The sequence below is a fragment of the Mixophyes fleayi genome, chromosome 2 (assembly GCF_038048845.1).
Source record: "Mixophyes fleayi isolate aMixFle1 chromosome 2, aMixFle1.hap1, whole genome shotgun sequence".
Classification (NCBI taxonomy): Eukaryota; Metazoa; Chordata; class Amphibia; order Anura; family Limnodynastidae; genus Mixophyes; species Mixophyes fleayi.
In genome coordinates, this window is record NC_134403.1 from 14,159,326 (window position 1) to 14,447,683 (window position 288,358).

The 288,358-nt window shown below is 44.6% G+C and overlaps 3 protein-coding genes across 4 annotated transcripts; all 3 read right to left on the reverse strand.

Moving 5' to 3' along the window:
• Positions 1–2,196: 2,196 nt before the first annotated feature.
• RELT (RELT TNF receptor) lies at positions 2,197–30,552 on the reverse strand. The gene is made up of 12 exons (XM_075197656.1): positions 30,453–30,552; positions 30,267–30,298; positions 15,958–16,032; positions 11,555–11,665; positions 11,268–11,446; positions 11,105–11,184; positions 10,327–10,581; positions 9,027–9,110; positions 8,321–8,402; positions 7,158–7,394; positions 6,033–6,213; positions 2,197–4,390 (listed from the first exon to the last, which is right to left on the reverse strand). The coding sequence occupies exons 1-12, from the start codon at positions 30,550–30,552 to the stop codon at positions 4,379–4,381; spliced, it is 1,428 nt and encodes a 475-aa protein (XP_075053757.1). The 3' UTR covers positions 2,197–4,378.
• Positions 30,553–47,643: 17,091 nt separating this feature from the next.
• Positions 47,644–231,969, reverse strand: ARHGEF17 (Rho guanine nucleotide exchange factor 17). 2 transcript variants are annotated; one of them, XM_075198530.1, is made up of 22 exons: positions 231,747–231,969; positions 225,418–229,959; positions 121,458–121,535; positions 99,666–99,848; positions 91,197–91,313; positions 87,678–87,770; positions 77,111–77,287; positions 75,865–75,915; positions 74,996–75,105; positions 71,552–71,637; positions 71,017–71,135; positions 60,920–61,133; positions 60,212–60,285; positions 57,719–57,912; positions 56,852–57,102; positions 55,667–55,913; positions 54,464–54,550; positions 53,925–53,992; positions 51,512–51,660; positions 50,754–50,928; positions 49,936–50,193; positions 47,644–49,480 (listed from the first exon to the last, which is right to left on the reverse strand). In XM_075198530.1, exons 2-22 carry the CDS (start codon positions 229,318–229,320, stop codon positions 49,305–49,307), a joined length of 6,810 nt encoding a protein of 2,269 aa, XP_075054631.1. In that variant the 5' UTR covers positions 229,321–229,959; positions 231,747–231,969; the 3' UTR covers positions 47,644–49,304. The 2 variants fall into 2 exon arrangements, with proteins under 2 accessions (XP_075054631.1, XP_075054632.1); XM_075198531.1 differs by having other exon boundaries at positions 47,644–49,477; positions 231,747–231,968.
• Positions 231,970–271,363: 39,394 nt separating this feature from the next.
• Positions 271,364–278,877, reverse strand: P2RY6 (pyrimidinergic receptor P2Y6). Its single transcript, XM_075197905.1, has 2 exons — positions 278,812–278,877; positions 271,364–272,866 (listed from the first exon to the last, which is right to left on the reverse strand). Exon 2 carries the CDS (start codon positions 272,823–272,825, stop codon positions 271,836–271,838), a length of 990 nt encoding a protein of 329 aa, XP_075054006.1. The 5' UTR covers positions 272,826–272,866; positions 278,812–278,877; the 3' UTR covers positions 271,364–271,835.
• Positions 278,878–288,358: the final 9,481 nt, after the last annotated feature.

The following is a 288,358-nucleotide window of genomic DNA, read 5'->3' on the forward strand; positions in this document are numbered from 1 at the left end:
TGAATGGCATGACATAATATACAAAATAAAATTAGACATTAAAATTGTAATGTACCCTTTTTGCCAAGGAAAGTGTAACAACCCACTTCTGAATGCACAGACTGGTATCTCCGGGGGATCACTGCGAGAAAGAACTCGCGCACGGTTTGCAAACGTGGGTGTAAACATCAACTTAGTTTTAATTCTGGTAATTAGAGTATCAAAAGACCCACTAAACCTAGGAAGGGAATTCAAATGTTCCATTAGAGCCTTGCGCACTTCCAGGTAATACAGCAATGTTTTAGAACTATTACATCACACAAGGTTCTGATGAGACTTCACACACATTTGAATCCCCCCACAAAGTAATACAATATTGAAAAGCATCATATTCAGCGGTATAGAAGGGAAATGTTTACATACAGTGACAGGAGCAGACCAATATAGATTTCTCATGTTCCAGTGGCGTCACTGGTCCCTAGTAATAGGATATGGATAGATAAGCCACATTCTCTGGAATATTGGTTCAGCTCACAACAGTGCTGCCTGCAATGCATTTAGGCACTATAGCCGGACAATGCATGCTGAAAGATCTTCAGTTCCGATGTGTGTGTTTTTAAATTGTACAAGTTGTTCTGAACCAATAGAATACAAGTTGCTTTATATGAAAGTTTAGTGGGCCTTTATAACAATACATAACCACATCAGAGGACTAATCTAATAATACAAGTATATAAATACTTCCTGTCAGTTTTAACACTGCTCGTGTAAGATGACAAGCTGGTGCTATATCGAATACACTGATTCACTCTCCTGCTGCCTTCTACATTGGCTGTAGAACTTTGTAACCAAAACAGTATCCAAGGATCTGCTACACATAATCGTATCCCTCACTCACTGGGTAACTCAACACTTTCAAGAAGTTTAGAGAAACTACAGAGGCATCAGCATAACCCTGTCCCATTTCAAACCCTGAACTTTATTGTAAAACCAAAAACCCATAAATATAAATATGCATTAATAAGTTATTTAAAAACATGACATTCAAGAGATCAGAGTTTTGAAAGCTGCAAGCAACAAGGTTTAAGAATCTCAGAACTGCAAAATATTACCGACCATTGAACGGCAAAATGTATTAAATATGATTAAAGTGTACACATCCTATAGATAGAGTGGAAAAAGCCATTTGGGGCTTTTTATGAGGTACTAGAGACATTACTGTGGCTCCAGATACTTAGCGGCACTACAGCGAGACAAACTCCTAGGGGTAAATTTATCAAGCTGCGAGTTTCCAGTGGGTTTGAAAAGTGGAGCTGTTGCCTATAGCAACCAGATTCTAGTTATTTAGTACATTCTACAAAATGATAGCTAGAATCGAATTGGTTGCCATAGGCAACATCTCAACTTTTCAAACCCACCAGGAACTCGCTGCTTGATAAATTTACCCCCCCAAGTAAAAAGATAAGACTACACACACACTCATGAATATTGGTTAAGCCGGAAAAACGGCCACCTCCATAAGGAACCTGAAAAGTTAGGTTTCTAGTCTTACAACGGGATTGCAACAATATATTTATTTACTTTTTATCGAAATCTTATATCCAACCTTTCCAAAACTGAAGAATGGAGACAATCTGAGACTTCCACACAAACTGGTACAGATACAAGATGTGATCTGTTCGGATTCATCCGAAACCATAGCATGACCAATAACTCATCCAAAGACAGTGTTCAGTCAGCTCATCATTCAGAGAGTCTTTAAAAACTGGAAAAGCATTATGGAGGATCACGATTACCCAGCTGGACCACATACATGGCATTTTTTTTTTCCATATAGGAAGGCATGTAAACATTGTTTTTTTTGGTCTATTTACGCAAGAAAAGCAGAGATGTTGCATAGGAGTCCACAAACTAAAATAAACAAAGCATCTGGCATTAGGTTTCTGACACACGCACAGATTAAGGGAATGGAGGCCCCTGGGCTAAGGGCGCCTCCATTCCCCCGTGAGGCCCCCAATGTGAGCCACCCGCCGCCCCCCGTGAGGGCACCCCCCCCCCCCTCCCCAAGCGCTTACCTGTCAGTCCAGTCCTCCGTCCCCGGCGCGCTGTAAGCTCCTTACTGAGGAGATCTCGCGAGAGTTCACTCGCGAGATCTCCTCAGTAAGCAGATTACTGAGCGCCGGGGACGGAGGACTACAGTGACAGTGCTCAGCAGCATAGATCGGGCTGGGGGCGCCCCCGCCCCGATCAATAATGCTGCTGAGGACTTTGAAGGGCCCCCTGGATGCCCGAGGCCCCTGGGCTATAGCCCAGTTAGACCTCGGGTTAATCCGGCCCTGGACACACGTCATATTAGGAACACACAAAGAAGGTCAGAACATCAGCCATCCTTCACACCCAGAGAACTTCTCCCATATAATGGTAAGTGTCGCATTACGCTGCTGTCAGAGCTTTTTGTGCCCCCCCTACATGCCGGACATTATGTTCCATCTGCTTCTAAATGCTTTCAGTTCACACATGGAGACAAGGAGTCCGAGGACAAGGTCGGCCAAACAGACTAATAGCAGGCCTAGGATCGCAGTTTACCAGGTGCCAGGGGGCATGGCTGGACAAACGCCAGAGGTGGTAACATTACAAAGACATTTGTCTGCCGCTTCCCTCATTCAAACAAAACACAAATGGCCGGTCATAAAATCTGCATAGCTAAACATGTGCCACATCCTCATTTTTCAAGTGAAAATAAATCATCAGTTTATTTAAATTCACATTATTCCTTTGGCTCAGACATCTTGCATTCTCCATTGCAGTGTCAGACTCATTTAGCGAGTGCCTGCATCTTATGCACAGCGGAAGCAGCCATTTTGTTGACTAAACTAATAAAGCCCATTTAGCTAAGGATTAGCGAGGTGTTCCCCTAAATAGATGCCTCATGGGGGGGTCACTCGTTCTTATTAAATTGATTGAAAGCAGTCTCATACAGCCCACCAAATGGCGGCCTCAGCCGTGTGCAGACAGCCGGTATACTTTATTATACTTCTTTGCTTTGACTAGATCTAACGTTATGTGTTTACAAGATAGACAGTGTCCATACTCTGAACCCCAAGAAGGTGTCGCAGCTCAAATACTGCTCAACCATACGAAGGATTGGGTAAGTGGACAAATATGTATGCAAAAGTTTCAACAGCTTCTGGACTTTGGGATTACGAGATTACAGGGACTGGCAGCACTTATACTCATGTCTATTGGCTACTAGACCAATTTGGAGGCTACTTGACATTAAATACAGTCAATTAAAAGCCGACCGTTTTCGGAGCACCTACTCTGGTCAATTCAAATAAAATGACAGCTATAAAAGTTAAAACGCCTATTCCACTGACCCAAAAGCGGCCTCCTGCTGTGGTTTAATTAGTAGATATCGCCAAGAATCTATAGCCATGTAATTACTACAGAATAAAACTTGTTTCCAGAAAGCACATGTAATTGTAAGTCTTATTTTCTCTCATGTTGAGAACAAAAAAAACCTTTTACATATGTATTTGTCAATGAAACCCGAGTGCCTATATGAACACTTTCTGTCTACTGTAATACTAATTTTTATACTTTATTTGAATGATAAAGCTTGTACCTTTATGATCTTACTATCATTTAACCAACCTGTAGCTTCCACGCTGTAGTTTACAACTAGACAGTATGTGGCTCTCAGAGCTTAACAGAACTACAAGGCTCAGCCTCTGGTTGGCAGGACATTCTGGTACTTGTAGTCCCCCACCTGCCAGAAAGCTACAGGAAGCCTAAAACTGCCCATGTTTAAACCCATTTAGTGTAAACAAATTTAGCTGAATCTGTTATATACATCCCAGCCATGTAAATGTGCAGGCTGGCCTAGTGTCATTTACATTAGCATTAAAAACACAAAAAGGCAATGTGCATATAAATTAAAAACAATAGTAGCAGCAACGTTGGTTTGTAGAGTTTGAGGATGGAGGAAGTACACCGAACCCCCCATCGAAATATGAAGCAATTTTCTTCACCCTGCTCCAGTTCCAGAGAGCCCGGTTTGCAGCATCCGATTAGTCCCTTATGGGATGTCCTCACACTGTCACTATTATGAACGGCCTCTTTTCCATGAAAAATTGAAGCACGGCCTTAGAACAACACTTTCCGACGCATTTGTCTGGCAGAAATCCCCGACTCGCATCTGTATCGAACATGAAGTTTTCTGGGATTATTGTGGAATAAGAAGAGGTTTAAAATGCAGTGCAATGTAGTGCTGGACAGACAGGTCGGCGCCATACTTCACATTGTGCTTCCTTGTTAGTCCTCCTTGGACCGGCAGGAGGACCAAACCACCACAGCTTGGATTTGTGCAGGTGAACGGCTGTTGTGGCAAGGAGGGGAGTCAGATAACGTCCTGGGGGAAGAGAGAGAGAGAGAGGCCAGAGTTAGAAAGTGACTACTCAGGTTTGTGATTTCATTAGGAACCAGCAAGGTCACTTCAGTGTCATTTACATTAGCATTAAAAACACAAAAAGGCAATGTGCTGAGCCTTGTAGCAATGTATTATAATCAACATAAACCTATTCCTGTTTAACAAGACAAAAGGTGTGTTAATCTGCAGGAGAACTGGTTTACACAACGTTTGATAATTCTTTCTACCTGAAGCATGTTCCAGAAGACGTGACTCAAACGTCCCACCCTTCAATCTACACGTGAAACAGAACAAGCGTCATCACCGGACTGACGCTAAAGTGACTCACTGGAATCACCAGAAATTTTGCAAAATTCCTGCAACATCACAGGTTAGATCAGATGCCTTTCACCAAGGATGCATCAAATCCTACGGGATTTAGGTCAAATACTAAGACTGTTACACACAAGGCCTTAATGTAGACTTGTCACCTACACACAGTGGAGCAGCCTATCCCTTAGAAGTCTCAATAGTCCTGAGAATGCACCAAATCAATTCACTAGGAAGCAGTGATATCACGGAGGCATAAGGTACTTTGTTTGTCTGCTGTGTATAGCCGACAGAACCTCAAGTTTTGTGGTAGATACTGAATTCAAATAGAAGGTTGCACAATATAGTCAGGGTTTCAGGGTGAAGGCTGGTGCCCCAATGTTAAATAGAACCCAGCCCAGTATTTGTCCTAAATGGAGTTAAGTTACAATATATTCTAGCCTAACGAAAGCTCTTCTCTACGGGCAGTCTCCTTTTTATTTTACAGTACATCACGCAAAAAGCGCTTCTGCAATATTATCCTACACAAACATAATCAGCCAGTGTCCTCCTACAGTCCCTGATTTACAGGCAACAGGAACACCACAGGCCGAAAGACAGAGGTCATTTTTTTTAAATTCATTTATTATAATATATATTGGTTAATTGATACAGGCATAAAAGGCCTGGAAGCCACTCTGTATGTGGATACTCGGGCAGACAATGACATCGCCGCATAAATCTTGCAGTATTTTAATAAATGTGTGGGCGTCCCGCAGGACGGCCGCTGAGGAATCTTCCTTAAAGCACATTTTATTAAAGGAATAAAACATTCATGAGGAGATGCACTTTACAGTACGTCAGTCACCTACGCACTATGGAGATGGACTGAGCCAACATTCAGAAAATCCGTTCACTGGGAACTAGTGACCTCACTGAGAAAAGACACCAAGGGAATGATGCAGAGCTGACCACAAAATGGGCATAATTTTACGCTCAATTAAGCCAGACCCAAGATGCGTACCGCCCAGCAGATGGACGTAAAGACGCTATTTTTAAGATCCATGCCAGTAGGCACCAGCAGCATAAACTGGGCACAAGTCACAAACACTTATGTGCCATGTGCCTAATGATTAAGTGATGTCACTGGTAATGGTCTAAATTATCATGAATATTGGTTCATTCACAACATGGGGACAGGTATTTTTGTGCAAAGTCCTAGTTCTACTTTAACATACTGAAGGCAACCAGACTTCATCTGCTGCAGAACTACAAGTCTCAGCATACTCTGCAAGGCACCGTTTGCATTAAGTTATACCATATGCTCAGACATTACCTCCAACTTGCTAGTGTCTTCTAGACTCCGATTCTTGGCTCTCACTGTATTGGACAGCAGAACCCGCTGTTCAGACGCATCATTCTGGGGAAGACCTTGGGCGTTCCCACCACCAAGCTCAGAAATGGCTTTCACCTCTGGGGGGTTTGGCTTTTGTTCTGGAATCCGAGCCACACGGAACCTGGAGATGAAACAATGACCAAGTTATGGAATCGGGAAAATCAGATAATTATGGGGGAAAAAAAACAACACATGGATGATCAGAGTGGTTCAGATAATCCTAACGCTTGGACAATATATGACAAATCTGTTAAAGATTTGTTAATGAGAATGCAGGCAATCAATTCATTAGGAACAAGTGACATTACTGAAGCATAAAGAACTGGTTCCTAGAGAATGGATAGGCTACAAAAACCTATTAAACAGTAGTACAAAATGGAAAATACAGCAAGCAAAGTAGAAGACCTTTCTAACCACAAACACGTCTGGAATAAACACCAGGTGATTTGACTGGTACTGAGCAACCAATCACATGCTGTCAGCATGCAAGATGTCACACCTACTTTTCAAATTTCTTCTGGGAATGTTACTGAGCAGACAGACAGCTTTAAGTTCAAATTCTAAATTGTCCTTGCTAAAATGTGTCACATTTAAAGCTGCACTACCACCTACATTGAATATTTTTACTAAGCTGTCCATAGCTGGAACCCCGGTGGCTGCTACATTGCATAATTTTTCCAATAGCTCTGCTGGTTTAGAAATACAGAAACCTGCAAATCAATTTTATTCAGCAATGTTAAACACTGTGGGTTTAATAGGAAAAGAGAAGCCCCAGAAAAAGCAGCTGCACGGAGCAGCTCCACAATAGGGCGAGGGGTACCTTAGTAAAATGTATTAATTCGTATTACTGCAGCCTTAAACAAAATTTAAGTATGGTAAAGATAATAAATGGCAACAGTTTACAGCATACTTTCACATCAAAAAATATTTTAACATTCTCAAAATCTTGAGGAAAGCCTTTAAGAAACAGATATGAATAGCCAGCAAATGATTGGTCACTTTAACTTGGATGCAGTTATCACTAGTTCTTCCCTCCCCCACTTTGGGCCTACAAGAGACACTTACCTGCCCACAGAAAGTATGGTGATCTCTCCAACTCTGGCTGCTTTGGTCCCAGTTCTGACTGTTTTGGTAACAGCAGCAGGAACTGTGGCAGGTTGCGGAGATGCGAGGACCTGCGGCCATTTCTTCTGACTGCAACGGGTGCAACATGTTCCAGAGCGGGAAGCAAGGCCCTGGACAGTGTGCAGGTGGTGCTGGTGTTTGCAGAGGTTTGGCATCTGGGGGAGGAGGTGCAGCCTACTGAGCAATGGAAGCAGAGTGGGGTCACAATCTCTCAACGTACTATACACATCACCAATCAATAAAAGTTCTAAATCATAGTCCGAGGAACTCATGAGACAGCTACTCAGCCCAGAACTATAGGAAGCCCAGGACACTGTATAGAATCATGCAATTTGTTATTCTGTGCAATGGTTGAGTTATGACGCAACATGAATAACATAGTGCAGTAGATCCCAAACTTTCTCTGTTCAAGGCACCCTTAGGATCTCCATAATTTTTTCAAGGCACCCCCAAGCCAAAATAATTATCAAGTAGTCCCTCTCCTTGGTTACCAACAGCCCTGGCTGCGGCACCCCTGTGAGATCGCTTGGGAACCACTGCCATAGTGCAGGATATTGTTATCCACGTCCCTCCCTGATATCCCTGGTCACCAAAGAAGCATCTATCTTCACCTCAGGAATTCATATACAACTTAGGCACTTGGGCTTTTATAACTGTAATTAGTGGGCTGCTTGTTAGGATATGGGAGGGTCACATTTCAGAGGATGGGTGTGACAAGGTCATTTCTAATTATGCCCCTAGTAACAGTAAACAAGATTTATAAACTATTACAGATTCTCTCCTCAATCCAGTCCATCTCCACCCAATAAGAATAATAAACCAAACTTTTACGAACGTTTAAATCTTTTTTTTCTGGGAATTCTCCCCCAATAGATCACACTTTCAGTAAAAGCACCAGAAAGTTTGCCCACCGACTCCAGAACCCAAACCCTCAATGCTGCTTGTGTTGAAAGCGAAAAAGGGAGGCTTGTTTTTGTCTCTAGATCTCCATTTACCCCACTGGATATTTCATAAAACCAGTTTCCACTAATCCGCCATCTAGTTTAAAGCAGTTCTTCCTTATCTCCTGAACCAGTTACAGTTTTATCTGATGTAGCACTCACCTTTGGGGTGACTTGTTTCCTATTGTGGAGATCTGTTTGTTCTGATAGTCCTTCAGCAATTCTTCCAAAGCAACAGCATTTTCTGATGACAGAAGAGAGGAAAATCATATTTGCAATCTTGTGACCTCACCAGGGCATCAACTCTCCCACTGCATATAGCCTAGGAACGCTGATCTATCCGCTCACCCCAAGGAAACAATGGTCAGAGAGGGTGGATAACAAAATAACCAGCCAATGTTCACATGCAGGAATAGGTACCACTGGCAGATGTGCTCAGTCACTGACAAAAACATAATCTGGGCACAAACTACCTTTTCTGCACTTAAGGACATTAAGCTGAAGTAATATTTGGTGTAAAACCCAGTATTAGGCCAATATAATATACTGCATCACAAATATGCTGGAAGCCTTAGTCACCATATATGACCCCCCCCTCCCAAAACAATACCATTGTTAGTGCAATAGCCCAGATATCTGCTGCAAAAGGGGACATCACCTGAATTTGGGGCTGTGGCATAGCCTGGCCAAAATGGTGAGATGCCTGATCATATAGGAAGGGGTGGCCTAAAACTTTCCCAATTTTTACCAGGAGGTCTATATTTATTAGTCAGACCTGCATTAAATAGATTAAATGCAATCTCCGATTGGTTGCTATGGGTCACAATACATTATATAACCCTGTATAATCTGAATAAAGAGGACTGACCTTTCTTTTCTGTAATAAGACGAACAAGGACTCCAATTGTGTCTTCATTTCCATTCTCCTCTAACATGTCGGAGGGGTTGATACCTGGGCATAAATATACAGCAAAATTAACTATTTGTGTAAGAGACATTGGCTTATAAGATCTGCTAGAGAAGACGGTTTGTTAGTATTGTTTGATTAAATATTTGAGCGCACCCATCACTAATCTAGATAGAACGTTCCCCCGACATTCATGTTCGATAAACCACTCTACAGATATTTTGCTCTAATGAGCAAGATGGGGTGTATCTAAATAGCCTCTTATCCCCTCTCATGCTCAACTGTATCAAACTCATACAAGTTGATCTGAGGAATTTTTCCCACCCACACTGGGTTTTAAATTGGAGATCAGCTGTCCGGATGTCCAGACCACAACTTCTTCCAACCCTTTAAGGGAGAGTCCTTTGCTTTACATAGATATACGAGCAGTGAGAGATATTTTATGTCTATGGGGACTTGTTAATCTAAGTAGGTAAAAGCTTCGGAGATAAAAACAATTCAATCTCCATAGCAACATCCAACCGTGGAGGTCTCTACAAGCAGCGTTACTGCAGACACCATTCATTAATTAGGTCAAAATGCCTCAATGGTTATATCAGTTGCTCCGAGGTAACGTCAATACCGTCACCCGACTCTTAGCAGCTTGTCAATTAAATAGAAAGCAGAGAGTGAGATCAGAATATTGGATCATCATTCTGCAAGATTTTCAGTGGAGGAGACCCACATACAGGTTCTAGGAATAAAGTGGTCACAAAATGGTCACAAGATCATTTAAGAAAGATAGGAAATTGTCACACCTATTATCATCTGTAGTCTCTGTATTAATTTCCTAAGTTTTTACAAAATATTCGGGCTTGGCCAGAAAGCAACAACCTAGTAATATCTCGAGAGTATTTATAATAAACTGGATGATGACAAATGTATAAGTAATACATTTCACCAATATTAAACCGATCCATTTTTACACTTATCCAAAGATGCTCATCAGCCGGACAAGTATAACAAGGTGATGAAGTGAAATGGAATGGGAAGAAGTTTAGAGGAGAAGTTGTGTACACTAAGGTTCATTATAATAGGTCTACGTTGTTCTGAGCCATCGACCCACCCAGGGAATTTAACACTCCTTGTTTCTTGCTCCCTATGTCGGCATTCTTATACCCAGCAAGGTATGGCAATTATTCCTACATTACAGTATTATAATTGCGGTATCTGGTATAAACCAATTCTAACCAGCTGAGATTAAAGGTTACGGGGATCTCACCCTCCTTTTCTGGACAGGCCTCTTCATCCAGCTCCTTCTGAGCCGTGCAGTGGTACCCCTTCTTCTTCAGCAGGTTACACAAGAAGATGCCGGTTAGACCCATCATGCAGAATACCGGAACAATAGCCAATACCGCGTATTGCGTCCCAGAGTCCTCCTGCACCCCCTTACGTGTGCTGTTCAGGGATGAATTGGGGTCTGGTTTAATTGCAGCCTCCAGCGTTCTTGGAGAACGACCTCTTAATGTCCTCTGACCTGGAGAGAACAGGGGGTGCAGAAATGAATTGTAGATACAAGTTTAAAAAAAAATGTTACACACACACACACACACACACACACACACACACACACACACACACACACACACACCTCTCGTTGTTTCGATTTCCTCGATCAGATTTCACAACTTAATTAAATAATGTTTAAGGAAATACACTTTAAATTGTACTCAAGGTCTTTAAGTTTCAGGCAGTAAAAGCAAAGAGGGAAGTTGGATATTTAAATTAGGGTGTTGGAAGTTTTCCTTCTTGGTATACACAACACGTAATAACGAGTGTGTACAGGAAACAGATCTTCCTGGATCCACCTTACACAACATATTTATCATACATCACTGATTCAGCAGAATCTAGAGAGATTTCACCTTTAATAAGGTCAATTCCTGAATATAATGGGCCCCATGAACCCTATGGATAAGTCCTTATTACCATCGTCTGAAACCTTAATATGGGACATGGACATCATAATGCAGAAAGGAGGATATATTATGAGAACGTACCTTCACACCCTGCCGTGTCTGGGGGAGCCAGCCAGCATGCGATACAGGTGCTGACGCTATTGGACACCAGCGGGAAAAACCTGGTGAGAGATACCACAATAGATTCAATAACCACGCGGTCATTTTGGACATTAAGCCAAGTTAAGCGGCTTTTGGCACATACCCCGTCAGGCAGTCTCCACACATAGCATCCGTGCTGCGCGTCCCGGCAGTGCGTTGTATCCTCTTGCGCTTGTTGCACTGGGTGTGCAGAATACATGGGGACATGTCTAGACGACTGGAAAAGGACCCTGGTGCACAGACGCGGCAGCCGACGCCAGCACCCGACCCGAAGCCACAGATCTGACCAATGCAAATGAACATATGAATACATAGTACAAATATATACTGCTGTGCAGTACACTTAGGTTGATAAAACGGAGAGGCCTATTTGATATCAGAGGGCCTTACCCCATCTGGCTCCTGTCCTGCAGGACATCTTCTACAGTGTATACACTGCCCTTCATCGTCCAAGTACTCCGCTTTACCACACTCCTGGCAGAGTCCTTCCAAGATCTGAAGCTACAGAAGAAAAAGAAGATCATGTTATATGGTAATCGGGCCAGTCCAACATCAGCTGTGTTGTTCAAAAATTACACTAGTTTTTGAAGTTTAGAACATTCAGCCCATAAATTCATTAATCTGACTCCACTGAAGATCATCATCATCATTTATTTATATAGCGCCAACATATTCCGTAGCGCTTTACAATTGGGGACAAACGTAATAAACTAATAAACAAACTGGGCAAAACAGACAAAGAGGTGAGAAGGCCCTGATCACAAGCTTACAATCTATGGGACAATGGGAGATTGACACATGAGGTTAAGTATACATTTTGCATCTTGGCCCAGCCAGACTGCAAAGGTAAGGTGACTCATAAGCTAAATGATCTTGTCACACAACAATGTTGGTCCGGGGGTAGCTGTAGTGAAGATACAGCCTATCTAATCGCTGGAGGCCAGTGACATCACTCTGCCCCTCAGTGACATCACGAGACCTCAACAAATGAATAGGCAGCATTCTTATATATTAGGTCAACTCACAATATGTCCGCCTCTACCGTGTGCCTGTGACAGACGTACGTAATGGAAACGGATTTATAACAGATACAGTCACATTCATTTATAACTGATCGAGTGTATGTACACTTGCAGGATTCATAATGCAGTTACACTTCAGGAATGACTGCAGTCCCTGTACTGCGGAGTTAGAACTGCGGTCTGCATGTACTGAACAGAGATTGTCTTGTATCCTGCCTCTGTCTTATTTATAGAACCTGCTTGGAGAGAAGATAAATCTCCCACAGCTCTAGGTGAACTTTGTTAATTAGAACACAGAACATTGGACAGGAGGCAGCGATCTGACAGAGGTGGAAACATACTGTACTGAAGCAGAATGCTTAACCCATTTACATCCCGACAGACCCAAGCAGCCGTTACTGGTACAGTCGCCATGGTCCGTCACGTCGTTCCACAATCCATTTAATTTCAAACATTCTTCCACAACATGGTGGAGATCTCTCTATAAACTACATTCGTTATTAGACAGTTACAGGACTGGAAGGTGAATTGAATGGCTTTATATATCCGGCAACAGCCAGATCTGGTGCACCTGCCGCCATCGCCTCTCCGCCATATTGGGTAATTGACATCACTGCAGATATTACACTGCACAGTAATACATTTGTGGTACAGAGTGGCCCAAAAGCCCTTTATTTCTGCATTACCCATCAGATTCTGGCCGCAGAGTAACCCCGGGAGGACCACACAGAGTGTAAACGGAGATAAGAGCTGGTCGGACGTGCAGCAATTTACATGCTCTATTTACAGACACAGAATCCGAGGAGAGAGAGAGTCTGGTATTTCTTTCATACACGTCTCTCTCACACATCAGACTTTGGAAATTAATTTTTAGAATTCATGTATTAATGTGTCGGAGAAATATAAGCGGCACAAGGCAGAAAAATCATCCTGAAAAAAGAATTCCTATTAGAAGATCTTTGGATAATGTCCAGCATTAAATAAAGCGACCTGACATCTAAGCAACAAAGTCACAAAACCTCAAGAGATATAAATTGCCATACTCTGCATCCTGTATTAAATTACACCGTACTGTGTATAAACCAGTCTAAAATCAAGCGATTATTAAAATAGGTACAAAACTGCAGTACAATAAGCCACCCACAGCAACCAATCGTATAATAACCCTGATCAGGCCGGTACACAAGAGAGGAACTTGCATCTGATTGATCCCTATAGCGCCTGCAGAACATCACACAGCACATTAGAAAGGTGAACAACAGCGTAAACAAAAACCTAAGGACACAGCTTGTGCTGGACTATTAAACAAAGTGCGCCTGGCCTATCTCTGGTGTCTGCTTTCGCCTATACACTGTTCTGTCTTTTCCATCAGTCTATCTTTTGTCTTTGATGTTCTATTGTATTGTTGTACCTTAGGAATGTGGTTTTCTTTGTTCTTTTTCTTGGGGGAGGGGAGAATTGTTACTTGTTTTGTTTGTATTTTCTAATCTTAAACTTCAATAAAAAAAAATAAAAAAAAGGTTTAAATAATAAAAAAGTAAGGAAATTTAATAAGGACTGGTGAAAGAGACAAGAGAGCAGTTCTATCTAAATGGGTGAGCAGCATTTCTGCAGCAGTGTCAGATTACAGCATTTCCCCCAGAGGTCCCATTCCTTGTGCCACAAGACAATCCTATCCGTTTACTTATCAGTAACAATCAGTGGGGCCTCCATCTGTTCTCTGCAGTCCACATACCTTGATCACCAGGCCTTTTACTACAGCAAGAGGCTTCTTAAAGCAGGCCATCTTTCCATAGATCGGCTATCAAATAATACGGCTTCACAAAACTGATAGCATTTCAGAGATGAACTCTTTATGTAAAAAGGACCCGTGGGCCATTCAGGAAAAGCTGCAGATTTTTGTGGTGCCTTATAAATATACAGAACACTTGTAATTCAATGTGAGGAGCACAGACCACACAACGCATAGGAACACCGGCTTCCCCAGTCAGTGGATCAGAGATCCAGTAAAACTTATTTACATGGATGGAGTTTTTTTAAAATGGGCATCATTTCCAAGAGTAATGGATTCAATTAATAAGGTTTCCTAGTTATTATTTCTTTGCAAAATACTTCAATCTGCCAAGGGACTAGATTAAACTATAGATCTCCAGATAAGTCGGTAACTCTGTGACCTTAAGGTCCACTCATACCAAACCATGTGCAGCTTCAATAACTATAAATTAATATCTAGTCCTAGGGATTACTTTCACTGTTTGTTTTTTTTCTAATCTGCAGATATTCTGTGTAAAATTTAAGCAACATATTTATACAGAACAGAACGTTTTCGTTTTTTGCAGTATCTAAGCCCTCCAGCCAATAAAAGCTTCAGGACCCCGATTCATCCAAGTCAAATTCTGCCTTTTATCTGGACCCCATCCAATACTAAACTTTTGATTCCACTTGAATTTAGTTATACACAGCAATGTTCAGGCACAGTTAGTTATCCCAATTATAACCCAGTTAGGATCAGATTTTTATTAAGCGTACTGGAATATCTTGACCAGGCATCTAACGGATCTGCGTTGTACATAGAACGTCAGCAGAATGTTGTAGAACTCTGCAGAAAATAGACATTCTGCAGTTTTTCTCCTCTTCACTGTACAGAATTGTAAAAGGACATCGGAGGAGAGTACAGACTGTCACTGGGCTGTGCGCACACCTGACTACACCGCAGACTCAAGGACACGGCTCCCTTCACGCTGGGCGCCCTCTGCCTGTCAGAGGCAGCTGCAGAGACTCCTCTCCCTGCACATCATCCATCAGGGGCGTCATACAGAGTACTGCTCATTGATCTCTCCCATCCCTGCCAGATTCCTACATCTGTGCAGACTGAGCCTGGATTCTAAGAGTCTTTCCCCAAAAATGACGTCTCTGCACCCAGCTTGAGTACAGATAGGTGCTCACACTTCACTACAAGATGCCAAAAGGAACCGATGACAGTGTCTATGTTCAAATGTTGAAATACTTTCACATACCAAAAGAAAACCCCTCAAAACTTCTGTGCAGCTTCTGTGTGACAGGAGTGCTTATTTACATGGCATTTCCCAGAAGTAATTTCTTGTATATAGAGTGGTTTATTTACAATGGCTGTACATTGTATAAAACACTTGGATTGCTGGACACAGAGTGCACACATGCAGTGATTGGGAGACAGTTTGGTCCATAATTACCGATCCACATAATTGCAGATATGGGCAGTTTAAAAACAACCACTAGTTTCCCAGACATCTTCTGCTAATCACAGCAGTAAGCTAAATAAAATGACTGAAATGCAACTTTATATCCATCTGTATTGCCTGAAAACTTGGAGCATTGATTTGCAGCCCTACATCTCACTTTACAAAGGTTCCATTTACCCTCAGTATGGAGGCCCAGGGATGTAATATGAAAATGCTTTTTATCAATTAAATATGGATTTAAAAGTTGATAGGAAGAGAGACAGCTGTTCTGCATTTCCTGTGACGTGTCTCAGTGTCTTGCTTTGGCAGCGCAGTAATTGTAGTTTACACGGCACAGTTATAGGGTGTGTGAACAGCCTTTCACAACACTGATGGGAGAATCTACTCCAGGTCCAGACTTCTATTTACTAAACAATCTTCTGTCATGAGACAAAGGACATCCACAAGCCCTTGACCTGAATACACGCAGTTCTGTAGGAAGAATGCTTACACACTACACAGCGTGACCGGTGGGGTTAGGATTGTTGGAGATATAAAACTAGTCACTTACAGTTAACAAACAGGAAACAAGTAAATGTACATTCCTCATCTTGGACAACAGCTGGGCGTCTTCCCCGGAGATGATCTGCAACAAGAAGGAAGATCACATTCAAATCAAAAACCATATTAGTGCCATCAATGAAAAATATACATAATATGGATATAAAAACAAAATATTAGTATAGCTGTATTATTCTCAGCCAGAAGGTGACATTTCCTATAGACACAAAGGCATATGGGACGGTGGGATAATCTTAAAGCAGTGGTCTACTCCTGAACAATCCTCCCTTCTTAATGTTCTGTCTCCCTTACATACCAAATAAGCAGCGATCCATACCCAGTTATTTCCCAAACCGAGATTGTATTGCTTATGTGATGCCAGCTAGTGTCCAATCATTCTATATGAGCTACTGAATTATATTGGTTGGACAGAGTTCTCTTGCTGTGCAAGGACTGCCTTCAGTAGGACAGACAGGAGGTGTCCAAAAAGTGGACAACCGCTTTAAAATATTAGCAGTAGGACACTTGTCCTGAATTGACACCAAGATGAGCATGGTAGATAACGGAGGCGATTTGGATGCCCAAAGTGTTATCGGACCAAAATGCATATGCACATGATTTGAAGCCCAACATCCGAATACACCAACCACAGGCATTGGTCAATTAAAGTGGGCCTCAACCCCATAGAGCATAGGAGTCCAAAAAGGCAGTTCATCTACTACTGTTGGATGATGGCATCATGTGTCCATCAGCTGGACTACACTAAAGGTGCCCTGCTGGGCAGATATCCGGTGTTTCGGCAGCCAAATGAAGTGGGCACTGCAACATTGTGGGTAGTATAGCAACTGATGTCTAACAAAGCCCCATCTTCCACTAACACACAATATAAGGAAGTGGTAACATCTATATTCCATAGAACTTCCTTATAACAAAGGTTTGAGTGCGTGTGTGTGTGTGTGTGTGTGTGTGTGTGTGTGTGTGTGTGTGTGTGTGGGGGGGGGAGAGATAAACTCATCAGGCAACACCCCCCACTCCTCTCAGTATTTCTATAGTGGCAGCTCAGTATGTCCCAGGCCACACACGTGCCTCACAGATCTCTCAGTGCTCTGGCATGCAGTCCTCCTAATTATACAACAGCTCGGGTCTATCACCCCTCATGAAAATTCTTATAGATTCAATAGAAACATGGAGTATATTATGGTTTCTAATAATAGAGTTATTAGTATTGAGATTTTATTTCAGGGATAAAGGTACCCCACGTGCTGGAGTCACTTGCTCTTAGAATTAGACTTCATCTCAATTTCTGAACCAAAACACATTTCAACAGATCATCCTCTGGGTTCCAACGAACCCAGACCAGCAACAATTTTCTATACAGCTTCAATAGGTGGTTTCTACCTCAGGCCTCATATACCCACTGGTGGGCATTTACTGCACTAAACAAATGCATGTGGGTATATAGAAGAATTCGACCTCAACAATTTGCTGCAAGTCAGACCTGACTGCTGTAAGCCCCAATGCAGTGACATTTTATTTTTACAACGCTGACAGTATCTTAGATTTAAATACATTAAATGCATACAATATTCTTTATGCAGGCCTCTCTAAGCGGATGACGTCATGCTGCACAAGGCTGTAGTATGTGCTCGGCACACGAATATAATAGATGGCAGGCGTCCACTGAGATCTATTTGTGTCATGTCCATTCTGAGATTGCTATAATAAGCTGTCAGTGGGGAGCTATTTTTATCCAGCTCCGCTCTGGATTTTTATGCTGTCTCATCAGCACCTGAAAGAGAGCAAGTTCGGGCAGAGAGAGAGCGTGTCACCTGAGTACCTGTATCAGGTACGTCAGCACATCTTACAGCGCAGAGATTCATTTCCTACTGTAAGGGCACAGGATCGTCGGGAAGTTTCATTCCCAAAGCCATAATTAACATGGGTGGCACAGACTTGTCATCACTTGTAAATGCCAAGGAGAACAGAATCATAGAGCATCTCACACAGGATGTGACCGGGATACAACTTCCTCCTTATCGTAACCCCAGAGACCTCAACCAAGTTACAGCGTGGATGTGGGCGGCCGATGCATATAGGTCACGGCAACAAATGCTTCTTCCCACAGTGCACTGCAGCAGTGGCTTATATATTTAAAAAAAAAAAGTGGGTTGTGGGCAGGGGTCATGCTAGATATTATTAATCTAATTAATTTATGGAGATGCTATCGCTGCTAACTGCAACATGTTTGGGAGCAGGAGACTTGCTCTGCATATTAAAAATTCAGGCCCCTTCTGGTTCTAATGATTAAGCCTATTAAATTATTTACTTAATTTGAACGTTTGCGTAAATTCTAGGTCTTATTTTTGGCTTAAAAGAGAAAAACCTAGAAAGGACATAAAACGACTGCGACCAGGCCTTTAACCGGGAAGTGGTAGTGCAGAGAACCACAACGCAGGTAAGCCAGGACGTCTGAGATTTCTACAGGGAAGCTGCTTTTCCTGACAGACTTCAGACAAATAAAATACAAAAGATACAGAGGTCGGAGAGATATAGCTGGATACACTAGTCCCATACGGATGGGAGAGAGTGATGTCACATCATGTCTAACAATAGACCATAGTAAAATGATCTCCAATAAATACTAGAGATTTTGGCTTTGAATGGATGGTCGGAAATCCTGGCCTGAGCCCCAGGAGATGTGTATTTTATGGAGACCTCCCGCTTCCAGGATTACAACATACAATCACTGGGTTCCTGTTGACTCAGGATGTGCAAGGAAATTATCCTTATAGCAAAGGATGGGTCTTCGTCACATCATTTAAACTGTAAATGTCTTATACTGAGGCAACCATATTGTGGAATGAGTCAATATTCACGAGAACGCAGCCTATCAATTCACTAGTGACATAAGCAGCGCTACGTACTTACTGAACCAATAGGCTGAGTGTATGTTCAACCTGCATAATAGCTGCCTTAATAGTGTGTAGGTGTTGGGTGCATTTTAAAAGACTATTCTCTATTAGTGTATAGTTTCCAGTTATTTCTACTCTCAAGCATGAACATACAGAGACAGTCTATCATCTGTATGAGACAGATCATATGCTATGTACAGCCAAATAGACTATACATGGAGGTTACTCAAAATATTTATGGGAAAGCATAGGGAAATGTAGAAGAGTGACAGTCCATCAGATATAAAATCATTTTTTTTATTTTCCATTACAATAAGGATCTATCCCAGGCAGATGGGTGGATACAATCTGTTGGTGCAATAAACATTTAATGAGATAGTACAAACCAACAATAGGTGGAAGTTTGTACTGTACATTGTTGTCTATGAAGTGTAAGCCTCTAAGCTAGGGTCAGTCCTCAGACGCATGCCCAGTACTATAAAGTCATTAAACTGTATTAGCCAACTGGAGCCAGAAACAAGACTGACACTCTGCAAAACTGCATGTACACAATGTCCTTTATGGACCCCGATCCACAAATACCTGCATCTGCTGTAAAGAGCCAGTATAATTTATTAAGCTTTTAGATAAAACAAAACAATAGATTAATAGTCTCCCTTACACAGTGAAGTGTACAATAAGCACCAATAAATGTTTTACAAGACATACAGAATGCCATGTGCCAATCTGTTACAGGATTTATAAAATGCCACAAATTAATCCACTGTAAAAAGGACAAAGGACAAACACATCCCAAACCTGATGGGAGCTAAATGTTGACATTTACCCAATTACCTATAGAAGCTATAGTCCTCTTATCAGCAATTTTAAGCTCAGAAAGGCTCCTGGGTAAAACTTTCTATACACAGGAAGATACGATCCAAGTCCAATGTGTGAGGTCAGACAGATCAGTCATCACCCAACTGCATATTCCACCCGATATTTCCTAGATGCCCGATAGGCCGTCATCAGCCAATACGAGCAGTAACTTGTAGCCAATTAAGTTGTGAAACCACCAACATGGCTTTTCCAGGTACCACAGCGTGTAGGTACCTTCTGTGTCAGAAATTGTGTCGTGCAAAGTAAAAATCTGTTTTCCTTAATCACAGCTCAAAATACGTTCAGCTCCGCCAAGTCCCAAACGCGGTTGTATATATGCATTTGGGAACGTTAGCAATGGCTTCTGTGTACAAAGCAGCTTTTATCTTGGGTCATTCAAGTCAAATAAAGACAACTTTACATCGGTGATTTACAACAACCCACAGCAGCGCCACCTCCCACCTGCAGGACAAACACCTTCTCTGTATCCATAAACACATCAGGTTATTTGTGTTTTTATCATGTGACAGCGAGTTCCTCCTCCCCAAAAAGCTGAACTGGAATCTGCATTGTGTAATATTTAGTGACCTCTCAAAATATGTTTTAGCATTTAATAAGAGTAGATGGGTAAATTATAGATTTCCAAAGCATTTCTGGGGTCTCCTGCAACAAGGCTGCACTTTGATCCCCACTGTCAAACCCAAGTTTACCTCCCTCATATCCTCACTAGATTCTGTATATGATGAGGAAGTCTTACACGGCAGCCTGGAAGAGATTGCCAAACACTGGAAACATAGGGGAGGGAGCTTAGAGGGTCACCCAAAGTGCACAAACAGGAATTCAAGGTCCTTGTCCAATATAGCAAAGAAAGAATCATTTTAAAGCGTATCCGTTGGAAGCAGCCATTTTGTTGTCAACTTAACCAATATTCTTAAAAGGTGTTCACTGAACGCTACCTGACCGTACCAGATTCAGTAAACAGCTGGAAGAGGAAACTCCAGAGGAACTTCTATCATGAGCGGGTACCAATAAAAAAAAAAAAATATACGCAGAGCCACACACAAGTGGCCCAGTCTATGTACTTATTATTATTACCATTTATTTATATAGCGCCACTAATGCCGCAGCGCTGTACAGAGAGAACTCACATCAGTCCCTGCCCCATTGGGGCTTACAGTCTAAATTCCCTAATATACACACACAGACTACGGTCAATTTGTAAGCAGCCAATTAACCTACTAGTATGGAGTGTGGGAGGAAACCAGAGCACCCGGAGGAAACCCACGCAAACACGGGGAGAACATACAAACTCCACACAGATAAGGCCATGGTCGGGAATTGAACTCATGACCCCAGTGCTGTGAGGCAGAAGTGCTAACCACTGAGCCGCCCATACTTCCCGCCACATGCAGGCTCTCTCTTCCCCTTCCTCTTTTGGGCAGGGTTCTGCCTGCACTGAGCTCAGGCAGCCAGTCTTACCAGTCAGGTAGCAACTTGTGCAGACATCTGTCAGTGACAGATACATTCAGTCTTCAAACATCAAGCTCTTGATATCAGCTAAATTAGTCTGTCTGATAAGAAAACTATTTATTAACTACTTTATCTACACAACATTTTGTTGGACGATTTTGAGGGTTATTTGGTAACTACATTCTCTCCACCATCTCTCGCCATATATTTCACCCTATACACATTCTTTTGTGATGACAAAGTGATAGATCCTTTTGACTTGGTGCAAGCAGTGGATCCACTAAGGGTCTACGTGATCTATAGGCAACATAACAACAACAACACAATGTGACAATTTGAATGGAACGTGTCACCGTTGTCTACGGTTTGGGGGCATTTTGCAGCTGATGAGGTCTCCTCTGTGTATGTTTAGCTCCACAGACCACAGGTCCTGGAAGGTTCAGCCAGAATATAATTTAATGTCCTGTGTGTTGCATTATGTAGGAGAGTTGATGACAGAGTCTCTTGTACTGGCTTTTGCCCAGAATGAGGTCTTTTGTCAGACACACAATGAGCACAGTAAAAGGACTGAATAATACAGAGAGCTGTGAGCTCACTGCTCCTGGATTGCAGGCAGCCGCAGATCAGATGACTTGTGATGCATATGCGTTGGGAGAATGCAAAGACTCCAGTGTGACCTTCACAGGCGCGCAAACCGCTTCCACAGTAACCGCTCTGCTCAGCAATAGGGCACCCTGCATCCTCCGACAGCTGCTGCGTGAAACAGGGCCAGGAGCTTGGAAACCGAAATGCAAACATCTCAACCCATGATATAGGTAAATGGTATATATACTCATACAGAGATTCAGAAACAGGGGGAGATTCATGCAGACCAACTTCAGTTGTCTGTAGCCGAGCGTGGGAAAACAAATCTAATACCCTCTAAACGTAAGATATAAGTCATGGACAAAACGGTTCTGCTGTAATGACTTTATATTTAGGTGGCACCAATCCCCCAAGAATATCCTGCATATGTTCTAGAACAGGCTTAGTTATGCTGTGGGACTACAAATCCATGCATGCCCTGACATCCTCTGCTATAAGATTACATAAACAGTATATCTCTAGCAGTTGTGGAACTGCAAGTCCCAGCATGCAATGACAGCCTATGGGCATGCTGAGGCTTGTAGTTCTACCACAGCTAGTCGTCAGCACCTTCTATTTAAGGATGCCAGCGAGATAAATACTTATTTATGATACATAAGCGCACTTTATCAAGCTCCTGCAGTAAACTAAATACAATTCAGAAACATGCAGCAGTAAGTTACTCGACACACACACACTCTAGTTCTCAGAATACAGAGGTACTAACCCTCAGTGCTCGTCAAAGTACCAGTCACCATAAACAAGTCCCTGGTTATCTATTCCTCCCAGACTTTCTGCATGTATTACGCGTGTTGCCGTCTGATGTAAACATCAGGGCCTGCTCATGTAGATTACACCTTGCACAGTTCAGGGATCAAAGCCCATTAACTTTATATTTTATGTGCAATTCCTTTTATACTGCTATCCTTATAGCATTGATAAGGATTGAACCATTTCTCATATTTATGAAAAAAAAACAACATAGGAACAGCAGTTCTGAAAAACTGATGTTCCTGTGAAGTGCAAAACATACTGACCACGGCCTCTTCACTTCCGAAGAAGTATGTGATCCACGGGGCTCCTCTTCTCACTCCAGTGCGCATGCGCCGACTGAAAACCCCTGACATGCGCACAAGCATCCCCGCAATTATACAGTGGCTGAGAGAGATCGATGAGCGACAGGGAGGGATCATGTGATCCCTCCACACATGCGCTGTGAAGCTCTGCGCTGAACAGTGTTGAAAACTATCAAGAACAGTAATGCACACCTTTACCATAGGTGTATAAGTATTTTCAAATGTTAGACATCTATGGGGACTGCTATGTGTTTCAAAAAAAATGCGAAGCAGTGTTGGTAGATTACAAATATACTTAAAATATACGTCCATTCCCCGAAAACAGAATTTACAAGCAAATTAACTATAATAGGCCCCTAAATATTTTATTAGCAAATAGGAGCATGAATCTACGTAGTGAGGAAAACTACACAAAATGTTCATCAAAAATACAAAGGAAAAAAAAAAGCCACTGGTTATTTTACTTTAGATCCACAGGAAAACAAGATAAAGAATAAAGAAATGGACCAGTTCTGCCCAAACCCTGAAATCTGATGTGTGCTCTCCCTGGAATAAGACATGATTCAGCTCCTGGTCATCGCTGTGAGCGGCACCCCAGTAAGTTCACTATAATTAGCCATCACCCTTTACACACCCACCAGTCACCAGACATCTTAATCACATTAACAATGCAGAGAAGGGGTGTCGCCTGCTTCATTTCCAACACAAAAGAGTGACAACACAGTATGAGTGATGCTCATGGGGAAACCTTATCAGTGATGGAGCCCAGTGCACATCTGAGACATTCTTTCAGTCTGTGCGGCCATGTAAACGGTCTACCAGCACAGATCCAGGCATTTGTCAGCTTAGGTCTACGCTGTGCACCCACTGGGGTTCGAAAAGCGTTTTTAGAGAGGACTGTATAGTTTTTCCAACAGAACTGACAGTCTGCAAGTGCACAGAAATGGAATAAGGAGCGTTTCATATAATTTAACGCAAGTTAAACGCATTTAAAATTGCAAAAATGTGCGGTCTCATTTGATAAAAGGATTGTGGTTTTCACTTCTACTTACAAGTGCCTAATGTGCGCTAGAAAGGCATAAACGTAACGCCAGTGGGTACATACTCAGACATCACAATCTAGCTCCGGTTGGCTGTGATCCAAACTGCGCAGATCCGATCGTCCAATGATCTCATGGAGTACAAACTACACATTTAGTGAATGGCGACAAGCACGCATTTGAAAAGATTTTTGAGCTTGTCCAATGAAAAGGTTTTTTTTTTCGGCCCTGACTTGTGCATCTGACTTCACCCTCCAGACAGGAAGGAAAGTTTTACAGTTTCAGCTCAACTTCTGTCATTGTCACAGCCTGGGGGAGGGGCTACTAAAGGGACACTTCCGAATCATCTAGGTAAGGTTTCTGGTAATAGATATTATTAGCTACATTGCACGTGAAAAAAAGAAGCAGACCTGGAAACATCTAGTGCACTGCTTACACTCACTGCGGCCACTCTGCAAATATCAAAATAAAGAAATTATATTTGATTACACCACTGTCTGAGGTCATGGTGAAATAGTGCATTATGTAAATTGTGTTAAGGTTCTTTTTATCCAGCAACAAAATGGGAAATCAGCCCCTTCTGAGGCACTAATCATTCAGCGGTTGGGGCTTATTCTAGGGTTTTACCTCAGGGCTAATCCCATACTGAATGACCAGCCTACCCCCCTCCAAGCTTTGTCCGACCATCTGTCCCAAGTGAGGTAAGCAGAGTCCTAGCACGGAGTCAGGTAACGTTACACAAGGCTGTATCACCTGGTATTCCAGACCCTAGGGGAGGGTGGAAGTGGGACAAGCAGAACCAGATGGATTGTACTGTAAAAAAAACAGTCAGTTTGGGGAGGTTTTACTGAAAGAGCCAACTTCACGTGGGCAAATAAACTTTTTCATAACATGTTTTAACTGCAGTTGGTGAAAATTAAAAATGTACCGGGTAGCACAGCAGCCACCTCCCCACCCCCTCAGAGTCTGCTCAGTCTGAACTAGGTCTAGTATATACAGTACACTGTACTAGGACCAATAAAAGCAAGAAAAAAAAAAATATTCAAAAGTTACTTTTAAAACTTGGAAAATCCGTTGAAAAGGGAAAAAAAAAAAGTGCCGAAACGCAGTTCTGTGAGTTCTATTAAAAAAAAAAAAAAAAAAGTGTCTGTATGTATAGATAAAAACACACACATACATACATACATACATACATTAATGGACCAATAAATCAACAATTCAGGTTTCTATATGTGGAACAGCTGCTCCAGTCTCAACGCAGGTGAGGACGGGCCTTATACAAGGCATTATGTAGACAGTGACGCATTATGTAATATTAATGTAATGCACTTCCCATGCAAAGACTACAGCAGGTGGTAAGAGAAAGTGGTGTTATAAAGTGGTGTGGTATATAATTTATTATATACACACACACACATACATACATACATACATACACACACACACACACACCTTGCTACTCTGTAAGATTACAGAAAGACATAACAGAACAGTCCTATGAGCTCTGAGGACGGTCCACGCACGATGTAGACCATATGTGAGGTAAGTGGCCAGCACATTGGTTATACACTGCGGGCAGAGAGAAGCCTGTGACCACTACAACTACCAAACCCATAAAACCAGCCAACAGCTCTCATCACAGAGGAAGCAGCTGATCTAGCACCCAGTATGACGGGAATATTTCCATGACAAGATGACGGAGGCCGGAGCCTGCAGCTATAGACAGGTAACAGAGAACATCCGACATCCGTTACATCACACAATGGAACAGGACAACACCTTGTGTAAGCATAGGTTTACTGGTGTATTATTATAGATTGTGATGTACAATTATATACACAGCACAAGTCACCAGATACATAAAGACACAAACATTTAAGTAGCTATATGTAATGGTAGAGAATAAAAGCAGTGGATTATATATATTTTCTTTAACCCCCGGAATGAAACAGTCTATCATCTATGGGCAGCACGGTGGCTCGGTGGTTAGCACTTCTGCCTCACAGCGCTGGGGTCATGAGTTCAATTCCTGACCATGGCCTTATCTGTGTGGAGTTTGTATGTTCTCCCTGTGTCAAGTGGGTTTCCTCCGGGTGCTCCGGTTTCCTCCCACACTCCAAAAATATACTGGTAGGTTAATTAGCTGCTATCAAAATTGGCCCTAGTGTGTGTGTTAGGGGATTTAGACTGTAAGCTCCAATGGGGCAGGGACTGATGTGAGTGAGTTCTCTGTACAGCGCTGCAAAATCAGTGGCGCTATATAAATAAATGGTGATGATGATGATCTAACTGCATTTTACTTTCACAAAAGTCTGCGGTTACCTCGTCCTAGAAATCTATATCTTGGTTCCTACTTTAATTAATAAACAGATAGTTAGAGAAATACAGCTCAGGACAGCTTACGTCTGGGGCTTTTCTTTTTTTTTTACTGAATATTTATAGAAAATGTTAAATTATCCATGTTCATAAGAGATATATTATTCATGTAAAACGATTATACAATAGGCAAAGATTCCGAGCCATGGTCAGTTTCATTCACGTTATGCATTACATAGAGAGATATAATCAAGTTATATTTTCTATGGATCATCCCCACACATAATTCAATAAAACTCACACTGAAAATGTGATTTCTCTACATAACGGCTTAATGCAATCACAATGAGTTTCTGAATCGCTGCACATACGCTTTTAAATTGGTTAAGGGGGATCACGATGCAGCAGAGGATTCTGGGTAATGACGTTCCTTGCCTAAGGGAAAGCTTTTTCGAAAATATCTTAAAAGTGCTGTATTCATGGCAACATACAAAGTGACCACACACAGAAAGCCCCCAGGACGTAGCACTACCCAAACCCAATTTCCTAGCACAACACAAGACTTTCTACCCAGCAGCAAGGGAGTCATTACATAAAGATCAGCAGGTGCTCTTGCCAAACTGGTTGTAAACAATTGCAAAAGCTTTAACAGAGGTTTCAAAAGAGACCTGAGACTTGTAGGTATGTAAATATATATAAACCCTTGTTACTAAAAGGAGAGTTCTTACATTACTAGAATCACATATGCAACACCTTGGGGTATATTTACTAAACTGCAGGTCTGAAAAAGCGGAGACGTTGCCTATAGCAACCAATCAGATTCTGTCATGTAGAATGCAATAAAGGATAACTAAAATCTAATTGGTTGCTATGGGCAACATCTCCACTTTTTCAAACTCGCCATTTAGTAAATCTACTCAGCAGCATACTTTAAATGAAAAAAAAAACCAAAACAAAAATGCAGGTGGCCCAGCCAAGGGTAGCCCAATATGGGACTGTCCTGGGGTGCAGATGCCCCCCTACCCCCCAGCCCAGCCTGCCCCTGGTGGTATTGCAGTGTACGCCCATTGTATTGTCAGAAGTGCAAAGTTTTGAAGAAGAAAAAAAAAAAAAAGCTTATAAAAGTAGTTTTATTTGGCAATGAAAGTAATTCAGTTTGGTTCAGCCATATGCTCTCTGACATTGAATATGAATGTGATACAAAATTAAAATTAATTTTAATAAAAAACTCCCCCAGGATATAAATATGGTCAGAAACTGGCAGCACACAGGCAGATGGGAGTTATACTTTGACCACATCTACAAACCTGCTCTAATACTGACCCTATTGATATCAAGAAGATCATTATTAGGCTATAAACAGTGCAATATTAGATCAATTGTCGGATACACACTGACATATCACAGTGTGAAGCTGAACAGTTAATGAGTTCGTCCTGTCACCTACTGCAACACATCTTAGACCAGGTTCTGACACAGACTATTCATAGCTGGGAGCCAATCACTGCCCTGTGACCTGCACTTCTGTAGGATTCCCTACTCCCCCCACATACTGCTTAATGGGAAACGGACCCCAAAAGTCACAGAATATGAAAGTTCATTTCTACCTAGGAAAGCATTAAACTGTACAATATGGGGCCAAAACCATTGTTTTATGGCGAAAGGAATAAAATAAAAAACAGACAAAAATACAATTTGCAGTCACTTTCAGTAAGTTGTTATCTGTGAAATATAATCATTGGACTCCTCGCTAACACAGTATTCATTACCCCCTTAACTCCTGGCTTACACTGGTCAAATAATGTAAGCTCCTAGAAGCAGGATCCTGTCTTATAAGATTCTGCATTTTATAAAAAGCCGACTGTTGGAGAACCCCCCCCTCCCTCCTCCTCTGTGGCCCATGAGTCTGCACTGAAACTTGGCTCTGCAGGATCCACACACTGCAGGGGAGAAGCCGAGAAGCGTATACTTGCTGGGGAGGAGGAAGACTTTGTCATCCTGGCCCCTGTGTAACCCAATGCTAACAACCCAGGAATTCAACACTGTAGATCAGGTTTAGGAAACCTGTGACATTCAGAGCATGCTGGGACTTTTAGTTCTACAAGAGCTGGCACACCACAGACTACAATTCACTAAATGATGTGACACCACACAGGCCCCCAATAATATCTGGCACAATATAGGAGACACATGACAACTGCAACAGCAAACTTGGGAGCTTAGAGGCCACAGCTGACATGGAACATGAAACCGGGGAGGTAACATCTATAGAATAATATTAGGGAAGTCTATGGATAGCATATATCACACTGACCAGACACACTGCAGAGCCAAGTACACACACATGTCAGTGTACAGATGTTGTGGCCTATACACTACAACCTACACATATGAATACAATATACTCCACATCAAAGTATATAATGCATGCACACAGAATATGTTGCAGTCTATTACAGTACTATGGAGCATTATAAAGTCACATTTTCACCTACACAGCCCGTGTGATAACCACACACACACACATACATACATACATATATATATATATATCACACTAGACAGAGGTCACATATGATAAAGAACAGCACAGCCCAGGAATCAGCAAGTACTGCAGTGTGCCAATGTCAGCCAGGGCATCTGGTAACCTGTTCCCTGCCCTACAGAGCATCACTGAGAGTACCCCAGTGCACCCCCATTATACCCCAGCTCTCAGGCGCAGAGTACCCACCTCCTGCCCCAGCGCTCAGGCGCAGAGTACCCACCTCCTGCCCCAGCTCTCAGGCGCAGAGTACCCACCTCCTGCCCCAGCTCTCAGGCGCAGAGTACCCACCTCCTGCCCCAGCTCTCAGGCGCAGAGTACCCACCTCCTGCCCCAGCTCTCAGACGCAGAGTACCCACCTCCTGCCCCAGCTCTCAGGCACAAAGTACCCCCCCCCTTCTACCCCAGCTCTCAGGCGCAGAGTACCCCCCCCCCCCCCTTCTACCCCAGCTCTCAGGCACAAAGTACCCCCCCCTTCTACCCCAGCTCTCAGGCGCAGAGTACCCCCTTTTACCGCAGCTTTCAGGAGTAGAGTACACCCCCCCCCTTTCTACCCCAGCTCTCAGGCACAAAGTACCCCCCCTTCTACCCCAGCTCTCAGGCACAAAGTACCCCCCCCCCTTTCAACCCCAGCTCTCAGGCGCAGAGTACCCCCCCCTTCTACCCCAGCTCTCAGAGTACCCCCCCCCTTTCAACCCCAGCTCTCAGGCACAGAGTACCCCCCCCCCCCCTTCTACCCCAGCTCTCAGGCACAAAGTACCCCCCCCCCTTCTACCCCAGCTCTCAGGCGCAAAGTACCCCCCCCCCCCCTTCTACCCCAGCTCTCAGGCGCAAAGTACCCCCCCCCCCCCCTTCTACCCCAGCTCTCAGGCGCAAAGTACCCCCCCCCCTTCTACCCCAGCTCTCAGGCGCAGAGTACCCCCCCTCCCTTCTACCCCAGCTCTCAGGCGCAGAGTACCCCCCCCCCCTTCTACCCCAGCTCTCAGGCACAAAGTACCCCCCCCCCCTTCTACCCCAGCTCTCAGGCGCAGAGTACCCCCCCCTTCTACCCCAGCTCTCAGGCACAAAGTACCCCCCCCCCTTCTACCCCAGCTCTCAGGCGCAGAGTACCCCCCCCCACCTCCTGCCCCAGCTCCCTGGCACAGAGTACCCACCTCCTGCCCCAGCTCCCAGGCACAGAGTACCCCCTCTTACCCCATCTCTCAGGCACAGAGTACCCCCCCCTCCTGCCCCAGCTCTCTGGCACAGAGTACCCACCTCCTGCCCCAGCTCTCTGGCACAGAGTACCCTCCTGCCCCAGCTCTCTGGCACAGAGTAACCCCTCTTACCCCAGCTCTCTGAGTTGATGCACCAAGTCCTGCTCTACAGAAAGCTCCCGTACTCATAACACTGGTGCAGCTCTACAGAGCATTTCATGTGACCCTTCAGCCCCTATCCCAGTCCCTCTCCCGGACCCCCAGTTACCCCAGGCTGGTACATACCTGATAAGCCGGTCCTGGTGCAGCGTGAGCTCAGCCTCCTGCTCCCAGCAATGTGTCCGCTCTCTCTCAATCACACGTTTATTTCACCTCCTCGTGACGTCACCGCAGCATTACACGCAGCGCCTTCTGGCGACACCTAGCGGTGCAGCTGCAGCGTTACATGGAGAGGCGAAGCTAGGAACTTACCTGTGCGGTCTAGTCTCGGGTCTCTGTGGCTGAACTGAGTCCCAAAACTGGCTTCTAGCATCTCCCAACTGCTCCTCTTTAATCTATAAAGTGGCGACATATTCTGAAGGGTGTACAAGCAGATCTCTCTGCCCAGCTTTATTGCCAAAGTGTCCCTCTTTTATATCTCATGTAAAAGGTTTGTGTATGATCTTGATGTCACAGAACCCACCCTACAATTTTAATATTTTTTGTGTTTTGTATATTTAGCTGATCATATTAGTATGGTTATAATAATTTATTTATATTGGACCATCATATTCTGCAGCGATTTACAGTCTGACACTTCCAATTTGGCATTTCAGTCTCTTGCCCCAGGGGACCTTACAAGCTAATTTCCATATCAAAGGCATAAACACACAGGGGCTAATTTATTGAGAAGCCAGTAAAGCTACCAGTTAAGATGGGTATACACTACAGGAATATTCTCCCAGTGAGATTTCTGTAGCGATATTACCAACTACTGAAACATGAGACGATTCATGTGTACACACCTACACAATTTACCTTCATCTGGCTTAACCATCGGCTGAAAAGATGGTGACTCTTAAACTCTATGGAGATCTGCCTACACTGCTGGTCGTGAGTGAGTACACACTTTAGAAATTTGCCCGACATCATTCCATCATTGATGATAAGTTTTAATCAGTTTCTAAAATAAAACCAAACGATACAATGTGCTCTGGTGTGATAAAACATGATTGTGGGAGCGTACACACTAATGCTATTTTGGACCTAACAGTCATTTATTGTGTGATTGGCACAAATGGTACCAAAACATCCTCCAAGTACAACTTCTTCCAACCATCCAAGAACAGTTTGGTGATGAACAATGCCTTTTCCAGCAATGATAACTAAGTGGCTAGGGGATCAAAACATCAAAATTTTGGGTCCATGGCCAGGAAACTCCCCAGACCTTAATCCTATTGAGCACTTGTGGTCAATCCTCAAGAAACGGGTGGACAAACAAAAACCCACAAATTCTGACAAACTCCAAGCATTGATTAGACAAGAATGGGCGGCCATCAGTCAGTATGTGGCCCAGAAGTTGATTGACAGCATGCCAGGGCGAATTGCAGAGGTCTTCAAAACGAAGGGTCAACACAGCAAATATTGACTCTGCGCATAAAATTAATGTAATTGTCAATAAAAGCCTTTGACACGTATGAAGTGCCTGTAATTATACTTCAGTATACCATAGCAACTGTCACGGTTCAATGGGTCGGATCCTAGATCTGCCTAATTTAGCGCTACTCCCAGCAAGTCGCGGAGTATAATGCACGGAGAGTATTCATCAGGGACCGCCGCAAGGTGGTTTGGTCTTAGCTGCGTCCGCCCGCAGGTCGCGGCCCTCACTGGAAGTATCAGGTGAGACCTATAGGGGAATGTAGATAGGAGAAAATCTGCAGATAACTGGCTACAGCAGGAGTGATGAAGCGTTAGCTCTGCGGACACGTGGTTACCGCAGGGATAGTGACGAAGTACACCAAGGGCTAGATTTACTAAGCTGCGGGTTTGAAAAAGTGGGGATGTTGTCTATAGCAACCAATCAGATTCTAGCTGTCATTTTATAGAAGGTACTAAATAAATGAAAGCTAGAATCTGATTGGTTGCTATAGGCAACATCCCCACTTTTTCAAACCCGCAGCTTAGTAAATCTAGCCCCAAGTGTCAGCTCTGCAGACAACAGGTTATAGCAGGAGTGATAGAGCGTCAGCTCTGCGGACAAGTGGTTACCACAGGGTTAGTGTCAAAGTACATGATGAAGAGTCAGCTCTGCAGACAACAGGTTATAGCAGGAGTAATGGAGCGTCAGCTCTGCGGACAAATGGTTACCACAGGGATAGTGGCGAAGTACACGATGAAGTGTCTGCTCTGCAGACAACAGGTTATGGCAGGAGTGATGGAGTGCCAACTCTGCAGACAAGTGGTTACCACAGGGTTAGTGGCGAAGTACACAATGAAGTGTCAGCTCTGCAGACAACAGGTTATAGCAGTAGTGATGGAGCATCAGCTATGCGGACAAGTGAATACCACAGGGATAGTGGCGAAGTACACAATGAAGTGTCAGCTCTACAGACAACAGGTTATAGCAGGAATGATGGAGCGTCAGCTCTGCAGACAACAGGTACAGCAGGAGTGGTGGAGCATCAGCTCAGCAGACAACAGATATACAGCGGCAGAAACAGAGCCACGTCTAATACCAAGCAGGTAACTTGATAAACAGGCAATGAGTTGCAGGGGGAAGTGCTTTTTGAAGTTTGGAGCCAAAATTGAGTATCCAATGGGAGATAGGCAGAGGGCATAAGAAGACCGAGTCTGAGCATGCGCAGACTTGAGAAGAAGACGCCGGGTGTCGGAGCGCGGAGGTCAGCGGGGAGCTGGTAAGTGTGTGTTGAAACCCAAAGGACCGGCGTGTGACAGCAACATCTGACAAAAAAGGTCTTAAAACACTGAAGCAGCAAACTTTGTGAAAACCAATACTTGTGTCAGTCATTATAGGGCATCACGGTGGAAAAGTGGTCAGCTCTACTGCCTCACAGCGCTGGGGTCTTGAGTTCAATTCCCGACCATGGCCTTATCTGTGTGGAGTTTGTATGTTCTCCCCATGTTTGCTTGGGTTTCCTCCGTGTGCTCCGGTTTCCTCCCACTCTCAAAAATATACTAGTAGGTTAATTGGCTGCAAATTGACCCTAGTCTCTCTCTGTCTGTGTATGTTAGGGAATTTAGACTGTAAGCTCGAATGGGGCAGGGACTGATGTGAGTGGAGTTCTCTGTACAGCGCTGCGGAATCAGTGGCGCTATATACAAGAAATGGTGATGATGATTCTCAAAACTTTTGGCCATGACTGTACAATATGTGGGAACAATATCTATAATACATACATAGCACATAGTACAAGATGTGGGAACATATTATAATACATACATAGCACATTGTATATATAGTACAATAGATACATAGTACATTGTACACTATGCCACAGGGAGTATTTATCAACGTGGTCCTGTCACTTTGTTTAAAGGGCGGACAAAGTTTATTACATTCCTATTTTGTTTTGACGTTTAACAGGCATTGTTTTTCAAATCTCATGTGTACAAACCCTTAAGCTTCTTGCTTTTTTGCACTGAAGTTGATATATTGTTAAAATATTGGTGTGGTACTTGTATTTCTGTCTGTTTTCTACTTGTAATCCTTTGTTGCTGTGATTTATGTTTTCTCTTATTTCCATGAGTAATCAGTGTGGTGCAACACACAACTCACCAAACACAAACTTTACCTCCAGATAAGATCTCTAGACCCTGAAAATATTTTGTCTTAGTGTTTCCCGAATGTTTTCTTGTGTTCTGCTAATAGATCAGACTTAATTATTTTGGTGTCAGGTAGGATCTACAAACAGATTTCAGACAGGTGGTTAGAGTACGAGCTCCGAGACAAGGTATTATTACTACCATTGTGGTACAGGGCACACGTAATGTTATGATTGTTGAGCATCAAAACTCTGAGTATTGTTTTATATATTAATAAACTAAAACATGACTGTCTGACAGCTTTGAAACGGGCTGTAAAAAGATTTTTGTGGATTTAGCTCAAAACGTAAAAAAAAATAAAAAATACAATGCAATGTAGCAATTTAAGCTTGAAAGACAACATTTTATAGTTTATTTACTGTTGTTCTAACTGCAAGCTGCAAATTTGAACTTTGAAACAAGTAATTCAGCAATTCAGTAATTCAAATTACAAACCTGTGCAAAATCCCAATTGAGTGTTGAACAATTGGAGCGCCTTGAACCAACCACATTAGATTGAACTACAAACTGGTGCAAACATATGAATAATTCAAGTATATCTATAAAGTATGAAAAGCTTGGATAGCACTGAATTCAAACACTCCATTCCCCATGTATAGTAATTATCGGCAATTCAACCATTTTGTCTCTTCCGATACTTGACAGTAAAACAGTGAGAACCAATTACACGTGTCTCTTTTTGTATTTTTACATACCATTTTCCTAGGGTGTTCTGCTGACAGAGAGATGGGTTTACAAACAACAAACCAACACATGAAATTATGTGCAATTTACTGCTATATGAGTGTGTCCCAACTCCCTAGTTAAGAGAGAAATCTTGTACTGATAGTTACTTGTTTCACACACATTTTATTATTAAAGGAATTAGTTGTTCTCATGACTCAACACTTGCAAAAGTCCAGACTTTTCAAGACAACACTGAGTGTAATGTTGAGAACATGAAACCAACTGATCTATTGATACGTTAGATACTATGTGTCAGCATTTGTGTGTAAAACTGTATTTAAAGGGCAGAAACGTACAATGTCTCCAACCTTCATGTAAGTGTATGCAACAAACCAACTGATACTGAGTTGAGTATTACTGAGAAAATAAAATGCACTACTACTAAAGATCCTGCTCTGTTTATCTATTCCTACTGTACTACTGTGATTTACAAATACAGAATTAACATTCTCATGCACCCCCGACCATCCTGTTTTGAGTCCATCATCCTTAATCTAGAGGCGCGGCCATCAACTACACCATCACCAAGAAGCCAGTGGTTCCAGGTGTCGGTGAAGGAGCCTGGTACTGGCAGCAACTATTCTCTTACAACCAGGTCATCACAGTAAGTGTCTGGTGACCATGTGGCAGTAGGAGAGGTCAGTAATGGCAGGTCACTGATGATGAGCAAAACTGGAAGCCATCTGTAATCCCCAACAGGATGGCAAAGTAACAGGTCCCATCCTGACACAGATTAGTTTTTGACAAGTGGTGGGATAATCACAGGCGGTTGTTCAAAGACAAGTTCAAGAGAACAGAGTTACCAGAAGAGGAGTTACTGCCACACAGGTGGATGTACAGGATGCCCAACCTGCCAACAAAGGGTCACTAGAAGGCTGGAGACATTAGGAGATAATATACCAATGAAGGAATAGATGTTTATTATTTCAGGAGTAGATTGGTGCCACAACCTGCAGAACTCATGGGAACAGTTTCATAGCCGGTGACAGACTGGATTCTGGATCAGGTACCTGACACATAGGAAGCAGCTGCCCTTATGGCAAAGAAAATGTGGCTATTTGTCCACACTGGCAGAAGTACCAGGCTAGAAGAAACTAGCTCTAAAGGACTATACAAGCAGGGTAACACCCCTACACATCTGGGATCACCTGCACCCAAGCGGCACTCCTGTAGGGATAAGAACTGAGAGACTCTGGGTCCTCAATTATTATAGTGAGCTCCCACCCTGTTGAGCCTGATTTGAAGCTACAGGGTTGTACAGCCACAGTGTCAAAGGTCAGGCTATAATGAGGGTGGTGTGGCTACACAGGGTGCAAGCCGAGGGGGAACCATGGCTGCTTGCTCTTTGTCCCATGTTCAGCTCCCGAAATTTACATGTTGCCCCACAGATATGTTCCCCTTGCTGGGACGCGGCACTCTCACGATCAGCGTCTCGACCGGTGCCTAGGCAACGGCCAGGCCGAGCCCCCGGAAGTGACGTCCCGGTCGTCATAGCGATGCCGGGACGGAGTGTAAGGGAGTCGCGGCGGCTGGGCACCGCCGCGGCTCGTAACAAGAAGAAGCAGACAGGGAAAAAGCAGAAAGAAGAAGCAGACAGGAAGACACAGAGAGAAGAAGCAGAGAGAAGATGCAGCAGGAAGAAGCAAAATGAAGAAGCAGGCAGGAAGAAGCAGTGAGAAAAAGCAGATAGAAGAATAAGACAGGAAGAGGTAGAGAAGTGACAATAAGTAGAGAGCAGGCAGGAATAAGGAGGCAGGAAAAAGCAGAGAGATGAAGGAGGCAGAAACAAGCAGAGAAAAGATTCAGGGCAGGAAGACACAGAGAAGAGAATCAGGCAGGAAGAAGTAAAGAGAAGAAGCAGACATGAAAAAGCAGAGAAAAGAACAAGCAGGAAGAAGCAGCAACAAAAAGAAACAGAGAAGCAGAGAGTAGACCTAAAGTAAGTGAACTACTGCAGTGGTTAGAGGAGAACCGAGATTGGGGAGATCTGAAGAGTACATCCCCCCTCTCATGCACTGAAAGGGGGCAACACCACATGACATAGTCCCACGTGTGCAGGAAATGAGAGAGTGGCATAAATTATACACTTATTGCTAGACTTTCCATATATCATGTACCTATCCCTTTTTTCCAGACAGGGCCCAACATTACAGGCTCCAGACAAGCAGCTACAACAGCAGTAGGCGGTGAAAGCCCAGTCTGCCAGCTGTCCTGATTCTGATGGGGCAGTCCCATTTCTGTGTGACTGCTCAGTCAGGATGTTGTCCCGAATGTACGGGACAGTTGGGATGTATGTCCCGCTTCACACTGTACTGCTTGCTAGAGTGAGCTGTGTACACTACTGTTATTTGCACGCAGCTCCCCCTTAATAATCATCATCATCATCATTTATTTATATAGCGCCACTAATTCCGCAGCGCTGTACAGAGAACTCACTCACATCAGTCCCTGCCCCATTGGAGCTTACAGTCTAAATTCACTAATATACACACACACACACACACACACACAGACTAGGGTCAATTTTTGATAGCAGCCAATTAACCTACCAGTATTTTTTTTGAGTGTGGGAGGTAACCGGAGCACCCGGAGGAAACCCACGCAAACACAGGCAGAACATACAAACTCCTCACAGATAAGGCCATGGTCGGGAATTGAACTCATGACCCAGTGCTGTGAGGCAGAAGTGCTAAACACTACGCCACCGTGCTGCCCTAATAATGGCATTCATGTACATTATTTGTCAGTTGCCAAGAAACCCCTCTGGCAAAACACATAGGAAAAAAGTTAGGGAAGATTCAGGAGGCAGGGGGCTGATCGCAGCAGACAAATGCGATGTCAGAGATGTGGTACCTGGGGCATCATGTGGGGGGAGGATGGACCTGGTTCATCACCCACACCCAGGTACTGACATTCTGCACAAATGGTTATCGCTGTAACTAAGCCCCTGACAGACCACACCCTAAAGTAGTAGACTGGACACCCGAGTACAAACTGGCATTCCAGTTCTTGAACGAGGCCCTGTGGAGTGTTCCAATATTGGTGGCGCCAAATTAAAATGCAGCAGCAGGTACACACAGACTTAAGTGAGAGAGTCTCCATCCTAATCTGTACCCCCCAATGATGGTAAAGTAACCCTATCAAAGAAGGGCAACTAAAATAGTGCATGGTCTACAGCACAAAACTTACCTGGAAAGACTAAAATATCTTAACACGTATAGTTTGGAGCAGAGAAGGGAAAGGGGGGACATGATATATCAAGGGTTATACCAAGGTACATGATAGAAACATTCTACAAAGGAAGATAGGTATTAGAACACGAGGACATGTACTGACACTGGGGGGGAAGAGAAGTATTAGAACACGAGGACATGTACTGACACTGGGGGGAAGAGAAGTATTAGAACACGAGGACATGTACTGACACTGGGGGAAGAGAAGTATTAGAACACGAGGACATGTACTGACACTGGGGGGAAGAGAAGTATTAGAACACGAGGACATGTACTGACACTGGGGGGAAGAGAAGTATAGAACACGAGGACATGTACTGACACTGGGGGGAAGAGAAGTATTAGAACACGAGGACATGTACTGACACTGGGGAAGAGAAGTATTAGAACACGAGGACATGTACTGACACTGGGGGAAGAGAAGTATTAGAACACAAGGACATGTACTGACACTGGGGGAAGAGAAGTACTAGAACACGAGGACATGCACTGACACTGGGGGAAGAGAAGTATTAGAACACGAGGACATGTACTGACACTGGGGGGAAGAGAAGTATTAGAACACGAGGACATGTACTGACACTGGGGGGAAGAGAAGTACTAGAACACGAGGACATGTACTGACACTGGGGGGAAGAGAAGTACTAGAACACGAGGACATGTACTGACACTGGGGGAAGAGAAGTATTAGAACACGAAGACATGCACTGACACTGGGGGAAGAGAAGTATTAGAACACGAGGACATGCACTGACACTGGGGGGAAGAGTAGTATTAGAACACGAGGACATGTACTGACACTGGGGGGAAGAGAAGTATTAGAACACGAGGACATGTACTGACACTGGGGGGAAGAGAAGTATTAGAACACGAGGACATGTACTGACACTGGGGGGAAGAGAAGTATTAGAACACGAGGACATGTACTGACACTGGGGGAAGAGAAGTACTGACACAGGGGGGATAAGAAGTATTAGAACACGAGGACATGTATCTGACACTGGGGGGGAAGAGGAGTATTAGAACACGAGGACATGCACTGACACTGGGGGGAAGAGAAGTATTAGAACACGAGGACATGTATCTGACACTGGGGGGAAGAGAAGTATTAGAACACGAGGACATGTACTGACACTGGGGGGAAGAGAAGTATTAGAACTCGAGGACATGTACTGACACTGGGGGGAAGAGAAGTACTAGAACACGAGGACATGTACTGACACTGGAGGGAAGAGAAGTATTAGAATATGAGGACATGTACTGACACTGGAAGGAAGTAGGTTCAGAGGAAATTTGAGGAAAAACTACTACACAGAAATGGTAGTGGATAAGTGGAATAGCCTCCATCAGAGGTGGTAGAGGATAATACAGTAGAGCAGTTTAAACATGCTTGGGATAGACATAAGGATATCCTTACAAAGAACTAAGGATCGAATAGGATTTGATTGGGCAGACTCGATGGGCCAAGCGATTCTTATCTGCCTTCAAATTCTATGTTTCTATCCATCACAGGAATGGACTGTGTTTGTGGCACATTTTGCTGGTTATGGAAGCATCTTTTTGTCTATTTGATCTCTTTTCCTATATTGTATTGAGCGGATATACACCAGCAGTTTCTTTTTTGCACACTCTTCTCATTGCAAGATGTAAAATGGGATTTTATTCAAAGAAGGAAGAGTGAAAAACCACAAACATTTGGTATGGGTTTGGAACAGCTTTACACATCACATTTGCCAGGTCAGTCATCGTTTTGCTTTTCTAAATATATGGGTCACAAAGTCCCCCCATTTTTTCTTTTTTTCTTTTGTGCATTTACGCTGCCTACACCGATCTGCCCATTGTCCAGCCGAATCCTTTGTGTATCCCCAAAGCCGCAATCTTCAGTATGTACACCTCTATTTATGCAAAGAAAGTAATGGGGCAGCTGTAAAGCTGGGTACACACTACACGGTTTTCGTCCAATAATCGGCTAAATCAGCCGACATACGACCGCTCGTTCAAAAGTCGGGTCAGTGTGTGCAGTGACACGATGGTCGAAAGTCTTCCCAAATGGACGATTGCCGCCTCATTTGGTTGGTCGCACCGTTTAATATTTTCGCTACAATCTCGTTTCCGCTGTGTAGTGTATAAACTTCCGTCCGATCCACAACAGTGAGCACGAAATTACAGTCATTGCTCACGACAACATGGCTGTAAAAAGTCACTAAAGGGACGTCCGCTCTTCCCTTTATCGTCCTAAACAAGGCTAGTGTGTATGCAGTCCATGGACCGAGCGATCGGAACATCGATCGCATGTAAAATCGATCGGCATAAAAAGTTGGTGGAAAATTCTGTAGTGTGTACCTACCTTAAGATAGACTATGCCTTGTAAAAGCAGTGTATTAATTGGCTTATTGTCTTTATGTATTCAACACCACACGTTGAAACTGTGTATAACATACCAAGGCTGATGAGTAAACATGACACATTGTTACTGAGCAAAACACATAGTGCATATTATATTCTGCATCATATTTACCACTTTAGTTCTGTGGCCATTTATTGTTGTTTAGCAATTAACAGTGTGGTCTGGATGAGTTCTGTTTATTGGGAATAGACTAGTAATGTATTGTCAACATTATGCAGACTTTGTATATTCTCCCTGTATTTGTGTGAGTTTCCTCCCACACTGGTAGGTTAATTAATAGTAATTATGTCAATACTCCTCTGCATATCTCTCTTCAGGATTAACTGCCCTATGGGTACCTGGAATTCTTACATCTGCTAACAAAGGAGTGAAGGGTCAACTATGATTAACCAGTCACTATTTTTTACATAATAATATAGAAATATTTATATTTAGCTGTTATCTTTCTTTGAACATTGTAAAAATAAGTAATTAGCAACACATTTATTTTGTAACACAAAATTAAGTTGTTGTTAAAGAATAGATTGTGTATTACAAAACAGATTTTGCACTCAACTTTGTGTTACAAAACTTCATTTATAATGTAAAATAATCTTTTTAGCAGAAAATACAGTTTTGAAAACAGATTTTGATGCATTTTATTTATCTGCAAATTGGATTTAACACATATTAATCTGACTTAGAAATAGTGTAATGAAGGAGTAAGTTGGTGTCAAAGATCACACGTAAACTTCTGGATTCAAACAATCAGACCAATCTGACTCTGTTATGGAGGCGGAGTCTAACGACGGGTAAGTTTATACCACGTATCCCCCCGTAAGGAGGCGAAGATTGGCTGCTATCACTCCACAGGCTGCTGCCTCCTGGACAGGTATCAGACGTGATAGGCAGGTATCAGGCGTGAATGCAGTGGTATAAGCAGGATAATGAATACCCCGGAACACACTGACATGGATGGCATAACCATGAACACAATACCGAAGATGGAATAACCAGGGACACACTGTGTAGGATGGAATAATCAGGAAAACACTTGCGAGGATGAAATAACTAGGAACACTGTCGGCGGAAATTGAATAACCAGGAACTCACTGGCATAGATGGAATGATCAGGAGCACACTTGCATGGATGAACAACCAGGACACGCTGGTGTGGATAGAACAACCATGGGCACACTGGCAAAGATGGAATAACCAGGGACACACTGGCATGGATGGAATAACCAGGAACACGCTGGTGAAAATGGAATAACCCAAGAACACACTAGCGAGGATGGAATGACCAGGAGCACACTGGTGTGGATGCCATAACCAGGGACACACTGGTGTGAATGGAACAACCATGGGCACACTGGCGAAGATGGAATAACCAGAGACACACTGGCGTGGATGGAATTACCGGGAAACAAGGAGAATGGATGATAATTAACCAGGAACAAGCTGGAAAAGAATATTCAGTAGAACACTGGAGTGAATTCCAGGAACACACGGAAGGAGACAGAAGCCGAAGTATTTGGACAAGAGAACTACACTGGCCCCTCTTGTGGTTTAACCAGGATAAAATAGAGGAGAGCAATGCGGGGCATGTAGACTGCTGCCAAATGAGAGGAGAGGAGAGGAGTCAAATAGAGTTGGCATGCGCACAAGTGTGCAAGTCCACAAATCCAAGATGGTGGGTGCCATCATTGTGACTCGGCAGTGCCATCCAGTGGAGGTAAGAGAGAGCAGATCTCTTATTCTGGAAGCAGACCCACTGAGGAAACCACACTTCATGGTGAAATGCGTTTGTAACCTACCTACACCCTAACAATTTGATATATTTACCTATTATTATATCTTATTATTATTTTGTTGTTTCGTATCCTTTTTCTATCATTGTTTTTACTTTGTATACTTTATTTTATATTATTCCTGCTCCTCTTTCTTCACACATTCTTATGATTTGGCGTTTTTTGTGTTATTTGTCATGTTTTATCTGCTTTGTTATCACATTTGATAGATAAAATTGCTTGTTTTACTAAAAAACATTTTGAAGGTTTCTTTACTTGTAATGAATTAAGAAACTTTTGACTCTATGATATAAGAAATAAAAAATCCCAAACGGGTGAATCCTTTTTAGAGCCACTGTACCTTAGTCAGATCAGCAATTTGCAGCCTTTGACTGTATTAAATTTCAATGCATTCTTTCGCTTCCGGGGCTCGTTCATGTTTATGCGCTTTTAATATGTTTTATAGGCATTAGTTAACCCCCTAATGACAGGAGGGTTTTTGACCAGAACTCTTCTGTTTTGGAGATGCGTCGGTTTCACTAGGAATAACTTGTTTATTTTGTGGTCCTATTTTAAGCACATTATATTGTTTTCTTCAGGGCAGATAGGGCTTTTCTTTGTACATTGTAATATATGTTTTTATTTTCTGGACTTCATGTGGGGGACAATGAGTGATAATTTTAAAATTTGGACTTTCCACGGTTTATTCCAATCATACTTTCAGGCAATTGGTGCAACCCCAGAAATGTATCCCCAACTTTAAGCAGCTATTTTTCATAAGTACGATAACATCAGATATGTGCATAGGTGTATATTCCGCCTGGTATTCATATAGTGTTCCATGAGTGTGTGGACAATTAGTAAAATTCACCAGTGTCTTGTAGAATTGATGCAGATGGGAACTGATTGAAGTCTCCCCCAATCTGCAGCAATATATCACTTCTGTTAGTACTATAATGCCAGCTGATGGTATAGATGTATGGAGAGACTTGGACTGGTCATTTGCTGTGTAACTGACTGCAAACTATTATTCTCAAATAATTATTATTTATTATTCCTGTTTAATCACTTTCGCTATTATTCTCTGGTACCAGCCATTTCAAGCCACCAGCACTGTCCTTCCATTGACTGAAGACAGGAAGTCTGTTGTGTATAGGAAGTAAATCTTCCCCCACGATCACAAATTCTTCTCCGATATCACTACTTTCCCAGTTGTCAGGACTCTGTGATGTATTCCATCTGCAGTACCTCTGTTTACCAGAGGTGCTGCTCTTGTGTACCTTTTGTATATCCTGCAATACCTGGACTTTGTTTCAAGTCTGAATGATTTTTGCAACTAAGTGTTTGTTCTACAATAAAACAGTCTTGTGCAACTCTGTTCTGCACAAGATCTGCGTCTCTCATCCACCCTCATTACATCCTCCATTGCCGGTTATAGGACTTTTTTCGGGCTGCACCTACTCTATGGAATTCTCTCTCTCGCACAATAAGACTCTCCTCTGGTCTACAAACTTTCAGCGTTCTCTGAAAACCCACCTCTTCAAGCAAGCTTATAATATTCCTCAACCACCCTCTTAACCTCACTACCTTACCCTATTACCACCCGTTACACAATTTCACACAAGACAGCTACCCCCTGAACAACATTGTTGTGTGACGGGATCAGCTTGGCTGGGCCAAAATTCAAAATGTAGACTTAGTCTCAAGTGTCCCATAGATTGTAAGCTTGCGAGCAGGGCCCTCTCAACTCTTTGTCTGTTTTACCTAGTTTGTTTATTAGTTTACTATGTTTGTTCCCAATTGTGAAGCGCTGCGGAATATGTTGGCTCTATATAAATAAATGATGATGATATTTTTCACCTACTACTGGCTCCTTTTGCTATAATTTCAAGCCCCCAGTTACCAGAACACCCAGATAAGCTCCTCAAACTTTTATATATATTATTTATATATATATGTTTGTGCGTGTTCTTCTTATGAATAAAACACACAAAAAAACTGATAGGATTCAACACTGGTGAACTTTATTTACAAAGAATCCACAGTGACAAAATAAGACAATACAGGAGTAGTAATATGGCAGTTATAGCGACTCAAACAATACACCAAGAGGACATTACCCATCCCTCATAGGCGCCGGAGTGGTTACAACTTCCATGTGAGGGCGGGGGGCTTCCGACACGTTATATATAGAAAATATGCCATCAAAATTATTTGGACAATCAAACGCTGAGAACACTATTTACAGAAAAGGCAATATACTGTATGTTCCTATTTACAACACATAATGAATATTTAATATTTTACTTCCCCCACACGCAAAGAAAAAAAAAAGGAATAACCATAGTTTTTGTTTTCTCTCTCTTCTTTAACCCCTTAAGTGCTGGAGGGAGCTAATTACAGTGCAATACATAGCAGCACTGGCAGGGATTAGTTAATAGAGAGTTAATGGACAGTTTTGTGTGGCTGAGGCGCCGTTCGGCACTCGGACACGCCGTGAGAAATGGAATTGCAGTTTTTGTGGTAAAATGCCCTCAAATGCCGCTGATCAGTGGCTTTAACCATCAGTGGTATCATGTCTAAGGAACAGGGTACAGCGTTATAAGGATTTCTTATATAAGGATCGCTCAAAGTGCTGTAGGTCTCGGAGACCGGGAATATATCATGTTTTCAATGCTTTTATTTAGCTAAAATAAATACTTTTCTGGAAGCAGAATGTGTGGCTGGAAGCGTAGTGGTATGTCGTACCCAGGTGTAGGCAGCCTAGAGCGGGTCACTGAATCTAGGTCAGAGACGGACAATCTGAGGCTCTGCAGCTCTTGTAGAACTACAAGACCCAGCACACCGTAGCAGTCAGGCAGACAGGGAATGCTGATATTTATAGTTCCAGGGTGACAATGTATGAACTGCAGCCTTCTCAGTGTCAATAACACATATATACCTAGATGTGGAATAAGAGACTAAATCAATTTGAATAAACTCAAACAAAAATATTTTTAAAAAGTAGTTATTTTTATATTATTTTAGTGACCTCCATACTCTGCAAGAATGGAGAAACGTTTCTTTTTTTTTTATTTTAAATAACAAATTTAAAAAAAAGAATCCATATTATTTTGGAATACAATGTACCGTAAATGTCAGTAAAATACCAGAAAATTTAAAAAAAAGAATCCATATTATTTTGGAATACAATGTACCGTAAATGTCAGTAAAATACCAGAATACATTCCTAGAAACCACAAATTCTTCATTCGTTACTGTAATTTTTGCCTCAGGAATTATGCTATTTAAAACCTGTTTTCATGTCTGAGAATTTCATACTAACAAGAACGTAAGTAACCCTTTTCACTTCGGTTCTGAGAGTACAACGGTCCTGTATGCACGCAGGCGGACCTATATATGGATAATAATGAATAATACAGACCCTATTTATTAAAATGCCAAGTTCCTCTTTAGAAATCACTGTACCAGATTATCTATAATCTTTTTCATCTTTCTTTTTTACATGGGTATAACACACGTCAGATTACCTATATGTCCTCAAGCAATAGGCCCCGTCCACTCATGTTACATGTCTTCCATGATGGAATATTTAACATTCACTTAAGGAAAAGCCACCTATGCATCACCTCATTCAACCAACTTGTTTTATACTAATTTCCTGTATGGATCATTTACAAAGATTACATTTAGCTGTATAAATTGTCCTTATCTATAGACAGATAATTAGCAGTTACACCGCAATGCAATGTGATTAATGACCCGGAATCTCCATGTTCTCCTCCCTCTTTCATCCACCTAAAAATAACTTCTCGGCACCCCACTCCTCTTTCGTCATCTCGCTCCTCTCTTGTCCTCCATCAATTATCAGTTTCCATTCTCCATTCCCAAGTCCTCATTTATCAACTTCACTTTTAATGCCTCTCCATCTCCCCCTTGTGGTAAAATCAGGAATAGTTTAAAAAATTGTTAAAGACTCCATTATTATAATCTCTTGTAGATAATATTCTGCTCAAGGGAGATTAATGAAATTATCAAGTATACTCACGACACACGTATTTTATGGTATAGCATGTGCCCAAGGAATCCTTCTGCTATACAATCATAAAAATATAGCAAATTGCCGAAACATCTTTAGGCTGTAAACTAATTATGTAGGACATAGATATAAAAAGCATGAAAAACCCTGGACTGCCAATGTTCCTATACTGGGACAGGTAAGGAATATATATGATAATTTAATACACTGGGACATTATTTCAGGGAGCTACATATTAATTGTGGATAGATAGTAAGTCTTAGTGGATATCGCTCAGAGATTCTTTCTTACCAAGTACTTAGATCACCTGAAAACACTTATCTTACACACTATTCCTATGACCAAACTATATATATAGCAGTAGCACAGAAGCAGACAGCCTATGCTCTTCTCTCCTGAAGGGCATGATGGGACTTGTAGTTCCACAACAGCCGGAGAGACTCAGGTTACATATGCCGGCTTCAGAGAGTACAGATATAACGTGGTATTTAGACATGGCCAATGGTGATCCTGCTGGATCCCGGAATGACAAACACGGCAGATAAATCTGAATATCTAATAATGCCGCCTGCAAAATGTCAAACATTGAGTGTTGTTTACAAACGTTGCACAAACGTGCAATTCTGCAATCTGGCTACACATCGGACATTTGCTATTCCAACACTTCGCTGTGTGTTATCACACATTTTTCGCAACGTTAGGAAATATCCCTCAGCAACTTGAGGCACCTAAAATGACAGAGCTGCAAAGTGCTTTCTCCTCTGCGAAACGCAACGAGTTTCTTATACTCATATAACACACAGGTTCCAAGGGCTTACACTCTAATATCACAACTGCACCGTGATAAATCTGACAGTCATCCCAAAAATAAGCATTTAACATTATAATTTATATAACAGGAAAAAATGACAGGAGTCAAGGACTGCAGTTTGGATGCTGTAGAGGGGGAATCATAGGATCATCTTTTTTGGTTGGCAAAAATTGGACTTGCTACCCTCAATGATTCAGCATCACAACAGTCTCTTCCTTCCTTTTTCTCTTCCTTACATCCCACTGTTTTTACTGTACAATTCAAACCATGTTATAGATGCTTTAGGTTAAAGGAGATATCCAATCGTAAAAACAATTCTACCCAAACAATTGCCATCCTAGTGAGAACCTTTTTCAAATGTTAATAAAAAGCTGAAACGTTGTGAAGATCCCGCCGCATCATCCAGCTCTGTCTGTTAAGCTTACTCCTACCTTCCAGCTCATCAACCCCTTTGCCGCCTCCCCTTTCTTACAGTAATAGGACTGGTTGCCTCAGAGCAATACAGTGACCAATGGGGTGATTCAGCTACTGCAACATATAGACAGTGTTCAAAGAAAGACAGAAGTCTGCAGAACAAAGCTGGATGATGCAGCGTGGAATGACAAACGTCAGTTCACAAGCTGCAGAATCTCTCTGTCATTCCTGATGATTTGCAGCCAATGGACATAACATGCTTATCCCTCTGAGTTCCTGATATAAGGACAATCAGATACAATGCAGGTTCTGGATAATGTGAGCGGAACTCCTCATTAAATGTGGGAATGGAACATTCAAACCAGCCATATAAAACTGTACCTGTCAATGGGTTTATATCGTCACTATGCATTTCCAGCTATACAGTATACTAGCCAGATGCCAATGTCTTTTCAAAGGCCATTATAATTTAAGATGCAGCGCCACCATGTGTTAGATCTTAGTTACTGCACTCATATGATCAGAAGAAATTTATGATGAGAATTTAATTTCTATATCTTTTCACCTAGCCAACAAAAAAATAACTTTAAAAAAATAACAAGGGGGTGTGAGTGGAGGGTGGAGGGGGTTCAACAAAGTGCTATATTGTGGGTAAAGAAAAGAGATAGAGTGTCCTACATTGCAGAGCTTCTTTCATTCTTATTTTCCTCTAAAGTCAACAAATCTTGCTGCGTGCACTATGTAATGATCATATTAGCATTATATTTAGTCTGCGCCTCTTCTCGGTCAGTCATTGAGGTCATCACACTGCAACCAACTTCTACATCATACTATTTGCCACCAAAGAGATTAAATTAAAAGAAAATAATTATTTCCCATTTAACACAAAGGTCCAACGTAAAACAGGTTCCTGTTCGTGTTTCCCATTCAGCACCCCACGCGTTGCACTTTCCAGAAGAATGTGCCTGGACTCGATCCAGTTTCTCATGTGTGCACAGCGCGTTTTGGTGGTTTGTTAAAGGTCACTTTTTTTTTTTTAGAAATGCTTCTTTTACTTGCCATTCGCCTTTGTACATGTAGATCCATCGACAATACAGAACAGGATTAGGCAACCATTGGCTCTTCAACCATCGTAGAACTACAAGTCCCAGCATGTCCTGCCAGCGAAAGGACATCAGTTGCTCCCTTTTGATCTAAGATATCACTCATTACAGGATTTGGTCTCTCGAAACACAGGGGTTTCATAAAAGTATTTCGAAATGAAATCTCGTTTATAATCTTAATTAAAAACCCTTTTTTATGTTACTATCACCCCAAATCTAGAGATCAGGAATCTATTTTACCACACTAAAAAAATATTAAAACTTCAGAGCACAAGTTTTCACTTGACAATAAATAAGAACAACTTAAAAAAAAAAAAAAATAATAATAAAAAAAAATGGCCGGCTGCGCCAGCAACACTTCAACGGAGTTTCTTTTAAGCCACAGAACTCGAGCGAACAGTCGGACCCTCAGAACGTGGAGTCTATTGGATGGGTGAATCTAACTGTGGATGATGTCCTGAGGGTCTTGCTGTCATGGCGCTTGGATGAAACGCACACGGGAATACCAAAGCAGCGACAAACAGCAGTTAGATGCGCAACGCGTTTCTTGAGTCACTGCTCATTCACCAGTGGTTAATACCTTTGTAGACACAGAAGATGAGAGAGCCAGTGATAGGCCATTATTATCCAATATAGACAACTACAGGTGCGATTCGTTCTAATTGTCTCAGGGATTTGGCTTGAGTAGGCACAAAATAGTACCCGGATTCATGTGCCACCATCTTTGCAAGGACTTTGGCAAACGTACCACTCTACTATGTCTTGTTTCTTTGTACACTGTAAATAATTCAGTTCTTCAGATACATCGACTCTTTGGACAGAAGGCTCTCAGGCACAGAACACACCTCTCTAGAGATGGCTTCCGAACCTGTATCGTGGAAATGTCGGATGGACGTGTGGGCACGTAAGATGTTCAGGGCAAGTCGACAGACAAGCTGAAAACAATGTTATGGGCAGCAGCAACATGAAAGACAGTCAGAGTATTCTGCGGAGGGATCTTCAGACCCGCCATAGGAGAAGATGGTTTGTGCTGTCATCTCTGCCGACGGTCTCACTGCTGTTGGTGAGTCTGAAGTCCTCGTAGCCATCTCCTCCACTGATGACCAGGAGTTTGGATTTAGGTCGGTGTCTGGTAGAATCTCTCTTTTCCGTATCGGACGGTTGTTCGTTGCCTGCTGAGAAACAAGGACAAACAGCTGTTTATTCCCTAATTATAAGAGGACATATAGGTTCTATCTGCTGGTTTCTAGCCGAATAGACCTATACAGCAGCAATATCATGTGTGGCTGGAGAAATTACATTTTATGCTCTGTGTACCAAAACATTAACATGAATAAGTGGGAAGAAGATAAAAACATTATTGACACCCAATAAATTTGAACTGACACGCTGTGGTTTATCATTTCAGCTTTTTGTCCTATATCAGATTCCATCTGTAACTGTGTAATAGCTGTGAGGGTTGCTATATTTGTTTGCAATGTACAACAAATAAACTTTTAAAACACTATTTTAGGATGAGGTTGATCTATTTTAGCTTAAATCTTGATATACGAACATGTTTGGGTTTAGGTGATGGTTTGTAGCGGAATGTTGCCACCATTCTGGAAAACAGGCAATAACAGGTACTCACCCTGGTCTCCCGGTAGAGGGAAGTGTACATCAAACCCCTCTGGTAGCTCCACAGAGGTGAGGAATCGGACGTGGCCGGTGTGACCTTGGGACAGACCCACCGGGCTGACTGGGGTCTTTAGGGCACTGCTGCTGGAGGTGATGGAGAGTGTGAGGACCACGCCCGCGCTGGTTCCGATCCACAGGAGATCTTTACATGCCAGTAGAGCAGTGATCCGTAGACACGCTGACTTGTGCTGGCGGATGATGGCATCAGAGCCTTGGGACATGGCGGGAAGAAGAAGAAGAGACAACCTGAGTAATTCAGCTACAGATATTCCCTAGAGTAAGTAAAGAGACCAGACAACTAAATGTCTACACCAGGACAGAGGGGTTGTAGTTGTCTATGATCCCTGTCAACCGTTTTGGAAAATGTGCAGTGATCTAGAGTGTTCCTCATTATAGAAGAGGTCATTACTCCTCTGAATACCCATTGGGTAAATCAGACTACAGGTATTAAATAGAAACTTTATAATTCCCTCTAACCGTATTCACTTTCTCTATAGTTATTCACATACTGAGCAAAGGATCCCTGTTCAACACTGATGAGTCCCAATCAGACTGGAATAGTCTGTTTGTGGAGGTCTCAGCATCACCCGGTGTGTAAAGCATTAATGTGCTGTCTTATAGTGTTCTCAGGACTGACAGCTCCTGTACTGAAATTACTACTTGTCATATTGTCACTGGGGGAGACGACCGAGGTATGAAACCCGGGAAAGATATCACCGGACAGGCAGGGTTGTGCGGATATACAGTGGTCCAGATCGCGGTTGCCGTTACCTGCCAGCATCTTGTGCACGGGAGGAGCAATATCCACCTCCGACAGCTGCTCGAACGTTGTGGTGTGATAGAGCCGGACCTGAGCGCTGCCCTGCAGAGCAATCCACATGCCCAGATTAGAGCTGACCAAACACGTGACGCAGCGGTTCTGGTCCTGCCCGATGTGGAAGGCGTGCTGCGGAGGAAGAGACGATAGTGATTAGCAAGACTAAATGTTTAATGCTCTAGGGAGGATGTAACCTGGAGCGGGAGATTATAGAGCAGTCTCTATAACAGAGGACATACAAGCTGCCATCCTGACCCTCCCTTAGAGGGGTCATAGTAAAATACTGGTGAATTCAGTGGTAATGACTCTCGGGTGGGGGTCTTGGTGGATGAAGAGGGATTTGTTTCCTATAACAACTCTGAATGCTGTCATAGAGCCACTATGAGGGGTCTTAAAAAGTACAAAGTAAAAAAGTTAAAAAATACCGAATCCACACAAGTCCCAGAATGCAATGACCGTTTACGGTAACTGGAACTTAACAACTGCTAGAGAACCAGAGGTGTAATGAGAGAGAAATGATGATTACAGAGGAAGATGTGCTTCATTTGACTGTGGAAATACAAGCTGCTGATTAAATGATTAGATGATTATATGCAGGGCTCCGATTGGATGTATTGATAACAACAATAATGACGACGACCAATAAAACTGCTTTAAATGGATAAGAATGACTTCTCTTGTACTTTCCCTGTGACGGAGAGGTTGCACTCACCTCCTGAAGCAGAGATGACGTGTTTAAGATGATGACCCTGTTCTGACAGCCACACCACAGCTTCCCGGAGATGGAGACCATTTTTGTTACTGGGCTCCCAGGAGAGCCAATGGAAAGAGTTTTAGAGTTCTGAGGGTCCCAAAAACTTCCTAGAACACAGAGATGCTTTCATTAACGATAAATAAAATATAATAATAATGTCTGAGCCACTCTTTTTTTATTAAGTTTATTAAGTGACAAAATCATACGGATTGCATCCTTAGAATCAGACCTAAGAGCAGGGCCTGATCAACCAATAGGCTGATCATGCTGCAGCCTGGGGAGCGCTGTTCCGGCAGCATTTTTTTTTAATATTATTAATCTTGTACCCAGAGTCGCCCCTCCCCCCTCCCCCATGCTGTCGCTTCCTCCCCCTCCTCCATGCTGCAGCTCCCTTTCCCCTTCCCCTCTCCTACCCCTCGTCTCTGACTGTCAGGCGTGATGTCATCATCACATCCAGACAGTGTCAGTGAAGAGCTTTGGTGAGAGGAACTCACTGCCGACAGGAGAGAATAGAAGAAACCAGGTAAGTACAGATCTGTGTATGTGCAGGGACATAGTGTTCTGTAGGGGGAGAGTGTAGTGTAAGCCGAAGGGGAACATTGTGTGCTGGGGTGGTGTAGTGTGTGCTAGAAGGGGCAGTGTGTGCTGAGGGGGGACAGTGTGTGCTGGGGGGGGGGGGGGGCAGTGTGTGCTGGGGGGACAGTGTGTGTGAAAGGGGACAGTGTGTGCTGGGGGGGGGGGGGTAGTGTGTGCTGAGGGGGGACAGTGTGTGTTGAAGGGGACAGTGTGTGCTGGGGGGGGGGCAGTGTGTGCTGAGGGGGGGGCAGTGTGTGCTGAGGGGGGACAGTGTGTGTTGAAGGGGACAGTGTGTGCTGGGGGGGGGGGGTAGTGTGTGCTGAGGGGGGGACAGTGTATGCTGGGGGGGCAGTGTGTGCTGAGGGAGGACAGTGTGTGTTGAAGGGGACAGTGTGTGCTGGGGGGGGGTAGTGTGTGCTGAGGGGGGGCAGTGTGTGCTGAAGGAGGGGTCAAGGTGTGATAAAGGGCACAGTGTATTGAGGGGGGCAGTGTGACAATGGATACGGTGATCTAATGGCTGGGGGGAAGAGCAAGTGGAAGGTATATGAGGGGAGTTAAGGTGAATGATGAACTGTCTGCGTGGGTGGCAGTATATGAAATAACTGGAGAAGTGGGTGATGAAATTGCCAGGGGAGTCATGAAGGTCGCTGGTGGTTGAGGAGATGTCTGCTGGGAGCGGGGGGTGTGATCTCTGCATTGTGTGGTGTTCATGAGGATGGTCTCTCAGTCTAACCATTGAGGGTTTGTAATATTTGCACATTTTCTAAACAGAAGCCCAACTTTTCAGAAGACGACAACAAAGCTAAAAAAACAAACAAGAAAGAACAACAAGAACAGGTCAGAGAATCTATCTAAATTGGTTTGCTGGAGAATACTCCTGAATTTTCCTTTACTGATTTGAGGGTGGAAGGGGAAGGGGGGGGGGGGGGGGGGTGCGCTGTGGGTGTATTAGCCTATGGTGGCCAGAACCCTTAATCAGGCCCTGCCTAAGACAGCTCTAACAAGCACTTTAAGATTCGGATGTTTGGTCACTGAATATCCACATTTGTAAACATAAGAATTTTAACAGGATTTTAGTGTTAACACTTTTAAAGTAACCGACGACTGGACTGAGATCAGATCTGCATTATGTAAACAGGTCGGACGTAGGAACAGATGTATCAGACGCCACAATCTTCCTGCACCATTATCACATGATTGCTCTTTGCTGCTAGAATTTAGCTGAACTGATTGGCTGCATGTTGGCCCAGCCCCTCCCTCTTTTCCACTACACCTCTTTAGAAAAATGTATACGACAGGCTCTCTGACCTCACTCCATGGCCAATAAATATAATACTATGAAGAATAGGAAGCTCTGCACAGAATAATTTAACCCATTCACTTCATGGAACATTTACATACACCCAAAAAATACAAATAAACAATTTAAGGATGAGTATATTTTCCATTTAAGGAGCTGTCCACCTTCATACAACTTTCATTTTACTACACCACCTGCAACTTTTGCAAAAGGCTTTCCTTTGTGTTTTTCACCAAAGTTTTTATATAACGTGGAGAGAATTGTTTATTGTTATTGGTGTTACCCAAGCCCGGGCCATGAAAACAACAATACACAATACTCATGGGAGTGCTAATCTGTGTTGTTTCAACTACAATAAACAACACTGCCCGGCTAATATACAGCCCACAAATACACACAGAAAGCAGCTATAGAGACAATGCAGCGGCATAAACCAGCCACTGACTGAGCTCTCTGACGCTAGGAAGGACGCGGTTATCCGGACCAGTCTCTCACCTGCCTCTCGCTGGTAGACGATGAGATCTCCATTGGCCAACGACACAAACACCTGGTTATCCAAGTACCTGCCGGGGAACATGACATGAGTTACTAACTCACACCGGGTAATGTGGGAACACCAAAAGACAACTTCATATCATGAAATATAGATATATTTATACACAATATTCCTGAGATAACTGAGGTGTATACAGTTAAACTGTCCTATATGATCTATGTAATGTAGATATAAATAACTATAAAGAGAACAGCTTTCTGTTCGTCCTGTGTCAATGGTTATATATCCATTTCACACGCAACTATCACCCTGAGTCAGCTTGAATGCCCCCTACTCCCTGTCCTCCCCCCTCTGACAATATCCCTCTCTCTCCCCATAACTAACTATCCCCGATGTTGTATGATAATATGTATTTATAGAATGTATCTGATTTAATCTGAACAGCTCATACTGTCGGTGAGCACTGTATACCCTCACACTGCCCGGAATCACCGACATACGGAAATCAGGGTCTCGATGGGGTTGATAAGACACTTACAGAATACACATGACCGCGGCCGCGTGCTGCATCTTCATGCTGTTCTTCCGATTGCGGATGTTGTCAGACGACTGGTAGACGTGGATACTGGGACACAGAGATGAAGGAATTCAGCAGTCATCATTATTTCATATAATCTACTGTTCGTAAGTCACTAGAACACCGTATAATTTCATGCTGCTCTTATATTAATAAGTAAAGTTCCGTTTTGGGTGGAAGATGGTTCCACAGGGGTTACTGCCCTGAGGTCTGGGGTTACAGGAGTATGGAAGATCCCGCAATGTACCGCACGTTCACCGCTGCTCCCTAATCTTTAAAACGCTCCGCAGGCAGCTGACGGTCATTGGACCGCACTGTCTGACAAACAAGGACCGGGGCGAATAAAGAGATGGCTACTGAACACTTCTTGCTCTTGATAACCCGGCCTTTTTCAGAGAGACAACGGCGGTGGATCCCGGGAGACCAGGCATAGGGCGTGAATGCCTAACGCCAGATAAGTAACCGGGTTTCACTTTAGGATAACCCACCAGAAATTCAGTGTGTGGCATTACCCTTCTAGGGTCAGCAGTTTACTAACAATCGCTTGAAAAATTCCCATCACCAGCAGTGGAGGCAGCCATTTTGTGATCTGAGCCTTTAGGTATAAGGATGCAGCCTATCCATTCACTGGGAACTTATCGCCTTGGCGATGTTACTGGCTCCTGATTGGGTAGGACGTATGCTCTGGGCGTACAAAATGGCTGCCTCCGGTGTGTAGGCGAACAAATCGCTTTAACATCACATCAATTCCTGTCATGTCACCAGAGACAAACCCCATTGTAAGTATAGGCTCAAATTTTCCTTTAAAAACATCATTTGTTCATTGACTCAATCTTTGTAAGAAATTAGTGCATCACTTTTGTCCAATTTTTGCAGACATATCTCCCTCTGTTTTATTACTGTATGGTTTACTATTATCTAACTTCTTTGGGGAAGTCTATAAAATTAAACCCTCAGGCTGTGAGTTTGAGAAAAGGATGAATCACTGAATACTTTTGCAAGGCACTGTACACATTTTCCTACAACAGTCAATTGGGTGTGAATACTTTTGCAAGACACTGTACAGATTTTCCTTCAAAAGTCCGTTGGGGGTGAATACTTTTGCAAGTCACCGCCCACATTCTCCTACAATGGTCCCTGTGTTTATCTCTTGGAGCCCCTCACCAGCCGTCCTCGGTCCCCAGCCACATGGAGCTCTGGTAGGCCTCGGGGTCGATGCTCAGCAGGTCCTCCAAGCTGCCCCGTGTGAAGGACCCTCGGCTGGATCTCCTGATTGCAGGCCCCTCTGTGGGGCTCTCGCTGTCCCGGTTCTGGTTGAAGTTGCTGGGGATGGGCAGGAAGCCCGGCTCTTGTTCCTCCTCTGAGCTGGTGGTCTCGACCGTAGTGTCCTTGGCACTTGGCATCTCTTCATCTGGTGAGCAGAGAGTATACGGTGAGGACAGAACGAGAGCAGATTAACACAAAGCAGCTACTAAAATAACAGTGTAATACGTTGTGTAAAAGGAGATATGATTGCGCTTGTGATTTAATTCTGTTCTAACGTGCCTCTTGTTTAGCATTGTGCTTAGTCTAATACAACCTGCAGGGGGCATTGTTGCTCCTGGTGCCTATGAAGATGCAACACAGATACGATATACTCGGGGGGGGAGATGATCAGAATACTAAATACAGTTACAACTAAGCAAAACGTTCCAAATGTTTACTATTTAATACAATAATTAATACTTTACTGACAGTTTTCCAATAAGCCAGTGCCCCATACTAGATAATCTTTTTACCATTTATATTTAAATTACAATTTGTCCAGACAACCGTTTATCCATTATTAATGTTTGGACGGGGAGATGGTGAAGTATATTCAGTGTTAATTGTCTTATTAAATCTTTTGTGAAAAATAAAGTGTTCATTAGACTAAATTATTAATGACATAAAAGAATAAATTAGTGGTCTGAATGGAGGCCAGAAAAGTAATTCCTTTGCCTGTCTGGTCATTGACCAATCCTTGTTCTCGTCAGGTGTAAGACTGAAGGCCCGCACGCATGGGCTCTGCCCGGGTCACGTTCGGTCCGAGCGCTTAACTGGCACCGCAAGGATCACTGAACCCTATGAAGAAAGTGCTGACAATAGACCGGAGATCAGAGCGTACGCTGGATGGAACATACACCCTGAAATCTGATCGTTCTTCATAGGGATCAGGGACTCCTATCTGCGCTGCTGAATGCGTCTCAGATCAGACGTACCAAGGTGAGTAGGACAAGTGTCCATATTTACCATAATAAGGTTGAGAAGCCACTTTCAAACATATATTGTATTCAGTTGAGGGTGAAATGTCAGCTTAATGATACTCACTTCCGAAACTGGAGGAGATGGTGGAGCGACTGGCTTGGCTCTGGAGGGTCCCCGAGGGGCTGGGAGAGGACTCGTCATCTGTATCGTCACTGTCGAAGGGCACAAGGTCCCGGCTGGCGCTATCCGTGTGTTCCGAGAGCTCCAGCGAGGAGCCAGAGATGGAGATATGGAGGCACTGCTGGGAGGCCGGTTCATCCAGATGTTGGGGAAGCTGCTCCGATACTTGATTCACTATTGGTGCCGATCTCTCTCTGCAGGAGGACAGAGAACACAATGAGGGACCTTAGCAGATAGAGGGAAAGAAACATTGGCTACTGAAACCTTTGGGGGACCTGATGAGAAGGAGGGACACCGCAATATAGGAAAGTAGAGCTCCACCCAAAGCTAAGTTGACAGTTTTGGTTGGCGTTCTTCTTTAAGCCCAGGTGGAAATGTAAGAAAAGACTTTTGGTGCCTAATCACATTTAGGTAGAGTAAACAACCACCACAATCCCTCTGTAAACGTCTCCGCACAGGGACAGATGTTCTCGGTTGGATTCTTTCCCAGTCTTGTACATTCCTACATGTACCCCGCTTCCCTCGGTGTTCTCTGACAGCACCTTATGCCTCCATCACCATAACACACACGGAGCTGCCATCATCTACATTTATATCATGGTTTACCACAGAGAACTTGGCCTTTCTCTGGTCAGTTAAGACCTTTCCTGTAATACTTTCTACCTGCCCCACCACCCTAAGCATGTGCGTGTACCAGCTTGTATGTTTCCCAACCTCTTGTTCCGTTCAGTTGCGGTTACTAAGGTTAGCAGTGGCTGACTTCTTACATTAGACAGTAACACCAACACCACCTCCACCACCCCAACCTACCTGAAGTTCCTCTTCAGCCCAGGCACAGAGGCGATGCACAGGATGCGGGCAGAACACACAGCGATACACGCTTCTACCGTGGGCTCGTTCCTGATGCTCAGCAGACAGACCTGGCCCACGTACCCATCGCTGTTACACACCCAAACCTCATACACATTATCAGAGCTGCTGTGACTGGGAGAGGCGCAGGAGAACTGGGAGACACAGAGAGAAATAAGAGCGGATCAGCGGAACGAACCAACATCCTAAAGTACATTAAAATAAATATAATGTCTACAATGCTGTGTGAATTGTCAGATCTATCTATTTGCGGTTTAGAAATCACAAGACACAGACTTTCACTTATCCTGCTGTGAGATGATTGTTGTTCTATTGCAGGTCTTGTAGTATATCAGAGGCATCACTTGACCTTCTTAGAAGGCTCATAAAAAGTGTAAAGTATCACAGCTTCTGACATACACATACGCGACACAGTGATAAGTTATAATGTACAGGAGTGACATCACTTCTCTTCATATATAAAAGATGACCTCACCACCCCGCACATCGGAGCCATCTGGCTTTATTTCCTGTTAGTTTGTTACTCTGCAGGTCTCCTGCTTTGTATTCAGGTAAATGTGAGTTTCGGTCTCATTACCTCGCTCAGTATGAATTAGATTCCGGTTACAATGCGACGCTGAGCGATGTGTTCAGTGTAAACATAATGCAAGTCATACTGCGAGAGGTAATGAAAACCTGTCTGCACCCCCTCCTGTCTGCACCCCCTCCTGTCTGCACCCCCTCCTGTCTGCACCCCCCACTGTCTGCACCCCCTCCTGTCTGCACCCCCTCCTGTCTGCACCCCACTGTCTGCACCCCCCACTGTCTGCACCCCCTCCTGTCTGCACCCCCTCCTGTCTGCACTCCCCTGGCTGCACCCCCACTGTCTGCACCCCCCTGTCTGCACCCCCCACCCCGTCTGCACCCCCTCCTGTCTGCACCCCACTGGCTGCACCCCCCTAGCTGCACCCCCCACTGTCTGCACCCCCCACTGTCTGCACCCCCCACTGTCTGCACCCCCCACTGTCTGCACCCCCCTAGCTGCACTCCCCTAGCTGCACTCCCCTGGCTGCACTCCCCTGGCTGCACCCCCACTGTCTGCACCCCCACTGGCTGCACCCAACTGTCTGCACCCCCACTGGCTGCACCCCCCACTGGCTGCACCCCACTGGCTGCACCCAACTGTCTGCACCCCCTCCTGTCTGCACCCCACTGTCTGCACCCCCCTAGCTGCACCCCCTCCTGTCTGCACCCCACTGTCTGCACCCCCCTAGCTGCACCCCCCACCCCGTCTGCACCCCCTCCTGTCTGCACCCCACTGTCTGCACCCCCCTAGCTGCACTCCCCTGGCTGCACCCCCCACCCCGTCTGCACCCCCTCCTGTCTGCACTCCCCTGACTGCACCCCCACTGTCTGCACCCCCCTGTCTGCACCCCCCACCCCGTCTGCACCCCCTCCTGTCTGCACCCCACTGTCTGCACCCCCCTAGCTGCACCCCCCACCCCGTCTGCACCCCCTCCTGTCTGCACCCCACTGTCTGCACCCCCCTAGCTGCACTCCCCTGGCTGCACCCCCACTGTCTGCACCCCCCTGTCTGCACCCCCCACCCCGTCTGCACCCCCTCCTGTCTGCACCCCACTGGCTGCACCCCCACTGGCTGCACCCCCACTGTCTGCACTCCACTGTCTGCACTCCCCTGGCTGCACCCCAACTGTCTGCACCCTCACTGGCTGCACCCCCCACTGTCTGCACTCCCCACTGTCTGCACTCCCCACTGTCTGCACCTCACTGGCTGCACCCCCCACTGTCTGCACCCCCACTGGCTGCACCCAACTGTCTGCACCCCCCACTGTCTGCACCCCCTCATGTCTGCACCCCCCACTGTCTGCACCCCCCACTGTCTGCACCCCCCACTGTCTGCACCCCCTCATGGCTGCACCCCCCACTGTCTGCACTCCCCACTGGCTGCACCCCCACTGTCTGCACCCCCCACTGTCTGCACCCCCCACTGTCTGCACCCCCCACTGTCTGCACCCAACTGTCTGCACCCCCCACTGTCTGCACTTCCCACTGTCTGCACTTCCCACTGTCTGCACTCCCCACTGGCTGCACCCCCCACTGTCTGCACCCCCCACTGTCTGCACCCCCCACTGTCTGCACCCCCACTGGCTGCACCCCCCACTGTCTGCACCCCCTCATGGCTGCACCCCCACTGTCTGCACCCCCCACTGTCTGCACCCCCCACTGTCTGCACCCCCTCATGGCTGCACCCCCCACTGTCTGCACTCCCCACTGGCTGCACCCCCACTGTCTGCACCCCCCACTGTCTGCACCCAACTGTCTGCACCCCCCACTGTCTGCACTCCCCACTGTCTGCACTCCCCACTGTCTGCACTCCCCACTGTCTGCACCCCCACTGTCTGCACCCCCCCTGTCCTTCCCCTCGTTCCTCACCTGCATCCCGCTGCGGGTTTTCATGATGGGAATGGCTTTCAGGAATTCTGGGTCTAGGCGATTCTTGCTGGTAGCTGCGGAGTGAAATACAACAAACGTCATAACAGACCTCCCGACATTTAGAATCACGAAATCGGGACAAAATAAGCCCCACCCAACCAAGCTCCAACCAAGGTATGTCATAACTTCTCACCTCACAAACTGATGGTGGGGGAAGCCATATTGTGGGTGAGAAAGCAGCCTATTGAGGCACTAGGCATATGACTGAGGCATGAGGCACATAGGCTGAATATTGGTTCAGCTCACTAGATAATCTATTTTTTCTTTAGCTTTTTTTTTTAATTATTCCATAAATGCTAATTTTTAATAAACAGTAAAGTATAAAGCCCAGAGCATAGAAATAAATCCTGGAAATAATGCAGTAAATATAGAGAATAAGAGGCGTGTCCAACAATTGAAAAATATGGACATTTCATGGACAAATTTCCAGGGAAAAAATTCTGTCCCTGGGGATTTGGGACAGACTATGAGATAGATGTTCTGTAGCTCCACAGCTATTGGCAGACTTCAAACCCCAGCATGCCACAGTGACAAGTTCGGACAAGTCTGTAATGTTCTGAAGACGTTCTTCCCCCCATGTCCTGAATACATTTCTAAGAAAAACATTTTCACCTATTGTTGAACTTAGAGTTAGCCTACGTCTCTCACCCAGCTTCTTCTTGACGTCTTCAAAGGATTGCTCAAAATGATGGCGTGCGTCTGGGTTAATGAACTCGAAGATGAAGGATTCGGTGCCATCGGCCTTGGTGGTGGTGAGCTCCACTTTGTTGGGTGGGAAGGACATGGTAAAAGAGAGGGATTGCTTGTCGGCCAGTTCGCGGTGTACAGAAGCCATCATATCCTTCAGGACGTCATCCAGGCTCTGCCAAGACACAAACGTGTTATATTTACCAAACCAACAACCATCCGTCTCCTGCAAGGACACCATTATGTGGTCCTTCAATCTTTCACAGTGACAAACGACTTTATTATTGAGATTTATGAAGCACTCACAGACATTCTAAATGCGACTATTCCCCGTTTATAGCCTTCCAGTCTCTGCTCATAAACAATGCGGCTTTATCCTACACCAACAACAGCGTTAATGCAGCTCGTGTCTGCCAAACGCCCTGTAGTGAATTACAGAACAATTTGTTGCAGGGAAATCTCTTGCCAACTGCTACAGAATGTGTTAAAACAAGCAGAGACGTTCTCATCCAGTCCCGGCAGCCGGTCAATATCTCTATAAACCCTGAGCTCTGATGTCATCGCTTATAATCGGTGAGTTGCAATGTTAATACTTGAATGTGCATTAGGGAAACTTTTATATCACAAGAAGTAATGCGCACCACCTACTGTCAGTTATTACAGAAGTCACCTTGACCTACGGACTTGTGATCTATATGGTCAGAGAACTCATCGGTAACTTCTAGTATAAGTTACATCTGGATGAAACATTTTGGGAACCCTTGGTCAGATGGTATATTTCTCTGAATCTCTGAGTGAAAAGGTAACACAACCTCTGCTGACTATAAACATTAATATGAGAAATTTCTGCACATGTTGACTCATTAATACTTTTTTAAGGCCTTAATTGACACTTTAGACATTAAATAAAGCCAGGTGAAGACAATTCCACTCACATTGACCCTTGTAACCTTGCAGGATGTTGTACCCACTCTTACCAACCATTGGTTCCTCTAAGGAGCTGAATGAGGACTTTAAAATAAGTGATAATTAACTACAAAGTTACAAAGTAGAGGAAGGCTATAAAACGGCGGTTCCCAAACTGTGCGCCGCGGCGCTGTCACTGGGGTGCCGCGGGCCAGCCATATAAAAAAGAGGAGGGTGACAGCGGGGTAGAGGAGGGTGACAGCGGGGTAGAGGAGGGTGACAGCGGGGCAGAGGAGGGTGACAGCGGGGGGGGGGGGACACAGCATGAGAGGGGCAGTGGAGGGGGACACAGCGTGAGAGGGACAGTGGAGGGGGACACAGCATGAGAGGGGCAGTGGAGGGGGACACAGCGTGAGAGGGACAGTAGAGGGGGACACAGCGTGAGAGGGACAGTAGAGGGGGACACAGCGTGAGAGGGACAGTAGAGGGGGACACAGCGTGAGAGGGACAGTAGAGGGGGACACAGCGTGAGAGGGACAGTAGAGGGGGACACAGCGTGAGAGGGACAGTGGAGGGGGACACAGCATGAGAGGGACAGTAGAGGGGGACACAGCATGAGAGGGACAGTGGAGGGGGACACAGCGTGAGAGGGACAGTAGAGGGGGACACAGCGTGAGAGGGACAGTGGAGGGGGACACAGCATGAGAGGGACAGTAGAGGGGGACACAGCGTGAGAGGGACAGTAGAGGGGGACACAGCGTGAGAGGGACAGTGGAGGGGGACACAGCATGAGAGGGACAGTAGAGGGGGACACAGCGTGAGAGGGACAGTGGAGGGGGACACAGCGTGAGAGGGACAGTAGAGGGGGACACAGCATGAGAGGGGCAGTGGAGGGGGACACAGCATGAGAGGGGCAGTGGAGGGGGACACAGCATGAGAGGGGCAGTGGAGGGGGACACAGCATGAGAGGGACAGTGGAGGGGGACACAGCGTGAGAGGGGCAGTGGAGGGGGGCACAGCGTGAGAGAGGGCAGAGGAGGAGAACAGCGTGACAGAGGGCAGAGGAGGGGGACAGCGTGACAGAGGGCAGAGGAGGGGGACAGCGTGACAGAGGGCAGAGGAGGGGGATAGCGTGACAGAGGGCAGAGGAGGGGGACAGTGTGACAGAGGGGGACAGTGTGACAGAGGGGGCAGTGTGAGAGAGGGCAGTGTGTCTGGATGCAGAGGGGGCAGTGTGTCTGGATGCAGAGGGGGCAGTGTGTCTGGATGCAGAGGGGACAGAGTGCCTGAGGGCAGAGTGTCTGGATGCAGAGGTGGCATTTTTGCATACAACTAAATAAGTATTTCTGTCCTGACCTAAATACTTATTACAATTTTTTGACCCAACTACTTCTAAAACAGGACTGCTCAATAATTATATTGGAGGGGTGTCTTGAAAAAATTTGGAAACTCTAAGGGTGCCGCGAACTGCAAAAGTTTGGGAACCACTGCTATAAAAAGATATAAAATAGCTTCCCGCTTGGTGTTTTCACTGGTAGGAACAGTTAGAAATGGAAGTAAAGGAGAATTGTTGAAATCAATGCAAAACCTGGAAGACTCTGAAATAACACTGCACATGACCTACACAAAGACATACATACATACATACATATGTATACATACATACATACATATGTATACATACATACATATGTATACATACATACATACATACATACATACATACATATGTATACATACATACATACATACACCTCCGTTCTGCACAAGATCTGCGTCTCTCTTCTACTCTCATCACATCCTCCCATTCCAGGTTACAGGACTTTTTTTCGGGCTGCACCCACTTTATGGAATTCCCTCCCTCACACAATAAGACTTTCCTCTAGTCTTCAAACGTTCTCTGCAACTCTTCAGACAAGCTTATAATATTCCTCAACCACCCTCTTACCCTCTCTAGGTTACTCTATTACCACCCATTACTCAGTTATATGAATAAATGTTAATAACATTAATAATAATAATAATAATGATGATAAGACATAAACTTAAGGTTTACATCACAACCGCTAAAGAAAACTTTGGAGAAAAACAGATCAAGCATTTGAAGAAAGAATATCACTGAACCAACCGCTCATCGTACGCTGTCCCATCGTCAGTAGAGAAGAGGGGGGATAGATCAGCAAGACAAAAGGTCCAAATCAGGCTTCAAAATCAACCATGAAGTACTTACAGGGATAATAGATTAAGGTTTTAGAATGCGCCTCTACAGTCCACAAACTTGAATGCTATTGAAAATCTGAAACATGTTGTATATACAGGGAACCCTGAGGATATTTCTATGTTTTGCAAGTGGGAAACATTCCTGAAATAAGAATAGAAAGACTCTGAAACATTCGGCAGTTGTGATTTACGGTAAAGGAGGTGTTACCAAGTACTCCCTGGCAGGTGCCCCAACGTTTACACGTGACACACTCACTGTATTGTTTGATTGTTTTCATTGTGTTAAGTTCAGCAAATAAATAGTAGTTGTAAATTAAAATGTGCAGAAATATGTACAAGTGTGTGCCCAGCAGCTGGTGATAACGTCCTCTCTCTGGGACATGACGTTTCTGCCTACAATGGTACAGTAATGAGCACATAATCCCATATAGATAATGGTTGCATAAAGAATATTCTACATTAAAAGGACATTCATCAAAAAAGTATGTGTGTTATATGTAAGTACACAGTTTATTGAATATGCCACAACATTATGTACTATAGATACAGATAGACGAGGATGAGGAGCGGGCAGAGGGGGCAACAAGAGGCACCCACATGGCATCAAACTTGGATAGTAATATACTTCTTGTACAGGAGAGGGTTAAATTATCAGCAAATTTCAAGCTTTTAACCACATAGATCTGTCCATTATCAATGGTACAAAACTAAAAGGACAAGTTATATCTGTATTTCTTTCCCCATAGTTTGGAATGACTGTGCATAGGTCCCATGTAGCTGTAAGAGGAGCCTTGCACAACAGTACAATGATATAAGTTACTGTATCTGTCACTAGCTGAGCTCAGGCTGCAGACAATGGTATAAGTTACTGTATCTGTCACTAGCTGAGCTCAGGCTGCAGATAATGGTATAAGTTACCGTATCTGTCACTAGCTGAGCTCAGGCTGCAGACAATGGTATAAGTTACCGTATCTGTCACTAGCTGAGCTCAGGCCGCAGACAATGATATAAGTTACGGTATCTGTCACTAGCTGAGCTCAGGCTGCAGACAATGGTATAAGTTACTGTATCTGTCACTAGCTGAGCTCAGGCTGCAGACAATGGTATAAGTTACCGTATCTGTCACTAGCTGAGCTCAGGCTGCAGACAATGGTATAAGTTACCGTATCTGTCACTAGCTGAGCTCAGGCTGCAGACAATGGTATAAGTTACTGTATCTGTCACTAGCTGAGCTCAGGCTGCAGACAATGGTATAAGTTACTGTATCTGTCACTAGCTGAGCTCAGGCTGCAGACAATGGTATAAGTTACCGTATCTGTCACTAGCTGAGCTCAGGCTGCAGACAATGGTATAAGTTACTGTATCTGTCACTAGCTGAGCTCAGGCTGCAGACAATGGTATAAGTTACTGTATCTGTCACTAGCTGAGGTCAGGATGCAGACAATGGTATAAGTTATTGTATCTGTCACTAGCTGAGCTCAGGCTGCAGACAATGGCATAAGTTACCGTATCTGTCACTAGCTGAGCTCAGGCTGCAGACAATGGTATAAGTTACGGTATCTGTCACTAGCTGAGCTCAGGCTGCAGACAATGATATAAGTTACGGTATCTGTCACTAGCTGAGCTCAGGCCGCAGACAATGGTATAAGTTACTGTATCTCTCACTAGCTGAGCTCAGGCTGCAGACAATGGTATAAGTTACGGTATCTGTCACTAGCTGAGCTCAGGCTACAGACAATGGTATAAGTTACTGTATCTGTCACTAGCTGAGCTCAGGATGCAGACAATGGTATAAGTTACTGTATCTGTCACTAGCTGAGCTCAGGCCGCAGACAATGGCATAAGTTACTGTATCTGTCACTAGCTGAGCTCAGGCTGCAGACAATGGTATAAGTTACTGTATCTGTCACTAGCTGAGCTCAGGCTGCAGACAATGGTATAAGTTACTGTATCTGTCACTAGCTGAGCTCAGGATGCATCCAATGGTATAAGTTACTGTATCTGTCACTAGCTGAGCTCAGGCTACAGATAATGGTATAAGTTACGGTATCTGTCACTAGCTGAGCTCAGGCTGCAGACAATGATATAAGTTACCGTATCTGTCACTAGCTGAGCTCAGGCTGCAGACAATGATATAAGTTACGGTATCTGTCACTAGCTGAGCTCAGGCCGCAGACAATGATATAAGTTACTGTATCTCTCACTAGCTGAGCTCAGGCCGCAGACAATGGTATAAGTTACGGTATCTGTCACTAGCTGAGCTCAGGCCGCAGACAATGATATAAGTTACTGTATCTGTCACTAGCTGAGCTCAGGCCGCAGACAATGATATAAGTTACTGTATCTGTCACTAGCTGAGCTCAGGCTGCAGACAATGATATAAGTTACGGTATCTGTCACTAGCTGAGCTCAGGATGCAGACAATGGTATACGTTACTGTATCTGTCACTAGCTGAGCTCAGGCTGCAGATAATGGTATAAGTTACGGTATCTGTCACTAGCTGAGCTCAGGCTGCAGACAATGGTATAAGTTACTGTATCTGTCACTAGCTGAGCTCAGGCTGCAGACAATGGTATAAGTTACTGTATCTCTCACTAGCTGAGCTCAGGCCGCAGACAATGGTATAAGTTACTGTATCTCTTACTAGCTGAGCTCAGGCCGCAGACAATGATATAAGTTACTGTATCTGTCACTAGCTGAGCTCAGGCTGCAGACAATGATATAAGTTACGGTATCTCTCACTAGCTGAGCTAAGGCTGCAGACAATGATATAAGTTACGGTATCTGTCACTAGCTGAGCTCAGGCTGCAGACAATGGTATAAGTTACTGTATCTGTCACTAGCTGAGCTCAGGCTGCAGACAATGGTATAAGTTACTGTATCTCTTACTAGCTGAGCTCAGGCTGCAGACAATGGTATAAGTTACCGTATCTGTCACTAGCTGAGCTCAGGCTGCAGACAATGGTATAAGTTACTGTATCTGTCACTAGCTGAGCTCAGGCTGCAGACAATGGTATAAGTTACTGTATCTCTTACTAGCTGAGCTCAGGCTGCAGACAATGGTATAAGTTACTGTATCTGTCACTAGCTGAGCTCAGGCTGCAGACAATGGTATAAGTTACCGTATCTGTCACTAGCTGAGCTCAGGCTGCAGACAATGGTATAAGTTACTGTATCTCTTACTAGCTGAGCTCAGGCCGCAGACAATAGTATAAGTTACTGTATCTCTCACTAGCTGAGCTCAGGCCGCAGACAATGGTATAAGTTACCGTATCTCTCACTAGCTGAGCTCAGGCTGCAGACAATGGTATAAGTTACTGTATCTCTTACTAGCTGAGCTCAGGCCGCAGACAATGGTATAAGTTACTGTATCTCTTACTAGCTGAGCTCAGGCTGCAGACAATGGTATAAGTTACTGTATCTCTTACTAGCTGAGCTCAGGCCGCAGACAATGGTATAAGTTACTGTATCTCTTACTAGCTGCACTCAGGCCGCAGACAATGGTATAAGTTACTGTATCTCTTACTAGCTGAGCTCAGGCCGCAGACAATGGTATAAGTTACTGTATCTGTCACTAGCTGAGCTCAGGCCGCAGACAATGGTATAAGTTACTGTATCTGTCACTAGCTGAGCTCAGGCCGCAGACAATGGTATAAGTTACTGTATCTCTTACTAGCTGAGCTCAGGCTGCAGACAATGGTATAAGTTACTGTATCTGTCACTAGCTGAGCTCAGGCTGCAGACAATGATATAAGTTACTGTATCTCTTACTAGCTGAGCTCAGGCCGCAGACAATGGTATAAGTTACTGTATCTCTCACTAGCTGAGCTCAGGCCGCAGACAATGGTATAAGTTACTGTATCTCTTACTAGCTGAGCTCAGGCCGCAGACAATGGTATAAGTTACTGTATCTCTTACTAGCTGCACTCAGGCCGCAGACAATGGTATAAGTTACTGTATCTCTTACTAGCTGCACTCAGGCCGCAGACAATGGTATAAGTTACTGTATCTCTTACTAGCTGCACTCAGGCCGCAGACAATGGTATAAGTTACTGTATCTCTTACTAGCTGAGCTCAGGCCGCAGACAATGGTATAAGTTACTGTATCTGTCACTAGCTGAGCTCAGGCCGCAGACAATGGTATAAGTTACTGTATCTGTCACTAGCTGAGCTCAGACCGCAGACAATGGTATAAGTTACTGTATCTCTTACTAGCTGAGCTCAGGCTGCAGACAATGGTATAAGTTACTGTATCTGTCACTAGCTGAGCTCAGGCTGCAGACAATGATATAAGTTACTGTATCTCTTACTAGCTGCACTCAGGCCGCAGACAATGGTATAAGTTACTGTATCTCTCACTAGCTGAGCTCAGGCCGCAGACAATGGTATAAGTTACTGTATCTCTTACTAGCTGAGCTCAGGCCGCAGACAATGGTATAAGTTACTGTATCTCTTACTAGCTGCACTCAGGCCGCAGACAATGGTATAAGTTACTGTATCTCTTACTAGCTGCACTCAGGCCGCAGACAATGGTATAAGTTACTGTATCTCTTACTAGCTGCACTCAGGCCGCAGACAATGGTATAAGTTACTGTATCTCTTACTAGCTGCACTCAGGCCGCAGACAATGGTATAAGTTACTGTATCTCTTACTAGCTGAGCTCAGGCCGCAGACAATGGTATAAGTTACTGTATCTCTTACTAGCTGAGCTCAGGCTGCAGACAATGGTATAAGTTACTGTATCTCTTACTAGCTGAGCTCAGGCCGCAGACAATGGTATAAGTTACTGTATCTCTCACTAGCTGAGCTCAGGCCGCAGACAATGGTATAAGTTACTGTATCTCTCACTAGCTGAGCTCAGGCTGCAGACAATGGTATAAGTTACTGTTGCAACAAAGAAACAGGAAAAAAAAATCCTTATTTTGGGCAAATTTTTTAAATACAAAACAGCAATAAAACTACAAGCTTCTAAAGGTGACATTTAAGCTTGAAGATAAGTTCTACGCAATTTTCTTGTCTCTTTAAACATATACAACATATTAAACACAACTAAAGCAATTGGACAGTGGTTACAATTATAGAAAATGATGCTTTGTTTGGCTGTGGCTAAATCAAATGTTTAATAAGTGTAAATGTTTGTGACACATTGGTCAGTGAATGAGATGTCTGCTATATATGTTTTTATCTCCTAGAACAAGATGTTATGTGTTTTTATCTGTGTGTCTAGACATCGAGGTGGATACCCTGGAGGTGAGGAGCAAATTCTAATTATATTTCTAACCTTGGCGGCTGTACGTGTGGTGATAATATGAAGTGTCCAAAACAAGATCATTAACTTGTTTACAAGGCTGCAAAACCTTTACAGACGCACTGAAAACACCATGTTTATATCTTGGAGAACCCGTAGATTCAATGCCCGGCTGTCTGACCCTGACTCACACAATGACCCTCAGGGGGGAGGGGTTTCTGGTAACACTCAAAACACAGATATCAGCTCATTACTGGGACCCTGATGAAAACATTCATGTTCATGTAACAGATTGAGCCAGGTTACTAAACAGATCAATTATATGGAAGAGGACCTGTCTCCTACATAATGGAGGCAGCCATTTTCTGGGATGATGCAATATTCCTGAGACTACAGTTTATCAATTCACTAGAAGGTGACGACCCTCCCAATGTGACTTCCTAGTGAATTGATAGGCTGTGCACTCAGGGACTCGGTGATGTCACTAATTTCTAGTGAATTGATAGGTTGTACTCTCAACACCTCGGTGATGTCACTAATTTCTAGTGAATTGATAGGCTGTACACTCAGGGACTCGGTGATGTCCCTAATTTCTAGTGAATTGATTGGCTGTACTCTCAGCACCTCGGCGATGTCACTAATTTCTAGTGAATTGATAGGCTGTACACTCAGGGACTCGGTGATGTCACTAATCTCTAGTGAATGGATAGGCTGTACTCTCAGCACCTCGGCGATGTCACTAATTTCTAGTGAATTGATAGGCTGTACACTCAGGGACTCGGTGAAGTCACTAATTTCTAGTGAATTGATTGGCTGTACACTCAGGGACTCGGTGAAGTCACTAATCTCTAGTGAATGGATAGGCTGCATGCTAATATTGCTTCAGAAGAGAAAATGGCCGCCTCCGCCGTCCTTTCGTCGCCCATAGCACTCTCTATATTTGGTAACTGAACAGACTGTATGACCTATAGAGGGTTTGGTGTTTGAGTATCAGACATTATTCTGTGGCCCTCTCTGTGTATTAGTGTCCTGATCACCTCAGTTACCTGTACACTGTACTATTAGGCTATTTACAAAATAGATTTATTTTTTTAATTAAAAAAACATTTCACTTTAATTATCTGTTCCTAAAAAGGAAGCTGCAAATACAGAGCTTTAGGGGCGACTGACAGTGGCCACGCGTAGTGAGATCCGGCATTCATCTCTGAACAACCAGATCTATGGCAGACTCGGCCCTACACCTGGTCGGGCAGATTGTACAGATCTGATTGGCTGGACAACAGCCGGCCGGATTATCTGATCACAATACGCCCAATCACTGTAATTGTCCACACACAACGCTAAATAAAGTCTCAAACGTTATCAAGTTATCCCTAAAACTGATGTTATTGTACAGCTGCTCAGGACTGCCCCCTAATGGACATACAAGTCTATAGAATCACCCAGTGTTATAAACCACAGCGACCAATCAGATTTTGGCGCTGACCAATCTAGTGCAGGTTAGACTGACAATAACAAATGTTTGATTGGTTGCTGTGGGTCAGACAGATATTATATAAGCTTTATTGGGGGGGGGGGGGGGGAGATGATAAAACACAGCGTTTGTACTGTCAGTAAAAGCACATTGATAAATAGCCATCATCAGATTTACACAATAATTATGGTCATTTCATCTTCCTCACCTGGTGGGGAAAGCTCAGGGTCTCGGAGAGTTTGCTGATTTGCCCCATAGTGCTGAGGTCCTCGTCCAGCCGGGTGATGGTCTTCTGAATGCTGTCCCTGTTTGAGGCTTGTGAGGTCCCTGTTCAATCAGATCACATTCTATTAGAGCGTTAGTGGAGCGGCGAGGAACGGAGGTGTTGTGTAAAGATACAATACTAATTACTATAGCCATTATCACCAGGGTGAAGACAATATCAGTGTTATAATAGTGACCATCGTATGCCCACAACCGGGTACCACACATTGCTCCTGTCATACCAGAGCTTACCCAGTGTGACTCAGGGCCTGAACGTTTATGTCACAAATAGAATTAGCCGAGGCCCTATGCCAGATGTAGGCAACCTGGTGCTTGCCTGCTGTTGCAGAACTACAAGTTTCAGCATGCCCTGCCCACAGAACTGCAGCAGGTAACTTAAACCTCCCCTAAATTACCTCAATCTGATCTGGAGAAATGTAGGAGGAGGTTTCTAGGGATAAAGGGAACACATAACAAACCTTTGACAATGTCCACATCTTCCAAGGGCAGCTTCCAGAGCAGTTTGTACTTGCTGGCGATGTCGATCACACTGGCTGCTGTGTATCTGGAAGACAAGAGAGGATGTCATTACCGCAGTGCCAACAGTGGCCAGCAGAGGGCACACGCACGTGGCTCAGGCACAATGTGCCATGTTCTAGGCTATTGACTTGTTGCGGCAATAAAAGGACGAGGCCACAAGATCAGACTCTTCTAGGACTTCTGTTTATTGGTCTGAGATCTGGTTGTGCTCACAGGACTGTAACATTCTGCACATAGGAAGGGCAATCCACTGATCGCGTCCTAAGATGCCCGAAAAATGTCAAATTATAGATGGAAAAAACCCGAAAAACTAAATTTACAAACACGAGCACACGAATGAAAAATACATCTGTTTGGTTGCTATGGGCAACATCTAAACTTGTCCTTTATAGAAGGTTTGATACATCTGCCCCAGAGTCTTTCTATGTATAGTGTCTTATTATAACCACCACGCCAGCACAGGGACGAATTAAACATAATGATGTAAAAGAAAATCAGTGTAGCTTAGATCATCCTACAAATAAGGTACAGTCAGCTGTACATGTGTATTATCAGACTAACCTATCCACTTATTGTGTATTGTCAGACTAACCTATCCACTTATTGTGTATTGTCAGACTAACCTATCCACTTATTGTGTATTGTCAGACTAACCTATCCACTTATTGTGTATTGTCAGTCTAACCTATCCACTTATAGTGTATTGTAAGACTAACCTATCCACTTATTGTGTATTGTAAGACTAACCTATCCACTTATAATGTATTGTCAGACTAACCTATCCACTTATTGTGTATTGTCAGACTAACATATCCACTTATAGTGTATTGTAAGACTAACCTATCCACTTATAATGTATTGTCAGACTAACCTATCCACTTATTGTGTATTATCAGACTAACCTATCCACTTATTGTGTATTGTCAGACTAACCTATCCACTTATTGTGTATTATCAGACTAACCTATCCACTTATTGTGTATTGTCAGACTAACCTATCCACTTATTGTGTATTGTCAGACTAACCTATCCACTTATTGTGTATTGTCAGACTAACCTATCCACTTATTGTGTATTGTAAGACTAACCTATCCACTTATAATGTATTGTCAGACTGACCTATCCACTTATTGTGTATTATCAGACTAACCTATCCACTTATTGTGTATTGTCAGACTAACCTATCCACTTATTGTGTATTATCAGACTAACCTATCCACTTATTGTGTATTTTCAGACTAACCTATCCACTTATTGTGCATTGTCAGTCTAACCTATCCACTTATAATGTATTTTCAGACTAACCTATCCACTTATTGTGTATTGTAAGACTAACCTATCCACTTATAATGTATTGTCAGACTAACCTATCCACTTATTGTGTATTATCAGACTAACCTATCCACTTATTGTGTAATGTCAGACTAACCTATCCACTTATTGTGTATTATCAGACTAACCTATCCACTTATTGTGTATTGTCAGACTAACCTATCCACTTATTGTGCATTGTCAGTCTAACCTATCCACTATTAGTGTATTTTCAGACTAACCTATCCACTTATTGTGCATTGTCAGACTAACCTATCCACTTATAGTGTATTGTAAGACTAACATATCCACTTATAGTTTATTGTCAGACTAACATATCCACTTATAGTGTATTGTCAGACTAACATATCCACTTATAGTGTATTGTCAGACTAACATATCCACTTAGAGTGTATTGTCAAACTAACATATCTACTTATAGCGTATTGTCAGACTAACATATATACTTATAGTGTATTGTCAGACTAACCTATCCACTTATTGTGCATTATCAGACTAACCTATCCCCTTATTATATATTGTCAGACTAACCTATCCACTTATCTTGTATTGTCAGACTAACCTATCCACTTATAGTGTATTGTCAGACTAACCTATCCACTTATAGTGTATTGTCAGACTAACATATCCACTTATTGTGTATTGTCAGACTAACATATCCACTTATTGTGTATTGTCAGACTAACATATCCACTTATTGTGTATTGTCAGACTAACATATCCACTTATAGTGTATTGTAAGACTAACATATCCACTTATAGTTTATTGTCAGACTAACATATCCACTTATAGTGTATTGTCAGACTAACATATCCACTTATAGTGTATTGTCAGACTAACATATCCACTTAGAGTGTATTGTCAAACTAACATATCTACTTATAGCGTATTGTCAGACTAACATATATACTTATAGTGTATTGTCAGACTAACCTATCCACTTATTGTGCATTATCAGACTAACCTATCCCCTTATTATATATTGTCAGACTAACCTATCCACTTATCTTGTATTGTCAGACTAACCTATCCACTTATAGTGTATTGTCAGACTAACCTATCCACTTATAGTGTATTGTCAGACTAACATATCCACTTATTGTGTATTGTCAGACTAACATATCCACTTATTGTGTATTGTCAGACTAACATATCCACTTATTGTGTATTGTCAGACTAACATATCCACTTATTGTGTATTGTCAGACTAACATATCCACTTATAATGTATTGTCAGACTAACATATCCACTTATTGTGTATTGTCAGACTAACCTATCCACTTATTGTTTATGGCGCTCAACCATAACAGATATTCATTTAGTTAAAGCTCAACTTTCACTATCAAGTTTGTTATCTGATAAACAGGTCATCTCCAGGAAATCTTGTGAGCGTTGACCCCCATATAGCGCATCTTCCCCTCATCTACTCCCAGTCTACTGATTTCGGCATTTGGATTAGTGGACGTAGATGGCGGCCACCTACCCCTCTATCCACGCTCTGATCTGCCCCCTATTTCCTCACTTTCTTTATTGTTCTTCCTTTTTTCCATTTTCTTGACTGATATTTTACTGATCAATTTACTTCATAGAATCTGGATGGCGACTGGTGAAATAACACCTGCTTCTATATGTACAAGTATAAGAGTAACACTTTAATCTAAAAATGTATTGAAGAGAACAGATCTAGTCTCACCAGCCCTCTAAGCTTCCCGCGAGTACCTCAATGATACATCGCCAGCTTCAGAGGCGCTAATAGTTGGTCGCTTGAGTCCGCTAGAGAATGCAGACTAGCAGTAGGTGACAGCTCTCCAGCTGTTGGGAACTACAAGTTCCAGCATGCTTTGCCCTATAGAGGTTGTTAGGCATGCTGCGACTTATAGTTCCACAACATCTGGTGAACCAAATGTTGACCAAGGCTGCAAAAGACTGAATATTTATAAAAAGGTCAGGAGCCTGATGATTGGAGGATCTTCTCCAGTAATGACTCTGATAACAAGCACTACGAGTTAACAAAGAGACTTGACCACAGTTCTCTCCCTCTTTACTTACAGATTGATGGAGTTGCGACGCAGAGAACCAGACTTTCTCTTCAGGGTGGTGCAGATGAGCAGGTCTGTGAAGAGGAAGAGGGAGCGATCCTTCTTACCGCCGACAGCTTTCTGCGAGATAGGGAAACAAGACATAAATCAGCCGTCGGCCAGGTGACAGCGCGGTGCAGGACTATCAGGAGAAGAGGGACTCTCTAACGTTTCTCTGCAAGTAACTGACAACTACTATCCATCCAGCTGTACTCCTGATGCGCCATTCACCGGGGTCCCCGATACCTCCGGAGGTGCCGCACAGCGATCCTCTTACTACCAAGCCTGTGCAAAGAGGGTGAATGGGCACAGATTCCCCTCCCCTTGGGTACGTCTCATTCACAGAAGAGAGGTAAGACGATAGCTGTGGAACCAGATTGGGGAATCCCCATTGTTCTGGGCGGAGTTACCCTTTAACCCAACCTGGCTGAGAATGTCCCGGTAGCACTGTCCTAACAGCCTATTAGGGCCACTACGTCTCTCCAATTATATCGCCAAACACATCCCATTCTACCCTTCGAAAATAATAATGGCGCCATTATTATCTTCAAATGATTCCAGTACTTTATGGTTCCAATAGACCCTTAATGAGCAGCAGGGGAGTTGATAACGCCATGGATTACCATGAGGACTATCGTTTAGTATTTCTACAGTATTTGAATATTACATTACTTCTTATTTTATCCATTTTGGATTTTCAATTTTTAATTTATACTTTATTATTTTCCTATCCCTATTAGCGCCGAACCTAAATCCTGTGGTGGTATATTGTTTGTTAGTTTTTCCCTTCTACCCTTCACCTGTAGAAATCCATCAAGCAGCAAAGGAGCTCGGTCTTACCACTTCCACCACCATCTCCTGCCGCACGAATCTTCGGAAGGGAATCTGAAGCTGGAGGAGAAAATATACAGATTACTCTATTGTCCCACATGTGGACACACATAGTGAGGCATTGTGATTTAAGTATCATGCATAGGCCGAGCACCAGGGTCACTCAGTGATGGTCACATTATAGGAGAACTGGTCTTCCTGTGCTTGAGCCAATTGGTCTGACCCCACTGGGATCTGGTTAGAGTGTCGGGCAGATGACGACACCTTAGACTCTGCCAACAGGACTTATCAATATACCTGAAAATGATCTAATTTATCATAAGGCAGAGACTGGTAGAGAGTAGGTAATGTAAGGGGTGTATGGGGATGTAGAGTACATTACAAAGGGGGTGTAAAGTTTTGGGTGAGTAGAGACTGGCAGAGAGTAGGCGATATAGAGGTGTAATGTCTTTGGGAAGTAAAGCAGAGACTGGTTGAGAGTAGGTGATGTAGGGGTGTATACAGGCAGGTAGTGTATATTACAAAGGGGGTGTAAAGTTTTCGATGAGTAGAGACTGGCAGAGAGTAGACTGTGGCTGGCTTACCCCGTGAGGCTGTGTAGAAAACTGTATAAAACCGCGCTGGTTTGTACTGAAATGTATCATTATTGTTTCTTCTGACCTTTTGATCACTGGTACCTTCAACCAGTGTGAATTGTCCTTGTCAGGACACTTGAGCTAAATAAACATCACTTGCTTCAAGACCTGCTTGACTACGTCTTCCATGCTAAAATCCCTGTGACCTACAGATTAGACCCAAATCTAATCCGTTTCCGGCTGTTCTGAGGGTTGGACCCAGCATCCAGCACCACCGCTCTGCCTGCTACCCTGCAGCTCTGGCCAGTGTGATAGGCCAGGGGGGGATCCATCCACAGCAACCCTGATCTATAGGAAGAGGTCAGGGGTACCAGCCCAAGTGTACCAGCAAGGGGGTAAACTAGTAGTGACAATTACCCAGAAGGAACCTGGTTCTGAATGCCGTGGAGGAGTCCAGTGGTGGCAGCTCGTGTAAGCCCCTCCTACTGTGGCAAGAGGACGCATTTGGGATAACGAAAGGGAACGGTGGCAAAGTAAGTCCAGCCGGTTCCCAGCAAAAACAGACAGGGTGGCATAGGCAATCCATCCTGTCACAGCAGGTAATGTAGGGGTGTATACAGACAGGTAGAGTATATTACATAGGGGGGGTGTAAAGTGTTCGGTGAGCAGAGTGTACATACGTCCTCCATGCCCTCGATGTGGGCCTCTATCTCCTGCAGGATCCGTGTATCCCTCTCGGCCTCCTCCGCACTCCTCATCCCCTTGTTTATCCTCTCCGCCAGCTGCTTGATGTTTCTCTGGGCATCCAAGAGGCACAGGTGGTCCGGGTGGTCCTCGGGGGTGTGTTTCAGGAGATCCTGGGAGAAGAGCAGTAATAGGAGTCAGTGGGTAACCCACACACACAGACATGTATAATAAATAAACACACACATGTACACACATATATACGGAGTATAATAACGCTACCCTAAGGCAGACATAACTAATAATATGCAGGACAAGATCTATTTATATAGTGCCTGTTAAGCAGGCTATACTCTCATACTATACTCATACTATACTCATACTATACTCATACTATACTCATACTATACTCATACTATACTCATACTATACTCCTATTATACTCATACTACTCTCATACTATACTCCTACTATACTCCTACTATACTCCTATTATACTCATACTATACTCATACTATACTCATACTATACTCCTATTATACTCCTATTATACTCCTACTATACTCCTACTATACTCATACTATACTCCTACTATACTCATACTATACTCATACTATACTCCTATTATACTCATACTATACTCCTACTATACTCCTATTATACTCCTATTATACTCCTATTATACTCATACTACTCTCATACTATACTCATACTATTATTTTCGCCCACAAATGCTGTCTCCATCTTATGTCGGCAAATAGTAAACTGTATATACAGACTCTGGGAGGCGCTCAGTGCTATAAGACTACCCCGAAACAGCAGACCACCGCTCAGAAAACGAGATGCTGCATTTCCAAGTCTGGTCAGCAGGTGGAGCTCCACCTCCCTTCTATCGGTCAAATTTTGCATTCTGTAATTGTCCAAAGGTCACATTATCTCCTTAAGCGTCTGCATGGGGTCACAGGCTCTTACATATATTAATTATTAGTGAACTGCGCCACAGTGTTTGTTACTTTCAAAAAATGAACAGAAATATACGTGTTTTCCATTTAATAAAGTACAGTCTTAAGGTAGATGTTGACCTTCTACAGCCCAGATCTGTGAGTCAGTTCTGAACTAATGTTTAATGATGCATTATAATTTTCTAATACAGACTTATTTAAAAGATATTATATTACCAATGCTATAATTGCAAATAATTTCAGAATAGGTTTAATAAAAATATATATTACTTGCTAGGACACAATTGAGTACTAGCGAATTATCATGTACTAATCACGGACCAGCTAAGTTTATAATTTCCATGTGCGGGGAGGGGGGTAACTTTATCTCCTAGATTTGTGACAGTATCTGCTCAGTCACCCAACTCCCCCATCCCTTTTAGTGTCAACAGGGTGTCCGGTGTATATAAAATCTGTCCGATCCGGTTGCTCAGGGTTTGTACATGTTATTCTCCAATATGATGTCTCAGTAAAGTAAGTCCAATCTGATTGCCCCAGCCCTGTCATGTCTGTACAATCTCATTGCACTGGAGTGTTTTCTTTCATGACAGTCCCATTACTTTTCTTTTTAAACTTAGTATTTTGAAAGGACACAAGCAAGAAGTACAATCACTACAGTAATCAAAGGACTGTAACACACAAGATCCAGCTTATGTTTCAATACACACATTTTAAACAAACAGTAACAGCATTTAACAGAATTTGGAGAGGAAGAAACAACAGGTGAGAGGTAACAAGAGGGGTAGGAGGTGATGAACATCATGGAGTAGGCTTTATATATGGTTTACAGAGGAGTGGTCAATTAAATAGGAGGTCTGAGGTTCACATTGGAGGAGAGGCAGCTATGTATATACGGGTAAAGCCTAAATGGTTAGAGTGGGGGTCCTATGTATGACGGGGGAGGTGCGGGGGGGCACTAGGACAATTTAGACCTTCTCAGAAGACCCAGGAAGCTCGATACTTTGTGGGAAAGATCTGGTCTATCATGAGATGGTCAGTAATTTCTCCGTGCATGGACGTGCCAGGTGCGTGGGACACAATCTATCATAGCGTTGAGGATTCTTTGTCCCAATATAATTATATCTTAGGGCAGACGGTCCCCCAGCAAGCCGGGGTAGATTTTATTCAGCCTCTTGGAGATATGATAATAGACTTTATAGGTTGTATCCTTAATAAGTGTAGAAATTTTGGTGGGACATTCTCTCACTGATTTCCTACCAGGTTTCCAGATCTGCTTCCCATTCAAGTTCATGCCTGCGATGGAGATTGGAGGAGGATTCTAAGAGAGGACCAAGTGTCTGAAAGTATTCAGAGAGTTTTAGGTTCAGTAAAGGAGACTTTTGTTGGATGACATCCAACGAAGCCAGGTTCAAACCATCAGTGAGGTGGGACAGTCCCATTTCTACACCCAAAATCTTTAACTCACAATACTTGTTACTGGTCCTAAAGTGACCAAATACTTCAATAAATCTGTCACGAATGGCAGATGTCCCATCCCTTTATTGACAGGAGGAACAGAGCAATCAATGATAATGATAAGTGTAGAGGCCACCGACAAACACACATCTTTGAGGGACTGGGGGGGCCTTACAGATACAGTCCCTGTCATGGAGATCTTAAAGGTGATCAGGTAAACTCTACATCCTTTAGGAAACAGACTGACTATATAAAGTGATGTTCCCTGATTTGCATGCCATCGATGAACCCCAATTAACAGGATCATTTAGAATAAGTCTCTGTAACAGTTTTTTGCCCAAAAAGGGAAGAATAGGGCAGATTTATCGCGTGAGCTGGTTACAGGGGTGTAGTGGATTTTTAGTTTAAAATTATGGGAGCCCTACATAATATTTAAAGGACAAAATAAATTGTTTGACATTGAATTATCTGGAATTACAGAGGAAATTGCCTGTTCTACTTTATCTTTGTCTATTTATAGCTTATGAATTGCTCCTTAGGGAAAATATACTGCAGTGTATTCAAGGAGGAACACTCCAAAGTCTTTCAGGAAGCCGAAAGAGGAAATACTGAAAGACCATAAATGACTCTAGAAGAGCAGCTACAGGCCACAAGCATCGTCCTGGTGTCAGTGATCGGCTCCTGCAGACCCGGATCCCACCGGAGACACCAACGTTCTGTAAACAACTTCACTTCGCTGATTTCTATGCAGAGATGTAACTGGGCTGAGACATTATGTGTCGCTGTTCCCGTCTCAGAACATTGTGTCTGTGGGGAGAAGTCTGAATTCTGATGAATATTCAACCCTCAAAATGTCTGTCTCCTGGGTGTGCGGTGAACGGGTCTCACTTGTCCTTTATACTGAGGTCTTAGAGAACAGAACAGAACGTCAGGAACGGCATCGTAAGGGCACTGCCCAAAGTCTGCGATGGGGACCAGTTTATACACATGTTCCGGGATGTCTCTTTATATGTCACATGTTCCGGGATGTCTCTTTATATGTCACACGTTCCGGGGATGTCTCTTCATATGTCACACGTTCCGGGGATGTCTCTTCGTATGTCACACATTCCGGGGATGTCTCTTCGTATGTCACACGTAACGGGGATGTCTCTCCTTACACCACACGCTCCGGGGATGTCTCTTCATATGTCACACGTTCCGGGGATGTCTCTTCATATGTCACACATTCCGGGGATGTCTCTTTATATGTCACACGTTCCGGGGATGTCTCTCCTTACACCACACGCTCCGGGGATGTCTCTTCATATGTCACACGTTCCGGGGATGTCTCTTCATATGTCACACGTTCCGGGGATGTCTCTTCATATGTCACACGTTCCTGGGATGTCTCTTCATATGTCACACATTCCGGGGATGTCTCTTCATATGTCACACGTTCCGGGGATGTCTCTCCGTATGTCACACGTTCCGGGGATGTCTCTCCATACACCACACGTTCCGGGGATGTCTCTCTGTACACCACACGCTCTGGGGATGTCTCTATGTACACCACATGCTCCGGGGATGTCTCTCTGTACACCACACGCTCTGGGGATGTCTCTCTGTACACCACATGCTCCGGGGATGTCTCTCTGTACACCACACGCTCTGGGGATGTCTCTATGTACACCACATGCTCCGGGGATGTCTCTCTGTACACCACACGCTCTGGGGATGTCTCTATGTACACCACATGCTCCGGGGATGTCTCTCCGTACGTGACACGCTTCGGGGATATCTCTCTGTACACCACACGTTCCGGGAATGTCTCTCCGTATGTCACACGATCCGGGGATGTCTCTCCGTATGTCACACGTTCCGGGGATGTCTCTCCATACACCACACGTTCCGGGAATGTCTCTCTGTACACCACACGCTCCGGGGATGTCTCTATGTACACCACATGGTCCGGGGATGTCTCTCTGTACACCACACGCTCCGGGGATGTCTCTCTGTACACCACACGCTCCGGGGATGTCTCTCTGTACACCACACGCTCCGGGGATGTCTCTATGTACACCACATGCTCTGGGGATGTCTCTCTGTACACCACACGCTCCGGGGATGTCTCTATGTACACCACATGCTCTGGGGATGTCTCTCTGTACACCACATGCTCCGGAGATGTCTCTATGTACACCACATGCTCCGGGGATGTCTCTCTGTACACCACACGCTCTGGGGATGTCTCTATGTACACCACACGCTCTCGGGATGTCTCTATGTACACCACACGCTCCGGGGATGTCTCTCTGTACACCACACGCTCTGGGGATGTCTCTATGTACACCACATGCTCCGGGGATGTCTCTATGTACACCACACGCTCCGGGGATGTCTCTATGTACACCACATGCTCCGGGGATGTCTCTCTGTTCACCACACGCTCCGGGGATGTCTCTATGTACACCACACACTCCGGGGATGTCTCTATGTACACCACATGCTCCGGGGATGTCTCTCTGTACACCACACGCTCTCGGGATGTCTCTATGTACACCACACGCTCTGGGGATGTCTCTCCGTACACCACACGCTCCGGGGATGTCTCTGGCCTCGTTATAATGAATTGCTGGCACTGCGGGGTGTTGCTGGGCAGACCTGCTGTAGTTTATAGGTCACAGAGAGGGCCCTGTACAGTATAAGCAGCAGGCAGCACGTTCCCAGAGACGCCTCTTCTGTGTGTTACAGCGACGGACACAAAGAATTAAGGTTGACTCATTCTTGGAGGACTCCGTGTCCCAGCAGGTACCCATGGAGTACTCTGCCCGGCCACTGCATTAAATATAGCACAACGCTGATTACACACACATCAGATTGTGGTGGAGCCCTGCGCGGCCCCGGTCTGCTCTCCACACGTGCTCCAGGTACCGTCATATGTGGCTAATCACACAGATAAATACCGCTTACCAGTGACGGCCTGGAAAGGAGGGCAGGTTACATCTGATGTGCGACATCTGACCACACAATACACAACCGAGGAAGGAAATAAAATAGAGCAACAGGAGCAACTAACTGATACACAGAACACAGCTCACATTGCAGGGTGGCACAGTAGCTAACATTGCTACCTCACAGCACTGGGGTCATGGATTCAACTCCAACCATGGTCCTACCTGTGTGTAGTTTGTATGTTCTCCCCGAGTTAGTGTGGGTTTCCTCCCACATTCCAAAAACATAGTGTGTGTGTGTGTGTGTGTGTGTGTGTGTATATGTTAGGGAATTTAGATTGTAAGCTCCGATGAGGCAGGGACTGATATGAATGAGTTCTCTGTACAGCGCTGCGGAATCAGTGGCGCTATATAAATAAATGGTGATGATGGATGTAATATGAAAGCCATTGACATACAGCCTGGATTATTAGTGCGAGTACATAATAACATCTATCAGCTACAGCTGGAAAAATATCTGCAGGGTAGTAGGGTGCAAACAATTAAAAGAGGGTGAAGTAAACGGGTGTTGAGCGTAAGAGCGACATTGTACATTGTAGGTTGGCAAAGCGGATGAGCAGTAGTAACACCCAGTCCTTGGAACAGGCCTGGCTAACTACAAGTCCCAGCATGCTCCTTCAGCCGATAGCTGGAAAGGCATGCTGGGAATTGTAGTTATCCAGGCCTGCCCTAGAAGGACCACTCTCTAGCACTTCGTTCTAGTCTCCCCCCCCCCCCCCCCCCCCCTGTATTGGCATGGCGGGACAACAGCTGGTAAACACGTATCCAATACATACATGTGTCATTCATATATGTCCGTGTACATGTGTTGTTATCTGCTGCCTGGCAACCCGACTGAGAGATGGGATATTAATTATGGCATATGGTGGGCTGGTTATCTCATCCTCCGTAACCTCTATAAATAGAAACTTATATCTCACACTCACAATTCATTAACAACAGCGTTCTGTGCAATTTCCAAACAAACTCGAGCAGCCGGCCAAACACACCAGTAAAACTCCCAGCAAAATAAAATAAAAGTTTCCAAGAAAAATAAGCGATTGATTTCAGCGGTATTTATAAACTCCACATTGGGCCAGTGTAATAAAATGGTCCTATTTAGCAACGTTAACAGTAAACTTGAGCATAACCTAAGGATTATAACAGGAGACAAGCTGACTAAACAAAGGTCAGTAGAGGCGGTTTGGCAAAATGCTGCAAACCGGGTAAAAAACAAATGTTGTGCCTCATCTATCCCATAGCGTGAGGGGGGCGTATTTACACCCAGAGAAGCTACAATATCGTATAGAATTTCAATACGCCGCAGGTCATGTTGAGTTGGATGCAAGCCCCGCCATTTAATGCAAATATGCTTTTTCGTACCGCGCACGTATCAATGAACAACATTGTATTAATCGGGTTCATTGCCGTTCTAACCGCTACTAAACAATTAGAGCGGCTTTCTCAGGCTCTGACCAATCAGAGAGAAACTGCCTTTTATTGGTTAGTTAGTGAGAGGCGTTGTGACCGGACTATACGGTTATTTTTATTCCTTGTGGACTAAAAACTGGAAGAAAGACGAGGAGGATGATTTAGGTGATTAACACATTAGTTAAAGAGGGTTTATGGGGGGGATCTTTATTTAAATGAAATATTATTTCATCATAAACGGATTCCCGACGGTCTCGGAGAACAGCAAGAAGTTTCCTATTGTGGTAACCTTATATGCTATACCATATATATTTATAGTACTAGTAGGGTACGTTACCCCATAAACAGTTTGCAGTATAGTATGTTATCACAGTTGAGATATTATAATACTTAATGTTAATGAAATTGATACACAGGGATCTTACTCTGCATAATATTCCCATTACGTAAACTAACCCTGTCATTCATTGTGTCTGAGCAGAGTCTAACACCATCTATGTCTTTCCCTGGGAATCATCAGCTTTCTGAGTAGTTTCATAGTTTGAGGCCAATGAAACACCACAAATATCCATCCATTACATAGGCAAACTGAGGGGAGAGGGGGGGTGGGTGGTTCCTAGTGCCTGGAAACCCACCTACCCCCTCCCAGCCTGGGGCACTGTATGCGTGAGGTAGCTGAACCCTGCCCCAGGACCAGCCACTTTGCAGCTTGTGTGCAGATCGTTTCTGTCTGCACTGTTCACAGTCATCTCTCCCCAACGAGTATTGAGAGCAGCAAGAACAGGTAGGAGAGAGCAGGACAGTCTGCCAACTGTTCTGACACACTCATCGGGACTTTGTCCTGATTGTAGGGTCAGTTGGGAGGTATGTCCCGCTTCACACGGCTCTGCTCGAAAAGGGAGAGCTGTGTGCCCCTAACAGTAGTGCAGGCAGCATTGCCCGTGTATATGATGGGGATAGGAAGAGTTGGAGAGCAGCCAAGCACTGTCTAAAATTATAGCCACGCCCCCATGCATGCTGGTCACACCCACTGGTGGTGTGCCATGTAAACCCCTCTCTAAAAATCCTGCGTTTGCCCCTGCATTAGTACATAAAACAATCAGCAGAGCCCCATTACAGATATAGGTATAATACTAGGTGCAGAGAAGTTTTTGTTCTTTCTTTGACATGTGCTAGAAGGATTTGAGTGAGTGGCAGTTTTCCTGCTATAGTCATCAGACCGCGGCTACTTACTGAACAAACACACTTCTCCGTAAGGCTTAGGTCACATTTTGGCTGGAACGTTTCCTGGGCACAGAAGGGTGGCACAAGACCCTGCAACGGCACCAGCCAGATGTTGCTGGCAGACGGACAGCATGTTTACAGCACGTATTCCGGGAGAAACGGAGAACGAGGGAATTGTTCACCTTAAAAATTGGCCCAAACCACAACTCAATTAGTGGCCGTTTCTGGCAGATCTCAGTACAGGATGCCGTCCACAACCCTACATCAATGAGAACACACATGTACGTGTGCACACCAGCCTCTAGGATTACCTAACCTGGTATAAAACCAGACTCATAACCCCAGAACCGAAGGTTTAAAGAAAAACAGAGCAGCATTTAAAGCGTCGGTCATCTAGGAAACACAGAGACTATTAATATAGTGACAATGCAGCGTTAGGGAATAGGCCATACAGCATAGTGACCGCTAAGCTCTCTGTAATACCATATAAACACTGAGGGGCCTATTCCACTCCCTGCGATGACAACTGCTTCACACCATTTGAATCTTCATCTTTTCCAGCTTTTGCAACTAAAAAAAGGGCTTTTTGCTTCTATGTTGTTTCCTCATTGAAAATATAAGGCAGATGCATAAATCTGATTTATTGTGTGTGTTACTTTCGCTCACGTACAATTACGTGTTACTGCCTAAACCTGGGTGACAAAAAGATTTAGAGACAGTGGGATTCAAACACAAATGGAGAGAGAGGGAGAGTTAGAGAGAGCGAGAGAGTTAGAGAGAGGGGGGAGAGAAATAGAGGGGGAGAGAGAGCGCGAGAGGGCGAAGAGGAAGAGAGCGAGAGAAATAGAGAGGGAGAGAGAGGGAGAGTTTGAGAGAGAGAGAGAGAGGGGGGGGAGAGAGCGAGACAACAAGAGAGGGAGAGAGAGCAAGAGAGATAGAGAGAGAGCAAGAGAGATAGAGAGAGAGGAAGAGAGAGGGAGAGAGAGAGAGAGAGAGAGAGAGAGGAAGAGAGAGAGGAAGAGAGATAGAGATAGAGAGAGAGGAAGAGAGATAGAGAGAGAGAGAGGAAGAGAGAGATAGAGAGAGAGAGGAAGAGAGAGAGAGTGGAGAGAGAGAGAGGAAGAGAGAGATAGAGAGAGAGAGAGAGGAAGAGGAAGAGAGAGGAAGAGAGAGAGAGAGGAAGATAGAGAGAGTGAAGAGAGAGAGGAAGAGAGATAGAGAGAGTGAAGAGAGAGAGAGAGGAAGAGAGAGAGAGAGGAAGAGAGATAGAGAGAGTGAAGAGAGAGAGAGAGGAAGAGAGAGAGGAAGAGAGAGAGAGTGAGAGAGAGAGAGGAAGAGAGAGAGAGAGATCCAAGTGAGGATTTAATTAAATAAAACACACCAACAATTATTTTAAAATAATGTTTAAATAAATAAAATAATCTCCTAAAACACTTGTTCACCGCTTGTATTATAAAATAAAATCTTTATTTCATTGTTTTTGATGCATGACAATCAAACGGGAAATTCTTTCCTTTGTGATTCAATGGGAAATTCTATCTTTGTAACACAATAGGAAATTCTTGTGTTTTTATAAACCAATGGGTGAACCCCCTTCCACCCCCATGAAAGCTAAAGCAATTGCTTGCTACGAACGCCTGCTGCTCAACGGCTATGACCTGGATTGGCTAGAGACTAAGGAAACTAACAGTCAATTCAGGCTACAGCCATTCAGTGGTAGGCGTTCGTAGTGAGCAGTTGCATATGCTTTTAGGGGTTTTTCTTTTCTCCCACTGTCAATACAAAGAAACATGAATTTACCATTGAATTACAATAGCAGAATTTCCCATTAGATTCCAACAAATAACAAAGACATTTTATTTTATGCGGTGAACAACGGGTTACAGTGAGTTCATTATTTAATGAAACTTTATCTTAAAACAAGTGACTGGCTACCAGTGAATGCTGAAACTTGTAGTTCCACAATAGCTGTCCATAGTTACACATCAGGTTAGCCGAGGAATCAGTGCTGTGCAAAGTTGCACTCCAGACTTTCGGCGTTAGATCCAACTTTCCTGCCCGCCAAACCCCGCACTTTTCACGCGGTCACTTATATTGAACAGTTCGCTACTTATGTGTAAGCAAAGTTTCACTTATCCAGATGGATTGAATTGGCCGACTAACATGTAATAAAACAGACTGCAGTATACAGTTAAAAAATAACCTACTTAAATAATTTTTTGTATATGAAACAAGGACAGTAAATACATTTTTCGGTCTTACGCTGCAGCGTTGTTCTAAACTGTATTCAAGGTACTTTTACAACCCCTCTACCTACTATACAAACACTCAAACACTTTTGTCACATAAAACTATTCTACACACCAACAACAACAGAATAACATCCACTTTACAAGTTCACTCGAAAAATGAGAGACACTTTTTTTTTGGTTATGAACAAGTTTCGATGATGAAAAACATTTTCTTGTTGACCACCATGTAGCCATTTTCCTGCTCAATAGGCAAAATCCGCCTCTTACCTTGACAATCAGCTCGTAACGCGGGATCCTCTGAACGGGTTTAATCATGAGGTCCGACAGTCCCTGTTTTTCCTTGTTTTCACGTGTGCATTGCTGTAAATGGCAAATATAAAAAATTGAGCATTTATTTACCTTTAATGCAGAGTGTTGCCATGTTTAACTCCTATATATTGTTCCACAGCTGTGGTAAGCCTTGTGGAGCTCTAAAATTGGTTCCAACATTTACAGAGGATTATGGGAGTGCGGTTTGTTGCACAATGTAAACAGAATTACGTCAGAACTACAGGTTCCAGCACGCCCCGGCCTTGGGACAGTTGTGTCAGCCTTTGCTGTCTCACAAGCAGAAAGTAAAGTAGCGGACGTTATATTTGATGAATGCGCTGGCTCGGTATGACGCATCTTCCTCGCACACTCTCACCGGGGTGTTTACTGAACATCACTACGATACCAGGGGAATGAAATTAAATCATTGCCGCATACACCTGTAAGCAGTGACTGAGCCGGGGCAGACAATGTCTTCCAGACGGAATGGAATAACATTGCCAACAACACAATTAACCATAATAATAATATCCAGACATCTAACAGACCATTAAGAGTAAACATGTGTAACAATAAATAGACCATTCATTGACTCTGGTACATCCCGGTCCTGATGTCAGCAGCAGGGAATTTAATCACCCGATTCATATTAGTGTATAAACAGCCACAATGTACTGTAATGATTTCCTACACTACTAATCTGTACACAGCAATATATATATATATATATATATATATATATATATATATATATATATATATATATATATATATATATATCTATCTATCTCCACTGTCTGTATGTACACTTTGTATGATATTGATTAAGTGGATACATAAAGTCTATAGTCTACAATAGCTGTTTGTAATTAGATGTACATGGGAATTACTGAAACAAAGGATTACATCAGTGGGTCCCAAACTTTTGCAGTTCGCGGCACCCTTAGAGTCTCCATAATTTTTTCAAGCCATAATTACTGAGCAGTCTCATTTTATAAGTAGTTGGGTCAAAAAAACATAAGTAGTATTTAGGTCAGGACAGAAATACTTATTTAGTTGTATGCAAAAATAATACACATAAATCCAAGGGAAAAGAATATTTTTATATATTTTTTTCAATTATATTTCTGTCAAAGAATAATTTACAGCTAACTCACACTGTGTCCTCCTTCATCTCCACACACTCTGTGCCCTCCTTCATCTCCACACACTCTGTGCCCTCCTTCATCTCCACACACTCTGTTCCCTCCTTCATCTCCACACACACTGTGCCCTCCTTCATCTCCACACACACTGTGCCCTCCTTCATCTCCACACACACTGTGCCCTCCTTTATCTCCACACACTCTGTTCCCTCCTTCATCTCCACACACTCTGTGCCCTCCTTCATCTCCACACACACTGTGCCCTCCTTTATCTCCACACACTCTGTTCCCTCCTTCATCTCCACACACTCTGTGCCCTCCTTCAACTCCACACACTCTGTGCCCTCCTTCATCTCCACACACTCTGTGCCCTCCTTCATCCACACACTCTGTGCCCTCCTTCATCTCCACACACTCTGTGCCCTCCTTCATCTCCACACACTGTGTCCTCCTTCATCTCCACACACACTGTGCCCTCCTTCATCTCCACACACACTGTGCCCTCCTTCATCTCCACACACACTGTGCCCTCCTTCATCTCCACACACACTGTGCCCTCCTTCATCTCCACACACACTGTGCCCTCCTTCATCTCCACACACTCTGTGCCTTCCTTCATCTCCACACACTCTGTTCCCTCCTTCATCTCCACACACTCTCTGCCCTCCTTCATCTCCACACACTGTGTCCTCCTTCATCTCCACTCACTCTGTTCCCATGCATCATCTCCACACACTCTGTGCCCCCTTCATCTCCACACACTGTGTCCTCCTTCATCTCCACACACTGTGTCCTCCTTCTTCTCCACTCACTCTGTTCCCATGCATCATCTCCACACACTCTGTGCCCTCCTTCATCTCCACACACTCTGTGCCCCCTTCATCTCCACACACTGTGTCCTCCTTCATCTCCACACACTGTGCCCTCCTTCATCTCCACACACTCTGTTCCCATGCATTATCTCCACACACTCTGTGCCCTCCTTCATCTCTACACACACTGTGCCCTCCTTCATCCACACACTCTGTGCCCTCCTTCATTCACATACTCTGTGCCCTCCTTCATCTCCACACACTCTGTGCCCTCCTTCATCTCCACACACTCTGTGCCCCCTTCATCAACATACTCTGTGCCCTCCTTCATCTCCACACACTCTGTGCCCCTGCATCCACTCACTCTGCCCCCTCTCACTCTGCCCCCTCTCACTCTGCCCCCTCTCACTCTGCCCCCTCTCACTCTGCCCCCTCTCACTCTGCCCCCTCTCACTCTGCCCCCACTGTCACGGCCAGCAAGAGATAAAAAAAAAACGAAACAACTTACCAATCCTCCTCTCTCCCGCCACTTCTCACTGAATGTCGGGCGTGATGACGTCATGCCGGACATTCAGTGAGAAGCGAGCAGGGCAGGGGATGCTGGGTCCTGGGCGCCGCCGGATTGGTAAGTTTTTATTTCCGTTTGTTTTTTCTCTTGCTGGCCACCCTGTGACGGCGCCGCAGGACCCCGTGAGACCCCTGGGAGCCGCAGGACCCCGTGAGGCCCCTGGGAGCCGCAGGACCCCGTGAGACCCCTGGGAGCCGCAGGACCCCGTGAGACCCCTGGGAGCCGCAGTGCACACTTTGGGAACCGTTGCATTACAATATACAATCTTCTCATTGTCTGGTCCAGGGATTTCATGTTCCCCTCCCCAGAGACAAGGGTCCACCGTTTTAGTGAAGAAATATGCCAGACTCACACTAGTCTATCACTTCACCTCTACAAACCACCACGTTAGGGATTCTTAAGGGCAGGGCCCCACTGTTAACGTACAGATAGTAATTTTTCAAAAATAATAATGTGCAGTTGCCCTTTAAATATTGATCACAGGTTTTCTTGCTCGGTTGGTTGAACATGGGCCAGAGAAGACCCTCCAAAGTCAGTGTCGCACATGACTGTACACAACAGATCGTCAGCAGTGGTTTCACAGACTGATGTAAGTGCACTCACCTGCCTCGTGCTCTTTAGATTAGTAGCGTGCAGGCGCTTTGCACTCCAGACATTTTGCAGACTTCTGTCTAATTATTATAGCATTTTTATTATGGCTGTGACTAGCAGCATTACAGCTCACAGCTTGCAATCAGGGCCTTAAGCGCTCTGCATGATGGGGTCTGCTCAGCTATAGTGGATTTCAACACGGGCATGCTATACCGCAGCCTTGTGCGCTTGTCCGCAAAGCTGCTGCGCTTTTAGAAGCCGCTAACAGGTGACATCCCCTCCGCTTGGGTTCTGACACATTTATTTTCCAAGACAGCTTCACAAAATCCCCAACTGTTACCAGAAAAGATGACAGACTTACCTCTAAGAACTTCATGAAGGCCGGCCGGGCCTCCCTCGCCACCCTGACCGCGTCCTTGGCGTTGAGAAAGTTATCGATGTACGCGGAGTAAATGGTAACCAGGATCTCCTTGGAAAACTGTCGGGACGAAACAGAAAATGAATTATTCAACAAACTGATCACACGGAGAGGACATGTGTGACTTGTTTACAGCAAGACCAGACCTGTTATAAAGGGAACAAGCATACAAACTCCACACAGATAGTGCCCTGGACAGAAATCGAACCCATGACACTGATGCAGCAAAGCTAGCCGCTGTGCCGCCATGCTGCCTATACTCCAGGAATTATACTTCAACAGTTATAAAGCGACAGAATTATGTACAGTGTCTAATCCCAATATATAGCATTGATTCGTGGAAAATGTGAATATTGGCTCCGCCCACAAAATGGTTGTCTCCACTGGGTGTTGACGAGTGGTATACTCATACTTGCCAACTCTCCCTGAATGTCAGGGAGACTCCCTGAAATAGGGGTGATCTCCCTCACTCCCTGAAAAGTCTGGCATTCTCCCTGATGCTGAGCCAGTACAAGACGTGGTTGGCTTCGCCATCTGTGGCATGATGACACAGTTCAGAAATTGTGTCTTATGTCCATGTATTGATGTCTATGGAGGTGGCCATTTTCATGGAGACCAAGATTTAATCAAAGACTGACAGGTAAGACAACATTGGTATACAAGGGGGGGATGGAATTCACGCTGACAGGTAAGACAACATGACTTCAATAATGGAGAGAGAAATGTAAAAGACACTTTAATCTCTAGAGATTCATTAGCTGCTTTTCTTTAACACATAGTTGCCTACTCTCAGGAATGTCCGGGAGACTCCCACATTTCTGGGAGACCTCCCGTGGAGCAGGGCAACCTCCCAGTTCTCGCCCCCGCAATAGATAATTTGTCAAGCCCCGCCCACACACGCCCACTTCCCCTGGGAAGTTAGCGAGTATGGGTACACTTTAAGGTTAAATGTAAATAATTAAGGTTCTTGCACATGAAGTAAGGCCTGCACCCCCGCTAACATACATCGATACCGAGTATTCTGGGTAATTGCCGCCTGTGTGCTATACTGTACTCAGATGCAGCGATGGCTGTGCCTGTCACCGCAGATTTTTATACTGAACATAAAGGTCACATATTTAGACATATTTCTCACTTCTCTGACCCAGAGTGACATTTATTCAACTCATTAATGCTAAGTATTAAACTGTGCAACACGGAGAGACCGGTCCCTGACCTTTCAGTGCGATCACGTTTACCTCACAAAACATTTTGCAATTGCTAATTTTAGATTGTGTGACGCAAAGACCTATGTAGAGGATGGTTAGTCTGCAGAATATAAATGTATCTCTGCGAAACTGCTGTCATTCATTGTACACTGCAGACAGAGGGAGTACGCTTCAAACAGAGACTTATAAGGTGCGAATCACTAGGGTCAGAGCCCATTCCTTATCTCCTGCATGTCTGTTATGTGCCCAGTGTAGGAGGGGGCAGGGACAGAGCAGACTGTAGCCAATCATATCAGAATGCTCAACGAAGCACAGAGTATATCAGGAGATGAGTGATGTGTTAGTTAGGACAGGGCTGCATGTGACACGGCAGTGACATGATGTGAGGAGGGGAATGGAGGCAGCAGGAAGCCACAGACTGAGAGTTATATAGTGGAAAGAGCAGGGTCCCCAGCAGCACAGAGTATATCAGGAGATGAGTGATGTGTTAGTGAGGACAGGGCTGCATGTGACAGGAGCAGTGACATGATGTGAGTAGGGGAATGGAGGCAGCAGGAAGCCACAGACTGAGAGTTATATAGTGGAAGGAGCAGGATCCCCAGCAGCACAGAGTATATCAGGAGATGAGTGATGTGTTAGTGAGGACAGGGCTGCATGTGACAGGGGCAGTGACATGATGTGAGGAGGGGAATGGAGGCAGCAGGAAGTCACAGACTGAGAGTTATATAGTGGAAGGAGCAGGGTCCCCCAGCAGCACAGAGTATATCAGGATATGAGTGATGTGTTAGTGAGGACAGGGCTGCATGTGACAGGGGCAGTGACATGATGTGAGGAGGGGAATGGAAGCAGCAGGAAGCCACAGACTGAGAGTTATATAGTGGAATGAGCAGGATCCCCAGCAGCACAGAGTATATCAGGAGATAAGTGATGTGTTAGTGAGGACAGGGCTGCATGTGACAGGGGCAGTGACATGATGTGAGGAGGGGAATGGAGGCAGCAGGAGGTCACAGACTGAGAGTTATATAGTGGAAGGAGCAGGTCCCACAGCAGCACAGAGTATATCAGGAGATGAGTGATGTGTTAGTGAGGACAGGGCTGCATGTGACAGGGGCAGTGACATGATGTGAGGAGGGGAATGGAGGCAGCAGGAAGCCACAGACTGAGAGTTATATAGTGGAAGGAGCAGGGTCCACCAGCAGCACAGAGTATATCAGGAGATGAGTGATGTGTCAGTGAGGACAGGGCTGCATGTGACAGGGGCAGTCACTTGATGTGAGGAGGGGAATGGAGGTAAGTAAGAGCCACAGACTGAGGGTTATATAGTGTAAGGAGCAGGGTCCCCAGCAGCACAGAGTATATCAGGAGATGAATGATGTGTTAGTGAGGACAGGGCTGCATGTGACAGGGGCAGTGACATGATGTGAGGAGGGGAATGGAGGCAGCAGGAAGCCACAGACAGAGTTATATAGTGTAAGGAGCAGGGTCCCCAGCAGCACAGAGTATATCAGAAGATGAGTGATGTGTTAGTGAGGACAGGGCTGCATGTGACAGGGGCAGTGACATGATGTGAGGAGGGGAATGGAGGCAGCAGGAAGCCACAGACTGAGAGTTATATAGTGGAAGGAACAGGGTCTGATGCTCCTGTCATACTAATGCAGTAAAATCAAGGTATAAAATACACCACTAGGACAATGGGAAGGAAACAGTGAGACATTCAGAAGAAACTGCACCCATGTAATATAATGAAGCAAATTAGATGTAAATATGCTGGACATTAACTCTGCAATATTGAAGATTATATGGTTAAAAAAAAGAATTAAATGCCCAATAGTGATCCTTAAAATATAAATAGGATGAAAACTGGGCATGTTTGTAAAAGCAGCTGGAAGATGACCTCAGATGAAGCCTGAGCTTGGGTAACATCCGCAGTGATGGAGGAAGTGATTCAGCCAAGTGGACGGATATGATCCACTTATATGGTCACATTGGACATTAATCCCATCGCCCGGTACTGGAGTTCCATTTGTGGCTAGTCTCACCCATAGCAACCAATCAGATATGGTGTTTTTACTGGTACGACTGACCGAAGCTAATACATGACTGACAGCTGTCACATACGTCACTGTCATGTTTATGGCAAACAGCTAACCAACCTGTGGCTCTCCAGCCAGTTTGGAACTAGAAGTCCCAGCAGGTACAAACCAGGACAAGTTACCAGTATGTCTTTATGTCACTGCTACGGCATCTCCTAGAGGCCGCATGTTATGATGTGAGATATGAACTGACTGTTGCACACTAGACCAACGTCACTCTTTTTATTTGGGGGAGATTCGATGCCTCAAGATTTCTTCGTAGCCCCATCTCACGCCGCTGCCAGAGATCAGGGGAGAGAGGACAGGACAGCAGGGGGATGAGGGGATATAGATGTTAAAAAAAATAAGAATATTTAATAAGCATCTCCTTGTGGGTGGAGCCCAACGCCATAGAAGTACAGACGAAGATCTCCCTTGATTGGTTCTAGGTTCTCAGGTGTATTGAAGACGGATGTTTGTGGGTATCACAGTTGTGCTGGCACAATGTAGTCAGATAATTGTGAGGGTTATGTGTACACATGAAGTAGGAGAATATTTGCATAGCTGGTGGGCTGGGGGGAATGTCAATAATCTGTTTATAGAGGCAATGTACTCATTACTATGTGCCCAGACCGTGTGCCCCTGGTCTCTGGCACTAGACCCAGATGTATAGACGGCAGCACCGCTGTGACGTGAGGAGTACATAGCGATTCATGGCTCCGAGGGACTGCAGGTGGCTGCGCTAATGTTGACGTATCTCTGCAGTCCCTCCGCTGTACTTTTTGGCTGTGTAGAAGCAAATGAAGTGTCAAATGTACCACAGACGTGATTGGCATCTGCCCGGCACAGTATGGCAGCATCCTCTGACAGATGACCTTAGAAGAGACTGGACCTGTGTAAAGTAATTGCAGCCAGAGCTGATGGGATCTCATCCAAGGCAGGCTGTACTGAGGAAGCCCCATTATGTGACAAGATGTTATAAATATCTCACCTTGACAAAACATCAAGGTATACTGAATGGGGTACATTACTACATATATCTACTATATAAATGCCTAGTGGCGTGTGTGAAAAAAAAAAAAACAAGCTGCAGCGCCACCTGCTGGGCAGAGTTATACACTGACCTATATATTTCTTGAATGAGAAGTGACAGTTGGGAGTGGTTGGTGGTTGCCGGGGGTGACAGTGGGGAGTTTTTAACACCTTAAGTAGCTTGATGAAGGATGTGACGATGAAGATGAAGGATGAGGTGATGGAGAAAAATGATGAGGTGGCGACATGCGGACAAAACCACGTTAAAAAAGGGCGCTTGCGTCGGGAAGTAACGCTCTTCCCCTGAGGAGGCCTGGGCTAGGCCCAAATGCATGACAAGAACCTTTTTAACACCTTAATTAGCTTGATTTGACTAGAATGCATGAGTATCATGCACGGGTTAACTTGTTATATATATATATATATATATATATATAAAAATATATATTGAAAATAAAGGATATATGATAAATGAAGGTGACCTATGACCCCAAATACACCTTGTCTTTCTCTGCCGTCTAAACCTTTCTCGGCCCATATAAGAAAATATATCACTTCAACATTTAAAGCCGGACTGTGGGCAGATGGAGCCCTAACACCGGCCACATTTTTCTGGAGCTCCCTTAAGAAGCTCCTAAATAAATACTTAGATCCAACATCACCTGGTAATGCCAATTTCTCCAACGGCCCCTCATAGACACAAATACTATAAGTACAGGGAACACAAACATAGCTGGATCCCTGGCTATACTTTAGCCCAGAATCCTGCACTGAGGATCACGGCCCAGCGGCATCCCGCCTTGTCGCCACAGGACAAGAGAACTTGCTCAGACATAATATTTCTACAGATCCTTTTCAAGGACAGACTACAAATTTACAGCAGACATTCTCGTATCTCAAATCCATAAATCAGATATAGCAGATCTGGTCCCTGGTGGCTACCCTCACCTGGAGCGGCTACTCACATCTGCCGCTTTCCAGCCTAACTTTAGTAACTCAGAAAACTTCACACAACATCTAAACATCAAATGGATGGACTATTTAGGGGATAATATCGAAAATTTGGTAAGCCCAGCCCTGTTTTGGGAGATCTCGATGGCTGTCATGTGCGAACACACTGATGTGAGTGAGTCCTCTGTACAGCGCTGCAGAATTAGTGGCGCTATATAAATAAATAAATGATGATGATCTCCCGATTGGTGAACACCAAGAACAATATACTCAGGCACGCCAACTCTTGGTGAGCTTCTCAAGTTCAAACTAAATTAGTCTATCCTAAAAACAAATCCTTTAAATGGGGTAGAAGACAGACACGTCTCTTAGCAACATGACTAAAGAAGTAAAACAAAGTAAGTATATAGTAACAATTAAAAATGAAAATTGAGGAATTCTGAACACGAAAACCGAATAGGTTATACTGTAGCCACATTTCAAAACCAAAAGAAAAACCCATCAATCCGACAATAGGGTCACCGAAATAAAGTCCACTATATGTGGCATGTTAGCCCGCAAATCGCCAGGTCCTGACCCCCTCATTGGTGAATGCTACAACATTTTACAAACTAATATCACACCAACTTGCTGTCAAATCTGTCCCATGTCATCATCGCTTTAAAGTCTCGTCCTGGAACCAATGCTGTGTATTTATCAGGCTTGGGCATTAATAGAGGGTATCCGCATAAGAAATACATCTATTCTCCTATACATTTCCAATCTACTCTATTTCTCCTAATGGCCAAAACTTAGGTATTTGGGAAATTAATTAGGACATTTTTGGGTTCTCAAATAAACTAGACAAATCCATGGCCATGTAATTGCAGAAAGTGAGTACACCCCCCCTGCCCACAGGCCAGGAATACTTCAATTAAGTGGGCCACTAATGTCAATAATTACTTGTACTGTTGCCCAACAATCTAGCAGATCTAAACATCATTACAGGCAATAACAGCTCAGCTAAAGAATGATTTGTGGGTTGTAAAAGTCTCCAGCTATCATACATGGGCAGAACAAACCTCATTACTATTATTTAATTTGCTAAATTAATGTCATTTCTAAAACCGTTTCCACTGTAACAATCTGTAAAAACAAAAATCCTCCCAATCTTTTGGGTTGGCAGGAAATACTGACACTTGTAGTTCAATTACCTCTGGACAGCAACAGGCTGCTTACCTCTAAACCACACAGTCTGTAAGACAAGCAGTTAAAGCTGAATATTATAACATATTAATTCATGTTTTAGGTCCCTGAATAAAAGATTATTCACAAAGCCTGGGGGCAAGAACTACGGTGCCCAGAGGGCAGAATATGTGTCAGTTATGATATAAAACAGCCTTTGCAAGGTGTTTGACTAAGGACCAAACGTCTTTTTGTATTCAATCTTCATATCCTGTTTGTCCATTGTGTCCAAGCTAATTAGATCATCAGAATGTTCACACTGCAAAGAGTGTTTCAGGAGACGAGAATCTTGTGGGAGGCAGCGTCCACTTGTGTCACGTGTTAGTAAGGACAGGGCTGCATGTGACAGGGGCAGTGACATGATGTGAGGAGGGGAATGGAGGCAGCAGGAAGCCACAGACTGAGAGTTATATAGTGGAAGGAGCAGGTCCCACAGCAGCACAGAGTATATCAGGAGATGAGTGATGTGTTAGTGAGGACAGGGCTGCATGTGACAGGGGCAGTAACATGATGTGAGGAGGGGAATGGAGGCAGCAGGAAACCACAGACTGAGAGTTATATAGTGGAAGGAGCAGGGTTCCCCAGCAGCACAGAGTATATCAGGAGATGAGTGATGTGTTAGTGAGGACAGGGCTGCATGTGACAGGGGCAGTGACATGATGTGAGGAGGGAAATGGAGGCAGCAGGAAGCCACAGACTGAGTTATACAGTGGAAGGGGCAGGATCCCCAGCAGCACAGAGTATATCAGGAGATGAGTGATGTATTAGTGAGGACAGGGCTGCATGTGACAGGGGCAGTGACATGATGTGAGGAGGGGAATGGAGGCAGCAGGAAGCCACAGACTGAGAGTTATACAGTGGAAGGAGCAGGGTCCCCAGCAGCACAAAGTATATCAGGAGATGAGTGATGTGTTAGTGAGGACAGGGCTGTATGTGACAGGAGCAGTGACATGATGTGAGGAGGGGAATGGAGGCAGCAGGAAGCCACAGACTGAGAGTTATATAGTGGAAGGAGCAGGTCCCACAGCAGCACAAAGTATATCAGGAGGTGAGTGATGTGTTAGTGAGGACAGGGCTGCATGTGACAGGGGCAGGGACATGATGTGAGGAGGGGAATGGAGGCAGCAGGAAGCCACAGACTGAGAGTTATATAGTGGAAGGAGCAGGGTCCCCCAGCAGCACAGAGTATATCAGGAGATGAGTGATGTGTTAGTGAGGACAGGGCTGCATGTGACAGGGGCAGTAACATGATGTGAGGAGGGGAATAGAGGCAGCAGGAAGTCACAGACTGAGTTATATAGTGGAAGGAGCAGGGTTCCCCAGCAGCACAGAGTATATCAGGAGATGAGTGATGTATTAGTGAGGACAGGGCTGTATGTGACAGGAGCAGTGACATGATGTGAGGAGGGGAATGGAGGCAGCAGGAAGCCACAGACTGAGAGTTATACAGTGGAAGGAGCAGGATCCCCCAGCAGCACAGATCAGTGATATAAAGCTTCTGACGGATCGATAGTTCATAAATCCAATAGTGTGATGCTACAAGCATTGTTAGATTGCACACTAAGTAACCCAGTAGTTCTTGGGTGGAAAATGGCGTCTCCAAGCATTTTAGCAAAATCTGGTGGGTGGGGGATAGAGCCTTGTGATGCCTATCCAACCATATGTGCCCCCACTTTTTTATAACAGGGCAGGGATCCTCGGGAGGGCGACCTGACATTACTGGGCCTCCCCCATCTCCAGCCCGCATAGCGGCCACAGGCCCCCAGTAGCTGTGTTAGTTCTGCTCCAAGGGCCCTTGAGAACATTAACATTCCAGGGGAGAACAAGTTTAGGATCAGATATAAGACTGGTTTACTGTCAATATAAACCTTCCAGGTTTTTGTTACCTGATTATTATAAGCTCCAGGGTAACCTCTGCTACTTACAGACTGCACCAGGATGTCCCCCACAGTCTGGATCTCCAGCCAGTTCTGCACACAGTAATGAACCTGCTCCAGAAACTGCTCATGGTGCTCCAGCAGCTCCGGGATCTGGTCAAAGATTTCATCCACTAGAGACGGGTCGCACAGGAAGGAATTGTCCGGCTGCTTCAGAGGCTTCATGTAACCCTATGGCAGAGAGATCAATGATTATATATTTATATCACTAATTTCTATGTTTCCTCTACAAGCTGGAGAACCAATGTAGCAGCATGAGGCTATGTCCCGGTATGCCGTCTGCCTACAGCGCCCCCCAGTGGACAAAACTTTACATACATTGCTAGATTAGTTGCCCGAACTTTACAAAACAATAACTTTTAAACAAATCTGCCTCAACATAATAGTGACTTTCAGTGTAACACAAAACTTCACAAAACACTGAGCAAAAAGATTTCAACATTTCGTCATTAATTTGCCATCCTAAGCTGCTCTCTGAATTTTTAAAATGAACCTCTACAATTAAAGCAGCGAATTTGTGGTTGAATTCATCATCATCATCATACAGACAGAGAGGTAAGAGGGCCCTGCTCACGATCTTACAATCTATGGGACAATGGTTTGATACACAAGGGTAAGTGCTACATCATATTGAATATTTGTCCAGCTAGAATGATCAGTCACACAACTATGTTGGTGAGAGGGTTGTTGTCTTGTGTTAGCTGTGTAGAGGGTGGTAATAGGGTGACCTAGGGAGATTAAGAGGGTGGTTGAGGAATACTATAAGCTTGTCTGAAGAGGTGGGTTTCCTTTTCAGAGAACACTTGAAGGTTTGAAGACTAGAGGAAAGTCTTACTATGCGAGGGAGGAAATTCCGCAAAGTGGGTGCAGCCCGAAAAAAATCCTGTAACCGGGAATGGGAGGATGTAATGAGAGTGGAAGAGAGACGCAGATCTTGTGCAAAATAGAGGTGTCAAGTTGGGGGATATTTTGAGACAAATGAGGAGATGTATGTTGGTGCAATTTTGTTGGCCTTGTATGTTAGTAGAAGAAGAATTTACAATAACAGGCTCTCTGCTTGTGTCAATAGAAGCCAAACAACATAAATCAATCAATCAATTGACGATGCAATTAGGAGCTTTTTAGCTTGTCATGTGACTAGCGTAGGGCGTTTCCTAGGTGTCTGAGGGGGCGTGTCTCCAGGTTTGATCAACGCACTAAGAATGAATGACATCACTGAGCTCAGAGCCTATCAATGCAAAGTCTGTGCTAGTTCCTGCTGATAGGCTGACTATTGTGCGTAGTTCAATTATTATACTGACAAGAAGTCTTATGTACATATTATTATTATGTATTTATAAGGCACCACAGATTGCCGGATACAGTAAGCAGGTCGCAAATAGATGAGGTAACACATAAGTAGCACAGACGTGTGTGAGTAATGGTATGGGGACTTGCAGCAAAAGACGTGACAGGACATACGAGGGAGGCAGACATGAGACAATAGATAGAGAGGACCTTGCCTATGAGAGCTTACATGCTGCCCGCTGCTCAAAGCTTAATATAACATATGTCATACTTCACAACTTTTGGGTTCGCCCCTCCGGGAGGGGAGATCTCAGTGTCACAATCTGGGGACGTGGCCATAGGAATCACGTCACTGGGCCCCGCCCCCTCTGCAAAATGACACTATTTTAGTCCTATTGCAGCAGGGGGGCGGGGCCAGGATGATGACAACTCTCTGTGAATCGCGTCACTAAGGCCCGCCCACTGCTCAAGTCACTAAGGAAGTGACAGGATTCGGGAAGTTGTCATGCTCTCTCTCCCGGGAGTCAGCAGCCAGGCATTCGGAAGTCTCCCGGAAATTCCGGGAGGTAGGCAACTATGACATGTGTGCGTCTGATGATGATTTTGCTCTGCATATTTTTTTGTTATGTTATATATGTACATAAGGCAACTTGTAAATCCTCAATCACCAACACCTGGGGGAAGGGGGGAAATTCTCTTGTTAAGCAAAGTTTTATTCTGTAACATACCTCAAACCCGATTTCAGCGGGACAGACCCAAATTTAGGGCTCTGTCCCACCCGGGGACATGTCTGTCTCACGGGTAGGAATGTTGGTGTAGGGGCCATAGCTAATGGGTAGCAGATCGTTTTACAGTGCTAGGAAGCCCTCTGGGGTGTGGCCATAGGCAAACCGAGTGGGGGGGGGGGTTGCTAGTGCCCGGAAACCCCCCTCCAAACCTGGGGCACTGTATAATTGAGGTGGCTAGACCCTGCCCCAGCTTCACACGGCTCTGCTTGAAAAGGGAGAGCTGCGTGCACCTAACAGTAGTCCACGCAGCGTTGCCCATGTATATTATGGGGATAGGAAGAGTTGGAGAGCAGCCAAGCACTGTCTAATATTATAGCCACGCCCCCCATGCATGCTGGTCACGCCCACTGGAGGCGTGGTGTGGAAACCCCCCTCTACAAATCCTGCGTTTGCCCCTGGTGGCCATGCCCCCATTGAGGTGTGAAGACGCCTCTATTGAGGTGTGGCCACGCCCCCATCCCCCTGTCATCGAACCTCATTTACAATGTCGGCCATAAACTAGGGTAATCCGAGCAAAGGTTTATGAGACACAGTGAGCGTGCGTTTGCGGAGACGGCTCCTGAGAGTAACCGCGCACTGTGACTGCGCAGAACGCATCAAGTGTGATTTGCAAATGATTTCCATCCGGTCCATTGCCGAGCATTTTACTTTTTGTAGGAGACTGAACAACGAACTCACTAACCAAACATATTATTCTAAAAGCGGTTAAGATCAGATAACGGTGGGAGCACGCCAAATGAAAACCGTAGCACGAAAAAAAAAAAAAAAACTAATTATAATTCAAGGAACTTATAAGTAGAGACCACAAAAAGTCAAAAATAAACGACAACTGGCGAGAACTTGGTGTATTTAAATACATTATTCAACCTCAGTGCTGTCATATTTCTGACGGGAAAGTAGATTTTCTACAGCGATAGCTCCGACCACCTGTCGGGAATAAGAAGACGCAGAGTTGGAACATTGTGCAACCTGCTCCAAGAACATTACTCACCTTACATTTGCTTTCATTGGACCTTCATTTTTATATTCATTGTTAATTTAATAAGAAATTTCGCTGGAAGAAATATTGACTTAATGCAGTAATATATTAAAGACTGAACTGTGTAAGAAATATATTAATAAGTCTATTAAACGGAATTTGAAACTATTTCCCAGAGCTCTGCGAGACGAGGAGCAATGTCCGAAAGTTTTACTCCGTCACCTACACTTAGTCAAGGCTGTGTAAATATTCATGAGTGTCTGCTCCCCATCCCTCCCTGGTGTATCCAGCGAATGTAAAGTCTGCAGTCTCATGAATGTTGCTCCACAAATGGCCACCTTGTGTCAGCAACAGGTATATACTTTACATTTTCTCATCTACTTAACAGACTGAGCACGTTGATTTTTTAATGAAGCTCTTTGCCATCATAATTCTTATTAATTAGGTGAAGTGGGGGTAGGAAATCAATTTCTGCACCTTTTAGAGCCGAGCGGTTACAGTGAAGATAAGAACAGGCAGCGTGCCAGACTGCAGGCCTCAGGAAGTCATTATACTGCACTCTGCACAGAGATTTCCTGCCGTAATGAAAACACTGGTAATGTGACTGTGAGGCAGACTGATAACATGAATTCTCCCTGCTCACTACACCTTCTCCTAACGTTATTCATGCATTACAAAGATGACTACTTACAGGTTAGATTGTGAAAAATCAAAATAATTTATTGCATGATGCACGGGGTCAATGTGACTTTTAATCACTGTGGAATATTCTGAGTGTTCTGAGCCTACTTCACTTACCTGTGGTGATAGACTTGTCTATTAGGGGGTGGGGTCTTAGCAGAGTCCACCCCCTTCCTCTCCCTAATCTCTGTAATAATACATAATGAGACTCCAGACCTCTGCTAGCATTATAATACTGACCCCCCACCATCCCTTATAATACCGACCCCCCCCATCCCTTATAATACTGACCCCCCCATCCCTTATAATACTGACCCCCCCATCCCTTATAATAATGACCCCCCACCATCCCTTATAATACTGACCCCCCCATCCCTTATAATACTGACCCCCCCATCCCTTATAATACTGACCCCCCATCCCTTATAATACTGACCCCCCCATCCCTTATAATACTGAACTCCCCATACCTTATAATACTGAACTCCCCATCCCTTATAATACTGACCCCCCACCATCCCTTATAATACTGAACTCCCCATCCCTTATAATACTGACCCCCCACCATCCCTTATAATACTGACCCCCCCATCCCTTATAATACTGACCCCCCCATCCCTTATAATACTGAACCCCCACCATCCCTTATAATACTGACCCCCCCATCCCTTATAATACTGACCCACTGACCCCCCCATCCTTTATAATACTGACCCACTGACCCCCCCATCCCTTATAATACTGACCCCCCCATCCCTTATAATACTGACCCACTGACCCCCCCATCCCTTATAATACTGACCCCCCCATCCCTTATAATACTGACCCCCCCATCCCTTATAATACTGACCCCCCATCCCTTATAATACTGACCCCCCCATCCCTTATAATACTGAACTCCCCATCCCTTATAATACTGAACTCCCCATCCCTTATAATACTGACCCCCCACCATCCCTTATAATACTGACCCCCCCATCCCTTATAATACTGACCCCCCCATCCCTTATAATACTGACCCCCCACCATCCCTTATAATACTGACCCCCCCATCCCTTATAATACTGACTCACTGACCCCCCCATCCCTTATAATACTGACCCACTGACCCCCCCATCCCTTATAATACTGACCCCCCCATCCCTTATAATACTGACACACTGACCCCCCATCCCTTATAATACTGACCCCCCCATCCCTTATAATACTGACCCCCCCATCCCTTATAATACTGACCCCCCCATCCCTTATAATACTGACCCCCATCCCTTATAATACTGACCCCCCCATCCCTTATAATACAGACCCCCCACCATCCCTTATAATACTGACCCCCCCATCCCTTATAATACTGACCCCCCCATCCCTTATAATACTGACCCCCCATCCCTTATAATACGGACCCCCCACCATCCCTTATAATACTGACCCCCCCATCCCTTATAATACTGACCCCCCCATCCCTTATAATACTGACCCCCCCATCCCTTATAATATTGAACCCCCCCATCCCTTATAATACTGACCCCCCCATCCCTTATAATACTGACCCCCCCATCCCTTATAATACGGACCCCCCACCATCCCTTATAATACTGACCCCCCCATCCCTTATAATACTGACCCCCCATCCCTTATAATACTGACTCCCCACCATCCCTTATAATACTGACCCCCCCATCCCTTATAATACTGACCCCCCCATCCCTTATAATACGGACCCCCCACCATCCCTTATAATACTGACCCCCCCATCCCTTATAATACTGACCCCCCCATCCCTTATTATACTGCCCCACTGACCCCCCCATCCCTTATAATACTGACCCCCCCATCCCTTATAATACTGACCCCCCATCCCTTATAATACTGACCCCCCATCCCTTATAATACGGACCCCCCACCATCCCTTATAATACTGACCCCCCCATCCCTTATAATACTGACCCCCCCATCCCTTATAATACTGACCCCCCCATCCCTTATAATACTGACCCCTCCATCCCTTATAATATTGAACCCCCCCCATCCCTTATAATACTGACTCCCCACCATCCCTTATAATACTGACCCCCCCATCCCTTATAATACTGACCCCCCCATCCCTTATAATACGGACCCCCCACCATCCCTTATAATACTGACCCCCCCATCCCTTATAATACTGACCCCCCATCCCTTATAATACTGACCCCCCCATCCCTTATAATACTGACCCCCCCATCCCTTATAATATTGAACCCCCCCCATCCCTTATAATACTGACCCCCCCATCCCTTATAATATTGAACCCCCCCATCCCTTATAATACTGACTCCCCACCATCCCTTATAATACTGACCCCCCATCCCTTATAATACTGACCCCCCCATCCCTTATAATACGGACCCCCCACCATCCCTTATAATACTGACCCCCCCATCCCTTATAATACTGACCCCCCCATCCCTTATAATACTGACCCCCCCATCCCTTATAATACTGACCCCCCATCCCTTATAATACGGACCCCCCCACCATCCCTTATAATACTGACCCCCCCATCCCTTATAATACTGACCCCCCCATCCCTTATAATACTGACCCCCCCATCCCTTATAATATTGAACCCCCCCCATCCCTTATAATACTGACTCCCCACCATCCCTTATAATACTGACCCCCCCATCCCTTATAATACTGACCCCCCCATCCCTTATAATACGGACCCCCCACCATCCCTTATAATACTGACCCCCCCATCCCTTATAATACTGACCCCCCCATCCCTTATAATACTGACCCCCCCATCCCTTATAATATTGAACCCCCCCCATCCCTTATAATACTGACTCCCCACCATCCCTTATAATACTGACCCCCCCATCCCTTATAATACGGACCCCCCACCATCCCTTATAATACTGACCCCCCCATCCCTTATAATACTGACCCCCCCCCATCCCTTATAATACTGACCCCCCCATCCCTTATTATACTGCCCTCTGCCCTGTCCCTACCGATCTATACTGGTTTAAAAATCAGACCCCAGATCAACCAAATTAAGTTACTCACCAGTCCAGGTGTAGACTTATATATCGCTAGTATCATAGCTGGAATATTCCCCTCCAAGAAGATCTATTAACGCTCTGCCAGCACATACTACGCTCCCGTTTACCGCAATGGCGCTTACCAGCTCCGGACACCAGATGGGCTCTAGGGGGGCTAGAGGGGAGGTCTGACTAAATAAAGGTTTGCTGGACTTTTACGGGTACTTATAACAGATACTAAAAAACATCTAAGACAGTGAACTTAAAACCTGATACACTTCAGGGTCCCTCGAACCCTCATAAGGGCCGCACAGTACCCTTGACGTCAGTAATAAGATAAAACAATACATTTAATCAAAGCGTCACCTACCTGTAATAACATATCAGCAGGTCTTTTACATAAGTGTTACAAGTTATAATAAACATCTGACAATAAAGCAGGAAGGAGCTAGGGGCCGCAGGTGAAGGGTCGGAGGGGCCGCAGGTGAAGGGTCGGAGGGGCCGCAGGTGATGGCAGGAGGGGGCGCAGGTGAAGGGTCGGAGGGGCCGCAGGTGATGGCAGGAGGGGGCGCAGGTGAAGGGTCGGAGGGGCCGCAGGGTAAGGCTCGGAGGGGCCGCAGGGGAAGGCTCGGAGGGGCCGCAGGGGAAGGCTCGGAGGGGTCACAGGGGAAGGCTCGGAGGGGCCGCAGGGGAAGGCTCGGAGGGGCCGCAGTGGAAGGCACAAAGGGGCCGCAGGGGAAGGCTCTGAAGGGTCGCAGGGGAAGGCTGGAAGGGCAGCAGCTGAAGGCTCACTTATCTAAGGCATAGTTGGAATTCGGAGTCTATAATCGCTCCACACAATCTGTCTTGACCTTGATCTTAAGCTTCTATTATATTACTGTTCTAATTATTCATAAGAATGTTTTCACGATGAGATAGTGACATTATGGGGGCTCCTGACCAATATTCATGAGGATCTGGTTCCCAACGAATTAATAAATCCCATTCTCACGACTATACGTCCAGCCGGCTTCAACAGGTTGCTCTTTAACAAACCTACTTCAAAAATGTACAAGTTCTCCTCTCATAGCCGAAATACTTTGAAGATAAACATACGAAACGGAGGATCTGGGAGTCTGACGCCGGCTGTATGACAATCCACCGCACGGTGGATACAAATATTCCAGATCAGAAGACCGGTGCCTGTGTATCTTGTATCGCTCTGGGGCAATGCAGAGCTGATGCTGGTGTGACTGGTGTGCTAATCTGCTCCAAAACACAATACATGGACATGTTTCACCAACAGCAGCTACAATTCTTATCCTTTTATATACACCTTTTATATCCAATATTCTCCACACCTGTTAGATTGTAAGCTCATTTGGGGAGGGCCATCTTTACCTTTCATTTTATGTTGCTGGACATCATTTGTTTGTATCATGATCCCTTCAATGTACAGTGCTGCTTAATATGTTGGCTCTTTGCAAATAGTAATAAAAAAAACTAAAAATAGCCGTGTACAGACTGTCAATTGGTAGATTAATACAGGTAAATTATCTGTGATACCACAGCAAGCATAACTGACATGATTTGCTTTATTGTTTTAGCTTTTTTGCCCTACGGCCCAGGGCAGCACAAATCTTGTTTTATGATGATTTCTTTTTTTTTTCAATCTGGTCATTAACAACCACTTATTTGCTCAGTAAACGTAGTTGTGAGAGGGGTGTTCCAAAAAGACACGTGGGGTGCACGGTTATTTATTTAGGGTGTATTTCCTCACAATGCTTAGGGCAGTGGCAATACTAAATCCAACACTAGGAATCTCCAGAGATCTGCAGAGCATTGCACAATTCCAACTACCCCTTAAAGATGCACTTTGATATGTTTTGCCACCTCCTTTCCAATTCAAATTATTGTGCAGGAACAGGATTCTAGACCTGAACGTCTACTTGTGTGTTTTACGTTAAAATTGCCAATAGTGTGACCTCATCTAACATTAATTTATAGAACATTTATTGCTGTTTAAATAGAGAATCAGACCTTGGCATTTGGCATATAAAAGGTTTAGACTGTGTGACAGCTTCAAACGTTTCAGCTTCAGTTAAGTACATGAGAAATAAACAGCCTGCTTCTAGCGATATATATATATATATATATATATATATATATTTTAAAAAGACACTTTGTGGAGAGAGCATTTCAGACTGACCTCAGATAATCCCGGGGGCAGATTCCCATCCAGGATTTCTGCCCTAGGGAGACAAGAAGTGCAGGCATTGGGCCAAATGTTCACAGATAACAACTGTAAGATCTTCACAGGAGTGTTATTTGTTTCTGGTACAATAAACCATACTCCATGTACACTGTGAGTTCATATCATTTATATACAGATTATTGACTCATAATTCTGTACAATAAAAGACATTCAGACACTACTGACACTCTGCTCTCCATATACACTGATCAGCTACAACATTAAACCACTGACAAGTGAAGTGAATAAAATTGCTGTGTATGGGGCTGCGTAGTCGCAGACGGGTCAGAGTGCCCATGCTGACCTCTGTCCACCACCAAAAGCGCCTACAATGGGCACGTGAGTGCCAGAACTGGACCATGGGGCAATGGAAGAAGGTGGCCTGGTCTGATGAATCACGTTTTCTTTTACATTCAGTGGACGGCCGGGTGCGTGTACGTTGTTTACCTGGGGAAGAGATTGCACCAGGATGCACTACGGGAAGAAGACAAGCTGGCGGAGGCAGTGTGATGCTCTGGGCAATGTTCTGCTGGGAAACCTGGGTCCTGGCATTCATGTGGATGTTACTTTGACACGAACCATATACCTAAACATTGGTGTAGACCAAGTACACCCTTCATGACAACAGTATTCCCTGATGGCAGTGGCCTCTTTTAGCAGGATAATGCGCCCTGCAACACTGCAAACATTGTTCAGGAATGGATTGAGGAACATGACAAAGATCAAGGTGTTGACTTTGCCTCCAAATCCCCAAGATCACAATCTGATCGAGCATCTGTGGGATGTGCTGGCAAACAAGTCCGAGCCATGGAGGCCCCACCTCACTACCTACAGGGCTTAAAGGATCTGCTGCCAACGTTTTTTTGTGCCAGATACCACAGGACACCATCAGAGGTCAGGTGGAGTCCATGCCTCGACGGGTCAGAGCTGTTATGGTGGCATGAGGGGGACCTACACAATATTAATGTTGTGTTAATGTTGTGGCTGATCAACGTATGTATATACATGATATAAAAAGATTCAAAACAAAATAGAAGATCATTTTTTAAAAATTAAGGCTGTACACCCTTGTACACTTGTGTTGAATTTTTACTTGTGTTTTAGAGATGATTCTTATAGTTTTCCAATGCATTGAATTGTAGCAAACGCATGGACAAATATCAATGGTAAAAATTTTACAGGAACAAGTAATATACAAATAGGTATGGACTCAAGAATGATTTATTAAATAAGTAATGTAAAATGCATACATCAAATGCCTACTGATATGTACTTTTAAAGACATAAGCAAACCTATTTAGAAAAATGTTACAATTTACATGGGATCTCTGTACTGTCTCGGGGAGAATTTTTGCACATTCCCTCCAGAAGGGGGCAGGAGTCTTAGGGGTAGGCCCAGGAGAACCTTTGTCAATAGAAAACAAAAGTAATTTGCAGTTTTTCACCCTATATACCCAGAGAACGAGTTGTTAGCCCAGTGATACAAACATTCTCAGTGTCATTATTTATTATCGATGTGTAAATTCTGCTATCAATGTGTCATCTTAAATGAGATACTCTGTTACACTGAAGCCTTTGGGAAGAGCGAGTGTGAAAATGAATTATATATCCGCACGTCTAAAGGAATTAGGGGGGGAAATCATTTTCTTCTTCTATGAGACATTTTGCACTGTACAGACCAGTAACAAACTGAAATATGATCGAGAACAAAATACAGCTTAATGCAACATTTTCCATTGCAATTCTGTGCCCTCCAATGCTTTCCATCTCAGTCCTGAACTCTCCAATATTCTCCAGCTTGATTCCAAACCCTCCAACATTCTCCACCTCCATTTTGGACCCTCAATTATTCTCCACCTCCCCTTTAACATTCTCAACCTCCATTCTGTGCCCTCCAACAATCTCCACTTCAATTTCATGCCCTCCAACACTCTCCACCACCATTCTGTGCCCTCAATTATTCTCCACCACCCCTTTAACATTCTCCACCTCCATTCTGTGCCCTCCAACATTCTCCACCTCCATTCTATGCCCCCCAACATTCTCCACTTCCATTCTGTACCCTCAATTATTCTCCACTTCCATTCTGTACACTCCAACATTCTCCACCTCCATTCTGTACCCTCAATTATTCTCCACTTCCATCCTGTACCCTCCAACATTCTCCACCTCCATTCTGTGCCCACCAATATTCTCCACCTCCATTCTGTGCCCTCCAACATTCTCCACCTCTATTCTATGCCCCCCAACATTCTCCAATTCCATTCTGTACCCTCAATTATTCTCCACTTCCATTCTGTACCCTCCAACACTCTCCACCTCCATTCTGTGCCCTCCAACATTCTCCTCCTCCATTATGTGCCCTCAATTATTCTCCACTTCCATTCTGTACCATCCAACATTCTCCTCCATTCTGTGCCCTCCAACATTCTCCACCTCCATTCTGTGCCCTCAATTATTTTCCACCTCCATTCTATGCCCCCCAACATTCTCCAATTCCATTCTGTACCCTCAATTAGTCTCCACTTCCATTCTGTACCCTCCAACATTCCCCACCTCCATTCTGTGCCCTCCAACATTCTCCACCTCCATTCTGTGCCCTCAATTATTTTCCACTTCCATTCTGTACCCTCCAACATTCTCCTCCTCCATTCTGTGCCCTCCAACATTCTCCACCTCCATTCTGTGCCCTCAATTATTTTCCACTTCCATTCTGTACCCTCCAACATTCTCCACCTCCATTCTGTGCCCTCCAACATTCTCCTCCTCCATTATGTGCCCTCAATTATTCTCCACTTCCATTTTGTACCCTCCAACATTCTCCTCCCCCATTCTGTGCCCTCCAACATTCTCCTCCTCCATTATGTGCCCTTAATTATTCTCCACTTCCATTCTGTACCCTCCAACATTCTCCTCCTCCATTCTGTGCCCTCCAACACTCTCCACCTCCATTCTGTACCCTCCAACATTCTCCTCCTCCATTCTGTGCCCTCCAACATTCTCCACCTCCATTCTGTGCCCTCAATTATTTTCCACTTCCATTCTGTGCCCACCAATATTCTCCACCTCCATTCTGTGCCCTCCAACATTCTCCACCTCCATTCTATGCCCCCCAACATTCTCCAATTCCATTCCGTACCCTCAATTAGTCTCCACTTCCATTCTGTACCCTCCAACATTCTCCACCCCCATTCTGTACCCTCAATTATTCTCCACTTCCATTCTGTACCCTCCAACATTCTCCTCCTCCATTCTGTGCCCTCCAACATTCTCCACCTCCATTCTGTGCCCTCAATTATTTTCCACTTCCATTCTGTACCCTCCAACATTCTCCACCTCCATTCTGTGCCCTCCAACATTCTCCACCTCCATTCTATGCCCCCCCAACATTCTCCAATTCCATTCTGTACCCTCAATTATTCTCCACTTCCATTATGTACCCTCCAACATTCTCCTCCTCCATTCTGTACCCTCCAACACTCTCCACCTCCATTCTGTGCCCTCCAACATTCTCCTCCTCCATTATGTGCCCTCAATTATTCTCCACTTCCATTCTGTACCCTCCAACATTCTCCTCCTCTATTCTGTGCCCTCCAACACTCTCCACCTCCATTCTGTACCCTCCAACATTCTCCTCCTCCATTCTGTGCCCTCCAACATTCTCCACCTCCATTCTGTGCCCTCAATTATTTTCCACTTCCATTCTGTACCCTCCAACATTCTCCACCTCTATTCTGTGCCCACCAATATTCTCAACCTCCATTCTGTGCCCTCCAACATTCTCCACCTCCATTATATGCCCCCCAACATTCTCCAATTCCATTCCGTACCCTCAATTAGTCTCCACTTCCATTCTGTACCCTCCAACATTCTCCACCTCCATTCTGTACCCTCAATTATTCTCCACTTCCATTCTGTACCCTTCAACATTCTCCTCCTCCATTCTGTGCCCTCCAACATTCTCCACCTCCATTCTGTACCCTCAATTATTTTCCACTTCCATTCTGTACCCTCCAACATTCTCCACCTCCATTCTGTGCCCTCCAACATTCTCCACCTCCATTCTATGCCCCCCAACATTCTCCAATTCCATTCTGTACCCTCAATTATTCTCCACTTCCATTCTCTACCCTCCAACACTCTCCACCTCCATTCTATGCCCTCCAACACTCTCCACCTCCATTCTGTGCCCTCCAACATTCTCCTCCTCCATTATGTGCCCTCAATTATTCTCCACTTCCATTCTGTACCCTCCAACATTCTCCTCCTCCATTCTGTGCCCTCCAACACTCTCCACCTCCATTCTGTGCCCTCCAACATTCTCCTCCTCCATTATGTGCCCTCAATTATTCTCCACTTCCATTCTGTACCCTCCAACATTCTCCTCCTCCATTCTGTGCCCTCCAACATTCTCCTCCTCCATTATGTGCCCTCAATTATTCTCCACTTCCATTCTGTACCCTCCAACATTTTCCTCCTCCATTCTGTGCCCTCCAACATTCTCCACCTCCATTCTGTGCCCTCAATTATTTTCCAGGGTACATTCTGTACCCTCCAACATTCTCCACTTCCATTCTGTACCCTCCAACATTTTCCTCCTCCATTCTGTGCCCTCCAACATTCTCCATCTCCATTCTGTGCCCTCAATTATTTTCCACTTCCGTTCTGTACCCTCCAACATTCTCCACCTCCATTCTGTGCCCTCCAACATTCTCCACCTCCATTCTGTGCCCACAATTATTTCCCACTTCCATTCTGTACCCTCCAACATTCTCCACCTCCATTCTGTGCCCTCCAACATTCTCCACCTCCATTCTGTGCTCTCCAACATTCTACTCCTCAATTTTGTACCCTCCAACATTCTCCACCTCCATTCTGTGCCCTCCAACATTCTCCACCTCCATTTTATGCCCCCCAACATTCTCCAATTCCATTCTGTACCCTCCAACACTCTCCACCTCCATTCTGTGCCCTCCAACACTCTCCACCTCCATTCTGTGCCCTCAATTATTCTCCACTTCCATTCTGTACCCTCCAACACTCTCCACCTCCATTCTGTGCCCTCCAACATTCTCCTCCTCCATTATGTGCCCTCAATTATTCTCCACTTCCATTCTGTACCCTCCAACACTCTCCACCTCCATTCTGTGCCCTCCAACATTCTCCTCCTCCATTCTGTGCCCTCCAATATTCTCCACCTCCATTCTGTGCCCTCCAACATTCTCCACCCCCATCCTGTACCCTCTAACATTTTCCAATTCCATTCTGTGCTCTCCAACATTCTCCACTTCCATCCTGTACCCTCCAACATTCTCCTCCTCCATTCTGTACCCTCCAACATTCTCCTCCTCCATTCTGTGCCCTCAATTATTCTCCACTTCCATTCTGTACCCTCCAACATTTTCCTCCTCCATTCTGTGCCCTCCAACATTCTCCACCTCCATTCTGTGCCCTCAATTATTTTCCACTTCCATTCTGTACCCTCCAACATTCTCCACTTCCATTCTGTACCCTCCAACATTTTCCTCCTCCATTCTGTGCCCTCCAACATTCTCCACCTCCATTCTGTGCCCTCAATTATTTTCCACTTCAATTCTGTACCCTCCAACATTCTCCACCTCCATTCTGTGCCCTCCAACATTCTCCTCCTCCATTCTGTGCCCTCCAACATTCTCCATCTCCATTCTGTGCCCTCAATTATTTTCCACTTCCGTTCTGTACCCTCCAACATTCTCCACCTCCATTCTGTGCCCTCCAACATTCTCCACCTCCATTCTGTGCCCTCAATTATTTCCCACTTCCATTCTGTACCCTCCAACATTCTCCACCTCCATTCTGTGCCCTCCAACATTCTCCACCTCCATTCTGTGCTCTCCAACATTCTACTCCTCAATTCTGTACCCTCCAACATTCTCCACCTCCATTCTGTGCCCTCCAACATTCTCCACCTCCATTTTATGCCCCCCAACATTCTCCAATTCCATTCTGTACCCTCAATTATTCTCCACTTCCATTCTCTACCCTCCAACACTCTCCACCTCCATTCTGTGCCCTCCAACATTCTCCTCCTCCATTATGTGCCCTCAATTATTCTCCACTTCCATTCTGTACCCTCCAACACTCTCCACCTCCATTCTGTGCCCTCCAACATTCTCCTCCTCCATTATGTGCCCTCAATTATTCTCCACTTCCATTCTGTACCCTCCAACACTCTCCACCTCCATTCTGTGCCCTCCAACATTCTCCTCCTCCATTCTGTGCCCTCCAACATTCTCCTCCTCCATTCTGTACCCTCAATTATTCTCCACCTCCATTCTGTACCCTCCAACATTCTCCTCCTCCATTCTGTACCCTCCAACATTCTCCACCTCCATTCTGTACCCTCCAACATTCTCCTCCTTCATTCTGTACCCTCCAACATTCTCCTCCTCCATTCTGTGCCCTCCAACATTCTCCACCTCCATTCTGTGCCCTCCAACATTCTCCTCCTTCATTCTGTGCCCTCCAACATTCTCCTCCTTCATTCTGTGCCCTCCAACTTTCTCCACCTCCATTCTGTGCCCTCCAACATTCTCCACCTTCATTCTGTGCCCTCCAACATTCTCCTCCTCCATTCTGTACCCTCAATTATTCTCCACTTCCATTTTATTCCCTCCAACATTCTCCACCTTCATTCTGTGCCCTCCAACATTCTCCTCCTCCATTCTGTACCCTCAATTATTCTCCACTTCCATTTTATACCCTCCAACATTCTCCTCCTCCATTCTGTGCCCTCCAACATTCTCCACCTCCATTCTGTGCCCTCAATTATTCTCCAACCCTCCTATGTCTCTGAATAAAAATGTGTGTTTGATGATAGGTAGCTGCTATCGCTGCTTATCCCCCACCCACATTCTCACTGTCTGGTTCCCAGGAACACGCTCTCACCTCTGGGTTGCTTTAAATCCATTATAATAAGACCACCCTGGAGCTAGCAGTGGGAAACAAAAAGACAAGTGATAAGGATGAAATGTGAATCTGTCCTTCACAAATTGACTTAGTCTTATCAGTCCCAAGGGCATCAGAAAGGGTTTGTGCTCTCCCCCCCCCTCCCCGCTGTGGAACCACAAGTCTCAGCCAGTTGGGCATATCAGAATTTGTATTTTCACAATAATAGTAAAACTTATGTATAGGGCAGTCATTGTTAGCAGGAAGAGGCTGAATAATAATTTTGTTTTAATTAATGCAAAGACAAAAACAGATTCCAATCATCTTCGTTTAAGAATGTGACGCACCCGCGTGATACAATGTTGTACCGTGTCTGCAGGAGAAATACAGGTTTCAAGATGATGGATTTTTGAATATGCTTTTGATTGTAGCACATTCTGCTGCTATTTATAGCAGAGCTTCGCAATACGACATTCAGAGGGTGAATCTGTGTTTTTTTTTCCAAAAACATGTGCACTCCGTGGTTTCTGCCCGATTACTGCGCGCAGAGATTGATCTGTCTGCTGTACTGGGAACACAGTGTCCACAGGATATCGTACGGAGGAACCGCTCATTGTCTTGTCTGATACCAGAATACACTGTGCGTCTCCGAGAACAGAACACACCAAAACTCTGCAGTGAACAAACCAAACTCATGTTCCAGACAGACAGACCATGATAAAAGCTACACATATCATAGAGATAATATAGACAGAAGGAAACGTAATGTCTGAACATTTATAAACTCAGCACATGAAGACATTCCTGGAACTATTGAAAGTTAAATGAATGGAATGAGACGCTATAGTGTTATTACATGGAATGTTCACGTCAGGGAATTCTATTGTCTGGGAAGATCTGTGTATCTACACTGCCCTTGGATACGACAACAGATCTGCTGTGCAGATACATCCAATGTTCAAGCTTAAGCTGTTGACGTATGCAAGGGCAATACAAATGAATGAATCTGTCTGGACGATTCTCTTTAATTCCACCAACTCCAATGAGAAAACTGGTCAATTTGTGTCAATACCTCTTCAACAGACCCAGCCAATGTCTGCAATCAATGCTGTTACTATAGTGAAAGGCAACTCGATACACATCACCTAGGCAAACCGATGGGGGGGGGTTCCTAGTGCCTGGAAACCCTCCTCTAAGCCTGGGGCACTGTATAACTGAGGTGGCTGGAACCTGCTCCCACTTCACACAGCTCTGCTTGAAAAGGGAGAGCTGTGTGCACCTAGCAGTAGTGCACGCAGCATTGCCCATGTATATTATGGGGATAGGAAGAGTTGGAGAGCAACCAAGCACTCTCTAAAATTATAGCCACGCCCCCATGCATGCTGGTCACGCCCACTGGTGGCGTGGTGTGGAAACCACCCTCTACAAATCCTGGGTTTGCCCCTGCATCAGGGCCTTCTAACCTTCAATAGGGCCACACATTACCCTTAATCTCAGTAATAAGCTAAAACAATACATTTAATTAAAGAAAGAGACCCCTATCTGTAATAACACATCAGCAGGATCGCACATCTGACAATAAGGCAGGAAGGAGCTGAGGGCCGTAGGTGAACCCTTAAAGGCTGAAGAAATAAAGAGATTTCCAGCAAACATCAGTGGAGCCAGTGGAGCGGACAACAAGGCTGAGAGATTTACGGGGGGCTGACAGGTCTGCGGAGTTTGGCCGAGAAGAGCGAGCAATTGCTTTATGTGAAGCGTTCTTCTTATCTGACCACCTCACTCTCTTCATCTCTCGCACTCAAACATTCCCAGTATCTGCTGGTAAATGTGAATGTGATTCCAGGGCAGACTAAATGCTCAGTGTCTTAGGAAGCACCTGCATCGTGCCAGCTAGAATGAGATAAATAATGTTACACAATAGGGGGTCATTTAACATGGCTGAGCGCAAAGCTGGAATGGACACTTGTGTGATATTATTATTAAAGCTTTAGGGACAGTGGCTGGTTCCCGCTTCCCATCACTCTGCACATGCTACGGGGGGAGTTTCACTTATATTTTCAGCACAGTGCATCTTATGCAAACTAGCAGACTATAAAAAAAGTTAGAACTGTAAAATAAACTTCCCCTGGAGGTCTACTGGGTGGGTCATAGTGGGGTTTATGCTGCCTTCCCGAGTGCTGGGAACAGGAGAAGACAGCTCTAGTAGCCCCACAGAAGTGTGTGAGAGGGGGCAGGGCGAACGGAGGATTGTCGGGGGGAAGGGGGGGGGGGGTTCCCCCCGACCCCCCCAAAAAAACACCCCCCGTTTCTTCAGCGCTGTCCTATACAGCAGCCGCGGCGCTGTCTAAGAAGCGTCCGCGGCGGTGCTGTATACACTACAGCACCGCCGCGGACGCTTCTTTGACAGCGCCGCGGCTGCTGTATAGGACAGTGCAGCTATAGCGGCCACTTAGTTAGCGCAGGGGGGGTTTCTGGAGACTCAGAAACCCCCCCTGCGTGCACCACTGGGGGGGAACCCCTGCAAGCTGACCCCCATGCTACCCTCCATATGGGAGGGTAGTGCACAGGTGGCAATAAACCCAGGAAGTTTTTATTGGGTGGGAGATTTAAAGACTTACTGGAGCCAGGGTGGACTGGGGGCTAAACTGACCTGGCAGCTCATAGATATTGGGGAGAAACCCCCACCCCAACACTGGAAACAGACAAAGTAAAAAGCACAGTCTAGACTAATCTCTCGTGATAGGAAATCTGTCTGGACTGGTTTAAGGGACATGTGGCTGGATTAAAAGTACGTAGCATCTGCACTACATATAAGATGCTGATATGCGAGTACTGTTACAGATCCTGCTCTACCCCTGTCAGACACTTATACCCGCTGTATTCCTGTGACTTACAGGGAAGAGCTAACACTCTAATCCAGTGCTGTGAAAAGCCCAGTGTCCAAAGTCAACGCTCTGCTCTCCATCCAGTGGTCCGGATCCAAAGTAAAACCGTCAGGAGGAACCAGCCAAGAGGTGCTGCAGCAGCTACAGAAACACCCAGAAATAAGTTGTGCCGGTGATGGTGGCGGGAATTACTTCCCTCCAACTTGGTGGCAAGTTACCACACACAGTCAGTGACTTGGTTGTAGGTAAGTTGTTTAGTTGTCTTCCGAGTGCTGGATAGATGATACCGTAGCTCTGTGCAGAGCTCCTACATCTAGTATTTCAGGGAATATTCTGCAGTAACAGGAATTGTTCTGTGCAGCTGCTGGATGTGTTACACAGATCACCTGCAAGCTGTGCCATGGATCATGCCCGGCCGGCACTTTCATCTCCCTCTATGGGTAACTGTGAGCTTTATCCCGTATCTACTTTAACATGCAGCCTGATCCGGGACGACCCAAATATAAAAGGGACCCTGCTATCTACTTCAGTCCACCCCCACGTGCTGCTGCTTCTGTATGCACACTATGGTCAAAATAAGTCATCTCTAAACAAAGTAATATACACAACTACGAATCCATTGTCTTCTATCCCACAGTGACTACTGCACCCTCCCTTCTATCTCCTCCACGGTGTGCCCACCACAACCCTACTGCACGCGCATTGTACCCGCGCAGAGTGGGGGCCTCCAGAGCAGTAATAATACTTAGTTTATCTGCCTTTGGCTAAGATCATGTGTAGGTGCCCATGTACGCAGTGGCGCCCCTTGTAGGTGATGGGCCGTCACTTGGTCCTTTGGCCATGAGGGGAACCCGAAAAAACACTAGTGATGGAGCAGCCACGTGCTCAGAGAACGGCACTTAGCACTAAACAGTTTAAAATTTAAGGTGGCACCATTTTTCCTTTGCCCTATAGCCTTTTGGCGTGGGTAGGGATAATTTTTTTTATATTTGAGCCGGAGAGGCTGAGGCCGTAGTTGGCACTATTTATTTATTATACACTTGTACTACACGCTATACATGTTTGCAAGTCTTTTCTTTCTTTGTATGTGGCATGTTTTTGTTTTCAGGGTTTGGTTAAAGACCCTTATGGACAACCCTCTCCCCTAGTCATCAAAGGCTCCCTCCTTCTGGGAGAAGCTGAAGAACCAGTTCTCCAGGGGATGCTTTCAGCCTACCTTGGGGGAAAAGGGGCCTGGCGAGCCTTGCGGGCATCCTAAGTGGCGTTTTGGCTCTGGAGGTCAAGGGGCCGCTCCACTAGCTTTGGCAAAGGGGGCCTGAAGACACTTGTCCCTCTATGGGGCCTTCTCCCTGGGGGATTTGGAGGAAAAGTGCCCTTTCCCTTTAGGGATAAGACTTACTGCTCCATTAATGCATTGCTACCAACCCTCTGGCTGCTATGTTGGTAGTTACGCTCCTGGGTTGCACCCTATATTCTCATAAATTAATCATAGAGACAGAGTTCACCATAACCATACTCCTCGTCATATCACCAATCTTATAATGCCACCAAGAAGACCTCTACACTCCAACAATGATCTCCGGCACTCCTCCTCTGCTGCACCTCTTCTATTAATTCCCTACCTTACCCCATCAGACTATCCCCAACTCTGAACTCTTTAACGTGGCTCTAAACCCGTATGGTTCGGTATCATCCTTTAGAACTTTTCTCATATAAATATCAGGGATGGATTACAAACATTCTTCTATAGAACGTTACCTAGTTTATATGATGATTATAGGTCTGCTTGCAGAGCTCAGCATTCAGTAAAGTTGCCATTGTTTTACTTTAGTTCTGTTGTCCATAGTAGCCCCGTTAACATTAAACAATCACTTATGCTTCGCCCAATACAAAAAATGGACTACCTCCAGCGATAACATTTCTAATAATGAATAAATTTCCTCCTCTCATAAAACAATATCTTGGGGCATAGTTGCCTACTCTCCAGGTATCATGCCTCTGCCACTCGGGGGGGTACAGACGTGGGCAAAGTCTTAGTAAAACAATTGCCCCATCCACTTTTGAACCAAATCATCAATCCCCATTTTAGCTTATCTCTAGATCTCACGGATGTAAGGTAGGTAAAGAAGCCAACAAATGTCTTGAGGGCGTGTCCTAGTAGCAAGAGATATGACATAATTGGGACAGGGAATGATGTCATGGGAGGTGGGGTCATATATGAAATAAATCACAAATACAAGACTCAGAGTTACTAGACACAACCACCTCAGTCTGTACAGAGGTATAACATAAAACTGTGTCTGTCTCCCTTGTGCAAGGATTAATTAGGAAACAAAACTTTGTTTTTAGGTTACAGTCCCTTTAAAATTTTACATAAATTGCTCCTCTTTGGAAAAGTCACCAAATCCTCCTAAAATTTAAACCCCATCAGCAGATTGCTCTCTATTTGTACCAGTCTATTAAGGTTGTTTGTTTAGAGGTGATAAGTCACTATCTGCACTGTAGCAGAAGTCTGGCACTTTATAAATAATAATGGGCCTGATTCATCAAGGTACGCAAACGCATACGCATCTGTGTTTCATACTTTGAGTGACACAAACCGTTATATTTGCGTTGGAGTTTGAGATTGAGTTGACTTTGAGTGCCGTATCTGCTCTGTTTGCGCTGCGTATGTGGTGTTTTACGTAGCTCAAGTCCCGTTTGGCAGATGCGTATGCGTTTGCGTACCTTGATGAATCAGGCCCAATATTACTACTACAACATTACCTTTTTTGAATGATTGCAAACAGGGTGTCGCACAGCATGAAGATAGCGCCATTACAAAGCGCAGTTTAAAGATGACCTTCATAAAACATTTCCATACACAGCGTTAGAAACAGCATTATTTGTGAAGTGGTGTTAATACTAAGAGTTCATAACAAATAGCACGGAGTACAGGCCAATCGGCATGCAACAACAGAGCGTACTCTACCTCCATGAGTGTGCGCAGGGACTCCACGTAGGATTGTTCCGTGTCCAGTAGAGTCAAGAAGACATGTTTCCTCATATCCTGCAAGAGAAAGCCATTATATGACAACTGCATGATGGGAAGGGTGAAAGGTCAATCAGGCAAAGGGTTTGATAATTGCAAACACAGACATGAAGACAGCCATTAACTGACATTATAGTGCACAGACATATTAGCAGATCTGTTTTGGCCCTTTCAATGATACTCCCCCCACCCCCCCCCATGATTTGGCCAAATATAGGTGACATTTAGGCGAACTGTGTGGGTGCCAGGTTCCAGCTAAATGCACAGTATACATCCTCTTATTCTGCAAAATGCAGCCAAAATCTCCTCTAACGCCTCAGCCCAAGACTCCCTGCTGCAAAACATTCTTTTTTATTCCGGCAGTAATCTAAAATCCCACTTCTAACACCATTTACGTGAACGTTTCACACAATACAAGCCTCCTCAGGCATAAACTGAACTGTGCTTAACACACCCAAATAAGCAGCAAGAGAAATATCAAACATGAGATAATTACAACCAGGTAAAAACCACAAAACGTCATACCTTATCCTGACAAACATTAGATTACAAGCTGAAAATACAAACTATCACAATGCCGACAAACAATAGTGACGCCTTATTCAAAAAACAACAACAAAAAAAAAAAATTCCAAAATTGCAACTTCAACCGTGATTACAATGTTGCTAAAATCAAGATGTAATGTAATGCTGTATTCTAATTTGGGAGTGAGTAATATACCCATCTTTAATAATATACATACAGCTATTACAACCAGGTGAATGTGTCCTATTCTTTGTGGTTTGTATACAGATATGTGATCACGAAGCAGAAACGGCGAATAAAATCCTGGGATTAAAAGAGGGAGAAATGCCCATGATGCAAATAAAGTAATACAATAAGTCAGGGAAGGGAAATGAGTCTCTGATTAAATGTATTAATTAATTAATTAATACTAATGTGCGACCTACAAAGTATCAGATTGGCCATCACTGTTATAAGTTAATAGTTAGACCATGTTTGCAATATGTGTTACATTTGGACACCTCACTGTAAGACCGACATAGGAGAACTCGGGAGGGCACAGATACGAACATCCTCAAATAATCTAAGCGGTTAATGCAAACGTTTGAATAATTAACTTTTCATACTAGGACCTAATTAATGTGTATAACATATCAGAGGCTAATACAACCATTTGTCTAATGGATGTTTTACACCAAGAACCGTACAGAGGACAGGGGGTCAATAGTTGTGAAAAGAAGAAAGAGATTTTCACTACATAAGGAAGGGTTCTTTACGGTAAGGGTGGTTAAACTGCGGAATTACTTACTGCATGCCGAGGTGAAGGCAAATTCACTAAAATACATTGCATGCCTCTCTAACAAGAAATGGTATAGGTAGCTGAAGTTATTATAGAACATTATGGGGGTGACTGACCAAAGAATGTATCAGATTGTTGGGAAGGATTTTCTCCCATTTGTGGGGTTAAATTGGCAACGATCACTTGGGGGGGTATTTTATCTTCCTCTGGACTTACACAATAAGGATTTACAAATATTTGGACTTGACAGACCTGTGTCCACTTCCAACCTAACTAATGAAGTATTTTGAAATCATCTTTCCGTAAAATATCTGTCGGACTCCGGCTTGGATCATACACAAAGGTGGATCAGGAAAACATCTACCTAACTTTCTTCTCATGTTGGGGAGTGGGCCGATACCTTATAACTATTTGTTTGATTGCAGTGTTAGTCGTATTGCACTTTGCACATGTTCTTCTGGAAGCCCCTTAAAAATCAAAACTCATTATTGGACTTTTCTCTTTATGTTTGCAAAAAACCTGGTTGCTAGTAAATCAATTGCCCTGTCATAACGAAGACCAGTAGCCGCCATTCTGCCCACAGGTGACCCATTAACGCATAGGCAAACTGAGGGGGTTTCCTAGTGCCTGGAAACCCCCTTCCAAGCCTGGGGCACTGTATAATTGAGGTGGCTGGACCCTGCTCCCGCTTCACACGGCTCTGCTTGAAAAGAGAGAGCTGCGTGCACCTAACAGTAGTGCACGCAGCATTGCCCATGTGTATTATGGGGATAGGAAGAGTTGGAGAGCAGACAAGCACTGTCTAATATTATAGCCACGCCCCCATGCATGCTGGCCACGCCCACTGACGGCGTGGTGTGTAAACCCCTCTCTACAAATCCTGCGTTGGCCCCTGTAGCGGGCTTGGTTACAGATCATTAGGCTACGAGAGTTGGAGATACAGTCCAGTCTGGATTTGGCCACCTAGCAGTAAGTGAAACATCCAATTCATTCACATTGACAGCTGAACCCTCATAAATAAATGTAACAGCAGAGAGTGAGGAATTTGTTTCTTTCATCTGCTTGTTGCAGAGTGTTGGACATTACTTTATTATAAGGTCTTCCAGGAATTAATGTTGTTAAAAAAGTAAAAGTAAGAAGTACAGGAAGGAAATAAAGAAACAATAGGAGGAGAATGACTTCCTAGCAGACCTGAGAAGTGTCTGTTTAATCATTCAGCTGCGTCTCTGGGGACTGATCATTCAGCAACGCGGAATAAAACGTATTATTAATCTGCTGCCATTGACTGCGTCCTGTGGGAGGGGCTCAGTATCCAATGACAACCGGAATCTGCAGCTGGCGAGCGCTCAGAGCCCCCACCCTTAATGACAATGGATGACCCCCCCCACACACATCTAATGTGTCAAGAGAGAGGAGACCTTTCTTGGCAGTGCATGCTGGGTCTTGTAGTTTTACAACCACTGGAGGCAAAAAAAAAAAAGAGTAAATGGTCTCCGGGACAAACCATGTTACAATGCAAGGGGGGGAACAAATTAGTTTATTATTTTGCACATAAGGAAAATACTGTCTGCTTTTTCATGCAGCACACAAATACTTGATAGCTTTATATTTACACTGAAATGTAAACTTTATCTAGGACATGCACTACCCCAACTGCAAATCTGTTCCCACATTTTAAATTTACCTCTCCCTCCAATGTAGCATGGTTTAGCCCAGGTGCAAAGTTACTCCTCTTTTATGCTTTGCTCTCCTTAATGACTCAGACCCAGATTCACTATCTCCACCTTAGCTGGGACCATTCTGCTTATCACATAAATGTAGAAACAGATGATATCATAGAACCACTATTTCCAAAACTGTAATGCAAAATATATACGTTTCAATGGTTATGTATATATTTCAGAGTAATAAACATCCTGTGTCAGAAACGCTACTGAAAATGTTCACAGGCACCAAATACTGCATTAGGAGCAGACACTAATAAACAGGAGAGAGAAATAAAGGAATAAAGCTCAGTGACTTTGTGCCAGTAATGTCCCTAGGTCATACTTACCCACTATTCTGGAATGTGGGGTAGGTCTCCTGGGTCCCCGGGAAGGGGGTAGGTCTCCTGGGCCCCTGGGAAGGGGGTAGGTCTGCTGGGCCCCCAGGAAGGGGGTGGATCTACTGGGTCCCCTGGAATGGGGTGGGTCTACTGGGCTCCCGGGAAGGTGGTAGGTCTCCTGGGTCCCCGGGAAGGGGGTAGGTCTCCTGGCTCCCCTGGAAGGGGGTGGGTCTACTGGGTCCCCGGGATGGGGGTTGGTCTACTGGGCCCCCGGGAAGGGGGTAGGTCTCCTGGGTCCCTGGGAAGGGGGTAGGTCTCCTGGGTCCCCGAGAAGGGGGTGGGTCTACTGGGTCCCCGGGACGGGGGTTGGTCTACTGGGCCCCGGGGAAGGGGTGGGTCTACTGGATCCCCAGGACGGGGGTTGGTCTACTGGGCCCCTGGGAAGGGGGTAGGTCTCCTGGGCCTCTTGGAAGGGGGAGGGTCTACTGGGCCCCCGGGGAAGGGGTGAGTCTACTGGGCCTCCGGGAAGGGGGTAGGTCTTCTGGGCCCCCGGTGAAGGTGTAGGTCTCCTGGGTCCCTAGGAAGAGCAGGCCATTCTCATGTATTCATGATATGTAAGATTATTATTTTGGATAGTCAAATAGCTATCTTTTGTTATCTTGGGACATTTATAATAGTGGTCTTACTACTGCGGTACAATACCTAATACATATAGGGTTAATATATCACTCTGCATGTATCTATATTATACTGTGTTATGTTTTGGCCATTTGATCAACCGCATGTTTTTATGTACATTTTGTGAAATGGTTTATTAAATATTATATATTCATTTTATTTACTTTGCAATCGTGGTGGACTCATTTTTCAGTGGAGATCCTCCTGTGGACATCTTTTAAATTAACCCATATATACCTCTTCTTCGCGCTGTTCTATATTTACTTATTTATTATTTCTTTTTTTGGGATGAGTTGAGACCATCTCAGTATAGTTGCGTTTTTAGAGGTATTTTACTGGAAGTTTATTTTACCTATTTTTGCATTTTAGCGCCAGGAATATCTTTTTTGTGTGTGGTATTCTCACGTATCCAGCCCACTTCCTGGTGAAGATGAGGACTCCACGTCGTACTCCACCCTTCCTCCGTGATCTCCCGAGGTGGGGGGAGGTGGGGGGGTAACAGAAACCACACACATCTTGTGGGCTAGACACAGGTCCAGTTTAATATCATGACATGGAGCGTAATCTACACAATACTGCTAGCGCAGTAAGGCAGCACAGCTGGAAAATACTTGCTTAATATAAAGTTAACATTAGTTTTACAATGAGGCAATGGTGGCACAATATGGGCTCTGCTGGCACAGTCATGCTGGGCACTTCTGGTGCGCCTGGGTACTCAGAATATAATGTTGGGGATGCTGCTATGTATGGGGCATTGCTGGTATAATGTGGGCAATGCTGGCTCAGGGTCTGAGTCATGCTTGGCACATCTGATACACTAGTCTGCTGTTACATTCTGGAACATTGTTGGTATAATATGGGCAATGCTGGCATAACATTGGTGGTGTTGGCATAATGTGGGACATGTTGGCATAAAGTAATTGACCCAGGCTGCTTGGGCACTTGGGCATAATGTGGGCATGCCTGTTATATACTGGGATACTGGGCTATTGATGAGCACTGGTATAGGCACAGCTGGCATAATGACAGTGTTAGGATGATGTTGGTATAACGTAGGCACTGCTGCCATGATTGGCGACTGCTGCCATGATGTTGGCACTACTGGTATAACGTAGGGACGTGTGTCAGTTACTGCTGTGTGTAATATTCAATGTAATGTACGTTGTGCGATTCAAGTCGGTGTATTTGAATCATCATTAGCGTTAGAGAAAAACCTGTCTACCCATAAATCCAAACTAAATAATTTGCATAGCCACACCCACAGAATCACACAGCATCGTACCGCTCATTATCATTCTCCGCTTCCCTTCATTATTCATCAGGATGTTGTCGCTGGAATTATTTAGTATATAAAAAAAATAAATCCTTCACTTTAATAAACCCTTAAACTGCAGCAAACTGGAACAGATGATTAGATTGGCATCCGAGACGCAAACAAGAGAAGTGATACTGTGCGGCTGTCCAGGAACACAATACGGTGGCACACTGGTGAGCATTGCTGCCATGAAGTGTGATTCCGACCAGGCCACTCTCTATGTGGAGTTTGTATGTTCTCCTCGTGAATCTCCCCATCATGGTGTTAGTATGGTAGAGAATTTATAATGTAAACACACAGGACAAGATCAGATCTCACTCATCCTTCCATCAAACCAGATCATAGGAATTACAATCAGTGACAAGCTGAATTAGCGTCAGGATCAGCATCTATCCGGCTTACCCCAGTGACATGACACAGAACAGAGGAGGAAGCTGACACAGGGTATACGAAGGAATTATTGTAACATTACCGCTGGACAGCCGCTAATCATATTTTATGGATGCTAAGATCCCCTTCCCCCTCCCTTTCTAAAAGGAAAACAACAACAGGGGGTCCCAGCGGTCCGCAGTTCTCCTATTAAACAGGGTGTTTATCATTAGAGAAGATTATTCTGGAGATTATAAAATTGCTAAAGGTGTATTATAATCTCCTTATCAAGCTGCGTTATAATACCACAATCACAGCTACATTATCTGGCTGCTACAGTATGCGGCATTCTCTCTTAGCGCCTCTAGAAAATCCGTCCTCGGTGCAGCTTAGCGCCAAGTGTTTCTACTAATGCAGATTTTCCCTTCATATTAGAAATATTACGTCCAAATTAGACAAGAGAGGGAACACAGGCAGTAACAGGGTAACTAACATGTTCAGGGACAGGGGGCCTGATTCATTAAGGAAAGTTAAGCAAAAAAATTGAGTACGTTTTCCTTTACCACGTTCACGCTGCTGCCCCCGGGATATTGCCGTGTAACAGAGCATCCCAGCTCAACAGACCCCGGTCACACTGCACCTTGGACCCGGGAAATTCCTGAGTCGATCCCGTTCATACTGAACCCGGGTCTGCCCTGGCAAAAAGTGTCCTCACAAGTGGAGCTTTGATTGGCTGACAAATATGATGTCATTTAAATCTGTCTGTTTTTTCATGTAGCACACAAATACCTGATAGCTTATTTGTACACTGAAATTTAAAGTCGATCTAGGACATGCCCTATCCCAACTATAAATCTGTCCCCACATTTTAAATTTACCTCCCCCTCCAATGCAACATGGTTTTGCCGTACTTACGTACCTGCTTTCGCTTAACTTTCCTTAATGAATCAGGCCCAGGGTGTCTTCAACAAGACCAAGTAACTGATGACAAGGAAATAGTAGAAGGGCATTCGTAAAAACTGGTGTAGAAGAAAAAGGTAGTGTTGCAATACTTGGCAACATTTTCAACCACATTTTTGTGCTAAGATGAAGCACATGACACATGGTACCTCGGCAGACATTGGAAGCAAAGTCGTGTACTGAATTTAGTTGTAATGTATTTTTTGCATTCTAGAGCATAGGCAAACCGAGGGGGGGGGGGGGGGTTCTAGTGCCTGGAAACCCCACTCCAAGCCTGGGGCACTGTATAATTGAGGTGGCTGGACCCTGCCCCTGCTTCACACAGCTCTGCCTGAAAAGGGAGAGCTGCGTACAACTGTAGTGCACGCAGAGTTGCCCATGTATATTATGGGGTTAGGAAGATTTGTAGAGGGGGGGTTTTCCACACCACGCCACTAGTGGGTGTGACCAGCATGCATGGGGGCGTGGCTATAATATTAGCCAGTGCTTGGCTGCTCTCCAACTCTTCCTATCCCCATAATATACATGGGCAATGCTGTGTGCACTACTGTTAGGTGCACGCAGCTCTCCCTTTTCAAGAAGAGCCGTGTGAAGCGGGAGCAGGGTCCAGTCACCTCAATTATACAGTGCCCCAGGCTTGGAGGGGGTTTCCAGGCACTAGGACACCCCCCCCCCCTCGGTTTGCCTATGCCATTATGCTTGAGAGGAGGCGAGGATGAAGTACGCGTCTGGATGTGACTGTCAGAATGAGACTTGTAGCTGCATTTGTAGAAGAGACACAGAGCTAGGAGTACCAATAATAAAGAATTAGATAGGGATCAGAGAACAACATTGATGAACTGTACCCCACATACATCATACTTGCCCACTCTCCCAGGATTTCAGGAACTCTCGCGGTCTCCCGGAAGAGCAGGCATTCTCCCGCATCCTGCCCACTTCCTAAAGTGGGACGGTGGGAGCCTCCATGACGCAATCGCATTATTTTGGCCCCGCCCCACGGCAAAATGACAGCATCGCATCACTGCATCACGGGACGCAGTCAAAATTGGCGAGATTCGTAGCCCGCCTTCGTCCTCCCACCCCCCACGTGTCTGTTCCGAAATAAATAGGATTTTGTCTAAAGCCAGTGCAAATACTATTATTGTGATTATTAACATTTACATATCTATGTCTAGAACATCAGATGGACTCTATTCAGTGCCGACCAGTTACTATGTGCAGAAATAATACATCACCTAGGAAACATCAGTGGGCACATCACAGAACCAAGGAACGTGCCCGCTATGGTAAATCCATTACCCGTCACAGAACGGATGGGAAATGCAGACTGATTTGGGATCGGAGATACAATAATTTATTTCTATATAAAGCATAAATGCTGACGAGGAGATACAAGGACAGAGGGATATAAATGTTCGATATGAAGTCAGTTTATCACCATATAGAAATATATGAAAAACACAATGTCTAGGAAATACGTGGGAAGCGAAGGGAAGAGATTGTTAATGTGATATCGTTTGGCTTATCCACAGTCCTTTATATAATAACAAATATAGCCAGATTAATGGCAACTGAACGGAGAAGTGACGGAAAGAAAGAAGTCATTTATTCAGACGACGGTACTTGTCGGGTTAAATCGCTCAATGAACCAAAAGAAAGATAGGAGTAATACAAATGATGAATTATTTATTGCAATATTAATCTGAGCCAGGAGAAATTTTGCAAGGAGCCCAGATATAGGTGGATCTGGCTGTGTATTAGATTTAACACAGTTATCTTTATATACGAGGACAGTAGACTGCACTGCGGATGTCTGACCATAAGCTGGGTACAGACTACAGAAAATTTCTCCTGATGGGATATCGTTAACGATTTTACCAACGATTGAAAAACAAAAAAACAAGTCCCGATCAGCATGGAGAATCATGTGTACACACTATCCACGATTTACCGTCAGATCTGTGCTATTCATCTGTCATAAGCATCGTCTGAAAAGATTGTGACTCTGCACACTCCATAGAGATCTATGGACACTGCTGGTCCTGAGTGCGTACACACTGCAGAATTTGCCCGACATTGTTCCATCATTGATCGGACGCAGTGTATAAATATTCCCCATCACAGTGTGTGCAAAATGTCCTGGCTGGGTTACCCCATGAACTATGTGCAAACCAAGTTAAATGGTTTACAGATAATAATAGCATTGGTTGAATTGTGAAAATAGGAGCATGTAGCTGGCGTTGTACAGAGCAGCCATATGCAATGACAATTCTTCCCTAATAAAACAATATTAGGTTTCTATCAGAGTGGGTTTCAAGTACAGTACAGAGGCCAATATGTTAAGCAGGTGGTGTATGGGTCATGTCACGGTTTCTGAGTAACTCACTAGACAATAGATTTGTCTGCAACTAGAATACAAATTGCAAGAGATTTAATTTGTTTTTTTGCTTGTGACCAGGTTCTGAAGATACGGACACTGTGGCCGGGAGAAAACTATTTATATAGATATTGCTGAATGCTAGGGGAATTATTTTAAAAAAATATCTTTTATTTGATCACGATAAGTACCTAGACAAAGAACTAACAAACAGTCCATTCTGATCAGTCCACACACTAGGGTCAGTATTTATATACCTCAAGAGTTCCCACTGCAGCAAAGAAAAATGACGCTAGCTTTAGAGATAGAAACGATGGTACCACCTCATCATCATCATTTATTTATATAGCGCCAACATATTCCGTAGCGCTTTACAATTGGGGACCAACACAGTAAACAAATAAACAAACAGACAAAGAGGTGAGAAGGCCCTGCTCGAAAGCTTACAATCTATGGGACAATGGGAGTTCGATACATGAGGTTAAGTCTACATTTTGCATTTCGGCCCAGCCAGACTGCAAAGGTAAAAGTGACTCATAAGCTAAATGATCCCATCACACAACAATGTTGTTCAGGGGGTAGTTGTCTTGTGCGAAATTGTGTAACGGGTGATAACACTCCAAAAACACACTAGTAGGTTAATTGGCTGCTAACAAATTGACCCTAGTCTGTCTGTCTGTCTCCGTCTGTGTGTATGTTAGGGAATTTAGACTGTAAGCCCCAATAGGGCAGGGACTGATGTAAGTGAGTTCTCTGTACAGCGCTGCGGAATTAGTGGCGCTATATAAATAAATGATTATGATGATGATAATAGGGTAATGTAGTGAGGTTAAGAGGGTGGTTGAGGAATATTATAAGCTTGCTTGAATTGGTGGGTTTTCAGAGAACGCTTGAAAGTTTGTAGACCAGAGGAGAGTATTACTGTGCGAGGGAGAGTATTCCATAGAGTGGGTGCAGCCCGAAAAAAGTCCTGTAACCGGGAATGGGAGGATGTAATGAGGGTGGATGAGAACGGAGTTGCTGAGTTGGGAGATATTTTGAGACAAGAGAGGAGATGTATGTTGGTGCAGCTTTGTTGATGGCCTTGTAGGTTAGTAAAAGTATTTTATATTGGATTTGGTAGAAAACAGGCAACCAGTGTAGAGACATACAGAGTGATTCAGCAGAAGAATAACGATCTGCAAGGAAAATCAATCTTGCCGCTGTGTGCAAAATAGATTGTAGGGGTTTGAGTCTGTTTTGGGGAAGACCAGTAAGGAGGAAATTGCATTAGTCAATGCGGGAGATGATAAGTGCACGAATTAAGATTTTTGCAGTGTCTTGTGTGAGATATGTGCGTATTCTATAACATTATAAGGCATACGATGTTATTAGCTTCACCTAAAGAAAACATCTGGATACAGCGTTCTATGAAATACAATGTTATCATATGATGCCTGGGAACCAGACTATCTGCATACGATACAGAGCTAGATCTCTAATAGACCTTCTCAGTACATTGGTGTCTTTAATGAATTGGTCAGTATGTTATAGATACAATGTTACAATCCCCAAGAGGAATAACAGTTATTAATTTAGGCAGCTTATCGCTCTCAGCAATCAGATACTTCTACTTCTCTGTGGTTCTCTTTCCATAGACATTAAGGTCAGTTCAGACAAATTCACCTTTAGACCGGTTTATAAATCTGAATAATAAACAGTCTAGGAGGCCCAGAAACAGCAGCTAAAGGATGGATTTCTCCCTTATCACATACATCACCCTGCGCCTGAATCTGTCAGACGCTGTGAAACCGCCTGACTTTACGCGGATCTTCTTGCGACCAATAAACGTCCGGCATCCAACACCCGCTGTACTTGCTCAGGAGTGAAATTGAATATTGGTTTTCTGAAGGGTGGAACAAATCAAAAATAATAACATTTTGGAACTAATCTAAGACCTTAGGGGCTCAGTATTATATATATTATATACGCTAGGAAACTGGGTAAAAACGCATGAAAATACTTTAGAAATACATTTTCAACATGTTTTCCCTGCACTTAGTATTGTGAATTGACGCTTGGGACTAGGACGTACTGCGTTCTAATAAGGGAATTCGATTCTCCGCGATGTAACGTTACAATGTTTTTCTGCAGATAAATGAGTGATGTTAGGGGTACCGTAGAAATGAGCGCAGTTGTGATGTTCAGTGCCCAGTTGCGGGGGGCTTCAACTCCCCCTAAAATTGTACAGAGCAATGATGAGAACGACCCTGGGGGCATATTTAATAAAGCACGATAGTGCTTTTAACGGATAATTAAGGTCCTACAGTGTCCTCCGCAAATTTATTAAGGGTGCATGGCAGCAGATATCATGGATATCTGCTGCTTTGCACTCCTCTTCGTTTTTGGGAGCAGTCACCATTCAACAGAATGGCGACTGCTCCTGGCCGCAATCTAACAAGTCCCAAAAAAACATTTTTTTCGGGAACTTGTCATGTAATGTACGTCAGCTGCAGCTGGCGTACATGAGGAAATCTAATGCTGTCAGCTCTGCTCCGGAGAGCAGAGCTGGACAGCGCATGTGTGGAGGGATCACATGATCCCTCCCTGTCACTCACAGCTCTCTCTCAGAGAGGGGATCTGTGTGCGTATGTCCAGTTCTTGGAACTGGACATGCGCAATTGAAGAGTGAGGAGAAGACCCGAAGACAGCGCTTCCGAAGAGGGGGGTAAGTATGTTTTTTTTTTTCACAGAAACAGCAGATTATTGGGACTGCTGTTTCTGTACTCCGGTTTTGATAAATTTGAGAAATGAATCAATACTTATCCGTCCGATAAGGATTGATAACCATTTCTCTATTTCAACGTTAAATGATAAATGTGCCCCCTGGTCTCTTAATTGTCCTATTTTTAATGCTCGTCATGCATTTAGCAAATGAGAAAGGCGGACAGGTGAGAATGCTCCGTGCTATGCCCCTCTGTCAATGTCATTATCATCCATTGTTTTTCGTGTGTTACATTGTAAGCTCCGCATCCTAAATGTAATCTTAAAAATGTTAATTCTCAAAGAAACCTCAAGTGAGAAGAAAGGAAAACGCTGCCATCCAATGTGGTTCTGGTGCCCAGATAATGAGCTTGTCTGCCAGGCTGCTCTGCCAAGCGCCAGTTAATTACGGACGGATCTTCAGTCAATTCGTTACTAATTCTGCAGATGCCGGGTGGATTAGTAGCAGAGAAACATCATCCAGAAGATTGGGGGAGGGGGTGACACAGCACACACTGAATATTTCCTGCATCTAATAATCTACTAACTTGCCGCTAGCCATCATAACGCTCAATGGACTGTGGCCCTCCAAGGGCCAAACCTTACATTGGCAGAGTAGCTTCACCATCAGAATCCTATATTAAATAAATCCTCTCAGGTTTTAGAACATGCAAAATAGGCCAAAAACTAAGGGCTAGATTTTACTAAACTGCAGGTTTGGAAAAGTGTAGATGTTGCCTATAACAACCAATCAGATTCTAGTTATCATTTATTTAGTACATTCTACAAAATGACAGCTAGAATCTGATTGGTTGCTATAGGCAACATCTCCACTTTTTTAAACCCGCAGTTTAGTTAATATACCCCTAAGTGTCTTTCTCTGCTCACACACAGTAGTGACGCCCATAATATGGGTTTAACAAATACTCCTGAACATGCATGAAACCAATTCACTAGAGACTAGTGACATCATGAGACGTGAGACATGGTTTGTTCTGCAGAGTTTTAGAGAACCCAATTAAAGTATAACGTTAGTAAAGCATAATTTAAACATGAATTCAATATTAATATTTATATAGGGTTGAACAACAGCACGCTGCCTGGTTATATGCATAAGGATTGTGCATTAAACACAAAATTAAAATTACAGACTGTAAAAGGCCCTAACAGTGGATTTGTCCATTCCCGCTCTGCAGTCTGATCTGGGGAGAGCTGCAACAATGTTGCAAACACAGAAACTTAAAAGACTAAAGCTGGGTACACACCTATGTTATCTTACTCAGGGGCAAACGCAGGATTTGTGGAGGGGGGTTTCCACACCACGCCACCAGTGGGTGTGACCAGCATTCTGGGGGCGTGGCTATAATTTTAGACAGTGTTTGGCTGCTCTCCAACTCTTCCTATCCCCATAATATACATGGGCAATGCTGCGTGCACTACTGTTAGGTGCACGCAGCTCTCCCTTGTCAAGCAGAGCCGTGTGGGCAGGGTTCTGCCACCTCAATTATACAGTGCCCCAGGCTTGGAGGGGGGTTTCCAGGCACTAGGAAAACTCACCTCGGTTTGCCTATGTTACTTCAGATGTGTTTTCTGTAACGATCTTACCAACGACTGAAAGTCCCGATGAGCAGTAGATTCCTGCGTTCACACCTACACGATTTACCACCAGGGGGTAAATGTATCAAGCTGAGAGGTTTCCGGCGGGTTTGAAAAGTGGAGATGTTGCCTATAGCAACCAATCAGATTCTAGCTATCATTTTGTAGAATGTACTAAATAAATTATAGCTAGAATCTGAATGGTTTTTCAAACCCGCCGGAAAACTCTCAGCTTGATACATTTACCCCCAGATCTGTGATCTTCATCTCTTATAACCATCTGCTGAAAAGATGGTGACTCTGTACACTCTACAGATATCTGACTACACTGCTGGTCAGCAGTGTGTACACACTGCCACATTTGCCCGACATCGTTCCATCGTTGATCGTGATTTTTTAGGAAGTTTATAAAACCAAATCATCAGACGCGATGTGCTTTGGTACGATACAACATGATCATGGGAGCGTGCACACTGTTACAATATCTGAACAAACAGTCGTGAATCATGTGATCTGCACGATAAATCACATAGCTGTGTACCCCACTTAACAGTAGCTCTGTCTGTCTGACAGTTTATTATATCATCAGTTGGGTGATATATTTTTCTCAGAAGTATGTGTGGAGTTATTTTGCAATCACTCGGAGATTGCTTTAACAGTATATAAAGGTATGTGATCTAGTATCCACAATACTTTGGATTTAAGGTTTTACCCTCTTTTGGAGTGCTGTAGCTAAAATAAACTAAAACACATTTAAAAGATTGTCCTGTTTTTCTGCACAGTGACATTTCCCTCCTCAGTAAATAGCTTTAGCAGCGCTCCTCATAGTGACGGTAGAAGGAAAAGCTACATGATTATATCTGGCTACATGATGTCAGCACAGAGCCTGAATTTACATGTGTCATCGTTTTGGTTTTACTCAGTAGATACAGAGAACAGAGTAACATAAACTAAACTGACACCGAAGCAGAATTCCTGGGACATAATCTGTCGCAGACTTCTGTAAGAATTCAGATTTATGACCCAAAGCGGCTTCTTTACTCAGAGCTCTTCTATCTGCCACAATGAGACAGGTTCAGGATACGAATCTCAGCTTTTTACGGTGCAATAAAAAAGCCAAATTTAGACAAAACTTTCTGATCAGACACAGGACTGGATAATGTTTAGGGAAACCCCATTCTGAGTATTATTACTTTGTGTCAAGAACCCAGCGGCTGATACAGTCCATAGCGACTTCCTAAATGCCATTATTATAAAAGCAGTCATGCGATACAACAGAGATCTCACTGGTCCTTACACACTTATTACACCAGAGATACGGGAAGGAGAACAGACACATGTCTCTGAGTGTATAAGGTGCAGCTGGAAGGCTGACATGGCTCAGTGGGTCAATGGAAGGCTGACATGGCTCAGTGGGTCAATTCGATTCCCAGGCTCCAGGAATGGTCCATGTACTGGGGGGGTCACATTTATGTAACTGTATTTACTGTACCATGTCTTACACTAGCGCCTTACATTTACACCCATAGGCAAACCGAGGGGGTTTCCTAGTGCCTGGATACCCCCCTCCAAGCCTGGTGCACTGTATAATTGAGGTAACTGGACCCTGCTCCTGATTCACACAGCTCTGCTTGAAAAGGGAGAGCTGCGTGCACCTAACAGTAGTGCAGGCAGCATTGCCCATGTATATTATGGGGATAAGAAGAGTTGGAGAGCAGCCAGCACGGTTTAAAATTATAGCCACGCCCCCATGCATGATGGTCACGCCCAATGGCGGCATGGTGTGGAAACCCCCCTCTACAAATCCTGCGTTTGCCCCCGACACCCTCCTTTAATGTTTAGCCCAAGTCCCCAATAATAGACTGTTCTTCTATTTGTATTACTTGAAAACATTTCTAATAGAGAAACATTGAAAATAAATATAGTATTAGGTGAAGTACATCATACCAATATAATACCCTTAGTTTTACTTGCCTGGGGCTCTCCATTGTCCCAATCCACAGGGGTCCTCAAACCCATTAACAGTCTAGTGCACAAATACCACTGGTCTGTTTCTCTGGGCAGTGGTGGTCAGAGGTGCTGAGAGAGGGGGATGGGGCGCGTACAGATTACTGGGGCTTGGCCTTCACCTGTACCTGTAGTAGGCAGGTGTTTTTTGGGGATTTTTTCTATTAAAACAAGAATCAAAGGTTGTGAAAGCTGCACTAACAGGTAGATAAGAGCAACTCCTAATACACAATATGTCGTGTTTAAAGAGGGGTAGCCATGTCCCATATTGGCCACGCCTATTTCGACGTGGAAGCACACAGCCCTTTCCCTGCTCATCTATGGAGGGGGGGGGGGGGGGGGTTAGTGTACACTGGAAACTTCTGGGACAGCAAAAGTTGGTGGGTTTTAAGTGCACATATTGGAGCTGATGCGGTGCGGGACATACGCCAGTTTACGCAGAGCATCTCGCATGACATCGCTCTGCGCAAGCCCAGAACGTGGGTGCGCGAATATGCTCCAATGCAGACCTGCACGGTTCTGGCACCTGGAGAGTGGTTAGGGGCCTTGTAACATTGGGCGGGTACAGTAATGGCGGTGCATGCAGACCTGCCGAAAACACTCGTACGCGCCTGTTAGTAGCATATATGTGCTGATGATAGAGATGATTATCGTAAACCAGATGCGCTGAGATGGGTACAGCTGGGCTGAGATGGGTACAGCTGGGCTGAGATGGGTACAGCTGGGCTGAGATGGGTACAGCTGGGCACATGGGTAGAAATGGAAATACGCTATTTTTCCGTATTTTCCAGAGTAATTTACTCCCATTTTGAGATCATTGTGCCTCATTAAATACTAAATTGAAAGTTTTCTGTGTGGTTCCACTTTAACGGCTGCTGATGTTCTATGGCTGGACAGCCCAGTATAATATAATAAAGCTGCTCTCTAGCACAGACAGGACCACACAGAAGGGGCTGGCAGCGAACAGATGACCTGGACTGACCTAAGAGATAAGCTCAATCTTCCCCTCTCACTGTAAGTACAAGGATCTGTACCCTGTGTCTGTGCTCTGTCAGATATACAACCAAACACCCCAGGTCCCAAATGTAACAAATACTCATAGGTTCCTCCTCACTGTAACTAGTCCCTGATAAATACCCTCTTGGATAAGGAATTCAAAATTGAATGGGAATCAGTAACAAGAATTTACCTTCAGATGCCGAGATCTTGTGACAGTAAGTACATAGATGGAGTTGTCATGATCTTAATGTAAAAGATTTAAGTTTCTCTATATTCACTTGTCACTTAAACATGTATTATGTAATTGGTTGAGTGATCGTCTCTACTGCAAGAAAATCATTACAAATATAAACAAACATCATCACTGGTAATTAATTCTCCTACATCATTATGGGCAGACTGGGGAATTAGTTTACTCATAAATAATGTTTAATTACTAATTCACAGACAGACTGTGAACTGGGAGCCTACAGGGTTTGATTTATACAACAGTAACAAAAGTGTAAAACCAAACTGCAAATATTCCTGTGTGAGGTCCGGCAGCCGCCCTTGTGCCCGGTTATACCGGTAAGATCGTGGATTTCCTTTCCAAGATGGGAGAAGAGGGGGCAGCGCAGGTGGAAGAAATCGTGTCAGACAAGAGTTGGGCTAAACAGAGGTGTTCTTGCTAAGTGGGGAACAGACCAGGGCCTAACTACCAGTAAGCTAACTAGGCTGTAGCCTAGGGCACAAGGCTTTGGGGGGGGGAAGGTCAAAATTTTGTCGCTGCAAAATTGTGACAGGGAAATGTACAAATTTTAATACTTTTTTAAAATCTAAAAGAATTGTTATTCTACAAAATAAAATTGTAGTAAGGATTTAATCTCGGACGGGCACTTCAGGATAAGCGGGTAGGAGAGACAAGGATGGAGACAGGCGTGAGAGCACCCTCCACCTACATAGCTTCACCCTCGGGAACGCTCGTTCACGCCTCTGAAATGAGCTACGGAGACTGCGGTGACCCTTTTAAAAAGCCAAGTGGGGGGGGGGGGGGGGAGCTAGGACTTTAAATTCAGGACAAGTTCATATTAGCCTGGCGAGGAAGGTGAGGGAGCAGCGAGTGCATTACCCTAGGGCGGCCTGAACCCTTAACTACGCCCTGAATTTGCTCTTAGGTTTTTCAGAGGCAACATTTATTTTTGCAGGACAGAATTATTTAAAGGAGAAAAAGGGGGTGAACTGAACGGTCTGCGCCTCTGGGGTCCTAAGTATCTGATCTGGTCATTATACGGTTAATGGTGCTCACTTGTCACTTTCCAGGGGCATTTCTCAGTGTGCGTCGACCAAGGAAATTAAAACATTTTCAGGGACGAATCTTTACAACCTGGGACGGTATCTGGAGATCAGGGCCTGCTGGTAACTGTGCAGCGGGGATAATGGGTGAACTGGTGCATCAGGTAAACTTGTAACCCGTGCGATGCCAGGCTAGTTATAGCGCCTCCTAGGGGTACAGAATGTCTATACAGGAACTGGTCACAATGAAACTTGGTACTAACATGTTGTGTCACAATTCAACCTCTGATTGGACAAAACCACATCCCAAAGTGTCCAGATTATCTATAAAACCACTAATCTCTCAGGGGAAACACACAGCTCAATGTCTGTATACTGGATGATCTCCATCCTTCTGTCTGTTATGTTTATGTCACTTGTCCATTACATAATGCTTAATTAATATTATTACTAGTGCAATTCATAACGCTCTTTGTATTTTTGCAGAGAGGATTCGCCTTCCTGCTTCAATGTTTTGGTTGATTGGGAATCCCCAGGATCGTGGTCAGACTAAGGCCTATGTCTAGGGGTGACAGGTGACGGGAAGCGGAGTTCATCCTATAGGTAGTATCTATTGAGTTTTTCCAAAACAATTGGGGGATAAAGAAAATTAACTGACGTGGGATAAACCTGGGATGTGATTAATTGAGGTGGGGAAATGGTCCATCCTCTGGTGGTGGAGTGACCCCTGGGGCATTATGTAAGGAGTTAATTGCAGCCTACACGCAGGGGAAGCAGCCAAACTGTAGGCGGAAGCAACATTCAGCCAATCAACTCACTAAGCCTCATGGTGGTGTGGTATTAATGACACAGGACGTGCTGACTGAGCTGATAAAGTCTCCATCTAATGATGTCGCAGAGGCTCCATCATTCAGCGGGTGGCCCAGGATCATGTCTACCTATGGCCGTCACTGTTCACCCTGTAGGGGTCAAGTGCAGAGTGCGCCGTCCCTGCGGCCCATAATTGTTTTATTAAAAGCAGGACTGAGAGTCTAACAGAGGCTGCGACATTACTTATCACAGACGTTTGGGAGCATAGGAAAGCACATGGCTGCCTACCAGAACCGTAACTAGACATTTTAGTGCCCTGGGCGAGAGAGACACTGGTGCCCCCCCCACTCTCCTCCTATCATCCACTCCCCCTCTCCTCTGCCCCCTCTCCCCCTCTCCTCCTGTCATTGACATCCGCTCCCCCTCTCCTCCAGTCATCCACTCCCCTTCATCCGCTCCCCCTCTCCTCCTGTCATCGACATCCGCTCCCCCTCTCCTCCAGTCATCCACTCCCCTTCATCCGTTCCCCCTCTCCTCCTGTTATCCGCTCCCCCTCTCCTCATGTCATCTGCTCCCCCTCTTCTCCTCTCCCCCTCTCCTCTTGTCATCGACATCCGCTCCCCTTCTCCCCTGTCATCCGCTCCAGCTCTCCTCGTTATCCGCTCCCCCTCTCATCCTGTTATCCGCTCCCCCTCACCTCCTGTCAAGCGACATCCGCTTCCCCTCTCCTCCTGTCACCCGCTCCCCCTCTCCTCGTTATCTGCTCCCCCTCACCTCCTGTCATCCGCTCCACCTCTCTCCGTTACCCGCTCCCCCTCTCCTCCGATTCCCGTTTCCTCCTGTCATCGACATCTGCTCCCCCTCTCCTCCAGTCATCCGCTCCCCTTCTCCCCCTGTTATCCGCTCCCCCTCTCCTCTGCTCTTTGAACTTCCTTTTCAACTTCCCTCCTTGCTGGCTCCTCTTCACATCAGCGTAGCAATGCTGCAGGAGGCGCATTGCAGTCTGTGTCCAGGGGCGGGGAAGGTGCTGCTCTCTGGCAGCATCACATAAATTCCAGGAGGGGTGTGATTGGGGCAAATAGCGGATGGCCGTGGCGCCCCCTTGGTCCTTGCGCCCTGGACGGTCGCACCGCCCTCGTTACGGCCCTGCAGCCTACCACTTCAAAAGCACTAAGCACGCCCCACTGTAAGGTGACCACACCCCTGACTGACGAAGAGGCTAGGCTGGGAGCTACGTTATTCTCTATCAGTTTAATGCCCTTATTACGGAATATGTACTACTATATTATACTGTGGGAATGAGGCAGGTTATATATATATATATATATATATAAAACATACAATAGATAATAGCTGTCAAGAGCCCCACACAAATTACACTTTGCTGCAGGTAGATCTATCAGCATCACATTGGGAGTTCATAACTAATTATACTCAATAAAATGATAATCACATGACAAATCTGTTACAATTAAATATCTTTACTAAATTATGTAGCATAACAGAACACTAACAGATACTGAGAACGCCATGCAGCTTACAGAAGTAGAGAAGTTGTACTGGGCAGCCCTCTGTATGTACAGAACAGAAACAGAAACATACAGAAGAGAGATAAACTATGGCATGCTCTAAACAAGGACATTGGAAAACAAGTGGGTGCGACGGCTATGATTGATGCCATCGAGGAGACTGGCAGCAATCCTCTACTTCACTTTATATATATATATATATGCCACCAATAACTGGATCATAGATGAGGAATAACATCACATTCGGGTACAAAGCACAGTATATAGAGGATACCTCTGACTTTGGACAGGAATGATAAATCAGGGATGTTTGTACTAGGTTTATCTCTTTGTTTAAATCTGCACTCCCAAACATGGGGAAAAAAGCCCCCCATCCCCCCCCCACCACTGCTCCCCGCACCGGAGCCCACTTCTCGCAGACGTTATCTCTGCTGTTCCATCGTTCATCCCACGGCTCAGCCCAAAAGCCACAGAATGTGCGACTGCATGGACCAATCAGAAGCTGCAATCGCAGAGACTCCGGCCTCATATTGGTCCTCCAGTTCACACCTCATTTGCAGCCATTTTAAAGTGGTTATCAAAAAAATATTTGGTCTTTATACTACAGGGATGGAAATCAGAGAAAATCAGCGTCTAGTGGAAACTGACAGAGTAACTGGGAATGCTACTTTAAACTATTTTATTCATAAAGTCACAAAATCGCTTGAGTATTATAACCTATGGCAAGCACACATACTAAACTGCTGTATCTTAGATCGTAAATACTTTAAATTTTGCATATCATCCCTTTAAAATGAACAAGACTAAAGAAACGTCATATTGCCCTAATTTTCTGGTAATAGTCACATCATATTCCAGTAGATCTTATGTAGGACGTCTGGAATTTAAGTTGTGCTTGTGAAGTTTTGGATTGCTGTTTGCACAGAGCAGAGACGTCCATGTTCAAGCATGAACCAATATTCATGAGCCTATCGGATCGCTAGGAACCACTGATGTCAGGAGCAACATCACAGAGAGTTCAGGGCGCTGGGAGTAAAAAATAATTCAGCTTAAATGTAACACATACTTGTCAACTCTCCCGGAATGTCTGAGAGACTCCTGGATTCTGGGCAGGTCTCCAGGGCTCCCGGGAGAGTAGGGGACCCTCCCGCATCTGCCCACTTCATAGTGAAGTGGGTAGGATTTGTAGCCTTCATAACGCGATTCTCTTTATCATTTTAGCACTTTCCCGCAGTAAAATGGTGAGTTTGCATCATTAAAGGGCGGGGCCAAAATGATGCAGTTAGCTGAGCCCACCCCCACTCACCCACCTCTCCCCCGGAGGACGACATTTAAAAGTTGGTATCATTGATATCAGTGTTCTCTTGTGGAGTTTGCAATGCCGGTTTCCTGTAGGAGCAAACCTTTCGGCACAGTCGTAAAATCTGTTTGGTGCTCTCGGAAAAGATGGCAGAGAACCAAATTACATTACTGGAGGTGGCAGATATCAGGGAAGTAATTAAAGCAACGATTCTGTTCGACAAAGAAGAGTCAGTTTTCCTGCGGATACAGTGACCGCAGAAGGAGGAGAGCAGAGCGTTTATTGCTGAATATGTGCCCCCAAAATGCTGTGCCTGAAGCAACTGCCTCTACTGCTTACCCACAGTCAAAGCCTCTGCCTTTCTAAGTCAGGATATAGAAACCATTCCTCTCTAGAGAACAAAGCAATGAAAAAGATAATTTTTTTATTTTTAAAAACTGGTGGATGTGGCCTCTAAATTAAAGAACATCCTGACGCTAACCTCCAAATTATTGATTTCTTTCTTCTTGCAACTGCGCTTATTTGTAGGAATACACTCAAGCTCCAACCCTCAGCGGACTGAGCATCATGGGAAGTGTAGTTCAGCAGGAGACTACCAACACTTTATTAAAATATGAATGCGGGCAGTGTAATAATAGCTGAGCAACGTGAGATATAAGGTCGGGAGCAGCTTGTTAGTGCTGCAATTCAAGCAGAGGACCAAAAAATATTAAATATTCTATAAAACAATTTGAGAGGGAGGAAAATATCAGTCGTTGGCCATATACTAATACACTAGTTACACTGCCCATACCACCAATGTGCCCGGGAGGGGGGCAGACATCTAGGGAAATGAATGAACTCTGTGCTGCCTGCAGGTTAAATATGTCACAGCCTCCGTTGCTTAGGAGACCCGGATGACAGCTAACAAACCTGTTGCAGCCTTGGCAAGGTCCTTTGCTCAGCATCCCACGTTCCTCCCAGCAGCATCCCTGTATCCCCCCCCCACACACTCCCACCACCCTGACTCTATTCATCACCTCGGTGACGCTCTGCGCAGCACTATCCCCTCCGCTGTCCTTCTCCTGCATCTCCTCCGCGCCGTCACCCGACGCCACTTCTGCGCCGTCTCCCATCTCTCGCATGTCCTCCAGCGCGATGGTGAACTGGGCAAGCGTCCTCACCATCTGCAGCATACGGGGCCCCTTTGTTTATAGTCGGTCACCAGCAATAAATCAAATACGGGTACAACCAACGAATAGTGAAAATAAACACGCTGCCACTGCTCCAAAAATAAATAAATAACAAAAATAAAATAAAATGGGGAGAAATGCTGATTCGAGGGAGGTACACGTCTCCGGGTGATGCCAACCTCTCCAGTGTTTAATGTCTGGATGATGCAGCCCCTACTCCTCGCTGCTGCATGGTGGCTGCTTTCCTCCCTCGCTCTCCAGCAGGTGTGTTGCTGTGTGTGTAGCTCCTGCGCTTGTTATTAGCAGCAGCGGAGAGAGACACTGAACAGACCAAAGCAATCACTGCCAGAGCCTGGGAAGGATGAGCAGAGGCTGAGGACCACGTTAACACTTTCACTGGTGGACAGAATTGCAGCTGCGGCTACCAGATTATCCAGCCGTTTCCCCTGCACATTAAGATGCTAATTACAAGATCTGTCACTGAAATCTCAATGTTAACGTAGGCTCTTTGCAGGGGTGGTTTAGGTGCTCTCCCCATATGCACCTGCCTCTCATTCGGGTGTCTCTCAGGGGTATATTTACTAAACTGCGGGTTTGAAAAAGTGGACATGTTGCTTACAGCAACCAATCAGATTCTAGCTTTCATTTATTTAGTGCATTCTACAAAATGAGAGCTAGAATCTGATTGGTTGCTATAGGCAACATCTACACTTTTGCAAACCCACTGTTTAGTAAATATACCCCTCAGTCTCTCTCGTACCCCCAGACTCTTGTGTTAGTGTAAAAAGTACCCTGTACCGTGCAAATGAAAATGACTGTTAGATGACACAGGTGTAGTAGTGCAGTACATATCACAGGCGTTAGATGGATGGGCGTCAGACCATCTCTCGACAAAACTCACTCCTTTATTAAACACAAGCACACAATTAATTATTGCGATGAATAGTCAACAGTGATTCTCAGGTTCTGCACAAGAGCTGACACTCACTTGCCATAGAGATTGTTACTGACTTCTGATCTGTACGTTATCCCTCTCAGCAGATCTACTGATGTCTCGTTCTCTCTCACTAAACATAGGAATATCACTCAGGTTCCTGGCTCTGTCATTAAGAGCAGATGTCCTGTTCTCATTATACTATCTAAGCAGCATCACGCTCGGTGAACTATTAGTCCCAGCATGCACACAAATGGACTTGATGTCTCTGCATGGATCTCGCAAGTCTCCCACTCTGCCCAGCGTAACTCTGGACTGTAAATCATACTTGCCAACTTTTCCTTGTTGGCTTCAGGGAGATTCTGGGGAAGTGGGCGTGTGGCCCTGCCCCCTAAATGATTGTCACAATTTTGTCCAATTACAGCAGGGGGCTATGATGACGCTAAATTTGCATCATTAAGCCCCCCCCCCCCCCTGCCACTTATCTATTGCAGGGGCGAGAACCGGGAGAATGCCCTGCTCTCCCGGGAGGTCTCCCAGAAATGTGGGAGTCTTCCGGGACAGTGGGCAACTATGCGTTAAAGAAAAGCAGCTAAAGTAGTTTCTTTTACATTTCTGTCTCCATTACTGAAGTCATGTTGTCTTACCTGTCAGTATATGATTAAATCTTGGTCTCCATGAAAATGGCCACGTCCATAGGCATCAATACATGGACATAGGACACAATTTCTGAACTGTGTCATCATGCCACAGATGGTGAAGCCAACCACGTCTTGTACTGGCTCAGCATCAGGGAGAATGCCAGACTCTTCAGGGAGTGAGGGAGATCACCCCTATTTCAGGGAGTCTCCCTGACATTCAGAGAGAGTTGGCAAGTATGCTGTAAATCTTTCATCCCCACTGTGAATGTTGGTGATATCAGCGAAGCTGTGGAGGACCTCTAGACAAGGTTAAGGCTATATAGATGGGTTTGAACCTAGGCTGGGTTTGCACTACATAAAAAGTCCCGATCAGCAGCCGATTCCTGTGTACACACTATCCACGTCTTACGTGATTTCCCTTCAGATCTTTGCTCTTCATCTGTCATAACCATCTGCTGAAAAGATCTGACTCTGCACACTCCATAGAGATCTATGGACACTGCTGGTCCTGAGTGTGTACACACTGCAGGATTGGAACGACATTGTTCCATCGTTGAACGACATTTATAGTCCAGTTTAAAAATCAAATGAAACGATACGATGAGCTTTGGAGCGTACACACTAATGTTATATTGGGCCAAACTGTCGTTTATCATATGATTGGCCCGATAATTGGCTGACAAACCTGTAGTGTGTACCCAGCGTTAGACATAAACTCGTCATATCAGCACTTTCCTGGGTTTTGGAGAGACTATTTACATCCTTTGATCCCACCACTAACTGCAGATCATCTCAACTAAACTAAGGGTCATGATCTACTAAATGGTACTTTAAGGATGCTGCATAAAATTCAATGTTCATTCCCAACATTTCTGTATCTCCAAATCTTGTCACCTGCTAGGCCTTTCATCTTATATATGTGACAAAACGAGTGTGATAACACTGTAACCATCCTGTTCCTCGTTTCTCACATAATGTGGATTCTAGTAAGTACTTTTTATAGTCCTTGTTTGTGATCCACAGCTCACCAGACTACCACTGCAGTGTCTAATTACATGTGGATAAGGGGACATTGTAGCTCATTGTAAATATGTATATTGTTTATTGTATATTGGTTATGTGGCAGTCAGGTTGTTATACATTGTCCTTAAAGTGAAGCCAGGTGGGTTATGGGTAAAGATCAGGTGGTGTCCACAATACAGGTGAGGGGGCTGGAGCTGCATTAATTCTCCCCCCTCCTTCCTCTACAGGAAGCATGGAACAGCTGGGGACCCTGTGACATCACAAAGTAGTGTAAGGCTGACTGCTACTCTATATATTTGGAGGTGGGGAAGCCAATTAGTATCCATTGTTCTCAATAGGACTAGTCCAGACGTTCTGTCTGCGTCCCAGCAGGGGCTTCTGTGGAAGCACAGCTCATCTCCACTCCCCCCTCCAAACCCCTGATCCAGGACCTACCAATGTTTAAAGAGAGTGAGACCCAGGGGTTTGCCGAGGGAGGAGAAAGCACTGTGGAAATTTGACCTTGGATATAAGGAGCCACTCCAGGGGGGGGGGGGGTTGTTGTTCATTCTGGGATTCATTCCTGGAAGGTGCAAGGTCTGGTTGTGAGTTGTCGTTCTCTACCAGTGTCTACATATGCAGCTGAGAGAGATCCATGGGTCGTCAAGCCTGGACAGCCAAGTGACTAACTCCTTAAGCTAGTTGGGTAACGGACAGACAATGTGGTAATCCTGCCTGGCATTTATTTACTGTGTGTACATAATAATCTAGTGATTGTTTATAACAATAAATGTATTGCTTTACTTTCTAACTGTATTTTCTTGAGTGACTATACAAATCCTAGTACTGGATAGAACTCCCTGGCATAGTAAGGTACCCGTGGGTGACCAGCCAGAGTGAAGTGGGTAGAATTGGGCCAGAAAACCCGGTATCTTCACTATATATACAGGAACAGTTTCATAAAATCTCCTATGCTCAAATGTTGGGAGGTATGGGGGGGGGGAGGAGTCTAAAAAAAAAAGTGATTTCCTCCGTGATTATGGTGGCTTCTGACGCGCAGCACTGGGGCCATGAGTTCAATTCCCGACCATGGTCTTATCTGTGTGGAGTTTGTATGTTCTTGCCGTGTTTCCTCCCACATTACAAAAACATGCCAGTAGGTTAATTGGCTGCTCTTAAATTGACCTTAGTCTCTCTCGGTCTGTATGTGTGTTAGGGAATTTAGACTGTAAGCTCCAATGGGGCACAGACTGATATGAATTCTCTGTACAGCGCTGCAGACTTAGTGGCACTATTTAAATAAACAATGATGATGATGACCAAGAAAACTGAGGCATTACACTTCATCCTAGACTATGAGATAAAAATAATTATTTGGCCTAAGCATATTTTTTTCCATAAGTAGTATTATTTTATAAACTATAAATCACTGTGCAGGTGATGCTAGATAGTGTTTTGCCGTCAGCTGGGTGTCTGATCGCAGTGTAAAGAGGCGCAGAGGAGGCACAATCTTTGTCTCAGCATAAAACAGCTGCCACACCGCAGGCTGGTATACAGAGAACTGAAGAACACAGCGAGAGTCCGGGGAACTCCAGACTTAAAATAACAATAAGACAATTACCAACCACCTTCTCCCCGGAAAGAATCCTATAAAGGAAAAAATAAAAAGAGAACTGCACAGAAATAATGACTGAATCTTCAGCTATGAATAAACATCAACAAATCATCAACGTTTGTGTCAGCGGAGAGCAGGTTCTCCTCAGTAAATTACAGTATACAATAATGAACAAACAAACGTCTGCATGTTATTAATGGTGTCCAGGATTTATTCACCAGCTGGTGTGGAACTATAAGTCCCAGCATGAACTACCAGCCATCGGAGAGGTTTGTCGTTCAACAAGAGCTGGACAGTCGCAGGTTGTAGTTGGCCATTTTTGGCTTGCAATGGCTCACTGAAGACACAAACTATAATATATATATATATATATATATATATATATATATATATATATACACACATACAAGTTAACCCGTGCATGATACTCATGCATTCTAGTCAAATCAAGCTACTTAAGGTGTTAAAAAGGTTCTTGTCATGCATTTGGGCCTAGCCCAGGCCTCCTCAGGAGAAGAGCGTTACTTCCCGACGCAAGCGCCCTTTTTTAACGTGGTTTTGTCCACATGTCACCACCTCATCATTTTTCTCCATCACCTCATCCTTCATCAAGCTACTTAAGGTGTTAAAAACTCCCCACTCCCCAAAGCAGTCAGTGTACACACCTAGATAGGAGGATTGCCTCATATGAGCAACGTGTTTACTTCATACTTGCCCACTCTCCCACAATATCCGGGAGACTCACGAATTCCGGGTAGGTCTCCTGGACTCCCAGGAGAGCAGGCAAGTCTCCCGCATCCTGCTCATCAGGTGGCAATATGATTTTGGCCTCCCCTCGCAACAAAATGACAATTACGTTGCAGGGGTGGTGCCAAAATAATGCAATTTGCCCCGCCCCCTCCCGCCATCCCACCTCACACCCTCCCCAGGATCTCCAAGATGCCAGCTACATAAAGGTGGCAAGTATGGTTTACTTATGCTGTCTATGTGTCTATCCCATACTTGCCTACTTTTGCAGGCAGCTTTCCGGGAGGGGGTCCGTCGAGGGGGGCGTTTAGCCCTGCCCCTCGCCATCTTCAACAACGCCGAAATCTGCCTGCTCTCTCGGGAGTCCGGGAGAACTCCTAAAAATTCGGGAGTCTCCCGGACATTCCGGGAGAGTAGGCATCTATGGTCTATCCTATGTGGTGACCATAATTGTGTACTGTCCATAACTTCCAGGGGCAGTCCAGGGGCGCACTCTCCTTTCTCTACTCAGGGAACCTCCCACATAGTAATGTATTACAGTGACTATCACTCCTTGTCTGCAGCCTAGGACACATTTCCATGAGCACCTGCATATGATTTAATGAACATTGGCCTCAACAAAATGGCCACCATCACTTTTATCTCTAGTATATTATTTTTACAGTTTTGTACATAGTGTTTGACATATAATAGAATATACATAAATGTCCTGTTATCATCTGCATCTGATGAGCAGCGCTGGGTAAGCAACTAGAACACTCATTTTAATAGTTTTTATTTTAATTGGATGTGAGAGGAGATTAATATTAGTTTTGTGGAATAATATTAATTTGGTTAGATGGTCAGACATATGTAAAGCAAAGTTCATATTAATGTGCCTTAATTTACCTTGTGCCTTATTCATTTTTAAGCAAGAATTTATTACATATATGTACATTTTACTGTTCTAATGCTAGTTTCATACCTGAATACAGCACAACGGCCTAATTTCTGTTTTATATGTAATTCTGAATTGTTTTGTTATGCTGTATGTATGGAAACTGCATAGTACCACTTCTTTAGGTCATTATCATGCTGTACATACGGACACTGCACAGTACCACCTCTCTATGCAATTCTGTTGTACATATGGACACTGCACAATACCACCTCTCTATGCAATTCTGTTGTACATATGGACACTGCACAATACCACCTCTCTATGCAATTCTGTTGTACATATGGACACTGCACAATACCACCTCTCTATGCAATTCTGTTGTACATAGGGACACTGCACAATACCACCTCTCTATGCAATTCTGTTGTACATACGGACACTGCACAATACCACCTCTCTATGCAATTCTGTTGTACATACGGACACTGCACAATACCACCTCTCTATGCAATTCTGTTGTACATACGAACACTGCACAATACCACCTCTCTATGCAATTCTGTTGTACATATGGACACTGCACAATACCACCTCTCTATGCAATTCTGTTGTACATAGGGACACTGCACAATACCACCTCTCTATGCAATTCTGTTGTACATACGGACACTGCACAATACCACCTCTCTATGCAATTCTGTTGTTCATACGGACACTGCACAATACCACCTCTCTATGCAATTCTGTTGTACATACGGACACTGCACAATACCACCTCTCTATGCAATTCTGTTGTACATACGGACACTGCACAATACCACCTCTCTATGCAATTCTGTTGTACATATGGACACTGCACAGTACCACTTCTCTTTGTCATTCTCATGCTGTACATTTGGACACCGCACAGTACCACTTCTCTATGCAATTCTGTTGTACATATGGACACTGCACAGTGCCACTTCTCTTTGTCATTCTCATGCTGTACATTTGGACACCGCACAGTACCACTTCTCTTTATGTAATTCTCAGCAACTGATATGTAGGGTCCATGCTTGATCATACTTGCCAACCTATGGCAAGGTGGGCATGCAGGGGGCGGGGCTCCAAAAATTGCATCATTTTGGCCCCGTCTCCGTGACGTAATGACGCAAAACACGTAATTTTACAGCCAAACGACGCGATACCCGGTAAATCGCGGCGTATTGGACCTACTTCACTAGGAAGCGGGCAGATCCGGGAGATTGCTACACACTCCCGGGAGTCCGTGAGACTCACGCGAAATGCGGGAGTCTCCCGGACATTCCGGGAGAGTTGGCAAGTATGTGCTTGATATTTGGCCTGGGCTCCTCCTACTGTAAAACGGTCTCTGATTCTACAACTTACAATGAGGAATTGCCGCTTGTTTCATGCTCTAACCAGAGCTGGATTAAGACTTAAGACAAGATACTGGTGTAGTTTAGGGTCATACTTCACTGTATACTTTTCCTGTGCAGACTCAACAAAACTTCTCATATACAGTAAAACAATTTCACTTCAAAAGTGTGTCTGTTGTCAGCTTATTGCAGCAAGTTTTATTTAGTTTTATTTTCTCTGTTCCAAAATCACTTCTGTAAACTCCCCAGTAGAAATGCTGCGTTTGACCCTACAATCCCCGGATTTAAAGGTTTGTCCCCACGAAGGTCCCTGTTTTTCAATATCGTCTTAATATCTAACTTTGTCTATAAATTAATACCGATTAATGCGCTCAGTCCCCTCCCAACTTCCCGGCAGCTGGTGGGATGATTCATTTAAATTTGGATAGTTAGGAAGTATGTTGATGGGGAATAATAAAGTGCAAAAATTACATTATAACTACTTTCAATGTCATGCTGGCAATTGTGGAGCTGCACCGATTACGCAGGAAGTAATATTAGAATATTGTTATTATTCCCCTATGATTACCACTTTAACAAATGCTTTATTCTTAGTACAAGTGGGGCGACAGCTTCCCCTGAAATGTAAAAACATTTTATATCATTAGTGAACCTTGCCTTCTAGTTGAAAGGTAAATATAATTAATACCGTTCTTGCTAAGGACCAATTTAATACATGGTTAAACAGCAACAGAGAGAGCCCCCTAGTGGAGATTCCCAGCAACGCAGACACTGCTACTACAAAGCTGAATTTCATTACAGCTCAGAGCAGAGACCTATGATCCATCCGTTTTCTTCAGCACAGGAGCTATACTTGTGTGGGTTGAGTCCTTCAGACCTTTGACAAGTGTGCGATTTGGTGCAAGGAGGTTATATTAAGGAATCAAGGACAAAGAGACGGTATGAGGGCCGAATTTGTATAGTTGTGGAGGCGGCCATCTTGTGAGCTGAACATGAGTCAGTTCAGTAGGAACCAGCACCTAATGAATATTGGTCATGAAGAGCCTCGTGGGATATGTTAGGTGCTGTCACCACAGAGGCGCGTGACGGGCATAGCACAAAGGCTTTGGATTGGGCAAACGACAGACCGTTCACCGGCCCAAACATTACACCGGTCAATTCATAACAGGAAGTGAGGCGCACTCGCGTTGAGCAATGCCGTACTGGGCGTGGCACTTGGAACGTGAAATTTCCGTCACTTCGCTCTCAGAAGCTCTATAGATTCTGCAGGAAGTGATTATAAGGCGATCAGTGCTCCTGTTAATTTATAAAACCTTCTAAAAACCTTCTATCATATCTAGAATAAACTAGATAAATGATAGAGAATCTGATTGGTTGCTATGACCAACACCTTCACCATTCCAATATATAATAATGATTCAACAACTTTCTTTTATTTAAATGCCAGATAAGGGTGTCAAAAATACCCTTAAATATATATCCCACACCATTAATCTCAGCGTGCTTTATTTGTGAGCTTAACTACAACTATTATTTTTTTTTCCCTATTTCTGTATATTTTTTCGGCAAAACTTCACTGCATAGTTTATTCAGCATATTCTATTATGTTCTATTTCCATTTATTACTGTAACACTGCATTCTACGTGTCAATCTCTCAGTGATTGTGGGAATATAAGTCCCAGAAATGTGCCTCAGAGATGACGTTAGTTGCTGGTGAATTAATAAGCCGCACAAGAGGTCAATCGTGAAGAAACAAATGTTCTGCTAACTAAATGTTCCTAACCAACAGAGCTCACAATCTAATGTTAGTGTTACTAATACTGATCAATATTATTAGGCGTACAGCCGGAACAGCAGCTGATTGGAATATATTGGGCCCAAGGACACCTTGGTGAAATAGTTACCTCATAAAGGCGTTTCAATACTCCAGCATCAACAGCGCTAGGCACGCCCCCCAGGGGAGTGTCTCCGCCCACATTGTGTCCTGACCAGGCCCCACTGTGATATTTCCACGCCCTCTGTCCTGATGTTGGATACCTAAATATTGGGAGGTATTCTACATTTGTCACAGAAAATTGGTTACCACGGGCCACTAATGCACCGTAGTCCTCAGAATAGTCCTCTACACAAGTAGACCACATTTATACGTGCTTTATTTCCACCACAAGGCAGTACACAAGTAGACCGCATTTCTATGTGCTTTATTTCCACCACAAGGCACCAGAGAAAAATAATAATAATACTTAGGGGATGGGGAGAATTAAATAGTGGATTTCTCTCTTTTTATTTTTTAAGTTATTTCTATGGCACTGTTCACCCCCAACACATACAGACTGTTATCCGTAGACTGGTGGCCCTGCTTGAGCAATATCAACACGTTATCATTTGTATATTTTAACAAGTGAGTTGATGGAAGACGGGAAGGCGACTGTATTTGCTTCAACGCTGCCAGAACTGGGCACCATCTTGTATACATCCTGTACCGGCAGGGGTGGGGGGGGGGGGGAGAGAAACCAGCGTGCTTCTAAAGGGAGCAGGGGGGGGCCTGCGCTAGGACAGATCCTCTGGCCTGTAAGTTGGGGGGGTCTATTCCAAAATCTAAATGTATCACGAAATAATGAAGTGCTGGAGCTTATCAAATAGATGGAAGGCGAGATGAAAATTCTTTGTTCCTTAAGTCAACGCTCCGATTATATACTCGTGGAAAGAATTTATATTTATATTACCACAAAAACCAGAGGAAAAAAAAAATAAGACGATTCGGTGAAGTTTTAGATTGGTTCGGCAGCTCTGACACTGGAAGTGGAGCAGACAAGTACGATATAACTAAACTCTTCAAGTGATGTGGGATTAAGGAGAGCCCCGGGGCGGAGAACGTAGTGGTGGGAATCTTGTGCTGAAGGGGTTACTGTAGCTGCGAGGAGGGGGCAGCAGGATACATTCCCAGCCCTAAGACACATCCCCTCTGCACAATCTGGGAGCCGGAGGGTCTTTCTAATCAACCACAGAGGACAAAATGTCCCAGAGCTGTTATAAAGAGACGCTAAAAATAGGATGTTTTAAAAAGTGTCAAACATGTAGAAACGGTGATTGTTTTTCCTTGCGTTGTGTTTTCAGTTATATATGTTGCAATCGCTCTCTGTCTGTGTTTTTACTGTCTAATTAATATAGTTATAGTATGTTCTAGAGTCACTGTCTATCTGTACAGAGAGGGATCATAGAATTCAACTACCTCTATGTATAAATGTACTAGGAACTAAGGAATGGGGGTAACAGTTTCCAGTCTGTACTCATAGTAACATTGTTCTAGATTCAGCCCAACACTTCTAGAGTCAGTCTAGATTCACAGGAAACTTCCCTTACTAAACAGATCTAAAATCTCACAAGGACGTCCTGTGGACACACAATTCTAGATTCAATTTACATTTGAAACAAACTTCACAACATGAAGAACCTCTGTCACCACACAGCTCTAGATTCAGGTTTACTCACAGGTACGGAATATGTTGGCGCTATATAAATAAATGATGATGATGAACTTCCAAGGTTCTAGATTTAGTAAATCGAGATCAGAAGCTTCATCACTACATGGTTCAAGAATCAGCCTATACCCCAATGCATCCTCAGTCACCACATTCTTCTAGAGCAGGCCTGGCCAACCTGTGGCTCTCCAGCTGTTGTAAAACTACAAGTCCCACAATGCTTTGCCAGTGGATAGCCAGCAGATGGCTGGCAGGGCATGCTTGGACTTGTAGTTTCACAACCAACACCTGGAGAGCCACAGGTTGGCCAGGCCAGTACTAGAGCATACTTGCAAACATTTAGGACCCTAGGGGAGATCTCAGAAGGGAGATCCTTTTGCCAAGTGCGGGGATCGTGGCCAAGCGGATTGCATCATTAGGTGACGCGATTCGTGGTGAATTGCGTCATTAGACCCCGCCTCCACCCACTGCACAATACAGAAGTGGACAGATGCAGGAGGTAACACTACTCTCCTGGGAGTCCTACTAATTTGTGAGTCTCCAGACACTCCGGGAGAGTAAACAACAATGTTGTAGAGTCAACGTTTCTTCATAGAAAACATTACCATTTAGAAACCTCCATTACCACACGGTTCTAGATTCAGTGTATACTGATAGGAAACCTCCTTTACCACACGTAGATTCAGTGTATACTCTAGAATCAGCGTACACTCATAGGGCGTGATGATATGCTATACATGATGGCGCACTACGGTACCATATTACTCTGTAGGAACAAGTCTCCAGATCCTTCATGTGCTGGTTAGGAAGAGGAACGTTCCTGCCCTCTCCCTCTTACTGCACCTCTGGATGGGGCCACAATCTCTACTGAACATGCGTCTAATTGTAGTTACCCTATAAATTATACAGAATAAGACCACCCAGCGTAGTCACAATCTGAGATTCCATGGGGGGGGGGGGTGGCTTCATGGCACCAGGACGGACCACCTATGCCACCCTGTCTGGTCTAATTAACATGAGATTAACATGGGTCATTTCTTCAGACCGTTGCAAAGATTACCTACCCTGGCATATGTCTCAGAAATTAATACATTTCCTCCACTCTATTGCTAACTTGGGAATTCCCAAAGAAAAGTTACAACCCCAAACAAGACATTTCCATACAACACATATTCCATTGTAACACAATAAGTGCATTTGTAATTATATACATTGGTGCCTGCACCACTAATTGAAATACATTTCTACAATAAATTATTTCTACATGATCCAACCACAAATAAGGTATTTATAAGTGACCCAGCCACACTATCCAACACACTGGGCTCTCTCATTACATCCAAGATCCCAAATACTACGTTATTCAAAAGAATCTAAATACATATACTGCACATATATCTATCAATTTACTATATGTTTTTCTTTGCATGATCTTCTCCATGTAGCTCAGGTGGCCTGTATGCTACAATATATAGTCAGGTGCAATAGCATCTATAATGATACTTTCCAAATGTGTATATACTGAGAAAAGTAAAAGAGGAATGCATAAACGCTGAAAAATGCTAGGCTGCCCACTAGCTAGCTCCCGTCCCCCCAACGCAGGATTTGTAGAGTGGGGTTTCCACACCACGCCGCCAGTGGGCGTGACCAGCATGCATGGGGGCGTGGCTATACTATAAGACAGTGCTTGGCTGCTCTCCAACTCTTCCTATCCCCATAATATACATGGGCAATGCTGTGTGCACTACTGTTAGGTGCACGCAGCTCTCTATTTTCGAGCAGAGCCATGTGAAGCGGGGGCAGGGTCCAGCCACCTCAATTATACAGTGCTCCAGGCTTGGAGGGGGGTTTCCAGGCACTAGGAAACCCCTCCTCATTTTGCCTATGGGAGTAGAGGGAATTTTTTTATAGCACGTATGGATAAATGTTGGGAGGTACGAGGCACAGATGACTGTTAGAGCTTACTTGGCAACTGTCCTTAATTTCCAGGCACAGTCATACATCCCAAAATCTCAATAATGACCACATGTATAGTATAACTTCTGCTGTTCTGGTTATAAGATGAAATTCTCACCTTCTAATTTTAGTTACTTGGCCATATAATCTAATGTTTATTGAAGAAAAGTATTTAAAGTACAAGGAAGTGACCTAATAATCAGGATTGTTGAGCTTAGTGAAGCAGAGTTTGCAGACACTGCGCAGCGGGGGACAGACTTAGATTTACACCATCAGCAGGAAGATGTCCCTGGAAATCAATGTAAATTGTTGCCAACTGTGGTGAAAGGTTCGTTGTCTTCAGGACAATTACTTTCAACTCAACAAGGAAAACTTTATTATACGTGAGCATCACAAGGGCCACTGAATTACAATATCCTTATAGATCACTTATATGTAGTGAGTACTGGTGTCACATGACTGATACATACCCGGATATGAGGATCTCCGCAGACAGGCAGCTAGTTTAGCTCTAAATACAAACTTGTGTATTATAAGGAATAACGTACCCTCTAGTGTGAAAGTTGTAACAAAATTTCACACAAGTAGAATTTCACGGCTACGTGGAGGAGTAACTTTACAATGATATAATCTTCACTCCATTTTTGCTTTGCACCTCCGTACGTAAAGTTTCTTAATCTATTCTACTGTAAAAAATATATATTTATATTCATACTTGCCAACCTTTCCAAGTTTGCCTCGGGGAGATACAGGGACAGGTGGGCGGGGCTCGTTGAATCACGTTATTTTGGCCCCTCCCCCACGATGCAATGATGCATCATTTTACTGCCCACTTCACCTGTAGAAGTCCTACGCACTTCCTCTTTCGACCACTCGTTGAGCTCTCCAAAAACTAGGCAAGTATGATATCCATATAAGCTACAGTACAGAGTGCATTATCCCATATACAATTCACAGAAGGGGGCATTACCCCACATCATTCCTCAGCGATGAGGCTACATTCATATGAATGTCAGCTGGTCCCACAATATGGCCTCCACCACTTTGGGTAAGTAACGCGCATGTGGCTGGACTGCTTATAAATAACTTATTGTATAAATATATTTAAATCATTAGAGCAGTGTGACAATTTATATCGTTGCCAATGCACTGATTTTGATACTGGGTTATATTTGTGTATTAGAGATGTGCGGATTTCTGATGTAGTAGCCATAGTGGAGGAAATGTGTTTCTGTAAGAAAGCAGGAAAGGAAATCCTAAATTAACTTAATTGATTCTTTTCATCTCAGGCTTTAGCCTGAAAGCCCTGCAGAAGGTCGTTACCTATTGTCATGTCTTGTTAGAGAGACAGGATACCACCCAACAATGTAGACAGCAAATCTGAAGAAGTCACAGGTTGAAAGTTAAATTGTGCTTAGTGCAAGATAGACGAGCTACATAAATGTTGCAACCAGCAATTCATATAGGAAATTGATGTAAATTTTGTTAAAATTACGTCTAGAGAAATATCACTTCCTGGTGTTAAATTATCTTATGTGAAGTCAGACGTTTCTGTGTCTGGTCGGATCAGGGGCTAGGCTACATCTGACAACATCTGTATAACCGGAGCCCTGTTTTACCATGTAATGTATCATTTTCAATCTGAACTTCTGGATGATCACCAGTACCACTAACTGATGTGTAAAAGTCCTTGTCAGGACTCTGAGTAATAAACCATCACTGCTTGAAGATTCTGCCTGAGACCATTACCTGCTGTATCCTGTGACCAACAGATCAGAGCTTACACTCTAATAATCCGTTCCCCAGCATCTCTGTGCCAACTCTCTGCCCGCTACCCAGCAACCATGATCCATAGTAAGCGGTCAGGGGGTACCAGCCAGCCCACAGCAAAGAGGCGCTGCAGCAGCTATACCAGTTACCCAGAAATAAGCGGTTCTAGGTGCTGCAAAGGATCCCAGTGGTGGCAGCCGAATTCATCCTTCCGTTCCTCCTTTCTCCCTGCAGACCGACAGGTGAAGTAAGCCCATCCGGTCACAGGAAAGGTGAATGATTAATAAAACATAATTGTTTCCAGTTGCACAATACTAATATTGGATAATACTCTTTAATCCTTGATCGACTTTGCAAGCAAGGACGCTTTCCCAGGCATGGGAGTACCTTTGTTCCATGAAAGGAGAAGATATCTGCACCAGTAAATACTGTGCTTATAACGAGAAGGGACCCTGATCTCTGTATAGTAAACACAGGGAAGTGGATGTTTTGTCGTAGAAGTGTTCAAAACCAGAGCACCTCATAGCGGGAAGTGTAACATTCCCCACAAAACATCTGGCTACGGAGAAGATGATGGGGGGGGGTTTGGTAAGATCCGGGAAGAGCAGCCATAAATCATCCTGATGTGAGGAAGAGCAAGAAGTATTTCTTCACTTTCCCTCCCAAACTCAGGACTTAAGAGGAAATTCCTCACGAATTCCTCACCGCTGTGTTCTATTTTTAGGGAGAGCGAAATAAATAAATGTTTAGGCGTTCTTATTTTTAGAATAAATTCTAATTCACTGGCTCCAAGACGATCGGAGTAACGCACCCAATCAATCAGCGCCTCCTCTCAGCTCACGTAGTATAAATGCCGAGGATACGGGAGGTGAGAGATCAGCAGCCACAAGACAATCGCTCTTACACAAGGGGCTAGATTTACTAAGCTGCGGGTTTGAAAAAGTGGGTATGTTGCCTATAGCAACCAATCAGATTCTAGCTGTCATTTTGTAGAAAGCACTAAATAAATGAAAGCTAGAATCTGATTGGTTGCTATAGGCAACATCCCCACTTTTTCAAACCCGCAGCTTAGTAAATCTAGCCCAGGGTGAATTCCAATATCACCATAACCTATTGCTTCTAATACACAGTTGAAGTATGTCACTACTCACTGTTTATACAGTGCTTAGGTATGGGATAATGTACATCCTACTGTGAAGTAGAAGAACATTAAAAATCATCGAGAAATATAGATCCACAAAGCAGCAGGGTGAGTGAGTTCATACAGGTCAAGGTTCTATGAGGTGACTTTTAATATCCTTAGTTTACTGTAAAGAGTATGTTACTAATTATTATTATCGCTTATTTATATTGCACCAATCATATTACGTAGCTATTATAATTATTCACATCAGTCCCTTGCCCTTTGGAGCTTACATTCTATGTCCACTACAATACAGACACTCACACACACATATACCACCCAGGCAAACACAGGGAGAAAATACACAGTCCACACAGATAATAAACAAATTTCCCAACTAATAACATACCTCCCAACATGCAAGTCCCCGGCAGCAGGACAGGGGGCGTGGTCACATATTGATGGGGTGTGGCCATGTATTGATGGGGGTGTGGTCACATATTGATGAGGGTGTAGACACGCCCCCTGAGGGCTTCCTGGCACTAGGATGCCCATTAGCTGTCTCCCTTCTACTAACATTCTCACCTACAGGACAAATTTATGGTCCCTGTGACCATAAATGTAATTTCTCACATCACACAACTAGAACCATCATTTGTTTCGCAGTCTGCGCATAATTACTCTGTGAGGCCGTCATGGCGTGTGCCGCCTGGGTCAATGCCAAGAGTTCCCTAGCTGTTTGTGGCTTAAATTACAGCTCCTTTCTCATATCATTGTTCCCGTTTGCTTAGTAGTAAGGCATCCTGAGTCTTACTTGTAGCAGTGCATGCAGTTGTGAATCGTGGAACATATGTAAATCTCTACCTCCTATATGGTGTTTGATCACTGTTTACTGCTCTCCTCACCCCGCACTAGTTGCCCATACCTAGAGTGGTCATCAAAAACACTGAAGAACTTTTCTGCTGGCAGTTTACATGAGATATCATCCGAGGTTGGTCATCTCTTGGGTCTATGCAGACTATTATCCAGTACTACCACTGAACCCAAACATTCCGATACGTCTGTGACGGTCACTATTAGAATCCATAAGGTCCTTTAGAAGATAAGGTCCTCACAAGCTACAAGAACTCTTCCCTATGGGTGTATAACAGGTCATGATCCCAGGTTGCAATTTCATAGAGCATATTCCGGGAAAAAAGAACAATCCCAACTGTGACAGGATGGACCGCCTATGCCACCCTGTCTGTTGTTGCTGGGAAGTGGCTGGGCTTACTTTGCACACCGTTCCCTTTTGGTATCCCAAATGCACCCTCTTGACGCAATAGGAGGGGCTTACACGAGCTGCCACCACTGGACTCCTTACCGGCATTCAGTACCGGCTTTCTTCTGGGTAACTGACGGTGCGAATGTACCCCGTTACTGGCGTACCTGGGCTGGTACTCCTGATCTATTACTGTGGATCAGGGAAGCTGTGGAAGGATCCCTTCTGGCCTATCACACTAACCAGGGCTGTATGGGTAGCAGGCAGAAAAGCTGGGTCCAAACCTCAGGACAGCCGGAGAACGGATTCAATTTTGGGTCTAATCTGCAGGTCACAGGAATACAGCAATATTGAAGATGTTTCCAAGCAGGTCTTTGAAGCAAGATGTATATTTGCTCTCACACTGGTTATAGATACCAGTGATCAGAAGAACTTGTTTTCCATACAAGCTAGTGCCTTTTATACAGTTCAGACACAGGCTATTTTTAGAATCAGGATGTAACCTGTTTACACAAACACGGATTTACATGCATTGCAAAGCCAACAATATTTACACTTATCTATGAAATTCTTAAAAACCTTGCTGTGATATCCTGCGTCTTATTTCAGAGGCAGTAGACCTACTAGCAAGTCAAAAGGTCTAACTGGCATGAATATATTTCAGACAGTTACAGAATACACATTCCCAAAGTAAAAGTACAACCCCCAAACAAGTAATTTCCCCACATCATAATACACAAAATACTTTGTAAACAAAGGCTCATTGTATCAGATATATACATCAGAAATTAGATATTTGTTTTAGAAAGGTTAAACAGAAAAGACTAAATTTTCTACCCTGGTCTCAGAAATAACGATTTCCGATCTCAAAATATACACAATATCAACCAACCATAAGTGCTTGTGCAATGATATAAATAAGTGCTATTTCGTTTAAATAAATTCATACCATAAGTTATTTGAGTGATCCAGTCACAACAACATCTACATGGTGCGCCTGGATTTTCTCAGTTTTCTCTGAACATGGGGGAGATACGCAATATACACCTTGTGATCTCTCTCATTTACAAGTGACCTGGTATAAACTCCGCACTGTGTTCTTTATCGCTCTCAGTGTCTGTCTCCTACATAGGTTTTACACGTGCATTGCTTTGGTTTCATCTGTAGCTCCAACACATCGTCATCATCAATTTATTTATATAGCGCCACTAATTCCACAGCACTGTACAGAGAACTCACTCACATCAGTCCCTGACCCAACAGAGCTTACAGTCTAAATTCCCTAACACACACAGTCAGATACACAGACTAGAATCAATTTGATAGCAGCCAATTAACCTACTAGTAGTTTTTGGATTCTGGGAGGAAACCGGAGCACCTGGAGGAAACCCACACAAACACGGGGAGAACATACAAACTTCACACAGCATGGTCGGGAATCAAACTCATGACCTGAGTGCTGTGAAGCTGAAGTGCTAACCACTGAGCCACCGTGCTGCCGGTACATCCCACCAAATTGTCCCTGTTTGCAGCATTGGACACATGTATTTGTTGTTCTGGGGGGAACATACATTGTAATATCTTTTCCCACCATTTCTTCTTCAGTGAGTACTTGTTCCTCTACACGTACCTCCCCCGCTGCTTACGCTGTATGCGTCGTACAACAGCATTTACTTCTTGTGCACCCTCCAGCAAATTCACATTGGCTTTGATGCTTCTCTGGCACTTTTAATGCCTTTTCTAGGTTCAGATATTCTAGTTTTTATCAGCAACTCCTTGTGCTTATTCCCATTAATGGGATCTCTACTCAGATCTCTGTTAAACCCCATTCATACTGCACCAAAATCCCGGGTTTTTGCCGGGACGAGCTCAAACGACCCGGGTCTTGGTGCAGTATGAATGGTACAAGTCAAAAATCCCGGGTCTAAAAACCCGGGTCTTCAACCCGGGATTTATCGAGGGGTAATTCCCGGGTCGGACCCGGGTTGCCTGCACTATGAATGGTGCAACCCGGGTACCCGGGTTGCACAGAAAACAAGCTGATTGGCTGTCTGACCTGTAATGCTCACAATATTTACATTAACTGCATACATAAAACCAGGGGAAAAAAAAAACTCGAGAGGAAAACAACAGTATGGACTGAAACAACTACTTCTATCATCCACACTATAAGAAACAAACGAAAGAGAAAGGTCGCACATACTTTACATAAGTGACTAAAGTAAAGTACGGAGCGGTGAGCAGTACAGAACGGAATTGGTGGAAACACTGAAGAAATGTCGGATTGTTTACAAATGATACAATGGAACAATAAAAATTAAAATATCTTATAAGATACACTCACACATCTTTATGGACAAAACAGCAGAAAAGCAGACTATTACAAAAAAAAATAATGTTTTCAGCCAATGAAAACTGCTCTGGTGATGACTCCCACAAATTGTCAGGGCACAGACTTGTGCAGTATGAATGGGGTCAACCCGGGAAATTCCCGGGTCCGAGGTGCAGTATGAATGGTGTTTCTGAGCTGGGACGCTCCGAGCCCCGGCAAAAACCCGGCTTGAAAAACCCGGGATATTGCCGGGGCGGCAGTATGAAAGCGGTATTACTTTGAACAAGACGTTCTGTGCAATCAGTTTTATGCTAGTGACTTATTATTATAGCGACGGAAACCTGCACAGCACTACAAATTTGGATAGTTATAAAATAAGAATGGGTAACAACACTGGGAGATAAGCGAGCGCTGCTCACAAGCTTACAATCTATAGGACAATGGGAGTTAGATGCATAAATAAAGTGTCACATATTGCATATTGTCAGAGTCAGATGGCGATGGCAGCAGTGTGCTAATCAGGAAGAACAGACCAAGGACATTAAGAAAGTTTGATAAGTTTATCTGAATAAGTGAGTTTCCAGGGAACACTTGAACACTTGGAGCTGGAAGACGTCTTGTTGTACGGAGAAGGTGCAGCCCGAGATGTCCTGACTCATCCGCTATCTTTAATGAAATAACTTCTGGCGTAAAAGTTTTTGCAATAAGTTTCAGATTTGTCTATTAATAGGTTTTACCACCAGCGGGAACTCTCACCAGGTTTTGAGCAACACCTTGATGTGCAACACAAAAGTTTATTCCAAGACTGGCATTTTAGTGGTGGTGAAGTTAGATAAAGGTGAAATATAATGTATATAATGAATACACGGTAACTACGTGTTGTGCAGACAATATACCTAATGGCAAGTGATGACACTGTCTTTGCAGTCAAAGGGCGGCCAGCTAAAGATCATGGGAGTTGTAGTCTGAAGGCTAACGACATCCAAGGTTAACTCTCTGCAGCAACAGATATATAATAACGATCCATAGCCACAAACCACGGACAATGCGCCTGATTCGGAAAGGAATACAAGCGTAACCGTAATTTGCGTTTGACAACACACACCCCTCAGACACTTACGTCCAACTTGCGAAAACAGACAAGAACCTTTTATTTTATATGCTCCGAACGCAATTGTTACGCAGCATCATTTAATCATGAATTTTTGGGCTAATACAGCAGAAACAACTTCCCAAAATACATACAATTTATTCTTTTTACTTTTATTACAACACACTCGAAAACCCTAATCTATGGCCAAGCGACTACTATAGTCCATACTTGCCAACTCTCCCGGAATGTCCGGGAGACTCCCGAAATTCGGATCAATCTCCCGGGCTCCCGGGAGAGCTGGCAAATCTCCCGCATCCCGCTGCAGCCACCGCTAAATGACACGATTCAGCCAGAATCGCAGCATTTTGGCCCCGCCCCCCGCAACTAAACAGCATTTGTCGCGGGGGCGGGGCTAAAATGACCCGATTTGTCTTGCCCTGCCCCGCCCTCCAGTCACGACCATCTCCCGGAATCAGAATACAGAAAGTAGGTAAGTATGCTATAGTCCCAATAATCGACTGCGAATCCTCTGCAAACTTATAAGTAGTTTGTTCCTTTGGGTGTCTGTAATCATCATCATCCGCTAATTACACCTTCCCCCTGACCTCCCGCTTTTTCAGCTATATCTGTGACTACGTCCCAGTCTTAATATGTATGCCAATATTTGAACGTGACCCTACTGTACATCGCTAACGGTAGAACACCCCTTCTATCCCGTCACCTTCCTCGTGTATAAGGATTTGTAAGTGTCACAAAGTCGCAGGTCTGGATCACTTATAAATAACTTATTGTACAAATTTATTTTAATCAGTAGCACCGATGTATATAATTACAAATGTAGTGATTTTTGTATAAAAAATGTATTGATTTCTGGTGCAGTAGGCATATTTTGGGAGGAAATTTGTTGTAAGAAAGGAAATCCCATGCTAATTAGGCCTTTTCATCTGACAGTGACCAACACATCTTTTTGGCTTGAATGCACAGGACGGGGTACTTAACCTTTCATCCTGTGTCTTGGAGAGATAGGAAACCTATCTGAATAATGTAATAGCAAGTAATTTAGGAAATCACAGATTGATGTGTATGACTAGATCACTTATAAATAACTTATGGTATAAATTTATTTAAAGGAAATAGCGCAGGGCGTTTATAAAATTGCAAATGTACTTATTTTTTACATTGTGTGTATTTTGGTAAAGGAAATATATATTTCTGAGACCAGGGGAGGAAATTTATTTTGTTTTTAACTTTGCTAGAGGAAATGCATTTCTGAGGTATGTACCTGATGCAAAAAATAATTTGTTGAGGAAGTCTTTTGTGTATTTTGGTAGGAAAATTACTTGTTTGGGGTTTTGTAACTTTTCTTTGGGAATATGTATTCTGCAACTGTCTGAAGAAAGGACCCATGTTAATCTCATGTTAATCAGATCTTTTGATGTGTGATGGTCCAGCAACTGAAGGCACAGAAAGGTTTAAATTAGACTTGCTGTTAGATTTCCTGTGTCTAAAACAAGATGCAGGAAATCACAGCAAGTTTTAGGATATCACAAATCAGTGTAATTATTGTTGGCTTTGCGTATTCCATGTAATACCAATGTTTGAATAAACAAACTGCATCCTGATTCTAAAAATAACTCAGACCTCGGGGGTTGGCTTACCCTGTGAGTCTGTGTCCAAAACTGTATTAAAAAATACTGTTTTGTATTAAAAATTGTATTGTTTTTGTTTCATCTGACCTGATCACTGGTACCTTCAACCAGGGTGAGCAAATAAACATCATTTGCTTCAAAGACCTGCTTGAGAACTTCTCTATCCCTGTGACCTAAAGATTAGACCCAACTCTAATCCATTCTCGGCTGTTCTGAGGTTTGGACCCAGCTTTCTGGTACCACCGCTCTGCCCACTACCCAGCAGCTCTGGCCAGTGTGATAGGCCAGGGGGGATCCATCCACAGCAACCCTGATCCATAAGACGAGGTCAGGGGTACTAGCCTAGGTACACCAGCAACAAGGTACACTAGCAGCGTCAGTTATCCAGAAGAATCCCAGTACTGGATACCGGTAAGCAGTCCAATGGTGGCAGCATTTGTAAGCCCCTCCTACTGCGGTGAGAGGGCGCATTTGGGAAAGGGTATGGTGGCAAAGTAAGCCCAGCTGGTTCCCAGCAACAACAGACAGGGTGGCATAGGCGGTCCATCCTGTCACAATGTGAAATTTGTTACATTTAAAGTGCTTTAAATCCAAGTTTAGAGAACATATTACAACCTGATGCTAATCACTGAATGTAATATATCAGACTTTGTGGTGCCAGGTAGGAAAGGGGGCTGGTTTATCCACTGCCAACATGTGTGTCAGAAACAGTGTAAGGAGCTCTGTTTGACCACATAATGTAGAATACCATTTGTACTTCTGGATGATGACTAGTACCTTTAACTAGTGTGTAATGGTCCATGTAAGGACCCCTGAGCAACATAAACATCACTGCTTGAACATTCTGCCTGACACCTATTGTCTGCTGTATCCTGTGGCCAACAGATAAGAGCTTACACTCTAATCCGTTCCTCCGGCTGTCCTGTGTTGAACCAAGAGTCTCTGTGTCAACACTCTGCCCGCTTCCCAGCAGTCCTGACCCATAGCAAGCGGTCAGGAGGTACCAGTCAGCCCACAACAAAGAGGCGCTGCAGCAGCTATACCCCAGAAGTGACACCTATAGGGGTGATCAGTTAAAAATATATGCTCCACAAACAGACGTGCGTCCCATTCTGAACCTAATGTTACTTTGTATCCGCTGTCAGATTCTGCATGTCCATGTTTAGTAAAGCCGAATGTATTTTTATACCCACATCTTGGCGACTTGGAATGAATCAGCTCACAGATCCCTTCCTGGAGCATCAGGCTGATCTTCAACCAAAATTGCAGAGGGCTAAATTGGTAATTGATAGGTGCAGCAAGATGTGGGCTGAAGGAATGCAATGAATACATTGATTTATCTGGGTAAGCGATTCATATTGTGCCAGGATTGAGAACCCGAAGCCTGTCAGTGCCACGGGCATAAATCACCTTCTCCTGCTTTGTAAACAGCCGTCCAAACGCGATGTGTCTGTGGCAGAGCCCGGAGACTGGCAGACTGTCAAACCCAAATGAGAAAATGATGGTAGTTTCATCGCACATTGTCTGTATTTCTGTAATAAGTCTCTGTGCTCGAGGGAAGAGAGTGAGGGGACAGTACCGCTACCCAACTCCCAACGATTCAAAAGGGGAAACAGAGAGACAGGCAAATTGTGGGTCACCCTCTGCTGTGGAACAACAAGTCCCAGCCTGCCCTCCCAGCCACGATGAAAAGTATCGGCCATAGATACTGGGACAGAGACAGGCAACCGGTGGCTCTCTAGCTGTGCTGGAACTACAAATCTCAGCAGGCATAAAACAGTCCTACCCCTTAGATGCACAGAATAAGGTACACCAGTAACGGGGTACACTGGCAGCGTCATTTACCCAGAAGGAAACCCTGTACAGGATGCTGGTATAGGAGTCCAGTGGTGGCAGCTCGTGTAAGCCCCTCCTACTGCGGCAAGAGGGTGCATTTGGGATAACGAAAGGGAACGGTGGCAAAGTAAGCCCAGCGGGTTCCCAGCAACAACAGACAGGGTGGCATATTTGCTGAAGGGGTCCTTACAAGGGCCATTACATGCTAGTTGGAGGTACTACTGATCATACAGATGTACAGATGGAATAACACATTAAATGGTCAAACAGAGCTCCTTATATACTGTTTCTGACACACATGTTGGCAGTGGGTAAACCAGCCCTCTTTCCTACCTGGCACCACAAAGTCTGAGATATTACACTCAATGATTAGCATCAGGATGTGATATGTGCTCTAAACTTGGATTTAAATGCCATTTAAACAACAAAATTTACATCAATCTGTGATTTCCTAAATTACTTTCTATAGATTTCCTATTTCTTTAAGAACTAAGATAAAAATCTAACGAACCGCATTCAGCTAAACATTGTCTCAGTCACTCGCAAATCAAAAGGTCTTATTAGCATGGGCTATCCTTTCTTCCATTCTTAGAAAAACAAATTGCCTCCAATATATGCCGACTGCATCAGAAACCAATACATTTCTAATAGAAAAATCACTACCTTTGCGCCGATAAACATCGGCGCACTGCACCACTAGTTGAAATAAATTTATACAAGTTATTTATAAGTGATCTAACCACAGTTACATTGTAACCTCTTATCAGAATCTTGCAGCATACTGTTTAATATGCTGTTTACCTGTTTAACTCTAGCGGTAAAGAAATAAGACTAAACACAGTTTGTGTGGACTGTAAAAGCAATTTATTGCTATGTTACATTTAATATCGAAGGTATAAAGACAATGGGCCTTATACATTAAAGAACGTTCATGGAGATGCGTGCCATATTTTGCGTAAAAATGACTATATTATTACAAGGCGACGATAATTGAATATTCTATTTCAAACCCCTCTGTCTGGAAAAATATATATTGAGAGATGTAATCTGTATATAAGCAGGCAAAAAAAAAACACCAAGGAAACCAGCTTATTACTGGCAGGCGTGATAGATAACGTGATGTATTATTGTTCTCATAGCGACCAGGAAGATTCTTATCTACTATATAAATGCCTAGTGGCGTGTGTGAAAAAACAAAAAAAAAAACAAGCTGCAGCGCCACCTGCTGGGCAGAGTTATACACTGACCTATAAATTTCTTGAAGGAGAAGTGACAGTTGGGAGTGGTTGGTGGTTGCCGGGGGTGACAGTGGGGAGTTTTTAACACCTTAAGTAGCTTGATGAAGGATGTGGCGATGAAGATGAAGGATGAGGTGATGGAGAAAAATGATGAGGTGGTGACATGTGGACAAAACCACGTTAAAAAAGGGCGCTTTCGTCGGGAATCACAGCGACCATTGTTAATCCAAGAAGAATGAGTTTATCAAGCTACAGATAAGTGATGTGACAGCAGGACATGCAGTCTCATAGAAACTTCAGGCAGCATGGTGGCACAGTATTTAGCACTGCTGAGGTCATGGGTTCGATTCTAACCACGGCCCAATCTGAACTTGGCTAAGCCGAATCAAACATTGGCCATGAATCTCGAATGTAGTTCAATTTTTTAATCCTAAAGCTTGAGAAATTCTGGTAAATTTTCGATTTTGGTACAGAGCCAACGAGCGATCAATAATAGGGTAAACGATAAATCCATTTGTGACTGGATCACTGACAAATAACTTCTGGTATGAATTTATTTAAAGGAAATAGCGCAGGGCACTTATTTTTTATATTGTATATATTCTGAGATAGGAAATTGTTGTTTCTGAGACCAGGGTAGAAACTCGTTTATCCGATATGGATGGAGGTCTTTGGTGTATTGGGATGTGTTTGGTATGGAAGTGTCATTTTGTGTGGGATTTGTAAGGTAGTGGAAACCTCCAATTAGGCATACGTGCAAGGGAGTCTGATAGCAGGAATTGCTAAATAAGTTTTGTGATGAAGTGTAATGCCTGCTATGGCCAAAGGCCCAGCAGGGGGTCATTACTGTGTGGCCTTCTTGTCCAGAGTGAATTTCATAGAGAAGCGTAATTTTTTTTTTATCCTTGAAATGCATGTAAATCTATGTTTGTGTAAATAGGGTACCTCCTGATGCCCAAATAGCCTGTGTCTGAAATGTATAAAAGGCACTAGCTTGTATTTGAAATTTGTTCTTCTGATTTTCATCTGACCTGATCACTGGTACCTCCCACCAGTGTGAGAGTATATAAACACCTTGCTTCAAGACCTGCTTGGAAACATCTTCAATATTGCTGTAATCCTGTGATCTACAGATTAGACCCAAACTCTAATCCATTCTCCGACTGTTTCTGAGGTTTGGACCCAAGCGTTTCCAGTACCACCGCTCTGCCTGCTACCCAGCAGCCCTGGTCAATGTGATAGGCCAGGGGGGGATCCATCCACAGCAATCCGGATCCATAGTAAGAGGTCCGGAGTTACCAGCCCAGGTACAACAGTATTGAGGTACACTAGCAGTGTCAGTTACCCAGAAGAAATCCGGTTCTGGATGCCGGCAAGGAGTCCAGTGGTGGCAGCTCGTGTAAGCCCCTCCTACTACGGCAAGAGGGCACTTTTGGGATAATGAAAGGGAACGGTGGCAAAGTAAGCCCAGCCAGTTCCCAGCAACAACAGACAGGGTGGTATAGGCGGTCCATCCTGTCACACCATTCGTCTGATGTGCTGAGGTAAACAAAATCCCCCACTAACCTCAAGACCAAAAACCGTCATATAAACGTAGACGGTATAATGTATATGTGCACCATTTATAGGTTAGGAAGATATCTGTATTTGTAGGATTGCGCTCCACGGCCTACGCGATCACCTGACCTCCCGATCACTCTCCCCAGCACGATTACTGTAAATATCTCTAACGTAGTCCCGGCAGTCGGATCAAATTCCACTCCGGGAGTTGCCATGGTAACCGGCGTCCCAGAGAAGCTTTCCTGGCGGCGCTCCAATCCAGGGGTACCTCGGCCTGCGAGCGTGGGATTAAAAAGAGGGGGTGAAATATCAAAATATAAACCGAGGCCTTGACCTTGGCTGATGACACGGTGTGTGTACTAGTGTAGAAACATTACCTCACGCTCCTCCTGTATCGTACCCCCCGTCCACCGCTGGTATTTTAATGGTCTCTCCTCCTGATTTAATTAAAAAAAAAAGGGAGAAGGAAAAAAAAACAAAAAACGTTCTGCTTGTTTCAACAATGCCTATTAAATTCCATGTCAGCCCCGCTCGCATTCTTGGCTGGAGCACGAGATGAAGTGATTTCACGAAGGGAATGGCATATTTAAGTTTGCTGGGGGTCTGTAAAGAGATCCCTGGCCCAACCGCATTGCGTGTAATTCCTTTCATGCATTCCACAGTGTGTGAGATGCTGGACTGTCACACTCAGCACATGTGTGTACGTTTCACCTCCTCCACCCGGCTGAGGAAACAGACCAACACCTCTAACCAACCTGAAGGTGGGCGGGGGGCGGATTGTACATGGTGGGATTAGGCAGAGCTCCCCGTGAGCAAAGTTGTAATTTATGCACCATCAATTCTTATGTTCTAGGACAGCGTTGGCTAACCTGTGACACCCCAGGTGTTGTGAAACTACAAGTCCCAGCATACCCTTCCAGCAATAAGCTGCTATATATTGGCAAAGCATGCTGGGACTTGTAGTTTCACAACACCTGGAGTGTCACAGGTTGGCCAACACTGCTCTAGGACTTAGAGATTAACATTTATTGAGTAGAGTATATGAAATTGCCAAAAAAAAAAAACTACTATTATTACACACAATGGGCATTGGCATTATGGGGATTGTAGTGCTCCAAGTTCCAACGATACAGTGGCGCATGTAACGTGCCTGAACGCAGCGGCTCAACAAAATATCCTTCAAAACTAAAGCAGTTTTACTACAGGTCCCAGAATGCCTGGTTAGCCTTGACCCTGGCTGGCATGATGAGACTTGTAGTCCCACAACAGCTGGAGAGACATCTTACAGACTCTAATGGGGCCAAATATACACACAAGTGATTGAGGTTTCACTTCCTCTGCCAGATGACCGTCTTAGACCCTATTTTGATGCACTAAATAACTACAGATGTGGGCGATACTGAATTCCACGTACAGGCCAACGATTTGGACAATGGAGGGAATACATCTGTGCAAACCTCACAACATTATCACCAGATCTTCGCAATCTGGTTGTGTGTCTTGGTAAAACTGCAGTAAATTCTGTCTGAAGAAATAACCTTTGTAGGATTCTTATTTTTTAATCGTGCAATATTTATTATGCAAATGTTTTGTGCGCAGAGACGGTATTGAGGCATCAACGAGTTTACAACTACTGGTTTGTAAAACATAACGGGTCCAGCTGCCACATTGCTGGGTAGATGCAGTTTTAATGTCGCAAGCAATGAAGATGTTAAATTATTCTTTTCCACGGCATTAAAAATGAAACGACATTTAAGACATTTTGGCAGAGGGACAAACGAGAGCACAGCTTTGATGTGTAAGTGGCTATTAGCTGTATCATATCCCGACGTTAAAATGCGCCATTTTTCCAGGCGCGGAGAGAACAGTCTTCTGTCTCCTAGTCTCATTAATAGTGATCCTTATAATCAGCATGTAATTATACACTGCGTTTCAAACAAGGCGTTTAAAGGTCTGTATGATATATTATGTTATTTGTAGACATATTTAGCATACTGAGGTACCCCTTGAATCTATCTGAGGTACCCTTTGGGGTAGACACAACACAGGTCAAGAACCTAGCTAGTATAACACCAACAGAGGTATAATATGCAATGCCTTTGACATAGGGAGAAAGGCACATAAGAGTAAAGATTTATAGGAAATAGAAACATTCCTGCTTAAATATAAAGAAAATAAATGTAGTTTATGCCTACTTGCCCACCCAGCATGTTCGGGAGACTCCAAAATTCAGGGTAGGTCTTCCTGACGAGCAGACAATTCTCCCGCATCCTACCTACTTCCTAGTGAAGTGGGCAGAATAGGAGCCTCAATGACGTGGTTCGTGGTGAATCGTATCATTTTGGCCCCGCCCCCATCTCACCTCCCAACGGGGTCTTCCAGAGCTCAAAAATTGAAAATTAGCAAGTTTGAGTATAGAGGGCACAAAATATTTTCTACAGAGACAATTTTACTGTGTTCAATGTTTATTTATGGGATTGGTTTCTGTGGCTGACACTGCTACAAATGTTTTGGAGAGGTCTTGCAGTAGAAACATTACTGTATGCAGATGAGATGACATACCATGACTATAAAATGATGAACTTACAATCTAAGAGGTGTAGGGAACAGTTCATACATAAGATTTCTAACACTCTGTCAACCAAAGTACTAGTTTTTAAGTGTAGATGAATGTGACAGCTGCCATTTTAGCTTCATAGGAGTAAAAAATTATTTCCCGAGCTCTAGAATTTTGATTGGATAAGTTCCCTGGTCAATCACCCCCATGACGTCCTCTACTAATTATAGCTACATTTCCTGTGAGAAAGACATCCAATCCATCTTCACGTAGTGAATTTACCATCACCCACTCAGGAATGTCACAGCTTAAGCTCATGGAGTTCAGATCAAAGTGAAATTACACCCAGTTTATGGACTACAGTCCATTTTTGCTTTTCTTTTCTTTTTTTTTATATATAAATGTTCAGTAAACATTCACGAATATATTACACTGTTAACCACACAGAAACTAAGTTTGTCTGTAATCAGCCATTTTGGTTACTCTTAATGGTCACGCTAAATATTCATAACATTTCACAGACCATCGCCACCTAGTGGGTACTATAATGTAAACACTGTTAAAACGCCTTGCCTCGCTGGTTGCTACGGAAAATGCCAAATCTTCATTGACACCATATTTTATATAAGATGCCAATGAGTTTAATGCTCCTGTTTCTTTAAGAGCCAAGATGAGCTAGGATGCTTTTTATAGCGTGTAATATATATACACACATATATACACATACATATATCTATAATATAAAAGCCTAGCGGCGTGTGTTAGTCTGTGTGTGGAAAAAAAGAACAAGCTGCAGCGCCACTTGCTGGGCGGAGTTATACACTGACCTACTAAATTCTTAGCATTATCTAATATATAAAAGTTAAAGCCTAGCGGCGTGTGTTAGTGTGTGTGTGTAAAAAACTATTTTCTCAGAAAGGGCTCATCCAATTGACCTGAAATTTGGTATACTGACATTATTTGACAAAAAAATTATAATAGAGAAGTCAGTTATCTTCCATCATCCCCCCTTTCCCCCGTGGGAGGGGTAGTAAAGGCTAAATTTATGAGTTGAGGGGTCAAACTCATTTTCGTGAGATAATTTTACCTCATGAACACACATTAAAAAGGGCGCTTGCGTCGGGAAGTAACGCTCTTCCCATGAGGCCTGGGCTAGGCCCAAATGCATGACAAGAACCTTTTTAACACCTTAAGTAGCTTGATTTGACTAGAATGCATGAGTATCATGCACGGGTTAACTTGTATTTATATATATGTGATAAGAAGGCACAGTGTGATAAAGATAGTACCATTACAATTATGTTTCAATTTGTTTCAGTGAGTTTTATTTCCATAACCAATTAATTTTTTTTACACAGCTAGCATGTGATAGCTGCATTGAAAGTGCTGTGATTCTATGGAGGCTCATTACATAAAGATCCTTACATAGCCAGAAGGTGAAGAATGGGGAGGGAGGGGGTTTCAGTGCGGTCTAGAACTTGTAAAGCGCTAGCCACACCCCCACAGTAGGTTGACCACGCCCACTCGACAATTGTCACTTCCACTTAGATGAGGGACGCCGGTGCCCTGTCTCGTCCAGGGCACTAAAATGTCTAGTTACGGCACTGATTAACCCTTTCCCCTCCCAGTCTGGTCACACAGCGCCTCAGTGAGGATTGCATAGGGTTGGAAAAAAGTGATGATTTTTTTTTTCTCTGTTTTCTAAAAGTAACTATTATACAAATTATACACATTTAAGGAGAATAACATTCTCTGTAGACATTTAGTCAAAAATAATCACTATTAGTGGAGTCTCTGGTAATTTAAATACCATTATTCTCCACTATGTTTGCACTCTGTGCTCTTATAAATGGTAATAGTGGAATTACATAATTGCCAACTGTCCCTCATTTCCAAGGATAATCCTAATTTTGAAAGATTTATCCCAGGAAATTTTGGTCCCTGGAAATGATCACTAGTACCTTAAACTAGTGTATGCAATTGTCCTTATAAGGGCTACTCGAGCTAATAAACATCTCTGCTTCAAGATCCTGTTTTGACGACAATTTACCCGCGGCAATTCCAGTGACCTGCAGATTAGACCCAATCTAATCCGTTATTCGGCTGTTCTGAGGTTGGAACCCAGCATCCAGTACCAAGGCTCTGCCCACTATCTGCAGCTCTCGCCAGTGTGATAGGGCAGGGGGAATCACCCACAGCAACCCTGATCTGAAGGCAAGAGGTCAGGGGTACCAGCCCAGGTGCCCAGCAAGGGGATATCCTAGCAGTGAGAGTTATCCAGAAGGAAGTGGTCATAGGTGCAGGTGAAGGAGCCTAGTGGTGGCAGCAGGCCCTCCCACTGTGGTTAGAGGGGCGCAATTTGGGATAAAGAAAGGGAATGTGGGTAGACGAGCCCAGTTGGTCCCCAGTAACACACGGACAGGTGGCATAAGAGGTCCATCCTGTCACAATGACACTTTACCAAGCATATCATGGTAACCCCATAAACCTGCAACAATAGGATTAAAGTTAAAACTTGGGTCCACCAACATCCTATTGTTCTGGATTTACAGTCGGCAGATACCCCCCATAGAGAGCCGCAGTGCTGGTCTTACAAGAAGATGGTGTATTACTTTAAATGGTCATATATTATATTTGTGATACTCTTCCCCCCCTTAGTGCCAGAGTGGGCCCCGCCACGTGTAAACAGCACAAGTAACTGTCTCCTGCTTTATGCTGAATACTTACAGCAACTTAACCCTTCCATTCCAGGGCAGAACCCTCCGACAGACCCAGGATTAGGAAATGTATGGTCTCAATTTCCTCAATGTCTGTACTGTGAAAATCCACCACATTTTACATGATTGAATCCAGGCTGATAAAATGTGATTTATGAAAGATTAACTGGGAAGTTTTAACATTTCCTAAATACATCTTTAGACTCCAGTAGATTCTTATTAAACACTAGGGAAACGTATACTACAGGCGGCAATCTGTTTCCCAAAGATTCTACCATGGAAGGGATTGCTCAAAATATGGTAAATATTGCGCTGTGACAACAATCGCCTGGCAACAGAATACGCACAGTGGTTAAACACCCATAGAACACAGCATAGTACAGCACAACACATACTGCAGCACAACAGTTACTAAGCAACATACTACTGTGCAGGACATTAGTTACCAGGCAACAGATCCAGAACAAAAGTTACCAGGCAACATATCCTGCAGGACAACAGTTACCAGGCAACATACTACTGTGTGCAGGTTATCAGTTACCGGGCAACATATCCTGAAGGACATCAGTTACCAGGCAACATACTACTGTGCAGGACATCAGTTACCAGGCAACAGATCCAGAACATAAGTTACCAGGCAACATATCCAGAACATAAGTTACCAGGCAACATATCCTGAAGGACATCAGTTACCAAGCAACATATCCAGATCATAAGTTACCAGGCAACATATCCTGAAGGAAGTCAGTTACCAGGCAACATATCCTGAAGGACATCAGTTACCAGGCAACATATCCAGATCATAAGTTACCAGGCAACATATCCTGAAGGAAGTCAGTTACCAGGCAACATATCCTGAAGGACATCAGTTACCAGGCAACATACTACTGTGCAGGACATCAGTTACCAGGCAACAGATCCAGAACATAAGTTACCAAGCAACATATCCTGCAGGACATAAGTTACCAGGCAACATACTACTGTGCAGGACATCAGTTACCAGGCAACATACTACTGTGCAGGACATCAGTTACCAGGCAACATACTACTGTGCAGGACATCAATTACCAGGCAACATACTACTGTGCAGGACATCAATTACCAGGCAACATACTACTGTGCAGGACATCAGTTACCAGGCAACATACTACTGTGCAGGACATCAGTTACCAGGCAACATACTACTGTGCAGGACATCAGTTACCAGGCAACATATCCTGCAGGACATCAGTTACCAGGCAACATATCCTGCAGGACATAAGTTACCAGGCAACATACTACTGTGCAGGACATCAGTTACCAGGAAACATACTACTGTGCAGGACATCAATTACCAGGCAACATACTACTGTGCAGGACATCAGTTACCAGGCAACATACTACTGTGCAGGACATCAGTTACCAGGCAACATATCCTGCAGGACATCAGTTACCAGGCAACATATCCTGCAGGACATAAGTTACCAGGCAACATACTACTGTGCAGGACATCAGTTACTAGGAAACATACTACTGTGCAGGACATCAGTTACCAGGCAACATATCCTGTAGGATATAAGTTACCAGGCAACATACTATGGTGCAGGACATCAGTTACCAGGCAACATATCCTGAAGGACATAAGTTACCAGGCAAAATACTACTGTGCAGGGCATCAGTTACCAGGCAACTTATCCTGCAGGATGTCCCTTACCAGGCAACTTATCTAGTTGGACGTCAATTACCAGACAACTCATTCAGTAGGACGTCAGTTACCAGACAACATATTACTATGTAGGAAAACAGCTTAATGGCAAAAATATTGCACAGGACAACAGTTACTTGGCAATATATTGCACCAGACAATAATTAACACAGTGAAAACACTGTGTGCAGCAGAACATTCTCGATACAACGCATTAGGAAGCATTTACGAAAATAGTGTAAATGAAGAAGGTGGTGTTGGACACGATAGCTAATCCTATTATTTTATATAGGGGGACAGTTGTGAAAATGGTGCATGATGTGGTGATCTGTTATGGTCTTACTACAGGAAGAAATTAAATAATTATCAGAAATAATAATCGTGTTTTATTTATGTAATTCCAGAAATGCTCAGTACAAAAATATTTCTGAATGTTAGTAATAAACAGCAAACACACCAACAACTCTTAGACAACAGCTAAAACTTACACAATGTCGGACTTGCCCACTGGGACACCGGGGCTTCACCCCCTTCCTGTGGGGGCGGGGCCACGATCGTGCACCAGGTGGGACAGGTGCATGCTTTCCCATGCTGGTCCTATAATAGACTGCCTGGGCTGGAGGAGGAACTCACTCCATTTACCTGTTCCTGTAGGAGGAAGCGGAGCAACATGACCCTCTTCCTGCTACAGCTTCTGGAGATAAGGCAAGTGTCATTATTAAGTGTTTAGAATGCTGTAGGGACTGGTGTGTGTATAATATATCATACTTGCCAACTCTCCCGGGATGTCCGGGAGACTCCTGAAATTCGGGTCGGTCTCATGGACTCCCAGGAGAGCTGGCAAGACTCCCGCATCCCGCAATTGCAGGGCTAAAATGACGCGATTCGAGGTGAATCGCGTCATTTTGGCCCCGCCCCCCGCATCAAAATGGCATATTTTTCAGAGGGATGGAGCCAAAATGACGCGTTTGCCCGCGCCTCACCCCCCTCCCACCCTCTAGACACGCCAGTCTCCCAGACACAACTTGCCAAAAGTAGGCAAGATAGGAGTGATGGCGCCCTCCCCAAAGTGTATAGATCTGCCTCTGGTAGTGATGTGTGTGTGTGTGTAAAGGGTTACTATATTGTGGAAACTAGTGAGTCCCCTTCTTGGCGCCCAGGCACACCGCCTGCCACACTCCCCCTTCCCTGCGACCAGGCACCAGCAGGCAGCTTAGTGATGATGTCACAAGGAAGACAGCGTGTTCAGTGCAGCTACTGGATGTTTGTGCAATGAATTATGTGAGTCAACCATTGGGGCTGGCTGGGCTGGGGAGCAGAGGGACCTATGCCCCCCCGGGCCGGTCCCATAGTGGGCTACCTTGGGCCATACTTGCCAACTCTCCTGAAATTTCCAAGAGACTACGGAATTCCGGGTAGGTCTCCCGGACTCCTGGGAAAGTAGGGAATCCTCCCGCCTCTGCCCACTTCCTAGTGAAGTGGGCAGGATTAGAGCCATCATGACGCGATACTCAGGGAATCTAATCATTTTGTCCCCCCGTCCCCCACTATAAAATGATGCGTAGGTCACAGACATAACTGGAATTATCTTTTAGGTATAAATGCTTTAGGTTTTCTAATATATTGTACCACAGCCATACAAAGATTTTGGAATGGCTTTACACGCCCTTTTACTGAAATAGATGTACACAGGGATCGCACAAAGAATTCATGATGTGAGAGAGTGATTAAAAGTACAACTGGGCAATTACGTTATGTGTGCAGGTTTATTATGCATGGTGTAGATATGTATAGGGAATTAAGTAAGGGGATTTAGAAGGAAGTTACGTTATCACAGGGACCATTAACAGCTAAAGCACTTTCTTGCACAATTCCGCACACATTATTATAATCCCAGATCTTAAAAGGAGTGCCCTCTGAGCTGGCAGGGAAATCTGACATTACCATATATGTTCACCCAGAGGATAGCAAAAACCTCACAAATTCCAGGACAATTCCCATAGTCCTCTGCTGCAGCAGGCGCCATTCCTAGACAAGATGTGTAATGAGTGCTGTGAGCCTCTGTGAACACACCTCACATTAATCCAGCTGACTGAGCGATGTGCTCCGCTGGTACTGAGATTACAGCGCAAGATAAGCCAGCACCTCTGTCTACTGCCCTGACATTCAATGTCAGCTCATTGTATTATTAGAATATCTCAAAGGGTTGGCTTCTATAAACAGAAGACATAAGGGAACAGATGAGCTCATGGCCCAGCAAGATAAATGAGACGGTTTCGTGCTACACTTTGCAATTTACCATCACACACGGTAAAGACAATTCACCCTTAAAGGAATATTGTATGAAATATATAACAGGTTTTTCATGGTAAATAGCAAGTATTCATCATCATCATCACCATTTATTTATATAGTGTCACTGATTCCGCAGCGCTGTACAGAGAACTCACTCACATTAATCCCTGCCCCATTGGGGCTTACAGTCTAAATTCCCTAATATACACATACACACACACACACACACAGACACAGACACACACACACACACACACACACACAGACAGAGACTAGGGTCAATTTTGATAGCAGCCAATTAACCTACCAGAATGTTTTTGGAGTGTGGGAGGAAACCGGAGCACCAGGAGGAAACCGACGCAAACACAGGGAGAACATACAAACTCCACACAGATAAGGCCATGGTCAGAAATTTAACTCATGGCCCCAGTGCTGTAAGGCAGAGGTGCTAACCACTGAGCCACTATGCTGTCCATCATTTTACTTGACATTCCAGTACCACTGTAGTCAATAGAAGATGCTTCGTAGACCTGGCTTGCTGCCAAGTTTGGAAGTCAAGCCATTTTTCATATTGTATCAGTTTAGAGGATAATATAATGTGTTCTTGTATGTATGGTACGGTTTTCAATCTTTTATCACTTTTTTTGCGAGTGTTCTAATCCTCTTCTCTCTACCATTTGTTAACTTGTGAAATCATAGACTTCAATGTCAAAGACATCCAAGGTCTAAAGTAAACATGTGCTCCACCACTAGGGGCGCTCTAGCAGAGTATACAATGAATGCTGCGGCATTTTCTGTAGTTTCGTAGACCACCATTGCAATACACGGGGGTAAAGAGGTGGGCCGATCTCCTACACAAAGTGGACTCGTCAAATCTGTAGCCTGGGCCAATGGCAATGAAAATTCATTCTATGGCATACTTGCCAACTTTAAAAGGCAGCTGTCCGGGAGGGGGTCCGTCGAGGGGGCGTGACCTCGCGTGGTGCGCTGGGGGCCACGATGCTGCATTTAGCCCCGCCATCTTCAACAGCGGCGACTTCGGGATCCGGGATTTTTGCCTGCTCTCTCGGGAGTCCGGGAGAACTCCCAAAAATTCGGGAGTCTCCCGGACATTCCGGGAGAGTAGGCAACTATGTTCTATGGGGGAGATTTATTTAAACGCTGTGCATCTCCAGAACAGTCTACGGGGACACAGTCTCTATGACTAGGCTGAAACCTCTGCTCATTTTGCCCAGCGCCCCATAGGGGTGCACAGAAAAGTGAGCAGAGATATCTTACGGTAATAGGCGGCTTTATGCGCATCCAAAAACTGAGGCCATGTTCGGCGACACTTTGCGCTGAATTGCATCTATCCCTATGTATTGAGCAGGAATTAATGAAGTGTATTATGCCTCAGTGATGACGTCACTACTTCCTAGTGCATATATTATTATATCATATTATTTGAGCCACATATCCATCTATTGAGTTTCAGATGCAGCAAAAAATCCTTTTGGAAATCGCAGGAATAAATATTGAAAAGACGGAGAGTTCTTTTAATCTTGAAAGTTTCTATTGGTTTGGGTTTTTTTTTTGCGTAAGGACAGCACACATTTCAGCTATAACACAACAAAAATCCAGACCCGGTTTAATAAACGGCTCAAAAGAGAATTACAACATAATAAATGTTTTAATAATGAGTCAAAGAACAAGAGCAGGAAGAAGACAGAGCCAGCGCTGTCTATGCTCAGAAAACGGTGATCGCAGCACTGACAAATCATTTTTACCCTTATATTAATAGCTCATCGGACAAGTTAAAAATAACCCCTGTAAGATGTATAGGAAGCCATGCGTTTCATTGTGTTACCGGGATAATTATCTACCATAATTAAATGAGAGGAACAAGCCTGGTCTTGAGGTACCGGAGCAGCCATTTAATAACATTATCCCTAACGAGAAAATTACTTCTTAAAAAAACAGGCGCTGTATGAACTGGGCACGGTATCATTTCCCTGTAGTCCCTGCGTTATGTCCAGTACAGGACTTTTAATAGTGGTATGGGCGCTTCGATCATGTTCCGAGGAAGAGAGCATAGCGCATTTAGTCATGTGACTGCAGGAACGGAGGTTAATATGTCAATGCTAAAACTGCACACAAAAATACATTTTTGGTCTTGTGTGGCGTTCTTTAAACCAGCTCCTGTACACACTGAAGGTAGTCATTTTGTGTGTGGTTCCAGGGTCAGCCTAGGGATTCACTGGTGACATTACTAAGGCAGGAGAGAAAAGTGTTGTCAGGTCAGGCTGGGACCCAGCCTAGTCCCAATAGAAATGGATAGCCATGGATAGGTTGCTTGAGCCTGATTTAAAGAGCAAGTTAAGCTACTATCTAACATTATTATTATTAATCAAAGGCTGAATATTACAGAGCTGAATAATATACATGAAATACCTCGAGTGTTTATACTTTTATAAATATGTCCACCATGCTTCCTGTCCCTGCTCTGCGGGAAGCTGCCATGTTAAAAGGGAGGAGCTCCTCTAACTTGGCAGCCAAAGATTGAGTGACAGCTTTGCGGTGCATAAATGCATTGTGTGGATGGGTTATTCATACACCACGGCTGGTCGAGTGATGTCACTGCAGCTCAAATGACTGCATTCTTAACTTTCTGACCTGCATCAGATGTCATTAGGACTTCTCACCCATTGTAGCTGGCAGTAGTTTAAGTAGTCAGTATAGTTATGTTCAGATGTGTCAATTATGTGTAGTTTGTACCTTGTTATACAATTAAATGTTTATATGATGTTATCTCGTGTTTTATTTTGTTGTGAACTTCTTTTCATAGCCAATATGGGCAGTTTTAGTGAGTGGGGGGTGGGTGGTTTTTGTTCACCACAGTTCACAATGGGGACGGGGGATACGTGATCATTGGGCGAGATCTCCATAACCTCACCTTATGGTCAAGAACCTCTTAAGGGTTCTACCTCATGTGGACCCCTGCCCTTTTTGTTAATCACTTGGACATAACGTCGGGGGGCAGTGGGCTTGGGAATGCCCTCTGTAACCTGATGAGTTGGCCTCTCTTTACTCACCACTTCCCCATTGGATCGTAGTCCAAAGTTGTGGTCATTTCTCCCCACTTTGTGTATTTATTTGGGATTGTTTATCCTCATGATTATTTTAGTCAAGGAGAGGGACATTGAAAAATAAATCTTGCCTCCATGGTTTAATCCTGAAAATATGAATTTTGGGGTTTTGTAGCCCTTTAAAGAACGTGCAAGTTGATGATGTTCCTGTTCCGACTAACGTAACACACATCACTGAACGCCAGTACACACCGCAGGAAGGGGGCTGCCACACAAACACATGATTCCGTGGATGACCTCCTCCCAGAGATATGATCAGACATTTTCTCCGGGTGATAAATACTTTCTGGAAACATTATGTCAGATTGCAGAAAGGATGTTTTAACAAGAATTCCGTAGAGAACAAGGCTACATTTTTTCTGTACTATTGCGGGGGGAGAATGTCTTAAAAATGCAAAAAGATGGGTTTGTGAAATGCGAATTACCAAAAACATTGCAAAGACCTCTAACATGAAGAAATGTCGGCACATTCATGGACATCCCAGGTTTAGTGACATAAACATCATAAATATTCAAAGTAACCAAATTCAGGTTTCTTCTGCATAACTGATGCTGCGAGTGTACCCCGTTGCTGGTGTACCTGGGCTGGTATCCTTGACCTCTTACTATGGATCAGGGTTGCTGTGGATGGATCCCCCCTGGCCTATCACACTGGCCAGAGCTGCTGGGTAGCAGACAGAGATGTGGTACTGGATGCTGGGTCCAAATCTCAGAAACGGGAATGGATTATATTTTGGGTCTAATCTGTAGGTCACAGGATTTTCAGCATGGAAGACATTTTCAAGCAGGTCTTTGAAGCAAGTGATGATTATTCGTAGCCACAGTGATTAAAGGTACCAGTGCTCAGGTCAGATGGAACCAGAAGAACAGTTTTCAAAGTCAGTGCTCAAAGCATAAGCCAGCCCCCTTGCGGTCTGAGCTATTTTTAGAATCTGGATGCAATTTGTTTACCCAAACATAGATTTACATGCAGTGCAAAGCCAACAATATTTACACTTATCTGTGATATCCTAAAACTTGCTGTGATTTCCTGCATCTTGTGCTGTGTAGAATGTTCAGACAGGTTCTAACACTCTGGACAAAAAGCCACACAGTAAAGACCCCCCTGCCGGGCCTTCAGGCCAAAGCAGGCATTTATTAACACTTCATCTCAAAAGACTTAGTTAGCATTTCCTGCTATCAGACTCCCTCCCCACATATGCCTAATTGGAGGTTTCCTCTAGCAACATTAAAAAAACAAAAAAATTATTTTCTCTCCTGGTTTCAGAAATAAACATATTTCATTTCCCAAAATACACACAATATCAAAAATATGTACATTTGCAATTATATAAATAAGCGCCCTGTGCTATTTCCTTTAAATAAATTTATACCATAAGTTACTTATAAGTGATCCAGTGACAACGCCTATCTGTAATGCCACATAAGTAGGTATTTTACGTAAGTCTTATAACAGATCTGACGAAAAGCAGGAAGGAGCTGGGTGCCATAGGTAAAGACTCGGAGGGCCACATGTGGCTGTGGCCCATCACTGAAAAAAAAATAAACTATCCACTTAAACTCCCTGATCTATCACTTTAGTTACCAAGTGAAAAATTCACAAGATTTGACATGATCTCAGCAGCAGAAAAATGTTGTCTCAGATTTTGTAGTTTATTTAAATCTAAAATAGTCAATTACATTTTTTTAAATTATTTAAATCATTTTCATACTATTGATGCGAGACTCACAGGCCTATAGTTATCATACTCTTCCCTACGGCCTGAAGAGTTGAACTACATTCGCCATTCTCCAATATCTGGACTTACACCTGTCAGCAGTAATGTTTGTTTTCTGGCGCTGCGAGCAGGACTCTCGGTTCTCTTAATACTCTGTGATGTACAACATCTGGAACCATTGACTTACCTACATTCAAATCACACCACTTCTGTAGTAAATATATTTGGGTATACAGTAAGTTAACGTCTATTTATCCATCTAGTGCACTGAATTTTCAGCAGTAAATATATACATATTTTCATTGACATTGTTTTTAGTCTTACTATTCCTTCATTGTTTTTTTTCTTATCACTAATGTATCTAAAAACATTTTTGGCAACTTTTAACGGACTCTGCAATTGTTTATTTTGTTGGCAAATTATCATATTATATTGTGTTTTGCAGTGTGTATTATGCCACCATAAAGCCAGATAAACACACGTAACACAGGATTCAGTCACTTCTCTTTTAGAATGCTGAAAGATTTTTGGTACGGTGTCATTATATAGAAGAGGTGTGGGTTATCCAAGATCATTTCAGATACTGCAACATGTGTGGCTAGCACAGGTATAGGGCAACAGAGTGATCTGATGAAACATTAGTCTGTGTTCCTATGGAGCAGGTTAAAAAGCGAGGTTACTACCATGTAGTTTCTTCCATAGGAAAAAAAGCAGACGTATGTTTTATCTGTAAAATGTAACAAGTACAAGTGTATATCAACACTAAAACAGGCATAAAGGAATTAATAAACAACATATATTATGAAATTATATTAATAAACTTATAATTACATATCACAGTCAGGGGCAGAATAGTGCATAGCAAGGCTCCAAAGCAAGGTGCACACCATCCTCCTCCTCCAGGTATACCATGTGACCTCCCTGCACACCCTCCTCCTCCAGGTATACCATCTGACCTCCCTGCACACCCTCCTCCTCCAGGTATACCATGTGAGCTCCCTGCACACCCTCCTCCTCCGGGTATACCATGTGACCTCCCTGCACACCCTCCTCCTCCGGGTATACCATGTGACCTCCCTGCACACCCTCCTCCTCCGGGTATACCATGTGACCTCCCTGCACACCCTCCTTCTCCGGGTATACCATGTGACCTCCCTGCACACCCTCCTCCTCCGGGTATACCATGTGACCTCCCTGCACACCCTCCTCCTCCGGGTATACTATGTGATCTCCCTGCACACCCTCCTCCTCCAGGTATACCATGTGACCTCCCTGCACACCCTCCTCCTCCAGGTATACCATGTGACCTCCCTGCACACCCTTCTCCTCCGGGTATACCATGTGACCTCCCTGCACACCCTCCTCCTCCAGGTATACCATGTGACCTCCCTGCACACCCTCCTGCTCCGGGTATACACGTGACCTCCCTGCACACCCTCCTGCTCCGGGTATACACGTGACCTCCCTGCACACCCTCCTGCTCCGGGTATACACGTGACCTCCCTGCACACCCTCCTGCTCCGGGTATACACGTGACCTCCCTGCACACCCTTCTGCTCCGGGTATACACGTGACCTCCCTGCACACACTTCCCCTCTAGGTATACCGCTTAACCTCACGGCACTGTACAGAGGATGCAGAAGTCGGCTGGCCCCTATTCTGCTAAGATCGGGAAGAGGTGTGGGTTATCCAAGATCATTTCAGATACTGCAACATGTGTGGCTAGCACAGGTACAGGGCAACAGAGTGATCTAATGAAACATTAGTCTGTGTTCCTATGGAGCAGGCTAAAAAGTGAGGTTACTACCATGTAGTTTCTTCCATAGGAAAAAAAGCAGACGTATGTTTTATTTGTAAAATGTAGCAAGTACAAGTGTATATCAACACTAAAACAGGCATAAAGGAATTAATAAACAACATATATTATGAAATTATATTAAAAAACTTATAATTACATATCATAGTCAGGGGCAGAATAGTGCATAGCAAGGCTCCAAAGCAAGGTGCACACCATCCTCCTCCTCCAGGTATACCATGTGAGCTCCCTGCACACCCTCCTCCTCCAGGTATACCATGTGACCTCCCTGCACACCCTCCTCCTCCAGGTATACCATGTGAGCTCCCTGCACACCCTCCTCCTCCAGGTATACCATGTGACCTCCCTGCACACCCTCCACACCCTCCTCCTCCAGGTATACCATGTGACCTCCCTGCACACCCTCCTCCTCCAGGTATACCATGTGACCTCCCTGCACACCCTCCTCCTCCAGGTATACCATGTGACCTCCCTGCACACCCTCTTCCTCTGGGTATACCATGTGACCTCCCTGCACACCCTCCTGCTCCGGGTATACCATGTGACCTCCCTGCACACCCTCCTGCTCCGGGTATACCATGTGACCTCCCTGCACACCCTCCTGCTCCGGGTATACTATGTGACCTCCCTGCACACACTTCCCCTCCAGGTATACCATGTGACCTCCCTGCACACCCTCCTGCTCCGGGTATACCATGTGACCTCCCTGCACACCCTCCTGCTCCGGGTATACTATGTGACCTCCCTGCACACCCTCCTGCTCCGGGTATACCATGTGACCTCCCTGCACACCCTCCTGCTCCGGGTATTCCATACTTGCCAACTCTCCCGGAATGTCCGGGAGACTCCCGCATTTTGAGAGAGTCTCCCGGACTCCCGGGCGAGTGTGGCAAAATCCCGGATCTGCCCACTTCCTAGTGAAGTGGGCAGAATTAGGTCACAAACGCCGCGATTCCTGGTGAATCGCGGTGTTTGGCCCCGCCCCCTCTGTCAAATGACGCATTTTGCGTCATGACGTCATGGGGGCGGGTCCAAAATGACACGGATTTTGGAGGCCCGCCCCCCCATGACGCCCACCTCCCCCGCAGGCTCCCGGATACCAACATTGTAAAGTTGGTAAGTATGGCGGTATTCCATGTGACCTCCCTGCACACCCTCCTGCTCCGGGTATACCATGTGACCTCCCTGCACACCCTCCTGCTCCGGGTATACCATGTGACCTCCCTGCACACCCTCCTGCTCCGGGTATACACGTGACCTCCCTGCACACACTTCCCCTCCAGGTATACCGCTTAACCTCACGGCACTGTACAGAGGACGTCATGTGATGCAGAAGTCGGCTGGCCCCTGTTCTGCTAAGATCGGGAGCAGCCTGCTCAGTGGCCCCAGGTGAAGGCTTAGGGCGGGTTGTTGCCCACCAGTGACCTACACATAGCTAGGTAACCAATATCCATGATATTACAGTCTATGGAACCAGTCACATCACTGAGGAACAATCAGTGCTCGTCATAACCAAACAACAATTTTAGACGTAGGTAACTCAAAGACGAAAATAATTTTGTATTGTCGTCAAACTGCATTATTTTCCGCTAAAGGTCTCTGTTAACTGGACTTTTGTTTAAGGATACTCGTGATGGGGAAACAGATGTGTGAAAGACAAGCATAAATTTCTGTAATGCCAGACACCTGAGGGACCCTTCAATTTTATTGTTTTGGTGGGGAACAGAGGCTGAATAGCGGGAAATCTTTGTATAAATAGTATGTTCCCATATGGAATCTTCTTCCAAGAAACCAATAAAACAAAATCCTGTGAAATGTTGTAAAAAGCTATAAAAAATATTTATGAAGGAAATCAAGTGAGAATGAGATCCCGGGGTGGCCCCGCGTATAAAATGGCGCTCGCCTTATCCGCTCACTTATACGCTATTGTGTCTAAGAGAGAAGAGACGTCATTGCGCGATCTATCCTACGGACGTTGCTGGTGATAGGTTAGTTATTGCATCACCTTAGTAAAGAGGATACTTCTGACGTTAACCCGCAGGCGTTAGGTGTCATCAGCAAAGGCTCATCAATACTTAAGCCTGGTTGGGCCTAATTAAGTACAGTGTCAGTCCCAGTACCACCGTGATGTCTGCTCTCATGGTGGCATTACCAGAAAAAAAAAAAAATGTAAAAAAAATATTTATTCTTCAAATAAAGATTTTTTGAGAATAGATTGTAAGCTTGTGAGCCGAGCCTTCTCACCTCTTTGACTGTTTTACCCAGTATTGTTTATTACTGTGTTTGTCCCCAATTGTAAAGCGCTACGAAATTTGCTGCCACTATATAAATAAATAATGATTATGATTATTCAAATAAAAAGGTTATTCAATTATTACAATAAAGAAACAAAAAAAAATTGTCAGTGACATATTTTTATTTATCGCTTCGATAATTGATGGAAGACATTATCCAAATGCCCACGAAATGTCACACAATCTGAGTTTTGCGGCAGGACATCATGCTGATGTGTGGATCTCCGACAATACAAATGCAGCACATTGGTTTAGTGGTTAGCACTTCTGCCTCACAGCACTGGGGTCATGAGTTCAATCCCGACCATGGCCTTATCTGTGTGGAGCTTGTATGTTCTCCCTGTTTTTGCGTTGGTTTCCTCCGGGTGCTCCGGTTTCCTCCCACATTCCAAAAACATACTAGTAGGTTAATTGGCTGCTATCAAAATTGACCCTAGTGTGTGTGTGTGTGTGTGTATATTAGGGAATTTAGACTGTAAGTTCCAATGGGACAGGGACTGATGTGAGGGAGCTCTCTGTACAGCGCTGTGGAATCAGTGGCGCTATATAAATAAATGGTGGTGATGATGATGATGATCTTTCAGATCAGCTTTTGCTCTGGGATTCCAGGGAATACCATTTTGCCCTGCTTCTATAAATTTGCATTTCGCAAAATGAATAAAGATGAGACAGCAATGGTCAATTCATACGGATGTGTGGTGGGGTTATGCTCTGACGCAAGGACATTAACATGGTACTTTTTGCTGGCAAATGCGGAACATGGCGAATATTTAACTGCACAGTGTGGAAGCTTTTGCTCCTTTTTAATGGGAGGACAGTGTGATCGAAGTGGCGTAAAGCAGTGTGGATTACTGGCAATGTGGATTACTCAGAATGGGTAAAGGACCTCAGCTTGGTCAACTGGGCCAAGGTCTAATCACCTGCAGCCATATTATCCTTTTTTTCCCTTTACAAATATGGGAACCAAATGCACAATACAAAAATGGATCAAAACTCCAGAATCTTCTTATTCAAAGTCACTTGCGTAACCATACTTGCCAACTCTTCCTCGTTGGCTTCAGGGAGATCCCGGGGGAGGTGGGCATGCGGGGCTTGACGAATCACATCATTTTGGCATCGCACCCTAAACGGTTGTCACAATTTTGGCCAATTACAGCAGGGGGTGGGGCTAAGATGACATGATATTTGAGTCATTAAGCCCTGTCCCACCACTTATCTATTGCGGGGACAAGAACCAGGAGGTTGCCCTGCTCTCCCGGGAGCTCGGGAGGTCTCCCAGAAATGCAGGAGTGGGCAACTATGCGTTAAAGAAAAGCAGCTAATGAATCTCTAGAGACTGAAGTGTCTTTTACATTTCTGTCTCCATTACTGAAGTCATGTCGTCTTACCTGTCAGTCTTTGATTAAATCTTGGTCTCCATGAAAATGGCCACCTCCATAGGCATCAATACATGGACATAGGACACAATTTCTGAACTGTGTCATCATGCCGCAGATGGCGAAGCCAATCACGTCTTGTACTGGCTCAGCATCAGGGAGAATGCCAGACTCTTCAGGGAGTGAGGGAGGTCACCCCTATTTCAGGGAGTCTCCCTGACATTCAGGGAGAGTTGGTAAGTATGTGGTTAATAGGGTCCAATCAGCACCGTACACTATAAGGCTCGAGATCTCGCTCTCCCTGCGCTAAATCGCTCTCGCCCTCCACCCATAATCTTTTCTAGATAATGACCAAATAATACAGCATTAAAGGTAAATCTCCATGGAGACAGACTATTGTTGTACCGAGTCTTAGATATACACATTCATATACGTGTGTCTGCTTCCAGCGCCATAGATCTTAGCAGCGGTTGAGAGCAGGGTTTGTGCCATACATCACTGTCGTACAGACCACAGATGGGGAACACAGAGGTGTGAGAGGGATTATAGAGAAGGGCCGCTGGGCATGTTCTCCAACCTGTGTTTGCTTTGGGCCACTGTGGATTCTGAGAATACCTACAAGAACCAGACCGAGCCAATGTGCGGATTGTAACCTTGACCTTCAGTCATCGTCTCTGGGGAAAGTGAATGTGGATCTGGTTTCCCACGTAGTAAACAAGCTCTCTGAAGTCTCTGCTTCATTAAAGACCAGATTGCAGATCGTGCTAAGTTACATACCCCTGGTCATAGCACCCCAGGGGGACTTCTAACAGGATAGAAGAGAAAACAGAGGGGCCTCCTGTATGACGGAATCCAAGAAGTCAACCTGCAAGACATGTCATATTTAGCCTACAGTCCCGGTCATTGGTACTGCCGTAGATGGCAGTGAAAGACATCCTCACGTACATCATGGGCCCTCTAAACTTCACATGGCCACACATATCCCTTAATCTGCGTATTCAAAGAGACACCTATATGTAATATTTTATACAAGTGTTACAAGCTATAACAAACACATCCTACAATAAAACAGGAAGGCCCACAAGTGAAGGCTCGGAGTTCCCCATGACCGATATAGAGTATTCAATCACAAATTTCCAACTGTGGATGTACTTCGTTAATAAAAGCAACAACATAGTCCATTGTATCAGTAAGAGTTAAAAGTACCCGTCGCCTACATACAACTACACATTAAACAGATATCGGAGCAGACGACATATAAATAAGCCGGTTACGTTTGCTGTAGGAGGTTTGCTGGCTTTCAGCAGAATCATACGAGATCAGTGTCATTGGATCCTTAGCCCACAGGACAGCCCACATCAACTCAGCTATTTTAAATAATGCCAAATTAATTTTACCAGGAACTGCTAGAGAGTGAGGGAGGAGGGGGGGGGGGGACATCTTTAGAGCTGGTTTTCTCCAGAATGAACTTTACTGGAGATCAAGTTCACTAATCTCAGTCTGGAATCTGTTTATGGTCAACACCGAACCCTAAGAGGAGTTAGACTAAATTCACCAAAAACACACCCCTCTCTAGTACTTTTCAGTTGCACCCAATTTAAGGAATTACTACCAATATTTAACTTGACTTTGACTCTATTCTCAGTGGAGACTTTAAATTAAAAGGCTGCATTGTCATGAATACTAGTTCAGACCGTGATATAGCTCTCGCCGATGACATCACGGTATAAACCTTAACCAGCATAGAACGTGCTCTGCTCTCCCACATAAAGCTCAAGGTTACCGGTATTACTGTAATGTTTCTGGTAACACAAGATGTCACTGCGCACCTAGGGCGGAATCTCAACACGTGAACAACGTTTAACGAGCGTCCGCACGTCTCAAGGCAGCCGGAGTTAGAGGATGTACAACGCATGGATTGGATTAAAGATCTCAGACGGTTACGATGTACTGTGCATGTTGTGAGAGTCTATGGCTTAACCCTTCATGCCTCGCGCCTCAGTGAGGTTACTGGTTCCTAGTGAATGGACAGGCTGCCTTCTCATGAATGTGTCGGTAGAGTTGTCACCAGGTTTATATTTTTATGACTTGCCATCTAAAAATGGAACTTAGCACCAATCATAATCATCAATTTATATAGCGCCTCTAATTCCGCAGCGCTGTACAGAGAACTCACTCACATCAGTCCCTGCCCCCATGAGAGAGAGAGAGAGACTAGGGTTAATTTTAATAGTAGCCAATTAATCTACTAGTATGTTTTTGGAGTGTGGGAGGAAACTGGAGCACCCGGAGGAAACACACACACAAGCACGGGGAGAACATACAAACTCCACACAGATAAGGCCATGGTCGGGAATTGATCTCATGACCCCAGCGCTGTGAGGCAGAGGTGCTAACCACCTAGCCACCTAGAAAAGGTGGGGACCCCTATGGGTCAATGAAAAGTCCAGTCCAACAATCCACTACAGCGGTCGATCAAGTACCCCGTTATATTCTATCCCGTTATGTTGTGCTTTTTAATCCGAACAAGGGCATTTTAATTATCAAAGTAGATAAATATGTGTAAGAGTTTTACCACAATATGGCAGCATGCAGTGAAAATATTATTTTTTCCCTCTCTTTAGTAACAGAGCCTTTTTGACATCTACATATACAATATTTCAAAACATCTGTGTGGAGACACGGAGAGAGGTGGTTTCAAGCATTACCTGTTACCGTTACTGCAAAATGCGCCCCAGCAGCATTCATATAATAGATTACGAAACTTGGATCCGCACATGCAGATATTTGTTACGTCAAGCGTGTGCCAAGCCCTCCGCAAACAACAGAAACATTATTATTTTTACTCAGGGACAATATTCAACGATGCAATTCACTTTGGTAAAAAAAAAAAAAAATCAGTGCAGACGGCCTGTGCTCCTTTCTTCACTATGTGAAGTAATGGCTGGTTCTCCCCGGAGTTATTATGGGTCATTATTGGTCTCTTAGCAACATGCCTGAACACACAAAGCACGGATGAAGCTGCCCTTTCACGCTCTGATGCTATAAACAGCACTTCAGACAACAGGCAGGTTTATGGGGAGAAAATACACAATAAAGAGAAAGCTAAATAGAGCAATTGATTGAAGACCTGCAAAATATATTCCCTCCTCATACTTAGTTAAGAAAAAAAAAAGTTTTCTGCTTTTAGTTTATATTGTAGTAGGAATAAATGAACCACTGAACACACTCTGTTGGAAAATCAATTGTCTAAGGTAAGCCAGGAAACATGTCTTGCAGACTCCTGAATTTTAGGGAGAGCAGTGCAAACACTCGCAACCTACCCTCTTTGTTGGTGAAGTGGGTGGGGGCCTAAACGCGCCATCCTGGCCCCGCCCTTTGCTGTAATATGCCGAAATTAATTTTTTTAAGCAGAGGGGTGGGGCCTAAAGAACAAATTTGCATGGCCACGCCCCATGGCACAGCCCCCTCCCGGAGATCCCGCTGCCAGAGCTGGCAAGTATGAGGTAACGCCATACTTGCCAACCTTTGCATAGTTAATTCCGGCAGGGGGCGTGGTTGGAGGGCAGGAAGGGGGCGGGTCAATCGCGTCATTTTGGCCCCGTGACCAAAACATAATTTTTTTGTGGGGGGCAGGGCCAAAATGACACGATTCACCGCGAATCGCGTCATTATGGCAAGTAAATTCCAGTATGCGGGATACTTACCTGCTCTCCCGGGAGTCCGGGAGACCTACCCGGATTTCGGGAGTCTCCCGGACATTCCAGGAGAGTTGGCAAGTATGGGTAACATATCATATGTCCCTGCATGCTTAAAAAGGATACAATTTAAAGGGGGAGTGGGTATCACTCTGCAGGGGTGGGGTCATTAGGACACGGTTCGCATCATCTTTTAATACCTTCTGCAGGGCTTCCACACTTTGACGGAGATTAAAGCATACTTGCCAACTCTCCCGGAATGTCCGGGAGACTCCCGCATTTTGTGAGAGTCTCCCGGACTCCCGGGCGAGTGTGGCAATCTCCCGAATTCTGCCCACTTCACTAGGAAGTGCCCCACTTCCTAGTGAAGTGGGCAGAATTAGATCCCAAACGCCGCGATTCCCGGTGAATCGCGGCGTTTGGCCCCGCCCCCGCTGTCAAATGACGCAATTTGCGTCATGACGTCACAGGGGGCGGGGCCGAAATGACGCGATTTCGGCCACCCCGCCCCTTCACGCCCCCCTCCACTGGCTGGCTCCCGGAAGGGAGCTGAAGAAAGTAGGTAAGTATGGATTAAAGACGCCGATTATCAATAGGATTGGTGCAATAGAACGTTAGAAAGCTCCTCCCCCACAGAGCGGCAATTAATGTCTACACACACAGCGGCCCCTCCCCCGCGGTGCTATGACGAGTCATCAAGGCCATCTGAACTGCAAAAACTCCCTTTTACCTTATTTTCAGTTTGTGCATCTTATTTGACTGACAATCTACTATATTTAGGAGAAAGTTTAATCGTTAATAGGGAAACAATTTGAAAAGCAAATGAAAGTGATATTATAAAATCTTTACATAAATGATATATTTACTGACGGACATGTGTGCGATAATCGTACATTCAGCAGGTTCATTTCAATTCTTTTGCTTGCAAGGTTAAATAAAAATAGATGGATGTTTGTGTAATTACTCTGTAAACAGAGAGACGTAGCTCTACCAACACAGCGGAAGGCTGCACATAACCTTGACACTGGTTAAATATCTGCAACGCTCCAACAATGGCTGTGTTTACTCAGAAATGTTTAAAGTTTTCTTACATTTTAAAGTACATTGAACGTGCGCCATCCCCAGGGCTGAAAGCCGCTCTTATTAGTTCTTAAGTGCAGAAGAAAAAAAACAAAACAAAGCTATTTGCTGCACTAATGAGGTGTTTTACTGAAGACTGTATATCGGGGAGTCCGGTGGAATGAATGAAAGCTCCTACTACAATGTAATGTATATAACAGCAGATTAAACCACCGGTCTTATGGGCGCCAGAAGCTTTCAACATATACACAGTCAGTCAGTGATGCAATCATGAAGAGAGAAATAGCTGACGGATGTGTGTTATATTCAATTTTCATTTCTTACAGATAAAGTGAAAATATATCTATCTTTCTGTACAGGAGCGGAACAGACAACGCCGGGCAACATGCTCAGTGGTTAGTATTGCTGTCTCCCAGCACTGGGGTCACGAGTTCGAGTCCGGACCATGGCCTTATCTGTGTGGAGTTTGTATGTTCTCCCTGTACTTGCGTGGGTTTCCTCCAGGTGCTCTGGTTTCTTCCACCGTCCAAAAACATGCTGGTAGGTTAATTGTCTGCTGAGAAAATTAACCCTAGTGGGTGTGTCTGCATGGTAGGGAACGTAGCCTGTAGGCTCCAATGGGGCAGTTGCGTACAGAGAATATTTGTCATTCACAATTGGTGGCGCTGTACAGGGGCTGGCTTGCAAATTTTAGCCCGTGGGGAGGGGGGGGGACTCCAGCTCTATACCCTATATCAGTGTTAGTTAACCTGTGACACTCCAGGTGTTGTGAAACTACAAGTCCCAGCATACCCTTCCAGGAATGAGCTGCTATATATTGGCAAAGCATGCTGGGACTTGTAGTTTCACAACACCTGGAGTGTCATAGGTTAGCCAACACTGCACTATATCAATACACTATATCAATACATAAATGTATGTTTATTTAGATCTCACCATCTTGGGTCCAGACCTCTAATAAATAGAACAGTTTGGTCTAATATGACCAAACTGACGGAGGGAATCACCACATGTCTGGTCAGCTGTAATTACCGTGTGAAACGTCTCAACCACAGACCATGTCTTTCTGGCGGCAAACCCCATTCCAGCGACACCCACCCAAACATACCAGCCCTGAGGACTCAGCTCACCCACTCAGGGAAAAACGTTTTAGCTCTGTGGAACAAACAAGATAGTCCCAATGCAAATGCTGCAATAGCTTTACAGAAGGATATTTTCATGTACGGTGTGTGGCAGGATGAGCTTACTGTGTCATCCTGTCTGGCCTGAGGTAATATCCAGCCTTTACTAGGAACTAAAAAACGTCACTGAGGCACGAGGCACCAAGTGATGTTGTTCATTTCTGGCGAACTGGCAGGATGCAAAACTGTTCAGGTCACAAAATGCCTCATGTCTTAATGACCTCACTAAGGGGTCTATTTATCAAGGATTTTTCCTGTGTTAAACACCCGAAAACAACAGTATACTAGTGCGCATGCACCAACTTTTCAGTCGGTACATGCGCACTAACGAAAAAGGAAAAAAAAAGAGAAAAAAAAAAAAAGAGAAGATCACCGCAGCCTTTAAACTTAAGAAAAGACTGCGATGATCAGGTGAGTCACTTCTCAGGGACAGCAGTCTATCGGCACTGCTGTCCCTGAGAAGTTTTTTAATACATAGCCGCTACTTTTCAATCCTTATCAAGGAGATAAGGATTGAAAAGTATCAAGTGAAAAAAACGAAGGGTCATAAATAGACCCCTAATTCCCAGAGAGCTGATAGGAGAAATATTGATTCATGGCTGCCTCCACAACCTGGCTTCCTGCTGCCTCCATTCCCCTCCTCACATCATGTCACTGCCCCTGTCACATGCAGTCCTGTCCTCAATAACACATCACTCATCTCCTGATATACTCTGTGCTGCTGGGGGACCCTGCTCCTTCCACTATATAACTCTCAGTCTGTGACTTCCTGCTGCCTCCATTCCCCTCCTCACATCATGTCACTGCCCCTGTCACATGCAGTCCTGTCCTCAATAACACATCACTCATCTCCTGATGTACTCTGTGCTGCTGGAGACCCTGTGCTCCTTCCACTATATAACTCTCAGTCTGTGGCTTCCTTCTGCCTCCATTCCCCTCCTCACATCATGTCACTGCCCCTGTCACATGCAGTCCTGTCCTCAATAACACATCACTCATCTCCTGATATACTCTGTGCTGCTGGGAGACCCTGATCCTTCCACTATATAACTGTCAGTCTGTGGCTTCCTGCTGCCTCCATTCTACTAAAGTGTGTGTCAGAAACTGTATCTAAAGAGCTCTGTTTGACCAAATAACGTATTATATCATATGTACTTCTGGATGATCACCAGTAGCACTAACTAGTGTGTCCTTGTCAGGACTCTTCAGTAATAAACATCACTGCTTGAAGATTCTGCCTGCGACTATTACCTGCTGCATCCTGTAATCAACAGATGAGAGCTTACACTCTAATCTGTGAAGTACAGATGGAATACAAACATAACTTGGTCAAACAGGGCTCTGTTTATCCAGATTCTGACACCCATGTTGGCAGGATGTAACCCAGCCCCCCGATCCAAGCTGGCACCACAAAGGCTGAGATTTTACATTGAATATCTAACATCAGAATATAATATATTCTCTAATCTTGCATTTAACCTAATTTAAACTTACAAAATTCACATCAATCTGCGATTTCCTAAAACTTGCTGGTTACATAGTCAGGAGGTTTCCTGTTTCCTAAAACAAGACATGACAACAGGTAACAGCTCCCTGCTGTGTATTCAGGCTGATAAAGTGCCGGTTACTCACCAAGGAAAAAAATCTAATTAGCATGAGGTTTTCTTTAGAAATTACAAAACAGATTTCCTCCAACAAATGGTTATTGCATCAGAAATCATTACATCAGAAAACAACGCATTTGTAATACAACATTGCAAAACAATATAAAAATAAAACCAGTACATTTGCAATGATATCCAGCGCCGCGCTGCGCCCCTAATTGAAATAAATTTTAACAATTAATTATTTCTACATGATCCAGCCACACTAGCTCTATTCATGTCAATGAGACCTGCTCCAAAAGAAAATTGGATTGATTACGCGGACTACACAAAAAGAAGGGAGAACAAGGTTTTTAAAACATGGTTGTGGCTGGATCACTTATAAATAACTTCTTTTACAAATATATTTAAATTATTAGCTAAGTGCGCCAACTTATATCATTACGAATGTACTGATTTTTGATACGGTGTATTAGAAATTTACTGATTTTGAGGTATTGATTTCTGAGACAGTATGTCATGTTTGGGTTTTGTAACTTTTCTATAGGAAATCCCAAGTAAGCAAATATGTGGAGGGGATGTGTTTTTGCAACTCTCTGGGGACAGGTAAGAAGACCTTTTCATCGCCAAGTGACCAACACCTCTGTTGAGCCTGAAAGCACAGGAGGGGTAATTAGACTGGCTGGTAGACTTCCTATGTAAGTGACCAAAGATTAATATGAATTTTGCAATTTAAACTGCATTAAAAGCAAGATTAGAGAAAATGTTATATCCGGATAGTAAACATTCAGTATAAAACCTCAGAAGTAGTGGCGCCGCTAGCAGCAATGTAAAAAGGTGTTAAATCCCTCCAGGCCGATTTATGTGCAGATTACATGAAGCACCAGGATTGGTCAGAGGGGAAGGAGGCTGGACTACCTCCTGCCAGGGTATCTGTGTAAATCTGTATAAAAAGCGCACTGTTTGACCATATAGTAGTATTATATCATCTATACGGTTCTGGAGATTACTAGTACCACAAACTAGTGTGTAACTGTCCTTATTAGGACACTTGAGCTAATAAAACATCACTGCTTCTAGATTCTGCTCTGATGCCTATATATCTGCGGAAATTCCTGTGACCTACAGATTAGACCAATCTAATTCGTTATCCGGCTGTTCTGAGGTTGGGACCTCTGTTTTCAGTACCAACGCTCTGTCCGCTACCCTGCAGCTTTGGCCAGTGTGATAGGCCAGGGGGGAACCATCCACAGCACCCCTGATCTGAAGGCAAGAGGTCAGGTGAACCAACTAACATCCATAACAATACAGCCTATCAGCTAAGAACGAGTGACACTACGGAGGTACGAGGCAGCGCTGCTACAAAAGTACCTCGTATCTGCAATCACAGATTACTAATAAACGGAAAAGCTGAATGCTCTTGAATGCTTGCTCCGCCTACAAAATGGCTGCCAACGTTACCAGTGGACCAGAGACCTGACCGAAATAATATTTTTTTCCCCAGAAAAGATGAAAAGACCATCATTGTTTATGGTATTCCCCATAATTCCAATTTATGTAAAGCTGGAAATCTACGCACATGCAAATACACACACGTGCACACGTTGTTTACTTTCCATTGAACTTTTACCTAGTAACCCAAAATAGGCAGAGCATAAAACTATACTATTTATATGAATAGTTCTTGACCAAGAAAAAAAACCCCTCAAACAGTTGGTTTTTTCTATTCCAGTGTATTATTTTCCCATTCTAGATGGCACATCGCCTGGTCTCCTCCGGAAATCTGTAGATGTTCACCGATAAAGCTTTTCTCCCACGGGTAACAGATCTCAGGCACACACTCGGCTCTATACACTATTTTCGACAAGAAAGAAAGAAAAAAATAAAAAAAATAAAAAATGAAAATCTCTGAATCTATTTCAGTTGCTAATAATACCAGAATGTTTATCCACAGCCCTGGAGCTGTGTGTTTGTTTTCCAGTTGTGCAGATACACTCCCTAATTCTTTCCCAGGCTCTTAGGCAGTAAACTGTTTTTTTTTCTTAGTCCCCCTCTGCACTTATGTCTCTAGCGCTTAACCCAGTATCTCCCGCTTCTCAGATGGCCAGAGAGGGACTTGGTAAGGAATGAAAATTAAAAACAAAAAGCGCTTTTCCTGGCAGAACGTGTGCACACACACCTTTCCCATGCAAATCCTCATAAAAACACAGCAACAAACTCCAACTCACTGAGTGGAAGATAAAGAATATTAAAAAACGATAGACTTTTTGGAAGCCAAGTTAACTTGGGTCCAAACAGAGACGATTGGGAAAGATGCAGAACCCTCGGTTTTCTAGGAAAACAATAAAAACATAACTCAAGTCATTGTCCGTTTCACTGAACATATCAACTAAATAAACACTGGAAGGTCAAAGCTTGGAACCATCATCATTTATTTATATAGCGGCAGATAATTTCGTAGCGCTTTATAATTGGGAACAAAACACAGTAATGAAATAATACTGGGCAATGCAGACACACAAGAAAGCCTGGCCCGCAGCTTACAAACTATGGTATCGATGCACTTATCTATTGTGGCTGGATCACGCAGAAATAGGTTAATATAGATATTTATTTTAATTAGGGACGCAGTGCGCTGCTGGATATCACTGCAAATATACTGACTTTTTTTATATTGTGTTGCATTGTTGTATTAGAAATGTATTCATTTCTGATGCATTGATTTCTGATGCAATAGCCATTTGCTGGCGGAAATCTGTTTTGTAACATCTAAAGGAAGCCTCATACTAATTAGACCTTTTTCCTCTGTAAGTAACCGACACTTTTTCAGCCTGAATACACAGCCGGGAGCCATCACCTTTTCATCCTGTGTGTCAGAACCTGTCTGAGCAACGTAAACAGCAAGTAATTTGGGAAATCACAGATTGATGTAAATTTTGTTAAAGTATAAAATTGCGTTATCTCAGGTCCAGAGAATATCTCAGGTCCGATGTTAAATATCTGATGTAATATCTCAGATGTTGTGGTGCCGCTAGCAGCTATGTAAAAGGGCGTTAAACCCCTCCAGGCTGATTTATGTGCAGGCTGCATGACGCACCTGGAATAGTTAAAGGGACAGGAGGCCGGATTACCTCCTGCCAGGGTGTGTGTGTAAAACTGTATATAAAAGAGCTCTGTTTTACCATGTATTATCATTCCAACTTCTGGATGATCACCAGTACCACAAACTGGTGTGTAATAGTCCTTGTCAAGACTCTTGAGCCGTAAACCATCACTGCTTGAAGATTCTGCCTGAGACTATTACCTGCTGTATCCTGTGATCAACAGATAAGAACTTACACTCTAATCTGTACCCCAGCTGTCCTGTGTTGAACCCAGCGTCTCTACCCGCTACCCAGCAGTCCTGATCCATAGTAAGCGGTCAGGAGGTACCAGCCAGCCCACAGCAAAGAGGTGCTGCAGCAGCTATACCAGCTATACCAGAAGCGGTTCTAGGTGCCGCAAAAGAGCCCAGTGGTGGCAGTGAGTTTCTCCTACAACTATTGTGCATTCGCTGTGAGCGAGTGTCTGGTGGTAAGGTGGCACCGGTAGGAGTGATCAGTAACAGTCGACTACTGACTGTGACAAAGAAACCAGATAAGCTGTGCAGGAAGAACACCCCCCCTCTATTCATTCTTTCTCCCCACACAGACCAGGTGGCGAAGTAAGCCCATCCGGTCACATTTATTTAGTATAATTTAGATCTATAGCGCCACCATATTACGTTGCGTTGTACAGTGAATATTTGTCATCCACATCAGTCCCTGCTCTATGGAGATAACAGTCTAAATTCCCCAACACAAACAGACCACTCACACCAAAGTGAATTTTGTCAGCAGCCAATAAACCTGCCAGTATTTCTTTGGAGTGTGGGAGGAAACCAGAGCACCCGGAGGAAACCCACGCAAACACGGGGAGAACATACAAACTCCACACAGATAAGGCCAGGTTTGGAATAGAACACGATGCTAACTGCTGTGTTACCACTTATCACCAAAACACATACATTTCTCCAACTGTGTACCACTTTCACTTGAAGGGGGGTATTCAATTGTTAGCGAGATTGCTGAAATACTCGCGCTCCAAAAATATTACCGTTAATACGGAAATATCTCGCTGAATTTCAGCTCACTCTGAAATCCAGCGAGTAAATTACCGTATTAACGGTATTTACGCGCAATATTACTGTATTAACGGTAATATTTTTGGAGAGCGAGTATTTCAGCGATCTCGCTAACAATTTAATACCCCCCCCCCCCCCCAAGAGTGTCATACGTCATTTAGAATTATTTTCTCGCGAGAGATCAGCAGATGCCAGCCGTGTCAATCATCAGGACACTGCTGCTGGTTGAACTGAATACAATAATGCAGATGGGAGAAAGGCATAACTAGATTACATCATCATCATCATCATCAATTTATATAGCGCCACTAATTCTGCAGTGCTGTACAGAGAACTCACTCACATCAGTCCCTGCCCCATTGGAGCTTACAGTCTAAATTCCTAAATGTACACAGACAGACAGACAGACAGAGAGAGACTATTGTCAATTTGTTAGCAGCCAATTAACCTACTAGTAGGATTTTGGAGTGTGGGAGGAAAACGGAGCACCCGGAGGAAACCCACGCAAACACTGGGAGAATATACAAACTCCACACAGATAAGGCCATGAAGTTATGCCAATAGCAGAAACTAAATAAAATGGCACAAAATGTATTTATCACACAATCTGTTTCGCAGTGAATCTCGTATACACTACAAGTTCTAGACACAAACATAAAACGGTTCTTTAAACTCCATTATCTGTGGCCGCTATGGTGATAAATGAGTAATACGCAGTCAGTTCTGCTGCCATAGTGATTTTTTAGCCAGTGGTGACGGATTAAGATGGTAGAAACGCATGAAAACATCACAATGGAAGAAAACACTCAAAAACCTCAAAACGACGACCAGCAGAACAAGCGCTCGGTGCTTACACTAAAGGAAACCCTCTGTTCATATCTCCATTGTGTTATGTTCTCTATTTAGCTGTCAGACTGGACCGCGGGCACACAATACACAGCCACCTGTTTAACACATACCTGCTAGCGCACACATACACACACATCAATCACACGCATGAACACCTGTACACACACACACACACACACTGTACACACCTGTCACTCAGACACTATTTACCTGTCAATCACACAAACATTCACCGCTCTGGTGTGATCGCATTCAGCAATCCCCAGCGCTGGAGGAAAAGTAATGTCTGTGTATAACATGTAGCTCTGTCACATAGACCCTTTCTAACGGGATGTAAGTGTCCAATACTTAACTTGTATAATGACATTCTGTTTGAAGAAGCATAAAACTTAGATTAAATCTCCAACATGATCCATTTGTAACCTCAGCTAGCACAATTTCAGGGGTCATCTTCCACCACTAGCATACCGCGGCCTGGTATATCTGCGCCCATCCTCGCAGATGCCAAAGACACACAGTACCAAGCGTTGATTACACTTCACCTTGTTTTGGATGCAGCACTGGTATTAAATAGAGGCAGTAACTCCACCTAATATGTAAGTTTGTTACCGAACATACACTAGTAGAAATAGACGGTTCTATATACCCCCCAGTGCTGCTCATTGTCCCCTGCAGCAGCTCAAACTGTGCTGCATCCGTTTCAGCTGCGTCATTGGATAATATGGACGCAGCGCAGTTTAAACTTATTCTAACCATTATCAACATAGAAATAAGTGTCGGAAAGAAGTTCTACCTAACTATCGGGGTTTCCTAGTGTTGCTGGATCACTTATAGATAACTTATTAATAACTTGTATTAATGATTTTTAATTATTAGCGCAGTGTACTGATGTACATGTGATCGGAGGGGCTTTCATCATCACCCGTTCTATGGGGGGGAAAGGAGGAACGGAGGGATGTCCTTCCTGCACGGTTTATCTTTCTCACCGTCAGTAACCGACTGTTACTGACCAATCCTACTGGTGTCACCTTGCCACCAGACACTCGCTGACTGCGCATGCCAACTGCGCCCTAGTTGTAGGAGAATTCATCTGCCACCACTGGGCTCCTTTGCAGTACCCAAGACATATTTGCCTACTTATTAAATCTGTACTCCGGGAGATAAGAGTACAGACCATGTGACAGAGGGCAGGAGGGGGCGTGACGACGTTGTTACGTCACTATAGCCCCTCCCCTACTATAAAACACAGAAAATTGTCGGCATTGAATAGTGGGGGTGGGGCTTAATAAGCCCCGCCCCGCTATTCAATGCAGAGGATTTTGGCATTTTACAGGGTCCGGGAGGCTTGCCTACTCTTCTGGGAGTCCGAGAGAACTCCCCAAAATTCCGGGAGAGTAGGCAAGTATCGCGTAACTTCTGGGGTAGCTGGTATAGCTGCTGCAGCACCTCTTTGCTGTGGGCTGACTGGTACCTCCTGACCGCTTACTACGGATTAGGACTGCTGGGTAGCGGGTAGAGACGCTGGGTTCAACACAGGACAGCCGGGGAACGGATCAGAGTGTAAGCTCTTATCCGATTGGTTACAGGATACAGCAGCTAATAGTCTCAGGCAGAATCTTCACGCAGTGATGTTAATTGCTCAAGGGTCCCGACAAAGACTTTTACACACTAGTTGGAGGTACTGGTGATCATCCAGAAGGATTTCTACATGACAATTATTGTTGTCCTAAACTGTTTGTCCATGTTCCCTGTTTTATTTATTTTGTAGGATCTAGCAGGACTTTTGCAATTCCCCTTTTTTAAAACACATATATAAAAACAAAAGATCTATAACATTTGATAAAAACAGATTGCAAGCTCTTGGGGTCAGGGCACATGTTCATTTGATTGAGCAGCCTGGCCGGTTTTTAGTGATCCAAAATGATATGAACCGTCCTGTGTTTAAGGATAGTTCTATTGGCTTTAACTAGTTTGCTGCCAGCAGAGGCATTTTGCAGAGTGGCGGGGGTTAAGGGGCTGACAGAGGCGAGCTAGTTCTGGGCTGGGAACATCGCAGGCCCAGAGCGCTTTCACCAAATATGGATGGTTTTCTCTTCAGTTTTATTCATGCAGGATTCAGCCCAACAGTTTCTGCTTTCCAGATGGTTAGGTCACAAGAGTAACAAACCCAGTGTCTTACACCCCCCCTCTCCTTCCAGGCAGCAATAAATCCCTCTTGTGCCTTCCTAGGCCTATAGCTAGGCTCAAAAGCTCCAAGCCTGGGGGGGCGATGATCCTAAACACAGGGAAACAGGGGAAGTTCCACAACATAAGTGATTAGAGTGAAAGCTCCCGTGTCTCAGTACTCGCAAACTTCCAGATACTTGTAAAACTAGGACTACGAAAATGCTAACAAGTTTTTTGTAAAATAAATTTCTTTATTTATTAATTTTATTCTGCATATTCTGTATCACTTGTTATAACACGCACCTTAACTATTGTTGGATATTAGAACATCCCAGCTGGTACATTTGTTTAAGTTACCGGTACCACGTAACCAGTGATGTTTGCTCACCGTACCGGTATACGTGCACCAAGTCCGGTGTGAATCTCTATCCGGGCCACTAAGAATAGAGATCTGCAGTAATGTTAGTTGGCTAATGTGCATGTGTGGAAGGGGGCTAGTATATGCCATCTATAGATTTTAAGGTACAGGGAATTTAGACTGTAAGCTCCAAAGGGGCAAGGACTGATGATCTCTCTGTACAGCGCTGTGGAATTAGTGGCGCTATATAAATAACTGATGATGATGATGACGAGTGTCGCACAAGAGAAAACATGACAACAGTACAGTCCACTCTCACATTTAGGGCTTCCCCAAGTTCATATTTGCCAACCTTTTGAAGTTTGCCTCCGGGGGAAGAGCTGGGTGTGTGGGGGGGGGGCTCAACGAATCCGAATCGCGTCAATTTTGGCCCCGCTATCAAATGCCAAAATTCATGGCATCACATAGCAGGTGTGTGGCTTTACAGCGCAATCGTGTGATTAAGCTCCACCCCATAACGATCCGGGAGGATGCCTACTCTTCCGGGAGGACTCCCCGAAATTCGGGAGCAAGCAAGTATGCCTAAGTTTACTAATGTATATTTTTTTCGCACAATATACTGTATAGCTATTTTATCCCTTATAAATCATTCATATATCTCTTGAAAATAATGGAACAGGGCCTTGATTTCAAGTTACAGATATTTTTATTGGATAGATGTACTACATAAAATATATATATATATATATTTTATGTAGTACATTATTTACAGAGTAGTCAATTTGGGACTTTAATCTCAGACTTGTGCCAATTAACAGCGCCAAGTGATGTTATTGTCAAGCCAATTATCGCAGTTTCATATTTCGACAGGCACACTACGAATTGTGCGCAGTTTCCATTATTACCAGATCTTGTGTCACAAAAAAAATATCATGTCCGTGGATAATTGCACCATCGGGTCCGTGGGTAACTGCACCAGCCAGTGGTTCCCAAACGTTTGCAGTTCGCGGCACCCTTAGAGTCTCCATAATTTTTTTAAGGTACACCTCCAAAATAATTACCGAGCAGTCCTGTTTTAGAAGTAGTTGGGTCAAAAAACTGTAATAAGTATTTAGGTCAAGACAGAAATGCTAATTTAGTTGTATGCAAAAATGCCCCCTCTGCATCAAGACACTCTGCCCCCACTGCATCCAGACACTCTGCCCTCTCTCACGCTGTCCCCCCTCCTCTGCCCTCTGTCACACTGTCCCCCCTCCTCTGTCACGCTGTCCCCCCTCTTCTGCCACGCTGTCCCAGCTCATCTGCCACGCTGTCCCAGCTCCTCTGCCCTCTGTCAAGCTGTCCCAGCTCATCTGCCCTCTGTCTCCCTCCTCTGCCCTCTGTCACGCTGTCCCAGCTCCTCTGCCCTCTGTCACGCTGTCCCAGCTCCTCTGCCCTCTGTCCCCCTCCTCTGCCCTCTCACGCTTTCCCCCTCCTCTGCCCTGTCATGCTGTCCCAGCTCCTCTGCCCCCCTCCTCTGCCCTCTTCCACGCTGTCCTCCTCCTCTGCCCTCTGTCACGCTGTCCCAGCTCCTCTGCCACGCTGTCCCCCTCCTCTGCCCTCTGTCACGTTGTCCCCCTCCTCTGCCCTCTGTCACGCTGGTCCAGCTCCTCTGCCCTCTGTCACACTGTCCCTGCTCATCTGCCCTCTGTCACGTTGTCCCCCTCCTCTGCCCTCTGTCACGCTGGTCCAGCTCCTCTGCCCTCTGTCACGCTGTCCCAGCTCCTCTGCCACGCTGTCCCCCTCCAGTCACGCTGTCACTCTCCTCTGTCCCCCTCCTGTCACACTGTCACACTCCTCTGTCCCCCTCCTGTCACGCTGTCACTCTCCTCTGTCCCCCTGCTGTCACTCTCCTCTGTCCCCCTCCTGTCACGCTGTCACTCTCCTCTGTCCCCCTCCTGTCACGCTGTCACTCTCCTCTGTCCCCCTCCTGTCACGCTGTCACTCTCCTCTGTCCCCCTCCTGTCACTCTCCTCTGTCCCCCTCCTGTCACGCTGTCACTCTCCTCTGTCCCCCTCCTGTCACGCTGTCACTCTCCTCTGTCCCCCTTCTGTCACACTGTCACTCTCCTCTGTCCCCCTCCTGTCATGCTGTCACTCTCCTCTGTCCCCCTCCTGTCACGCTGTCACTCTCCTCTGCCCCCCTCCTCTGCCCTCTTCCACGCTGTCCTCCTCCTCTGCCCTCTGTCACGCTGTCCTCCTCCTCTGCCCTCTGTCACGCTGTCACTCTCCTCTGCCCCCCTCCTCTGCCCTCTTCCACGCTGTCCTCCTCCTCTGCCCTCTGTCACGCTGTCCCAGCTCCTCTGCCACGCTGTCCCCCTCCTCTGCCCTCTCTCACGCTGGTCCAGCTCCTCTGCCCTCTGTCACGCTGGTCCAGCTCCTCTGCCCTCTGTCACGCTGGTCCAGCTCCTCTGCCCTCTGTCACACTGTCCCTGCTCATCTGCCCTCTGTCCCCCTCCTCTGCCCTCTGTCAAGCTGTCCCAGCTCCTCTGCCACGCTGTCCCCCTCCAGTCACGCTGTCACTCTCCTCTGTCTCCCTCCTGTCACGCTGTCACTCTCCTCTGTCCCCCTGCTGTCACTCTCCTCTGTCCCCCTCCTGTCACGCTGTCACTCTCCTCTGTCCCCCTCCTGTCACGCTGTCACTCTCCTCTGTCCCCCTCCTGTCACGCTGTCACTCTCCTCTGTCCCCCTTCTGTCACGCTGTCACTCTCCTCTGTCCCCCTCCTGTCACTCTCCTCTGTCCCCCTCCTGTCACGCTGTCACTCTCCTCTGTCCCCCTCCTGTCATGCTGTCACTCTCCTCTGTCCCCCTCCTGTCACGCTGTCACTCTCCTCTGTCCCCCTCCTGTCACTCTCCTCTGTCCCCCTCCTGTCACTCTCCTCTGTCCCCCTCCTGTCACGCTGTCACTCTCCTCTGTCCCCCTCCTGTCACGCTGTCACTCTCCTCTGTCCCCCTCCTGTCACGCTGTCACTCTCCTCTGTCCCCCTCCTGTCACGCTGTCACTCTCCTCTGTCCCCCTCCTGTCACGCTGTCACTCTCCTCTGTCCCCCTCCTGTCACGCTGTCACTCTCCTCTGTCCCCCTCCTGTCACGCTGTCACTCTCCTCTGCCCTCTCTCACTTTGCCCCCTCTGCCGCGGGCCAGCCATAAAACAAACAAACAGAAACACTTACAATCCACGCTGCGCCGGGACCCAGCATCCTCCTCTCTCACGCAGCAGCTGTCACTGGTATGACAGCTGCGTGAGAGAGGAGGATGCTGGGTCTCGGCGCTGCGCAGATTGGTAAGTGTTTGTTTGTTTTTTTGATGGCGCGCGGCACCCCTGAGACAGCGCCGCGGCAGCCCTGGGAGCCGCGGCGCACAGTTTGGGAACCGCCACTTTAAGCTGCTGATTAGTACGTTACCAACCTGTGTGTTTATTGAGGGAAAATGAAAGTAGCTATTTACCTTACAACAAAACAAAGGTTTCAGATTTTCTATTAGACAATCTCAGTAGATTGTTACAAATTAAGTTTCTGGTGGAAGTTCTATCTCGGAGTAATCTACAGCGCTCAGGAAATGTTCCAGCCTGGTATATGGTGTAAATCCTTCTGGACCTATTATCGTTGTATCAGAGTTATGTCGCTGTGAGGGACTGAAATGAAGACATTCCTGGCTGTAGCCAACAGGAGAGAGCGAGTCAGATCTTTGTCTGAATCAGCAGTCGCACTGAAGTCTCATAAGACAACGCTGCTAACACTTGCAAAAGAAGAGGAAAAATTAAAATGTTCCGTTCTGCACACTAGAGGTGTAGAGACGTAGTCAAAGGTTCCTGCGTCTGAAAAAAAAAATGGTGGCGTGAAAAAATGTCACACATGCGTGATCTACTGTATACAGCAATGTTTGGGGGCGACTATATAGCGTCGAGGGGGAGTGGTGATATTGCCTCCTCTTCCGGGAGTCCCTGAGGATTCCCCGTAATTCGGGAGCCTCCCGGGAATTCTGGGAGAGTAGGCAAGTTTGCTTAAGCGTCTGGATTTAGAAAAGAAAATACTGTTTGTGAACGACAAGTGTGGTCGATTCTAATACTGACTAAAGTGACACCATTTGTCTTTTTCAGTGTACGCTACAGTAATACAAACTTATATGTTATATGGAAGAAAGAAGACAATTAATTTGCTAACACAAGCAGTAAACCTGGGGGCATCAACACTTATGCCCATTTTTTGGTTAATAAAATTGTCAATACAAACTGTGCAAGCAGCAACGGGACACGTATATTTTTCTTCTTTATCAAACAAGTTAAGTACCTTTTAAGCATGCATCTGATAATCATTTTGCTTAGCGATCCTCCTACAATTTATTATCGTCTTTGTAAAAGCTTTGTGGTTGGCTAATAAAATTGGCTGCCAGACATCAGCAGTCTGCTAACCAGACACAGGCTCACAGCTCTCAGCATGTCATGTGATGTCACAGTTCAGACAGAGCTCAGAGGGGTGTTCCAAAGCAACTTTGCCCGCTACATCATGTGCCATGTGACTGTGGTTGCCATGGTAGCCCGGAATCTTAAATATTTAGTAGCAGCATAAAGATAAAAAAAAAAAAAAGGGAAATCCCAACATTCTTCTTATAGCCGGACACAGTGAGTTTCATGCGAGTGGTTTTATTGAGTGTTCCCGGTGCATTACATTCGCATCCAGAGAGCAGCGTTGTGCTGTATCCATGGAAACTACTCGGCCATTTCATATAACAACAGGTCTGAAAAGCACAAAAATAAAAGGCAGCGGCGGCTGAACTGTGGACATTGATTTTCGCTGCTTGTTTTCTTGCAGCTTCTTTGCCTGCCTTTCACAGCGGGCGACCTTTGTGAGAAAAGGGTTAATTTGTACACCCATCCAGGATTACAAGTAGTTACTTTGGTGCAGCCATTGATGGGACTACCACTGTCCCAGTGGTAGGTGGTAGAAGGGGGAGGCCAATACTGTAACATAAAAGAGCAGGCAGTGTACATGTGTGTGTAGCCCGTGTTGCCGTGTTACACGATAGCGGAGCAAGTTTGCAACTCGACAGAAACTGAAGTCTGCTCCGGCCCAGCCGGAAGTACGATTAGATAAACACGCATCACTGCAGACACACAGGCTCTGCCAAGTGGATTATAATTAGAAGGAGGAATGACTGGGGGATTTGGGTCTGCTCCTCCGACTGCTGGGAAAATGCACATTGGGTGAGTGATCAGGAAGAGTGATCCCAGCAGAGGACAGGAGCCCAGAATCCTCTAAGTGTACCCCACGATTGGACGCTTTCTAGTTAGATACAGTAATATGTATTCACCAACAGCATCATAATAGATGGAATAAGTTATGCACATTGCTAAAGTAATCATAATTTGTGGTTATTTATAAAAAAAATAAAAAAATAAAGTAAGACGTTAAAATGTACACCATGCTTGACGAATTTTGAAAGCTGCCCTCTGGTAAATCCAGGAGGGGAGGGGGGGGGGGGGGGGGGGGGTGTCATGCGATAGGTGTATTAGCAGGGTGGTCAAATTAAGGGTATTGTCTAGTGGGTGTCGGGGCTTACTGAGGATGCCTACTCGTCCAGGAGTCCTCTGGGTGAATAGGCAAGTATGATGTACACGTTGCCTGTACCCCTTCATGCCATGTGCTTAGGATGAGGCTGCCGGTCTAAAGATATATCAGGAGCTGCTTTCCATGGCATTGGAGTGCATTAGGGATGCCTCTGATCTATCTCTGGTGGTTACCAATATGTCACAAGCTCATTTAGTGATGCTTTCAAAGTTAAACGCTGTTTCCCTATCACATGAAGACACTTCTGAGGCTGAGAGGAGGGTATTTCAAGCATCATATAGCCCAATTTAAGTGGCTCTATGCGGGCAAAGTTGTCTAGCTCACTCCCCCATTCTTTTGCTAGAATTGATCAAATTAACATAATATTAATAAATCTACACAGTCCTGGTGGTCTGACGTATTCCAAAATCTATACAATGCACTGTAATGTTTTATATATACACTGACCTGGCTACCAGCAGAGTTAAAGAGAGTAAAACAGCTTAAAGAGAACCTGTCAACAAGATTAGAAAGGCCCTAAGTAATTAGCCACAAACAAAAAAAACAAAAAATAAGAGGGTTCTTCTGTGCCGCTGGCCCTGGGGAGAGGACAGGATATAGCGCTTTCAGGCTATCACACGGCGTACTCTCTCTGTTATGAGACCACTTCCTCTATATCTCGGTGCCCAGGAGAGAGCACAGGGCAGAGACCACGCTGCAGTAATGCACTCTACAGGACAGATGGTGTCACAGAAGAAACACGTTTCGTTGATTATGGGCCAGTTCCATGCATACTTCTGGTATATAAGATGTATTTATAAGATCCCCATTTCCTTTATGCTGTTACATTAAAGGGGTCATCTCTTAGCAGGATTTCAGAAAGGTCTGACATTCGCCTCATGTCCAAGCACTGTGCTCACGAGCAGTTTGGTGACCGCAGATGTCTATTTGGCACGGACAGACGTGCCGGCGTCTCCCACTGATTCTCATTATACGATGACATTGGCCTTTTCTGAAATCATTCCTGGAAATTGGAACTCAAAATCTGTTTTTCAGTCTATTTTCGGACAAAATATTTCACTCAAGAAAGCGTGAGATTCTGGCTTGAAGAGATCACAAAACTCTGCACTGCTACCGAGAACAATGGAGGCACGGCTCCCAGAGGTGTGTGCATGTTATATGTGTGAAAAGAACAACACGCACACGTTTGTAATTTACTTATATTTAAAAACCACTGTGGTGGCACACTGGTTAGCATTGTTGCCTCGCAGTGCTGGTGCCATGAGTATGATTCTCGACCAGGGTCTTCCCTGTGAGGAGTTTGTATGTTCTCCCCGTGTTTGCGTGGGTTTTCCTCTTGGTGCTCCAGTTTCCTCCCACACTCCAAAAACATACTGGTAGGTTAATTGGCTGCTGACAAAATTAACCCTAGTCTGTGCTGTAGAGACTGTAAGCTCCAATGGAGCAGGAACCGATGAGAACGAGAAATATTCTCTGCACAGCGCTCTGTAAACGACAATACTAGACTAGTAATACAGGTTTATACCTGGGGTAATGAACCAGCAGGCACAGCCAACCTGTGGCTCTCCAGTTGTTGTGAAACTACAAATCCCAGCATGCACTGCTAGTTATCTACTGGCAAAGCATGCTGGGATTGGAAGTTACACAACACCTGGAGAGCCAGAAAGTTCTACTGTAATATATGAGTATTCATTACCTGCCTATGTAAAACACAAGACCACAGGCCGACATCCTTACACGACAAGGCAGAGCGTCCATTATTACTTATAATACATCAGTAGTAGATTTTGACATGAATGAAACATATTTCATTTTAACATTCCGCTGTATTAAACTAGGTTGTGGTAGAATGATCCTATTTCGTTTAACTATGTATTTCCTATATTCTGAACGGATGGGCTGGGAGCGGTCTGGCGCTCCGTCTAATGTCCGGCTGAGATAACTTAGAAGGTTGAACTGAGGAGTAATGCAGGAAAGCCCCCAACTGCCCCAATACTTTGTGATACTTGAACATACTTGCCAACTCTCCCGGAATGTCAGAGAGACTCCCGAAATCCAGGTAGGTCTCCCGGACGAGCAGACAAGTATCCCGCATACTGGAATTTACTTAGCAAAATGACGCGATTTGCGGTGAATCGCGTCATTTTGGCCCCGCCACCGCGACAAAATGATGCTTTCGTCTTGGGGGTGGGCCCAAAATTACACGAATGACCGCCCCCTGCCCGAGATCTCCCAGAATTCTCTTTTCAAAGGTTGGCAAGTATGGCTGTGGCCGCAGAGCTGCGTCATGCTGCAAACGGCTTTCAGGTCTATGGAATTGGATATACAATGTGGTCTGTGCAATCGGCCACAGAGGTCTATACAATGTGGTCTGTGCAGTCGGCCACGGAGGCCTATACAATGTGGTCTGTGCAGTCGGCCACGGAGGCCTATACAATCGGCCACGGAGGCCTATACAATGTGGTCTGTGCAGTCGGCCACGGAGGCCTATACAATGTGGTCTGTGCAATCGGCCACGGAGGCCTATACAATGTGGTCTCTGCAATCGGCCACGGAGGCCTATACAATGCGGCAGACACTGAGAGGCTGACGCAACGATATGTGCAGTGAGGTAGCCAGACCAAGGAGTTGTATTTATCCATATATTTATAGGGCAATGTTACTGCATGCAGACACATCCCACATGTACAGACACACGCTCTATTTCCGTCTGTTTAGAACATACATTTCCTCTGTATTACAGAGAATATTTTCAGGGGAAAGATCAGTGCAAGAAAACGATACATTACATTATGTAAATGCTGCCTGGCACTTTATGAAGTGTCGGTGAGGGGCTCCTACCAAACTGAGGAAGGAATGTAATGGAATAAAATTAGAGCACAGATAAGTAGAAAGTTGTTTTTAGAAGGACTCTGTAATGGCCATTTTTAGCCCCATTTAAAAACAGTGCATTATAAATATAATATATTCTATAGAGCCTGTCCCTATACTTATATGGCTGTATAGTCACCCATCCTACATACAGTGTATCCGTTCTGTGTACTGATCCAACATTCAATGCACAGGGGACTAGAGACATGAGGCACAGCCGAGGAGGCACTCCACGTCATACTAAATCACATGGGGTGCAGCAACATGCTAGATACACACATGTAGTGTATTGTGCATGACGCCATACTAGCATGATTGTTTATGTACCACATGGTGCACCAAACTAGTAACATACATGATACACAAGTAATTATGCACGTGTTAGTGGGTCATGCATGTTAGATCGATATCATGCAAGACACATACATGTACGGAAGATATCTGCCGCTAGCACACACCAGACGCGCTCCTCAGATTACACTCCCACCTTTCGTTTCACGGACAGCACCACTAGACACCCTATCAATCTGCTAGTAACCCGGTGGCATCACTGAGACGCTGCGTCACCCAATTCCATGAGGTGCTGGTTTCTTTAAGTCTATTTGCTTATGAATAAGAGCCTGGCCGACAAAATGGCCACCTCCGCCGTGTGTAGAGGACAAGACCGACCAGTCCACTGAAGCACACCTCCCAACTGTACCAAAGAGGGTGGAGCTTACACAGAAGTGTACGGAGGCTCGTTGGAAAATGGGTGTGGTTGGTAAAACCGTGGGTGTGGTTTGTGCAGATCAGGGGCGGGGCTTACTGCGTTCCGTTTTCAGGATTCTGAATGATGGGGTCCATTCTATAGTATATATATATATATATATATATATATATATATATATATATATATTCACATACGGGATCCCTTTAAGTCTCAGCCAACCAGCTTTTGTAAGCCGTCTTCCACACATCCAAACATAACATTTGTTAATTGATCTATTCCTGAAGTTTCCAGACATGGGCATCGCTCCGCCGTGCGGTTTACATAACCGGCTCAACACCTCCAGCAGATTTTTAGTTAAAGAAGAAAAAAAATAAATATTCCGACCTTCCCAACTCACTGCCTTGGAATAATGTTACAATCCGGAGAAAGCAGAGGAGGTCTTGGTGCTTAAAATAGAACGATCCAGCTGCTATGTGTTAGAAAATACTGGTTGCTACTGAGCCCAAAGCTTAAGAACTCTTTTTCAGATTCCTAATAAATATATATTTTTTTGTCATGGAAACAGTTGTGCGCGGGGTTAGTCTATGAATACTGACCTCCATTTAAATGTTGCATTGAGCACTCATATTTCAGACATATATATACACACGACATATTGCCAACTGGTTACCCTAAGGGTATGCAGATAAACATTTACCAAGATGAGTGTTCTACTGGTGGTCCATCTGCCATATGTAAATAAACAGAACCAGCATTTGTCATAGTGATCTATTGATTATTATTATTATTATGGACATGTGACAAAGCTGCAACCACCACAAAGCAATTCTTTAAGAGTTTGATGCAACCAATCAATTCACTAGAAACCAGTGACATCACTTCCTGCTTGATGACTCAATGATGGCTCTTATTGCTACTGAATATACATTGTGTACTCTGTTCAATAGTTGGCATGTCAGGAGGCAGAAGCTTCTCAAACACAGCAGATATATATAGATGATGATATAGAGTGACTGACAGCATGGCACTCTTGCTTTGCAGATATGCACAGTGATGTCACAGCAGCTCAACTGACTGCAGTCTCTTTTTGGCCTGTATCAGACACCATTAGAACACTAGGGGACATTGAAGGAGCTCTAGCCAGAGGAGGGTTGGCAAATTTTAGACTGGGGGCAAGACTCGACTCATCAGCCTTTTATGATTATTTTAAAGGAAAGAAAATGCAGTCGACCCACCAACCCAGCTCAAAGGTAGCCCACTATAGAACCGGCCCGAGGGGCAGATCATAAATGCCCAACAAAGTTGGTACTATCCATAAAAACACAGAAACAGTGCGCCCCCACCCCAATATGGAAAGATTCCTGCAAATATATATATATATATATATATATATATATATATATATATACACACACACACACACACACACACACAACCCGTGCATGATACTCATGCATTCTAGTCAAATCAAGCTACTTAAGGTGTTAAAAAGGTTCCTGTCATGCATTTGGGCCTAGCCCAGGCCTCCTCAGGGGAAGAGCGTTACTTCCCGACGCAAGCGCCCTTTTTTAACGTGGTTTTGTCCACATGTCACCACCTCATCATTTTTCTCCATCACCTCATCCTTCATCTTCATCGCCACATCCTTCATCAAGCTACTTAAGGTGTTAAAAACTCCCCACTGTCACCCCCGGCAACCACCAACCACTCCCAACTGTCACTTCTCCTTTAAGAAATATATAGGTCAGTGTATAACTCTGCCCAGCAGGTGGTGCTGCAGCTTGGTTTTTGTTTTTTTCACACACGCCACTAGGCATTTATATAGTAGATATATTGTCAGATCATACGATATAGAACTAGAAGACAGTTTATACAACTAGATATTGAAAGCAGAGACATTTACAGCCTAATCAGGACAGATCCATTGTATAACGGAACGTCAATAAGTCAGCGATCAGGACAGTGGATTCATGCCAGAAAAACCTGGATCAAGTGTAACACTCAAGGAACGAAATTCAGATTTTCATGTTGCAGAACCAAGTTTCACTTCGGCCTCTTCACATTAGCACAATCCAGAACACTTGGACGGGATTTTCCTCTGTACACAAATCCACAATAAAACTTGTTATTTTCTCCCTCTAACGACATGTTTTTTTTTTTTTTTTAAATACCTTATTCAGAAAGAATTTACAAAAAAAAACCATAGAAAACAATTGCAAAAATTTGAAAAATACTTTTAATTTTTTTTTTTCTCTGCGTTGATCCTCTACAGAAAAATGACATCATAGAAAGATGATAAACAATTTTCTGAAGATATGTAAACGATCGTTTAATCTCGGAAGAATGCGATTGATGTGGGACTGAAAGACGGAACTTGTACGGAGTGGGAAAGGTTGATGTACACGAGATGTGCGAGTCACTAAAGTGAGAGATTATTTTTATATTTTGAAACAGAGTGAACACCAATATATCTACAAAGTCAGGAGGGTTTCATTGTGGCACACTGCCATATTTTTGTGAACGCCCCCCACGTGTTGATATATTCACCAGCCCTATAGGCAGCAATTTATGACCTTTTTACATTTAACAAACAAAAATACAAACAGGCAGGAGCAATGGATTTTTGTCATCATGGGAATTGATTTGATCTCACTGTGTACTGTACGGTCCCTCCCACTGAGAGAGTTTATCATGGTGACCCACAGCTAAAGACGTCATGTAAAATACCTATTTATTAATTAAATTCCTATTAATAGGTGTCTTTTATATGGATCTTTGGGAATAGATTCACTAAAAACATCTAAAAAGGAAAAGTGGAGGTGTTGCCTATAGCAACCAATCATCTTCTAGCTATCGTTTATCTAATACATTCTAGAACACGATAGCTAGAATCTGATTGGTTGTGAGGGCAACACCTCCACTTTTCCTACTTAGAAGCGCATTATTGGTCACAAAAGTTTAGTGCAAATCTAGCACATAATTACAATGGTGATGGCAGCCATGTTGTGAGCTGAACCACTATTTCCAAGAAATGAGCCTTATCCGTTCAATAGGAACCTTTCTCTCACGACTATTGGTCACAAAGCGTCTCAGTGATGTCACTGGTAGCGAACAGACAGGTCGCACTGTCAGGAATATTAGGTCGGCACACAATATGTCTGCCTGCGCCATGTTTAGGTAACAGGTGGGCTTTCTGGTGTCACATAAGAGAAAATGACCACGATAATCTTTATATTCTATAGCAAGCAAGCAAGATTCTTTGCCCGCTGTTCTTGTGTGAGACCGGCATGTGCCCTGGTAAACATTACATTCAGGAGTCACAAAACCTCCTTCTTGAAGTCTACGCTCCCAGGAATGTGCCGACTCTTCCAGGTGCGAGTTATACACGGCCCCGTCGCTTTACAGCGTTACCTAGACACAAAGTTCCCATTAACCCAAAAAGCGAGAGAGAGACCAGGGGCTAGATTTACTAAGCTGCGGATTTGAAAAAGTGGGGATGTTGCCTATAGCAACCAGATTCTAGCTGTCATTTTGTAGAATGTACTAAATAAATGAAAGCTAGAATCTGATTGGTTGCTATAGGCAACATTCCCACTTTTTCAAACCCGCAGCTTAGTAAATCTAGCCCCAGGTGTATCCGAAGCTTCTGTCCTGAGTTTTAATAAATCATCTTTAACGAGTACGTTCCCCGACGACCGATAAAAGCTTTGTGTACTCGAATATCTATAATGCACACCAAAATGGAGTGAAAGTCTCCAATCTGAAATTAAAATCCCTGTATGTGTTATACTAAAAATACAAATATAAAATAGTATATCATATAGAAAGAAATCTTAGAAAAGGTACAACGTCCTCTTAATAAGTCTCTCAACATTGCAAATTTAGAGGAGCTCTACCGATCTGTCCAATAAAGAGGCATCAAATAGACACTAAAGCCACTAGCTGCCATAAATAGACCATTTATTAAAATAGCGCCACCAATTCCGCAGCGCTGTATAAAGAATTTGTCATTTACATTCATGGATGTGTATTACAGAGCTGACTAATATACATGAAAAAAACTGCAGTGTATGTCCACCATTCTCTGTCACTCCTCTCTCTACAGCAGGCTGCCATGTCAGAGTTACACTATTTAAAGACAAAAAGAAACACTGGGAGAGGGGAAGAGATATGAGCCGGAGGTTAGTAACTGCCCCCTCATATCAGGAAGAGGCAGATTGTAACCAAGGCCCCCAAACACAAGGCAGCCATTAACAAAAAGACATTTACATTAACCAAGTCTGACCTCTGTGAATATATCAGTATCCACAACGGATGTCTAGGTCCAAACCCATACTTGCCTACTTTCTGCAAGTGTAGTCTGGGAGAGGAGAAGCGCGACTAGAGGGCAGAAGAGGGCAGGGCGGGGAGAAACGCGTAATTTTGGCCCCCCGCAACAAAACGGCATTTCCGTTACAGGGGGGCGGGGCCAAAATGACGCGATTCACTGCGTCAATTGCGTCATTTAGGCTAGCCAGTTGCGGGTTTCGGGAGACTTGCCTGCTCTCCCAGGATTCTGGGAGACCCACCCGAATTTCGGGAGTCTCCCGGACATTCCGGGAGAGTTGACACGTATGGTATAATCCCCTCCACAACTCCATGCCCTAGGAGTGTGGCCACTCGTCGAGGTTAATGATCAGGTGAATACAGTTTTAAACCTGCAGCGAAAAGCTCAGTATCGTATTGTTACGTTGGCTACAAAGAACCCGAGGTCTGATGTCAGAACAACTCAAACAACGTTCCAGGAGAGAACCCCGATATGGATCTCACGAGCGCCACAAAGCCCCAGGGGCGGTCGGTATCCAATCACAGGGTACAGACCGACACTACAGAAAGTGACTCCTATACAGTAAATACTATATTGGACACAATGCATCTGTTTGCAATATAATTATATCTGGATAGAAGCCAATAACAGCTGATAATGGAGCTCAGGGCTGCTGACACGATAAGTAACATTTATTTACTCGGGCCTGATTGCTGTAGATTGCGGAGGCCTGGTCATCGTAATACGCGCAGACGACTGCCAGCTCCGTGGCGGCTGCCAGCTGAATTTTTCCCTAAAAATAAAAAGAAACAGAATGGAAATTTTATAGAGGAATAGAAGAGAAGTTGGCCGAAAACGCGAGTTCTTTGTGCTCATCTATTGAGAGGGGAGAGCGCAGAGCAGATGTGGTCCAGAGGTTCAGCAGAGCGCTCCCTAGAGGGACTGAATTTAGCGCCGGGTTCGGAGAGACGGGCGACGCACTCTGCTCAGTGGGTAGAAGTTGCACTTTTAAACCAAGTCGTCGAAATGAGATTTCAATTCAGCGTCTCCACTGGAAACCAAACACATTAATCCCAGCTAAGGAGACAGATTAGTTACAGAACAGATTCACAGGAAAGCTCACAGCTTAGAAGGACCACTGATTATCAGCAATGAATCACATCAGAAGTTATATATAGCCTAGTTTATTTGACTTCAGACTAGTCTTATACTGCATTCTAGATCTAGACTGGACCCCTTGCCAATTTCATTACGATTAATTATATAGGATTTAAATGTCTTTCAGCTGTACATATAATGTTATATTGCATAGTCTTTGCAGAACAAAATAATACAAATAAATATATATATATATCTTTTATATGCCATATAAGTTGTGCAATCGTATAATGTACAAATTCTTAGCAAGCCTGTAGATTGTATAAAGGGATATATACTAAAACCTCAACTCAGACGGCAGCAGAATACCTCCTGACAATCACAGATTCTGTAGGACAGTCCTGACTCCCGACTAAAGGGGCGTTGCTCTGGCAGAAATAGGTGTGGCTTTGGCACAAAGTGGGCGTGGCTTGTGCAGCCTAGAGCATGCTGTAGACCAGGCCTGTCCAACCTGCGGCCCTCCAGGTGTTGTGAAACTACAAGCCCCAGCATGCTTTGCTGGTAGACAACCAGTTGATAGCTGGAAGGGCATGCTGGGACTTGTAGTTTCACAACATCTGGAGGGCCGCAGGTTGGACAGGCCTGCTGTAGACAGATTAGTTTGGTGTGATCAGATCAGGGGCAGAGACAAAAACATACAGGGCCCGAGTCATTATTGAAAGTAAGGCAAAAAAAAAAAAAAAAAAAAGGAGTAAATGTTCTCGGGGACGAACCATGTGACAATGCAAGGGGTGCAAATTAGTTTATTATTTTGCACATAAAGAACATACTGGCTGCTTTTTCATCTAGCGCACAAATACTTGATGGCTTTATTATTACACTGAAATTTAAAGTTGATCTAGAACAGTGTTGGTTAACCTGTGACACTCTAGGTGTTATGAAACTACAAGTCCCAGCATGCTTTGCCAATATATAGCAGCTTATTGCTGTAAGGGTATGCTGGGACTTGTAGTTTCACAACACTTGGAGTGTCACAGGTTAGCCAACACTGATCTAGGACATGCCCAACTATAAATCTGTACCCTCCGACAATGGCAACTCTCAGGCTAGGCTAGTATTGCATCCAAGTACTCCTCCAATGATAAACTATTACAGGTGCCTTAGGCTTAGGACAAACTCTGTAGAGGATAACGTAACGATCAGCCCTCTAACAACTGATCACACTGTCATTTCTATACAAGTATTGATTAGGAGGAGTGATGTTGTGACAATATCACTTAAAAAGGTCTTGAAATTTAGTTTTCAGTTCATCTGCATTTGTAAACAAAGGATCTCGGTGCACAGGTAAATGTGAATGAGAAAATCTGTTCAAGGTCTACACACAGCTATCAGTTAGTGATTCTCCTCTGTGAGGGGTACGTTTATGGATACAAGCAACAGAAAAGATCACAATATTTTGGGGGTGACCCTCTCCTTTAGGTATTACAACAATGTTTTCATGCAGAGTATTTAATTTTTTTTTTGTTAAGAACCTGTTCTGGGCTAGCACCAGGCACAGAGTTGTTGTAGCTGCGTTACACAATATTAGAAACACAAATGTCTCAAACATCTGTAGTGTGAAGCTCATCACAATATATAGAAACCCTACTGACCAAGACTGACAAGGAAGGTCCTCACACCTCCGCTGTCCTCAAAGAGATCTCTCCAAGGATTCTGGTGCTCGTCAACCGATCTCCTTGCCCAACGTCACAGTTTACGTACATAAGAATGAACGAGCTGCCGAAACCAAACTTTGTTAAACATCAGTAGAAGCGAACGTCCCAAACTCAACTCATTACCAGAAGCTGTGACTTTTTATGGTTGACAAAGTTCACTTGTAAGTGTCCACGCAAAAAAAGCCAAAAGAATTATGTGGTAGTCCGAAATAGCTCTGCGACTTTTATCCGCAGACCGCTAGACAAGCCTCGATCGGTCGTGTTATTTAGGAGGAGCAGAACAACAAACCATAAACTGTGCATAATATTTGTGAAGCATTGAAAATAAACAATACACTACGTAGTTTGCTGTTCAAGTAATTACAGGATAATTAGCCACGTACTAAATCTGTTCACTCATCAAGTAGTGTCTCTCAAACGGCCAATGAATAACTTAGACCTGGATTACGAATGTCTGTGTTCTTGGCATTGTGTGCTGTTAGGAGGTTTGTGTTGATACACAAAGTACAGTAAGATTGCAACAGGTTAATGGGACGGGGCTTAGTGATAGAATACATACAGGTTGAACAGTATACGAATTTTTAAAAAACCAAGGCTTGCTCTATACATGATCACATATACTTGAGATTTACAATTTTAGCAATTAAAAAACAAGCAAAAAAATAATCAGAATAAATCAAATTACTTACATTCTTATTATTTATTCAACCTGGGAAAGATTAACATATGAAAAAGTTGGAAAATAAAGAGCTTTGGTGGAAGATAGCCTTGTAATAAAGATCAGCCCCCCAGGGTAGGAGGTGTCATTACTCAGGTGTTCGGAGACACATTACGCAGAGAACACGCTACCCGTCACCCGCGCACAGTGGAAGCGGCCGCTGGAAGGTTTCTGTAGTGTAGTGATTATCACGCTCGCTCAAGTTCAAATTACTTACTGATCAACAACAATGCCGTCCACAGCTGCTGTATACATACAAGGTATGTTCACGTTACATACTGCAGGGGCGCACGCAGGATTGTTAGGGGGGGGGGGGGTTTCCCCCCCACCGAAAAAAAAACAAAACAGCGAGAGAGCCGACGCTTCTTTGACAGCTCCGTGGCTGCTGTATAGTACAGTGCCGTATGTAGGAGCACTTTGTTAGCGGAGGGGAGGGGTTTCTGGAGACCCAGAAACCCCCCCTATGTGCGCCACTGTACTGTGCATGTTACATTTAGCCGACATTGTCTGTTCCATGCAGTAAAAGTACGCTATATGCCTTGTTGTAACATATCCCTCACCGAGCCCAAAACTGCATCAAAGTGTTCGTAATCATGGAGATAAGTTTTTAGTGTTTTGGTTTTTTTTAGTTTTTTTTTTTTAGTTGCCACAGTAAATCCCCTTGATGCAATTTAACAACAAAATAGATGGCGGGCCAGCGGACGGCATAAGAGCGGATACGTGGGCCGGCTTGCTGGCGTAGTCCTGAGCCATGGAGCTGACAGTCCAGATTTCCGACTTCAGTTACAATTGTAAAAAAAATTAAAAATGTATACAAATAAAAATAAAGAAAATGTATTCTAAAAATGTAAATTTATAATATATATATATATATATATATATTAGGAAGAGCCAGGCATTGGTTGCCAGCGAAAAGATGAACCCCTTTTATGTAAATGAAAACTAAATCCTATCACAAACAAAAATGCAACAGTTGTTATCACCCTTTCATAAATACGCTCCTTACTTAGGAGAGCGTGGGCCATGTATACCAATCACTCCTTATATATCCCCTTTGGCCAACAATGAACCCAGCAACCTCAGCTTAATAGTACAGATATGTAGAATCTTACAGCCCACTTGCATATAGAGGTTTCGCTCTTATAAGATCTCATCAGTGCAAGATATAAAACAACGGCGTCTATGGTGCAGGCTGAACACACACAGAGCCTCCATTATTGTTACAGTGAAGCGGACTTGAATGACGTTTTGGCTGCTTTCACCCCACACAAACCGTAATGGTTCTGTTATGGTCGGTATCAATTTCAGTTGATTGTGGGGAGCGGCAGGACCAGAAATTCCTCATCCTGCGGCATTTACCATAGCGGTTGTTCTGTGTGCCTACGTACAAGCCAACAACTCCACTGTGATGTCACGATCTTATTACTTACTATGCATACTCCATTATAACAGTGTTGCCCGTAAGCCTCTTTCTTTCAGAGCTAGCTATTTTTTTTCTATATTTTTATTATTGTACAACACTGCAGCATATGTTGTAGCTATAAAAAAGGATAATAAACCAATACCAACATATGACGTTATCTACCAAAACATAAGAAAGGCTCCAAATCCGTCTGCCCAGTATTTGCAGGGCATATTATATACAAGAACGGGTCTGTACTAGTGTAAAGACTAGTTTACCATGCAGGACATCTAGGGCCTGATTCATTAAGGATCTTAACTTATTTCAGTCTCCTGGACAAAAAAAAACCATGTTACAATGCAAGGGGTGCAAATTAGTATTCTGTTTTGCACATAAGTTAAATACTGACTGATTTTTCATGTAGCACACAAATATCAACTGTACATTTCAATGTACAAATAAGCTATCAATTATTTCTGTGCTACATGAAAAAACAGTCAGTATTTAACTTATGTGCAAAACAGAATAATAATTTGCACCCCTTGTATTGTAACATGGTTTTTTGTCCAGGAGACTGAAATAAGAAGCTTCTTAAGTTAAGATCCTTAATGAATCAGGCCCCTAGACTTACACCCAATAAACGATCCACCAATCAAGGATTAAAAAAAATAAAAATAAAAAAATTATGTTGAGTCAACATCCAGAACAACTATCAATAAATGACATGTACTAGTTGTTCAAAACACGCTGAGTGTGCCCCTTGCCAAGATCAGATCTGTTATTAATCTGTTACCTTTGCACAGCAGGTAAAGAGCTTCTACAGTAAAGTACAGTCAACCCCCCCTCCCCAAACAAGTCTGCAACGAAAGCAAATATTTTAAACCATATTCACTACAAGATGAATGCTTACTGTTAAAGTCATTTAAAATCTAGTAGATAAAAGACATAATGCCTTAAAAGACCACATGCACGAAGGTTAAGCTTTGACGGCACAGATATTACAGTATACGGTGGAGGCCGCCATTTGTGGGCTGGACAATATTCATGAAAATGTAGCCTAAGAATTCACTAGGAATTAATGACAATTACAGGCTGGATCGTCTTCTAAAAAATTGGTTCAGTTCACAAAATGGCTTCCTCCGAATATCATTTTTTTTCCCCCTGAGCCGATCATGCATGAAATTTTGAAAATTGTAAAAACAACAATGTATATATGGTTGTGTAGCTGTTCGCTGACACAAATAGTTTAGCCTTGCAAAAAAGCCAAGGACAAAAGTACAAGTGTAACGAGAAGAACACAGCAGTACATTTATAAAACTACACGTGCAGAGATAAATAATGAACAACATTGTCGAAATCCACCAGTAAATGAAAGTAACGTTTCCACGTGTCTAACAACAATTGTCCAATGAGAACACTGGATTGTTCTACAGAAATGTTTTGCAAATAATAATACACAATAATAGGGCTGGCTTTTCCACCTGAAGTCTCGCCCGGATAGCCCGCACCTCACATCACATGATCCATCATCATGCGGATTCCTCTATAAAACAGAACAGCCATTACGCCTTCACACGGATATGCCAACAACAGTAATAAATTCAATGCCTCTAGAACCTTCTCTGGTTGTCCGAAGCTCACTAGCTGCTGTGAATGCACACCTATTAAATTCACCATAGCTGGTGGGCACCCGCTTTCCATCCTCCACAGCAAAATTAAACGCTAGAAGACGTCAAGCTCCATCAAGTCTTTCTCAAAGTACTAAAATACAACTTAAAATAATAAGCAACACTCAAGCAAAAATCCACAAAAAAAGTTTGCACTTACCACGTGGGGCTTGCCTCTATTGCTGGTCTCTTCGTGTGGCTTGGGAACCTTGAGTAATTTTGGCTCTGCTGTGGTTGGAGTACTGGGTGCTATTCTAGGCAAATCCATAGTGGCGAAGGTATTCGAGTCACCAGGGCCAGTTGTGGTCTGTCTGGAAGCATCCTCTAATAAAGGGGTTATCAATACTGGATATTGTTTCATTGGGTGCCGGGTAGACTCCGGTTTCGTTAGCCGAGCACTGGGATGAGCGAGAACCTTACATTCAGGAGGGGAGATCGGAATAAACGTTGCTGGTTCACTTGTGTGTCGCACATGTTTGCTGCCCTGTCTCAGTTTCCTAAGGGCTTCCGCTGGTTCTTCACATTCCTTGTTGCCCTCATGACTACCAGTTCTGTTAGATCGCCTCCTAAAACTACGTCTAACCATTCTAGGAGACAACACATTTACAAGGTTCGGGTCAAAGCTTAAGTTTCGATTTCCCTCGACCCCATTTTCTTCGGCCTCAACAGGTAACATGTGCTCCGACTGAGAGCGCAAATTCCCCAGTTCCTCTTCCAACTCCTCCACTTCCTCCAACTCATCTCTTTGCTCAGATAGTATAGGTTCACTGCTGGAAGCTAGAATGGACTGTTCCAACTCCTTTGTAGACTCACTAGAGTCTTCTAAGCCAGCAGGAGACAATTCTCCACGCCGACTTGGGTCACTGAATGACTTTTTCTTAATGGTCTTGCCATTGCCCTTTTCATCAATTACTTTATCAAGTGCTCCAGGTTGACTGACTATATTTTGGATGACGGTGTTGTAATCTTTAATCCCATCACTGCTGAAAGAAAGCACACTAGCAGCGCTACCAGTACATTCAGACAGCGCAATGGCTGAAGAATCGGAGATACCAGACTTTGAATTTAATGATCCAAGAAGGTTGCTATCCACAGAGAAGTTTTGAGGATCTTCAGTGATCGAATATGGACGATGGGGCATTGGATCACTCAGAGATCGATAGTTTTCACTCCCACACTCGCCATTGCTTCCACTACTAGAGTCTGTCCCACTGTTACCAAAAGATAGAGGTTTCCTTCTTCTTCTAATTGTTCCAGGTGTGGGTGGTGCATCCAAAGGTCCTTGGGAGCTTGAGTTTGCTTTATTCATAGTAACGTCAGACGACCTAGCAGTTTCAAAACTATCAGTAGATGGAACCATCTGTAAGTCTCCATTGCGGGAATGTAAATATTCCATTTCTTCTTGGGGAGCTCCCGCGGACTTCCAGACTGTAAGTGTTTGGCCAAGATCTCGATATAAAGTACAAGGAGCAGGGTCTACTTCAGTAACAATCCCTTCATCAGTCATACTAGACTCATGCCCTGGTAGATCCAAGTCTAAGGATTTCCTGTGCGACACAATTTCATCTGTTGTAAATCCTTTCAGAAACGTGTGATCACTATTGTCACCAACACTTGCCTGCGAAACGTCAGATGTTTTTTCACTTTGAAGATGTTCGGTGATCTCCTGGTCAAAACTGTAGTCCTCCTGAGACCCAATCTGTTTTATTTTTTCAAATACCTGTCTGGCTTCCTGGATGTACTGGTCTTCTGTTGTGTCTGGTTTAACTTCATAATTTTGTTCTACATCACCAGTAATTTCAAGAAAGCTATCACTATTGGCTGTACTGGCGAGCATTAGTTCTGACGAACTCTGCTTCATGGAGCTATTAGAGATCAGCTGTCGGGATCCTAATTTGTCAGAATATGTAAAGGATTTTGTTCTCCGTAAGGTTGCAGTCAGGTCTTTGAGTGTTGGACGACTCCCTTGTTGCGATCTATTCTGGCCTTTACCTCTGACAACCAAATTTTGCTGCATGCTGCTGGCGCCTTGACCGGCCTCGTGGCTGGAGAAGGCTTCATCCTTGTCAACGCTTCCTCGCCCTCTATTTCTCAGTTTCAAGTCTGAAAAGTCAGATTTCAAAAAGCTAAGGAGCCCGAGGTTATCCGAAGCTATATCTGGGTTGGACATGGATTTCTTTTGTTTGGCATTGTCATTTTCCACGTCACAATGTAAACTGTCATTAATACTTTCAGTTTTCAGTTTTACAACACTAGAAGGCATTTTTGACCTAGGACGGACTAATGGCCTTTCATGCTGCCCAACGCTTGGTGATCGGTGAACATTAAGTCCTCCCTGGATGCTACGGGGCTGCCCAGAGTAATAGGAATTGAAGTGGTCATCGTCTTTAAGGGTTTCAGTGCTTGAATATCTACTGCTGCTTCTAGAGCCACATGGACTTGGCAAAAAGGGTGGAATGTTAACTTTTGCAACTCTAGACACAATGGGGAGAGGAGACACCGCAGCTAACTGTCCGGGGTTTGATGGGGTTACTGCTTCAGATAAGTTTAGAAAATTATGTTTAGGTGCTTCACAAGGAACGTTAGTTGCGACACTTATTTCTGCAGAACATACATCTGATCGTCCTGCCGTAGCTGGACTGCTATTGGTCAGTGTAGGATGTGCATCACGTTTGTGCATTGACAACTCAGATAAGATGGGACCATGACCAAGGTCAAGTGCGGCATTGACCATGAAGTGCCCATCCCCATCATCAGATTCTTTATCATCACAGGCTGAAGTGTCTCTTTTTTTCTTTCTAACAGAGCTTTTCCTGTTTCTTTCCCTGAGGACTCCAAGATCATTTTCCTCTTCACTTCCTGAAGAGATTTCCTGGGACCTGACCTTAGAACCATTCTTGTTAACCTGGGGAGGCATCAGTAAGGTGTTTCTCTGCAGCTCATCCTCGCTGGAACTGTCTTTGAGTCTGACATTAGAAGGGGCCGTCTGTGGTTTGCCTGAACTATGCCAGGAATGTAAACTATCTGATTGCTGTCTTGCCTCTTGTTTAGGTAGACCAGATGAAAGTGTGTGCGCTTTCAGACCGAACGGGATGCAGCTTCTGGGAGGAGGGGGAGGAGGCTGTGGTTTGGGACCAGTGTTGACAATCTGGTGATCTTTCGTATCTGTACACACGGTGTGAGGGTCTGTTTTGCTTTCTGTTAGTGTTCTGCAATAGTTGCCTTCCATCCTTGGCGATGGGTTTTTAGGCAAGTGCAAGGTGCCAGAGACATGGTCTTTGGTGTAATGGTTAAAGCTCTTTGAAGTTGTAGCTTCCACAGGGTGGTACCTCTGTGGCTCCGTCACTGTCGCATCTCTTAAATGAGACACGGGCGGGCACGAGAGTCTCTGTTCATCGCAGTCGGGAAGGGAAGAGGCCCTAGAGGGTGGTTTCCTAGTGCTTTCCCCAAAAAGTTTCCTCATTTCAGTAACACTAGGCCAGTTAGCCCCTTCCACAACAAACAGTTCTCGGTTATCTGGCTGGTGCAGAAAATTACAATAAGAGTTCACTTCATCTAGTGATAAGCCAGAGCTTTGAGCTTCCCTCAGGTTATCAAAATCGTGGGACTTACCTGGCAATGCCAGGGATAGGCCATCACACCCTGTTGGATTCAATGTCTCTTGTGTATGTTGGCTGCCGTACCGAGGTTCTACTGGGGGGCTGTGTTCCCGGGAGCCAGCTTGATCCCCCCTTTTTAGATGATCCACCCGTCTTAAGTTTTCATCATCACTCAGTGCCTCATCGTCTCTGGTGTGAGGAGAGAAACGCTGCGAGAGCTGACGGACCGACTGTACATTCTTATTATTGCTGGCTGCAGAGATTTTGGACACCTTCCTAGTTAAGCTGAGGGATCTGGCAGGGGGACGATGCGTTTTCTGACATGTGGGCTGGGTGACATCTCCTTTCCCGGGCAGTTCCGTGCCTCCCTCTTCACTAAAAGCTTTTGCATTCCAGTTTCCAAGTTTCTTAAAAGACACGCTTCTATATATCCGAACTCTTCTCTCTGCATCTCTCTCGGCCATTGTTTAAAGACTACAAAGCCAACGGGCCGATCCTGCTTTTTATCCCCCAGAATGAAGAAAAATATGCATGTAAAAAAAAAAAATTCAAATCTAAAAATAAATTAAAATACATTCAAACTTTAGATCCATCCACGGGAAATAAGAGAAACGTGACTTCCTCAAACATCTTACTCCAAAAAAAAGATTCAGAAAGATTGTGAAGAAAATCCATCTGCAGAATCACAAAGAATCTTCATCTTTTTTAACAGTTGCAGCAATTAATTCCACTTTAGTTGCTGTTGGGATTCGATCCGTAAGATAAAAATCACAAGAGGGAAAAAAAAAAAGTTTATGCAAAGTTTCTCTGACAACGATTTAACCCTGATGGGCTTGAGCTCATCCACAGCTTTCAAAAGAAGCCATCCCCCACCGCTCAGCTAGAAAAATGTATTTCCTCGTTGCGATGCACTCTGATGACAATGCCCTTGTTGGATCCCAGCCTCGAACATCTTTAAAATGTGGGTTTGTAAAAATAATCCTTTTCAGTCTGGTGTGTGTTGATTTTACGTGGGAGAAAACCACTACAGCCAGCCCGGCTTTGGTTAAAAGAGGCTCAGTTTGACAGGAGAGTGCGGGAACATTCTGGTCTCTAATGTGTCCCTGGAAAAACGGAAGAAGGTTACAATTAATATAAAGAACTTGTCAAGCTGCCCCACTTATACCAAGCTTAATCTGGGCATTCTCCTTGAAGACAATATATTTATTAGAATATGACAAATCTGATATATAGACTAAAAATTTTCCTTTTTCTTCTTATAGGTACAGAAAAATAATACATGTGGACTCATGGGTAGGTGTGTGTGTATATATATATATATATATATATATATATATATATATATATATATATATTTATTTATTAGCACTTTATCGCCCTCTAGTGTTCAGATACCATTCTGCATTACCCCATTTTTTTTTTTATTTTATTTTTTTTTAAATCCGTACTTGGTTAAAGTCTTTCCTGCAAATCAACTCAGACACAAAACTGTTTCTTAACCTGCACTCACCTACAGTTCCCGAAATAACAATGTGTCACCTGAACCAGTTGTCCTTTTTTTTTTGTATTATATTAATTTAAAGATTCTTTTTCTTTATTTTCCTACTCCATCTCCAAGCACAGAGGACTAATTGTTGTTTATAGACCTGCATTAACTGATATTAGCCCTGACAGTTTTATAAAGCAATCTGGTCGGCAATGCACGCTGAAACTTGTAGTTTCAGGGCAGCTGGCCAGCCCAAAACATTTAGGCTACAGACATTTACTTGCAAATGGCAGTTAAAAAGTTAAGATGAATCTTATTATTTCTTATTTTGGTCTGCAGAGTATGTAAACTCCACACAAGATTGCAATCACACTACTAAATGTACGACAATTAAGCGCCAGAGAGGGGTTTACAGAACCTTTATATCACTTTTTTTGCAGACTTTGTTATAACCAAACATCAATTGTATACTTCACATAATAGCCAGCGATGGATCTGTGCAATAGAAAATGACATTTCAACATGTCAGCTGTCAAAGAAAACATTGGCTCTGAGTTTTCCCCCTTTCAGCTGGATTCCTTTGTCACTATCAGTTATATTACCCAAGTAATCCAAAATAAAGATTAGCAAGATAAATAAGAGACAAGGGGGGGGGTCATAAATATGGATTTCTGCATAAGCAGAATATAAACAAAATCTGGCGGGGGCTCTGAGTAGGTCTGCACAGTAACAAACCTTAAATAGTTGTATTGGGCAACTGAGAAGTAAAGGAGTTAACCGATAGAGAGTTTGTAATTTTTAGAAACTTTCTCATGCAAAACTTTTTGTTTCCCCTGAGAGTTATGATGTCATGTTAAACCCCCCTTATGAGGGGACCTGCATCCCATCAGCAGAACAAGCAGATTGCAAAATATTTTGCAACCCCAAGCCTTCCACAAACTCCTGACATTAGAGGGGGGAGAGGGGGGGGGGGGGGGGTCACACAAGAATGAATTAAATGAGGCTCTTTTTATTACCATTATAAGTGAATCACAGGTCCCCATAAAACTCTCTTTTCTCTTTTACAATGTTTGTTGAATAACAAGAGTTACTAAGTGATCTGTAAATATATAAAACAAAGTAACAACTTTGAGCCAACTGTGTGTCAGATCTAAAAGCAGAGGCTTGTTTGTATCAATCCCAGATCAGAGACAAGAAATCAAAAATAAGTCCCAGAACCCCCCACAACTACTAATCAAATTTAATGAATCCCTACAATCCCCCCAACCAGCCCAGTCCCAGCAGGAGCAATGAGGGACAGCAAGTAATGCAAAGCACCCAGAGAGCCCAGTTCTTCTGCTCTGGCTGGAAGTTTTCATTGTCCCCTGTTCACAAATACAAAGAACACAAAACTCTTCTGCTTACCCTTCAATCTCTCCTGCAGTCTGAGTTTCAGAGGCTCTACAGAGTCCAGGAATTTGTGTGCACCATTGTCAGGGGAGAGGGGCGCCCAACACTGCAAAACTCTCAGCTGCCCTCAGTGCAGCCGGCCCTGGGGGGGATCACACTGCTGCCGTCCTCTCAGGACACAAAGCCTCACAAAGTGCTGCAATCTGGACATGTTGTGTAGACTCCTCCGCTGACTGGGATACAGGAAATGCCCCCTCCTCCCCTATTTGTGCTCTCAGAATGTGCCAGTCCCGGCTCCTACACAGCGCAGATGAATAGCTTTAACCCTTTCACTCCCCCCCTATGTGTGCATCCAATGCATTGTACCCTGGCTGCAGGAATCACAGCATCTGTCCTCTGCCAGGCTCCATACACTCTGCATACACTTACTGCAGCATGCAAACCTGCAGAGCATGTTACCTCCAGGGACTGCACCAGGGAGGGGAGTATCTGACCATGTTCCTGCCACTCACTTATTGCATTCTATTGCTACCCTAATCTATGTGTTGTATACTGGCGTCTGTCATGGCTCTGTTCTATAAATAAACAACACCTTCTTAACAACATTATGGGCCCCTGGGCAAAGGAGTGCACAAGGGCCCCTCTGTGTATATATATATATATAATATATATATATATATATATATATATAAACTTTTTTTTTCAAATCCCCCTTAACTTGCCTTTCAATCGCCCTGTTCTTCACGTCCAATCCTCTTTTCTTCGTTCTCGTTCTCCGCTCCTCCGTGCTGTGCTCGCAGTGGATTTCAACATTCACTGCGAGCACAGCACGGAAGAGGGGACCAGTGAGGGAGCTGGATCGCCACCTACCGCAAAAGGTAAGTTTTTTTTTTATGACTATAGGAGTCCTGCCTCAGGCCCTCTTGTCCGCTGGGCCCACGGGCACCTGCCCATCGTGCCCAGTTGGAAAGACGGCCCTGATCGATCAATCTATCTATCTATATATATACATATATATATTCTTGCCTACTCTCCCAGAATGTCGGGGAGATTCCCACATTTTGGGGAGTTCATTCGGACCCCCAGGAGAACATATCTTGTTTTCGAATCCCGCCCACTTCCTAGCGATGATGTGATTGCAGTATATTGGGGGTGGGGCTGAAATGATGCAATTTATGGAGCCCCCCCCCCCCCCCCCCCCCGGCTCTTGCCACTTGATCTTCCTTCTCCATAAAATAGAGCTAATTTGCACCATAAGGAATCTCGCTGGGGGGCCGCTATTGGCGCAGTGTTATTGTACAACTGCATTTGAGAATATTTGGGGTAGCAGGTTGGGGCATGGAACTGTCTGTGTGGAGTTTGTATGTTCTCTCTGTGTTTGCGTGGGTTTTCTCTGGGCACCGCAGTTCACATGAATAGGAGCATGTAATCCAATATATTTTAGCAACAAACAAAAAAATGTAAATATCTGTTACTTGAACCAAGAGCAGCCTCCCCTTGCTGTCAGGACTTATAGACCACATAAAAGACGGATTGGCAGCTTATTAAAGGTAACTCAGTTTTGGGTGGGGTTAGAAAAGATAAAACGAGATAAATTAGCTTAACGACGCTCCCTAATTTTTTTTTTTTACAATAAATTTAGCTGTATAACATCCTACTTTGGCCATTTTAAATATTAGATGATTTGGTTTTAGGATAGTTCTTCTGCATACCTGCCAACATTTGGGTAGGCAGCATCGGGACGGGGGGTGTGGCCACATCATGGGCGTGATCACCCCATGCACTAGGCGCAAGATATTAACCTCATTCTACATCCGTCTGCGTAATGTTCCACATTACACCAGCGGAATGTGGCCTTAAGGGTTTAATTAACTTCCACAATCGCACCACGCAGCAGAATTAATTGACTGTCAATGTACCCAGATCTATTCCTAGGCGATACTTTTCCCAAAATTAGAAAACCTACAAATATAGTGCAGAACGTCTTTGCACGTAATGGCGAACAATAGCCGATTTTAATGTTGTGTTGCTGGAACGCTGCACCTTTGTAAAACAGATTGTTTCACTGCGAAAGTCAATTTGCACCACGTTTTGCTGATGTCTATACACAGTCTAAAGGATAAGGAGACGGAGAAAAACCTGAGCCATTCTGTGATACCGCCGAGGCTTCTGGGTAATGAGCGCGTGACGACTGGTAGTGGCATGCCGATCGGGAGTGCTGTGAATATGGGGTCCCCAAGAGATGGGAGCCCCCCACTTCTAGGTCCCCTCTCCCTCCGGGGCCCCCACGCAGAGTACTTCATTAAAAAATATAATTCGAAATATGATTGCCCAGTTTTTGTCTTCTCTGCGCAGGCTCAATAAGTCTGAATAAATTGATCAGATTTCGATTTTTTTTCAAATATTTTTTCTTAGTCCGTATAAATCATTTAATGGTAAGACCAGTTGCATAAAGATCTTGCAATTACAATCCATAAAAATCGCTGCGCTTTTGGTGGTACCTTATATGTTATTATATAGTGGCAGCCTATACTGTAGCGCCTTACCTATAGCTGTCAATGCTGACTTCCATTGGATATTCCCACCCACCAACAAGAGCATACCTGACACTTCTATCTCTGTTGATAACATGACCATAAATCCCACCCCACAAGCTCGCTGCCTAGGTGTAATCCTCGACTCACACCTATCCTTTGTTCCCCACATTGACTCTATATCTAAATCATGTTACATACATCTAAAAAACATTTCCAGAATTCGCACATATCTCACACAAGACACTGCAAAAACCTTAATTCATGAACTTATCATCTCCCACATTGACTATTGCAATTCCCTCCTTACTGGTCTTCCCCAAAACAGACTCAAACCCCTACAATCTATTTTGCACGCTGCGGTAAGACTGAATTTCCTTGCAAATAGTTCTTCCTCTGTTGAATCACTCTGTATGTCTCTACACTGGCTGCCTGTCTTCTACTGAATCCAATATAAAATACTTTTACTAACCTACAAGGCCATTAACAAAGCTGCACCAACATACATCTCCTCTCTTGTCTCAAAATATCTCCCAACTCGCAACTCCGTTCTACACAAGATCTGCGTCTCTCATCCACCCTCATTACATCCTCCCATTCCCGATTACAGGACTTTTTTCGGGCTGCACCCACTCTATCGAATTCTCTCCCTCGCACAATAAGACTCTCCTCTGGTCTACAAGCTTTCAAGCGTTCTCTGAAAACCCACATCTTCAGATAAGCTTATAATATTCCTCAACCACCCTCTTAACCTCACTACATTACCCTATTACCACCCGTTATACAACTACCCCTTGACCAACATTGTTGTGTGATGGGATCATTTAGCTTATGAGTCACTTTTACCTCTGCAGTCTGGCTGGGCCGACTGCAAATGTAGACTTAACTTCATGTGTCAAACTCCCATTGTCCAATAGATTGTAAGCTTGCGAGCAGGGCCCTCTCACCTCTTTGTCTGTTTTACCCAGTTTGTTTATTAGTTTACTATGCTTGTCTCCAATTGTAAAGCGCTACGGAATATGTTGGCGCTATATAAATAAATGATGATGATGATGATGTGAATTTGCACCTGAAAACCTGCTGTGCTGATTGGTCAGATGAAGAGGCGCATTGCAACGTAAATCTTTTTATTTATAACAAATCCTAACTGTCCCTCTATAGCTATTTAAAAGGTTGGAAGGTATTTTACGGTCTAAAGCGAGATATATTTTGCTGCCTGAACACAGACTTTTTTATGAGTGTGGACAAGACGATAAAAAATTGCTGAACAATCAAAGGGGATAAATCAGGTGATTAAATCCTCAAATAAAACGTAATAAAATAGTGTCCTTTAGTCGGTTGGACAATAGGGAATTGTACAGAAGTCTAAGACTTATTGACTGTTTCATGAGCATTAGAGGTCAGACAATTCATTGCTGTTTTTATGCCCAGTCTATTGTGAGAGTCATGTTTAGTGATGGGTTAATTCAAATAAAAATCTCGTGTCCCCATGTACAAGAGACACATTGCTGACTCTCCCTGTCCTACAGCTGCATTGTCTGTAGGGTCAGCAGCTATCAACCCAACACAAAAGATAGTTAGCTCTGTGGCCGTTCCGTGCGTGCTGAACGTGTGCTTTCCCCCTTTACATGCCCCAGTCATTTTGGGTCAGTGATCTGTTAGGCACAAAGGACTTCAACCCCACTGCCCGGATATCAACCTTAAATTGTATCCGTCGCCCAGTGAAGGCAGCCAATGGTCTGGACCAAGCAGCCAATCATTTCACACGGACAGGCAGCAAACCGAGGGCACTCAAGGTGTGGTGAACCTATAAGTCCCAGCATGCTTTGCCAGTGGGTAGCCAGCAGATAGCTGGCAGGGCATGCTGGGAATTGTAGTTTCTCAACACCTGGAGAGACACAGGTTGTCCAGACCTGCACAAGGGGCAAGAGGCAGTTTGTAGCAGCCATTTTGCCTCAGTATTCTTCTGGAAACACCCTATCAGTTCACTAGGAACTAATTACATCACTAATGCATCCTAGTTACCTCTATGGAGAAGGTAAATCGGGACAAATTGGTTTGGCACTTAAGGCACTTGTAACAAATTCTGCTCCTCGCCATTTTTACCTCACTTTTTATCCCTCCCCATTTGCGCTATTTACTTTCGCCCTGCTGCGTTTTTGGTCTCCAGAAAAATGTCTGCCGCTCGTATAACTCAGTCAGTAATGGAGGACACACTGTGAGGTAAAAAGGTGATTCACCTGAAACGGTATTCACGCCGTTGCATAATGTGGGGAGGGGATTAATAACGTGAATCGCATCATTAAGCCCCACCTCCACCAAGACCCGGGAGAATGCCCACCCTACCGGGAGTCCGGGAGGACTCCCTGAAATTTGGGAACTTGGGCAGAACGTAGACCCAGGGCACATGGTTTTTCATGGGACATCCGGGGAATGGATCAGAGTTTAGCTGTTATCTGTAGGTCACAGGATACCTCAGAATAAAACCACTCTGCATTTTGTTTCAGTCCCTGAGCCGCGTGGGAACTCCTCATTTAATATGCGCCAAGATCTGGTACTTCCAGATAAAGAGATTGGGAGCCCTAAATAATGATCTCATAGAAAAGACATTTCTAATGCAACAGACTCTCATATTGGGGACAAATGGTCTAATACATAATTAAATCCTGTTTACTGGGATAATTTGGTTTGCAAGCAGCAGCCGCGTGCGCTCATTTCAGATGATTATTGAATTTAGCCGGTAAATAAGATGAAGAGACCTGACAGAGGGAAGCCCGGTGATCTAGGCATGATTTGTACAATACACTATCGGAGGACCTTGGAGGACTACAATTCCCATCATTCCATTGTCCTGATTAGGATTACAGTAATTTTTTTGCATTTTAAATACTCCTAGTTAACAAATATTATGTTACAGTTAAGATAATAAGAAATACATGGTATCATTGTTTAACAATTATTATTCATTTAGTCAAACAACAACTCTGCAGGAGAGCTCCCTGACAACAGCTCTGCAAGACGGAGCCCTGACAACAGCTCTGCAGGACGGAGCCCTGACAACAGCTTTGCAGGACGGAGCCATGACAACAGCTCTGCAGGATGGAGCCCTGACAACAGCTCTGCAGGACGTAACCCTGACAACAGCTCTGCAGGACGGAACCCTGACAACAGCTCTGCAGGACGGAGCCCTGACAACAGCTCTGCAGGACGGAGCCCTGACAACAGCTCTGCAGGACGGAGCCCTGACAACAGCTCTGCAAGACGGAGCCCTGACAACAGATCTGCAGGACGGAGCCCTGACAACAGCTCTGCAGGAGAGCGCCCTGACACCAGCTCTGCAGGAGAGCGCCCTGACAACAGCTCTGCAGGACGGAGCCCTGACAACAGCTCTGCAGGACGGAGCCCTGACAACAGCTCTGCAGGACGGAACCCTGACAACAGCTCTGCAGGAGAGTGCCCTGATACCAGCTCTGCAGGATGGAGCCCTGACAACTTCTCTGCAGGACGAAGCCCTGACAATAGCTCTGCAGGTGAGCGTCCTGACAACAGCTCTGCAGGAGAGCGCCCTGATTACAGCTCTGCAGGAAAGCGCCCTGACAACAGCTCTGCAGGGGAGCGCCCTGACAACAGCTCTGCAGGACAGAGCCCTGACAACAGCTCTGCAGGAGAGCGCCCTGACAACAGCTCTGCAGGACGGAGCCCTGACAACAGCTCTGCAGGACGGAGCCCTGACAACAGCTCTGCAGGACGGAGCCCTGACAACAGCTCTGCAGGACGGAGCCCTGACAACAGCTCTGCAGGAGAGTGCCCTGATACCAGCTCTGCAGGATGGAGCCCTGACAACTTCTCTGCAGGACGAAGCCCTGACAACAGCTCTGCAGGAGAGCGTCCTGACAACAGCTCTGCAGGAGAGCGTCCTGACAACAGCTCTGCAGGAGAGCGCCCTGATTACAGCTCTGCAGGAAAGCGCCCTGACAACAGCTCTGCAGGGGAGCGCCCTGACAACAGCTCTGCAGGACGGAGCCCTGACAACAGCTCTGCAGAAGAGCACCCTGAAAACAGCTCTGCAGGACGGAGCCCTGACAACAGCTCTGCAGGAGGGCGCCCTGACAACAGCTCTGTAGAACGGTGCCCTGATACCAGCTCTGCAGGAAGGAGCCCTGACAACAGCTCTGCAGGAGAGCGCCCTGACAACATCTCTGCAGGAGAGCGCCCTGACAACATCTCTGCAGGAGAGCGCCCTGACAACATCTCTGCAGGAGAGCGCCCTGACAACAGCTATGCAGGAGAGCGCCCTGACAACAGCTCTGCAGTACGGAGCCCTGACAACAGCTCTGCAGGAGAGCGCCCTTACAACAGCTCTGCAGGACGGAACCCTGACAACAGCTCTGCAGGAGAGTGCCTTGACACCAGCTCTGCAGGACGGAGCCCTGACAACAGCTCTGCAGGACGGAGCCCTGACAACAGCTCTGCAGGAGAGCGCCCTGACACCAGCTCTGCAGGACGGAGCCCTGACAACAGCTCTGCAGGAGAGCGCCCTGACAACAGCTCTGCAGGACGGAGCCCTGACAACAGCTCTGCAGGACGGAGCCCTGACAACAGCTCTGCAGGACGGAGCCCTGATACCAGCTCTGCAGGATGGAGCCCTGACAACTTCTCTGCAGGACGAAGCCCTGACAACAGCTCTGCAGGAGAGCGTCCTGACAACAGCTCTGCAGGAGAGCGCCCTGATTACAGCTCTGCAGGAAAGCGCCCTGACAACAGCTCTGCAGGGGAGCGCCCTGACAACAGCTCTGCAGGACGGAGCCCTGACAACAGCTCTGCAGAAGAGCACCCTGAAAACAGCTCTGCAGGACGGAGCCCTGACAACAGCTCTGCAGGAGGGCGCCCTGACAACAGCTCTGTAGAACGGTGCCCTGATACCAGCTCTGCAGGAAGGAGCCCTGACAACAGCTCTGCAGGAGAGCGCCCTGACAACATCTCTGCAGGAGAGCGCCCTGACAACAGCTCTGCAGGAGAGCGCCCTGACAACAGCTCTGCAGTACGGAGCCCTGACAACAGCTCTGCAGGAGAGCGCCCTGACACCAGCTCTGCAGGACGGAGCCCTGACAACAGCTCTGCAGGACGGAGCCCTGACAACAGCTCTGCAGGACGGAGCCCTGACAACAGCTCTGCAGGACGGAACCCTGACAACAGCTCTGCAGGAGAGCGCCCTGACACCAGCTCTGCAGGACGGAGCCCTGACAACAGCTCTGCAGGAGAGCGCCCTGACAACAGCTCTGCAGGACGGAGCCCTGACAACAGCTCTGCAGGACGGAGCCCTGACAACAGCTCTGCAGGAGAGCGCCCTGACACCAGCTCTGCAGGACGGAGCCCTGACAACAGCTCTGCAGGAGAGCGCCCTGACAACAGCTCTGCAGGACGGAGCCCTGACAACAGCTCTGCAGGACGGAGCCCTGACAACAGCTCTGCAGGACGGAGCCCTGACAACAGCTCTGCAGGAGAGTGCCCTGATACCAGCTCTGCAGGATGGAGCCCTGACAACTTCTCTGCAGGACGAAGCCCTGACAACAGCTCTGCAGGAGAGCATCCTGACAACAGCTCTGCAGGAGAGCGCCCTGATTACAGCTCTGCAGGAAAGCGCCCTGACAACAGCTCTGCAGGGGAGCGCCCTGACAACAGCTCTGCAGGACGGAGCCCTGACAACAGCTCTGCAGAAGAGCACCCTGAAAACAGCTCTGCAGGACGGAGCCCTGACAACAGCTCTGCAGGAGGGCGCCCTGACAACAGCTCTGTAGAACGGTGCCCTGATACCAGCTCTGCAGGAAGGAGCCCTGACAACAGCTCTGCAGGAGAGCGCCCTGACAACATCTCTGCAGGAGAGCGCCCTGACAACATCTCTGCAGGAGAGCGCCCTGACAACAGCTCTGCAGGAGAGCGCCCTGACAACAGCTCTGCAGGAGAGCGCCCTGACAACAGCTCTGCAGTACGGAGCCCTGACAACAGCTCTGCAGGAGAGCGCCCTTACAACAGCTCTGCAGGACGGAACCCTGACAACAGCTCTGCAGGAGAGTGCCTTGACACCAGCTCTGCAGGACGGAGCCCTGACAACAGCTCTGCAGGACGGAGCCCTGACAACAGCTCTGCAGGAGAGCGCCCTGACACCAGCTCTGCAGGACGGAGCCCTGACAACAGCTCTGCAGGAGAGCGCCCTGACAACAGCTCTGCAGGACGGAGCCCTGACAACAGCTCTGCAGGACGGAGCCTTGACAACAGCTCTGCAGGACGGAGCCCTGATACCAGCTCTGCAGGATGGAGCCCTGACAACTTCTCTGCAGGACGAAGCCCTGACAACTTCTCTGCAGGACGAAGCCCTGACAACAGCTCTGCAGGAGAGCGTCCTGACAACAGCTCTGCAGGAGAGCGCCCTGATTACAGCTCTGCAGGAAAGCGCCCTGACAACAGCTCTGCAGGGGAGCGCCCTGACAACAGCTCTGCAGGACGGAGCCCTGACAACAGCTCTGCAGAAGAGCACCCTGAAAACAGCTCTGCAGGACGGAGCCCTGACAACAGCTCTGCAGGAGGGCGCCCTGACAACAGCTCTGTAGAACGGTGCCCTGATACCAGCTCTGCAGGAAGGAGCCCTGACAACAGCTCTGCAGGAGAGCGCCCTGACAACATCTCTGCAGGAGAGCGCCCTGACAACAGCTCTGCAGGAGAGCGCCCTGACAACAGCTCTGCTGTATGGAGCCCTGACAACAGCTCTGCAGGAGAGCGCCCTTACAACAGCTCTGCAGGGGAGCATCCTGACAACAGCTCTGCAGGACAGAGCCCTGACAACAGCTCTGCAGGAGAGCACCCTGACAACAGCTCTGCAGGACGGAGCCCTGACAACATCTCTGCAGGAGAGCGCCCTGACAACAGCTCTGCAGGACGGAGCCCTGACAACAGCTCTGCAGGAGAGCGCCCTGACAACAACTCTGCAGGACGGAGCCCTGACAACAGCTCTGCAGGATGGAGCCCTGACAACAGCTCTGCAGGACGGAGCCCTGACAACAGCTCTGCAGGAGAGCGCCCTGGCAACAGCTCTGCAGGACGGAGCCCTGACAATGATGTAGAAGTGTTTGTGTAGGTTTTGTACTTGAATGTTATCATTTATATCTATAAAGCTGGTTCTGTGGTCTCAGTACTAACAGATGTATCTTTTGTATTTGTTTATGTATCAGAATGTTCTTACTTTGTGCCCTTGAACGGGAATAAAACTCATTAAAAAAGAAATTACAGCTATAAAAGTAAAATGTTTTTCTCATGTAAACACAGAAGATTTCTACGTGTCCGGCAATCCCCCGGCGGATACTCTTCCTCTAGAGACAAATACAAACACTACAGCTACAGAAGGGAAGTATAATGGGCCTCCGCTTTGGGGGATGAATACTGGAAGGGAGCAGCCAGAACCGGAGAGATCACACTGAGAATAGAGCTGGACGGGATGGTCTGACCTATGGTTGTAGCCATAAAAGAATTATTCCACCTAAAATCTATTTTTTATCTAATAACTCCCTTTCCCTTAATTAGTAAATCTCCTTGTTTCCTATAACAGGGAGTTTCTGGGGGTGACAATGTTATTATTTTAAGCACCCAGTTGTCCAAATCAACTTTAAGTTTGTTATTTTCTTCTCTTAGCCATTATAAGGTGTCTCTCAGCTGTCACAAGACCTCTGGAGGTGTCCTGTGGTATCTGGCACCAAGACGGTAGCACCAGATCCTTTAAGTCTTGTATATTACAAGGTGGGGTCTCCATGGCTCGGAGTTGTTTTTCCAGCACATCCCACAGATGCTCGATCGGATTGAGATCTGGGGAATTTGGAGGCAACACCTTGAACTCTATCATGTTCCTCAAACTATTCCTGAACAATTGTTGCAGTGTGGCAGGGGGCGCATTATCCTGCTGAAAGAGGGCACTGCCATCAGGGAATACCGCTGCCATGAAGGGTGTACTTGGTCTGCAGCAATGTTTAGGTAGGTGGTACGTGTCATAGTAACATCCACATGGACCCAAGGTTTCCCAGCAGAACATTGCCCAGAGTATCACACTGCCTCCGCCGGCTGCCTTCTTCCCATAGTGCATCCTGGTGCCATCTCTTACCCAGGTAAACAACGCACACTCACCCGGCCGTCCACATGATGTAAAAGTAAACGTGATTCATCAGACCAGGCCACCTTCTTCCATTGCTCCATGGTCCAGTTCTGGTGCCCATTGTAGGCACTTTTGGAGGTGGACAGGAATCAGTATGGGCACTCTGACCGGTCTGCGGCTATGGAGCCCCTGTGTGTTCTGACACTGTTCTATCATAGGCAGCATTAACTTTATCAGCAATTTGTGCTACAGTAGCTCTTCTGTGGGACTGGACCAGACAGGCCAACCTCTGCTCTCCACATGCATCATGACCCTGTCGACAGTTCATCGATTGTCCTTCCTTGGACCACTTTTGGTAGCTATTAACCAGTTCATACTGGGAACCCCCCACAAGACCTGACGTTTTGGAGATGATCTGACCCAGTCGTGAGTCACTCAGAACCTTACACTTGCCCATTTTTCCTGCTCCCAATACATCAACTTCAAGAACTGGTTGTTAATTTGGTGCCTAATATATCCCTCCCATTGACAGGTGCCACTGTAACCAGATAATCAATGTTACTCACTTCACTTGTCAGTGGTTTTAGTGTTGTGGCTGATCCGTGTGTAGCCATTTCATTCACATTCCACGTAGAGCAATGGTTCCCAAAGTGTGCACTGCGGCTCCCAGGGGTGCCGCGACAATGTCACAGGGGTGCTGCGGCAATGTCACAGGGGTGCTGCGGCAATGTCACAGGGGTGCTGCGGCAATGTCACAGGGGTGCTGCGGCTAGGAAGAGAAAGCAAACAAAAAAAAACAACTTACCAATCCGGCAGCGGCCAGTACCCAGCATCCCCCTCGCTTCTCACTGAATGTCGAGCGTGACATCATCACACCCAACATTCAGTGACAAGTGGCAGGAGAGAGGATGTTGGGTCCTGGGCACCGCCAATTTGGTAAGGTTTTTTTTTTCCCTCTTCCTGGCCCCCAGGGCACAGAGTGTGTAGAGATGAAGAGGGCACAGAGTGTATGAAGATGAAGGAGGGCACAGAGTGTGTGGAGATGAAGGAGGGTACAGAGTGTGTGGATTCAGAGGGCACAGAGTGTGTGGAGATGAAGGAGGGCACAGAGTGTGTGGATGAAGGAGGACACAGAATGTGTGGATGAAGGAGGGCACAGAGTGTGTGCAGATGAAGGAGGACACAGAATGTGTGGAGATGAAGGAGGGCACAGAGTGTGTGGAGATGAAGGAGGGCACAGAGTGTGTGGATGAAGGAGGACACAGAATGTGTGGATGAAGGAGGGCACAGAGTGTGTGCAGATGAAGGGGGCACAGAGTGTGTGGATGAAGGAGGGCACAGAGTGTGTGGATGAAGGAGGGCACAGAGTGTGTGGAGAGGAAGGAGGGCACAGAGTGTGTGGAGAGGAAGGAGGGCACAGAGTGTGTGGATGAAGGAGGACACAGAATGTGTGGATGAAGGAGGACACAGAATGTGTGGATGAAGGAGGGCACAGTGTGTGGATGAAGGAGGACACAGAGTGTGTGGAGATGAAGGAGGGCACAGTGTGTGGATGAAGGAGGGCACAGAGTGTGTGCAGATGAAGGAGGACACAGAGTGTGTGGAGATGAAGGAGGGCACAGAGTGTGTGCAGATGAAGGGGGCACAGAGTGTGTGGATGAAGGAGGGCACAGAGTGTGTGGAGATGAAGGAGGGCACAGAATGTGTGGATGAAGGAGGGCACAGAGTGTGTGGATGAAGGAGGACACAGAGTGTGTGGATGAAGGAGGGCACAGAGTGTGTGGATGAAGGAGGGCACAGTGTGTGTGGATGAAGGAGGGCACAGAGTGTGTGGATGAAGGAGGACACAGAGTGTGTAGATGAAGGAGGGCGCAGAGTGTGTGGATGAAGGAGGACACAGAATGTGTGGATGAAGAAGGGCACAGAGTGTGTGGATGAAGGAGGGCACAGAGTGTGTGGATGAAGGAGGGCGCAGAGTGTGTGGATGAAGGAGGGCGCAGAGTGTGTGGATGAAGGAGGACACAGAATGTGTGGATGAAGGAGGGCACAGAGTGTGTGGATGAAGGAGGGCACAGAGTGTGTGGATGAAGGAGGACACAGAGTGTGTGGATGAAGGAGGACACAGAATGTGTGGATGAAGGAGGGCACAGAGTGTGTGGATGAAGGAGGGCACAGAGTGTGTGGATGAAGGAGGGTACAGAGTGTGTGGATGAAGGAGGGCACAGTGTGTGTGGATGAAGGAGGACACAGAATGTGTGGATGAAGGAGGGCACAGTGTGTGGAGATAAAGGAGGGCACAGAGTGTGTGGATGAAGGAGGGCACAGAGTGTGTGGAGATGAAGGAGGGCACAGAGTGTGTGGATGAAGGAGGGAACAGAGTGTGTGGAGAGGAAGGAGGGCACAGAGTGTGTGGAGATGAAGGAGGACACAGAGTGTGTGGAGATGAAGGAGGGCACAGAGTGTGTGGATGAAGGGGGCACAGAATGTGTGGATGAAGGAGGACACAGAATGTGTGGAGAGGAAGGAGGGCACAGAGTGTGTGGATGAAGGGGGCACAGAGTGTGTGGAGATGAAGGAGGGCACAGAGTGTGAGGATGAAGGAGGGCACAGAGTGTGTGGAGATGAAGGAGGGCACAGAGTGTGTGGAGATGAAGGAGGGCACAGAGTGTGTGGAGATGAAGGAGGGCACAGAGTGTGTGGATGAAGGAGGGCACAGAGTGTGTGGAGATGAAGGAGGGCACAGTGTGTGTGGAGATGAAGGAGGGCACAGAGTGTGTGGATGAAGGAGGGCACAGAGTGTGTGGAGATGAAGGAGGGCACAGAGTGTGTGGATGAAGGAGGGCACAGAGTGTGTGGATGAAGGAGGGCACAGAGTGTGTGGATGAAGGAGGGCACAGTGTGTGTGGATGAAGGAGGACACAGAATGTGTGGATGAAGGAGGGCACAGTGTGTGGAGATAAAGGAGAGCACAGAGTGTGTGGATGAAGGAGGGCACAGAGTGTGTGGATGAAGGAGGGCACAGAGTGTGTGGAGATGAAGGAGGGCACAGAGTGTGTGGATGAAGGAGGGAACAGAGTGTGTGGAGAGGAAGGAGGGCACAGAGTGTGTGGAGATGAAGGAGGACACAGAGTGTGTGGAGATGAAGGAGGGCACAGAGTGTGTGGATGAAGGGGGCACAGAATGTGTGGATGAAGGAGGACACAGAATGTGTGGAGAGGAAGGAGGGCACAGAGTGTGTGGAGATGAAGGAGGACACAGAATGTGTGGAGATGAAGGAGGGCACAGAGTGTGTGGAGATGAAGGAGGGCACAGAGTGTGTGGATGAAGGAGGACACAGAATGTGTGGATGAAGGAGGGCACAGAGTGTGTGCAGATGAAGGGGGCACAGAGTGTGTGGATGAAGGAGGGCACAGAGTGTGTGGATGAAGGAGGGCACAGAGTGTGTGGAGAGGAAGGAGGGCACAGAGTGTGTGGAGAGGAAGGAGGGCACAGAGTGTGTGGATGAAGGAGGACACAGAATGTGTGGATGAAGGAGGACACAGAATGTGTGGATGAAGGAGGACACAGAGTGTGTGCAGATGAAGGGGGCACAGAGTGTGTGGATGAAGGAGGACACAGAATGTGTGGATGAAGGAGGGCACAGAGTGTGTGGATGAAGGAGGGTACAGAGTGTGTGGATGAAGGAGGGCACAGAGTGTGTGGATGAAGGAGGACACAGAATGTGTGGATGAAGGAGGGCACAGAGTGTGTGCAGATGAAGGGGGCACAGAGTGTGTGGATGAAGGAGGGCACAGAGTGTGTGGATGAAGGAGGGCACAGAGTGTGTGGAGATGAAGGAGGGCACAGAGTGTGTGGAGATGAAGGAGGGCACAGTGTGTGGATGAAGGAGGGCACAGAGTGTGTGCAGATGAAGGAGGACACAGAGTGTGTGGAGATGAAGGAGGGCACAGAGTGTGTGCAGATGAAGGGGGCACAGAGTGTGTGGATGAAGGAGGGCACAGAGTGTGTGGAGATGAAGGAGGGCACAGAATGTGTGGATGAAGGAGGGCACAGAGTGTGTGGATGAAGGAGGACACAGAGTGTGTGGATGAAGGAGGGCACAGAGTGTGTGGATGAAGGAGGGCACAGAGTGTGTGGATGAAGGAGGGCACAGAGTGTGTGGATGAAGGAGGGCAGAGAGTGTGTGGATGAAGGAGGGCACAGAGTGTGTGGATGAAGGAGGGCACAGAGTGTGTGGATGAAGGAGGGCGCAGAGTGTGTGGATGAAGAAGGGCACAGAGTGTGTGGATGAAGGAGGACACAGAGTGTGTGGATGAAGGAGGACACAGAATGTGTGGATGAAGGAGGGCACAGAGTGTGTGGATGAAGGAGGGCACAGAGTGTGTGGATGAAGGAGGGCACAGAGTGTGTGGATGAAGGAGGGCACAGAGTGTGTGGATGAAGGAGGGCACAGAGTGTGTGGATGAAGAAGGGCACAGAGTGTGTGGATGAAGGAGGACACAGAGTGTGTGGATGAAGGAGGACACAGAATGTGTGGATGAAGGAGGGCACAGAGTGTGTGGATGAAGGAGGGCACAGAGTGTGTGGATGAAGGAGGGCACAGAGTGTGTGGATGAAGGAGGGCACAGAGTGTGTGGATGAAGGAGGGTACAGAGTGTGTGGATGAAGGAGGGCACAGAGTGTGTGGATGAAGGAGGACACAGAATGTGTGGATGAAGGAGGGCACAGAGTGTGAGGATGAAGGAGGGCACAGAGTGTGTGGATGAAGGAGGGTACAGAGTGTGTGGATGAAGGAGGGCACAGAGTGTGTGGATGAAGGAGGACACAGAATGTGTGGATGAAGGAGGGCACAGAGTGTGTGGATGAAGGAGGGCACAGAGTGTGTGGATGAAGGAGGGTACAGAGTGTGTGGATGAAGGAGGGCACAGTGTGTGTGGATGAAGGAGGACACAGAATGTGTGGATGAAGGAGGGCACAGTGTGTGGAGATAAAGGAGGGCACAGAGTGTGTGGATGAAGGAGGGCACAGAGTGTGTGGAGATGAAGGAGGGCACAGAGTGTGTGGATGAAGGAGGGAACAGAGTGTGTGGAGAGGAAGGAGGGCACAGAGTGTGTGGAGATGAAGGAGGACACAGAGTGTGTGGAGATGAAGGAGGGCACAGAGTGTGTGGATGAAGGGGGCACAGAATGTGTGGATGAAGGAGGACACAGAATGTGTGGATGAAGGGGGCACAGAGTGTGTGGATGAAGGAGGGCACAGTGTGTGGATGAAGGAGGGCACAGAGTGTGTGGATGAAGGAGGGCACAGAGTGTGTGGAGATGAAGGAGGGCACAGAGTGTGTGGATGAAGGAGGGCACAGAGTGTGTGGATGAAGGAGGGAACAGAGTGTGTGGAGAGGAAGGAGGGCACAGAGTGTGTGGAGATGAAGGAGGGCACAGAGTGTGTGGAGATGAAGGAGGGCACAGAGTGTGTGGATGAAGGAGGGAACAGAGTGTGTGGAGAGGAAGGAGGGCACAGAGTGTGTGGAGATGAAGGAGGACACAGAGTGTGTGGAGATGAAGGAGGGCACAGAGTGTGTGGATGAAGGGGGCACAGAATGTGTGGATGAAGGAGGGCACAGAGTGTGTGGATGAAGGGGGCACAGAGTGTGTGGAGATGAAGGAGGGCACAGAGTGTGAGGATGAAGGAGGGCACAGAGTGTGTGGAGATGAAGGAGGGCACAGAGTGTGTGGAGATGAAGGAGGGCACAGAGTGTGTGGAGATGAAGGAGGGCACAGAGTGTGTGGATGAAGGAGGGCACAGAGTGTGTGGAGATGAAGGAGGGCACAGTGTGTGTGGAGATGAAGGAGGGCACAGAGTGTGTGGATGAAGGAGGGCACAGAGTGTGTGGAGATGAAGGAGGGCACAGAGTGTGTGGATGAAGGAGGGCACAGAGTGTGTGGATGAAGGAGGGCACAGAGTGTGTGGATGAATGAGGGCACAGAGTGTGTGGATGAAGGAGGGCACATAGTGTGTGGATGAAGGAGGGCACAGTGTGTGTGGATGAAGGAGGGCACAGAGTGTGTGGATGAAGGAGGGCACATAGTGTGTGGATGAAGGAGGGCACATAGTGTGTGGATGAAGGAGGGCACAGTGTGTGTGGATGAAGGAGGACACAGAATGTGTGGATGAAGGAGGGCACAGTGTGTGGAGATAAAGGAGAGCACAGAGTGTGTGGATGAAGGAGGGCACAGAGTGTGTGGATGAAGGAGGGCACAGAGTGTGTGGAGATGAAGGAGGGCACAGAGTGTGTGGATGAAGGGGGCACAGAGTGTGTGGATGAAGGAGGGCACAGAGTGTGTGGAGATGAAGGAGGGCACAGAGTGTGTAGATGAAGGAGGGCACAGAGTGTGCGGATGAAGGAGGGCACAGAGTGTGTGGAGATGAAGGAGGGCACAGAGTGTGTGGATGAAGGGGGCACAGAGTGTGTGGATGAAGGAGGGCACAGAGTGTGTGGAGATGAAGGAGGGTACAGAGTGTGTGGATGAAGGAGGGCACAGAGTGTGTGGATGAAGGAGGGCACAGAGTGTGTGGATGAAGGGGGCACAGAGTGTGTGGATGAAGGAGGGCACAGAGTGTGTGGATGAAGGAGGGCACAGAGTGTGTGGATGAAGGAGGGCACAGAGTGTGTGGAGATGAAGGAGGGCACAGAGTGTGTGGAGATGAAGGAGGGCACAGAGTGTGTGGATGAAGGAGGGCACAGAGTGTGTGGAGATGAAGGAGGGCACAGTGTGTGTGGAGATGAAGGAGGGCACAGAGTGTGTGGATGAAGGAGGGCACAGAGTGTGTGGAGATGAAGGAGGGCACAGAGTGTGTGGATGAAGGAGGGCACAGAGTGTGTGGAGATGAAGGAGGGCACAGTGTGTGTGGAGATGAAGGAGGGCACAGAATGTGTAGAGATAAAGGAGGGCACAGAGTGTGTGGAGATGAAGGAGGGCAAAGTGTGTGGAGATGAAGCAGGGCACAGAGTGTATGGATGAAGGGGCACAGTGTGAGTTAGCTGTAAATTATTCTTAGACAGAATTATAATTGAAAAAAATAAATAAACATTATTTTCCCTTGGATTTATGTATATTATTTTTGCATACAACTAAATAAGTATTTCTGTCCTGACCTAAATACTTATCAAGTTTTTTTGACCCAACTACTTATAAAACAGGACTGCTCGGTAATTATTTTGGAGGGGTGCCTTCAAAAAATTATGGAGACTCTAAGGGTGCAGCGAACTGCAAAAGTTTGGGAACCACTGAAATAGAGGAAAACACTGCCACCTAGTGGCATTATGTCATGTTTGCAGCAGGTACGTTTGCATATCAGCTGAATTATTTCTATGCTGTAATATTATTTCCAGATAGTCCAGAAATGAATTATAAATAACTGTCTCAAAGCCCAATCTGGGACAGGCTTCCACATAAATATTACAGTGTGTGAGCTTCTGTACTGCTGACTCCACAGTTATTCCAAGAAAAAGTTAAAGTCCAGGGGGTAAATGTCAAGCTGAGAGTTTTCCGGCTGGTTTGAAAAAGCCAATCAGATTCCAGCTATCATTTATTTAGTACATTCTACAAAATGACAGCTAGAATCTGATTGGTTGCTATAGGCAACATCTCCACTTTTCAAACCCGCCGAAAAACTCTCAGCTTGTTACATTTACCCCCAGATCTTCCTCTGTCTCCACAAATCAACTTTTCACATTTTCCAACAATAACGTTTGCACCAACCGCACAGACGAATCTCTTTTTACTTGTAGAGGAATAAGCAGTCCAAACAAACATATAGACAATTTAATATATTATTAGATTTGTTCAATGTTTCGGGCCAATCAGCCCTGGTTACCGTGAGACAGATTCTGTGTACATATATGGCGCAATAAGGTATAAATTATCTCCTATATAATAATATTTGGCACCAGGGCTGCCAAGAGGAATTCAGGGCCCGGTACAACAAATTCATGGGGCCCCCCTTATAGTCGAGAATGTTTAAAAAAAAATCGGAGGTGTGGTCATGCATTTGGGGGCGTGGCTAACATCAAATTCACTAGGCTCTGAATTCGCCGGAGCGTCACATATGTCCAAGCACTCCTGACTTTCAGGACATCTAGCACCACAGTGTAGTATACAAAGAATGCAGTGTGTACAGAAAGAGTTCAGTCTTGGCCTGCACCTTACATTGGGCACAACGCTCACCAAAAATTGGTATTGTCCCACTAGAATCACAACATTTCACATACTGTCCTGCTCTCTCCTACCTGTTCTTCTTACTCTCTCCACCTGTGGCTGCTGGTTTCTTTAGTTGCGGCTTGTCTGGATCCTGGAATGTTGGAGGACCCCCCCTCGGAAAAAAACAATAAATTACAAAATAAAAAATCGCAAGATAAAAAAAAAAATAATGAAAAAATTAGCAGCGAGGGCCCGGCCTAAAATGTACCCCCACTCCTACATGTATACGGGGAGAACATACAAACTCCACAGAGATAGTAATAGGAATAGACCGTATTACCCCACCATAGTGAGGCAGCAATACTAACCACTGTGCCACCGTGTCCCCCCTAACTTGCCCCTTTGTGGCTCTTTAGCTGTTGTGGAACTACAAGTGCCAGGATGCATTGCCATCGGAAACATTCTACATCAGAGATAAGCACCCTTAGCTTCGTACAACTGTTGTGAAACTACAAGTCCCAGCATGACCTCCCAGCCATGGCCAGATTTAGAAGATCTATTGAGATACCGCAATCAACAGCTGACACCCAGAAGACGTCAATTAACACACAATACCCTTCAGTCTGAGTCCTGAACACGCACCAACTTTTATCTAATCCTTTAATACCAAGATGACATCTAATGTTGTACTTACTCAGTTATGATCTGTAAACTAGAACGAGCGCTGGCGAATGTCCCTGGCACGCACAGTAAAAATTCCAGCAATCATTCCCACAAGTAAATAGAAAACGCCGCCGTCTAATGATTTCTGGGGCATGGCTTGCACATGGCCTTTAAAGATTACTCACAGGTCGCTCCATAAATCTGAACATTTCTAAACTACCGATAGCTGAAAGTTAACGTTTCCTCATTACCCAGAACCCCTCTCTCCCCAGGCTGGGTGAGATTCACCAACTGCGGGGTCCCTAGCATTGAACCCCCACATTTCTGCTAATTGGGGGGCAGTGTTTGGGTAGCTGGTGGGTAGAGGCAAAAGAGACCAGTGGGGTCCTATGAATACACTGGTGTTTAACACAGTTCAGTGCATGGATTTGGGCACTAGTGTAGAGCGAGGTGCAGGTAATGCTGAGCACATCTCAGTTATAATGCAGAAAACTCAACTTTATTATTATTATTACCATTTATTTATATAGCGCCACTAATTCCGCTGCGCTGTACAGAGAACTCACTCACATCAGTCCCTGCCCCATTGGAGCTTACAGACTAAATTCCCTAATATACACACACACACACACACACACACACACACACACACACACACAGAGACTAGGGTCAATTTGTTAGTGGTCAATTAACCTACTAGTATGTTTTTGGAGTGTGGGAGGAAACCGGAGCACCCGGAGGAAACCCACACCAACACGGGGAGAACATACAAACTCCTCACAGATAAGGCCATGGTTGGGAATTGAACTCATGACCCCAGTGCTGTAAGGCAGAAGTGCTAACCACTGAGCCACCGTGCTGCCCTTTCTTCATCCAGCACGATTATCTTAATGTGTGCAATGATGTATAAGTTCTCAAACAACAAACTGCTCCCACACATTTCTGGGGATCCCTCATTTCTGAGTACCCCTCTGATGCCTCCAGAATAATTAGGGGTCTGAACACCCCTAAAATGATCAAACATGTGCTCCCGCAGCATCTGCCGGGAGACCACCCTGCTCCATCCCAGGTCCCAGTTTGTAATATAGCTTCTCTGCTGTTTCGCTCTTTATAGACTCTGATCCCCCCACATGACAGTCCTGTACACAGCGCCGGTACATCATGGATCCGCCTCTCTCCACATCACTGGCGCTCGCCTACTTGGACAAGGCTCAACACACTGCGGTCACCTAGTGGCGGGGCCAAAAACACAACGCTGCAGGATTTACACTGAGATCCATAGTTTGCTTCAACATCTCCCCAAATCCTGGGGTGACTGTGGAGTGAGATTGGACTATATGAGGTAGATGGGTTGCAATATAGTACTTTTGTATGTTAGGAAGACACAGCACTCCCTCTGAGGTATATCTGTATAGGGTATGAGCACATACCCTCAGCTTCCAGACAAATCTTGCTATTTGACTCTTTAGTGTTTTACGCATTTTTGATGGCGCTTTTTTCGGGAGTGTTTGGAATAAATATAGGATTCTGGGTAATATAATAACGTTGTATAATTATATGGTCAGTCTGGAGAGTCAGTTCTTAGAACTATGCTGTTCCACCTCAGATGCAGTGAGCAGCTTCCACCACAGGGTGGTGTTGTAATAGAGATATTTGACCTCTTTTGTCACCTTGGAGTTAGGATGCAGCTAAAATAGACCACTCAGCATGTCAGATGCGTCCAGCTCTTGGTGAGTACAGAGAGCGCATCAGCTATAGGTGTCAATGATCTCTGTTATGGCACCACCCTGTGGTTGATGCAATCAAATGTACATCTGAGGCAAAATGCATTTGCACTAACCATTGTGTTCAACGATACTGTTAGGAATCTGAACCTAATTTGTATCTAGCCTGCAGTACCTCCATGCTACCAGAGGTGCTGCTGTTTTTCTATTGAACATTTCCACCTTGCCTGCAGGAGTTAACCTCCTTCCCTGATCATCACTTGTACCTGTCCCAAACATTGCTCCTTGCAGTTCATCAATTATTGCTGCTTCTGGTTCCTGTCAGTACGCCTGTGTAATTGTGTCTGTTCTCCTGATTATCTGACTTCTGTCTGTTCCATCATTTTGCACCTTTGTGTGAAACCCAAGTCCCCGGCTTCGTTTGACCTTGCTCCTACTTACTCCCTGGTATTATTGTGGATCTTCCAGATTCTGACCCCTGGCTTGCCTGACTCTCCTTTGCCTGATTCTCATGTGGATCATCTGGTGCCTTCTGTCACCTGCCAAACCTGATAATCTGCATTTGCACTTCCCCATTTGTGCCTGACATCCAGTGCCTCATGCCTCCTGACTTACCTGGTATTCAGACTCCTTCTGTCTGTACCTCACCTGTATACCTGGGCACCAGTCGCTGCTAAACCTTGTAACCTGCGTCTGCGCTTCCCCATTTGTGCCTGATATCCAGTGTCTCGTTGTACCAGCACTCCCTCTTTTATACCCGGATACCAGCATTACCGAATCTTTAGTTCCCGTTTGATCCAGTGTGCCTTTGTATCGTGACCTGATTCTGCCAGACACATTCTGGTTGCTCACTACCTGCTACTGTGAGCTGTTCACTCAAACAAATGCCAAACTAATCTGTATTAACCCCTGCCTGTCTGACTCTGAGCTCTGCAATACATCTTACCAGCATTACCTGTTGTGCCTATGGACCTCTATTAACACTGACTGCATTTTGATATTACCTGTGTGACCTGTGTTCAAAATAAAGACACTCAATGTGCAGTAACTACCAATACTTTCTGTTGCATCCATACTGGGAGCCTTAACAGACACATCTAAAGGTGGTAATTAATTGCAGACTCACATTTGGCTCAAATATATCTTTAAACACATATAAGTCACCCACACATGTACAGTGTGTATGTATTAGCAGAGTTTATGTATTCTTTATAATTGTTGATATCATTGAATTAGACTTTAACTTACAATGTAAGTTGCGCTCACCTGTGAAACGTTGCACAATCCTGTAAGAATGTTTTCCTGCTGCATTTCTGGTGTAAAGTTTCCTAATGAGCAGCTGAGAAGCCTGGAGATCGCAGTGCATTATGGGTAGTGCTGGCTAATTAATGCATAGCTTTATAAACGTACTAATCACCATCCCACTCCTAACAGCTGCTGGTGAATGTGATTTTATCTGTTAATATTAAACCAATCTCTTTTACCCAAATAAAAGGGGGTAAACTTAGTCATATCATAACATGGAACAGCCGGGAGGTTGCATGTAGTCCGGGACTATATTTCACTCTCGGACCCTAAGGCTTTCTGTATATTTATTCATTAACTGGACTTGGCAGCTGCAATGTGAAGTGGTCCTAGACAGGAAGCGCTGTGTAGACTCTAGGGATTGCCCCAGGGGCTGGCTGGCAAACTTTAGCCCCATAGGCGAGACTCAGCTCAGCAGCCTATTAGCCCAAGGTAGCACACTATGGAAATGGCCCGGGGGGTGGGGGGAGATCTCCACCTGCCCCCAGCCCCTGAATTGCCCCTTCCCCTCGGAGGCAGCACCTCACCCCACCCCCCACTCTTAGACATTACAATCCATCCCCCTCAGCTTCTACCCTTAGCAGGCGGGAGGTGGTGGGGGGCACCATATCCTGTTCCTCAGACTTGGAGAGTAGCACTGGCCTGTGACATCCGCGGGAACTTCAAAAACACTGAATGAGTGACATCATGTCCTTCATTCAGAATTTTGACACCCTACACTCGCCTAATGGTAGTGCCAGGCTGGTTCTAGACTTGGTGTTGTTCAGGTCTAGCTTCTGTAGGCCTGTGGTCCCTCAACATAGGAAGTTCAATGATCTCCTTGCTGGTTGAAGTTGCTCCCCCCCATTATGGCTCAGGTGCAGTGAGCAGCTTCCACCACAGGGCTCTGGTGCCGTAATAGAGATATTTGACCTCTATTGTCACCTTGGACTTAGGATGCAGCTAAAATACAACACTCAGCATGTCAGATGCATCCAGCTCTTTATGAGTACAGAAAGCGCATCAACTATAGGCATCAATGAGCTCTGTTACGGCATCACCCCGTGTTTGATGCAATCAAATGCACAACTGAGGCAAAATGCATTTGCACTAACCATTGTGTTCAACGATACTGTTAGGAATCTGATCCTAATTTGTATCTAATCTGCAGTACTTTTACGCTACCAGAGGTGCTGCTGTTTTGTCATTGAACATTTCCTCTTCACCTGCTGGGGTTAACCTCCTTCCCTGATCATCAGCTGCACCTGTTCGACTGCCTTATATACTCATCCAAAACATTGCTCCTTGCAGTTCATCAATTGTTTGCTGCTTCTATCCCTGTCAGTACACCTGTGTAATTGTGCTTGTTGTTCTCCTGATTATCGGACTTCTGCCTTTTCCATCGTTTTGTACCTTTGTGTGAAACTCAAGACCCCGGCTTCGTTTAACCTTGCTCCTGCTTACTACCTGGTATTATTGTGGATCTTCCGGATTTTGACCCCTGGCTTGCCTGACCCTCTTTTGTCTGTTTCTTATGTGGATCATTTGGTGCCTCCTGTTACCTGGCTAAACCTGGTAACCTGAGTCTGCGCTTCCCCATTTGTGCCTGATATCCAGTGTCTCTTCTGTTATACCAGATATGTGGGTGACACCTTATGGAAAGTGATCAACCTGGACTGTTAGTTCTGTGGGTCGGTAGATGATAGGCATTTGCCTGTAAGGGACAGTAAAGCCTCACCTCAAATAGCCAATGAGTAACAACACGGCTTAGAAAGAGGGATTGCTCAGCCCACACTTGTGGTCTATTGTGGAATAGTGCGGTGCAGGACAAGATCGTAGCAGAGAAAATTAAGTGTGAGGTTTGTTTCATTGACTGGGGTTAGGACGTGATTGATTTAGCTGATTGGTTTTTTTTGGGAGGTTAGACGAGACCATGGATTTTGAGAGTTTAGTGGTCTGGAAATAACATCACCGACATCTACACATATTAATGTCCCTTTGTTGGACTTTTTCGGGATTTCCAAAAAGAAGACCCTGAAACATCCCTCCTAGGTCCTTACTTGTCGTTGTTTGCAACACAGTTTATCATGTTTATAGATAGTTTTCCAGTTTCCTATAATGGAGATGACGATGATCAGTCCATAACTCAGCCGTCATGAATATATTTATTTTACACCAGGTCATGTCTGGTCACAGACTGATACTGGTCCGTTTCCATGTTATGTGTTCACATCTTTCTTTAGCTCTGCGACTCCAGGATCCAGCTTGTTCCCTAGAATTGTCCTGGCGTTGTATATAACGGGATGAAGGCAGACGATGGAACAGATGGTGAACTCCAGGCAGCCGTGTAACAAAGGCCAAATGATGGAATATTAACATGTACGGAGATCTTTAATGTGTCTCCAACGAGGTCTGTTCCGAGCCAAGAAGTGTAATCTGATGTGGGGGGAAAATGCAGTTTGTGATGGTTTGCTGCAGATTCTGAGAGTAAACACCATATATTGGTATAAATATACCAGTCATGTGACGGGACGAGTGTGATGCATTATAAGGGGACCAGATGTTTTATAAGGACAGATAAACTTAACTAAAATTAAGTGTAAGAATACTGAGGAGAGGGGGTTAATTTTTTGAGGCCTCCAGCGTAGCCCGTACAGGACCCCCCGGCGTCTCGCAGGTTCAGTGCTCGGAATACAGGATTCTGCCACTAAACCAGACTCTAGCAACCCCAGGATGCACTTAAAGGACGGCTCAGCCCCAAACAGAAATTTTCATATCAGAAGAAAAGTTTGGAATTTGGAAGAAATTCCTTGTTTTTTGAAACAATTTATACTTTTTTTTCATTTCGATCAGAGTACCGTTACACTGACCTCAATGCATTGTGCATATCATAACATGTTATTTTAATTTCAAATAACTCTTCTTATGTAGCTGCTTCTGCGCCAGATATTAGATGACCTCTTACACTCTGCGACTTCTTAATTACAAACTAATTTCTCTACAAATAAAGTGTCTGCTTTGGGTTTATTTCAGCAAATTTATTTTTGCTTTGTTCCAAATTCAAACGATTGAAAAACCCAATCCTGCTTTTGCCCCTGGGTGATTGGGGGTACTTGTACCCACGAATTCTGTAGCTCTCCCCAGAGGTGTGACGGGCTGGTAGGGTATTTTCCCTGACCAGTCAGCCCATCAAAGACAATACATATAATAAAAGGTCAGAAAGGGCAAAAACTGAAACCCTGTACTCTATACTTGCCTACTTTCATGCAGTGCAGTCCGGGAGAGGAGCGTGACTAGAGGACGGGAGGGGCAGGGTGCGGTCAATCGTGGGGGGGGGGGGGGGGCAAAATGCTGCGATTCACCATGAATCACGTTATTTTGGCCAGGGAATTGCGGGATGCGGGAGACTTGCCTGCTCTCCCGGAAGTCCGGGAGACTGACCCGGATTTTGGGAGTCTCCCGGACATTCCGGGAGAGTTGGCAAGTGTGCTGTACTCCCCTCCCCTCCAAACACCCCCATTGCATCTGGCACCCGTTCACTGCAGCAGTGAATGACACATACCTCCTACATATCCCACCCCTCAAATCAGGACATTTGGGAGGTATACTCTTCATCAGTTACCCCCAACCTGTAATCCAATCTTCTAACTGTTATTATGTCCCCTCTGTAGCCATTTATCCACTATAGCATTATTCACCCAATAGCCATGTATTTCCCCCTGTAGCCCCCATGTATTATTAACTCCCCCACTCCATACATGGAGCATGATATCCTGTTTAGAGGGGACCAATCAGCAAATCTCCCAAGGTATTTGGATATAACATTGGGACAGGGGGCTTGGTCTCATCTAGATGGGGGTGTGGTCACATCACAATGGGGGCTTGGCCACTTCCCAAGAGGGCTGCCTAGTGCTGGAAAGGGACAGTTTGACAGAGCCCTAAAATCAGGACTGTCTGACAGCTGGGAGCACAGAGGGGGACTTTTATATCTGGCCCTCCTGGTCGCAAGGCATTCTGGGATGTGGAAAGGCCATGTGATGTCGGCAGGCGCGTGTCTGGGTGCGAGATGACGGCATTGTGCGGTGTACAACCTCTGCATTTTGCAGATAAGGTCTATTGTGCTGTCTGACTTCACAGCACTGGTATGTGTGGAATTTAATTCCTTCACAGGTCGGTGGTTGATGTAATGGTGTCAAAGTCTCTTTATTCAGTTCTTGCGTCATTTGTTTACCTTCCACATTCCTTCCCAAGTTTCTACAGAGTAATTCTGTCTGTGGGTGACTGAGTCACGTTAGATTATAGTGCAGGTGATTTAGAGACGTCACTTCCCGCTCTGTGACATCACCGGTTCTTACATCTGACAGCTGGAACCACCATCAAATAGCCTTAATTGGGAGAAGACACGTTGGTGCCCTCGTGATAGATGGAGCCGGCCTGACTTGGGTGCATCAAGTGCTCAAGGCAATAATCTGCCCAATTCTGGGCATTAAAATCAAAATGAGACTTTGTTTTGCAGACGGAAATATTGTCATGTACTTTCAGGGGTGGAGAAATAATTAGTGGTGTGCACCGGCCACTTTTGGTGTTTTGGGTTCTGATTAGCTTGAGAATTTGGGTTCTGATTGGTTTTGCCAAAACACCCCACGAAAGGTTTTGGTTCTGATTTTGGGTTTTGGGTTCTGATTTTTTTTTAAAAAAAGCATAAAAAGTGCTAACATCCATATATTTTTTTTCTTTTCACTCCTACACTATTATTAACCTCAATAACATTCATTTCCACTAATTTCCAGTCTATTCTGAACACCTCACACCTCACAATATTGTTTTTAGTCCAAAAGGTTGAACCGAGGTATCTGGATGTCTAAGCTAAGCGACACAAGTGGGCGGCACAAACACGTGGCCCATCTAGGAGTGGCACTGCAGTGGCAGACAGGATGGCAGTTTGCAAGAGTTTGCTAGAGGTGCAAGATGGAATTGTCCTTGGGCCCTCCCACCCACCCTGATGTTGTTGAAATAGGATATTCGCACTTTAATAAACCAATCAGGAACAGTGAACGTAGTTTAATCTCTGGTACTAATATTTCTGGACTGCAGGAACAGTGAACGTAGTTTAATCTCTGGTACTAATATTTCTGGACTGCAGGAACAGTGAACGTAGTTTAATCTCTGGTACTAATATTTCTGGACTGCAGGACTATCTCTGATCGAGATTGTGGAGGAAATTGACGAGGAGGGTGTTGCTGGTGTGGATACAACAGGACCAAGGGATTTAGGTGTCCCTGGACTGCTGACGGTCCTAGCCACAGGTCCTGAACTAAACACTGAATTATGAAGGTTCTTCAGGTGACGTATAAGGGAGGATGTCCCTAGATGGCCAAGATCCTTACCCCTGCTTATTTGAGCTTTACATAAGGTACATATGGCCATACATTTGTTGTCCGGATTGGCATAGAAATAATTCCAGACCGAAGAGGTGGATTTTTTGGTCTTCTGGCCAGGCATGACGATGGGCTTTTTCATCCCATGGACAACAACTGTTTCCCCCCCTGTTGCCTCATTTAAGATAACCACATCAGCATCCTCCTCGTCAAGTTCCTCCTCAGCGCCAGCTACATCAATATCCTCCTCCCGGTGTACAACATTCACACCTTCATTAGCCAAATCTGTAACTGGACTGTGGGTGATCCTTCCAGCATATGTAGAGGGCGTGCAGCAAATGGTGGAAGGAGCCACCTCTTCCCGTACAGTGATGGGAAGATCAGGTTTCGCAACCACCAACACCCTTGGACTCGCCTTGGGGATTTGTGATGCCATCTCTTTAGAAGGCAGAGTTGTTTGCTGTGTTGTTGATGACAGCTTAAGTCTCTTAATTTTTTTAGAGGGGGGGAGGAGGAGGGATTAGATCCTTGGGTGAAGCTGAACCACTAGTCATGAACACGGGCCAGGGCCTAAGCCGTTCCTTGCCACTCCGTGTCGTAAATGGCATATTGGCAAGTTTACGTTTCTCCTCAGATGATTTCAATTTTCTTTTTTTGCTAATTTTAGTGAAAACTGGCTTTTTGGATTTTACATGCCCTCTACTAGGAGATTGGGCATCGCCCTTGGCAGAAGACGTTGATGGCATTTCATCGTCTATGTCATGACTAGTGGCAGCAGCTTCAGCATTAGGAGGAAGTGGTTCTTGATTTTTCCCTACTTTATCCTCCAAATGTTGGTACTCCATTATATGCAGCACAAGAGAGCGTACCCCTAAGCCACACACACTTGGCAAAGCCTTTACAAATTATCTGCGGCACAGGAGAGTACCACTGGACTGGAGTTATACAGCAGTACCTATTTTTTGGTACAGCAGCAACAGTGAACGTAGTTTATATAACGTATTTTTATATATTGCAGTACTAATATTTCTTGACTGCAGAAACAGTGAACCTATTCATATATTGCAGTAGAAATTTTTAGAGACTTTTTTATAATTTTTTTATATTTTTTTTTTAATTATTTTAGTATAAGTGTTTTTTAATTTTTTCATATTTTTTTTTAATTATTTTTGTACAAGTTTTTTATAATTTTTTTTTTATTTTTTTATATCTTTTTAATAATTTTGAAATAACAATGCCCTTAGCAGAACATAGCACAGGACACAGGCAGCACCACTGGACTCAGCACAGGATCTCAAAGGAAACCACTGAAAACAAAAGCAGGACAGGAGCTCCCTAACTACAACCTCCCTCACGAGTTTTCGCAGCCAGAATGAAGATGGCGGCCGCGAGCGGTGAATTTATGACATCTGAGTCTCGCGAAATCCGACGCGAGACTTGGATGTCATAGCCTCGTTTGGGATTTTTTTCGCGGGCGGAAATACCCGAACAGTGCTCGGATCCCATCGGATCCGCACTGTTCGGGTGGGCTCGGATTAGCGACATCCAAACCCGCTCATCACTAGAAATAATGATCCTGATTCATCACGTCGCGTATTCTGAGCGCAATGTGAATCAGCTCTGAGCACTCCTGAATTCAACAAGGAGCGGATCTGAAGATACGAGCGCTGATGATATCGGGGGCAGGTCTGTTCTGCTTCTCTGCACAAGACGCTGCATGATATGTCCAATACCTATGTGGAATATAAAATCGCAAAAGAATGCACAGAAAAGAAATAGAGAATTAATGTCACCTGTTAATAGTATAGTCATTAGTGGAAAAAATGTAAAAAAGTGTTTTTTTATTTATTATTTTCTCCATGAAATACATTTATTAGGATGCTGTTAATGTCTACTGAACATAAAATACATTGTTACAGTTGCTCTTAATTGCAAACACATGTTATAGCATGCATACGAGACTGTCATCACTACTGATCCGGACTTAGACTAGCCCTGTAGCTGGAGCAAGAGATACGGCAGAAAATAAAGTACATTAGAGATGTACAGAGCTGGATTCGGACGTTGCTGTGTGTGCACTAGAGTTTGGCACGCCCTTACTGTACATTGGCTACGGCAAAACGCCCCTGACCACCAGTCAAAGCAGACATGGCTGAGTTTACTAGCGTATGGTCTGGTTCTGGGCATGCTGAGTGATTTTACTTACAATAAGCTCAAAAGCAGCAGATACGTTCCTTGAATAAGCCCAAACGAGCGTCCATTGAGGCTTTATCGCTGCGCACATCAGCCTGGAGAGAGCTCCCCATCCCCTTGCCCGCTATCTCCTGCAGGATGCATTGGCGCCATCCGGCCGCATTTTATAGAGGAAGTGGATTATTACGCGAACACAAACTATTATAAAAGGAAACGTTACGTTAGTAAACTAGAAAGAAAGGCAGCTCTGATGTCCCCCTAGTGTTACCAGATAGAAATACATACAGCAGGAGTGACCTGGTTGTTGCTGGCGCAGATCGGCCGTTAAAGGAGGTTTTTGATGGGTACACGGTGGTTTGCGTGAGGCAGCGTCGCTGAAGTGTCATGAATAAAAGACACTTAATATAGGGGCAGAGACAAAGATCTGAATGGTTCACGGATAGCGTTGGGGGTGCTGTCTATCACTTTTGGTTGTACAGATAGGTTCGGTATGTAGGTTTGTGGATGGAAATCTGAGGTTTTGGGTGTAACAAGAGGGGAACAAGAGAGGAGTAACGTATGTCTGATTCAGGATAACTGCTGCTAGAGTGATGCAGTATAATGTGTGGGGATATAGTGGTGTATACGATATGTGGGGATAATGCAAATGGCTGTGGTCGGCACAATACGGTAAGATACCAGACTAGACGTGCGCCCAGGCTTATGGGGAGATGGAAATATCTGAAGAGGCGCAACGTCACAGTGTGACCTGCGACCTCCTTCATTACTTTCATTTTTTCCATTTTCTCCTAAAATTCTAAAATATTAGGTTCATCTAGGACTTATATTATGTTTGCGTGGGCTTCCTCCGGGTGCTCTGGTTTCCTCCCACACTCCAAAAACATACTGGTAGGTTAATTGGCTGCTATCAAAATGAACCCTAGTTTGTGTGAGTCTGTGTGTGTGTCTGTCTGTGTGTGTGTGTGTCTGTGTGTGTGTGTGTGTGTGTGTGTGTGTATGTTAGGGAATTTAGACTGTAAGCTCCAATGGGGCAGGGACTGATGTGAGTGAGTTCTCTGTACAGCGCTGCGGAATCAGTGGCGCTATATAAATAAATGGTGATGATGATGATGATGATGATATTATCTAGGAAAGTGAGGGGACGGTCGTTGTTCAATGTGGCACTTTTATGTGTGTAAAGATTTGACCTTAAAATGCTCTTAGATTTTCCGCAGTGCACAATATCTCCCATTAACGATACAGGAGCCATCTGGAGACCCACAAACAGCCACAAACAGTGGCTGTTTGAGGGTTTGGGGGGGGGGGGGGGGAATGGTTGTCTACCTTCCTGCAAAGCAAGAGGTGCTCTAGAAAGGCGCAGGTTCCACCCCTTCTGCTCATTTCAATAATCTGGCTCCATAAATTGAATCTCGTTTTTCGCTTGCTCCATAGTTTGCAAGGAACGTCCTCACTTCACGCAGCTCCTCCCATCGACTGGTACAAAGTTCTGCTTCTCCACGGACACCGTCATCTTGCTCTACTAGTGGACCTCACCATTATATTAAATGCCCCCCACTAACATCCCACCATTAAATTAATATCCCCCACTATTTAATTAATATCCAATGCCCTCCAACCCTCCAGTACCAGCCACATTACATTACGCGGTCCCCACTTCCCTTCTTCTTCTACCCAAAGCAGTATGCTGTAGGGGGCAGACTCTTCTGTCTGCCTATCTGCCCAGGTGGAACGCACGTACCCCAAGAGCTGCCAGTGGGGGCGTAATGTGTGGGGCTTACATAGAAAGAATGTAGAGAGCCAAAGCCACGTAGTCTGTTACTGTAGACAGTGGGGTTGTAATGTAGTGTGGGGGCTTTATTGGGGTATTAATATTGAACATAAGGGGTAGGGCGTAATATATGAGGTGTAGGGATGCTTGTAAGGGTGTAATTGTTCAGAATAAATCATAGTTGCCAACTCCCGGAAACTTGTTTCCGGGAGAGGGGGCGAGACTGGAGGGCGGAAGGGGGCGGGACGTGGCCAATCGCGTCATTTTGGCCCCGCCCCCGCGAAAACGTAATTTGCGTCGCAGGGGACCAAAATGACTTGATTGGCCTCATTCCGCCCTCCAAAATTGGCGTGATTCACAGAGAATCGCGTCAAATGACGCGATTCTCTGTGAAATCCGGGATGCGGGAGAAATGCCATCTCCCCCGGGAGCCCGGGAGACTGACCCGAATTTCGGGAGTCTCCCGGACTTTCCGGGAGAGTTGGCAAGTATGGAATAAATAGCTCAATATCACTGGTCTTAGATAGTGGGGTGCGTGGAGCTGTTAAAGAGGTTTTCATTTCCCTGGAGACCAGACTCTCCCTATTCAAACTTAGCAAAGCAGCCATGACCTCGAGAAGAATGTGATGAGGACGTCCACCCAAAACATAAAACCTAGTAGAGTTCTTGAAGGTCATTGACAAAACCGCTGTGTGTTTAAAGCTCCAGTCACTCCATAGGCAAACCGAGGGGGGGGGGGGGTTCCTAGTGCTTGGAAACCCCCCCCCAAGCCTGGGGCACTGTCTAATATTATAGCCACGCCTCTATACATGCTGGTCACGCCCACTGACGGTGTGGTGTGTTAACCCCCCTCTAGAAATCCTCCGTTTACTCCTGCACTCTGTGTCACACGGTTGGACAAAATTACTTGGATATATATATATATATACATATTCCGCACTCCAAGGCTGTATGTATTATTCACATAATATTTTGGCAGAGACGATCTACAGATGATATACATGTCATTATTGTATTTCAATGATTGCATTTGAAACATTTCCTTTCATGGTGTTTTTATTCTTTGCTTTTATGGTGATCACCATTTCCCAGCTATTAAGTCTATTCAAGGCTAGAATGAAAGCCGACGCTGATTAGTTAGGTCACTGAGCTCGTTGCAACAGCTTCAATTTGTGGCTTTGCAAACTTTATATGACAGCGCCATCTACTGTCCATCCTCCACATTGCACTGTCCATTGTACTTGAAATTAAAAAAATATTTTTAATGTAAAATTAATAGATATTTTCTAACAGTTGTTTCATCCTAAAAGTGGGCATGTATGTATAAATATGTATGTATAAATATGTATTTTTAATGTTAGAAATTTAGCTCTAAAATTGTGTTTATTATATTGTAAAATTTAAAAAAAGATTAAACTTAGGGGCATATTCAATTCCGATCCCGATCCGCGGGATCGCGGTGGAACGGCCGCGAACCTAATCCGCGGTACCGCAATAACGTGGATTTTTGTTCGCAGCCCACAGGGCTGCGTACGAAAATCCGCGTTATTGTGGTACCGTATTACCGGCAGCACTGCGCATTTTCCGCGGTAACGCGCGTTACTGCGGATCGGATCGGAATTGAATATGCCCCTTAATGTCAAATTGTGTTGTGAAAAATGAACAAAGACTCTAATCTATAAAAAGAAAACATTGCTTTTTGTTGACAAACGGAAGGTCTTTATTTGTTTGACTACAGTTAGTTCATTTTTAAGAACTGATTTTGGCAATAAAACTTTTATGATTTTTTTCCTTGGTATGAACTGTAAGGTGTGTTCCTAGCAGTTTTTTTTTTTATTATTGAAATCCCAGGACGGTTGTCACACATCAGAGTCCGGCTGTATCTTTTCAAGCCGGCTGTCCGGTGCGTCCCCTGTACTCTATCACCAGCTCCAGGTGCAGAATCTTGTGCCCTAATAATACTTTGTCCAACAGAATGCGCCTGGCCCTTTAAGAGCTCTAAACCTGTGGTCATGTGATCTGACCTGAGACCCGCCCCCTTTATCAGCTCAGCTATTTAAACCTGCTCAGTGCACAATGATCCAGTACTCCCTGTGGCTAATACATGTGAATTCTGACCGTTCCTGACCTCTCTCTTGCCTGTCATTTGTTCATAGTTGCCTACTCTCCCGGAATGTCTGGGAGACTCACGAATTTCTGGGAGTCCTCCCAGGATCCCGGGAGAGCAGGCAATTCTCCTGAATCCTGGGCAGCGCTGTCAATTAAACGGAGGGGGTGGGGCTTAGTGAAGTTGTGTGCCCCGCACCCTGATTTTATTGGCCCAAAATAATGATGCCTCTTTTGGGGGCGGGGCTATAGATACAATTCTTCGGGCTCCGCCCCCACACACCCACCTGCCCCCAGACCAATGTTGGCAAGTATGCATTTGTTTATGCCGACCCAGCTTGTTCTGACACTCCTTCCCGTGCCCCCCCCTGCAGTCTGTCTGTGTATCAGTCCCGGCTCCGCTGACCAGTCTCTTGTTACGGTTTGATACCAACTTGTCAGGCCTGGAGACAGGGCAGAGGGCCGAAACCTGCCAGCCTATCTGCAGCGAAGAGGGGGGCAGATGTTGTGAACGGCACGCAAAAGTGACAAATGTGGAGAAAAATAACTAAGCGCCATGAGATACGGCCCCAACCCTCAGCGGGGCATAGACAATATGTTTCCTTCAACTGCGGAATTTACTGCCACTATATAAATAATTGTTGATGATGGTGATGAGTGCAGATTACTGCTTGAACCTCGCTCCTTCACAATGTGGCAAATACCAGTGTGATTTTGCGACCCCGTGCCAGGGACGTTACCCCAGGGGGCACTTCATCCAGGGCTTTCTTGCTGACAGACCGAGTACAGCACTGACACTGCTGAAAGGCCAATAAGCGATGCTCCCAGCAGTGCTGGAAGTGGCCGTATCCTTGCTGAGAAGAGATCATTCGCTGCCGTCTTCCTGCTGACTTCTAGAGCTAGTGCTCCACTATAGGGGAGGCCCCAGAGCATGCTGGGAGTGTTGAGACATGATGGCCTTAAGCTCCCAGTCCGGCCTGACGCTGGAAAACAACTAAGTGCTGGAGGAGTTTAATAAAGGAGCTTTGTTGGGAGATGGTCTGGAACCCATTCATCTAACACCTGTGATATGTACTGCACCACTGCACGTGTGTCATCAAACAGCTGAACTGCTCTTCAATACTTACATGCATAAGGGACCTTTGTACACAGTGCCTGGGGCTACAGGAGAGCCTGTACCAGCCTGGAGACCCTCTGAGTAAGAAGCGGGGGCATATGTGGAGAGTAACGACACCACCCACCCGTGTGAAAGGGCTACAGGTCTGTGATATCAGATCCAATTTTCTACAGTCATTGACTTCAATTATTTTCATTCAACTCTGAATTTTGGCAGAATGGTTCACAAATAAACCATTATCAACCAACGACCAGTCTAGAGCAAGTAACGGAAGCTGATATCTGTATATAATATTAATGGAGTCCTCTAACCAGAAGGGATGATTATTACATGGAGTTCTCTTAAAAAACCTCTCTAGTGTTTTCTCTTAAAGAAACCGCTGACTTCCGCATCACATGACCTCAATTTGGTGCGTGGGGTGAGGTGGGGGTTAGAGCAAGCGGGAGGTGGGTGTGGGAGGTGTTTTAGGATCAGATGGGATATGATTGTCATGTGGAGAATTTCGTAGGGTGTTTTGTTATTACAGATAGGTGTCTCTTTCATTAGGTAAATGTACTGAGATTAAATGTAAGAAAGTGGCCCTTTTGACTGTTAGAGGGCCACCCGTGCATTGTGTGGAGGAGGTCACATGATGCAGAAGGCACAGAATAAGATCACTCTACTTTATGTTCTAACAACCGTCCTCCACGGCCTGAGCTCCAAGCCTCACCCGCTACCCTTTCCTATATAGCCTAGTAGGAAGTGGATAGAGTTTGTTAATTATAAAGACATCATTAGCTTAGTTGAGACTATGACACAAGACCTCTTCGCTAAGCAGCACGCTACACACAGCGACTGCACTGACAGCAGGGCAGCTAACAGCATCAGAGTTGCTGTCAGCTGCACCTGTCTAACTTGAATGAATGGGACCCGATCGTCAGCATTGAGTTAAAAAATATGTTAGGGTCCCTCGGGCTATAGCCCAGAAAAATCAATATGTTATTCTGGCTCTGGGCCTGGGGCCGTGCCTAGTACTGCTGAAGCCCTAGGCTGCCGCTACTCCCCCTCCTTCATTAAAGCCCAGCATTGCTGCCTAACAGCGCTGGCATCATGAGTTTGATTCTGACCAGGGACGTATCTATGTTTAGTTTGTATGTTCTCACATGTTTGTGTGGGTTTCTTCTGGGTGCTCCGGTTTGCTCCCACATATACTATTAGGTTAATTGGCTTCTAATAAAATTAAACCTAGTGTGCCTGTGTGTAGTATGGGATACTGACTGTGCGCTGCACTGGAGTAAAACCTAATGTAGAGGACTGTATATTCTCTGAACAGCTGTGTGTAATGTGATCAGCACTGTCAGGATCTGCCTGCAGCCCTCTGTATTACATGCTGCTTGCATTGGCAGCTCCTGGACCTTGGACTCTATGTATTATATGCAGTGCCTCTGATCACCAGAGGTGCTGCTATTGTGACTTCCTTTTCATCAATAGAGGTTAACTTGTTGCACCAATTATTTCTTGTATCTGGGTGTCTCTATTTATACCTGCCACTCCCAGTATACCTTGCTGGTCATTGTTGTTGTATGTTGCTGTGCTGGTCCCTGCTGTGCTCCCGGTTCACCTGTTCACCTGCATCAGCCGTGCTCCTGGTATTTGTTTTCTGCATCTCAGTGCAATCATCACTCTATATCTACACCATCCAGTTTGTACCATTCTGCAATAAACATTGTGTGTTTCACCATATTCCGGGCTCCAAAGCTGTGATTTCTGCATTGAAGTGTTACAAGCACTATATAAATCAGTGCTCAAAGGCGAGCAGTATGTGCCGGTATGACATACTGGCACTTCTCCACAAGCAGCCAGGGTCGGGGTTAAGCAGGGAGGCAAGACGGGGCAGTGCCATGCGTGAGAGGTGCTCCGCCTGCCATCCCCGCTTGTCCACCAGCAGATGTACCCTGCTCCTCTCTGCTCCATTCTCACTGACTGTTGGTACGTGAGGACGTTACACCCGACAATCAGTGAGAATGGAGCAGGGAGCAGAGAGGAACCAGAACACAGAAGCAAAAAATAAGAGGAAGAGAAGAAGACAGAAGGTCATAGAAAGGTTTGTAGAGGAGACAGCATGATGAATGAGGGCACAGGGTAAAGAGGAACAGAGCACAGATTGATTAAGGTGAGTGCACAGCTTGATATGGAGGGGGCACAGTGATATGGGGAGCACATTGATGGTGGGGAACAGGGTGATATGGAGAGGGCACAGTGTGATGAATGAGGGCACACTATGATGAAGTAGGGGGCTGCAGTGTAATGAAGTATTGGATACAGGGATGGAGTAGGGTGCAGTGTGACGATGCAGGGGTCACAGTGCAATAATGGAGGCTGAAGTGTGATAAAGGAAGGGGCACAGCGTGATGATGGTGGGGGCACAGCGTGATGATGGAGGGGCCACAGCGTGATGATGGAGGGGCAAAAGGGTGAATTTACTAGTGAGAGGGAATAATAGAAGCAGGAACAGGGATAGATAGAGAGGATCCAACAGTAAGGGAGGAGCAGGATATGAGGCACAGGGGAGAGCAGGTAGGGAGGGAGAGAGGGTGGATACCTGCAATGATAGGAACAGATAAAGGAAACAGATGAAGGTAACATTCAGGATATAAGGTAGGTATTTTGGAAAGTTTTATTATAATATGGAGATATGAGGAAAAATGTCAGTACACAGAGAAGACAGGAGGGAGAGGTGGAGGGACAACGAGAACAGGTGGGGGGGGGGGGTATCCTTGTATCATTTAATATGCTTTATGTGATACTATATATAGTGTTAACATGCATCTAAAATTAATTTATCAAAATCCCTAAACCTTTGGGGGCCTCGGTGGCCTCCAGACCCATTGGCCGTTTATTTCAAAGTGGAAGTCTCATACCAGCTCTTCTAAATTTCAAATTCAAACCACTGATAACAATAATTATGTGGTATAATTAGTCATTTATGTGCATTTGCAGCCATGTTATTTGACAATTGCAGGGTTGATGACTCTTCCTGATAATCAGAGATGGTCCTAGTGCCGGTCTTATTAGTCCAGATAATGTCCAGGAAGGGGTGGAGCCTATGGCATGGCCTGATGGGCGCTCTCACAATCTGTCACGTTATTAGCATCCTACAACTGTACAACCTGTGTAAAAAAAAAAAGTGGCGTCCCAGAATTTTTTGTTGTGGTCAAATAGGCAATACGTTATTTAGGAAACCATTTTTTGGGGGGTGCTCAAATCCACACTAACACTGGGGGCCCGTAGCACCAGGGCCCCGGAAGAGGAGAAGGGCCCTGGCATGCCTGTGTAGTGGGAGGAGTCACAAACCTAGTGTGACCACACTCCCTTCACGGGCTAGGGAAGGGGCCCCAAAATCCCTCTTGGCAGCCCAGTGAGCACTACTGGCTTAGAGTAGGTTTAGTGAAATATAACCGATTGGTAGGAAAGCTCATAGGATTCTATGAAGGAAAAGTGGAGGTGTTGCCCATAGCAACCAATCAGATTCTAGCTGTCATTTCCTAGAATGTACTAGATAAAGCATAGTTGGAATTTGATTAGTTGCTATGGGCAACACCTCCACTTTTCCTTTTTAGAACGTTTGATAAATCCACCCCTAAGACTTGAATTTAAGTGATTACACAGATGAAGTCATTACACCGAATTTAAAAAAAAAATCCATTGATTTGATCAATGTGATTGGCCGGAGATTTTACCCGAGTTGGCATTTTTTTCTTTTATTCATAAAATCAGTAGAGTATATTGATACCACAATACATGTATGTAAGAACATAGTGTCTGTATTTGATAATTCACATTTTAAAAGGAGTGGTTATAACATTGAATAGTTATCTTCTCTACACTTACAATGTTTTCTAAATCACATTTTTAAATATATATATATATCTATAATCATTGAAATATTCCCTTCATGTAATATAAATAATTAAATCCTTTTTCATATAATACATGATCAGTTGTGGTCAATTTAATGGCCAACGCAGCTCTATATTTATTACATATGGGATAATGTGCCCCCTAAATCTATGTAATAAGGAAATTACAAGTAACTGAAGTTCTATGAATAAACATTGAAGATTTAACCTCCAAATAAGGAAAAGTTGACTTGTTCCCCATAGCAGCCAATCAGATGCTAGCTATCATTTATCTAATATATACAGGAAACAAGAGTTGGAATCTGATTGGTTGCTATGGGCAACACCTCCACTTTTCCTTTTTAGAAAGTTTTTTTAAATCTACCCTTGCAAGTATATTTCTTTAGAATACAAAAGTGATGAGATCATTAATCATGATTATAACAGTATAATTTACAAAACATTATCACAGCATCAACATTACTGAATAGAACACAGTGTCTATCTACCATCAACTGCTGATAATGATGTCGAATAGACACAGTACATGTAATCTGTAACCAGTTACACACTACGAATTTCATATCAGATAAGACATTAAAATTTGATGTATATTATTAAAAGGCCAATCGAATAACCCCTCCCACCCCAGTTTGATACAGTATTAAAAATATTTTGCTCCATTCACAAGCCTGTATGTAAAGCTTTGAGCTTAAGTTTTTGGACATCCCTTAATAAAATCAGCTCATCCTGTGTAGTATATATGGGATCCCCCTGAAATCTTCCTTTTAAACAAAGTGATGGACAACAGGTTGGCATATGTTCAGCCCAAGGTGAAGGGAAGAACCAAAAAAGTGGACACCCACTTTGATTTGATTGTACTTGCTACTTTGTAGTCTTTATTATCAGATTTATGGTAAAAGAAACCCCATTCAATGACTTTCTAAAACATTTAGGGATGACGCCACGGTTTTGCACCGTGTAACTATTTTTTGATCCAGAAGTGCCCCCACTCTTTGTTATATATGAACAGATACACTATACTGTGTTTGCTTGTTTGCCACTGAACAATCAAAGGTAGGTTCCTCATAAATTCAAAGACTCCAAGTAACCAACTGTGATGGTCACAATTTAGTTTTACTGTTTGAATCCGCCTTCCATTTGTTGGTTACCCTATTCACTAACGATTTGGTGCCCTTCCTAAATTTCTGCTGTGTAAAATAGAACAAGATGGGGTCCAACACACTGTTCATGCTGGCAAAAGGCCTGGTACATTTATACACAATGGCAAAAGTCTGTAGCACCAGGCAGGGAACCCCGGTCCTGGAACGTACAACCAAATATATGGTTTTGGTGAGATGGAAAGGAAAGAAGCTTATGGCAAAGACGATCACAACAATGACGATCATGCGGATAGCTTTGTCCTTCCTCCGACGCACTATTCCATCTGAAAGGTCGTCCTTCTGGCAGAGAATCTTAGTCATGGCACAATAACAGGCTAAAATGGCAATGAAAGGGATCAAGAAGCCTGTAATCGTCAATGTTATACCATACGGAAAATACATGGAGGAGAGGACTGGAGGACTCAAGTCATAACAGACGGTCCTATTCCTCTGAATTCCCGTAGATGCGAACAGGAAGGTGGGAATACATTGGACAATGACGATGAACCAAACCACGCCACAGACCACCCACGTAAATTTCTTGCCCCTCTTTTTGTGCCAGACGGACAAGGGGTGGCAGATGCCCATGTATCTCTGAAAGCTCATGCAGGTGAGGAACATGATGCTCCCATGTAGGTTTGTGTAGAACTGGAACCGGACAAACCGACAAGTGAAGTCCCCGAAAGGCCAGTAGTCATGTTGGACATAATTATAAATAAGAAGAGGAAGGGAGCACACGTAGAGAAAGTCCGCCATAGCCAGGTTCAGCATGTAGATGGCAGTGCGGCTTAGGGCTTTCCTGGACAGCCATATTTGAAGGATGACAAATAAGTTGAGCGGGAGACCGAAGACCAAGACCACAGAGTAGACCACGGGAAGGAGAACCTGCTTAAACTCCTCATTAAAAGTGCATGAATTCTTCCCCGCAATATCGGACGTTGTGTTGTCCATGCTTTAGGCAGGTGGAGGAGATCACATGGTTACGTCACAACCTGAGAAGAAACAGAAGACAAGGGGTAAATGGAGATATCCGACAAACCTTAGTTTACAAAATAATGTCCGTCTACAAATATAACAACTAAATTTGCAAATCATTGGTATTTTTTCTGTTGCCTTAAGCCCTAAACCTGGAGTCAAAACACATGTTTTATTAGCCTACACATACAAGGATAGGAACACCAGTGACCATATCCTCGCTAACATTTGCAGCTGGGAGTATTGCACACATTGCTGGAAGACAAGGATTGTCCAACATACATCTCCTCTCTTGTCTCAAAATATCTCCCAACTCGGTAACTGCGTTCTGCGTCTCTCATCCACCCTCATTACATCCTCCCATTCCCAGTTACAGGACTTTTTACGGGCTGCACCCAGTCTATGGAATTCTCTCCCTTGCACAATAAGACTCTCCTCTGGTCTACAAACTTTAAAGCATTCTTTGAAAACCCACCTCTTCAGACAAGCTTATAATATTCCTCAACTACCCTCTTAACCTCACTACCTTACCCTATTACCACCCGTTACACAATTTCACACAAGACTACCCCCTGACCAACATTGTTGTGTGACGGGATCATTTAGCTTATAAGTCACTTTTACCTTTGCAGTCTGGCTGGGCCAAAATGTAGACTTAACCTCACGTGTCAAACTCCCATTGTCCCATAGAGGTGAGAAGGCCCTGCTCGCAAGCTTACAATCTGTCTGTTTTACCCAGTTTGTTTATTAGTTTACTGTGTCTGTCCCCAATTGTAAAGCGCTACGGAATATGTTGGCGATATATAAATAAATGATGATTGGAGGTCAGAAATCAAAATGTATAATGTGTCCCTTATTATTGTAGCGCTTGTTCTTGAGTGCAGCACTGATGTGCTAATTTGTGACACAAGATGTAACCCCTTACTTTGTGTACCTGGTGCCTTGTGTCATGTATGGGCTACACCTGACAGTTGGAGTGACGTACTGACAATAAGAAAACAATAATGGGTGCACTGGGCCTTCAGCCACTAGCGCTTTTCCAGCTTCAGAAGCCTATTTTTCATTGCAGTGTATTTACGGCTCGTGGCTAGTAATGAGAATGGCCTATGTGACGGGCTGCACAAATATTATTCAATCGGAGAGATTTTTTATTGAATGCTTTGGACATTATTATTTATTTATTTATTTATTTATTTATAAGGCACCACAGATCCGTAGCGTTGAATAATCATACAAGTACGTTTAGCTAGTACAGAGGAGTGTGAGTAAAGCTATCGGGACTCACACGATGAGGACATACAAGACAGCTGGACAAGTAGACAGATACAAGACAATAGGTAGAGAGGACCCTGCTCGTGGGAGCTTACACTCTAGAGGGAAAGGTGGTGAGAACAGTAGGAGCAAATGGGATGAAATGAAGATGGTGGACAAAAGAAGATTAGATGATGGACAAGATGGTCAATAGATGGTAGGATAGGTGAGCATGAATAGGTGAGGATTGAGGGAACGTTTGAAGGAGTCGAGTCGGGTGAGGCGGGGTAGGGTGTTCTAAAGGTGGGGGGCAGCACAGGAGAAGTTTTGGAGGCAATAGTGGGAGGAGCTAAGGAGAGGTAAAGAGAGGTCAGAGGCAGAGTGGACTGACCAGGTCGGGGTGTAATGTTAGATGAGGACAGATATGTAAAGAGGACAATATGTTGGTAAGGGCTATTTAAGTGAAGATAAGGAACTTGAACTGTATTTTGGAACGGATGAGGAGCCAATGAAGGGATTTAGGGAGAGGATCAGCTTAAAAGGAGCGACGGAAGAGGAAGATGAGCTTAGTCATAGCATTCTGGACTGAAGGTGGGAAAGGTGGAGGCCAGTGAGAAAGAGGTTACAGTGGTCGAGACAAGAAATCATGAGCGATTGGACCAGAATTTTGGTTCCTTTCTAACAGAGGAAGACGTGGATTTTAGTAATGTTACAGAGAAGGAGGCATCAGGACTTGGTGAGGGACTGGAAACGAGGAGTAAAGCTGAGGGCAGAGTCAAGGGTGACTCCAAGGCAGTGGGCATGGGCGACAGGAGAGAGAGTGATGTTATCCACCACAAGGGAAATATTAGGAGGGTTAGGAACATTGGCAGGAGGAAAGATGATGAGCTCAGATGTTGAGATGATAAGTTTGAGGAAGAGCTGTTACATCCAGGTCGTGATAGCATAGAGACAGCTAGATACTTAGGATAGGTAGGAGGGAGAGAGCTCAGGGGAGAGAAGATAGATTTGTGTGTCGTTCGTGTACAGGTGATATTGGAAGTCAAATGATTGAGAAAGGTAGCCGAGAGAGGTGGTGTAAAGAGGGCCAAGAACAAAGCTTTGAGGTACTATAGAGAGAGGAAGAGGGGAGGGAGGAAGAGTCAGTAGCGTAGACACTAAGGGCCTGAGTCATTAAGGAAAGTAAGGCAAAAAAAGCAGTAAATGTTCTCTGGGACAAACCATGTTACAATGCAAGGGGTGCAAATTAGTTTATTATTTTGCACAAAAGTTAAATTCTGGCTGTTTTTTTCATGTAGCACACAAATACTTGATAGCTTTATTATTACACTGACATTTATAGTCGATCTAGGACATGTCCTATCCCAATGATAAATTTGTCTCCACAATTTACATTTACCTCCCCCTCCAATGCAACATGATTTTGCCCAGGTGCAAAGTTACTGCTTTTTTAGGCTTTGCTGTGAGTAAGTCATTTGTCACTTTAGTGAGGCAGTTTCAGTTGAGTGAAGGGGACGTAAGCCAGACAGGAGAGGGTCAAGAGGAGAGAAAGTGGATCAGACGAATGCAGAAGACAAGTCGTTCTAGAATGCTGACATGCTAACAAGACGATTGCTCAATATGCTGCTGCTGAAGGATTTGAGTTTTGGAAGGATTACGAGTACTTTAAATGTGGTGTGACCCCACCCTAGGGGGTATATTTATTATAGGGGGAAAAGCTCTTCAACAAAAATAGGTGCGGCGATAGGGCTTCTTCCAATCTATCAAGGGCTACCCTCATACTATATTCAGTGGGTTTATTTTCATAAAGCATTTTTTTTGAATGGGCTGTTATTTTTCTTTTGTTATTACTTTTAAATCTATTTTTTTTACTATTCTTTTTTCTTTTTTTAATTGTACGTGGTGCTGGAAGCACAAGTCCAGGTTTCCAGATCCACTATGTGTGTATACCTCCCAACCATCACCAATCGGGACAGCTGTGTTCCGATTGGGGGGAAAGTTGGGAGGTTCTCTGTTCACCGTTGCTCTGCATGGAAGTGTACGAACGGCAAGGAAGGGTAGAAGAAACGGGCAGCCTACCGCCATGACCACGCCCCTTGCCCACTGTGTATGCGTGAACGGCAAAACGCAATAATAATGGGCGGTTTATACCGCATATTCTAACTCCACGATACTTTGCTTTTGGTGTTATATATTTAAACAATAATATAAAACCATTAAACTCAATTAAAAAGCATCTGCTATAGCACAGCCTCCTGCTATCAGAGCAATTTATTTATTGACCCGGGTTAGGGATTTAGGGATGATGTACAGACATTAACACAAATATGGCAGTATGTAGTAAGCAGTTTCTACACGTTTTATTTTTTTTAGTAAAAAGAGCTGTTCTGATATACAATAAATTCTACAGATCACCCTCTAGGACGGCTTAAAATATTTGTTGGAGTTTAGTTCAGATTACTAGGATATGGAAAAAAATCATTGTGAAAGTAGAGAGAAATAATTAGATGCAACGTGGCAATGATTTGGTGCCAGACATTATCTTCAATGGCAAGTCATTCTGCGTTAGTATGTGGGTATGTATAAATAAAATAATGTGAAAGCATGAAAAAGCAGAATGAAGATGGCCAGGTGCAAGAGTGTACGTAATATATAGGGTGAAATTGCTGTGCTTGTGATTTATTTACTAACCACCAGATGGCGCCAGCAGCATTCCATTTCACATTTTCAGGCTCGTTTTGTGTAGACTATTCCACTGCAAATTACCACTGCATTCTTTTATTCATTTAAGACATATGCATATTGTTGCATGTGTGTTACTTATTCATGCATAAATCTTTTTCCACCGTTGGATTGATTTGAAAAGTTAAACAGATTGTGTTATAATGGGATAATCAAAAATCACAACACAAAATGATTATCTCCATCTGAAATGTAGGTTAGTTGATATTATCACAGGTGCAAATAAATGTCTTTTTTGCAACAATTTTCTGTCTCGCCAACGTAGAAGACTTTGGTTTATTTTTATGTGTCTGTAGTCGGCATCAAGTACTTCTATTTTTAGATTCCCTTCATATAACTAGTATAAGATTAAAACAGTATTAGCATTTAGATTATATATAAAATGCCTACAAAAGGAAAACAAATACTTTCTGTTCCATCTATCAGGGCAGCACCATGGTCACAGAAGCGCTTTCCCCTACGGGTAAGTACTGTGACATGGTGCACAAACTGCCCATGTGAAGAGCCCCAGCTATAAGTTACAACTACCCTGCGCCCTCGCTTTCAAATTGTTTTCTCATTCCAGGTAACTGGAGAGATTACCTGGGGGGAACCTATGTGTAACTTGGGGGGACTAGGGGGTTACTCGGGTAACAAATCTCCCGAATTGCAAACGGGGTGGTCCTGGTGGACCCCAGAGGAACCCGTTTGTTACACTGGGGGGGAGTGACTGTAAAAGGAGTGGACGACCCATTTAAAGCACTCTATTCCTATTTGTAAAACTGTTGGCTCCCAAATCATTGGTGCACTGACTCCACACTTATGCCAATAACTCCACCATCATCAGTGTCTGTAAAACGCGTGGGTACGACAACCAGAGTGATGAAACATATAATATATATATATATATATATATATATATATATATATATATATATATATATATATATATATTATATAACATATATTAATATATTTTTCATGTATTTGCAGAGGTTGGTTATTCCTTATAATATACATGCTCCATAGTAGCAGATCGTGACCACAATGTAACTCTCCTTACTAGTAATCAGCTCGTTATGTAACCATTTATACACCTCTCTATTACACATCACTGATTTGCACATTTAAAAGAGAACATTATGCAATAATATATCTAAGAGACGTGTATAACGCAGGCAATCTGGGCCTTTCATGACATCATTTATAGGCAAATTCACTATTAGTCTGATAACACTTCCTTTATTCTGTATTCATTCATAATATAATACGTTTGGTTGATTTTGTCCACCTGGGTTACTACTCTGCTAATGGAAATCCTTATTAGGTTCTTCTATAAAGCTAGTAGCTCATATAAAGTGCACCCGTCACCTTACAGTGCACCCGTCACCTTACAGTGCACCCGTCACCTTACAGTGCACTCAATTCCCCCGGCAGATCTATTAATCATGAGAGGGACTGTTCATAGGGACTACAACTGTCTAACCTGCATCCTCTCCTCCCACTCTCCCCTTGATCCTCTCCAATCTGACCTCCACTCCAATGAAACCGCCCTCACCAAGATCAGTAATGACCACTCACTGCCACTCATCCTTCTTGACCTCTCTGCAGTATTCAACATGATTGACCACAGTCTCCTCCATCCCATCAACCTCTAAGACACTGCCCATGCATGGTTGACCTCCTACCTCACCAGGCATTTCTTTGGGTCTCCATCTCCTCTCCCCCTACCGGTTGGTGCCCCCCAAGGGCCTGTTCTCCACCCCCTGTTATTCTCCAAGTTTAGCCCCCTCCCCCCAATCGTTCCCTTTCTTTCCTCACTTGTATCTCCAGTTGTCTGTTGTCCATCTACTCCTGGGTGCACCAACTATTGTCTCACAGAAATATCTGGCCCTCTCGGGTCCAGGAGATGGAACGCCACTGAACGTCTATTACCCAACAATGACGTCTATCAAACACAAAACCATGGATTGAAAAATAAGCCAATTACCTGAATGATGCTATCTCCTTCCAGTGGGGCGTCCCAGCGCTTTGTAACCTCTGATCAGTCTGTGCAATTCAGTTCCTTCCTCCCTGACGAATAAAGAAATGACAGATTGGATGATATAATTAGACTGAGCGATTACACATTAAACTTCTTCCTCCTTTGATATCCATGAGAAATGTTGAAATAGCAGATGATTTAGAGATACAAATCTGCCATTAAATAAAGGTGAACTTGTGAATCTCACAACATGACAATTAGCCAAACACTGAAGATTTGTTGTTACGAAGCGCAGGCGTTCACACGCGGCGACTGCGGAGATTCGCGGCTCAACATCACTTACTACAGACAACTGGACACCCAGCAAATCAGGACAACATCTAATAATACAAAATGGAACAAATAGTCTCTACTGGGAGACAAAGGAGGAGTTGGATTATGTCCATACATATAGTATTATTAACATTTATTTATATAGCGGCAGCAAATTCCGCAGCGCTTTACAATTGGGAACACAGCAATAAAACAATACTGGGTAATACAGACAGACAGGGAGTAGCTGGAAGGAAAGATCACCGAGGAATTTGAAGTTCAGAACTTTCCCAATTCATTAAAATATGATCTATAACCTGCAAAATACGCAGGCGTGAAGCACATTGTTATCTTGTGGAAATGCAATTAATTATTGAACCAATGTATAAACACAGATCCCGCTCACATTGGGGTTCCTGGAACTGCTCCCGAAAAATCAGCCAACATTTGCGCTCGCTGGTCATGCTGGAAATGTATTGGTGGAGATGGAAACTTACGACCCCTACAGAGGGGAAGCTTTTCAGTCATTTCACGTTTTCCGTTCTTCTCCTAAAATACTTCTCGGGTTTATCCTGATTGATGAGAGGCCATCCTAATCTAAGCACAGATGGGAGCCTGGTTTCAACCCTTCCGAGTTATTACAGTCCTTTTGCAGGGAGAAAAATGCTCTGCCGCATGCAGACCTGGGAACACCCCCTAAGATCACCATTCTCCACCCCATAAATCTCATTTAAATATCTCAAAATCTTGTTTTTGCATCCGTACACTCAGCACGACGCTCTTATTACATGATGTCCCGCGATCTATCCCTCCTGCACTAATGTGCGCTACCAGTGCAATAGATTGTACAGCTAAAAGTGCAATGCAATAAAAAAAAGCATTGAAAAACACATTAAAATGTGCCTTAGTTTCCATGCATTTTAATATATTTTCGTAGAGCATGTGTGTGAACTGTCTACCAGTAGCACAAGAGATTCTAAAATCTGCCGTAGTAATTGAAGTACCATCTAAGAACAGCAGGTGGCAGCATAGAGCACCTCATCCACAACACAAACTTGGGGCCTCATTCATGTTTGGATGCAAGTCCCTTTGCATGTTTGCGTGAAATTCCTGTGCGCATGCTCCAATACGGACCTTACGCCAATGAACGCAATTCATGTCTAAACGCAAATATAATTTATTTTTTTTATTATTTAAAATCCATATTTTTATTAATGATTATACTGTTTAGAGTTGTTCATTTATTTTATAATCTTAAACAGACACTTGTGCGTATCCTGCAATCTGTTCTGTCTTGATGTCCGGCACAAGTAGCGTTTCGGCAGAGCGTACTTACACCCAGGATGAATACGGGCACACGGGGAGAGCACTGTGGTAGAGGGATCTTCGGATCCCTCACCGCAGCTTACCCCCTCTCCCCTCCAGGTTACTATCACAAGGTGTCTCAGTGACCAGTGGAGGAGAGACAGACAACGGGAGTTTTAAAAGTAAGTGAAGTCGTCACCGGGACAGTCTCCTATCAGATTTGCCGTCCCAGGATGATTTTTTAATAAATGCGTCCGAATAATCATCCGTCACCGTTGCAGAACTCGTTAATTAATAAATGGACCCTTATTCCCACTAAGCAGCACAAAGTACTTGGTAATATGCCCAAAAAAAATAATTCAACCATTTGTCCAAATTAATTATGAACAAAAGACTGAAAGAAGTGATTGCATTAGTATTTTAGTATTAATACTTGGACGAACCGGCTTTGGCAGCAACTATGTCTCGGAGTCTATTTGGGTGAGTGTCGGGATGACGCTCCCAGCGTTCCTGACTTTCGACGTTTACCGTATGGGATTACACACGATTCCAGCACTCAACCTTTCACTCACCTACCACACAAGTGAATCGCCCCCAAAACAGCGCTCACCCCCCCCCAATCACTAAGGTTCTGACACCACCTGTTGAATAAGGGCAATGTGACCCCAATATACTGTCACACACTATGCTTCTTGTCACAAACAGCAATCAAAGGGTTAACACACCAAAACTCGCTCACACAAATGTACACGCCGACACACTTGCAACTCAAATGCAATAAAAATTCACACACAGGCATTCAAAGGGTTAAGATGGTAAATCAATATTCCTCATAAAAGGCTAATGGATTTGTTAGAGTATCAAAGCTTATTAAATTTTAGATTTAATATACAAAAAGTACAGGGCATTTTGGATATAATTGAAAAAGTAGAAATAATAAAATGACATACAAAAAAAAAATCAATGCAATACAGTGGTAAAAACAAATGAGATGAATTTACAGAGAATAAAACTTAAAAGTATGATGGTCTGTAAGCCTGGGAAAAGGCAGAATCAAATGGACAGTCCTTCAATTAGATTGAGCCCCAAGAGCTGACAATCTGCTCTCTCACACACAGGGTATTTAAGCAGGTTCAACTGGGAGAGCATTCAGAGGGGCAGTGTATATGCTAATGTGGGGGAGGAAATGTCCCCTGGGTGTCAATTATAGTTTGTTCAAAAGTTTTGACCTTCCATAACTTTTCTCGGACATATACCAGAGACATAATTCACCCTTCAATAAAACAGTCATAACTACCCGCACATTTACATATCAGATATGATGGAATTACAATATGAATTATCATTCAAAAAGACATGTGATTACTGTGGTTTCCATGTACAGTTGTTATCTATATTTCACAACACTTGTGAAGTTTTTGCCCCTAAGTACACTTATTTCCCAAAATATGAAATTCTAAGGCATGTTCTTTGAAGTTAATATTTCTTATATACCTGCGTAGGTAATCTTTATCTTTTGCATATAGATTGGATAAATATGAAAACAGTGAATGTATAATAGGAAGTGAAGACACTGCCAACAACGCTGAAGACCGTGTGAAGACTACACAGCTGTGCGGTAATGTCGTACGTGCGCTGTGTTTTAGCAGCGGATCAGGGTAGTTTGGGAAGACAGAAGTCACCTTATAATTTTGCAATAGGTCCCAGTCATTACTGCTGGCACCTCTGCTGTCTGATATAGATCAAGGGGTCTATTAATCATCATCTGGTGATAGAAAACCACCCATCACATTAATTCATTATTAAAATCTCACCGAGGCAACGGAGACACTAAGTTGCCTCGGCAATACCAGCCCAGTGTTGTAAGGGTTAACTGACTGCTTTGCCAAATCTAGCCGGTCCATGCACTCACCCAAAATTTTGGGGTGGATTTACAGCTCAAAATGTATTTTATCAGTGGCAAAAACACCCTTTATTTCTGGAGAAAGCTCTTTACGCTCATAGTAAATATGAGAATGTTACACAAATTAGAAACAAACAAACAAAAAACCCTCAATTTACCTTCAAATTAGAAATGCCCTTTTCTCTTCTTTGAATTGTTACAAAACAAAACCAGAGAATACCCCCATTCCTGAGAGGAAGCCCCCTACTCACTCATTTCTCTCCAAGTGAAAACAATTCCTCCCATTGTCCTGGTAGCCAGAAGTGACGGTCGCAGTTTTCAGCACCGGCAACAAACAGGACCAGTCTATGACAACACGACTGATAACCGCATCACTACCAGTAGTACGGAGCGTTTCCTCAGAACTGGCAGAAGACGGGTCATGTAAGGGTCTCATGGGGTGTAAACTAAAACCTGGGTCATTCATAGTTCACCTCTGGTTTTTGTATCTTTCCTGTATGTTAATTACCACAAAGCCTTTTACCTAAATGTATTGGTGAACTACAGAGAAAATCACATTTTATTTTTTTTTCTCCTAAGATATGATCAAATCCATTTTTTTAAAATTTGCCTTCAGTGTGGTCCCAAGCTCCACTCCTCTCTCCTACCACCACTCAAATAGCCAGTTGTCAATGCCCCTCCCCTTTGTGGAATGCTCACTCATGCCACAGAATTTAATGGGTGGGATATCGACACCTGTTCAGCCTGTCGGATACTTGCCCACATTATAATGCAAATAAAACTGGATTTTATTTTAATGAACTCCCCTCAAAAGGTAAAAAATGTAAACTAATTTATTATCCATAGTAAACTCTTCTAAGCAGAAGTTGAAAATCTCACTGAGTCTCTTCGTCTGTCTCCCACAATCAGCATTTTGAGACCTAAGCAAGTATTTAAGTGAATGCAAAATGTTGATTTGCTAAAAAATTGTGACCCATATGCGCGGTTCCAACTGAATTTATAGGTTCCATCCTCACAAATACTGGTCCAGTCCACGAATAGCTGCTTCCACTGGCATATCTCCCAACGGTCTCAATTTAGGCGAGACAGCCCGTATTCTAGACGACTGTCCCTCTATCCAGACTGCCAGAAAACTAAAGTGTGACGGATTATTTCTTTCCCATTAATCCCAAACAGCACAAGACAGCGTTTATTCCCACAGTAAACAAATGACAAAAAGCTCAAATGGCATAGCACGTCAGTTACTAGCCTGCAAGCTTGCTGCCAAGTCACTGGCCATTGCCCTACCTGTGCTGTATACAGATTGCCACCGATCTGTATACAGCACGTGTTACCTAGTAGACTGCAAGCCTATCGGTCTCCAGCTCCTGCCTTGCATCACAGTGAGGCAAAACAATCCACAACCTCCTATGCTGCTTTATGACATAACAATTGTACTGATAAACTACGGGATAGATTGAGATAAATGTAAAGACCTCACTTATTTCATATATATTTTAAGCTCAGGACTTGAGCTCTATTAAAAATGGGATTTCTTGCCCTGTAAAAGGTCCTTATGCTGATTTAGCAACACTGATCCGCCAGTTACTCTACGTTCTTTTGCTTCTTGATGCCAGTTTATTTTGGCGTCTGTCAGCTCACCTCTGATCGCAGCCACCACCGCACTGGAAGTGTTATTTTTCTGCTCCCCTGAAGCGGCTGAGCTTTGCCAAGATAAACGCACTGGAGTTTGACACACACCTTCTAGAGTTACAGGACCAGCTACGTTGTTTCTTATTAATATTTACAATTCCAAATGCAACTTATTCTGTGGACAAAAGTCTGACTTTTCCTAGAGAGCTTCTGCGATGTGAGGGAAAATGTAACTAGTTTTTCTGGTCTGGCAAAGCCATACTGACTATGTTTTTTTTTTTACCTGGTCTTCCAGAGCTATTGCTTTTCGAATCTCTATTACACCCCCACCCCTTCTCCTTTTAATTCTGTATGCAACTTAGGCAATATTCGGCAAGCATTGTATTAGATAAAGTAATACTGAACCCTGTAACTTTTACAAAGGGGGGTAGAAAACTGTAATTTTAGTAGGTGATAGTTCAGCTTTATGCGGATTTTCAAAACACTCTACTGAAGTAAACAGAGGAACCTTCGGAAACACTGTACAACTTGTCTTCTGTGGTGTGTTAAACAATCCTATCTCTAGTGAGAGACAAAAAGAGCATTTATAACATACATATTATTAATCTTTGATTCAGGTATGCAAGAGTGTCATTCACACTCTGCTGACTCAGATAAAGTCACCCGCTCCTAACATAGTAACCAAAGGCAGGGTGAGAGAGACAGTATTGTGGACATATCTAGAAAAGTATAAAAACCCCAGTTATTTCATATAGATTATTCAGGTCAGTAATAACCTTTCATATAGAGTACCGTCTAATAGCGGTTTTTCTCTCTTTTTTTTTAAAAAACAAAATGGAGAATATTATATTGAGAAAAACAATAACACATAATTCGATGTTAAGCAAAACCTAATGTTTGTTCTGCACCGATTCCATTGTCAGTGATGTAGGAGCTAGTTCTTGTGAAATTCATTAACAATACATGAAAACGTTTTTGTTCTACACATACAAGGCTTACACCAGGTGAGCCAGTGTCACAAAATAGGGTAAAGAGGAGGGAGAATTGGGACAACACAGGAACCAATCAAACACATTATGCTCACATTGTGTATCTGCACTATTATTACCATTTATTTATATAGCGCCACTAATTCTGCAGCGCTGTACAGAGAACTCTGCACTTACCACATCAATCCCTACCCCATACAACACTCACTCTACAATCCCTAATACCACACACAACAGACAGACAACAGACTAGGGTCAATTTTAGCAGTCAATTATCCTACCAGTATGTTTTTTGAGAAACCTAACATCCAATAGATACCGGAGCCCGGAGTAAACCACGCAAACATGGGAAACATACAACACTCCTCACAGATAAAGCCCATGTTGGAATTGACCCCCACGCTGGTGAGGCAGAAGTGCTAACCACTACCCTGCACCGTGTCGCCCATACTATGAATTGAAAGACCACATCTTTGTGGCATACTATGAATTGAGAAATAACCTCATTTTATTGTTGCGTCCATTGAAAAAGTCAGTAGTTTGGGCAGGAACGGACTTTTCGCTGCGCACGAGCAGAGGAGAATACAGAATGGATGAATTTTTTCGCTGTGGTAATCTGACGACGTAAGCCGCCGGTGGGGAGGAAAGTCAGACTGGGACAGACATTTCTCGCCACAAGCCGAGGATGGCACTCCTAGGCTTGTATCGCTGCTCAGCTTGTGATTGGTCGTGTGGTCGCACGCTGAGAGCTTACTGCGGACGGTGACCGTTCTGTTTCAATGCACAGCTGACGTGTGTGGGTGTGTGTGCAGTGATTCACTGCGTGATGTGAGTTCCGACACCTTTTTGATTATAAAAAAAGCACTGGCGGTATATATTACATTTATTATCACTGTGATGAGAGACGATAACAAATGATAGCGACTAAATCTTGTGGACGTTGATAAATAGACCCAATACGTTTATGGTCGTCCCACCAAGTGCAGGAATGTGGCACAAACTGCAGCTTGGTTTTATACATTACTACAAAAACGTAGACAGTGATTACTAGTTCTAGCTGTGTTGGTACTGGTGTAATGCTAGACACTGCCGAGTACTGTAATATCTGGTAACATTAGATTTATTTGGACTAAAAGTTCATTTTCAAGACATTTCCTGATCTCCGGAGACACCTTTTGAAAGCTTGTCTTGGAACAGAACGCTCAGTCCAAATAAGTATTAAATGTTACAACACTCAACTTCATTTAAAACCGCCCTCGATTTATTCCTGGATGAGGATGAAGGAACATTTTGTAACTCCTGCAGAGCTGATCTACCTACCTCTATTTCGCAGATAATTTACTTGTCTGGAAAACATTAATGTAGACGGAGATCTGCAGAGCATCGCTCTGTTCAAAGCACCTCTCAGCTGGTACATGCCGCAGAGCGTTTTGCTTTTAGAAACCAGGGATGGCCTCTAACGCTGCATTATATCATCATCATTTATTATTTAAACAACTACTCCCTGCAGTTAAATGTATAAACAACAGTTTCACTTAGCAGAGAATGTTTTATAGTATCACAGAATTGTTATTTATCTTGTAAATTCTAATTTTCTATGGCCCTAAATTGCAATCCCCCCATGTGTAGGAAATTTGTATCTGAAGATGGAAGTGAAACAATATAAAATCTATATTTATAGCAGAACATAACAATAAAACATATCAATATATTGTAAGGCATCGTCTCACACACGTCTAGATCACAGACATAAGTACCTGCAGGTTCCTGGGAGGGTCGGACCCACAGCCCCTCTCTCTGAGCGCAGACTGAATCTGGCAGTCCCCATATAGACTATACAGAAATAATACAAGTAGTCAGATTACAACCCCCCCCTTCCCTGTGTGTCAGTCTGTACCGGATCACTGGGAGACCTTATTACAGCAGAGATGGGCTCAGATAAAACAAGACGGGGGGGGGGGGGGGGTGTTAATATCAGGACTAAGGACGATGCAACTACAGATGGAGATAATATCTTCTACTCTATTACTATTAATGATTTATGTGTCACAATGTAGCGCTGTCTGAATGAAGACTTGTTATTACAATTGATTCTAACATGCTATAGTTTCTCAGTATAAATATTTACCTATTATATTTAAGAACACATTTTTTTTTTTTACAAAATAAAGGGTGAAAGTGTAAACAACTGTGGAGCAAACCTGAAGCGTATAAATATTATAACTATATATGAATACTACAAACATCATCACCATTTATTTATATAGCGCCACTGATTCCGCAGCGCTGTACAGAGAACCCACTCACATCAGTCCCTGCCCCGGTGGGGCTTACAGTCCAAATTCCATAACAAACACAGACAGACAGACAAACACACGGACTAGGGTCAATTTTTGTTAGCAGCCAATTAACCTACCAGTATGTTTTTGGAGTGTGGGAGGAAACCGGAGCACCTGGAGGAAAACCATGCAAACACGGGGAGAACATACAAACTCCACACAGATAAGGCCATGCTCGGGAATTAAACTCATGACCCCAGTGCTGTAAGACAGAAGTGCTAACCACTTAGCCTTTGATGGTAACGCATTATACCAACGGGCAGCCAAACGGAAGACTATGGGGCCAAATGTTGCTTCAGGAGCGATTTCCAACTGGGGCAAAAACAGTAGATCACCCCTAATCCATCCAAACCACGCCCCAATTTGTCGTAACTACACCCCACATTTGTAATCCCAATTTTACTATACAGAATTCAGTACTTGGAAGAGTTAATACCAGCAGGGTGTCTTTCTTCGACCCCCCAAGACCTCCCCCAACCCCTCTTCTGTAGCCCACTAAATACAATATAAAAAAATCTTATAACCACAAAAGGTACTTAATAAGGTTGAAATAAAGACAACGGTCATTGATCCAGAGGAGGGCTGAACACCCCCCCCCCCCCACCCCCTTGTGCTTGCCAATTTGGGAAGGGGGTGGGCAGATCCTCATTGACCTTACAGAACGGCAACTGGATCAATTCCCTTCATCACTCACCCCTACAATGTCCGGCACTAGTTGTAGCTAGAGATAAATTGTCTTAGAGGAAACTGTAATTATGTCAGTGAATGTGTAATCACCACCTTATGTGATAACAGATTTCACAGCTTAGCCGCCCGTACAGTGAAGAACTCCGCCCTTTGCTCATGGTGAAACCTTATTTGTTCTCATGACCCCTTGTCCTCTGTATGGACCTTGGTACGAAAAGTTCATCATACAAATCTTTGTGCTGATCTGTGATATATTTATACATATTCGGTCACATTGAATGCACCTTCCTTTCCACTGTAAAGACGAGCCTAGTTATTATAACCTCTTCATTATATAACCGTTTAATTCCCTGTAATAATGAACTTGCCCACATTTTAAATTGTCT

Bases quoted from the DNA above. Each gene is read 5' to 3' on its own strand.
- RELT (XM_075197656.1), bottom strand. From the start codon at position 30,552: ATGTCGCCACTTTATAGATTAAAGAGGAGCAGTTGGGAGATGCTAGAA. The intron at 11,666-15,957 runs GTAAGTGACTAG...TTTCTTCTGTAG, and splicing joins TTGTTTCCTGTTTGTTAACT to CTTCAGATCTTGGAAGGACT. The intron at 9,111-10,326 runs GTGAGATCCCCG...ATTTATGCCCAG, and splicing joins GGCCTGTCCAGAAAAGGAGG to GTATCAACCCCTCCGACATG.
- ARHGEF17 (XM_075198530.1), bottom strand. From the start codon at position 229,320: ATGGCCGAGAGAGATGCAGAGAGAAGAGTTCGGATATATAGAAGCGTG. The intron at 61,134-71,016 runs GTGAGGAAGATG...GTGTCTTGGCAG, and splicing joins CCCTGAGCTTTCCCCACCAG to AGCCTGGATGACGTCCTGAA. The intron at 60,286-60,919 runs GTGAGAGACGTA...TTCACTCCGCAG, and splicing joins AGACGTCAAGAAGAAGCTGG to CTACCAGCAAGAATCGCCTA.
- P2RY6 (XM_075197905.1), bottom strand. From the start codon at position 272,825: ATGGACAACACAACGTCCGATATTGCGGGGAAGAATTCATGCACTTTT.